The sequence below is a fragment of the Myotis nattereri genome, assembly GCF_964212035.1.
Source record: "Myotis nattereri genome assembly, chromosome: 8".
Classification (NCBI taxonomy): Eukaryota; Metazoa; Chordata; class Mammalia; order Chiroptera; family Vespertilionidae; genus Myotis; species Myotis nattereri.
Genome location: NC_138083.1, coordinates 54,215,626 through 54,503,983, shown reverse-complemented (window position 1 = coordinate 54,503,983; position 288,358 = coordinate 54,215,626). Strand labels below are relative to the sequence as shown.

Here is a 288,358-nt window from a genome sequence, read left to right as displayed (position 1 = left end):
AAATAATGATGGAGAAGAGGAGGGAGGTCTGAGGGAAATAATGATGGAGAAGAGGAGGGAGGTCTGAGGGAAATGATGATGGAGAAGAGGAGGGAGGTCCAGGGGACATAATGATGGAGAAGAGGAGGGAGGTCTGAGGGAAATAATGATGGAGAAGAGGAGGGAGGTCTGAGGGAAATAATGATGGAGAAGAGGAGGGAGGTCTGAGGGAAATGATGATGGAGAAGAGGAGGGAGGTCCAGGGGAAATAATGATGGAGAAGAGGAGGGAGGTCTGAGGGAAATAATGATGGAGAAGAGGAGGGAGGTCTCAGGGAAATAATGATGGAGAAGAGGAGGGAGGTCCAGGGGAAATAATGATGGAGAAGAGGAGGGAGTTCCAGGGGAAATAATGATGGAGAAGAGGAGGGAGGTCTGAGGGAAATAATGATGGAGAAGAGGAGGGAGGTCTGAGGGAAATGATGATGGAGAAGAGGAGGAAGGTCTGAGGGAAATGATGATGGAGAAGAGGAGGGAGGTCTGAGGGAAATGATGATGGAGAAGAGGAGGGAGGTCTGAGGGAAATGATGATGGAGAAGAGGAGGGAGGTCTGAGGGAAGTAATGATGGAGAAGAGGAGGAAGGTCTGAGGGAAATAATGATGGAGAAGAGGAGGGAGGTCTGAGGGAAGTAATGATGGAGAAGAGGAGGGAGGTCCAGGGGAAATAATGATGGAGAAGAGGAGGGAGGTCTGAGGGAAGTAATGATGGAGAAGAGGAGGGAGGTCCAGGGGAAATAATGATGGAGAAGAGGAGGGAGGTCCAGGGGAAATAATGATGGAGAAGAGGAGGGAGGTCTGAGGGAAATGATGATGGAGAAGAGGAGGGAGGTCTGAGGGGAAATAATGATGGAGAAGAGGAGGGAGGTCTGAGGGAAATGATGATGGAGAAGAGGAGGGAGGTCTGAGGGGACATAATGATGGAGAAGAGGAGGGAGGTCTGAGGGAAATAATGATGGAGAAGAGGAGGGAGGTCTGAGGGGACATAATGATGGAGAAGAGGAGGGAGGTCTGAGGGGACATAATGATGGAGAAGAGGAGGGAGGTCCAGGGGAAATAATGATGAAGAAGAGGAGGGAGGTCCAGGGGACATAATGATGGAGAAGAGGAGGAAGGTCTGAGGGAAATAATGATGGAGAAGAGGAGGGAGGTCTGAGGGAAATAATGATGGAGAAGAGGAGGGAGGTCCAGGGGAAATAATGATGGAGAAGAGGAGGGAGGTCCAGGGGACATAATGATGGAGAAGAGGAGGAAGGTCTGAGGGAAATAATGATGGAGAAGAGGAGGAAGGTCTGAGGGAAATAATGATGGAGAAGAGGAGGGAGGTCCAGGGGAAATAATGATGGAGAAGAGGAGGAAGGTCTGAGGGAAATAATGATGGAGAAGAGGAGGAAGGTCTGAGGGAAATGATGATGGAGAAGAGGAGGGAGGTCCAGGGGAAATAATGATGGAGAAGAGGAGGAAGGTCTGAGGGAAATAATAATGGAGAAGAGGAGGGAGGTCTGAGGGAAATAATGATGGAGAAGAGGAGGGAGGTCCAGGGGAAATAATGATGGAGAAGAGGAGGGAGGTCCAGGGGACATAATGATGGAGAAGAGGAGGAAGGTCTGAGGGAAATAATGATGGAGAAGAGGAGGGAGGTCCAGGGGAAATAATGATGGAGAAGAGGAGGGAGGTCCAGGGGACATAATGATGGAGAAGAGGAGGGAGGTCCAGGGGAAATAATGATGGAGAAGAGGAGGGAGGTCCAGGAGAAATAATGATGGAGAAGAGGAGGGAGGTCCAGGGGACATAATGATGGAGAAGAGGAGGGAGGTCTGAGGGAAATAATGATGGAGAAGAGGAGGGAGGTCCAGGGGAAATAATGATGGAGAAGAGGAGGGAGGTCTGAGGGAAATAATGATGGAGAAGAGGAGGGAGGTCCAGGGGAAATAATGATGGAGAAGAGGAGGGAGGTCTGAGGGAAATAATGATGGAGAAGAGGAGGGAGGTCTGAGGGAAATAATGATGGAGAAGAGGAGGGAGGTCCAGGGGAAATAATGATGGAGAAGAGGAGGGAGGTCTGAGGGAAATAATGATGGAGAAGAGGAGGGAGGTCCAGGGGACATAATGATGGAGAAGAGGAGGAAGGTCTGAGGGAAATAATGATGGAGAAGAGGAGGGAGGTCCAGGGGAAATAATGATGGAGAAGAGGAGGAAGGTCTGAGGGAAATAATGATGGAGAAGAGGAGGGAGGTCTGAGGGAAATAATGATGGAGAAGAGGAGGGAGGTCTGAGGGAAATGATGATGGAGAAGAGGAGGGAGGTCCAGGGGAAATAATGATGGAGAAGAGGAGGGAGGTCTGAGGGAAATGATGATGGAGAAGAGGAGGGAGGTCCAGGGGAAATAATGATGGAGAAGAGGAGGGAGGTCTGAGGGAAATGATGATGGAGAAGAGGAGGGAGGTCCAGGGGAAATAATGATGGAGAAGAGGAGGGAGGTCCAGGGGAAATAATGATGGAGAAGAGGAGGGAAGTCCAGGGGAAATAATGATGGAGGAGAAGAGGGAGGTACAGGGGAAATAATGATGGAGAAGAGGAGGGAGGTCTGAGGGAAATAATGATGGAGAAGAGGAGGGAGGTCCAGGGGAAATAATGATGGAGAAGAGGAGGGAGGTCCAGGGGACATAATGATGGAGAAGAGGAGGGAGGTCTGAGGGAAATAATGATGGAGAAGAGGAGGGAGGTCCAGGGGACATAATGATGGAGAAGAGGATGAAGGTCTGAGGGAAATAATGATGGAGAAGAGGAGGGAGGTCTGAGGGCAATAATGATGGAGAAGAGGAGGGAGGTCTGAGGGCAATAATGATGGAGAAGAGGAGGGAGGCAATAAGCAAAGCAACTATAATCTTCTGGTTCCTCAAGGTGACACAGACCACAGGAAAATAACATCTGTTTGAAAAGATAAAAGGGGAAGAAACTTCATAAGTGGGCTTCCCCTACTGCCCACGGTCGCACCTGAACCTGGCGGAGCCCCTGAAGTGGGTGTGAGTGTGGAAACCATGCAGCGTGTCCTGAGCCATCCAAGGCCCCGGTTCCCATGTGGCTACTTTGGTGCTGGCCCTGCTATCTGACCCTATTGGGGACGTCAGGAGAATGAGGAGGCTGGAAGGGCCCACCCAGTGAGCAAAGCTCTCGCCTGCCTGTCATCATGGTCCACTGGTTTCTGATGAGCAACTGGCCCTGCTTCCCTTCCAACAACATGACGCTGGAAGTACTGGGTCATTAGACCCTGCTTTTCCAAGCCCAGCAATGTCAAGTCGGGATCACAGATCACAATGTTTCAGACATCTTGGGGACTCACTCAAGAACCATCACACATGCGTCAACATCCTCTAGAACAGTGGTTCTCAACCTTCCTAATGCCGCAACCCTTTAATACAGTTCCTCATGTTGTGGTGACCCCCCAATTTCATTGTTACAAATTGAACATAAGTAAAGCATAGTGATTAATCACAAAACAATTTTTAATTATATATGTGTTTTCCGATGTTCTTAGGCGACCCCTGTGAAAGGGTCGTTCGACCCCCAAAGGGGTCACAACCCACAGGTTGAGAACCGCTGCTCTAGAATCTCCCCTAAGCACTCCATGGACAACAAGCCATGATGGACAACCATACACTGCGGAGTGGATGACGTCCCCCACAATGTTCTACACAGCTGAGGATGGGTAACCATGAAGTTCAGAGTGGGCAAAGTCCCACACAACCTTCTACACAACTGAGGACCAACAAGCATAAAGCTACCCTCTCTTCCACAGCTACAGCCTGTGTTGTCATTGAGTCAGGAAAGCCACGAGGGTTCCCGTGTCACAGATGGACGGAGAACCCATCAGGAAGGGCTGAGGAAGGTTAAGTATTTCTTTGATGACCGGGCCGATAATAAAAACCTGGGACCCTCTTGCCCCGCTCCTCTCCTGGCCACAACTTCCTATTTCTCTTCCATGAGGTCATGGTTCCGAGTCCGTATCAGTTCACAGCTACCCTGGGCTCTGCGCGGGCTATTTTGGGAGTGGCTTTCTCTCTTTGATATGGTCGTGTCGATGACACCCACGCTTTCCCACAATGTCTTCTTTCTGCTGATAGTTTCCATTTCTTATTCAGCTTTTCCACCTACACCAAGGTTTTTCTTTATAGAAGTATTTTGAACTGCAGGTACCATGTGACCCTCACAGCTCGTCAGAGACCTGAAAGCGGAACCTTTGCCTGGCTTCACGTCAGATGTCCCTCAACAGGATGTGGTGAGCTGTTACACCACAATTTGATTTAATAAGAAGGGTTTTTTCCCTTATATTTAATTTTTTCACTAAAATGCTCCTAAGGTGGAAACTATTGCTTTTTTCTAAAACTTATGTGGCAGTTCGAACTCTTGTTCTAATCTGGGATATGTATGTAGGATGTGTGTGTGTGTGTGTGTCCTACACACCCAAATCCACCTCTACATACATATCTGAAGTTGAGTGAAAGGGAAATTAATATTTTTTAAAAAAATACAAAAGCTAAAATGTACAGCTTTTTACCTGTACTTACATTATCTGTAAATATTACCCAGATTCTTGCTAAGAAGACAATCGCTCAGTTCTTCACCAGTAGTTGTACAAATGAAGGTGAAGTGCCCTTTTTAAAGTAAAATGTACTTTCATTAATGTGTTTCTTTTTTTGGATCATGATTTTGAAAAGGTTGACATAAAGCCTCATGTTGCAGTGCAATATCCAAGGTCCATCTCTCAGGGTCACTCATGGGTTTTGTATGACTACTGACAGCCGCGCAAATAGGGAAGGCATTGTTGGAGTTTGAATATTGTTTAATATGGTTGTCCTTCTCAATGCCTAGCTTTTAGGCAAAGTTTCTGAATTCATGGTTTCTGAAAGCAACAAAGAATCTGAAATCTCATTTTAAGGACTGAGCAAAGCACTTATTCACCCAGTCCTCTGGCTTCTCAGCACTGGCACAGACACTAATCTGGATATTTGCAGCATCCTACAAGGAAGGAAGGACAGATATAGTGGCTGCGGATTTTGTACATGGAGAGACCACGGCACACTCAGCTGAGAGGCAAGGATGCTGAGACCAGGACCTGGTGACCAGAGCGTGGCTGCTGCCCCACAGCACCTCAGGCCTTGGTTCTGAGCTTCCGACGGCACTCGCGAGCTGCACTGCAAGCCGATGGTAGGTGCAAGCTGCTTTCTAATACTTACTAAAAGGTCATGAAGAGACCAGGAGCTGTGGTCCCCAAGAGGGTGCTGGGAGGGTGGGCGGACACAGGCCTGTTGTTGGTGCCTGGGCCTGTCGTCCCTCCCTTCCACCACTGTCCCCTTCGTCTGGTCCTCGCTGGTTTCACCCGTTCAGAGCGCAGACATGGGGTTCCCAAGGGGCGGAAGGAGAGGGCACAGCGATTACTCCCTTTTCTGAGGCAGCTTCTCTCCAGAAAAGCAAAACATCTACACCCACCACCAGCACCACACACACACACACACACACACACACACACACGTGCACGGGTGGTTCTGCTGGAGCTAACAACAGGTTCCCGCCCCTCCCCCCCCCAAGTCCTTTCTCCTGTACCAGCTTTTATGTGCTTTAAACATTTTGTTTTGTTAAAAAGGAGAAGAGGGACATGACCAAAGGAACCACGTGGGACCTGTCTGTCACCTACTTTCCACTGCATTGTAAGAGCACACACGATGGTCAGCATTTCCTTTGCTCTAAAACACACGGAAGGTGAACCGGGTGCCCCGTGAAGATCTCGGTGCCCAGAGATTGCTGACACGCACCAAGCCTTCAGAAACCCCAGCCGCCAGGCCCCTAACTCACACTGTTTCACATGTAAAAGGCGGGCGGAGGCCTGACCGGGACAGAGCAGATGTTCTACCGCATGGGTGTGCTCTACCTGCTGTGACTCGTTCTTGGGAGTCCGCGAGTGAGTGGCAGCCGCCCACCACCCGCTGCGAAGGCCTCCTCCTGGCTGGGACCCGGGGCTCCAGGCCCGACTGCAGTCTGGACAGGGTTCCACGGTGTCACCTGTCTCCTCAGTCCCAAGCTTTATCACCCACATCCTGCTCGCTACTCTCAGGGAAGGGGTGACAGTCATGCTTCTGTGGGGAGGGGCTTTGAGTGAAGGGATAACAGTGTCACTTTAACCTGCAGGAGGAAAGAATGGCCGCGGAGAAAACCGCGTCCTGGCAGTTAGCGTGGCCCGTAGATCCCAGGAAACGTAGGACGTTACGTGACCAGAGTTAAGACAGAAATAAACCCTGGAGGAAAAGTGCCCCCTAAAGAGTGACAGAAACTACAGCGCTTATCTAGGTGTGTTTGCCTTTAAACATGGCCTGACGTCCCCTTGTCCAGCGGTGCCTGGGCCATGCGACGCTTTCTCGGATGGCCACCAACCAACGCTGACACCCACACTCCTGAAAACCCTGTGATTTCCTTTCCCACTTTGCTCAGTCCCACATTCTCCCTGCATTCAGGGCACAGCATTCCAACCATCGCACAGAGAAGCATGAGGCAGCGGCAGCGCTGGGGCCTGGGGCCGTCCTTTGGAAGGCCAGCCTGAGGCCTCTGCAGGCTGAGCGCTCGCTGTCGGGAGAAGGGGCTGGAAGACCAGCTCCTGTTCTCGTTTCACCTCTGAAGCCCCGAGCGACGTGGCTCCCGGAGGAGCTGGGGCCTGAGGGTCCCACCTGAGGAAGCAGGAGGCTCGGCCAAGGCCCCTTCCTGCTTTATGAATCGGGGATTTTCAGTCATCGAAATGGAGACTAGCGTTCCATGTGCTGGGGAACACACAACGCATGAAGCTCATGGCCTCCCTCCCAGCTCTCTGGGAGGCGGGGAGTATGCTTATTAGGGAAACGGGACCAGAGAGGGCAGGAGATGAGCCAGTCCTCGCACAGCAGGGAAACAGAATCAGGAGTGGAACGGGGCTCCCGCTGGTGGGATGCGGTGCTGTCAGGATTCCACCAACGTCAGCAGAGAGGGTGGGGCTGCCAGCTGGTGGCTTCCTCGGCCTCGGGCCAGTTTTTTAAATGGCACAATTGCTAAAATGCTCCATCCAAAGCTCAAATCACCTGCTTGTATAAAGAAAAGACGTGTGCACGCACTAGCACTTTCTGGTAAACTTTCAGTTTACTGATTGTCGGAAAAAGGAGAAAATTATCGGGCATGTGAGTGAAAGTCACAGCAGTCTGGAGTTAATGCAAAGTCTGAGCTCAACCACAAGGCACACATGTTCTCACAAAGACACACAAGGTGAACAAGACGGGGCTTATCCTGCTATGCGTTTAGTTTCCACGTTTCTTACAATGCGTGTGTATCCCTTTTATTACCAGGACAAATGCCTGTGTAGGCTTTTAGGTTAATGCAAACGTTAGCTGTGTCTTTTCACTTCTCTCATATGGAATCGGCCAGGCAAAACCATGGCCCCACACCTGGCCCCAGAGTTGTGGGCTCTGGGTAAGGGAGAGCCAGGGAGGTAGGCACTAGGAATTTTTAGATGGATGTCCACACAGATGTTGATTCTAGTTCCCTAAGAACTGGATTTGGGCTTAGAGAATAAGAAATCTGGCTCCTCAATGTTAACCCATTCATTCATCCTTGTTTTTTTACAAAAGGATAAGAGGGAGAAGGACCACACTTTGCAAGTAGCACTTTTATCAATTAAACCCGTCTTTGTTGATATAGGTACCTATTAGCTTACTTTCAAAAAAGCTTTTTAAAGCATTTTCCTCTTCTTCAATAGTTTGGTAGTTCCAGTAAGGAAACCAATTGTACTAGGAATTTTAAAAAAATTAACAGTATTCATCTAGTGCCACTTAGTAAATTAGCCAGCCCAGTAGGGACACTGTCATTTTTCTGTGCCTGGTTTGGTAACATGTTGCTTTTCCATGAAAAGAACAATTTCTTCAAAGCCATTATTGTCGTCTAAACAAAAGCAAAATGGGAAGCACAAAGTCTTCATGATTCCACCACGGGGTCCACACAGGATCACTTCCCACGTCGCATTATGTCCCAGGGATTCTGTCCAATTAAACGCTGACCACAAGTAAGTACACAGCACAAAAGCAGCTCTTACTTCTTACTCCACGTTCCTCTGAGGGACAGAAAAATGCACAATCCTTACAGGGGACGAGTCAGAAACGTCTCAAAAAAGCCAAAACAGCTTTCCAAGGAGCAAAACAACACAGGAAGGACATTCTTTCCCATTCCTATAAGTAGGAGATAATTTTAAAAAGCATTTCCTAACGTTCCCAGAAAACACACCTTCAGCTAAAGTTAGTATTGTAACCTCAGAGCATAACAACTGAGGTGGACACAAGGAAACCAGAAATATCTCAGGCCAAACCTGTCCTTAAAGACGTCCCTTTCGGGAAGTCTCCGAGTCGCTTGTTGTCCTAAACCTTTACCATATCTGCTGATTCTGGGATGGCGAGTCAAGCCCTACGGAGCATGCAGCTGTTCGCGCGGCTGTACCTTTTCCCACAGGGGCGCAGAGCTGCGCTCCCCATGCCTACGGTTTTGGGGAACTGCTGAATGCCCAGCGCTCATGGTTTCCACTGGTTTTTATTTAAGGAATTAGAGGAGGTGTGAGCTGAGGATGTGAAAACACCAGGATGGCGGCCACAACTCAGAGATGAGAAAGTGGGAAGCGGGGAGCATGCTTTAGTTCCACAGCGACAGTGCATCTGCGCCCCGAGAGCACCTGGGTGGGGGCCCTGTGGAGAGAGCAGTGGTCTCTCTCATGTGGGTTTTGATTTCTTCAGAAGAGGCAACCTCTTAGGACGTCTGCCGTAAATACCTGCCCCTGCCCAGGGGGCGCTGGGTCAGCAGGGGCAGGTATTTATGGGGAGCCTGCTGTGTCCACCACGGCCTCACCGGGCCCGTTAGGCGGCCACCCTGGCACCTCTTGAGCCAGGCGCTGCCTGTGACTGTCGGTTGGAAACAGGGCGATTTGGCCATGAGTGTATCACAACCACTGTAATTCTGAAAATGCAGAGTTGCAACATCACTAAACTCGTTTTTTACTTTCAGCTTTCTTTTTTTTTTTTTTTCGAAGATGCTTTGTGAAGCAGTGGAAAATAATACAGTTTCTCAAGTTTCATTAAAAAGTAAGTTCTCGGGTTACTTGGGGTGTCCTGGACCGATTTCAGCCTTCACTTATTTTTATCTTTTTAATCCTAATCAACCACCGCCACGGGGCCTGCTATTTTTGGAAGGAGAGAGAACAGGGCAGCGGTGGGACTGACTGACAACAAGTCACCGTTTTAATAAAACATGACCCTCCCAGCTGGATGTGGGGTTGGCTGATGAACACTGTTGTTACACGGGCCTGCCAGCCATTAAAACAGAATAATTTTCCTACCTTCAGTACCGCTTCCTTATTTAGCCTGCATTCTCCAAATAATGCAAACGCCCCGTGTGGAAACTCCGGCACCCGTGGGGACCGGCAGCCACGTGACCGGGCGTTTCCACAGGCTCGTCCTCTTTGCCTCTCTCCGCCGTACGGCAGGGCGTGTGCTGGCCACATCACCTGCCCATTATTTTATCTATGCCAAACCCACTCCGCAATCTCTCACTGGGATCATTAAACTGCCAACAAGCATGTTTCCAGGGCTTTCTTTGTGTTACTAGAAATATATTCTCTCAAATGGCGAAATTTCTATTCAAACAGAATTAACAGAATTGAAAAAATAAAACATTTAAAAGCTCCTTTAATTAAAAAACAAACAAACAAACAAACAAACAAACAAACAAACAAACGGGCCCGGAGAAGGAGAGACTGCTGCGGGTTAGGGTAGGTTTGCTGTGAGACCCGGGGACTCAGAGTGAAAGGCAAGAACAAAGAGTGGCTTCCGTCTTGGTGGGGCAACGGATGAGCCGGTCAAGGCCAAATGCTGCTGCTCTGAGTCTGGGTGTGAGAGGCCAACGTGGCCCATCAGCCCTCGGCACCCATCAGGCCGTCCGCTGGCGCCCCGGAACCGCTCACCAGCTGCCGGGTTTGGGTCAGAAGATGCTGCACAGTAAGGAAGCGACAGTTCCGGGGTTCATGGGAAATGAAACCCACCTTCTTGTCATGAAATGTGACTTTGAACCAAATCCTCACCTTACCAAAGAACTATTAGTAACTGTGTTAGGTGCGGTCAACGGCATTGTGACCCTGGAAGGAAAAGGCCATTTGAAAGACGTAAGTGGTATGTGCGTGAGGGACGGAGGGGTGGAAAGGTGTGAGGCCCGGGAGCTGATTTTTATGATCTCGGCAGCCACAACTAAAGGACATGATGGAGTGAGGGTGTCCGATCGTGCCCGCCCTGGTGATGAATCTGGGTGAGGGGTGTGCAGACCCATCATACTATTCATTCTACTCTTGTGGATGTTTGAAATTTTCACCATTAAAAGCCAACACTATCTTCAGAGAGAAACCGGAACCCAAGGGAAGATGGTGATTGGCTGGTCAGCCTCCCACGTCTGACCTGCTCTCTGGGCACCCAGGTGAGGCGGAGGACACCGGGGGCATCCTGGCCCCGGCCCCACACCACACCACAGGCACACCAGGCCTGCCCCTGCTCCTCGTGACACTGGGGACCGGCCGAGTCACCTGGAGCTGGAACGGATGCAGATTCTCAGGCCCACAAGACCCACTGAACCAAAACACTTGAAGAAGAGCCCAAGATTTGGTCCTCCCCCACACGGATGTCTGAGACACAGGGGTTAGTTGGGGGCGACCAGGAAGTGCTCAGAAGCCTTTTGGGTGCCTTGGGAGAACTCTACCCTTCATTTACTTCCCTAGTGCTGCTCACCTTCAAATACCCTAACCTCATTCAAATCTTTAAGAGGAAATTCTGTGCTAGTTTTTTTACAAAGTGAAAACATAACACTACGAGTGACATTTTGCTTGAGGTTTGAGCACAGCCTAAACATTCCGAGGAATGCAGTGTCGAGTAACACGCAGGCTGGGGAGTGATGGACGATGCCATGTGGCTGTGGTGCTGAATGGGAAAGGGGGGAGGGATGCAGAGAATCGCTTGGAAAAGCTGGATCCTCACTGGGGGGCAGGAGGTCACCCAGCCCAGATCTCAGGGCCAACACGCAGCTCTGACTTATTCCTTAGGACTCAGGCTTGGGGACCAGCACCCCAACCCCAGAGCCACCTGGAGATAGTCACCTGGAGCCCATCTCACCTGCAGCTAGTGGCACAGGACGGCCGAGATGGGGTGACAGCTCCGCTCAGCTGCTCTGAGCCAATGGGCCTCTGCACAGCAGCCCGGGGCTTTGAGTGTTGAGAAAGGAATTAAGATGACATGCAGATGTTCTCATTTTCATTGTTAGAATTTGCAAGAGTTTTTAAAGTGCTATTTAAAGTTACTGATGCCCCTCCACACTTCTTAGACTGAATTCCTGCAAGGCCACCTCCATTTCACAGGCACAGAAACTAAGCTGAAGCAGAAAGACAGCGTGTGAGAACTGAGATCTGCAATGGGGGTGGCCCCTCCACGAGCCTGCACCCACACAGGTGTGTGATGTCAGCGCGGGTCAGCAGCTGCATCCTGGTGGGTCCTTGCAGCACATGGGCCTCAGCCACAGCCACTGCTGTCTCTCCTTGGTGGAGAAGCTGGTGAGAAGTGAGGAATACAGCTCTTATTGTCTGCCCGCCATCGCCAACATTCGCCCTCCACTGCCCTGTCATTGGCTGCCATCTCCCGCCATCACCAGCCATCTCCAAGCCATTGCCCCACCATTGCCCACCATTGCCCACCATCACCCCACCATCACCTGCTGTCTCCCGCCATTGCCTGCTATCCTGTAGCTCCAGGAATGGCTGCAGTCACAGCCCAGAGGGAGAGAACAGCAGCCTCCCCTGAGTCACAGCAGAGGACACAGGGCAGGATTCTAGTCCTACAAGCTGTCCCTCCTGCCACTGGTGGACCAGCCGAGGCAATGCAAGCCCCCTGTGATCGAGTGGGCTGTAGCCGCTCCTCTTGGCCATCAGTGCCCAGCCGGAAAAGCAGTTTTGGGCAGGCGTGAGAAGGTGTGGGGTGCCCCAAAGTCCAGGGTCTGGATGTGGTGCCTGCAGAGCAGAGTTGTGCTTTGGTTCTTTGTCTGGTTTGCTGCTGGTGGGAGAAGGCCGGGGGCAGAGAGCACTGGGTTAGCAGCATCAAGTCTTTATTTATTTTCTTTTGTTGTTAATCCTTGCCCAAGGATATTTTCCATTGAGTTTTAGGGAGTAGAAGGGATGGGGAGAGACAGAGAAATATCGATGTGAAAGAAACACATCGCTTGGTTGCCTCCCCCGCACACACCCCCATCAAGGTACATGGCCTTGACCGGAATCAAACCCGGGACCCTTCAGTCTGAGAGCTGACGCTCTATCCACTGAGCCAAATGGGCTAGGGCAAGTCTTTCTTTCTTTCAACCTCACAGCACTGCCTTTAGTTCAATTTCAACACAGAGTCCCACCTCGCACCTCGGAATCTTGGGCGGTACTATGTGCTGGCATCTCAGGTGTGCTGTCCTCAGCTCCACGTCCTCTCCGAGCCATTTCCCAGCCGGCAGCCCTATCCCTCAGGCCGGCCAGAGAGGAAGTAGCGGAGGCCCTGAGTGTCTGTCCTCTGCACACCCCACGGTGCACCTTCCTCCCAGGGACTCAGCCTCAGCCGCGGCATCTCCAGCAAGGGTCCCTCCCAGACCTCTGCGGAGCTCCACGCACAGCTCCCCATCGTCGCTCCCCACTGCCTGAGGCTGCCTTTGCCCCTCACCACCCACACCCGGCCCGCATCCTGCCTGTCCCGACACGGGTCCGGAATACGAACACGTCCACCCACTTGTCCTCAGGTCCACCACTTCCACAGCCCACTTGGCCGCCGGCTCTCAATGGGGTTCCCTAGGCACTTCCCACCCACAGCCAGAGCGAGCGCTGCTGAGGCGAAAATCTATCGTTAAGGGCCCATGTGCCCCTGGGGAGACCCATCTCCTCGTGACCCTCTGTCCACCCCACCCCAGTGGCATCCAGGTGCACCCTGACACCTCTTCCCGAGCCCGGCTGTGATGTCCGTGCCCCAGGATGCCCGCAACCCGCTCTCGGCCTCTCCCAGCCACCTGAGGAAGTCCACCTGGTGCCCCGTCCTCGCCAGAGGTGCCTGCTGAGTCCGTTCTCACTGCACGATTCTTTAACGTCTTGTCCACACCCCCCACAGGCTGAGCCCACTCTAAGGGTAAAAGCTGTCCCTGTGAATGTAGACAAAACTGACCAGCATGGGGCCTGTGTTTCCACTCTAAAGGTCTGGACAGAAAGATCACAGGAGGCACAAAGAACAGTGCACAGGGACCCCGCGTGTCAGTTACCCTTAAACATTCCCAATCTGGAAAACAAAAGGTAGGAGAGAGAGGCCAAGTCAGAAAAAGCACAGGCAAAGGAGACAGGTCCCATAATCTTTAGGACATATTGACCCTGGCGTGGGAACAAACACCCGAGATTGAATTTTGGTATTGATTATCCAATTATTAATCTTTACAGAAGCTATTCCAACACTGCATGTAATGAGCAATTCATCAAAGCATATTAGGTGCCATGGACGTTGCAGCCAGTACAAAGGGCCATTAAGTCCTTGTAATTGCACATTACTGGGCTTTCGTTCTCCTAAATCGAATCAGCGGGACCTCACGCACGCGCTCTGACCCTCTGGAATGACTCTCTGAGGATGTGCCCCCGCTAACCACCAAGACCAGCAGCCCGGTGGAACCCCTAAGACCACCTGAGCCAGGTAGTGGGACAGCATTACTAAGGACACTGGCAAGAACAGGTGAGGAAATCACCTGCGTTTCCTTCCTGAACACAGACAGGAGGCAGGGGGCCGTGAACTGGGGGCCACGGTGCAGCGGGGACACCTTCCCACTTCCTGGGGGAAATTCTTCCCACCAACCACTCCCAAACCTGACAGCGGTGGGACCTTCCGTGGAGTCCCACTAAGTGCAGTTCCCGAGCAGATGACCCGTCCGCCTTGGCCCTGGACTGGATTCCTCTCCAAGTCCCTCCTGATGCCACCCTGAGCCCTCAGGTTCACCGTAACCATCGCCTCTGCGAGTCCCTGGGCTCCTCACTGGCAGCGTCTGGTGGCACTGCGCTGTCCTCCCGCTGGGGTTTCACGGTTCAGGCACATGCCCTGCCCTTGTCCTCATGGCCTTGTCCTCATGGCCCTGCTGTGCCAGAACTACGTGCAGAGCCTGCAGACACTGGCTGCCCACGTCCGCAGTAGAAAGCTGAGTGCATCCCTCCGTGCGTCTCTGAGCAGCAGCCGGGAAGTCTGCTCAGGGCGCAGTCACTGCCGTGGAAATCTGCGTGCTGTTTGCTGCAGTTTTTCCTTTTCTTTTCTACAAGCTGTCTGTTTGGAAAATTTAATTCTTTCTCTCTTGGTTTAAATTTGGTTTCTGAAGAAGCCTTAAAATATGTCCTCAGATAAAACACTGACTAGGTAAGAAACAAGCTACTTGGAGAGACCCGTTCACCGTAGACGTTCAGCAGACCAGTGAGACCATCGCTGCCCCTGGACTGAAGCTGCTGCGGCTGGCCATGGCGCCTCACTGAGCCTCGGGACATGTCTGCAGCTGTTTCCATAACAACAAGTCATAAAGACCCAGATGACGTGGAGGGGACCCCAAGCACAGTCCAGGAGCTGGTGGGGTGGGGTTGGAGGAGAGGGGTTCTATGTTCTGCACCTGCACTCTCCACAGCTGTGGGACATTTAAAATCCACTCCCTCGTTCAAGAGCAAAAGTGCACATTTTACCAAACGCCCTGGAATTCAGCTGGACAAGTGGAGATCACTGACCTAATCAATGTGATCAATACTTCAGAAATCCCATGAGTGTCAAGACCCTGGTGAACCGGCCAGAGAGTGACTGTGTGCATCCACAGTTCCTCTAACCAGCAAGTGGCGCTGAGAGGCCTGAAGGAATTACGATGAAGTCCCCTTCTGCTCACCTTCCTGCCATTTAGGAAGTGCATGGTGAGGGAGTGGGGCACCATCTGCTCACACCCGGCTCCTCTACAGGCCGCCTCCCCCTGCCCCGCCACCCACATCTCAGCCACTCTCGCCCCCCTCAGGTGGCCGGGGGACTTTGAAGACTCAACAAGGGGGACAATGTAGGGGAGCTCTGGTCAACAAGGGTGCACGTGGACATCAGTATTTTTATGAGCCAGAGGCCATGAAACCTGTTGCCAACCTAGCCCTGAAATCAGAGAGAAACAGGAAGCCGCCCAGAGGAGGAAGCCGCGGGCGAGGGCCTGGTGATGCTGGGGAAAGGCTCCCTCGGAAGCCCAGGTCAAAACTCAGCTCCCAGGAGCCTGCCGCCTCCGGAGAGCGCTCTCCAACCCATCAATCACCCACTTTCCATCTGCCGGCTTCTCCGCAATGCTTTATTCTACATTATCACGGCAGGAAACGGCACGCAGGGTGGAAAGCTGGCATTGGATCCAGTGGAAACCACCGTTTCCCTCCTAGGGAGTGAGAGAGATTGTGAAAAGAGCATCAAACATCGTGGTTCACGGTTGTGTGGCGATGAAGATAAGGGGTGGGGAGGGGTGCTCGGATGAGTTTGAAGGACAGTCAGACCTATGCTTGAAATGCTCTGTAATCCAGTTCAAACACCTCATTAACACACAGACATTGACTAACAGTTTTGAGCCTCTTCCTTTTTTCTTTCTTTTCTCTCTCTCTCTCTCTCTCTCGCTCGCTCTCTCTCTCTCTCTCTCTCTCTTTCTCTCTCTCTCTCTCTCTCTCTCTCTCTCTCTTTCTCTCTCTCTTTCTCTCTCTCTCTCTCTCTTTCTCTCTTTCTTTCTTTCTTAAAAAAATATACTTTTATTGACCTCAGAGAGAGGAAGGGAGAGGGAGAGAAATAGAAACATCTGTGATGAGAGAGAACCATTGATTGGCTGCCTCCTGCTCATCCCCCTTCTGGGGATTGAGCCCACAACCTGGGCATGTGCCCTTGACCGAAATGGAACCCGGGACCCTTCAGTCCACAGGCCGGCGCTCTATCCATTGAGCCAAACCAGCCAGGGCTGAGCTCCTTTCTTAAATTAAAACGCATAAAAATACAGACATATGGCTCCTGCCCCCCAACACGCGTAGCTGTCCCGTAGCGGCCTTTTTAAGTGTGCCGCAGACACTCCTGCCGAGGCCAGAGCAACCGCTCAGGTGGCGGGGGGACGGCCCCCTCCGGCTGGCCAGCGGCTGCCACCTCACTCCATCCATCCATCCATCCATCCATCCATCACCTCTTCTCTCCAGCCATCCGCCAGGAGGAAATAACTCTGCTGTGCTGGGAGCCTGGGGATCCCAGAAAACAATCTTAAATCTACAGAAATAATTGAAGTTCACTTCTGCTGAGCTGCTCGGTTCCATTCTGATTTTTATTACAATGTCAACAAGAGTTTAATTTGTTTTAAAGTTTAGGTTCTTAACTCTGAGTGATAGACGGTAGTTTACAGCGTGCTGGCAACAGCTACTGTGGAAGAAAAGGAAAATGCACATAAAGGCGACTGAGTTTGACGCTGTGAAAGCAGGAGCTGCGCCAAAAGCAGCAAACAGCACGGCTCCCCCTCCGGGGACCACGGCAGCCCCGACACGTGACCTCAGTACATTTCCACCCTGACCAATCTCGCCTGGGCCGTAATTAAGAGGAAATGTCCTAAAATGTAATTTCTCGCACTAAACACTCGCAGATGCTAGCGAGATCGCTGACGGAGCCGCTGTCGCATCGGGGCCCCTCGCGAAGCACCGGTCCCAGAGCAAACGCTCAGGAGCAGGGAGAGGTGGCAGACGCCCGCCCGCCCGCCCGCCCGTGGACAGGGCCACGCAGAGCGTGTGTCTTCCAGGCACTCTGAGCCGCCTGGACCGAGCTGAGTAGGAGAGGACCCGTCTGTACCGAACTGCTCGGCCCTCAAGCACGACCTCACAAATGTCAGCCCTGGGTTTTCCAACCTGGTTTCCGCTGGGGCAAAGCTCAACGCTGTTAAAGTCATCTGCAGGGACCCAAGGACAAAACTGCAGGCCTGCCCCTTTCATGGGCAGAGAGGGTGGAGGAGACGGTCCAGGAAGGAGGCTCAGGGGTGCTGCCCATGTGTGGGTCCCGCCCCCCAGGGCAGAGGGAGCTGCCGGCCTCACCACCTGGAGCCCTTGGCCGGCCAGGGCCCCAAGGCGATGGCAAAGCTCCCCGCTTGTCTGAGAAGCCAGACAGCGTCTCTGCTGCGCTTTTCCCTCTTCCCTCCTGTGACGGCTGGACTGCAGCCAGGGCCCCGGGTAAATCACAGACGTTTCTAGATGTTCCTGAGGGCTCTGAGCTCCCGCTGTCTTCCAGGGCCCACATCCTGCCGTATCTGAAATAACAGCAGCTGTGAGGGCCTGATAGGGCCTGGCCAGGCATGCCTTCACCCCCGGGCGGGAGGGAGGACGGGCTGGGGGCCGATAACACCCGCCCCTGGCCCACGGAGGCGACCGCATCCTGCACTGTCTGCCCCCGTTTTGGGACAAAAGAAAACCAGCGTCTGGGCCCTGGGAGCCATCACTGTGCTCGGAGGGAGGGGCCTGGCTGACTGGCCTATTGTCCCAAGTATCAGGCCGTGATTAAGCTGAGGTCTCTGGGCGTGATAAGGGCGGAAGTTTCAAAGGCTTTCTTTGTTCTTTATATTATAATCTGGAAGGAAGGAAGAACCCAGTTTTAAAATCCAAACTGAAAAGGTAAAGGGACTCGAACTTCCGCGTGCCCAACCTACATTAACGGGACAGAGACCCTCCATCGCCCACGTCAGAGGACGGGACGGCGTCCATCCTGCTGGGGCAACAGGTGGAGTTGTTCCCATCACCTCGGTCCAGGCTTTAAAGATAGCCCTTAATTTAACTGAACAGTATGTAACAGAGAGGCACACGTGTTTATTCCCTAAGAGAAATTCTACCATCAGCATGGCGTACAGGGCTGAGAGGACACGTCTAACATAGAGCTAGAATTTTCTCCCAACACTTCTTAAAGAATGAGTCCTGGGACCACATGTGCTCCCCGCACAAACTGAAAACTACGTGACACACACCGGCCTGAGCTTTGCACGCACCGAATCTCCTTTGGAGCAGAGCATGTTAGAGGCTCATTAAGCACATTACCAAACGATGCTTAACCTTAAACACTCCTTGTGAGAGAAGTTCCTTGAACTGTACGGGAGAAGCAGACCCGGACTCATCCTTGGAAACATCCCTGTGCCAAGCGATTTTCTGCCTCTGCTTTTCTGGACATTTTTATACAAATGGGACCATATACTGTGGGGCCTCTTGTGTTTGGCCCTTTTGACTCAGCATCATGGTTTCAGGATTCACCCATGTCCTAGCATGAATTAGTACTTCAGTCCTTGTGGCTGAATAATACTCCACAGTATGAATACTAGTGTATCTCCCTTTTCCTATTCACCAGTTGCTGGATGTTCAGGTTGTTTCAAAGGTTGGGCTACTGTGACTACTACCTCTGAGAACATTTGTGTGCAAGTCTGCGGGCTCGTGTGTACTCGTTTCTCGTGGGTAGACACCTAACAGTGGAAGTGATGGGTCCTCTGGTAAATTTTTGTTTGACTTTTTTAAAAGACATTGCCAAAGTGACAAGTAATGCGTGAGAGTTCCAATTTCTCCACATCCTCTCCCAAATTGGCTGTTGTCTCCCTAATTATTACAGCCACTACAGTGGGTGAGCAATGTTATCTCATTTGCACTGGCATTTCTTTTGCATCCCTGTGACTAACGATGTCAAGTATCTCTTCATGCACTTAGGAGGCATTCACGTATCTTCTCTGGAGAAAAGCCTGTTTACGTCTTGTGCCCAGGTTTTGACTAAGCTGTTTGTCTTAACTGTTGAGATATAATGTTCTTTGTATATTCTGGATACAGGCCCTTTATCAGATATGTGTTTTGCAAATATATTCTCTTGGTCTGTTGCTTGTATTTTCATTTTTTTAAAAAATATATTTTTATTGATTTCAGAGAGGAAGGGAGAGGGAGAGAGAGATAGAAACATCAGTGATGAGAGAGAACCATTGACCAGCTGCCTCCTGCACGCCCCCTACTGGGGATCAAGCCCGCAACCTGGGCATATATGCCCTTGACTGGAATTGAACCTGGGACCCCTCAGTCCACAGGCTGACGCTCTATCCACTGAGCCAAACTAGCTACGGTATATTTTCATTTTCTTTTTTTTAACATATTTCTTTATTGATTTCAGAGAGAAAGGGAGAAGGGGAGAGAGAGCAAAACATCAATGATGAGAATCACTGATTGGCTGCCTCCAGCAGGTCCCCTGCTGGAGAAACGAATCAGTCTGCAGGCCAACGCTCTATCCACTGAGCCAAACCAGTTAGGGCTATTTTCATTTTCTTGATGGTATCTTTTGAAGCACAACATTTTTAATTTTGATGAGGTTGAACTTATCAATTTTTTTTTCTTTTATGGATTGTGTTTCTGGTACTATATCTAAAAAAAAAAAAAATCTTTGCCTAATTTATGGATTTTATCATATAGTATCTCCTAAGCTTTATTGTTTTAGTTCTTATATTTAATTCCATGATCAATTTCTAGTTAACTGTTTAAGTTCATTTTTTTTGGCATGTATTTATCCATTTGTCCCAGCACTATTTTTTTTTTTAAAAGGCTATCCTTTGCCCCAATTCAATGGCTTGGCACTTTTGTTAAAAATCAATTTACCAAAAATATAAGGGTTTATTCCTGGACTCTCTATTGTTGCACTGATTTGCATGTCTTGTATCATATCAATACCACACTGTCTCGATTATTGCAGCTTTGTAGTGAGGTTTGAAATATAGAAGTGTGAGCCTTCCAACTTTGTTCTTTGTTTTAGAAATTGCTTTGGCTATTCTGGATCTTTGAAATTTCATATAAATTTTAGGATCATTTCATCAGTTTCTGAGAAAAAAATTTGCTAGAATTTTGGCAGGGACTGTGTTGATTCTATAGATTAATTCCCATGTGATCAAAATTAATCTTGAAAATTTATCCACGCTTGGTTTATGGCCAAGCAGGAAGTCTGTCCTGGAGAGGGGTCCTCACGCATGCACTCTGTGGAGTGTTCTGCAGACGTTATTTAAGTCAAGCTGGTGACAGGACTGTTCAATTGTTTTATTTCCTTGCTGATTTTCTGTCTAGTTGTTCTATCCATTATTGAGGTAGAATATTAAAATCTCCAGCTATTATTTTTCAATTGTCTTTCAATTTATCCCTTCAATTCTGCTAGTTTTTGTTTCATGTATTATGGGTCTCTGTTGTTAGGTGCAAATATATTCATAATTGTTATATCTTTCTACTCAATTTATGTTTTACTCATTATAAATGCCCTCTTTGTCTCCAGTAACATTTTTTTTGGTCCTTACTATTTTGTCTGATGTTAGAATAGCTACTCCAGATCTCTTTTGGTCATTATTTGCATGACATATCTTATCCGCCCTTTTACTTTCACCTACTTGTGCTTTCAATCTAAAACAGGTCTTTTGTAGACAGCATATAGTTGGGTCCTGTGGGTTTTTTCCCAATCTAGTCTCACAAGCTCCACCTTTTTATTGGAGCATTTAGGTTTTTTAAATTTTATGTGATTGGACCGTAGGATTTACATTTACCATTGTACGACTTGTTTTCCACATCTTGTGGCTTTTCTTTTTTTTGTTTGTAGTGGCTTTGTTCCTATGATCTTTCATTACCACCTTCGTTCATGTTAAATATATTTTTCCTGGCATATCATTTAAATGCCTTTTTTGATCTTGTTTTGTTTACTGTATATTTTAAAGTTATTTTCTTCGTGGTTCCTCTGGGAATTACAATATGCAGTTTAATGTAAAACAATTTCAGATTAATACTTATTTCTAATGATATACAGAAACTTTGTTCTGATATAGCTTCCTTCCCCATGCCCTCTTTGTGCTGTTACTGTCACACAAACAATGTGTTTATATACTGTCAGCCCGTCGGAACAGTTTGCAATGACTGTCTTATGTATTTTTAAAACATTAGGAGAAGAAAAAAGTTTAAAAACATGCCCATGCTGTCTTTTTTATTTACCTATGCAATTCTCTTCAGCAGTGCTTCTTATTTCTCTGTGCTGATCTGAGTTACCATCTGCCTGAAGGACACCCTTTAGTTCTTCTTGTAGGTCAGATCTGCTGGCAACAAATGCTCTGTATCTTTGCTTTTCTGGGAATAGCTTCATGTCTCCTTTCCTAAAGCCACTTTTGCTAGATACGGACTTATTGGTCAATAGCCTTTTTCTTTCAGTCCTCTGAATACGACATCCCACTGCATTATGGCCTCCATGATTGCTCAAGAGGAGTCAGCTGTTAATCTTATTGAGGCATCTATGTACCTGGTATCTTATTTTTCTCTTGCTGCTTTCAGGACTGTCTCATTTTCTTTGATGTGTGACAGTTTGGTTATGATGTGTCTAGGTGTGAATTTCTGACTTTATCCTACTTAAAATTTGTTAACCTTTTTGGATGTATAGAATAATATTTTTCATCTAATTGAGAAGATTTTGGCCATTATTTCTTCAATTTTTTTTACCCCATTCTTTCTCCTCTCTTTCTGGATTCCCATTAAGCATATGCTTGTATGCTTTATGATGTACCCATGTTCACTTTTCTTTCTTTCTTTCTTCCTTCCTTCCTTCCTTCCTTCCTTCCTTCCTTCCTTCCTTCCTTCCTTCTTCCTTTCTTTCTTTCTTTCCTTTCCTTTCCTTTCCTTTCCCTTCTTTCTTTTTCTTTCTTTCTTCCTTCCTTCCTTCCTTCCTTCCTTCCTTCCTTCCTTCCTTCCTTCCTTCCTTCCTTCTTTCTTTCTTTCTTTCTTTCTCTCTTTCCTTAGACTGCATAATACATCGACCTTCCTTCCAGTTTGTTGGTTCTTTTACTCTGTGAGCTCCAATCTAATGAATTTTTAATTTCAGTTATTGTATTTTTACACACTAGTATTTTTACTTAGCTCTTTTCTAAATAAAATTTCTATATCATTACTGAAATTCTCTCTTTAGTGAGAGTTGTCATACTCACTTTCAAACTCTTTAAACATTGATTCCTTTGGTTCTTTGAACATATACTATATAGTAGCTGATCTGAAGCCTTGGCTACTAAATTCAACACTACAGCCCTCTCGGGACACTTTCTGTTGCCTGTGGGTTAGTCCCCTCCCCCCCCCCCGCCCCCGCATATAAGACGTATTTTTGTGTTTCTCATAATTTTTTGGTTGAAACTGGACATTATAGATAATATATTGTAGCAGAAACAGCCCTTCCCCCATGATGTGTTGTTACTGTGGACTCTTTTCTTCTCCCTGTTGCTGTTCACTTGATTAGTGACTTTTCTGAACTAACGGTGTGGCCACTAAGTTCTCTGTCCTCCTTTAAAAAAAAAAAATCTTGCTTTTATGTTTAAACTAGGCTTCTAGGGGTCACCCTTAGGTTAGTGTAGTTTAATGGTCAGTCAGTTAAATGTCATTAGGCCATTTGTCAAGGAGATCTGTGTGTTGCAGGGAATTCACAAGTCAGCCTTAGCTTTCACTCGTGCTTGTGCAGGGTCTCAAGGTCAGCCAGAGGTGAATGACTGGAGCCCTCTCTTTCCCTAGGTCTTCCCTGAGCGTGCGCACATCTGTGTGCACATGTGCAGTCTTCAAGGTCCCCAGGAATATGTCAGCGTTTTTCACCCCCCCACCCCCCCGCCATGGTCATCTAGTTAGGTTTAGTCCCTGTTTGTTCCAATTGAGACCAGAGTGTTGGGCAGCTCCAATGAGCATAATTCCAGCATCCATAATTTTTTTTTCTTTTATCCTCACACAAGGACACATTCATTGATTTTAGAGATAGAAAGGGAGAGAGAGAGGGAGGGAGGGAGGGAGAGAGAGAGAGAGAGAGAGAGAGAGAGAGAGAGAGAGAGAGAGAAACATTGATGTGACAGAGAAACATGGATCAGTTGCCTCCTGGACATGCCATGACTGGGGATGGAACTTGCAACCTAGGTATGTGCCCTGACCAGGAATTGAACCTATAACCCTTTGGTGCACAGGATGATGCTCCAACCGACGGAGCCACCCAGCCAGGGCCAGCACCCATTGTTTCTGATGATGCCGGAGGAATGCAGCTTTTCCAGGGAGCTCATGACGAGTCAAAATACTGAATGCACTGTGGGGATGGGGTTCTTAATGGGACCCCCAAAGAGGCCAATCTCCGGCACTGTCTGTGAAGTGCTCGCTTTTCATGGAGCTGGCGGGGAGGTGACAACAGCCCAGGTTAAACCATCACAGGCCGTATTCTTCTCACCAAGGCCCAGTTCTGCATGAGTAAATGTTTCTCACTTGTCCTGCCTGTTTGGTAATTTCCAGACTCTGAAATTACTGACTGGAGAGTTTTGTCAGTATTTTTATTGCTTTTGCGGGGAGGGATTCACCAAGGTCCTCTCTCCATCACGTTGGAAGTCCCATCTGTCCTCCAGGCCTTCTTGAGTTACCAAATGTGCCTCAGTTAATCACCAGAAGTTCTCTGATGAAGAAAAATAGACACCACACTCCTCTTCAGCTCCCAAGGCCCAGTTGCACTTGGAAGCTAGACTTTTGACCAGGAATCTTTGCTGATCACACCTCTAGTGGGGGGAGGGGGGGAGATATTCAGCATTATAGCTAAACCTCAGCAGAGCAGACAGACTGTTCAAATCAGAGCTGGCAGACTGAGGGAGTGCCCCTGGGTCTGTCACTCATTAACTGTGCTTCTGTGGAGCAAGTCCAACGGCATTTCTGCCTAAACCTCAGTTTCCTTCTCTGCCAGGCGGGCTTACCGTGGGCAGCTTTGCCCCAGAGGACTGTTGCAAGGTCGGGTATGAAAACGGAGAGGATATATATAAAAGTCACCTGGGGAAGTACCGAAGGCCACGCATCCAGTACTGACTACTATTAACTGCCGCTTGGGTTTTCTGTGAGTTGGCAACGCTGTGTCACTGAGGATTGAGAACAACTCTCTCAGCTCTGACGGGAAGACAATTAGTACGATGGCAAATGTCTGTGTTCTTCTCTGGACCTGACGGACATCTGTGAGCCGGTGAGCACTGTTCCTCGGGAATCCGTACGTGAGGCCACGCTTTTGTATCAGGAAGATCACTTGGAAGTGTCCGTGTTTAGCTGGCTCTCCGCCTGGAGCTGCGGGGCACAGAGCCAAGTGCCTGGCTCACGTTACAGGGCCTTGGCCCCACTTGCGAAAACACAGTTGTCCGACAGATGTAGACAGAGCCCGGCACTGCCCTGGTCACCGCTCTCCCCGAAGAGACGCCAAGCCCTGACGGTCTATCAACAGCTGGGCTTTGTGAATGTGGCCATTGTGCTTCTAAATGCCCTGCTTTGTGGCTTCACGCTCCGGTGACACAGCGCAGTGGTATGCTACTGGCCGGCTCACAGATCTGAGAGCGTCTGTGCAGAGCGCTCGTTCCTAAGTGCGAGCATCAGAGAAGGAGCACGCAGAGCCCGGGCCCCCACCGCACACTGGTCCGAAACGCAGACAAAGCTGCCTGAGTGCTCCTGGGACGGCGCCCACCTCTCCGCAGGGGGAAACGGTGTATCTCACGAAAAACCCCGACAACACAACCGTGCAGTGCTCACGTGCTCACGCACAGACACCTTGTTACTGCTCAGAGCTCGCCTGTGACAAAGGGCAGCCAGTCACGAGCGGGCCCACCTGGCCCGCACGCAGTCCTGCCTGACCATCAGCTCCCGCCCCCTCTTGCTTCTTGGGGACAAGTGTTTTCGGCATCAAACAGCTCTGAATGGTGCCGCCGGTCCAGGCTGCACGAGACCCGGCTCCTCCTTTTTGTTTCCTTCTGCCCCACCCCATTTCTTTTCCTCAAATTAATAACCTCAAACAACTCTCCATTTAAAGAAGGGGATGAGCTAAGACCTCTCATTAAAAGAGAAAGAAGAGGGTTGATTCATTGAAAGCAAACCCACCAAATTCCCTTCCAAGCACATAGAAAATCACCGGGCTGCAGAACGAGGCTTGTGAGAAAGGCGTGTCGCTCAAAGCATTCTGAGCTTATCGTTAACGTGTGCGCCAGGCGGCCGAGCCAAGTGCCCGGGACCTCGCAGACGCCGGAGCCCCTCACCCCCACCGAGGAAGGAACAGAAGACACGCTGCCGTCACAGCTCTATTTATGGACAACCTGACTCAGTGAACACGCAGAGCCGTGCCTGCCTTTCCATTCCTTCCTCACCAAGGGGCAGGTCCCCACCTGCTGCTGCCCGGGAGTCCACGGCAACGGGTTTCCAACACGAACACACACACCTTCCAAGATACAGCAGAGACCATGCTTGTCTCAGCCTCCACAGGTTAGCAAGATGGTCCTCACACCAACCGCCAGCCGCTGGTGGTTTGCAGGTGATGGTCGGGTTTATCTATTCTAGACAAACACTAAGATATTTAAGCCAATGTCTGAGCCCCTCGAAGGCACAGAGTCCATGGGAGGTTGGCTCCACATCTCTGTGTAGAGCAGTGGTTCTCAACCTCTGGCCCTTTAAATACAGTTCCTCATGCTGTGACCCAACCATAAAATTATTTTTGTTGCTACTTCATAACTGCAATGTTGCTGCTGTTATGAATCATAATGTAAATATCTGATATGCAGACCCCTGTGAAAGGGTCGTTCGACCGCCAAGGGGTTGCGACATCCCAGAGAGGCACACACCGTGCGGAGAGGCCGCCGCCGTGGCACCTGGGAAGGGAGCAGCTCGAGGTCCCGCTCCACGGCCTGCAGCTCCGGGCTGGGAACCGGAGGAGCTCCCCTCGCAGGGTCTCAAGAGAGCGACTTGTAGAGCTGCTGGGCTCCCGTTGCGACCGGCCGCAGTCCCCATCTCTGTGTGGCACGCGGTGCCGTTTTTACGCCTGGTGACCGCCGTGCAGACATCCACGTCATTCAGGCTGGACCCTAACAAACTAGGTGCACAGCTGAGCTCAGCCTCCTCTGCGTCGTGTGGCAGGACGTCCACAATATTAACGACGCCGCGTGCCTGCTCACCGTAATACAGACTCTTTCAATCATCGTAGGGAACGGGAAGGCCTCAGACGCGGGCGCCGGGCCAGGTTAGTAAAACTTTCCATGAGGAAAGCCTTTTGTTGTCTCCCAGAGCAGCTTAAGCTCAGGAAAGGAGGGGTGGAGGGGCTCGCGGCCCAGACTCGGGGCAGACACGATCCTGGCCGCCTGGTCCACCTGCTTGCTGCTTTAATGACATCGAGACTTCTGGAAACCCTAGAGCTCCTGGAGGAGCTGAAAGGGCCGATTGTGGATTGTGGTGGAGGCGGCAGGGAGGTCGAGGTGACAACAGGGGGCTTTGGCGGCAGACAAGCCAACGCCTTGGGAGCCATCGCTCCAGTTGTAAAGCTCTAAGGAGGGGCTCCGTTTCAGCCAAACTGGGGTGCAGGTCCCCTTCACACAAATGCTGGACTACACCGTGTGCTTCAGAAATGTTTAGGATAGGCTTCCAGCGAATGTATGAAAGTGGGGCACATAAGCAATGATGCTGGTGAGGGTGCGTGGGGGTGAACTGCACGCTCCACGTGAGTAAACCGAGGCCATCCCCTGCCCGGGGGGTGGGGGGTGGTCTCCTTGTGCCGCTCTCGACAACGGCAATCCACAGAAAGCCTGTCCGAGACAGGGCTCACGTGCAGCTTTTATGTCACATTTTTTAAATCTACATTTCAAATAACATGAGGTCCATAAAACCAATCTTTAAAAGACATGCTCTTGTGGTTCTACTATGATCGGGAAGTCTAAACTGAAAGCCAAAGTCTTAGGAATATTGTTAAACCAAAGAATAAACTGTAATTGAAATATATTTATGGGCTGAGTACCTTTGAAACAAAACCTGAGAGTAGAAACAACCCCAAACAAAGACATCCTGAAATAAGCTGGGATTCCCTTTGAGGTGCGTTTTCTGGGAAGAATGATGGAACATAACTGGGTGAAGAGGTCATACCACAATAAGGTGTTGCAACTCCAAAAGGCTGAGCAACCTGTTCTAGAGATACCGTGAAGTCCGCGGGGCAGGTGACACGCTGGCCTGGAGACGTGGTACAGGTACCCTCCTGGCAAAGGCACACCTGCTGCTCACCCTTCCCCTCCCTGCCCAGGATCAGCCCTGGCCACCCTCGCAGGCTGAGGCAGTGCTCCCAACACACCGAGCACACACTCTGGCACCCTCCGGAACCCTCCTCCACCCACAACAAGCAGGAATGTTGACCGTGTCCCCGTTGGACAAATTAATTTTAAAAAACCTCAGTTACACAGAACCTCACATGGGGGCCAGCAAAGCATCAGATCATGGAGCTGACGCACCACACAAGCCTTATGAAAGCAACGTAGTTCTGCCCACACCCCCGGTCACTCTCTCCAACCACCACATCAAGGAACCACAGTGCAAACCCACCCCAAACGCCCTCAGAATGTGGGGTGGGAGGCTGGAGGCTCAGGTTCCTGTGCTCATGGCGTGGCCTCGATTTGATGTCATGCCGTCCCGGGTCTGACCTGCATGGACATCGCTGCTCTAACCAGAGGGCGGGTTCCAGGTTCCGAGGGGTCAGGCTTGGCACAAAAACCTGGCCTCAAGGTCCTCCCATGATGCCCTGTCAGTCTGGCTCAAGTGGATAGAGTGTTGGCCTGCAGATTGAAGGGTCCTGGGTTTGATTCTGATCAAAGGCACGTCGTACCTTGGTTGAGGCTTGATCCTTAGCCCTGGTTGGGCTGCATGCTGGAGGCAACCAATTGATTTTTCTCTCTCACATCAACATTTCTCTCTCTATCTCTCTCTCTCTTCCCTTCCACTCTCTAAAAATCGATGGAAAAAAATCCTAGGGAGAGGATCAATAATAATAATAGAAATAAATAAATAAAGATCTTCCCAGGAGCCCTGACTTCTCGGCAGGCGGTTTGCCCACCCTCTGGTGAGACAGGTGCTTTCTCCTCACAGCGGCTGCACAGCGTTAAGTACCCCAAGATTTCTGGGGAGAGCAGGGCCCAGCTATATTCCAAATGCCTACGGGCTCGGGAGACTTCAGCTGCTCAGACAGCAAGAGGCATCGGCTCTGCTTTCTGACGGGGACGGACAAGGTGTGGCTCCCGCTGCCAGGACCGGGCAGGGTCATCAGGCCTGAGTGCTCGGACCAATTCCAGCCCCTCAGGCCGGGGAGCCCCATCGAGGGAAGCCTAACGCGTGGGAGGCTGCATCCCAGAACCCTGAGCCTCTGGGAACGGCTGTTCCGTGGCAGAGGCTGGTCAGCCGTGGGCACCCACCACCAGCTCTAATGGGCCAAGGGGAATTTGCTCTCCCGTGGGGGCGGATCAGCGTCTCTGTAAGGAGCCCAAGGCCAGCAGGTACTCTGCAGGGGCTCGAGGCTTTCCCCGCGTGGTTCTGATTGAGAATCAGCAATGAAATGTCACATATGGGCGGGGGGGGGGGTGTGCATGAAAGAGGCACATATTTATAGATATCATTTACTGCTTTCTAGGGAGGCCTCTGGCACAGCTGTCTTAACCACGGTCCCAATCCTGACCCCAAAATGAACATTGCCTTGCTGTCCTGGGCCACACTGAAAAGCTTTGTTTATAACTGTCCTGGGACGGCGGAGACTTAGGGGAATAAGGCCCCCAAACGTGGCCTCAAATGGAGCAGACAGAACCTACGTGCGCGGAGCTGCTCTGGGCTGGGCCGCGGGACCTCTCAAGGGGCCCAGGACCACGTGTGTGACCTGGAGACAAGTGGGCAGACCAGGGGCGGTTCGTGCATGGCGGAGGGGCAGTGTGTGTGCGGCCGGGGCAGGAGGCTGAGGACAGGGAGCGACTCCTACACTGTTCTACAGATGACCATGATCACAGGGAAGCAAGAGGAGTATTTGGGGAAAATGAAGAGCAGACGACCTGCTATAGAGCGTCCTGACCACACAGGTGAGCAGCGTGGGGACTGATGCGGAGGCACAGGCGTCTGAAAGATGTTTGGAGGCAGGACCTCCAGGACTGGAGCCTGGTGTCAGCTGGGAGAGTGACGGGGGGAGTAGGAGCCCATCGGAGGCACCGGGTGGGTGTCAGAGCCCAGAGGAGCAGGAGGGTGCAGTCTTTGGGCACCCGGAGCTCCATGTCCACACCCCACCAGGCTGACAGGGGCAGGGCAATCAGCAGAGGCTGCCCCATGGGGCTGGGCCTGTGTGACAATGACCATCCCCTGAACTGAGGGACTCAGGGTGACTGTCTTACTCAGCTTTGACCTCTCAACCAAGTCTGGCTCCTGCCATCAAGCGAACCAAATCCAGAGGGGCCCAGAGACTGGCCCAGGGCTTTGGCCCTGGCACCCCTCACACGCCAGCACCTCCCATGCTGGCACCTTCTCAAAGGGCAGAACTAGCACCTGTGAGTCCACTGAATGTGAAACACTGCCCAGTCATGAGCACCCCTCCTGGGAAAGGCTGCGGCTGCCCCTGAGGTGCCAGGGTCACGGGACACAGGCTGGAGGGGCTTGCCGGGCATCTGCCCTCGCCCAGGAGGGATGGAGGCCAGGGCAGCACCCCAAGAGGAGAGGTGTGTGCCCCTGACCGCTCCCCACTCGCCTTCAGCTGGACCGTCCGTGCCCAGGTCCGGGAAACAGCTTACACTTATGTGGATCGTTTGTGCTCGCAGCCCAGGAAAGTGCTAGCGACCGGCGCTTAGCAAGCAGATCATGGTGATCAAGGTGCAAGTCAGGACTGCCTGCTGCCCTCAGCCGCAGCCCAGCTTGTGCCCAAGGAAACGTCGGCCCTTTACATAAATATGCTGCGAACCACCATAGGCGCCTTGTTACTATTTTACAGGAAGGCCACGGCACCGAGATTTCCACACCATCGTCCTGCCTGCCACGCTGTGACATGTCTGCAGGGAGAGCCGCCTGCCGTGCTGGGGCTCAGGAGCCGGGGTGCACTCCTCCACCAAGCAGCGAGTTTGCACACCCCTCCTTCGCACACTCACACGGTGCAAAGCCAGGCGCCCACCTGCGGCCGCGGGCACTTACCGTCATCCAGGTACAGCTGGTCCAACTCCTGAGGCTCTCGCTTGACCGATACGGGAGTGGGGGCCAGACCCTGATTATTGTCCTCACGCACCTCGGGCAGCGGCAGAGGCCGGGCGGCTGCAGGCTCTTTTTCCGGAACCTTCGGCAGTTGGTGCTGCTGGTGGCCCATCCCCGGTGGGCGGGTTGGGCTGCAGGACTGCAAACAGGTCGGCTCTTGGGTACCGGATGGCAGTGCAGTCGAGGGGCTGTGGGGACAGAGTGCTGGCTGGCCACCCGGGGGACGGCTGCTGCTCAGCTGTGGACTCACCTGTGGCTGCAGCAGGGCGGGGGGCGGCTGCTGGGGGGAGCCGGGGTGCACACCCACGGGCCTGGGCATCTCAGGGCCGGCGAGGACCCCCGCAGCTGGCCGCTGAAGTCCGAGGGGGCTGTGGCCCGGGCTGGCCATGCCCTTGCTGTAGGGGGCGGAGGACAGGTCGTGCAGCTTCGGGCTGGTGCTGGGCGGCGGAGACATCATGGTGCTCCTCTGGAGGCAGGGCGGGAAGCCGGCCACGAGGCAGGACCCCGGGTCGGGGGGCAGGGCCAGCTGTTGGCTGTAGCAGGGCTTCGGGAGCGGGCTCAGGCCCTGGCTCATTGGTCCGCAGGTCAGGGCTGGCTCGTAGTCATCGGTGGGCTCTGTTTTTATGGTTGGAACTGTGAGAAGAAAAAAACGTTACACAAACATGGCTGCAGATGGGTGCGAGGGGCGGGCTGCGGCCAGGACACCCTCTGAAGACAAACAGCGTCTTGACTGAGCCCTGTGTCTCCCGCCCGGTTCTCCCACCCAATTAAAAAGGAGGGCGTGAGTCATCGGCTCCGAAAGCCACAGCTGCTTCTAATACCGAGAAAACTATTTTCCTTGGAATCTCCCACGGCACTAATGTGCTATAAAAATCCATTTGCAAACGGCAGTAGAAGCCCTGGACCCGAGGGCCCACGGATTTGTAGCAATCAAAGTGAGAATGTGAACTTGGACGCACGGCTGCATCTGTGCGCTACCGCCGCCATCTGATAAGTGTCTGCGCAGGCGGTGAGCGTGAGGACAAGCGTGCGGCGCACACACCCGACGGCGGCGTCAGGAGAGGAGCCGTCAGCGCCAGGAACGGAAAGGCCGCCTCTCCTTCCCGCCCCTCGGCTTCCACTCCAGAACAAGCGGCAATCCGCCGCCCTGGCCCGCGGGCGAGGCTCTGAGCTGCTTCGAGTGCACCCCTGCCTCCTCGCTAGGAAGCGGACACGGCTGAGAACGGGCTGGGATGCAGCTGAAGGCAGACGGAAGAGGAGAGGGTGCCGCAGGCCCGGGTCCTGCAGGGGGTGTCGGGGGAAGGCGCACGGTGCCCGTGTCCTGTTTTCTCGTCGTCTTCATTTATGCCCATTTCCAGAGACATCTCGGTGGTCGGGGTTGTTCTGAGTGACAGCGATCGCACACATTGCCAGCACGTGCCCGTGCGGCTTCAAAGACTGTAGCGTGACAAGGAGCTGTCATTTGAGGGACACTCCTCAGTCACAGCGTGGGGCCTACGCAGGCAGCCTCCTCCTCAAGCAACTAAAAGCGTATTTACATCTTGAGACAAAATGTTTAAGGAAGGTCTTGACTCAGCAAGTGTGCTGTCTGCTCTGCCCTGTGGCCGGGTGCCCGTGGGTCCCCAGGCAGCTGGGTGGGGACATTAGGTTGGAGCTGCCTGGCATGCCCTGGGACAGGTGTGCCCTGGGGCAGGCGTCCGCTTGCTGGGTCCCTTGTCTCTCACATGAAGGCGGCACTCAGACTAAACGGTGAGGACGGTTCCCGGCGAGTGATCCCCATGAAGGTCCACGCCTGAGTTTTCAGCTCCGGGGTTTCACCACGGGACAGCGTGTCCCAGCTGGACTCACATCACACATCCGTCGTTACGGTGTCCCTTTGCACACAGACCAGGGTGCGTGGATTACAGTCTGTGGACCTGGGCGGTGTGGACAGTGAGTGGAAGGCAGGGAGGAAACGCAGGGTCACAGCAGTTATGAGGCCTCCACCCAGCATTGCCACAACCACGGTCGGTGACTCCCAGGAGCTGTTCAGTGAAGCCGCGTGTGGCTGAGAGCTGTGAGGCCTTCAGGCTGCGTGCAAGAAGGCCACGCTGCCTCCCCCCGGGGGCCTGGGCGCCCCAGCATCCTGAGGCACGTTGGGTCCAGTTCGGCTGACCTGGCAAGTGCTGGGGGGCAGGCGAACCCGGGGGATGAATGGAGCGCGGGCAGACTTTACGTGGGTGCCCGAGGGGGCACTGGTGGGCTGTGAGCAGACACAGGTATTGCAACCAGTGCCCGGCCCGCCCCGTATCACTCCACAGCTCCGCTCGTGGTGGGGGAGGGCTTTCCTTTGTTTCAGGAGAGCACTGCTGGTCAGGGGCCAGGACGAAGGGCTCCTCTCCTCCTGTTGTCCCGAGGAGCCTGTCAGTGGCTGCAGAAGGGACAAGAAGAGCTGGCTGTCCTCCGGGGTAAATGTTAATTCCGTGTTGATCACATCAGTGACACACCCGCAGGCCCTGGGCCGGCTAGCAGTTGGGAGTCCTGGGAGGCAGGTGGCTCCCGAGGGCGGGTGTGTGTCCGGAAGAGCCGCCACCCTGTGACGAGGCTGTGAGTGCCTGTGGCCTGTGGCCCTGAGCGTGTGCAGAAGAGGATGTGTGGCTTGGTCAGGTGGCCCCTGGGAAGGCACCCTCTCCTAGGGTCTCCCTTAACTTCCTAATCGGCCCCCAGTGACGGGGTCCTGCTGGCGAGCACCCCAGCTGGGGCTTCCTGCCTCTGCTCCCTCTGGCCGCCTGACGCAGGCAGACTCCCTGCCACGTGCCCGTGTCCACAGACAGGCAGGGGACGAGCTAGACCCGGGCTGCCGGGACCGCGATGACGTCCTCACAGTTAATAGAGAACAGCTGCAGCCCCAGGCTTCACACTGGAGAGTTGAGCGTGCGAAGGCGGCCTCCGCTCCTCCACCTTGAGGGGCTGAGCTCCAGGCAGATGGATGGCTGAGCTCCCTGCAGCCCCTTGCTGGCCAGCATTACCCTCGGACAGTCCCTGGGGCCGGCTCTGTGGTCCAGGTGCAGGTCCAGGCACTGGCCCAACCAGGAACCTCCCTCCTGTTCCCAGAATGTTGTGAACCCAGAAGTGGGCAAGGAGGCAGGTCGATGGCTGCTAAACACGCCCCATGAGCAAATGCGCCCCCGGCAGGACCAGTGTCTCCCGTTCCAAAGGCGCCTGCGTGAAATCGGGCGTCCAGAGCAGCAAAGGTAACAGTCCGCACGGGTTTGGTAACTTTCAGAGTTCACGGATGCCTGGCACTTAAACTAAGGGCCTTATGGGACTGTCCGGCCCCGGAGTCAGCCAGGCACGAGGGCCTGTGTGTCTCTCAGGATGCGTCCCCTGAGTTCGTTAAACCTCTTACCGGTCTACTCTGCACCACATTGAAGGTGCAGCCTGACAGAGCGGCCCGGGAAACGCCAGCAGCGTGACCTACTCGCCGTGCTGCCAAGCCAGCGATTGTGGGGGCTGGTCCGCGGCCGAGCGGGCGCCTGCAATGGGCAGGAGCAGGCTGCTGTGCCTGCTGGGTGGCCACAGTGTCACTGACCACCTGTTCAAGCCCCCGTGGCACCAGCACTGACTCCCACATCAGCCTGCTCCCAGGGCTCCTTCCGGGAAAATCCCACAGAGTACCTGTTGGGGGCCTTGGGAGTCCCCAGCTGGGCCGGGCGGGCGGCGGGACGGGACGACACAGGGGACTGGGCACCCCCTATGGCTTCAGAAGGGTGGAGCGTGGACATAGGGCTGAATTCATCAGGCTGGACCAGCCCACCCAGCCTTCTGGGGACTCCCGGCGACCAGGCCCTCTCCCCTCAGACACCCTTCCCTGCGTCTGCAGCCGCTGCCACTCACACCCACGAGGTGGTCTGCTCCCCGCGGGCACCGTGCTCCCCGTTTACCCCAAGGCCCACTCCAGAGGCCCAACACGAGGCCACGACAGACCCCCTTGTGGAGTGAACGAGTGCAGGTCACGGAGGTGGTCCCTGCCCTGCCTGCTCCGGGGACTCCGCACAGCCCAGGACAGAGACGCCTGATGATTCAGCACCGGGAAGGGGCTCCGGGACACACTGCCTGGCCGCAGGCTGAGACAGACAGGCGAGGGTGCCCCTGCCAGCCCGCGGGCGTGTGATAACTCGGGAAGGCACACCCGACCCTCCAGGGACGGAGCCGCAGCCCATGCTCCTGTGGTGTCCACGGAAGTGACCCTGCTTGTGCCTGTTTCTCGTGTGGTTTTCAAAGGAAACGAACACCTCCCTGTCAATCAGCCACCAAGGAGATGCCTCCTGTTTCCCATCAGTGAGGGAGGAGGACGTGTCCGCGCAGAGGCCTCAGCAGAGCGCCTGTCTCGCGGCTGGCGGGCGGGTCTCGTCCACCCGGAGCAGTTTCCTCCCAGCACGGAGGCTCCCTGCGTCCACCCCCTTGCTCGTCCGGCGGGAGGGCTGGTAGCGGGAGGCCATGCCAGGGACACCGAGGTGAGCGGAGGGGCACCTATAATCCACGCTTGCTACAGGCAGCCTACGGGGAGGGGTCCGCGCTGGTCTTCAGGCTGCTGGGTCCCCCTCAGCGCGACCCAGCAACTGGCCCCTGTGGAGACGGGTCTGACCCAAAGGCCCCACCTCCCCCGGAGCTGCAGTCTGCTCCGTGCGCGGCGCTGAGGCCCCCTGTGCCTGACACCAGCGCCTCACTGACAGGGCTCCGGGCTCCGGTCCCAGGAGTGGTGGCATCAGGCCCACCCCCACCCCAGGGGCATCCCTCACAGCCTTGAGACGCTGTCTCCAGGAGCCAGGCTGCAGGGTCTTCTCCCTCTGCCACATGCATACGACAACTCTGGAGACAATGGGAGTGGGTGAGGCTCTGTCCTAGGATGCGCCCCCCCCCCCGCCACAGCCCCCCCACAAAGGCAGTCTGTGGGCCAAACAGCATTCCAGAACATTCCTGGCCTCGCTCAGAGAAATCCAAGTCTGGCACTGGGCTCCTTTCCCCACAGGGCAATGGTGGTGGGAGGTGCCTTCCGAGGAGGTGGCTCCGCCCCAGTTTCTGTCCTGTGGCCAGAGGGGGCGAGGGGGAGGTATGCTTCCTGCAGGCCCACCTGCCACCTAGGCCCCCACCTTTCCAGGGTGGGTGCCACGTGGACAGGCTCTGGGCCCGGTCCTCAAGGCCCCCAGATGGGCCCCACCGCCGTACCTCACACAGACCATCAGAAGTCAATGTGCCCCTGCCCCTTTGAGGCTCAGCCACCGTCACCCCATCCACACACCCATCTGACACCTCTCAGAATTCGCCCCAGAGAGCAAGCCGACAGGCCTGGGCCCAGGATGTTGGGTGAACAGCTAATCTCTACCCTGCCTGTGACCCCGGGGTGCATCTGTAAGTGGCCACCACTGGCTGTTTTTTGTTTTTGTTTATTTTTAATTTTCTTTTAAAATATGTTTTTATTGATTTTTAGAGAGAGAAGAAGGGAGAAGGATAGAGAGACAGAAACATCATCCATGAGAGAGAAACATCCTCTGTCAGCTGCCCCCTGCATGACCCCTCCTGGGGATCAAGCCTGCAGCCGGGGCATGTGCCCTGACTGAGAATTGAACCAACAACCTCTTGGTTCCCGGGCTGATGCCCAACCACTGAGCAACACCGGCCTGGCCTGGATGTTTTAATCGGTGAACAGAACGAAGGCGGCCAGTGGGCTGAGCTGACAGTGACTCAGCCCTGGGCAGTGACAAGATGCTGGTGCAAAATCAAATTTGGTCCCCACTTGGCCTCTACCCCTAGGCTTCCTCTTGGATTAAAAACACAGTTGTCGGGGCCACTCCCTGGGGTGTGGGGGGCAGCATGATGTTCCTGCCTGGCAGGGAGTCCAGATGGTCAGGGCCTGTGGGTCCTCACGCAGAGCACATTTTCTCACTTTCGCTGTCAAACGCTGAGCGCACTGACCGCCTTCCCTCGCCTACAGGTGGACACGCAGCCAGTGTGGGATGCCACCACGGCCGTCACACCTGCCCGTCTGGGCTCAGCCCAGAACCAAGCACCGGAAGCCGGTGTCCTGCCTGTTCTCTGAGCAGCCCCATCCCTCCTCATGGGCAACCCCAGTAATTCCATCCTGAGTCTGGGTTTGGGCCCATCCTCTCTAACCAGTGGTGGCCCCGAGGGGCCTAAAGACAGGTGTTCTCTCCCTTTGTAACAGAAACGTTTGGGGACCCAGCCCCCTGAGTACAGTGCCTCCCAAATCCAACTGTGTTATTCAGAAACTATGACGGAACTTTAAATAGATACGAATGCAACCCACTGTGTGAATTCCCGGAGTTCAAATTATACTGTCATGTGCAGCCCCTTCCCCAGTGCAGCCTCCAGCCCAGGGCAGCCTCCAGCCCCAGTGCAGCCTCTGACCCCAGTGCAGCCTCTGACCCCAGTGCAGCCCCACCCCTGGTGAAAGGGGAAGCAAATGAAGGCAGGAGGAGCTTCCTGAGAAAGGGCAGACACCTTTATTTGTGCACTTTTGTCTGATACACTCCTTCCTAATGAGCAGCCTCACGTGCTTCTCCTGCCCATGGACCTGGGAAGGACACAGTGTCCACGCCTCACTCGGAGGGGGGACCACGGTCACAGCGCTGCCCGGTTCCTTGCCCTGAGCTTCCCGCGGGGCGAGCCTGGGTTGGAGTGAGTCCTGCTGTCACCCACTAGGCTATCGGCCGAGGGGATAATCACGAGACTCCCTTGGGCCTCAGTTTCCCCGCTGTAACAAAGAGAACGTCTACCTACAAGCTGGTGAGGGACACAGGGCACCATCAGGAACAAAGCCACTGGCACAGACTCCACACCTGGGGTTACTGCTGGGTCCCCTCCTGCTTCCGACAGCTGCCTCTGGCTGTGGGGCCAGCAGTTGGCGGGGAGCACAGCCCAGTTCTGGGGTTCGGACTGAACTGTGTCCCCAAATCCATGGGTTGAGACCCTAACACCCAGTGTCACTGTATTTGGAGATGGGCCTTTAGGAGGTAATTTAGGTTAAACGGGTCCTAAGCGGGGGTGGGGGTGGGGGGTGGGGGGGTGGGCCCTGGCCCGAGGGGGCTGTGGTCTTAACAGGAAGAGAGATCTCGCTCTGCCCACAGTTGTGTGACCACACAGGGAAGAGGTGGCGTCCGCAGCCTGGAAGGCGGTGCTTACTGGTCCCCACCCTGCCGGCACCTGACCTCTGACCCCGGCCTCCAGGACCGTGGGCAGTGGTGTGTGCGGCCCAGCCTGTGGCGTGGTGTGATGGCAGCCTGATCCCAATAGACTCCCTTATTCATCTGCAGTAACATCTGCTCACCAGGCAGTAATGGGACCGAGGGACAGGATGCACGCTAACCACCGGACTGTGGAAGGGGCTGGATGCAGGCAGGGTTCACCCTCTAACCGTGTCCCTCCTCACTGTGTGGGCACGTCTCCGTGACCTCAACCGTCGCAGCTTGAAAGACTCTACCAGGGAGGTCCCTTCCAAACCTGGGCAAACAGGTTTTGTTCTAAACCCCAGAAAACAAAGAGCAGACTAGCTCCTGTTTGTTGCAAACATTTGAGCCGAGTTTTACCATCAACGCACACACCAGAGTGATAACTTCAGGGCATGACTTATTTCAGAGAAGGAGAGAGGAAGCAGAAGGGAACCACGTGAACTGCCAGCTCCTGGGGCCAGGAGGGCCACTCTCCAGGTCCAGAGCCTGAGTGACCGCTGGACGTCAGGGGTGGAGCCCCAGGCACCCCGGCTCCCAGGTGGTCAGCACATCATTGGCTAGGTGCCGCTTCATGGCCACAGGTGGGCACCAGCCAGTCATTTCCAGGTTTGCTGATGTGGGGACCTGTCATTTGGTTAGGCTGATGGCAGATTACAGTTAAAATAGACCACACATAAAAAAATACATTGATCGAATTTCCAGATCAATAATTGACAGAACTGTGTGGGAAGGAACGGGATTCACAATATGCGGTTGCCTCCAAGCAGCTGTGCACCAAGGGCCTCGGCTCTGGTCTGAGGCCCAGGGAGCCTCACTGGGGCCCCCCAGGGCGAGTGGGAGGGAAGTGTCCTACAGCCGTGACGAGACCCCCTTGTGGAGGTGTCATGGGACAGGCTTCCTGGGAACGGGCCTCCCTCTGGTTCAGATCCCAATGCCTGTCCCACAGCCATCCCCGCTCGGGTCTCTCCAGGGCTCTCCAGTCCCACTTCCAACGCGCGGCCTGTGATCTGGAACGCCGGGTCAGAGGGCTCAGGGTGTGTGCTGGGGTCCTGGCGCAGACCATCCGGGCCAGGGTAGCCCCTCCAGCACGTGCCCCAATTCTCTGTCTTCTAACATGTAGGGGCCCTCCCAGCTCCAACTTGACCCCCTGACGGGAGGTCAGACACATGCTTCAGAAGCTGGGTCCACGCAGGCCAGGAGAGGCGAGGAGGGAACCTGCGTGGAAACACAGGCTTCCTGAGCCAGGTGGGTGGACGGCTTCCCCTCCCCGCGGCCCCCCCTCCCCGGCCCAGATCCCCATCACACGCTGAGCAACACAGTCACCCCCAGACCTGGCCTTGTCCTCACTCCTTTTTAGCCTGTGAGCTCCCGCCCCTGTCCTGCCAGTCCCAGCTGGGGACACAGCGGGTGTGGACATTCACCCCCAGGTCAGGCCCTGTGGACCCGCATCTGACGTTATGGAACAACTCTCAGAACCATGGGCCTCCTGGCAGCATGTCTGTCCTGTGGCGGTGCCAGGCCCTCAGCCACAGGGGACACACCCCTCCCAGGGCATCACCTGGGCACCTCTATTCTATCAGGTTTAAAATGTGGAGAGAGATTAGGACACCGGCCCCTCCTTTTCTGGCTGGAATAGCACGAGAGCCAGTAAAAACGGGAATTTAATGAGAACAGTCACTTGGTTCTATGACCCTTTAATGAGATGTGACGTCAAAGCCGGTGCACAAAGCTGGGGGCTGGCCCCGCTCCCAATACCAACTCACTCCCATGGGAGGAAGGTTCCAGAATGCTATGGGACCAGCTATGCTGCAGACCACAGCGGCCTGCCTGCTGAGTGCCTGGGTCTCGGGGCCCTGCAGGGAGCAGCTACTGGGACGGCGTCTCCTCCTTGCCATCCCCTCCGGCCACCCACCTGTCCCCCCTCAGCTTCATCTGCCTTTAGGAGGAAGTTCCCAGGATGCACAGTGTGGGTCAGAAATGTCGGCACGATCTGCTTTATCTGAAAGCCCGCAGGTGTTCTGTGATGAGGCACCGGCCTGGGAGCCAGCATGGACCCTGGCTGAGCCCCGCCTTGCACCTCCTGCTCCTGTCAGACAGAGATGAGAACAGTCCCCAGCAGAGGGGGCATGGGCAACCTTTCTGAAGGTTAATGCAGGGCCCTGCAGGCCTGAGGACTGGCCGTGGGGTTAGACATGCACGCCCCACAGGGGGCCACCTGCTTAAGTGAGGAGGGGTGTGTGTCCCCTGTGTGTCTGGGGCCAATGGCTCAAGCTCCCAGGGGCTCATTTCTTTGTTATAAAATGAGGGACATTTATGAGTTGAGGCCCAGGCAGGGCCCCGGGGTGAGGGGCAGGGGCTCTGGGCAGGAGACGAGAGGCCCAGGGCTCAGGTCCAGCCAGCACACCTCACAGAAGCCAGTGGCCACCTGAAGTCACTGTTAGGATGTATACCACGTACACAACGCTAAGTACTTTGGGGTTAAACTTTAATGCAATGAACTTGGGGGGAAATGAGCCAAAACGTTTGGTGGACTTGGAGCTCATGGTGCGGTTGAGGCTGCTGGGCGGAGGGAAGGCTGCGTGTCCAGGTCCATCTACAGTACACGCTCCAGCTGCCCTGAGAGCTGGGGCGGGCCGGCAGGCATCAGACCAAGGGGGCTGGAGGTGGGCCCTCACATGGTCAGCCACAACTCTGGGATCTGCAGAGACCTGTCTGCCACTCAGGCCCTGCTCTGGCCGCGGTGGGGTAATCCATGTGGCACCTGGCTCGGTTCCCGCTGCCACTCCCCTCTTCTCACTCTACTCCGACGTCTGAACTGAGTAATGCAAACAAGAAATCTACTCCCCTCTCTCCCTCTGGAGGTGGAGATGTGTTTTCAATCAGGGCATCCTTGGAGCAGGATGACCGACTTAACCAGGGTCCCTCTAGCGACGAGAGGATGGCTGAGGGTCCCCCTCTCGGTGGAGGTCCTTCTCCAGCTCCAAACCCCCTCCCGCAGGCAGGGCCATCCCGGGCACCTCTGTCCCTGGTCGGCGGTCGCTCTCAGGGGTTCAAGTGGTTTCTCCCACAGTCCCGAGAGGTCCTGTTGGGGACAAACAGCTGCATCGTCATCACCACGTGGCCTCCGTCCAGGACTGTGTCTGTGAAGGACAAGCAGGTTCCCAGCTGGGGAGTCCTGGCCACCGGGACCCGACAAAGGGAAGCTCCAGGCCCCTCACCTGCAGGGCCCCACCTTATCATCAACTCCCCAAGACACCAAAAATGTGTCATGATTTATTTTTCTCATTTTATGAAAGTCTGAGGTCCCAACTTGGAATTCTTTTTATCCCGTGAGCTCCCGCCCCTGTCCTGCCGTTCCCAACCGGGGAAACAGCGGTGTGGACCTCCATCCCCAGGTAGGCCCTGGGACCCGCATCTGACGTTGTGGAACAACTCTCAGAACCGAGGGGCCTCTGGGCAGCATCTGTCCTGTGGCGGTGCCAGGGCCTCAGCCACAGGGCATGACTGGGTGGAAGGAGCAGCTTCCTTTCAGAGGCGGCATTGGTGCCGTTCAATAAAAGCAGCGACAAGCAAGCACCTTGAGGAAGCTCCCGCTGTGTGTGAGCGCGCGCAGCTTTTCTAGAGTCCCACCAAGTGTTCTGCTCTGCCCTGCGTGCTGCCCCCGGGGCGGCCGGGGTGAGTGCAGGGCTCTCCTAGCAGCTGTGCCTCTGTTCACGGCCCTGCCTTTACCTGGAAGCTTTTCCCCGCTAAACACTCAGCCCCCAGAGAGGGTCAGGGAGCCGACCACCCTGAGCCCACGCAGACCAGCAGCCAGACGACCCACCCGACCGTGGCCTCTGCACTAGGCCGTGACAGGGTAGGGGTGGGAGTGGGCGTCAGCCCTGGGAGCTGATGGCTGGAGGTTTATCTGCTGTCATCGAAGGTAACATCAGAGCTGAGGCACGAGGTGGGGAAGGCAACAAGAGGGTGAACAGGTGTGGGTCCTTCCCAGGCCTCTGCCTCTGCCCAGCCACCAACACCGTCACCCTTCACGTCCAACACCGGAAAGGCCTGCATGGAGGAGGCGCAGCCTGCCCTGGGTGCTCTGTGAGAGCAGTGCCTTCCCCAGGTCCCTGTCCCAGAGCCAACAGCAGGAAAGCCCCACCATCCCCTACTTCCACCCAATTTCAAAGGAAAACCTAAGATGAGGTTTGACCTTACACATTTGCACATGAAAATGAACTTCAGGGGTGGGATTTAAATGGGTTTATGTCCATCGTCTTGTATGTTTCAACAGCACATTTCATGCGCTTGAAGGGAATCTGCCTGTCTCCATTAGCACACAGCAACCTGAGGCCGTTTCTGCCGTGGTCAGGTGGACAAGGCCCCCAAACCTGGAGGAGGACATTACAGCCTCACCACTGAGGTCTGAGAGAGAGGGACACAAACCAGAGTACCTTAACAGCAGGCGAACCTCTCCTGATGAATGCCATGCCCTATACCCTCCCCCGCCTCCCCCCACCAGAGCCCAACGGGCCACTGTGTCTTTGGAACTTAGGGTGGCAATCGGTCTCAGTGATGGGGTACTGGGTGGAGACGCTCTAAGTGACCTCCGGTGAGGGGGGGTTGGGCAAGGCACAAGGGCAGGCACCTGGTCCCATGCCCATTCCCACCTGCTTAGTGGGGTGAGTACACTCAATTCCAAAGCTAAGGAGGCGGCAATGCACGGCGAGGAAAACACCAGAACAAAACTGCTGCTGGAGCTCTAGTGTATCATTTGTTCATTTATTTATCTTAAACACCACACAAGGACAGCCCCACAGTCAGGCACGGAGTCAGATGCAGGTGGAGGTCCCTGCTCTCGGGGAGCTCACAGGCTAGGGGCGTGTTGAGTGGTCACAACCCCACAGGGCTTGGTGGACCCAGCCCAGGAAGGCAGGGAAGGCTGGGGCGCTCCCAGGGCAGCATGGGCACCTGCAGTTTCGTAGATAAGGAGTAAAAATTTCAGAGACAAGTGGTGAAAGGAGATGAGGGCCTGAGGAAAATAGGGCTCCCACCATCAGAAAGGCTTGGGAAGTCCAGGCCTTAGGGAGCCTCATGGACCCTGCTAATGGGATGGACCAGGGCTCTGTAGGTGAAGCTGGGGCACCAGCCAGAGGGAGAGGGGTCCAGGTGAGATGTCATTGAAAGCATGGTGATGAAGGTGCTGGAGGACCCGGGGCAGACGTAGAGCGTGGTGATGGAGAACCCGGGGCAGACCTAGAGCGTGGTGATGGGGGACCCGGGGCAGACCTAGAGCGTGGTGATGGAGGACCCGGGGCAGACGTACAGCGTGGTGATGGAGGACCCGGGGCAGATGTAGAGCGTGGTGATGGGGGACCCGGGGCAGACCTAGAACGTGGTGATGGAGGACCCGGGGCAGACGTACAGCGTGGTGATGGAGGACCCGGGGCAGATGTAGAGCGTGGTGATGGAGGACCCGGGGCAGACGTACAGCGTGGTGATGGGGGACCCGGGGCAGACCTAGAGCGTGGTGATGGAGGACCCGGGGCAGACGTACAGCGTGGTGATGGGGGACCCGGGGCAGACCTAGAACGTGGTGATGGAGGACCCGGGGCAGACGTACAGCGTGGTGATGGGGGACCCGGGGCAGATGTAGAGCGTGGTGATGGAGGACCCGGGGCAGACCTAGGGCGTGGTGATGGAGGACCCAGGGCAGACCTAGAGCGTGGTGATGGAGGACCCGGGGCAGACCTAGAGCGTGGTGATGAAGGACCCGGGGCAGACCTAGAGCGTGGTGATGGAGGACCTAGGGCAGATGTAGAGCGTCGTGATGGAGGACCTGGGGCAGATGTAGAGGGTGGGTCATGGTTACTGGGGCAGAGGGCAGCTCTGAGCTCTGTGGGAGTGAGACTGCAGCACTGAATGGCTGTGCAGGCGGGTGACCCTGGATGGCACATGGACAGCCCAGCATCACCCTGGGATCCCAGTTATGTGTCCTTGGAGGCCTCGGTCCCCCACATGGAAGAGGGTGTGCACGTCACACACAGGCTCCTTCCCCTGACACGGGTCATGTGTAACCCTCGGCACTTGTGAACTTGGAGCAGGGACTGCAGAGCTATTTTCTGAACTGCTTTACAAAGAAAATTTTCTTTATAAGGCCTAGGTTTTCTTTTAAAACATTCAATATCTGGTCAATCATGCTTGAAGTTTAATTAGAACATAATCATTACATTTCCAAAAAAATAAAAAAGACTAAATGTTTTCTTTTTAAGCGCTATTGTACCTTATTCTAGAGCGGACAGAGTTCATGGCCCACGTGCGATACATCACAAAGCCCCGCAGCCACGCGATCAGGAACAACCCCCTACTGGAACCCGCTCCGTGAGCTGCTGACAGCCACACCCCTACTCCGTGCACGCACTCACGATATGGCAATTTTACAACAAAATCTTACTTTTCACACCTTCAAAAGCTTGGCTAGTATTTGCCTCAAGGACAGTTCATTCCAACTGTTTGGTATCAACACCGATGTGCGAGAGCTTTCCATGACCTGTCTATGTAAATGGCGTTTTACGTTTAGAGAGAACAGAAACCTTCAAAAAAGTCTCCCTTTCACTGAGATGACGACATGGCTGCTCTTGCCATTAGTTTTCGGAGTACAATTTCCCTCTTCACTCGTGTGTTTTTAGAACAAAGGCTACAGTATTAAAAGGCTGTTTGCATAGCTGGGCTTCCACGAAACACACACCCAGGACAACACGGCCATCCTGTGCACACAGGCGCTGGCTGCCGGGGTGACGGGCCACAGCGCGCTGGGCGTGGGCTCTGCGCACACACCCTCACTTTCTACGAGTGCAGGGGGTGGAAACGCAAACGATGCTATTTTCTTTAATAACGGACCCTGAAAAATGGACAAGTGAACTGATTTTTCAAAAAGCGGTAAGAAGCCATCCTCAACATGGGCGGACGGACCAGCTGAACGAGAGAATACGCTGTGGCCGAGTGAAAGGTAAAAAGCCTCATGGTCACAGGACGTTGCAATTATTCAAGGAACAAGGCATGTGGGTTTAGCACGAGTACAAAAACATCAATGTTACTTAATGACCACATCAGGCAGCAGCCTTTAGGCTTAATAGCAAGGGTTTATTTCTAAAGGCACCTGCAAAATAATTACAGCTGTTTGCTCCCCACCGTGCACAGCTATACAATTTAAACGCACACGAGCCCACTCAGCTCTGAGTGCAGGAGGGACGCACCTTCTCTCCCCCCACCCCCCCTCCCCCGTCCCGGCTGTTACATACCTGCAAACAGCCCGCAAAATGATCAGCAATTACCCCAATACACACCTCCCCCCCGCCCCCCGCAACAGTAATAAAGGAAAATACACCGGAAGGTTCGCTATTTTTTTTTTTTTTTTTTTTTTTTTTAAGAATTGGCAACATGGTCTTGCTAACAGGATAGTAACACAGCTTAAAGGTACAATGCGACCGTGTTGTTTTGCAGCGACAGCAGCTCATCGTTTCTGCGTCTTTTAGAAAAAGCACCCCACCGGTTCGTTCGCAGCACGTAAGGTTAGAAAGATAGCGTTACCATTGGCAGGCAGGTAGGTGAAGGGCTGGTACTGGCTTCGCTTCCTCTTCCCGTTGCAGACGTAGAAGCTGACTTGGACGGGGCTGGTGATTCTCTGATTGCGAAACGGCGGTATCTCGACCACCAGCGCGTTCTAGTGAGAGAGGGCAGACAGGAGGGGCGGTTAGCACTCTCCCACGCAGAGGCTCTGCACGGAGAGGGTTCGTCCACGTGGAGAACAGCTCCCACTGCGGGGCTGCCAGAAGAAGCCACCTGCAGAGAGCCTGCACGTGAGCGGGCACACGCGTGTGCGGGCCGGCCTGCCGGTCCCATGTGGGCTAGCAGGGAAGAGGGTCCTTGATGACCTGCACACCCAGAGCTGAGAGGTGGTCTGAGGTGGCGTGTGCAGGGGACGCAGACTGGGGGCTTCACCTAAGATGCCACCGACTTGGCGCAGGAGAGAGGCCAGTGCAGATGCTGAGAGGGACCAGCCACGCGGCCGCTGACCCCAATCGCTTCCGTCTGCCCTACAGCAAAGGGTCAGTGACCTTTGAAAATGAGAACGAGCCTTCCTTGCACTGACCCCTGGATGGAGCCAGGAGCGCCTGTCCGGGCAACTGGCAATGACGACCCAGGGCAGGCGTGTCCTGGAGATGTGTCTCTGGGGACAGGGTCTGTGAGGACAAGGCCCAAAGCCTCTCAACAACACCCAGGCTCCCTCAAACTGAAGAAGATGGAGAGCTGGGCGCCTGTCAGAGTCAGGAGGTGGAGCCCGAGATGGAACAGGGCGGTTCATGTGGCTGCTGTTACCTTCCTGTGTATTAAAATAAAAATCAGCAACCATCTAGCATCATGCTCTTTCGAGTACAGCTATAAAAGCAAGTTGCCGTGAGGCAGCGGGGCACTGGGGAGAGAGAGACGGCGGGGTTGGTACACCCGCATCCCGGCCACCTGTGTGCTCCCTCGGCCGTCCCTGTGTGGCTGTCAGCAGGTCAGCAACCCGTGCTCTGCAGGAGGAGGGGGAGCTGCACTGGATTTCGGGGGGTGGGTTAGGGGAACGTTTCACATCCCAAAAGTTCCACCATTTTTTTGGTCATATGATTTCAGTTAACAAGGAGGAAAAATGTACAAGAAAAATCCATTGTATAATTTTTTTTTTGTTAAACTAGTTGTAGCTTGTTTCCCAGATTAATAGCAAAATCGACTGAATTATGTTAGTAATGAAATCTTAAGAACGTTAACACAGAAAACTGAAGAGAACTTCAGGCCAAGCCTTCTCCTTTTACAGGTAGAGAAACTGAGGCACCGAAGCCGGCTGCGGAGGGCACACGGATGGCAGGGCCCGGGAGGGGTCCCCTGGGGCCACGCTGGCTCTGGCCACATGCTTTTGTTGTTTTAATAACTTCGTGTCATTCAGAAGAAGCATCAAGCACACCACACCGTCTCCTTTTGCCTCAGCCTGCCAACCCTTACCCAAAAGTGGCCCCGAAGCCAGAGGGGCAAAGGGGGTGAGGTTGGGAACGAGCTATGTACCTGCAGCCCGGGGGGGAGGGGGCAGCCTGGCTCCGGGTCACCCAGGTCTGGGTTCAGCCACAGCTCTGGCACGCCGGAGTCTCAGGTTCCCATGCGTACCCGCAAGATAAGGATAAAGTCGCTACCTCTCGGGTCACCTCCTGAGGACTTGGCTGGGAGCAGACACCGTGGTAACGGTGGGCCTGGCACGTGGCTGGCTTCATGGAGTCGACAGTAAACCAGTCTCATCTCCACAGAGGAGAGTCAGAGAAGAGACAGGAAAGAAAGCTCTTCCTTGGGCTGAGGTTGGAACTAAGGTGCGGGGAGGCAGGGACGGCTGTGGCCACGGGAGCCCGTGACGTGCCAGGCGGGGCAACGCGCCCTTGGAGCACGTTGGATTCCGTGCGGCCGGGGTTTGTCATTCTGAGTGACAGGAGGGCCGGGCTCTGATGCGGGCACAGGCTGATAGGCTTCCCATTCTCTCAACGACAAATTCTGTGACAAACGCTCTCCCCACCGGAGCACGGGGCTGAAATACCCAGCAGGGGAGAGGTAAGGGAGAAAGTGCAGGGGCAGAAATAAGGCTAACAAATGACACTCGGTAGATCGGGGGCTCGCTCTAAGAATATCCACCGTCTAACCTGCTCACGATAGCATATAAGCTCTATACACAGCACACTCCCGCTTTGTTTAAAAACACACACACTGTGATGTATGTGCACATGTGTGTGTGAAGGTGTAGACAATACACACGCATGCACACCCACACCAATGACCACCATGAATGTGACGGTCTTTTTATAATTAGGGAAAACGTAAAGGTGAACCTCATTTAAGCGATAAGGATGGAATTGTGACAAAGTGTACCAGTATCCACATGTACGTTCCTTTTAAAACACACAACTAACTGTCAAGCTTCCTTTAAAAATGCAACTATTCAACATAAAGAAAACTCGGTGACAGAAAATCTGAATATGCAAACTTAGCAGGAATTATTTTGATAGAACAAGATGGCTTGGGGGTGGCACCACAGCGGGTGGGAAGCAGGGGGAGACCGGCCTGGGGGACGGGAGCAGGAGTGAGGCCGCCCCGTGGTGTGACAGGGTTGGGGGAGACTCAGGGAGGCAGGGAGGTGCGCCCTGGAAGGCGGACGGGGCTGTGTCTCCAGCCACCAGGTGTCCGTTCACCACAAGCCCTGCGCTGACTCGGCAGCCCACAGGCCTGCCGCGCCGGGGCCCGTCTGGAAGCCGAACTGCCCGGGGCTGCAGCATGTCCTCCGGCTACTCAGGAGAGGGAGCCAGCAGGAGCCCGTGAGGACAGGGTGAGTCCCCCCACCCCCATCAGCACACTTCTAAACACAGGTCCACCCTGGGCCAGGGAGGGATCTCCTTCCGACACCACTTGCGACACCACTTCCTCAACCGGAAAGTGATGTGGAGCGTGGACAAGGAAGCCACACCCCAGGTGGAAGATGGTTTGTCCTGGCAGAGCCACTGTGAGCAGCCACCCAGCACCACCCGAGCCACCCGTGGGGCAGCCACGAGGCCCCGCCCGCCACAGGGCAGGGAGCAGTTACCCAGATCGATTCAGCCGACCCCATGACCCAGGTGCCCTGCTCACCCGGCTCAACCGTGCAGGACCCACAAGGAGCCCCCCGAATGAAGCACTTCACCTGAACAGTACTTCCCATCCCCTGCACCTCCGAAAGGACCGTTCACATTGCCATCAGCGGAAGATGCTATGGAGATGGAAGAACTGGGAGTGTCCTCCACAAATCCCTCGCTAGCCCCAGCATCCCATGTCAGCCTACTTCCTGCATCTTTTCCAGGACTCGGTGGGAAACACACACTCATGGTTGCTACTAATCTCCATCGCTTTCAGCACCACGGTCCAAACACACCGTGCCATGAGACACCACCCGGGAGGAAGGCCCAGCTCCTGTGTCTGCAGGAAGCCCCTTCAACGCGAAGGCTCAGGTCACAGGGAGAGAGACCCAGAAGACACACTGGGCTAACGGTAACCGAGAGAGCTAACGGACAGCGCCGTAATTTCAGACAAAAGGCATTCTCCAGGAACAACCAATCAAAGAAACAATAGCTATTTCTTAGGTACCCAAAAGCCGTGAAAGGCTGAGTGTGGGCACGTGTACGTGGCCACCTGCAGGCCCCAGGCCCAGCTCAGCGGCCTCAACACCACCAGGCAGGTGTTCCCAGGCCTCCAGGCCACTGGCTAATCGGCAAAGGGAACTTGGGCAAAGGGAACAGCCCAAGAGGCACAGCTCCACCCGTTTCAGGTTCAAAACAAGAGTCTGGTGAGCGGTGAGTGTTCTCTGACGGATGCTGGTGGAACCTGGCCACCTGCGTGCCACACAGGTCCCACGCCCTCAGAGGCTCGGGGCAGCGGTCTTCCTGGGGGGCAGCGATCTGTGTGGGGCCCTGGTGGCGATGACAGCAGAGGTCACAGAAAAGCCCCGTGTTGGGGCATGATGTTCCCCCTGTCCTGGCCGTGTGCAGGAGCTGGCACACAAGCGCCGTGGGGCCTCCAGCCCCGTGGGTCCGTCTCTGCGGCCGCCTGGCGCCTTGTCTCGCTGCCTCTCAGGAGCCCCGGCCCAGGGAGTGCTGTACACCCACTTCTCTCGCACTGTCTTTCTGTGATTTCTCTTAGTCCTTCCACTTTAACAAACAAGAGGCCACGTGCCTCCGACAGGAACCCGCCCCCGCGTGGGGAGCCCGCTGACACGCCTGGCACCGCGTGTGCACGTCTGAGAGATACTTACTGGCTTGCACAGGTCTCGGTCGGTTTTCGCCTCCATTTCCCAGATGTGGTGGCCGTCTGGAAGAAAGGGCATGGGAAGTCCGTTACTCGGTGCCTGACTGAGCGCATCCCCCGAAAACACACACCTCGGTCCAGGCAGATGGCCCGGGGACAGCAGCCGCCGAGTAGAGGACCCACCCGCCTGGCTCGGCCTTGTCGTGCTGGCTGCTACCCGGCAAGACCAGAGAGTCACGTCTGTGGGACAGTGGATGGACGCCAGGCCCAGGGGGGAGACGCTGGGAGACTCACACCCAAACTCAGGCGCAGGGAACCTGGCGGAGCCCAAAGACCTGGTTCTGCAGGGCGCAGCCTGGCTGTGGGGTGGGGGACTCCCCCAGAAACTGCCCTCTGCCCAGTGACGCCCCACATCAGTCAGGGAAGGGTTTCCACACGCCCACATCCAAGGGAGCTCGGGCCCAGGAAAGCGTGGTGACCCCGGGGAGTGCCCTGTCCCCTCCCCCGCCAGCTCGGCCCCCGGTGCAGTGACTAAGCCTGCAGAGCCCGTGCCTTCGGGGAGCCAGCTCCACAGGGTAAATGAGAGAGTCCTTTCTTTGACTACTGCTTGCCAGGTCAGGACACAGACATGCAAAGCCCACAGGACTTTATCCTCACCCCATGGCTGTCTGCATGTTTAAGAAACATAAGAAGTCTCACAAAGGGGCCTGTGGAAGGGCTCTGTTCCTGGGCCGGGGCCCCAGGGGGGCAGGTCGGGCCCCCACTAACCAGAACCTTCCACAAACCGCACCCTGGTGCTTGCAAGCCCCTGTCTGCAGGCACACCCACAGGGACTGGCTCTAAGAATTCTGAGTTGATAGGTGTCAACACCCTCCCCTCCCCCACGGCCCAGAGGCCTCTTTCCTTGTTATTGTTTATACAGTCAGCTCTCCTATAAGCATTAGTTTCTACATACGCGCTGTTTTCAAAGAAGAAATGTGTGTACAAATCCTAAATTTTAAGTAAATTAGACAAGCTCCTTTTCCTCCCTCACAGTGACTGCCGGGCGGGTGGAGTGGAGACGGGGAGGAAGCGTGAGTCACGACCCACCGGGCCACACCAGCCTCTGGGGACGCCGGGCCCACCCACGGGCCAGATGCCGACCTCGGCCCCAGGGGTCAGCGCCCACCCCCTCCAGTAAGAAATGGCGGAACCCGGACGAAGGCTCAGGCACTTGAAGTATCAGGAGCCTGACCAAGCAGCTCTCAGCCCGGGCCCTGCGCCTACGCCCGCTAGCCGGCTGGGCCCGCCCCACCGGCTTCTGAAAAGTCACAGACTGGCACCAGCACAAACACACACATCCGGATGTCCGACTTGGTCTTGGAACCCCCAAAGTGCATGCACCTTTCAAAGCCGGGGCCCCCTGTGCCCGCCCACCCACCCAGGGCGTGCCAAAGCCCCGGGCTCTGGCCCTGCTTCCCCAGGTCTTCCTGCCCGTGGTTGGTCCGCAGCCCCAGGGCGGGCACTGGCACTCCTGGTGGGCTCAGAGGCCCTAAGGGCGCCGATGCCTTTTAAACAGCATCTGTTCACGCACGGCCATTGCTCAGGGGAGGCAGGGCCGAGGTGCGAAAGACGCCGATGGAGAACTCTTAGGAAACAGTCGGCCGTGGCTCCCACTTCCACAGCCCGGCCCAGGCCAGGCCGCCTCCTGCAGAGCCTGCCAGGCCCGGGTGTTGTGCTCAACGTCAGCTTTACTGGGAAGGGAAACCGGCCTGAATGGGCCTTTGTGTTGAGCTTATCAGGAGCTCGCTGCGTTCTCAGTAGGAAACTGTGCACAAGCCCAGAAGTAAAAATATTCCCAGTCATTAGGGAATTCCCTGCAGCGTGAGTCATCCGAAAGGCTTCCCCGCCACACCCGCCAGGAGGCTCCCGTGCGGCCGGTGGCTGCTGCGCCTCCGCCTGGCTGGCCCGGCGTGCGGGTCCCCACGGGGGCCGAGCCCCCACAGCTGTCCTGGGACGCTCTCTGGCCTTCTTCTGGGGCCGGGAGGGTTCTGAGAGTCTCGGATTGGCCCAGGATCTGGGAGCCTCGGGCAGCCGGTGGGCAGCAGCAGCGCGGGAATAACGAAGGGCCTGGTTCAGAGTCTTTGGTTTGAGGGCGATGACGCCCACTCCCAGGGACCCAGGCTACTCAGGCCCGCGGCCACACACACGTCATCTCCTCCTGGTCGTCAGTCGGCCGCAGGAGCAGGCTGCACGCTTACTCACGGTACCTGTGCGACACTGTGTCCGGCCTGCACATGGGACACCTGGGGACGCACCGACAGTGAGACCTGTGCTGGCATCGGCTGCTGGCTGTCAGGGAAGGCGTGTGATGTGTACACTGCCAGTCACCTCCCCACAGAAAGATGCCAAGAGGCTTGTGCAGGGCCTGACAGAGGGGAGGGCCAGGGAGAGGCAGTGGGACCCTGAGGGTGTGCGTCCAGGTCCGTCCCATCGCCGCCTCCGTCCTCGGGACCCTCCCAGGCCTCACTTGACAGCGCCCACAGAGCCACTGGGACCAGCCTGCTCGGCACAGAGATGGGAGTGGAGAGGAAACGACCCATGTGCTGTGGGACCCAGCCTGGCGGTCCCTAGAGGGCCCCACGTGGAATTTCCAAGTGGCCAGCAGCTGCCGTCGCGGGACTGTGCCCAGGGAAGGAACACCTTCATCCATGCGGAAACCCGGGCACCGGTGCTCATGCCCCGTGGACGCACCGCGATGCCCCATGACACGGAGAACCGCGTGCGGCTGGCCATACATGGGTGCCGTCCACCTCCACGAGCGCAGTCCTCACACAGGCTCCCGCAGCGACGAGGCTGGAGCATGCTGCGCGATGAAAACGTCCTGGGGTGCGTGATGGTGGAATGGCTCTGATTTACCAAGACCAGTGGGCGTAGGCAGGTGAGCTGTGCGGTCCGTGAGATAGTTATGCCTCAAAGCTGACATAAAAGTACGTCTCCCACACAACCACGGCGGCGCTGCTGTGTCACGGAAGCCGAGGGAGAAGAGGACGTCAAGGCCGGGCACCCAGCCGTGCCCTCTCCCACGCCCTCCCCACCAGGAGCCAGGGCCAGCCGGGCGCACAGAAGCAGCACCTGGAATGATGACTCTCCACCTTGAGGAAGTTGCCTTGGGCAGACCCTGGAGGAAGCGGCCTGTGGTTTGGGGCAAGTCTGAGGGAAGGACCAGCCATCCGCCCTGAGGTTTCGGTGACAACTCACGTGAGGAGGGATGCGAGGCCTGTGCCTGGCTCTCGGAGCCCCGTGGGTGCCCATGGAGAGGCCCTCCTGCCCACACCCTGCCCCTCCACCATCAGTCACTGTGCCCGGGGGATAGGCTTGTCCCGGGGCCATGAAGGGTCGGGAGGGCACAGAGGCCAAGCTGAGTCCCGCCTCCTGTACCACCTACTCGCCTCCCAGGTCCCTCAAATGCTGACCTCAGAGGTCAGCCTGGGACCCACAGGACAGCCCTGAAGGAAGCGAGGCCCCCTGGGTTGGGCTGAAGCCACAGCCCTCGCTTTGGGGTGAGGGCACTTCCTGGGACCTTCCTGAACCTGAGCGCGGGGGGCTGGGGAGCAGGGGTCTGGGACCGGCGGACACGGCCCACCGACACTGCTACCTATCCACCACGTCTCCCAGCGCAGGGCTCCTGGCCGCTCATTTCCTCCCACGACTGTTCAGAATGTTGTACGATTTAAACTGTCGGGTCATCTTTCCATTCTGAGGCCAAAGACATAGGAAAGGGCCTCCTTAGGACACAGGGTGGCCGGGCTCACAGCTGCTCTTCCACTCACTGGACACCAGTGTGACTCCCAGCACAGTCCAGGGAAGTCTCTGCTGCCCACCCATCGGCCAGCCTGGGCCCCATGCGCCCACCCGGGTTGCAGGACAGGCACGGTGGAGGTCAGCGCCTGGAGGGCTGACGTGGGTGAGCACGGTGACGACAGCTGTCGGGTGCACGGACGTCGCCCGTCCTCTTTCCCATGTCAGCGCCAGGAAAGTCTGGAAGGAGAGGTCTCTTCCTCTTCGCCAAGTCATGACTTCCGGCGTGTGCGCCGCACCACACGCCTGCGGTGTCCCATCTGGGGAACTTCCAGACGTCCTTTAAAGACCTCACGCGGAGGGCTCGGGCCTCCAGCCCTGCGGCCGGGACACGCACCGGGCTCCACACGGCCACGACCCTGGGACCAGACCAGGGGAGGAGGTGCGAGCTGCTGGCTGGGGCTGCGCTGCATCGTCACGGAGCGCCAGCTGGATGGCCAGGGCGAGCGAAACATGACCCACGTGGGCTCTGGCCCAGCTGCGAAGGCGCCACGGAGAGAGCTCTGGGCACCCAGGCCGCCAGGGGTCACTCACCGCCCACACAGCACAGCCAGGCCGTGGGCTGCAGCCCCTAGGACCACACTCACACTCAACACCCTGACACACCTGCTCACATTCACATACCCTGAAACAAATGCCTGCTCACACTCAAACACCCTGACACACACCAGCTCACACACCCTCACACACATCCACTCACTCACACCCCCGCTCCCAGTCACCAAATACGCTCACTCTTACGCACCGACACAAATAGCTTCTCACACGCACACACACCCTGCACACATTGTCGTGCACACCCACACACTCACTCACTCACACCCTGCACACACTACTCCTGAACTGGCCCTTCAGGCCCAGGCGTCCCGATGACAGGGCCTCACTTGTCTCTCATAACTGTTCCCCAAGGTGAGGTGAGGATGCCCTCTCGATGCCTGAGCCGTGAGACAAAACTGCAAAAGCGTCTCATTCACCCCTGGGTTTGGTGAGCACCATGTTAAGGTCAGTTCCACGCCCAGGCCAGTTTGGTCCAGGGGTTAGAGCGTCAGCCTGAGGACTGAAGGGCCTCAGGTTCAATTCCTGATCAAGGGCACGTACCTGGGTTGCAGGTTCGATCCCTAGGCCCGCTGGAGTGAATGCAACCAATCTTTCTCTCTCTCTCTCCCCACCTGCCTTCCCTCCACTTTCCCTAAAATCAATGGGGAAAATATCCTCTGGTGAGAACTAACAAAACAAGGTCATTTTAGTTCCTTATATTCCAAGGGCTGTAAACGTGCCACCAGCGCCAGTCACTTCATGGGCTGCTGGCAGGGCCTGCCGAGACCCCATGGTAAAGGCCAAACCCCAAAGGTCCCAGACGTTGGAGGACTGCCCCTTGGGCCTTTGTGTGACTCAGTGCAAGGCCAGCAGCCGTGTGGATGCCATCCACCCCTTGGTGACGCTTTTAAAGACAACTAAAATGGGTCAGGCGACCTCCCTGGAAAGCCAGAGGCCAACTGTGTTGTTATCTAAATTGATTCAGTGGTTTCTCTTCGTGGGGGATGCAGGAGGAGGGGGCAAGTGCCCTTTGCCAGGAGAAAACATGTGGAATGCACTCCCTTCTGCAAACACGCAACGTGCACATGCCTATGTGAACACGCAAACAGCCTTACTTAAATCCAAACGTGAAATTACCGGCGTGTCAGAGGTGTGGGGGCCATGTCTGCATTTCGCTGTCACAGGTGCAGGATGTTTACGTCACACCTAGTCACTGCCCACTTGTTTGTGTCTCGCCTTCTGCACCAGGCGCCCAGCTGCTGCAGGAGATGGAGGGGTGAGGACGCCCCCACCACCCCAACCCGAGCTGGCAAGGGACAGCCTGGCACCCAGCCAGAGAAGCCCCGGGGGGCCCCGGTGAGGACGCCTGGGCATTCCTGAACTAAGCTCCCCACACCTGTGAGGCCATGAAGTGAAGACGCCATGACCGAGCCCTCAGTGTGGCTGGGAGAGCTGCCCGCAGCAGGGGTCCCAGGTGCCCATGGCAGTCTGAGCACCTCCAGGAGTCGCACCCATTCCCACCCTGGAGGCAAGGGACTTGGTCAAGGGAACAGGGAGAGAAAAGTGCTCCAACCCCCGCTTTGTGCAAGTTCTGATCACAGTCTCCGTGCGACGACAGAGCCTCGGCCGGCGTTCCTGTCTCAGCACTCACACACACACGTTTAAAGCTCAAAAGGTTAAATTATTTCAAGATTAACGTCCTCCAAAGAAGGGTGTTCCAGAAATTCAAATTCCTCTCCTTGTCATCACACTTAGTTGGTTTTTCTCCATAATTCAAGACATGTTTTCCAATTATGTGCATGATTACATAGGCAGACTACGCCAAATGGGGAAGACTTTTAAGCCCATTCTGATTGAAGCACTTAATTTTCTTGCAAACTGTACAAAATCAAGACCCATTATGGAGGCTAAATGTTGGCGGTTTTCAGTGGTTTGCATGAGTCCGGCCCTGGCACTCTCAGGAAAATTCCAATTGGGAAATTTGAAAAAGATGAAACAGGCCACAAGCCTGGCCACCTGCAGGCTCCCCTCCCCCACAGTAGGGTGGAGGCTGCTCTGCGGACAGGCTGGCTCCAACCACAAACTCCGGGAACCCTCACTCTCGTACCTTAACCACGTGAGCGCCAGCGGCTTCTCCACAGACTCAGGTAGGGCACCCATGGGGCAGGAGTGGTGCCGCCCCACATCTGTCCAGAGGAAAGGGACTCTCACCCTCGCCCCACAGAAGCCTCTGTCCACAGCTCCCTCTTCAAACACCACCACAGAGGTCTACACTCGCCCACACAGAGGTCTACACTCGCCCACAGAGGTCTACACTCACACACAGAGGTCTACACTCACACACAGAGGTCTACACTCGCCCACACAGAGGTCTACACTCACACACAGAGGTCTACACTCACACACAGAGGTCTACACTCGCCCACACAGAGGTCTACACTCACACACAGAGGTCTACACTCGCACACACAGAGGTCTACACTCGCACACAGAGGTCTACACTTGCCCACACAGAGGTCTACACTCGCCCACACAGAGGTCTACACTCGACCACAGAGGTCTACACTCGCCCACACAGAGGTCTACACTCGCCCACACAGAGGTCTACACTCACACACAGAGGTCTACGCTCGCCCACACAGAGGTCTACGCTCGCCCACACAGAGGTCTACGCTCGCCCACACAGAGGTCTACACTCGCCCACACAGAGGTCTACACTCGCCCACACAGAGGTCTACACTCACAGAGGTCTACACTCACACACAGAGATCTACACTCGCACACACAGAGGTCTACACTCGCCCACACAGAGGTCTACACTCACACACAGAGGTCTACACTCACACACAGAGGTCTACACTCACACACAGAGGTCTACACTCGCCCACAGAGGTCTACACTCACACACAGAGGTCTACACTCGCCCACACAGAGGTCTACGCTTGCCCACACAGAGGTCTACACTCACACACAGAGGTCTACACTCGCCCACACAGAGGTCTACGCTTGCCCACACAGAGGTCTACACTCACACACAGAGGTCTACGCTCGCCCACACAGAGGTCTACACTCGCCCACACAGAGGTCTACGCTCGCCCACACAGAGGTCTACGCTCGCCCACACAGAGGTCTACGCTCACACACAGAGGTCTACGCTCGCCCACACAGAGGTCTACGCTCGCCCACACAGAGGTCTACGCTCGCCCACACAGCAGTCTACGCTCGCCCACACAGCGGTCTACGCTCGCCCACACAGAGGTCTACGCTCGCCCACACAGAGGTCTACGCTCGCCCACACAGCGGTCTACGCTCGCCCACACAGCGGTCTACGCTCGCCCACACAGAGGTCTACACTCACACACAGAGGTCTACACTCGCCCACACAGAGGTCTACGCTTGCCCACACAGAGGTCTACACTCACACACAGAGGTCTACACTCACACACAGAGGTCTACGCTCGCCCACACAGAGGTCTACACTCGCCCACACAGAGGTCTACGCTCACACACAGAGATCTACGCTCACACACAGAGGTCTACACTCGCACACAGAGGTCTACACTCGCACACACAGAGGTCTACACTCGCCCACACAGCGGTCTACGCTCGCCCACACAGAGGTCTACGCTCGCCCACACAGAGGTCTACGCTCGCCCACAGCATCTATACTCGCCCACACAGAGGTCTACACTCGACCACACAAAGGTCTATACTCACCCACAGCGTCTATACTCGCCCACACAGAGGTCTACACTCGCCCACACAGAGGTCTACACTCGCCCACAGCATCTATACTCGCCCACACAGAGGTCTACACTCGACCACACAAAGGTCTATACTCACCCACAGCGTCTATACTCGCCCACACAGAGGTCTACACTCGCCCACAGAGGTCTACACTCACACACAGAGGTCTACACTCGCACACAGAGGTCTACGCTCGCCCACACAGCGGTCTACGCTCGCCCACACAGAAGTCTACACTCGCCCACAGAGGTCTACACTCACACACAGAGGTCTACACTCACACACAGAGGTCTACACTCGCCCACACAGAGGTCTACACTCACACACAGAGGTCTACACTCACACACAGAGGTCTACACTCGCCCACACAGAGGTCTACACTCACACACAGAGGTCTACACTCGCACACACAGAGGTCTACACTCGCACACAGAGGTCTACACTTGCCCACACAGAGGTCTACACTCGCCCACACAGAGGTCTACACTCGCCCACAGAGGTCTACACTCGCCCACACAGAGGTCTACACTCGCCCACACAGAGGTCTACACTCACACACAGAGGTCTACGCTCGCCCACACAGAGGTCTACGCTCGCCCACACAGAGGTCTACACTCGCACACACAGAGGTCTACACTCGCCCACACAGAGGTCTACACTCACAGAGGTCTACACTCACACACAGAGGTCTACACTCGCACACACAGAGGTCTACACTCGCCCACACAGAGGTCTACACTCACACACAGAGGTCTACACTCGCCCACACAGAGGTCTACACTCACACACAGAGGTCTACACTCGCCCACAGAGGTCTACACTCACACACAGAGGTCTACACTCGCCCACACAGAGGTCTACGCTTGCCCACACAGAGGTCTACACTCACACACAGAGGTCTACACTCGCCCACACAGAGGTCTACGCTTGCCCACACAGAGGTCTACACTCACACACAGAGGTCTACGCTCGCCCACACAGAGGTCTACGCTCGCCCACACAGAGGTCTACGCTCGCCCACACAGAGGTCTACGCTCGCTCACACAGAGGTCTACGCTCACACACAGAGGTCTACGCTCGCCCACACAGAGGTCTACGCTCGCCCACACAGAGGTCTACACTCACACACAGAGGTCTACACTCGCCCACACAGAGGTCTACGCTTGCCCACACAGAGGTCTACACTCACACACAGAGGTCTACACTCACACACAGAGGTCTACGCTCGCCCACACAGAGGTCTACACTCGCCCACACAGAGGTCTACGCTCACACACAGAGGTCTACGCTCACACACAGAGGTCTACACTCGCACACAGAGGTCTACACTCGCACACACAGAGGTCTACACTCGCCCACACAGAGGTCTACGCTCGCCCACACAGAGGTCTACGCTCGCCCACACAGAGGTCTACGCTCGCCCACACAGAGGTCTACACTCGCCCACACAGAGGTCTACACTCGCCCACACAGAGGTCTACACTCACAGAGGTCTACACTCACACACAGAGATCTACACTCGCACACACAGAGGTCTACACTCGCCCACACAGAGGTCTACACTCACACACAGAGGTCTACACTCACACACAGAGGTCTACACTCGCCCACACAGAGGTCTACACTCACACACAGAGGTCTACACTCGCCCACAGAGGTCTACACTCACACACAGAGGTCTACACTCGCCCACACAGAGGTCTACGCTTGCCCACACAGAGGTCTACACTCACACACAGAGGTCTACACTCGCCCACACAGAGGTCTACGCTTGCCCACACAGAGGTCTACACTCACACACAGAGGTCTACGCTCGCCCACACAGAGGTCTACACTCGCCCACACAGAGGTCTACGCTCGCCCACACAGAGGTCTACGCTCGCCCACACAGAGGTCTACGCTCACACACAGAGGTCTACGCTCGCCCACACAGAGGTCTACGCTCGCCCACACAGAGGTCTACGCTCGCCCACACAGCAGTCTACGCTCGCCCACACAGCGGTCTACGCTCGCCCACACAGAGGTCTACGCTCGCCCACACAGAGGTCTACGCTCGCCCACACAGCGGTCTACGCTCGCCCACACAGCGGTCTACGCTCGCCCACACAGAGGTCTACACTCACACACAGAGGTCTACACTCGCCCACACAGAGGTCTACGCTTGCCCACACAGAGGTCTACACTCACACACAGAGGTCTACACTCACACACAGAGGTCTACGCTCGCCCACACAGAGGTCTACACTCGCCCACACAGAGGTCTACGCTCACACACAGAGATCTACGCTCACACACAGAGGTCTACACTCGCACACAGAGGTCTACACTCGCACACACAGAGGTCTACACTCGCCCACACAGCGGTCTACGCTCGCCCACACAGAGGTCTACGCTCGCCCACACAGAGGTCTACGCTCGCCCACAGCATCTATACTCGCCCACACAGAGGTCTACACTCGACCACACAAAGGTCTATACTCACCCACAGCGTCTATACTCGCCCACACAGAGGTCTACACTCGCCCACACAGAGGTCTACACTCGCCCACAGCATCTATACTCGCCCACACAGAGGTCTACACTCGACCACACAAAGGTCTATACTCACCCACAGCGTCTATACTCGCCCACACAGAGGTCTACACTCGCCCACAGAGGTCTACACTCACACACAGAGGTCTACACTCGCACACAGAGGTCTACGCTCGCCCACACAGCGGTCTACGCTCGCCCACACAGAAGTCTACACTCGCCCACAGAGGTCTACACTCACACACAGAGGTCTACACTCACACACAGAGGTCTACACTCGCACACACAGAGGTCTACACTCACACACAGAGGTCTACACTCACACACAGAGGTCTACACTCGCCCACACAGAGGTCTACACTCACACACAGAGGTCTACACTCGCCCACACAGAGGTCTACACTCGCACACAGAGGTCTACACTTGCCCACACAGAGGTCTACACTCGCCCACACAGAGGTCTACACTCGCCCACAGAGGTCTACACTCGCCCACACAGAGGTCTACACTCACACACAGAGGTCTACGCTCGCCCACACAGAGGTCTACGCTCGCCCACACAGAGGTCTACACTCGCACACACAGAGGTCTACACTCGCACACACAGAGGTCTACCCTCACAGAGGTCTACACTCACACACAGAGGTCTACACTCGCACACACAGAGGTCTACACTCGCCCACACAGAGGTCTACACTCACACACAGAGGTCTACACTCGCCCACACAGAGGTCTACACTCACACACAGAGGTCTACACTCGCCCACAGAGGTCTACACTCACACACAGAGGTCTACACTCGCCCACACAGAGGTCTACGCTTGCCCACACAGAGGTCTACACTCACACACAGAGGTCTACACTCGCCCACACAGAGGTCTACGCTTGCCCACACAGAGGTCTACACTCACACACAGAGGTCTACGCTCGCCCACACAGAGGTCTACACTCACACACAGAGGTCTACACTCGCCCACAGAGGTCTACACTCACACACAGAGGTCTACACTCGCCCACACAGAGGTCTACGCTTGCCCACACAGAGGTCTACACTCACACACAGAGGTCTACGCTCGCCCACACAGAGGTCTACACTCACACACAGAGGTCTACACTCGCCCACAGAGGTCTACACTCACACACAGAGGTCTACACTCGCCCACACAGAGGTCTACGCTTGCCCACACAGAGGTCTACACTCACACACAGAGGTCTACGCTCGCCCACACAGAGGTCTACGCTCGCCCACACAGAGGTCTACACTCGCACACACAGAGGTCTACACTCGCACACACAGAGGTCTACACTCACAGAGGTCTACACTCACACACAGAGGTCTACACTCGCACACACAGAGGTCTACACTCGCCCACACAGAGGTCTACACTCACACACAGAGGTCTACACTCGCCCACACAGAGGTCTACACTCACACACAGAGGTCTACACTCGCCCACAGAGGTCTACACTCACACACAGAGGTCTACACTCGCCCACACAGAGGTCTACGCTTGCCCACACAGAGGTCTACACTCACACACAGAGGTCTACACTCGCCCACACAGAGGTCTACGCTTGCCCACACAGAGGTCTACACTCACACACAGAGGTCTACGCTCGCCCACACAGAGGTCTACACTCACACACAGAGGTCTACACTCGCCCACAGAGGTCTACACTCACACACAGAGGTCTACACTCGCCCACACAGAGGTCTACGCTTGCCCACACAGAGGTCTACACTCACACACAGAGGTCTACGCTCGCCCACACAGAGGTCTACGCTCGCCCACACAGAGGTCTACGCTCGCCCACACAGAGGTCTACGCTCGCCCACACAGAGGTCTACGCTCACACACAGAGGTCTACGCTCGCCCACACAGAGGTCTACGCTCGCCCACACAGAGGTCTACACTCACACACAGAGGTCTACACTCGCCCACACAGAGGTCTACGCTTGCCCACACAGAGGTCTACACTCACACACAGAGGTCTACACTCACACACAGAGGTCTACGCTCGCCCACACAGAGGTCTACGCTCGCCCACACAGAGGTCTACGCTCACACACAGAGGTCTACGCTCACACACAGAGGTCTACACTCGCACACAGAGGTCTACACTCGCACACACAGAGGTCTACACTCGCCCACACAGCGGTCTACGCTCGCCCAAACAGAGGTCTACGCTCGCCCACACAGAGGTCTACGCTCGCCCACAGCATCTATACTCGCCCACACAGAGGTCTACACTCGACCACACAAAGGTCTATACTCACCCACAGCGTCTATACTCGCCCACACAGAGGTCTACACTCGCCCACACAGAGGTCTACACTCGCCCACAGCATCTATACTCGCCCACACAGAGGTCTACACTCGACCACACAAAGGTCTATACTCACCCACAGCGTCTATACTCGCCCACACAGAGGTCTACACTCGCCCACAGAGGTCTACACTCACACACAGAGGTCTACACTCGCACACAGAGGTCTACGCTCGCCCACACAGCGGTCTACGCTCGCCCACACAGAGGTCTACACTCGCCCACAGAGGTCTACACTCACACACAGAGGTCTACACTCACACACAGAGGTCTACACTCGCCCACACAGAGGTCTACACTCACACACAGAGGTCTACACTCACACACAGAGGTCTACACTCGCCCACACAGAGGTCTACACTCACACACAGAGGTCTACACTCGCACACACAGAGGTCTACACTCGCACACAGAGGTCTACACTTGCCCACACAGAGGTCTACACTCGCCCACACAGAGGTCTACACTCGCCCACAGAGGTCTACACTCGCCCACACAGAGGTCTACACTCGCCCACACAGAGGTCTACACTCACACACAGAGGTCTACGCTCGCCCACACAGAGGTCTACGCTCGCCCACACAGAGGTCTACGCTCGCCCACACAGAGGTCTACACTCACAGAGGTCTACACTCACACACAGAGGTCTACACTCGCACACACAGAGGTCTACACTCGCCCACACAGAGGTCTACACTCACACACAGAGGTCTACACTCGCCCACACAGAGGTCTACACTCACACACAGAGGTCTACACTCGCCCACAGAGGTCTACACTCACACACAGAGGTCTACACTCGCCCACACAGAGGTCTACGCTTGCCCACACAGAGGTCTACACTCACACACAGAGGTCTACACTCGCCCACACAGAGGTCTACGCTTGCCCACACAGAGGTCTACACTCACACACAGAGGTCTACGCTCGCCCACACAGAGGTCTACACTCGCCCACACAGAGGTCTACGCTCGCCCACACAGAGGTCTACGCTCGCCCACACAGAGGTCTACGCTCACACACAGAGGTCTACGCTCGCCCACACAGAGGTCTATGCTCGCCCACACAGAGGTCTACACTCACACACAGAGGTCTACACTCGCCCACACAGAGGTCTATGCTTGCCCACACAGAGGTCTACACTCACACACAGAGGTCTACACTCACACACAGAGGTCTACGCTCGCCCACACAGAGGTCTACGCTCGCCCACACAGAGGTCTACGCTCACACACAGAGGTCTACGCTCACACACAGAGGTCTACACTCGCACACAGAGGTCTACACTCGCACACACAGAGGTCTACACTCGCCCACACAGCGGTCTACGCTCGCCCACACAGAGGTCTACGCTCGCCCACACAGAGGTCTACGCTCGCCCACAGCATCTATACTCGCCCACACAGAGGTCTACACTCGACCACACAAAGGTCTATACTCACCCACAGCGTCTATACTCGCCCACACAGAGGTCTACACTCGCCCACACAGAGGTCTACACTCGCCCACAGCATCTATACTCGCCCACACAGAGGTCTACACTCGACCACACAAAGGTCTATACTCACCCACAGCGTCTATACTCGCCCACATAGAGGTCTACACTCGCCCACAGAGGTCTACACTCACACACAGAGGTCTACACTCGCACACAGAGGTCTACGCTCGCCCACACAGCGGTCTACGCTCGCCCACACAGAGGTCTACACTCGCCCACAGAGGTCTACACTCACACACAGAGGTCTACACTCACACACAGAGGTCTACGCTCGCCCACACAGAGGTCTACGCTCACCCACACAGAGGTCTACACTCACCCACACAGAGGTCTACACTCGCCCACACAAAGGTCTACACTCGCCCACAGCATCTATACTCGCCCACACAGAGGTCTACACTCGACCACACAAAGGTCTATACTCACCCACAGCGTCTATACTCGCCCACACATAGGTCTATACTTGCCCACACAGGTCTACACTTGCCCACACAGAGGTCTACACTCGCCCACAGCATCTATACTCGCCCACACAGAGGTTTACACTCGACCACACAAAGGTCTATACTCACCCACACATAGGTCTACACTTGCCCACACAGGTCTACACTTGCCCACACAGAGGTCTACACTCATCCACACAGAGGTCTACGCTCACCCACACAGAGGTCTACACTCGCCCACAGAGGTCTACACTCGTCCACAGCGTCTACATTCGCCAGCACAGGTGGAGTCTACACTTGCCCACACAGACGATGTCTATATCTCCTGACAATGAGGTCTGCATGGCTCACAGAGAACAGCTGGGGCCTGGAGGCCACCAGTCACAAAGAGAACAGCAGCTCTGTGTTGGCATCTTGGGGATCACCAGCACGGATGGGGAAGCTGGAGGGTGATGGGAAGATTTGTGGGCTGCAGTGCGGGTCCCACTGGTGATTGCAGCTGCTCTGTGCCGGGTCACCTGCCTCTGAGAGTCTGTGATTCTGAGAAAGACCTGGTCCACGTGGAGGCACCTGCCCAGTCCAGGCAGCGGGCCACCATGCGGCCCAGGGGAGAGCATGCCACCCACGCGGTGGCCCCACAGCAGCCAACTGCGTGAGGATGGGCCCTCGGCAACTCCAGAAGTAAACCTGCTGGCACAAACGCTCATGGCTGGACGCAGCCCAGTGGTTACGGCCCACGCCTGTACACGCGGACTCACACGCAGAGGCCTCCGCCTCCAGGACCCCATGGCCCCAGCGCCCACCCGGAAACACTCGATGGTCTGTTTCTAAGGGAGATACCTGGTGCTTTCTCCACGAAGATGACTTTGGAGTCCTGCAGGAAGTTGTGGCCGGACAGGACCATCCTCTTCCCTCCCAGGACGGGGCAGCTGGCCACGCTCTGCTTCTCCACCAGAGGCAGCTCCTGGGCCGACCGCTGGGCTGCGGGGTCAGGAGACAGTGAGTGAGGCGCCGCTGGCCTGCCCACCTCAGCACCCCTCAGATGCCCCCCCAGACGCCCAGGCCTTTGGGAACCGCTGCCTTCAGAGAGCTCCTCTGGGGACTGTGTGAACAGCGTGAGCCGTCACGGGACAATGTGCAGCCATCCCTCCCCCCACCGGTGCTGGGAGAGGCCACACTGTCCCCAGAGGCAGGCGGGCAGAGTGTCTGAGGGTGTGCCACGTACCCGGGTTCTCACACAGCCCGGGGGTCCCCCCATCTCAGAGGCGGCCACACGGCAGAAAGGCCAGGGCGTGGAGCAGGTGCCTGCGAGGCGTGCAGGGGCCAGCAGGAACAGGGTGACAGGGGACAGCTGGGCAGGGCCACCGTCACAGGGCAGGGGCCGGGGCGCGAGAGGAACCCCATCCCCGAGTCAGCCTGACGTTAGCGTGGGCAACAAAGGAACCAAACCAAGGCCCTCCGCTGAAATAGGGGGCAGGTGAGCGTGAGGACAGGTGCGTTTCCCGAGAGCCCACACCTGGGGCTGGGTCGGGCCATTCCGAGATGAGGGAAGCAGGAGTGGTTCTGACATGGTTGGTGGGTGGGCCAGGCCCCCCCGGGTTTCCTGGGGAGCAGCTCAATAGACCCAGCCTGGGGTCCCGCTCCTGGGCAGAGAGAAGGCTGTGGGGATGCAGGGCACCCAATTTGCTAACGAAAGCTAGCAAAACGATCGCAAGAGGAAGGACCCCAGACCACACGGAAGCAGGACCACCAGGGGACGCTGGATGACACTCAGCTTCCCAAAGTCCTGTGGGAGGGTTAACGCAAATGCGACCACAGCAGAGATCTGTGTTTCAAGACAAACTTCCTTTCACTTTTTCCCCGCCCCCCTGTCGGTGCTGGGACCAGTCCAGGCCCTGCGCCGACGCTAACCCGTGTGTGCCGTCACCACACGGGGTCGGACTGCCAGACGAGGGGCGTGCACCGAGACTGCCCAGGAAAACGTGTTAGCGGATGGGACCCACCGCTCGGGCCGTACAAAAGGTGAGGACGCGCTGTCGGCGTGACGGGGTACTCACAGCACTCGATGGGGTTGGAGGCCACCTGCAGCGACAGCGTGCGGCCGCTGGGCTGCGGGATGTGCACCCGGAACACCAGCCTCACGCGAGTGTTCTTCCTGCCAATGTCCGTCTCCCCCTTGCGCAGCTCGATGTCCGAGTTCCGGAGCTTCAGGATCCCGGCACAGTCGATGCTGCCCAAAACAGAAGTCCACTGCCTGCCGGTCCCACTCCACGGGCAAGGCGCCCGTCCTCGCCGCTCCACCCGCCCGAGCCCCCAGGGCAGGACAGCCACACATCGGGGACAGGACACACCCTGCCATCTACCCCGGCGAGGGAGGGGGGCCGTACGGACAGCCCAGTCCTCTCGCCGTGGTCCCCCGTCGTCCACCCGCAGACACGGGCAGGCCCACAGCGTTGGCAGGTACGTGGCCTGGAGGGACCCGAGCAGGACACGCCCCAGGAACCCAGAGCTAGGACCTGCCCCTCCGTCTCGGAGCTAAGTTCATTTATTTAAGGTTCTGGCAGCAGCCCCTTGCTCAGCTCAAGATCCCGAATTTCCTACAGCTTCATAGGATTTTGTTTAGCTTCACTGAGCACTAAACTCCAGCACAACAGTCTGTGTACAGAATGCCGGGTGGAAACTGATACTGTTCCTCTCAGGAAGCGAAGGAGGCAGACGCTCAGACACTCAGCCGGCCCACTGGTGGCCGGGCCCACTGGTGCGGACTGGGGACCGCGGTGGCTCCAGCTGTGCCCCTGCACCTGGACGGCTCTCACCGAAGTCACAGCTGCTGCTGCTGAGGACCCATGGGCTCTCCGACCCCCCGACTGCCTGGTCTGGGGGAAACTGATTCCAGCTCTTGAACTAAACCCAAGGGCTGAGAATGAACTCAGAGGTGTGGGCAAATCTGGGAAAAGTCCACACGAAGAGAAAACTTTCCCTCTGTTTTCAACTCGAACCGTTTCATGACAAAACTCACCAAAATTTCACTCAAAGTCCTACACATCGTGGCCTGGCCTGCCCTACCTCCCACACTGTCCCCATGAACACCCCAAACTCTCCAGCCCCAGGGCCTGTGCACACGCTGTCTCCCTGCATACCCAGCTTTCTGCCTCAGGGACATGATCCTGAGCTCCAGGGGCCACCAAGCTCCGATACACCACCCTGGGGCCCCAGCAGGATGTAAATCCCGTGGGATGACTGTGGTCTCTTTCTCTGTGGCGTCCACAGCTCAGGAGTGATGTGCACAGCCCCTGACAGTCACTCAACTAGAGCATTCGTGAAGCCATGAGTACAGGCCCCATTCAGGGATGAGGTGTGTAAGCCTCAACTTATAAGGAATCCAACTCTAAACTAGGGAGTCAGAGCTGACTACAGGTCAAGGACTCCGAGAGACTAGGGCCCACGGACTGCGGCCCACGGACTGTGGCCCAGACGCCGTGTTTTCTGTAACTGTTCAATGTCTGCAGGTTAACCGTCCCTCCAGTTTGGGTCCTGTGTGGGAGCTGAATGCAGGCACTGGGGGAGGGGGGTTACTCACAGCTGCAGGACTGTTTAACGGGCTGAAACCCCAGAAAGACAGAAATCGTCATTAACCTTGGTGAAGTTTATTTACGGACTGGGCTACTGAGCTGTGGGATGTGGAGGCTACGAATGCCGAGGACACACCTGCCGTGCCCCGGGCACCCGGACCGTGTGGCGGGCAGTGCTTACATGGCTCTCATGTTGTTTTCTGGCAGAAGCGGGATCTCCAGGACTTTGGTGTTGGAGAGGACGGCCTCGTGGCTGGTGGTGGACACGGTCTTCCCCGTGATGCGGTGGACCTGGTAGAAGGCATGTGGCCGCAGCAGGCGGTCGTCCGCCGTCCCGATGAACAGCTGCAGCGTGAGGGGCTCGCTCTCCAGGTAGCCGTGGAGCTGGCGAGAGAACAAACCCCCGCTCAGCGCCCGCGCACAGGCCGCTCAGAAGCAATTAAACTTTCATCAGCAGAGGCGAATTCAAAGGAAACGGTGACAGGTGCTCGGGGTTAGTCTCTCCCACTCGGCCCCTTGCTTCTCTGTGACAATGAAACCGGGAGCCTGGAAAGGTCCCCTTACCCCCAGGTCCGGGGGCAGTTGGTGACAGACAGGCTTTCAACGCTGCTGCCCCTGCTCAAGCACACACAGGTGCACGCGTACCCACTCACACACGTGCACATACACACGCACATGTGCAGCCACAGCCACCGCTGTGACGAGCACGCGGGATGACAACAGTGACGATGCTCACAGCCGTGCTATCTCCCCTGTAGGACAGGCAGGTGGGAAGGAGCCCCAGTCCCTCCCAGCACATGGGTCCCTCCAGGTGGCGGCTGCCTGCTCCTCAGACCCACCTGCCTTCCATGTGTGTCACAGCCTGCGAGGACAGCCTGTGTCCGCTTGGCCAGTGACAGCTGTGAGGACCCCATGCAGCTGGGCGGCCCCATCAGAAAGCTGGGCAACGCTAAGACTAAGCCGTTTGCTTGGTAGAATCAAGTGCCCAATGGGACTCGATCCTTTTCTCCCTGTCTCAGGCGGCCCCCTTCAGAGGGACCAGTGTAAAGAGCAGTAGCTCTTTCAGTATCGCCCCAGTGACACCATCCACAGGCTGTCACACACACAGACCAATTTGCAGCCCCTGAGATGCATGAATTTGCAGCTTCCAGTAACTCCCTAGCAGCCCTGAGACACTCAGCACAGGCTGGCTCAGGGCCTGGTGTCTATGCTGTCCTGGCGAGCACTCTGCAGCCGCCCATCGGTGCTGACAGACCACACCCGTCACCTGCTGTGGCCAATGGAGCAGGAGGCTCTGAACGCCCTGGGGAGAGGTGACGGAGCCAGAGGAGGATGGTGCACAGAGGTAAGTGAAGACATGTCCCCAGTCTGAACCACAGGGGACAGTCCACTCATGCACATTCATCTTGCACACACTTACATGCATTCACATTCAGACACATATGTGCACACACAGGCTCTACACACACACACACACACACACACACACACACACCACGCACACTCACGTTTACATGCACACTCAGCAGCCCCCAGCCCCTCGGGAGCCCTGTGTTTGGTGGGAGACTGCACTCCCGGTTGCAGTGTGCGTGTCCTAGTCTTATCTCCGTCTGCCTGCCTGTGCCTCAGTCCTGAGCACTGACAACGTGATCGACCTCAAAGTGGTCCTTTCGTGTTGAAATAACTGAGTGTCATCCTGATCCTCAGGTCTCTGACACGTTAGGACTAATGACAGCGTGCAAGGCCTGTGCACACACATGGGGCGCGTCTCCTGCCTGCAGCTGACACACCTGAGTTTCCACAGTGGCACGGGAGAGGCTGGCAGGAACAGAGAGCTGTGCTCAGCACGGGGCGTGGGGTGGTCTCTCCCTCGCCGGCTCTGTCCACGTACTCTCCTCCTGGCCGCGTGCAGGTGAACACCAAAGCAGACCTTCCCGGTCTCCACAGGGAACCCGCCAGCACCTGGCACTCACCTCAGGTGGCTCTTAACCTGCAGGAGCGACGTGTGTCCCCCCTGTGGACTGAGGACCTTTCTCCAGGTGCAGACGGGAGTGTCTGCGCGGGAACTGTGGGCAGTCAGTAGGGAGACCGAGGCCCGCTGTCTGGGCCACGCCTTCCCGCCTCCTTCTGGGAGTGCGACTCTAGTCTTTGCCAGGTTAGCGAACTTACTAAGAAACCTAACTCCACGCTGGACCCAAACCTACATTTTATGATCAGAAAATACTAAATTTAAATCAGAGATTGATTAAGAAATAAATTCTGCCATTCTGTGTTGTTCTATGTGGTAAACTTAATGCAAGAAAACGAGTCTTCGGCCTAAACCTCGTCTTGTGCGGCTCCGGCGAGCTCCTTGGAGTCAGGAGGCAGTCCCGTTGGCCTGACACGGCCAGGCTAGGGTCAGATGTTTTGAAAATGACAATTTAAAATCCCCCTGGGAGTCCCACTGTGGAGATTATCAGATGGCATGTGGAATGCAATGGACTGTGGGTATAACTAGCCTTTTAAAAACATGCTATTTCAGTGAAAATGGGAATATATGGGGTTTAACCTGGAAGGTAAACATCTATTATTTAAAACATGAAGTTCATTTTAAGAAAAGCAATTTAAATACTTCACATGTTGCACTGCATGGTTTTCAGCCTCTGGCACATTATAGTATCTGTCAGGATAATATTTATAAAATTATCTGTCATAACAATGACCTCTCTATGCTAAACAAAATGCATTATTCCATTTCAAGGTGTAAGAGCTCCTGAATTTTCTACACATAAAAATGTTTGTTTTTAGCTCCTATGCTTAGCTCAGCACTTACACGTGAGATGACAGGTGAGGGGAGAGATTGAGGTCAAGTTTATTCAATGTTGAAATTCAAGCAGTGCTCCCAAGCCCATGCCCCCAACACAGGCACACACATGCACGCACACACACAGGACACACACGTGCACATACACACACACAGGGGAAGGCAGTATCGTGTGAACAAAAAAGTCAGTACGGGAGACCGAGGCCCTGGTTCATGATGACCTGCAGTTGAGGGAAATTAGTTCCTTTTCAACTAGCCATTCTTAGTTGGTTTACTCACAAGCTAAGCAAGGAAATCTTAGCTTGTCTGTTCAAAGGGAAATTATGGCCTGGCCGGTGTGGCTCAGTGATTGAGCGTCGACCCAGGAGCAAAGGGAAATTATGCATTTAACCCAGATGTAAAATTTGTGTCTTTACTCGATGCTAAAAGGAACTCTGCGGGGAAGGAAAATCCAGTTTAGGAAAGGGTTTCACTTCTTTTTACCCAAATGTTCCTGCTATAGATTAACTCAGAGGCTGTTTGTCGTATGAGCATCATCACATTCATTACACTTTCAGCCCCCAGATTCTCGCTGCCAACGGCACAGGAGGCGGGGCCTCGTGGTGAAGGCGGTGGCGAGGGGCAGGTCATGGGGAGTGAGGCTCCGAGGGGCTCCTGCCATGTCTCTGCCAGATAATGAAGAGGGAAATCACAGTCTCTAGCACCGGTTCTGGGACAGTGAGCGACAGGGGTGGCCATGAGCTAGTCTGGGGCTGGTGTCGGTGAGGGGAGGGCCTGCTGTTATGACACGTGGTCGTCAAAGCACAGCTGACAGTTGTAAAGACACCGATTTCTTGCCTCCTTATTAAGGAAAGAGAAAAACTAGAAATAAGAAAAAAAACTGGCAACAAAATGGAGCCAGAAGTCACAGGAAAAGCCCCTAAACTGTGTGAGAACACGCGTGAGCCCAGGCACCTTACCCCACCCTCTGGGCCACGCCTCCCCGGGACCTGCTGACGTGGTGCAGGCAGAACCTTAACTGCAGGACGAGAGCTCTGCATTTGTAAAAGTGAGTTTCAGGGGCCGCAGCCTCCTGGTTCATGATGACCTGCAGGTTAAAGCTGCCAGATGAAGGGCCCTCAATACTCCCTTCCTCACAAGGCCGGCTGGTGTGTGTGCAGGTGTGATCTGTGTACGTGCGTGTGTGCGTGTGCCAGGGTGTGCAGATGTGCAGGTATGAGGATGCAGGAACTGGTTCTGGGCCCAGTCAGCTCAGGGGAACCATCCTACAGTGACAGCGAGTGACGGGAGGACACGGAACTCCTGTGGGATGGGCGGGGACAGAGCTGGCTGTGCACCTGCAACGTCCAGCCAGGACTCATCTGCAGCGCTGGTCTCAGTGACTCATGTCTTGGTGGGCCACTCTGCCCAGCTCCCACGGTGTTGTGCATGTGCATGTGTATAGGTGTGCACCGTGTACGTGTGTATGCATGTACAAACATGTGTTGCATATGTGTGTACGTATGCACGTGTGTGCAATGACCCAATGTCCACGCTGAGTTTACACCATGAAGTGTTACCTTACTTCTGAGAGCCCTCCCTGTGGATGACATTGCTTTAGTACTGAGGTTTATGCCGTAAAACGAGATGGTGTAAATCGCCAGGACACCAAAGCCTTCCAGCCAGTTTTTAAACTGCACACAAGTCACAGACTCAGTTCCGGCAACAAAGAGGCTCCAAGAGGCCGCACGATGTTCCTTGCAGGAAAAAGAGTTCGTTCCTAGAGTTTCCTAGGTTTGTGTGTGACATTTTTCTACCTTTCTGAAAAGGCAGAAAATAAGTGAGGACCACATTCAGGGAATTTATCTGCATAAATATTTGAAAAGCCGAAATGCCAGAGACGGTGGCACGCGGGCCTCTGTCCACAGGCGTGGCCACCCCTGGCTGTCTTCTTAAGCACATGCCTGCCTGGCTCCAACTCCTCCCCCCGCACGCGGCTCCATTCCACAGTGAGTGAAGCTTCCCAGGCCTCTCCTCGCCAACCTGCACTCAAAACTGTCTGTCCTCCTTCTCATTCCACAGTGGGCACAGGCTGTGCAGTGTGCGGACACCCAGATGTGCAGCCACCCCTCGATGCAGGGAGGCACCCCCCCTCCACCCCCCACCCCCCATGGAGACCTCTCTTCTGCCTGCTGGGATGGGCGTCCCGTCTCACTCCAGCCCCCTCCGCCTCCACCCCAGTGTCCCAGGGTGGGACGTGGCTTCCACATGGAAGGCCGTGATGGGATTTTGAGAGGAAATGTCCGCCTGGCTCTGTGGCTCAGGCCCCGGCCACGCTGTCGCCACCAGGGCCCAGGCCATCCAATTCCTGTTCCCGGGCTGTCAGCGGGCAGCGAGGGTTCGTTCCGATGCCTGGTGTTTCCTCAGACCCCACTTTCCTGAGCTTTCCCTGAGGCACATGGAAATTTCTAGACACAAAATAAAAGAACGAGAAGCCGTAGGTCTCCGGCAGGCGGGATGGCCCTGGGGCAACTGAACCAGACCAGATGCTCGGGACACAGGGGCCTCTGTGGCAGGGTGAGGCCAGGTGGTGCCTCCTCACAAGGCCACTCCCCCCGATGCCACAGCTGCCCGGCTCACACGTGGGCCTGAAGACAACGGCCACGCAGGGCGGGAGGGTGGACCTGGCGGGGCGGAGGCCCAGGGGCCCTGAAATGCAAAGCTGGTGCGGTCAGAAGTCATGACAGCTGTGCCCCCGGAGTCGTCCGAGGGCGAGACTGTAATTAACTGCTCAGGATGAGGGCTGGCGGGCCACTCCTGTGTGCAGGGTGGACACAGGGGAGCCTTCTGGGAGCCATGCCTGGCCTGGTGATTGCCATCCCTGAGTCAGGGCAGGGCTGGCACAACGGCCGGCGCCGGTGCTGGGCCCCGGAGACCTCACAGGGGCTCCCGCACTGGTCCATAGGCAATGCCGACCAGATGCCCATGGCCCACAGGCCGGACACCAGTCTGCCATCAGCTGCCCCTCCCCTGGCACCGAGTGCTGTGAGGGACGGCCACCGGGCGGCTGGTCAAGGGGCGGTTGTGTGTCCGTCTCTGTGCCGACACAGAGCAAAGTGCTGTATCCGGACAAGGGCCCCGTGTTGCCGACGAGAGGTGAGGCCGTGGCCAGCCACTGCTATAGCGTGCCCAGCGACGCAGACCCAGGCCCAGGCCGACGGCACTCGGGGCGCCGCAGCCCACAGCGGCTCAGGGACAGTTATGTAACAGCAACTCAGGAGGTGACATCCCCCCACCCGGGGCCCCTCCCTCACACACAGAACAGCCTCTGAACGCAGTAGTCAAGGGTGAAAGCCGGGGCTCTGGGTGAAGGTCACGGCCCACTGGCCCTCGCCCCACTCCTCGTTATCGTCACCGGCCTCCTCCTCGCCATTCACAGCCACTCGGCTTTGCAGGAGGGAGGAGAGAACACGCCAAGTCCTCACGAGCGCCTGACAGCAACAACGAGGCCCCACACGAGGGCACAATCCATGGGCTCGCGGGCAAGGCAGCCCGGGAAGGAGCCGACCACCTGCCCGGACGCCGTGAAAGAGTAGAGAGCAGATGCCCAGCGGCTGAGGCCGACCCATGAAAAATTAATCCGCGCCCGGGCAGGTCAGCAGCATGTGGCTGCAGGCCGGCGGGGCGGGTTCTGGCTGGGTTCAGACCTGCATTTTAAAGCCACTGCCGGCCTCCGGCTCCATGCAGGGCCCTGAGCAGAACTGAAGCTGCTCTGGGTCTCGGACGCCTGGCTCCAAGGTGGGCCTCGGGTTTGCCATGAAATAGTGATTTACTTCAGTGAGAGCGACCTCCCTGGCTTTTGTGAAACCCTGGCTTTCCAGGTTAATAGTGCTGCCTTGGCTGTAGGCTGGATGAAAAGTGGAACGAAGCTGTGGGGAACATACACATGCTGTGGACAGTGGATAACAGGAGTCACAGTTTGTCCCAGGAGTCGCGCCCCCCAGGGCCTGCGTCTCACAGTGCTGGGCACTCAGCCACCCCTACGAGCCCGGGGGGGGAGACTTCATAAAACGAAAACCGTAAGAGCCTGACTCTGGATGCTGATTCTAACCATCGGACAAGAAGCAACTGCGTTCATTCCGTGGTTTCAGCTCCCACATGTCTAGTGCGACAGAAAGGTATCTGCCGTGGTCTATGGAGGCAACACTGAGCCTAATCCCCAAGCGCCCTAATTAAGGGGAGTCCCTTGGAACCACGCAGAGCACAAGCCACCCTGTCTGAGCCCCAGCGTGAGGGTGAGTCCGGCGAGGCTCACCCGGCCCCCAGCTCTAGATCCGGTTCCTTCCCGGCCGGACAGGGGTTACAGGGTCACTCATAACTGACCAGCAAACCTAAAACGCTGTTCAGGAATCGACAAAGCCTTCGCTGTGCTTCATGTTTCCATGACTGATTAATTATTCATACACCGGCCTCCTGCGTGATGGGCTAGATGCTATCGAGAAAGTTATTTTGGTGACTTGGTAAACAGAGCTCCACCCTTTGACCCTCGGTCAGAGAGCAGCGGCCTCCCTGGGTGGCTCCGCGAGCCCGGACGGGAGCAGGGACACAGGACACCCCAGGCGGGCTCTCTGGATGCTCACCCACCACGGGCTCACGTGAGCAGCGCTCTGGGGTCGGGGACACAGGCGGACGACAGAGAGGAAGGATGAAGGAGGCCTGGCTGGAGGCCGGAGGATGGCAGGAGGCGGGGCTCCAGGCAAACAGGACGGAGAAGAGATGAACGGCGGGCGCTTGGGAGCGTCTGTGTTCTCGTCTGAAGAAGGCGGTGGCACCAGCTCCTGGCTCCTCAGGAATGTAACCCTCTGGTTTACTAGTAAAAATACCGGGAGAGGCCCAGCCCGCCTCCTTGGAAAGGCATCTTCCCGCCATCCACCTCCCCTCTGCTTTCCTGTCCCTGAGAAGGTGGAGAGACTGCCCCTTCCCAGAGCCACTGCCGGGCCCAGACCTAGCCTGCTGAACCCACAGAGCCGTGCCTCGTGCTGTGGTCGTGGGGGTGGGGCGGGGGGGCGGAGTGAGCAGCCCCCGACTCCCCAGGACGCCTCCTAGGCTGTCGGTGACTGGAGAGTCTAGGAAGCGTCCTGAGTGTGGAAAGTGCCCTGCACACTCCTCGACCCCACCCCACCGGCCGACGCTGTCCCCTCATCCGTCCGGAAAGGAGGTCATCGCCGTCGCGGATGCAGAGCAGGGGAGCTGTGAGGACAGCTCCCCCCGTCACTGATGCTGGAGAAACAGCTGCGTCCTCGCTCGGGCACCTGGGCGTCCCCTCCTGCAGAAGATCGCGGGCTCACTTCCCAGACAAGCTCTCGGCGATGTGGAAGGTCTGACCGCTGGAGGTCCCAGGACAGCGTGTTTATCCAGCGAGAGCTCCCGGGTTCGCTGGGTGGCTCTCCCGCGACCCGTGGTGGCACCGTTCTGATCAGAACAGCGGACCGGTCACGTCGGGCTAAGGCCCTGCGATCGTGGCCATTTCTGGAGGAGGCGAGGGTGCGGGTGTGGGTCCTGGTGTCGGAGGACATGCAACATGGTGCTGTGCAGGGCAGGGCTGGGGGCACTGAGCCATCACAGCCACGCTGCGAGCTTTTCTTCGTTTGCTTTATAGCTGTGTGCAAACTCAGTTTTTATCTGACTTGTGGTCCACCAACCGAAAAAGGACCCCCCACCCCCCTCCCTCCTTTTTCACGCTTGCCACACTTGCACAGACGCAAACTCACGCTGGCACCGAGGGGTCAGAAATCCTCAATGACCAGCTCCTCACGAGGAGACGCTGGCAGATGTCCTGACCCTGGTGTTCGGGCACCGATGGGGGTGGGGCTGTCCCTTCTGGTTAAACACAGAGCCAGCCCCTCCCACTTTGCTGTCCTGTAATTTGAACTAAGTTCTGAGGCTATTTTAAAATGTTTATAATTCCTCCAAAAGGTGTCAGTGCTCCGAGCTGCCACACTGATGGTGACACCCCGACCGCCCAGGACACTTAAGGGGTGAAGGTGGACACCCACTTTCTGCACACCCTCCACTGGACAGTCCTCAGCCGCCGGTGAGGGAGGCACCACGGGCCGCACCGCGTCCCCGGCGTCTCTCGCCGGCATTCACAGGCAGCGGGAGGGCTTTTAGTTCTCGCTGCTTTATCCTCATGCCCCTCCTTGTTTCTCGCGGCTGGACCGTCTCTCCCGTTCAGCCGCAACCACGTTCGGCCATGAAAACTGTGGCCAGAAAGGGAGCTAAATGCCTGCAGCCGTGGCGCTCGGCTGGACGTAGGCGTGTCTGACCTTTCTCTCCCCGGAGGCGGCAACTTAAAATGTCACCGGCTGCGTCGAGTCGAGCAGCTAACCAGGCAGGTATTAACCGGTGCCAAGTGCATGGCCGCAAGTGCCACCTACCGTCCCCGCGGGGCTGAGTGCCGCCCCCAGCGCCTGCCCGATGGTGCTGACTGTCGTGCTGGCCGACGCGTTGGCCTGCGTGCCCTCCTCCCTCCCAAACTCTGACTTACTTCAGTGAATAAAGCCTAACACGGGCGCCCACTGGCATCATCCCGATAGCGGGCCGGGCGCAGCCGTGGTGGGCACAGACTCGGGGAAACGCTCTTGTCATTGCTTCATGGCCTGGAGCTCTGGGGGGAGGCCCGCCCACCCTCAATGTGATGGTCACAGCAGGAGCCTGGCGGGGGAGGGGAGGGGACTTACAGCTTCTTAGGTGACGTGAGACCCCGGGAAACGCCGATGCCTGCCCACAGCCCCCCGGGGCCTGCAGACCCACTCCCCGGGGGGAGCAGGGGGCCAAGGTTAGGGCGGCAGGTGACCCCTGTCCCTGTCACGGTGACCAAGGTGCTCCCCGGACACCAGCTCTAACCCTAAATCCTATTTCCTCCAAAGGGCTGTGAGGGGGGGTGGCACCGGCCCAGCCGGCAGACCCCCTGCCCCACCGTGACTGCAGCTGACCCACCAGCGGCAGCAAAAAGAGCTGCACGGTGTCCCTCAGCCCCTAAGCGCACGGGGAGAAGCCAGGCCTTCCCCCGGCACACAGAGTATTTCGCTGGACCAGTTGGGAGATGATAGCTTATTTTTAAAGAGAGAAAAGGAAGAGATGCTAGCAGTTGCCACAAAGGTGCCTATGGACCCGAGAAGCCCAGGTGAGCATGCCGGTACCTGCACGCTGGGGTGACCCCCTGCCGACGCCTTCACGGCCCCCCGGCTGCCCTCCGTCTCGTAGTGGGCTCTGTGGTGGGACTTGGGCTGCACCTCGATCCTCAGCTCGTAGGGCCCCGAGTGCGACGGCAGCTGCCAGTCGAGGGCAGGGAGAGACGGGCTGGAAGAGAACAGCAGAGCGTTAGACCCGCGCACACCGTGCCCCACGGCGCCCCCGCGCCCCGTCGGTGAGGTCACGTCCTGACACAGGCAGCTCATTTGGGGGCACGTGGCCAGGGCCTGGCGGGTCTTCGCAACGAGGCTCCTGAACAAGATGGAAACATTTCCCACGGAGGACCTCGCAACACCTTCCTCCCTCGCGACAGGCCCGTGTGGATGACCGAACCTCCCTAGTGGCTCGGCTCCAGGTCTAACGGGGCGTCTTTCCCAGCCACAGAGGGACGCCTGCTCAGCACCTCCCTCAGCACCACCTCAGTCACCTCTGCAGACATTCATCCTGTAACTTGACCAAGAGAAGTGGGATAAATACGCGTGAGCTCGAGAATGAGAGACATGCCAGTCACAGGGCCGGGCACGGGCACCACCACCACCGAAACGCAGGCTCGCCTCTGAGTGACACGAAACAGCAACCGCGGGAGAGCTCCCCGGCGGGCATTTCCCGGGTGACCTCCCGCGTCACCTGCTCTGTGTCCCGCACCACGGCCGGAGGCAAGGAGCCACCCGAGCACCGGGCTTCCACACGAGGGACGAAGGGGCCCGGGGAGGGGACGCAGTCGTGACTGCTTACAGTGAGGGCCTCCCCACAGCTCCCAGACAGACTCTGGGCAGACGCCAGTGCCCCGAGACCCCAAGACAGCACCTCCGTCCAGAGTGCCAATGTGCTGTTTCTATGTTGTGTTACTGTGTATAAACTGCTGACCTAGGTAACAAGACTACTATCATTTACTATAAATAGAAAAAAAAGAAATAAAAAGTTAGCTCCATCTGATTCCCAGAAACTTAAAAAAAAAAAAAAAAAAAAAAAGAGCATGCGAGACGGTGAGGGGGTGGGAGGAACGGAGGAAAGTTAACGCCTCACGCGTGGGGGAGGGCAACGTAGCTTCTAGACAGCGGTTCTCAGCCTGTGGGTCGCGACCCCTTTGGGGGCCGAACGACCCTTTCACAGGGGTCACCTGAGACCATCGGAAAACACATATATAATTACATATTGTTTTTGTGATTCATCACTATGCTTTAATTATGTTCAATTTGTAACAATGAAAATACATCCTGCCTATCAGATGTTTACATGGCAATTCATAACAGTAGCAACATGACAGTCATGAAGTAGCAACAAACATAATTTTATGGTTGGGGGTCACCACAGCATGAGGAACTGTATTAAAGGGTCGCGGCATTAGGAAGGTTGAGAACCGCTGTTCTAGACGCTTTGCACTGGAATGTTCCCGAATGAATCTGTGCGAATAATTTGCTCTTGTCTCGCTGAGAGTTAGCCACACACCATGAGCACAATTTAAAGTTAGGATGGTTCACAAAGTAAATACTGTATCATAGATGATTAAAATTACTGTTTTTGCCTGGAAATGTTCAGCATGAATCTGGCAGCTCCACATAAAGTGCGAGTGTGTCTCTGATTCGGGCGAAAAGTGCCGGCCGGCAGCTGGGCGATGCGGTGACTCGCGGCCACCCCTCTTCCCTCCTCGCAGCCCCGCACCAGCTCTGCCGTCGGGAACGTCAGCCCCAGCCTCGGGCTTTGCTGGCTCAATGCAACAGACATGTCCGTGCTTCCAAGTCACCTTCAGCTTAATTCAATTTTTTAGAAGTCACACATGCCGTGGCTGGTGTTGCTCAGTGGTTGGAGCATCGGCCTGCCTGTCGAAAAGTCTTGGGTTTAAGGGCACGTGCCTGGGTTGCAAGTTCAATCCCCGGCTCTCACATCCATGTTTCTCTCCCCCCTCCCCCCTCCCCTTCTTCCTCCGTCCTCCCTTTCTTCCACACGCTCTAAAAATCAAAAGAAAAAACATCCTGGGGTGAGGATTAAAAAAATAAATAAATAAACAAATAAATAAAAACAATGAAGGTAGATACTTTCATGCCACCAGCAGGAACTGCTGAAAATCTCTAGATTCTACACGTCCTGATTTCTCACCCTGCATTTTATTAAAGGCAGCGTGGCCCCAGGCCCTAGCTCCAGGCCCGGCCCATCCCAAAGGCCTGCCCTCTGGGGTCTGCGAAGACGCTCCGGAGGGACGGTGACTGTCCGACGTAGAGTCACCTGCGGCAAACAGCGCTCACCACTCCGGGGCCTGCTGTGGCCATCGGTCAGGTAAAACCTAATGATTTCATAAACAGTGGGACGTGGTGTTGTGAGCATCATGTGAGGAGCAAATTCAAAAACACAACAGGAGTCATGCACGTGGGGGAACGACGGGGAACGGTCATGGGCGCAGGGCTGGCTAAAGCCGCCTTTACCTTGGAAAGTCTCAAACACATTCCTCCCCAGAGGCGCCAGCTGGGCCGGGCGGGGCCTGGCGCGGGTCCAGGGGAAGGTCCGAGGCCACGGAGGCCGGCCCTGCAGAGCCATCGAGGCTGCTCTTCTAGAGAGAGCCTGCTCAGGCCCAGCACCGGGCGCTTCCGGAGAACGACCGCCCTCCTGACTTCTCGCTCAGTTTTCTCCCTTGTAAAATGGGGGTGACAGTCACACCACCTCGCTCGGCTGCTGGGAGGTCACTTAGGTTCTAAGAAAAGCTGGGACACGGCCCGTCCTCTGAACCCTGGTCTCCTCCACGGCCACACACACACACACACACACACACACACACACACACGATGCCCACGTAGGTCCTGCTGTCAACAGTGTTGTTACAGGGGACACGGCTAAAGGGGACACAGATCTCTGCCACTTCGTGTGAATCTGGAATTCTTGCAAAACTAAAGGTTTTTAAATGCTGACCGTTGGGCCTGTGCATGAGAATCAGAGCATGTTCTACTAACATCATCCCCACCTCCCGAGGGCTGGCCAGCTGCCCGGTCCAGGTCCGCCCGTCAGTGCAGAGTGCCTGCGTGGCCATCACGTGGCTGCTATCACTGACACCCCTGGGGGCAGGAGTCAGGTGAAGGGTGGCCCCATGGGCTCGCCCGTCTTGGGCCTGGGTTGGCCTGTCTGCCAGTGAGGAGCCAGCCCTGCCCGCTGGCTGGGGACGCCTCCTGTGATAACACAGGGAAGCGAGTCATAGCTCCCCGTGTCTGCTGTGCGTGGGCGCGGCCTCCCCAGGTGGAAAAGATGCGGGCGCTCCCGGTTTGAATCACCCTGCTCTCGGGGGCTGCTATGACCACCGTTTCCCATGAGAAAAGCCTTTCGTTTTTTATTGAACTTTTGTGTTTCCTTCACATAGAAAAAGTGTGAAGGGTTCTTTTAAACGCTGTTCACAGAGCAAAGCCACCTACACACTGTGATCCAAAATGGGAGAGTCACTCAGGGTTTTCCTCCGTCTGCCTCTACTACCGGGGCCACGCGTTCCCCGGCTGCCCCGCTGCCCACCCCCTCGGCTGCATCTGAGCAGTCGGCCGTGGGGACCCACAGGGAGGGCTTCTTCCCACCCGGCCCTGCCGCCTGCCCGCCCAGGGAGCTGGCCTGTCTGCAGTGCGAGGGTTTCATGAGCAGCCAGGTGCACAGCAGCACCCGCGGGAGGCCTGCTCATGGAGCCCCCGGGGCGCACGGGACACCCTTCTCTGTGCAGACCTATCGCCGACTCCCACGGTCTCCGCAGATGCAGCTCAGCATCCCCGCTCCCTGCGACGGTCCTGCGTCTCCACCCGCACCGGGGACCTGGAAGCTCAGCGCCCCCCCCGGTGTACCCCAGAACTCAGAACCCAGGTGGCCTGGGGACAGTTCACTGCTGACGATGGTGCTTCAGGCTCTCGAGCCCCTGGAGGAGCCCCACCCCCCAACCCCTTGAGATCCCAGGACTGAGTGGGAGCGCGGACACAAGCCAGACACAAGCCAGGCCTTCAAACCGAGCCTCTCGATTTAAAATTGAAAACCACCTTCAGGCCGTTTCGTCAGCGACCAGGGAGAGAGACACAGGCCTGCCACCCGATGGCACGCACTGCGTGGCCAAACATGAAGCCAGAACCCGATCAATTCCCCAGATTCAGCAGCAATTTGAGAAAAACTCAGGGAACACGGGACAGACGAGGAGCCAGGTGGCACGTGGCAACCCGAAGGGTCTGGGGAAGCGTCAGGCCTCATCCCGGCTGAACGCGGGGGGCAAAGCGTAAAGGCACCGTGTGAGTCAGCGGCGGTGAGGAGGGGGGCCGGGCAGGAGCCCGCGGCTCGCTCGACGACCCCAAGGGGTTACTTTTAAGTTACTTGTTAGTACCTAATATGATAGCTACGGGACCATAATTCTAAAAACGAGTCCCGTCTTTTATCTCACACTGAATATTTAGAGAAAAGGCCAAATGACGTCAGGGCACACTAGCCGGTGGGAGCTGAGACCGGCCGACCCCGAGTCAGTTGCCACGCGTCTGTAACAACCACGAGCTCAACATCCTCCGTAAGACAGTGAACGGCCCTAAGCACGGGAGAAGGACGTGTGCTGAGTGATCCCTGCGCGACTCGGTCCTCCATCTCCACCACCTCCGGGCAGAGGACTTCAGGACCTGGGTGTCTCTTCACTAATCCACACTCCGGAGAACGCTGCAGTGGAGGGTATTCCTTGGGTAACCCCAATAACAAACTGTTTCAAGACCCAGCCTCCCCGGGCCCTCACCAGCCGTGCGGGTCTGAGCTAGAGGCACCCACCTGGACACACCTGCACCCCCGGGTCTGAGACTCATGGTCACGTCGGTCGCCCCACCTGCTGAGCTAAGTGAGAGTCTCAGATCGCCCCTGTGGGTGAGAGGGTTTCCTTCCGTGGTAGGAACCCAGAGGGGAGGCAGTTTCAACCGTTTGGGTAAAACCCTCTCCGTTCTCAGTTTTCTAAGAGTTAAAGCCCACACGTCCCACCATGGAGGAAACGGGAGAGCCTTTTCATGAGGCCGCCACGGCTAACGTCGCTGAAGCCACACACTCGACGTGGCAGGACGCAAACCCGCCCCAGGGGAGAGCCAGCGCGGGAGGGAGACGTGTCAAACCTTCGACGTGTCCTCAGGCCGGCGGCCGGGGGCTGCTCGCTGTCTCTCATTTTGTCTTTTCTCTCTCTCTCGTTTAAAAGAAGTGATCAGCACAGTTTGGGGGCCAGTGAGGCAGGGTCTCTGGGTCCCCAAAGGCACCCGTGGGCAGAGCTGCACCGAACCACCCAGCTCAGCCGCCCCCTCGGACCCACAAAGCCAGGCTCTTCCCACCAAATCGCCTGGGACGTTCCCTACAACTGGGGGTGGGGTGGCTCCCAGAGGCACAATCTGGGGACACTAACTGCTCGCCTGCTGGGCTCCTGCCCTGCGACAGGAGAGCTCTGACTCACGCTGGGTCCTCCTCGAGGGGGTCCTCTGACCCCGGACCACACGTTCCGCACGCAGAGCCCTGAGCTCCGGGGAAACGGCATCGGCACAGGTGTCCACCCCACACCTCATACTCACCTGTGGAACATGACTTTCGGGGGGAAGTGGGCATCTCCGCGCTGCGCAGGGCCTCCCAGGGTACAACCACCCGCGTGTCATCCAGTGCCTGAGAAGCAACCTCAGATTCTGGAGAGCTGTGGGGTCTGCAGGCGCCTGGGCAGCCAGGAGAGAACTGAGCTGTCCACCCCACAGGCCTTCAACCGTGCGTCCGGAAAGATCAAGGAGCCACACACACTGACCCCCGGGATGCTGCCTGGCCGCTGCCTGGCCACTGCCTGACCCCGAGTGTGCGACCGTCCCCCTCTGCACAGACCAGAGCCTGCTCCTCATCGGCTGGTGGGGCCGGGTCCACAGAGGTAAGCTTGTAGGTGTCACGGCTTAGAGACGCCCGACACCTGCATCCTCGTGGTGCTCAGCCAACACAGCTGTGTCGGCCGGTCACCGTTCTCTGCATGGTGCCCTCACCACGGATGTGGGTCTGCCCCACCCCCCACCCCCCACACGGAGGTCATATCAGAGCACAGAGCAGCCTGGACTCACAGGAAATCTCATCGCTTTCTTTACTGAAAGCCAACTTGCACCTGGGTCAGCCCAGCTTCCAGAAGGCATTTTAAAGGCACTGATAAAACAGCAAACCACACTGTGACGTAGAAAAACACTTCGGCCGTGGCTGGCGTGGCTCAGTGGTTAGAGCGTCGGCCTGCACAACGAGGGTCGCAGGTTCTATTCCCAGTCACGGCAGGTCTCTGGGGTGCAGGTTTGATCCCGGCCCCAGTCAGGGTGGGTGTGGGAGGCAACCAATCGAAGTGACATATCAATGTTTCTCTCTCTCCCCCCCCCCCCCACTCCCTCTCAAAATAGCAGAAAAAATATCCTATGGTGAGGAATAGCAAACAACAACAACAAAACCGCTTTGGCTCAGGAACCCAAGAACACCGGCAAACAAGTCCCATCAATTACACGGAAGGTCTAGTTTTCACGGGAGACAACCGCCGTCTCCCGATTAAATTTTAATCTCCCAGGCAGGGTGCTATCTGGTTTCCCCAGGCCGCTGGCGCACGTCGGCCGCAGGGCTCGCTGCCGGCTCGACGGTAAAGGGCCCTCCCCACCACTCTGCTCGGAGGAAAAGGTGGGCGCAGAACCCGCTCTGCTTTGCCTGTGGTCCGTGACACACATCCTCACTGGACACCTCCTTCCCACCTCTGGGCAGGGTGGGAAATGTCAAAACCGGACACCGGAGGCGCCCAGGCCGGGGACGTGAGGCCCAAGCGCAGCCTCCGCCCGGCACGCACTCCGGAACACGAGCAGGGCAGCCCAGGTGCTGGCCAGTTGCACGGCTGTGACTCGTCTGGCATTTGGATTATTCTCTGATATTAGGCAACATTTCAGATCTCAACAGCTCGACTTAAAAATCTGAGTGTGAAGCCACAACGATCCGAATTGTTTTATGCCGTCCAGGACGCAGAAGGGCTGCAGCTCCTCTTTCTCCTCATAATGGACACTCACAGAATCCCCTCAGCTGGGAAACCTGGGCCCACTCCCGCACACACACCTGGGGAGGGCTGTGCTGGTGAAGCAAGCCCCGCCCCCGGCCCGCCCCCGGCCCGCCCTCGGCCGCTCACGCACAGTCCCAGGTGTGACCATCACGTAAGCTCTCCGATTGGCAGTCAGGACGGCAACACCTGGTGTTGGACCTGTTCAGATCTGCCAGGTAGAAAGCTGTGAGCTGCCTAAATGGTACAGAGCAGGCGCAGAGAGTTGTGGCTTAGCTCCCCGCCCTCCAACCTGACCCATGCCCGTGCACAAGTGGACATCATCATCTCCCATGTCCCCAACAACAGCACACAGTCCCCCGGTTCCTGCTCGTCCTATACCAAGTGCATCCTCTAACAGCGGTTCTCAACCTGTGGATCGCGACCCCTTTGGCGGTCGAACGACCCTTTCACAGGGGTCGCCTAAGACCATCCTGCATATTAGATATTTACATGACGATTCATAACAGTAGCAACATTACAGTTATGAAGTAGCAACGAAAATAATTTTATGGTTGGGTCACAACATGAGGAGCTGTATTTAAAGGGCCAGAAGGTTGAGAACCACTGCTCTAGAAAGGGCTGTGGCCGGGTGAGTCTCTGGGCCTCGTGGGGACATCGTCTCTGGGGTCCCACCCGCCCCAGAGGATGCCCCTGGGAGATGGAAACCCAGCCGGGTCTCTGGATGCAGGGACCCAGTGAGGGGCAGCTCAGAGCCAGGTGACCACAGGCTTCAGTGTGGGCGAACCGGGGCCTGAGCAAGCAGCCCCGACACTGAGCTCCATCCGGTCGGCACTCGGAGCTGTGCCGACTCCAACTGTGTCCCCGCAGCACCTCCCCGAAGACCGCCAGGGAGCTTCCCCCCATGGTGTGCAGGTGCCGTGCTGCTTCCGCTGGGTCAGGAAAAGAAAAACCCCGAAGTGACGTCCGCTGTCCGGGGTGGGTTGGCCTGACACGGACACCGAGCACACGGCTGGCCAGAGCGGTGACCCCTGGGGAAGGACCTGCGGCTGGACTGGTGACTCGCCTACGGGTTTATTTCATCTCTCTCGGCCTCTAGCACATGTGCTTCTGACCAGAGCACTTATCTTACTCCAAAGTAGGATACATCTGAAGACAGTCAGGTAACTTATAAACGCAACAGGCTTCAGCAGTTTCATCAGAGTTTGGAAGCGAACACTTCGCCTGGCACAAAAGCTATGAACATTTCTGAAACCATCAATATCACAGCCAAAGACCTAAAAGGCGCAACGTCGAAAATACATGGATTTGGACGTCGTCCCCAGGCCACCGAACCCTTCGGCTCCGAGTAAACACTGTGCATCGAGCTAATCTCGGCCCTTGGTGTTCTGTGAGCCCGCAAATCGAAACGCCAGCTGCTCGCCCAGCTGCTCGAACCCAATCAGACAAGACGGACGGAACACGCTCCGCCTCCCAAAACCAGCGTAAGTCTACGTCCTCACGGACTCGGCCTCTCTCCGGCAGAGTCAGAGGTGGTCCCGGCGCTAAAGACATTAAACCCCCGAAGCCGGAACTTTTCATGACCTGGATCTGAAAGAAACTAAACGTTCTCACGCACAGAGACAACCCCGTGGCGGACGCTCAGCCCCTTTAGGTTAACATGAATCCGGCTAAAGGCACATCTGCAAACGACCACCTAGAAAATATCAAATGCAGACACAGGCACCAGACGCTCCCGCCGCCCCTGCGCCCTCGGCGCCCCTGCACCCTCGGGGCCCCTGCACCGGGCAGCCAGCCTCTCAAGCCCACGGGCAGATGGCCGTGTCCTGTAACAAGGTGGGCCTGGGGACGCCGCCAGCGGCAGCAGCACCATCACCACAGAAAGAAGTGGGGGGCGGGGGAAGAATCCCCTCACGTTCCCAGGAGGCTTAGGGCCTGACCTGGACACTAAAACTCCGATTTTTTATGGGAAACTCGGGGTCAGCCGTAATTCCAGTGCATTTCCTGAGCTCGAACAACAGAAGCGTCATTCCACTGAGCTCTAAACAAGTCTGAACTCTAGAACTGTGAAATTCTATCAAATTCGACTCAAGCAAGAAGTCAGCGTCACCTTAACCCCACGGGCCTGCCAGATGCTCTGCCCCGAGGTGTAAGCCACAAACCCGCCCAGCAGGGAAATGACGCCACAGCGGGCCCCAGGGCTCATCCCGCAACGATGCTCCTTTTCCTGGGGGGACACGAGTAACCGGGTACAGAGGCCCTGAACGGAGGGCAGGGGCTGGTGGTGGCAGGTTCCCTGCCCAGACTGCACCATCATGGCAGCAGCGTCCGCTGCGTGGCTGACCTGCTGACGTCTGACGCTGGCTGCACTTTCTCAGGAAGGAAGTCTGGCCGCCCTCCCCTCTGGCTTCCACGGGGCCCTGCTGCCCCCGAGCACCAGCTGACGGGTCACAGGGAAACAGGCGGCCAGGACCAGGAAACATATTGGCTGTGAGGCCCCAGCGGTGGGAAAGGTTAGCCTCACACCCGTGGGGGGGCTCGTGCCTTCCTCGGGCTTTGTCTGCGTGAACGCACAGGAATGTTAGGCGCGGCACACCGGACTGGGCTCTGCAACCGAGAGATAAAGGGCAGTCGGGTGGCCCGGGAATGACAGGGACGAAGGGCACCTGCTTTCTGACCATGAGTTAAATAAACCCAGGCTGCTCGTGCAGACGGCTACCCGCCAGGAACACTCGAGTGCACCTCGAAGGGAGAGGCCGAGTCCTCACCCCGGGACCTCAGTATGTGACTGCGGGTGGACGCAGGGTCTTTACAGGGGATCAAGTTATAAAGTGAGGCCCTTGGGTGGGCCCTGATCCAAGCTGTCTGTGTCCCCCTCGGTGGGAGAAATTAGGACACAGAGACAGACACAGAAGGAAGACAAAGGAGAGACAGGTTGATGACAAGTGTCCACATGCCCAGGAGGGAGGTCTCCAGGGCGCCAGTCTGGTATTTTGTCCCAGCCCCCCTGACAAACTGAATTCTTACAACTTCTTACAAACCCGCTCGCTACGGTCATCTTCCCGCTCACAGGTACAGTGATGTGTTGCCGACGGCACTCTGCCTTTGACGTCCAGATTAGAGTGAAGCCCCATGGCACTGCCTACGACCTTCATGGTCCAGGGACACACAGAAGGTCACACACTGGGACACGTGGGCGGCTCCGGACTGGAGGCGGCTAGCTTCTGAATATTCTCATTCTTTTTTACATAGAAGTTGTAAAGTAGCACATCAGGCATAACCAGCCTTAAATTTATAAAAATGCTCCCAAATGGGTTTTCAGTTCCCACGCTTATTAACGAAACCCAGGTTCTGAGATACGTTTGTTCGATGACACCTTTGAAAATACCAGCCTTTTAAATTTTCCACGTTGAAAGCAGACGTGGGGATAAAAACGTGCCCTAATGCACGTCAAGAAAACCCAGTGTTTGCTTTCTCTCCGAGTCCTGACTCCTAGCCATCAGCACCGACTGCTTGACAAACTGTCAGGTCTCCTCTGGAGGGTCCCACAGTGCCCAGCCCTTCTCCTCACCCTCCGCGCCTGGCAGGGGAAGGGGGGGCGGGGGGGGGGGCGCCTGCGGGAAGCCGGGGCCCTGTGCCCATCTCGCTTCCAGAATCCCTCCAGCTAAACACTGAGCTCACCCCCCCAAACCACACGCAGGTCACACGGGCCTCTTCCTGGAGGTCACAGGGGCTTCTTCCTAAGGCAGCTGCAGCCCGTGTCAAAGAGCGCCACGCACGGGAGGCGCGGGCGGACGCTTCACGCCCCGTCACAATGCTACTGCAGGGGCTGCACGCGCCAGGGGTCGTTAGAGGCCCACCTGTTGGGAAAGCTGTTCAGTTAAAAATAAAGACGCGGGGCTGAGTGAGCGGCCCCAGCTGAGCCCCAGCGGGCCCACACGCCGTGAAAGAGAAAAATCAACAACCCAAGACGTGAGGCTGGGAACACGCCTGAGCTCCCTGTCACCAGCCTGCAGGGGCCGGTGTGTCTCTGGGGAGGAGGCGGCTGTGTTGTTCTCCAAACAGCGTGGGCACGTGGGCACGGCAGGGAGCGGCTGCCGCTCGCTCTAGCTCGCTCGGGAGTGCTGCGCTGAGGCCCATCTGCACCCAGCGCTGACAGCAATTAGGTGGAGACGACGGGAAGTGGGTGAGTAGGAGGCGAAAACAAACAGGGCAGGGATCGTTTGGTTTCGCAAAACAAACGCCAAGCGCACGTATTTGTAAACTCTGTATGCCCCAGACTCTGTATGCAGGAGCCCTAACCCCACTCCCTAGAATGTGAATTTATCTGCTGCTGGGCCTGTCAGGGGGTGAGTGATGCCTGGAGGCTGGGCTGCAGCCACGATGACCGTGTCCTTCTGGTTCGGAGCTGCAGGGGTTCGAGCCCTGCGGCACCTGCACGCAGACCTCCGGCCTGGGACCCACCCCGCCCGCTCACCTGGCGTAGGACGTGGGGGACCTGGGCCGGGCCCATGGGTACGGGTGCTGTGGCACCGACAGGTACTGGTCGCAGAAGGTGCCCTTCCGGATGTGCTGGAAGGGGGGGAACTCCTCGGGCGGGAAGTCAGACGAGGGCGGCGTGGTGCCCAGGTCCTCGCCCGCCGGCTCCACCTTGAGCGCCACCGAGGGAGAGTGGTCCAGGGCGGTCTTGCGGGCCTTGACGGGGACGCCGTCGCCCAGGTCCAGGCTGCTGTCGGTGCTCAGGGCGTTGATGGCGGCGACGATGGCCGAGCTGGTGTACTGCGTGGTGTTGCCCAGCCACGTGTCGTCCGTGACGCTGACCCGCGGCGAGCTGTGCGGGGACGGCGTGGGCGAGTGGTGCGGGGAGCAGGACAGCTGCCGGCCATTGAGGCCGTACTTCCTCTTGTTGCTCGGGGACGAGGGCCTGGAGGTGCGCGCCCCCAGCCAGCTCTCCTCTGTGATGCTCGTGCGGGGCGAGGTGGAAGGGGAGTGTCTCGGGGAGCCCAGCAGGCTGCAGGCCCCCAGGCCTCGGGGAAAGCCCTCCTCAGGGTCTGTGGTCTTGGGGGACACGCAGGGGGATTGCCAAGGGGACGTCTGCGGGGACGCGTACGGGTACGAGTAGTTGGACTCGTAGGACGAGGCCTCGGAGTTGCAGCTGCGCGAGGACAGGCTGCTGGCCGGGCTCAGGCAGGAGGGGTCCCGGTAGGCCTCCAGGTTGGGCAGGTTCAGGGTGGCGGTGGAAGGGGGGCGTTTGGAGTTGGGAAGGACGTCCTCCACCTCCACGTCGTGGAAAAACTGGTTGTTGTTGTGGTGCAGCCCCAGGTAGGACGTTATCTCAATGCGGGGGCTCTCCAGGGCCGGGGCTCCGTTGGGCCTGACGTGGCCGGAAGACAGAAAGTAGCCCGAGGGCCCGCCGTCCACAGCGGCTCCGTACCCCGAGGGGTGGCTCCCGGCCGCCACGGCGGAGAGGCCGGGGGCTGACGTCTGCATGTCGTGGCACTGCACCGGCAGTGAGGGGTGCGCCGTGGGCAGGGACAGGCCCGGACTGATATTGGAGGACACATAGCTGTAATGCTCTGGAAGGAAAAATGAAAAGGAAAAGATGGCATCAGGGGGCCAGTCATCAAACATGCAAACCCACAGCCCAGTGCGCCTCAGAATCGGGTCCCAGGTCTCGGCACAGCTCCAGGCCTCACCCCCGCCCGGCGTGGGCGGTGCTCACGCTGCTCTGATGGCCTCCCCGGGGGAACCTGTCCAGGCAATGAGGTTCCTGGGACCCTTCCCGGCCTCCCCCGTCGCCACTCCAGCACACAGCCCCTCACTCGGCTGCCCTCGGCCCAACATCCTTCCTCCCAGAGCAGCACCAATGGCCTCCCTGCTTTTTTCTGCTCTTTGCTCAAAAAAAAGGACACATAAGTAATACCCTTTGTAATACTTTAAGCAATAAAATAAATAAAATTAAATTAAAATTAAAATTATTAAAAAAAAAAAAAAAAGTTGCCTCCCCAACAGCTCTGTCAGAATTCTGAATGAGCCCTTCCCCAGTTCATTTCCTCTCCTTGGTACTCATCATCATCTTGTGCCTCATCTCTTTCACCAGCAGAAAACTAAGTTCCCTGAAGGCAGGAGCCTTTGCCTGCCTCAATCTACTGTGGTTCACTGTCTTCAGAGCCTAGGACTGTGCCTGGCACATAATAAGTGCTCAGTTTGTTTGACAGATGGATGGGTGGATGGATAGTTGAATAACAGATGAGTAGGTAGGTGAATGGGTGGATGGATAGATGAACTGATAAATGGATGTAATGAGCAGGGGGTGGATAAGTGGATGGATGGATGGATGGATGGATGGATGAAGGGATAGATGGGAGGGAGAATGGGTGGATGAATAGATGTATGGACGGATGTATAGATGAATGGATAGGTAGATGAATGGGTGAGTAGGTGGATGAATGGGGAGGTGAGTGGGTAGATGGATGATGGATAGATGGATGGGTGGATAAATGGATGGATAGATGATGAATGGGTGGGTAGATGAATGGATGGGATGGATAGAAAATGGGTAGGTGGGTGAGTAGATGGGTGGGTGGGTTGAGTAGGTGGGTTTAGGTAGAGGGACCTGTGCATATAAAGAGGTTTTAATAGACTAGTCACTGTTGAGCTGCTCTTATCACCAGCTACAAAGAAAACACCCCAAGAGTTGGATGGAAGCAGATTCTGGGGTTTCTCTCACATAAGCTTTGATGGTGGCTCATGACCTAGAAAATCCCTCCTTTAATAAAAACAAAGCAGATGATATTGGCACACAGCTGGATTTAAGAATCATTATATGCTAATTATAACCTCAACAAGATATTTTTAAAAATCATTACTAGTGTAATTAGTAATTTTTTATCAGAAAAGCCACTCTGGATTCCAGTTTGAAAACATCTTTGTTCTGTATTATTGTGTGCGGTGGAGCAGATATCCAGGTCGCTAAATAATGGAAACACCCACAAGGAAATTCTATCCTGGCTCCCGCCGCAGTGACCCACCAAAGACGTCTTATTTGATGGCTGTGCTGTGTCAGACACCACGTGGGTGCACCCATAGCAGGCTGGGTCTCAGGGTGCTGGTCCACACCCCATGGCCCTTGCTAACAGGAATGGGTACAGACACCAAACAGGCTGGACCCACTTGTTTCCAAAAGCAGCCATCCACCACCCTCGATAATCCAGCCTTGTAATCCTTGCAATCAAGAGGCTCTTGCTCTGATGGCGCTAAATCCCCCTGGTAAAAACACCGGCTGTTCCCAAGACGGCAGGCCCGGCCCCCCCAGGCAGCCTGGGGAGAACCCACGGCCGTTTCAACCCCGTGTTGCGAGCGGCCCTTTGGAGAGAGAGCAACCGTGTTCCAGATGCTCAAAACTGGTGCCAGGTTCCAAAGAGCCCCCGGGGGACACGGAGGCGTGACAAGGAAGAGAAAACAAAGCTACGGTTGAGAAAGTTAGAGGCTGGAGCAGCAGGGATGCCTCATGCCCGGGGCGTGCCTGTCAGGCCCTGCAGCTACACGTCCACAATGCAATGTCCTGAACATGCCGGTCCTCGCCATCCCGAGCCCCCAGGGTGTTCCCCAGGCACCAGCGGGACACTGGGGACAGTCACATGAAAAAAGGATGAGCCTCATGTCCACAGGGTTAAGAGGACCAGGGGAGGCCTGACCCCAATGCCAGTGCCCAGCTCTGCTGCCAGTCCTGGACAACCACACCCATGCCACCAACATGATCAGTGACCCCGGCACACACCAACACCCTCACATGCTCACTACCACTTTTTGTTTGTTTGTTAATCCTCAGTGGAGGATATTTTTTTTCCATTGGTTTTTAGAGAGAGTGGGAGGGGAGGGGAGGGAGAGAGAGAAACACCAATGTGAGATACACATCAATTGGTTGCCTCCAGCACATGCCCCCGTTGGGCCAAGGATCAAATCTGCAACTTAGGTACACGCCCTTGACCGGGAATCAAACCCTGGACCCTCCTGTGCACAGGCTAATGCTCTAACCCACTGAGTCACACCAGCCAGTTTTTAACACAAAAACTGAAATCAGATGTTAAAATTTGGTTATGATATTTATAAAACTTCAAGAAGCTAATAACCCTGGAAAGGCTCTTCCTGTCAGAGGTCAGGTTCCTCAGGAGGAGGTAGCAGGGGGCTGCAGCTGCTGAGGCCCCAGGCTCCAGGGTCATGGTGACCTCTCAGTGGGGACGTCCCTGCATTCCTGTGTGCAGGCGCCAGGCGGGGACCCAGAGGCCGTCCCCCCGCCCGGGGCCATGACAAACAGCACAGAAAGCGCCTGAGCTGGACACGAAGAGGCCAGGCCTGGGCTCTGTCCAGAGGGACCAGGCCAGGGCAGGCAAGCCCCACAGAAGGAAATCTTACTCCTTCAGTCACCGGGAGACGACATGCTACTTTGTATTTCTTCCAAAGGGAGTCTAAAGATGGCCTTGGTAAATAATGCTTCTCTACAGCCACGTGCACCTCATTGCACACTCTCCCACGTGTTCACAGACATGGCCACACGGCCCCATCCCGCGTCCTCTCCAAGGCGGCCCAACACCCCCCAGTGTCCCACCAGATCTCCCAGTTCAATAAAAGGACATCAGCGGCCGGCAGGTGTCAACAAGTCCTTCCGACTGGAGGTAAAGTCCGACATCAGCCAGTCCGACCAAGAGCGAAGCCCCATCCTGTCACTGTGTGATTATGGTTATTACTGTCTAATGATCCGTAAGTAGGATGTTAGCAAAGCAAGTGTGAAACCGAACTGTATACCTATGGGGCAGGACTTTAGTAATTAGACTTCAACGAACAGCTCTATTCTGTTTGACTTGTCCCAACATTAAGTGTCGGTCAGAGAGAGGCTTGCCTGCCTCCACTCTGGCAGTCTTCACTACGGACCAGATGACTGCGTCTTGGTGTGTTTCCTCTACAGCCGCAGGTGCTGGCAGCACACCCCTTCCTGGCTGCCCAGGCTCCTCCTTAAGGAGTGGGGGTCCCCTGGTGTCCTACCAGCTCCCCTGCAGACCCCTCTGCAGCCCAGCACCCCTGCACTGGCTGGTCACCCACAGGGAACTTGCTGACCTTTTCCTAGTCTGGACACGCACTTTCCTGGCACAATGAGACGGAGCCGGGGGTCACTTCCTGTGGTCTCGGCACCCCTCCTGCTTTGGGGGCAGATGAATGTCTCTGGGAGCCCCCACGATCCCCCAGGCTGCAGGAACCAGGCAGCGGCTACAGTCCACACGGCACGCCTGCATCAGTCAAACTTTGCTCCCCAGGAACCAGAGCTTTCCTAACGTTTGGTCCTTGAGGTGGCAATGTCCCCATGACAGAAACAAGCAACCCCCCGCCCCCCCCCCCCCCCCCCGCCACACACACACAGAAGGAAGCAGCCCATCCAGCCAGGGCTGCCCGTGAGCACGGGCCCCACACGCACACCCACGCTGGGTCCACTGCTCGGTTACAGCCGTTGTGTCTGCGAAGCAGCAGATGACCTAACAGCCATAGAAAATGAACGTTCACGTCAAAGAGAAACCGCCATCTCCAGGGACGCAGCACGAGGCACGTGGAATTATGACATGTGGTTGTAGACATGAAGTTGCCTCCCAGCACTGCTGGGTCCTGCCCTAAGGAGCCCTGGGTGTCCTTTTCAGGAGGCCTGGCACCAGCCCCGCCTGGGCCTTGGAGGAGGTTTTGGACAGATCCCTACACTTCCTGCCCAGCTAAAAAAATATGATGCACATCTATAACATATTTTAAGAGACAGAGCCAGCCCAGCCTGTGTGGCGCAGTGGGTGAGCATTGGCCTATGAGCCAGGAGGTCTTAGTTCGATTCCCAGTCGGGGCAGGGCACAAGCCCAGGTTATGGGTTTGATCCCCAGTGTAGGGCGTGCAGCTGATCAATGATTTCTCTCATCATTGATGTTCCTCTATCTCTCTCTCCCTCTCCCTCTCTGAAATCAATAGAAATATACTTAAAAAAATTAAAACAAAGAGATACTAGTATAGCCAATCCCACAGTTGAACCATTTGTTGGCAGGAAGGTAATTCTGAGAATTAAAAAAAAAAAAAAATGTCTAGCCATTAGCAGAGCAAGTCTGGGGGCTCCCCAACAGCTGCCCACAGGGCTTAGCCCTTTGGAAGGTTGGGGATAAACTGGCAGGTAGGAGAGGGTGGGCAGAGTGAGGGGCAGTTCTGTGTGAGCATGGGGTCCACTGACAACCAGAATATTCCAGGAAGCGGCCTTCATTTAAATGAACCTAAGTCTGCCGACGAGGAGAAAAAACACAAAGCCTTTATTTGAAAACAAGGAAAGACTCACCTAAGCATGAGTTCTCCGTAATTAGACAAATTTTGAAATGAAGGCCCTGATAGGGTGAACCTCGCCATGAACACTCCACGGAGCTGATGACGAAGTTCTCCCTTTAGAACCAAACCACAAGGAGGTAGAGTCCCAGCCGGCCGGGCCAAGCACCCTCCCTTCCCGCTTCACTCCGTTTGGTTTTATTACCAAAGAAACTGCGATCAAGTCTGAATTATTTAGTTATTCAAAGGGACCCCATTTACATGGAATGACAATATTTCCAGTAACTTTCCTAACAATCCTTCGATGTCAGGCCGATTCATGGCGTGTCAAGAGCCCCCAGGGAGCTCAGCACCCATTGGAGTCATTTTCTGCTGGCGCTCTGGGCCCTGGCCACCTGCCGAGGAGGGTTCATTAAATTACAGTGCAGGTGAGTACAAAGCCGCAGCAGGAGCTAAGCAAACACCGGGAGCTTATTCAAAGTAGTTTACTATCATAAAAGTCATAAAACCGGGGCTCATCCTGGGAAGACAGGAACTGCCCGCCCGTACTCTCCTTGTTCTCCTCAGTGCCAACACCCTCCCGGCAGAGCACCATACCAGGCGCTCTGGGGCTGGATGATGGACACGGTGTGAGAGCAGGCGGGGCCTGGCGGCTGGCAGGGGTTTGTTGGGCTCCTAGGCTGGTCCAGCGCCCACTGCAAATTCAATGCTCAGCAAATTTTCTCATCCTGAGAAGTAATTTATTTCAGAACCCTACTATTTTATTCTTTCTAAATCACCACCCCCAAGTTTTATCCACGTGCGTTCTGTTAAAGCCAATAGTACCTGGTGTCATGTGGGCACCCGTGACCACCCTGTGGGGGCTGCCCTTCCGCAGCTGTGACAGCGGGACCGGGGGCGGGCCCAGCACCGACTCCGCTGATGTTCGGCACACGCGGGGCCCCGTGTCCCCTGAGCAGACGTTTCCAACAGGAATCTCCGCTCTGGCCACTGTGCATCCTGCGGTCTTTTGCAAACTCTGAGAGACACACTGACTTTTACTTTTCTTTCGTGTTTGCTGGGGTTGAGCCACAGGACATGAGGCTAGAAATAGAACTGACATGAGTGACTGCCAGGCCCCGTCCTCCCAAACGCCTGGCCGGACCCCCATCCACTGGGCAATGGGGCTGGTACCTACGCGGCAAGATTATAATTTTGCAGGTAATGGAAACAAAACAAAATAAAACCAAAACATGCTCAGTGCCCAGACCAGCGCTGAAACCTGTTTACTGAGCAGCAGCGGAAAGCGCTACCTCAGGGCGCGGGGACTGGGCAGGCCCCACACATGACAGACAGAGACAGCTTCCAAGGGCACCACTGGCCCAACAAGTTGCCCGGAGAAGGCTCTGCAAAGGCCAACAGAACAGCCTCCGCATGGCGGCAAACACCCCCCAGAATGTCCCGTAAGCGAGCCCCGCTGGCCCTTCGGAGGGCCCTCGGCCTGGAGCGCCTTACCTCTCATTCTGTATTTAAGGAGCTAAAACCAGCAAGTTGTTCCTGACTAGCTGTGGTCTGCCTTTGACGAACGTAACACCGAATTAAAGTGCCCTCCGTACAAACAACTGTCTCTGAGGGCGGCGGGGCCGCTTGTATGAAAGATACAGGGGCTTGTCCTGAAACAGTGACGTCCGCCCCACCTGGCATGCCCCCTGCTTCCAGGGCCTCCCTGCCGGGGGACGGCGTTCCCAGGGCGGGATCCCACCCGGTGTCTGCGGCCGGGCTGACCTGCATGTGAGCAGGGCTCTGGCTCTTCACGGCACCCTCACCACTGCTGAGAACGGACTTGAGAATAAAAATGCCTCCAGAGACATCCCTTCTGCATGGGAGCGACAAAATGCCGCCCACCAAGCATGCGGAGGGGCGCAGACCGGCTGCACTGAGCTGGAGGTGGCCCGACTGCTGGGGAGACTCCAGCCAGACCCAGAGGCCTGGCCAAGTTCCTCCGGAGTTGCCAGGGTGACAGTATTGGCAGTGGTGGGCCGGCCAAAATAACGAAGCAAACAGGAGCCCTGGCGGCAAGCTGGGCCACGCCCGCCTCCCAACTGACAGCAAGCAGCTCTTTCCTAAGACCAGAGGTGAGCAGGAGACCCACTGCCCAGCCTTCTGCCCCCAGGAGGGGGTTGGGGCCAACGGACCGGAAGATAGATGGGTGCAAACAGCTCACCTACCCAGCCCAGAGCACATTATTTTTTAAATTCTCTTTTCTTTCTCCCAAGAAATGGTTGCTGACTGCCTATTTGCACCTGCTAGGCACTCTGGGAAAAAAGAACCCCAAGACCCAGTCATTCCTTTGAAGGAACAGGTAAGACAGAAGCCCATCAGTGCCACACAGCCAATAAGAGCATGAGGTGGCCTAAGTGACAGGGGGATGAGGGCTAAGCCCTGGAGGACAGGACACCGAGGGTTCCGCTCTCAAGTCAGAGGAACCGTGACCCAGATGAGCGGCCGGGCTGCCTGTGGTCAGGGCTGACCTGTCCTGATGAAGGGCCTGTTTTTGTGCTCAGCATGTGTTAATAAAGCTGTGTCACCAAGCTTACAATTGATCTCGCTATTAGTCACTCATTCATTTATTTATATCCAGGCCCAGCCCGGAGATCACGTGAAGCCATTGCTATCACCCATTCAGAGCTGGAGAATTGAATGTAACAATTTAATATAATAGCGTAATAATTTAATGATTAATAAATGTAATGCGCAACTAATAAGAACAAGAAAAGACTTTATTCATAATTGCCAAAACTTGGAAGGAACCAAAACATCCTTCAGAGAGTGATGGGTGAAGAGCTGGGGCCCATCCGGACAGTGGAATACTATTCACCACTAAAGAGAAATGAGCTGTCGAGCCAGGAAAAGACCCGGAGGAGCCTCCCATGCACATTGCTAAGTGCAAGGAACTGCTCTAAAAAGCTACATATTGTGTGACCCCAACTACGTGACATTCCGGCCTTTCACACCATAAAGAGGCCGGGAGTGTGGTCCATACTTGCACCTGTCATTTGCCATCTTTGCTAAGTGAACTGAAAAGTGGTTGAACACTCAGGGAGAGAGCTGCACCCAGAGCCACAGGCAGCCAGACCGGGGGGCGGGGGGGGGGGGCAGGGGGGAGTCAAGGCCTCAGATCTCTCCCACTGGGTCTGCCTGGGCGCCCATGTCTCCGAGGCCTGGAAACCCACAGCCAAGGAAGACACGGGAGGCGGTCAGAGAGGAGTGCGGGTAAGGAAGATCGCAGCCTCGGCCTGGTCAGAACATTTATTTTTTTAAAACGACCAGGGTGTTACAGTCTTTAAAAGAAAAGCGTGGACGGTATGGAAAATATTATACAATTGTTGCAGAAATGGCAACAGTGCCAAGAGTACTGTGTGCAGCCTCATCGTCTCACCGCCACGTGGGCACCGCACTGACAGAGAGCGACCCTGAAGTCGCCACAGAAAAAGAGTGTTGAGAAGGGGCTCCTGGCTTTCCCCAAGCCACGGCCTGGCAGACCGGCCAGGATCTCTCCGCAGCTCGTATTCTTGTTCAAGAGCTCCCATTCTGGGGGCAGCAGGGTCCCTTTATTCAGGCAGAGGAGAGAAAATGAAAGAAAGAAAAGGACCGCCCCCCCACCCCCCCCCCCAGGGTTGGGCCACTTCCACTTTAGCTTCCTTCTGGGAGGGGCTAGGAGCCCAACAGATGAGGGGCTCCATGGCCCCCCTGCCCTCTGGCAGTGACCACTCACCACCTGTCCCCAGGCACTGTCCAAGTTGGGCCTTGGACGTTCCTGTGCCCTGGCCTGAGCGGTGCAGCGGCCGCCTGGAGCCAGCGGCCCCTCCACAGGAAGGCTCCAGAGACCAGCACAAGTGACCCACAGGCAGGGGACCCGAAGCTCCCTGACGCCGGACACCTGAGCTGTGGCACCAAGCGGCTTCACAGGGCTTCCCTCGGCCCCACCCGCCACACTCCATTAAACTTGACCTGTTTTCCTCCTGCTCCACAGGGGCCTGGGCACCGGACCGGGAGTGGGGACACTATGGTGCTGCCCTGGCCTGGGCAGGGGTCGGGGACCAAGGGACACAGGAGCAGAGAGACTGGGAGGGGCTGCTCTGGCCCCAGACTGTGCCCCAGCCTGGCTCTTCCAGACCTCACCCCGCCTGCTGACTCCTGTACCCCGAGAGCCTCTACCCACGACCCCTGCATCACAAGGACCTGCACCCCTGGACCCTCTACATCCAACCCTTGCACCCCCGGTCTGCACCCCAGCACCCTGGACAATGCACCCCAGACCCACAACCCCTGCCCTGTACACCCAGACCCTGCAGCCCGTGTCCCCTGCACCTTGGGCTCTGCACCTCCAACCCGCGCGGACCCACCTGGGGCGACCCCGGCGCCCTCGTCGCTCTGGTTAAATTCGAAAAGGAAATCAAAGTCGAACTCCTGGTCCTCCTCCAGACCCGTCATGTCGGGAAGGCCCGTCCGGAGTGGGAGTCAGAGTCCGGGGTCTGGGGTTCAGGGTCAGGGCCGGGGTCTGAGGTCGGGGTCCAGGATCGGAGCCAGGGTCCGGGATCAGGGGTCACTGCCAGGGTCCGAGGTCCAGGGCCCAGGGTCCAGGGTCCAGAGGGTCGGGGCCGGGACCCAGGGAAGTCGGGGTCGGGTTTGCGGCCAGAATCGGGTTTGGGGCCGGGGTGCGGGCCGGGTCGGGTGGGTCCCCGGCCGGCCGCGGGCACCTGTGGTCGCCGCCCCGCTCGGCTGCGCCCTGCGCCCGGCGCCCAGCCGGTCCCGGTAACGTGACTCCGGCCGCCCCTCCCCCGCCCGCGCTCCGGCCCCTCCCCCGCGTTTCCGGGTTCACACAAACAGCTCCGCGGCGGCGTCCCGAGTTTTAAATAAACTCCGGGAGCCGCGCGCACGCCCGCTGCTGGTGTCCCGCCCTAGCGCCCCACCCGCGGGCGAGACCCCAGCGTGTCCCGCGGCCTCGAGGGTCCACGTGCGAGGGGGGAGCGCCCTGGCCGCACCCCACGCGTCCCGCCGGCTCCTCCCGGGCACCAAGTGGCGCAAAGAGCAGTGCCCGCGCCCAGAGCGGCGGCGGCACCGGCCAGGCCCGCGGACTCCGTCTACAACTTTGTTTCTTTTCAAGCTTGCGCGCCGCCGTGCTCTCGGGGGAAGGGGGTGGCGCTACCCGCCGAGGCCCGAACCTCCCGGCCGGACCCCCAGGGCCCCGCCAGCCCCGCGGCGCAGGGAGGACAGGGGCGCTCCGGCTCGGCCGCCGCCGCACCGCGCTCACGCCCTAGCTCCCGGGCCTTTCTGCCTCCGGGGTCTGACTCGCAGGCCCGGGCCCCTAAGGCACCCCTTCTTTTCCGTCACACCTCCTCCTCCAGTCCCCACCCTCCTAAACGTCCCGCACACTCCTGTGCGTGGGGAATGCCCCCTCCCCCCCCCCCCCGCCGCCAGGCCTGGCAGCTCCGAGCCCCGAAGGGCTGAACCCCAGGGGGGCGCAGAGCAGCGCACCCACCGCCCTTTGTCTTTCTCCCCGCTATGAGCGCTAACTGCCCCCAGGGTCGGGGCACCACCCCAAGCCAGCATCTGCAACAGGAAGGGGGGTCGTGAAGGCCACCGCGCCAGCCAGAGAAGCACACGGGGGCATTCCAGTCCCAAGGGGGAGAGGGCAGTGGAACCAGATCCGCAGCGGCAATCCTGCGGCTAACCCGCCCTCCTTTCTGCCCACAGGCCCTTTGCCCCCGGGGCATTGCTTTTTCCAGAAGCAGGGACCCCCGCTTAGTCACTAGTCACGTGACCCCGCCTGCCCCCCAGAGCTTCTCTCCCGTGACCCTTTGCAAAGGGCTGGTTTTCTCCAGTGATAAACTATAGTTCACTTTGGCCTGATTTAGTTTCTAATAATAGTTCTCACTTTGAGATGTATGTTGGAGGGTTGTTTTGTTTTAGTTTGCTTTTTTTGCTGACCTTCAGGCAAATGGAAGTTCTGTTTTCTGTTGAGAAGCCACAACATCTCATTTTCTCTCCGTGTTTTTTTTTTTTTTAACTTCAGCCACCTTCTCACCTCTGCGAAAAATTGACACACAAATAAGAGCCTTCATCATCTGCTTAGATGAAAGAACACCTTTCGCTCCACTATCCCGGAGAGGTGAGTGGACGCTCCGTGGGCCGTGCCCACCTGGGTCCTGGGCCCTGGGCCCTGGGCCCTGCGGGATTCAGGACTCAGGGCTGCTCTTCCCAAGGTTGAGCTGGTCCCCACTTAGTTTCAGATCCCCAACCAAGGTGACTAGCTGGGGTGGCCCTTTTGAAAACATGCTCCTCTTACAAGCACCCCAGGACTCTCATCTTAAAAGTGGTCGGAGCTATTTGCCAACTCAGCAGACACTCCTGTCTTGATGGAAATGTTTAGCTTGGCGCTTCCTCGGAGGCTGCGGGTGTTCCCTGGTGCACGTTCCAGCCCCGAGTGTGATGCCGTGGGGCGCCAGCGCCCTTCTAATCTGGATTAGGAAACATGGCCGAGAAGTTAAATGGCGGGACCGGAGAACAGGGGTGCTTTGTTCTGTCCTGGGAGCCCGGGGGCAGTCAGTGTGAAGCAACCTCGGGATGGGTGGGCGGGTGGCTACCTACAGGCCTGCATTTCTCCGCCTTGTGCGCAGGGAAGACAAGCTGGGGACATCAGAAACAACAGTGCCTAACGAGCTGCAGCCCGAAGCTCATGACTAGGGGAGGCCGGCGGCCTCAGACTCCGAGATGGCACCTAATGCCTCCGAGGGCCTGTGTGGGGCAGGTCGTCCCCCCAGCCCTGCAGGGCGACCTGCCTCAGATGGAGGGCCTGTATTTATGGATTAGATCATACGTTCTGGTTAGCCTAATTTTGCCCTTATAAAATACACCACTATTTGTTTAGTCAAAGGCCAGGCTGCACCTGGCACTACGGGCTCAGCAGAGGCATTCTGAAATGCATCTTGTTCAGTAGGAAACAGGAAAGCTCGGCACCGCCCCCAGAGATGGTTTTTCCTCTTGTCAGAGTAAAAAGGTTCTTTGCTGCAGGACGGATCCCTGACTATTCAACTAAAAACAAAACAAAACAAAACAAAAACCTGAACTTTTTAATCAGTGATAGTGGGGAAAACTTTAAAATAAGTGTCCAAGGGTTTCCAATCAAAACCTCAAGAATTTTAAAAAACTTTTTTTTAGTAGCAAGGCTGGTCCCGTAAACATTCCCTGATGTTTGCATTTTGACAATTTCTAAATCGAGGTGAAATGGTAAGGAGCGTAAGATGCGTCTTCCTGCCTTGATTCAGAATACGTGGAACACCACGTGAGACCCCAGCCCGCTGTGGCACGGAGCCTGCCCGGAGCCTGTGGGCCGGAGCCCTCTGCCAGACGTAACCCGCCCGGCGGCTGGCAGGCTTTGGGAACTGCACTCTAAGGCCTGGCGCTGGCGGGAGCAGGAAGCAGCAGGGCGTACTTTCTAGCGCTCCGCGGAAGGATGTCCGCCTGTATAAAATGAGTGCTCATTATCCTGGCAGGTTTGCCAGCTTTCTTAAAGTAACTTTAACAAACCGCTTCAGCACCCGTAAGGCATTTGGAAAGATGTCGCCCAGCTCCCCTTGTGCGCTTGCCATCCTAGTTCCTCCCTGGGGTGCTAGTCACCCCCTCCCCAGGTTTCCAGACACCTGAGGGAGCTTCCCCTCCCACAAGAGGTCCCCGCTGCTCTGCTCGCTGGTGGCTCTCACAAGGTTGTGACAAAGGGGGCTGTGACTGAGACTGCCCCGCGGAGGGTGGCGAGTTCACTGTCCGCAGGGGCCTCGCCATCGCCAGGCGACAGCACAGACATGCCATCCTGTGACTCCGAACAAACAGCTGGAAACTTGGGGGCCCCCTTTCAAAGTGTCCTGAAGCGTGTTCTGCGGTTGGAACTCTGGTGTCCATGGGACGGAAAACCGCCAGAATCAGGGGCTGCATTCGGACAGCGCATTTGATCGCTTTCAATCCTACATCCGGCCTCCAGCCCGAGGGCTCAGAGCCGGCTCAGCCACGCGGAGGCGGATTTGGAGGATGACCCTTGGGGAGAGCGCTCGCGGAGGGGCAAGGCCCCCACACCTCACGTTTGACTGGTCTTTGAAGCCAGAGGGTGGCCTCCTCCCACAGGGCAAGGGAACAGACCATCCTTCGTCCTCCCCCAAACATCGCTTCATCCCAAAGTGTCCTTCGTGGATCTGACGGTCCTAACCTCACCCCGTCCTCAAACCGCCCGCCTTTGAATCGAGTTTCTGCCGCCGGGATTCAAAGCGAGGCTGCACCAGCAAAGGCCGAGAGCGCGCACTCAGCGCTGGAGAAGAGGAGACACCTATTGGCAAGAAGGCGCGCTCGAAATCAGGGCTGCTCCGGGGAAACACCAGGGGGACACCGCTTCCCAATCTGCTGCGCGCCCGCCAGCGCGCCGGGGACCCGCGCCCCTCCGCGCGCGCAGACAGACGCCGGCCGGGCCAGCGGGCCCCTCCCCGGGTCGGACCCTGGGGGCTCGCGCCGGCGGCACAGGCGCGGGGGCGGTGGGCGCAGGGCTGGGGGCGTCAGGGCCAGGGCTGGGGGCCCGTGTGGGGGGCGGCAGCCGCACGGGCTTACCTTCCTCCGCCGACTTCATGGTGCCGCCGGCGGGCGGCGCGGGCCCCAAAGTTTCTCCTCTCCCGCAGCCGGCAGCCGGAGAGCCGAGTGGAAACTTGGAAGGGACTGGAAAACTGGTGCTTGGCATCCACGCGGCCGCGGCGGCGCGGAACAGGAGGAGGAGCGGGCACCGCCGGGGTCGGGCTCCCGGGAAGCTGACTCCCCGGCGGACGCGCGCTGCCTGGGCTCAGCGTCGCGCGCCCCGGAGAAATGTCATCCAGGGGCGTGTGCGCGTGTGGCGGGGCAGCTGCGGCCCGGGACCCAAGCGGGGTGGCAGTGGCAGCGCTAGGAGGGTTGCGCCCGTGCCCGGTCCCCACGCTTGGCAGCCGGATACCTCGCAGCGACTGTGCCTGCGAGTCCGGAGTCTCAAAGTCTCGCTCTGACGCAGGGCCGTGCTCTGCCTCCTGCCTTTTTAAAGCTGGAAAACACCTCCCCCGCCTCCCGTCGCCCGGTGCTCCCGCGCCCCCTCCCTGCCATGACATCACGCCCCGCCCGCCCGCCCGAGCCGGCGCGGGCCCGGGGGACCAGTGCTGAGCGCGGGGCCCCTCCCCGGACCGAGCTGCCCCTCTTTCGGCGGGGGACGCAAGTGAGGCGGGCATGGGCTCGCGTGGGGGCACTGTACACGGACCAGCCTTGACCGGGTCCAGGGGGGGTCGAGAGAGTCGCTGTCTGCCCCAGAGCCGGGCGGCGGGGTAGCGGGGCCGAGGGGCGCCAGAGCGCGGCATGCTGAAGTCATTATGTAAAATCGCAGGCTTCCCCGCGGTGGAAATTTGGAAAAGCGCTCCCACTGGCAGGCCCGAGAAAGGAAATTCCCACCCCGCCAAATCACTAACAGATTGCACGGCAGTCCCGGTACCTCGACTTACTGTCGTTTCACTGTGTAAATGCCCGAGCCATCCCATCTCCGGTTGCAGGAGCTGGGGGTGGGCAGGGGAGCCGCGCGGCCCCTCCCCCGGCTCCGGCCCCCCGGCCCCCGGCCCCTGGCTCGGGATCGGCCAGCGGGGCTGCTCTGGGCCCGCAGCGCCGACGCCGCCGTTCAAGTAACACTTTCCTCTTTCAAATTCTCGGCCTCTGCGCAGCTCTGCTGCCAAACGGGACCATATTTTCTCGTTGGCCGCGGATGGAAGGGACTGGAGTGTTAGGGCGGTAAAAATGTCTGGTGTACAAAACCCATAAATCTATGGCACGACACCCTTATGTGGTTTAAAATAAACTCAAAAGCAAGAGACGCGTCTGCTGCGGGGATCCAGGAGGCCTGCGGGGTGCCGATGGGTCCCCCAGAGGAATCTAGGCCCGGGACCCAGGGAAATGGGGAACCCAGGGAAAGGGGGTCTAGACAGCTAATCGGGTGGGACAGTAAATGATAGCAAACTGCCCAGCGGCGTCCACTGGACAGAACCGAAATCTCTCTCCGGGCCAGGTCTCCCACTAAGCCCCTCATCCCTGGGGTGTCTGTGTGGGTGTCACACTTTTCACGAGTCACTACCTGTACACGTGCTCTCACGCTGATAACTGGTGCCCAGGCGCAGGGAGAGGGGGGCCCTCGAGGACACCGAGGCTGGGGGAGGGGCGCGAGGACTCTGAGAGGGTGCAGTGGCCGCAAGGACACCGAGGCTGGGGGAGGGGCGCGAGGACTCTGAGCGTGTGGGGGACAGGGCGAGGATGCCGGATGCTCAGTGAGAAGCTAGAATCCGGCTGCGGGAGGCCGCCAGGGGGCGCCAGGACCGCGCCGCCCTCGCGCCTCCGCCCCCCCCCCCCCCCCCCGCGCCACCTCCCTGCACAAGATCTTCCTGCACTGGTGTACCCAGACTTGGGTGCAGGATTTTGCCTGGAGAGTTTCCGTTTCCCGTCCTCCCCCCTACCCCCCAAGGATTGTGCCTGGAGGGTTTCCGCCCACTGATCCCCGCCCCACCCCCCCAGAACGCGGTGGCGAGGAGGCTGAGTTGTGGGGGAAGCGAAGGGAGGTCCCGCATGTCGTGTTAAAGTCAACTCTGACCTCCACCTCTGCCCCTCCCGCACTTTCACACGGGTGGGCGCACCCCCTCCCCGGCCCAGAGCCCGCGGGATCCACATGGGCGGGTGCGCCCTTGGACGGGGAAGAGCTGGAGCCGGGGCTGGTGGCCAAGGTGGCTGGTCCTCCCCTCCCCCTCGATAAATAATTTTCACTCCATCCAGAAAAGCTCTTTCCTGTCTGCTCTCAATGCCCTCCTTATTCCCCCGCCCGGTGACGGAATCCCCGTCTGTTTCCCTCTGTTTAATGCCGTTGCCGGGACCACGGTGGCCGCGCGCCAAGGCGTAGGGAGTTCCGGAGGCGGCGGCACCGCTCTGCGGCCAGCGCGCCCCCGGGTCCGCGGCGGGTCCTGCGGCCACCGCGCGGCCCCCGAGCTCCGTGCTGCGGCCGCGGCCCCTGCGCGCCCCTCCCGCCGGCCGGGCCTCCCGCTTCCTCTTGAGGTGTGTTTATAGCCGCTACCAGGAGAGACGTTACACGGATTTTATTTTAAGAATGGGTGATGACTAACCAAGTTAAAAGGAGCTTAGGGCAGAAAACAAGACTATTTTTAGATTACTGCTGTTTCTGTGGATTATTGGGGCAAATACACCGAGAAGCTTACCATTTTCAAAGTCCCCCTGGATGCCAAGCCCGCTCTCCTGGCGCGCACTCGGGATGTTCCACCCCGTCCGGGATTTTCTAGGGACCCGGGCAGTCACGATGGTTGGGTGTTGTGTTTAAGCACAACTGCTATGGAGACGCGGTCTTCAGCGATGTGGGCGGTCCAGCCGGGTCAGGAGGACCTGAGAAAGCGCTGGCCTCCTGCCCTGGGAGCCCCGCGGGACCTCGGCGCACCTGGCCTGGGGCTGCCCGCCTTCTCCAGGGGTCCCGCTCTAGTGCCTGGCCAGGCCCGCCCTTTCCTCCCGTCACTCAGTCGCGCGCGCCCAGGTACCACTTGTGGCTCAGGAACACCACGCGGACAGCTGCGGGTTAAATGTGGACGCTCGTTCTAGCGCGGTCCACGCCTGAGCCACGGTGGTGGCCGCTTCAACACTTTTCCATTTAGGAACATTCTATGCGCTGACTCCTGTCCCCTACAGGGGTGGATGCTACCTGACAGCACCCTTACCCAGCGAGGAAGGAGCGCACGGCGGGACAGAGATGCCTGGAAGCAGGTTTGAGGGCCTGGCACTGAGCCAGAGTGCAGAGCTTGGAAGTAAGTTAAGAAATCGGAATTATGGAGGGGTCAATTACTTTTAAGTAAATTGCTGGGATTTTTTTTTTTTAAGCCAAAGTAAGTAAATTTAACAGCTATGGCTGGAGTTGAGAAAGAAAGGGTTCCCTTTTATTATACGTCTGTATCAGCACATTCAGATTTTCCTTTTAAGTTTGGGGTGCTCTTAGAGATCTATACATTTGGGGTTCAGATATCCAACACTGTGCTTTCACTTGTGCACTATCTCTTCCAACCCCCATCCAAAGGCCTTCTTCATTGGCCTCCCAGCCTAGCCTCAGCCTGACCACCAGATCTGAAACTGCAGTCAGTCAATCAATCAATCAATCAATCAATCAATCAACTTCCCGCCCTGGGGCACATGCCCAGGGCATCCAGAAAACCCCCAAACCGCTCAGCATTGCTCCTGGTTCCGCACCCTCCACACTTGCAGCAGCCACCCAGGGACCTCCTCACTGGGAAACCTCACCCATCACTGTTAGCCCTCACCCTCCCGGCAGGCATCATCGCCCCATACCCGAAGTTGGTCAGTCACCAGAGCTTTCTTCCCACCCGCCTCCCACCCTCTTCCCTGGGTCCCTATGGCCTGTCTGCTAAATCTCCGCCCACCTCCCTAGCCCCAGTCCCTGCCTTAGACGGCTGGCGTGTTTCATAACCTAGTACAGGATGGGGCAAAAGGAGGTGTGCAGTTGTGAGTATGTGAAACAGAGTTTATTCTTGTATTGTTATTTATTAGTTATTTTAATATTTTCCATGTGAACAACTGTACACCTGCTTCTGCCCCGCCCTGTGTGTGGTCTACCTGGCAGAGTTCCATGTGCACTTGAGAGGAATCTGTATTCTGCTGTTGGTTGCGTGTTCTACAGATGTCTGGAATGTCTAGTTGGTCTCAGGTGTTGTTCGAGTCTTCTGGTTTCTGTTGATCGCCAGTCTGGTTGTTACATCCATTATGGAAAGTGGAGTATTGCCCTGGCTGGTGGCTCAGTGGTTCGAGCATCAGCATGAGCATCAAAGGGTCACAGGTTTGATTCCCGGGCAAGAGCATGTCCCTGGGTTCCAGGTTCATTCCCCAGCCCTGGTCGGGCGGGTGTAGGAGGCAGCTAGTCGATGTGTCACTCTCACATCAGTGTTTCTTTCTCCCCTCCACCCTCCCTTCCACTCTCTCTAAAAATCAATGGAAGAAATATCCTTGGATGAAGATTAATAACAACAAAAAAGAAAGTGGGGTAGTGATGTCTCTGGGGGGGGGGTGTTTCTGTAGCACCATCAAGTTTCCCCTTCATTCCTTCTGGTTTTGCTTTATCCACAGGGTGTCCCAAAAATGTATACACACTGAATAATTATAAAAGCAGTGTTTATCAAAATACATTTCATTTTCAAAATGTAATAGAATCTACATTGTGTGTATACAAATTTGTGGGACACCCTATATTTTGGAACTCTGTTGTTAGGGACACATGTGTTTATACTTGCTGTTGTCTTCCTGATGGATTGGTCTTCAATTATCATGAAATATCCCTCTTTATCTTTAAGAAAACTTTTTGTGTTAAAATCTGCTTTGTCAGACATTAGTACAGCCGCTCCAGTTTTCCATACTTGTTCTTTGCATAATTGTCTTTTTCCACCTTCGCATCTAAAGTGTGTTTCCTATAACCAGCTTAAAGTTGGATTGTGTTTTATTGTTCAATTTGACAATCTCTGTCTTTGATTGACTTGTTTAATTCATACCAATATTGTTACCTGGATTTACACCTGCCATTGTACTTGTTTTGTTTTCTGTTTTTCTCATGTCTTTTTTGTTCCTCTATTCCTTCTTGATTGCTTTCTCTTATGTTGAGTGGTATTTTTCTAAAGGGAGCATTTTAATTACTTAGTGATTTTTTTTAACTTTTTATAAGTTATTTTCATATTGGTTGTTCTGGTTTACCACACACATTAACATCACAAGCAGCTTGCCGTTGTTTCTCAGTGGTTAGAGTGTTGGCTCGACCACCAAAGGGTCATGGGTTCGATTCCTGGTCAAGGGCAGGTACCTGGGTTTCAGGTTTGGTCTCTCTCACATCGATGCTGTTTTTTCTCTCTCTCTCCCTCTTCTTACATCCCTCCCTTCCACTCTCTGAAAAGCAGTGGAAAAAATATCCTCAGGTGAGAATTAACAACAAAACAAAAACATATCGCAAGTAGCTTAATGTTAGTGACACATATACATCTTAACCCCACAGAGGCCTGCCCCCTCTCTCCCTTCTCTGTTGGACATATTACAAATAGTGATGCTACAAACCCCACAACACATTGTAGCAATTATTACCTTACCACCTGCAGCCACTTCCTTAACCAAAACAGCTTTGCTCCACCCACTTCTTTTGTGTTGTTATTGGCAGATAGGTCGAAGCCCATTACATTTCTATTATTTATAGTCCCAGCATCACACTATATGCACATTATTCTATGCAGTTGCTTTTTCAATCAGCTATGAGAAGAAAGAAGAATACACATCCGTACTGTATAAAATCATACAATTCCCTTTACAGGAGCCGTTCTTCTCATGTGGATCCATTTCTGTCTGGAGTCACTTGCTTTCAGCCCGAAGAAATTCCTTTAGTGTTTATTGTAAGGTGTGTCTGCGAGCAGCGAATTATCAGTTTTTGTTGATCTGGGAACATCTACATTTCATCTTCATTTTTGAAAGATAGTTTTGCTAAGTGTAGGATTCTGGGGTACTCAGAGCCTTCAGGCCTGCATTGCATCTGCTGGGAAGACACTTGCTCTTATGGGGGTTCCCTTGTAAGCGACGCATCATTTTTCTCTTGCTGCCTTTGAGATAGCTCCTTGTCTTCAAATTTTGGCATTTTTACTGAGATGTGTCATGAGTGGGTCTCCGAATTTGTCGTTCACTGAGCTTTTGGGATGTGGAGGTTATTGTTTTTCGATAAATTTGTGACATTTTCAGCCATCATTTCTTTGAATGTTTTTCTTCCCCTTTCTCTCTCCCCTGTCCTTCCTGTAGCCCCACTACCCATAGGTTGGCCCACATTTTTCTGAGGTCATCTTCTTTTGTAAAAAAAAAATATATATATTTTTATTGATTTCAGAGAGGAAGGGTGAGGGAGAGAGAGCTACGAACACCAATGATGAGAGAATCATTGATGGGCTGCTGCCTGCACGCCCCCTACTGGGGACTGAGCCCACAACCCGGCATGTGCCCTGACCGGGACTCGAACCATGACCTTCTGGTTCATAGGTCAACCCTCAACCACTGAGACACATCGGCCGGGCCATCCTTGACTTCCTTCACTCTTGTTTCTCTCTGCTCTCAGCTTCCATCATCTCCACTGACCCGTCCAGGTCCATTCAGTCCTCTTCTGCCGCCGGCGCACACCTGCTGCTTGGGCCCCTCCAGTGAGCTGGTGCTTCAGTGGTCCCTTCTGGCTCCAGAATTTCCATTTGGTCCTTTTTACAGTTTCTGTCTCTTTATGGATCGCACCTGTTTGATGTGACATCATCATCCTCTATCCTTTACTTCTTTAATCAAGCTTCTCCCCAGTTCTGTCAACACAGTCACAGCGAATGTTTTTAATTACTTTTCTGTTAAATCCAACATCGGGTCCCTCTTGCAGGCAGCTTTGGTTATCTCTTTTGTTTTGTTTTGCTTTTTAAGGATGTATGGGTCATGCATTCTTGCCTTTTCTTGCCTGCATCGTAATTTCTTTGTTCAAAACTGGGTATTTTAGACAATATATTGTGGCACCTTTTGGTACTGGTACCTCCTCCCCTCCCAGTCTGGGTGGTGGTTGTTTGATTGTTTATTTGCTTAGCGAGGGGCTGGATTATCTGAGTGAAGCTCTCCCCTCCCACTGTGTTCAGACCCTGCCGTGGCTCCTGGGTGCCCACTGTCCCCCCGGGAGGACAGAGTTTGGTAGGACTCTCTTTCCTTGGCCACGCCCAGCTCACAGCCCCCTACCGTGACTGTTCTGCTGTTCTGAACAATGCCCGGCAGTAAGCTCCTCCACAGAAGGGGCCTGGTCAAACCGCGGCTGGGATGGTGTCTGAGGCACGTCTGATGCTTGTTCTGCCCAGAGGGGCGTGCGCCCCGGTCCTGCTCCCAATTCTCCCCTCAGCCTAGGCCGCATCTTCACTGGACCCAGGACTCTCGGCCCATTTTCCTTCACCACCACCTCCAGGGCTCCCCAGCAGCTGGAAAAGGCAGGAAGGACCCCTCCTCCCCCCACAGCTTCCAGGGGGGCGCAGCCCTGCGGACGCCTTGATCTTGGGCTTCTGGCCTCTGGAACCCGAGAGAATGCATTTCTGCTGCTTCAAGCTCCCGGTTTGTGGTCACTTGTTAATGGGGACCCCAGGGAACCAGCACAAATGCCAAGTGGTTTCATTTCCTTCCAGGACCCTGCATCCCACCTTGTCTCAGTGCGGGTGGCCCAGAAGTGACCCCCACCCAGGACACCCTACGAGCCTGGCTAGCAGCCCGGCAGTGGCACCTCTGCGCTGGACTGGGCTCTTACTTCCAGGCCAGTGTGGGCACCCCTGCATCCCATCTCAGCCTTTGTTAAGGACCCCGCTCCCAGGGGTGTGAGCCTGCAGCCGCTGGGCAGAGGCGCTCTCCTGCTGTGGGGGTGGGGAGCTTGTGGAGGAGAGCGAGTCCAGAGGCAGATCCACGAGCATTTGAGCATCTGCTCCCGTGGGACCTGAACGCCCTCCTGCGTCCCCCCCGTTAGGGACTGCTGCCCTTGGTGCTTGGTCTGGTTGGAGTTGGGAATCGCGGGTCATCCAAGAGCCATAGCTCGGGGACCTGGCCGGGGCCCCTTGTGCATCTGTGAGGACAGGAGAGATGGGCTTCGTAGGCAGATGAAAAATACACAATTCTGTGACAAGGGCGGAGGAAGAAGGCGTTGAAGCTGCGTGAACCTGCCCCCAGGATGTGCCTGCCACCAGGGTCTGGCCAGGCTCCTCACATTTACCTTGTCGCTCTTAGAAGCACAAGTAGCCCGAGTGGTCACGTGGTTCGGGCGGGTCTGGCCGCATCAGCTACCGCACAGGTTTGGAGATGCATCGCCTGCCCTGATCCCTTGAGGCCCAGCTCCCTGGGCCCTTCCCATCAGCCTTCAGCTACCGCAGGCAAGTCCCCAGGAAGGCCCAGCATCTGCTCGGTGGGCCTCTGCCTCCTCCGTTCCACACTTGCAGGATGAGAGGGCCTCTGGAGCAGTATCCATGTCCAGGGCAAGGTGGAGGAGGGGAGGCAGGTGGAGGGTGGGGGCGGGTGGTGGAGGCCCAGGGACCACTTTCTATGCCTGCGGCACCTGCTCCTCAACACCTCCCCATGGAAAAATGTTACTTTTGCTTCTGGTGAGATGTGGGGCTTGCACCTGTGAATCCACAACTCTCTCCTCTTGCGAAATAAAAGCAGCTACTAGTTTCTAATGACAGTATTGTAACCTTTTTCTTAAACTCCTGGGAGTCTGTGCTTCTGGCGTCCTTTCTCCATCTGAACGGGGTCATTAGTGCTGGGGATGCAGTGCTGGGGAGACTCTGGCCGGGGACTGGATAGAGTTGCCCGGGACTAGGTTCCATGGCTCCCAAAACTATTTTAAACGTGCGTTTGGTTCAATAAAGCTCTAAACAAGCTTTGCAAGGCACTTTTTCCATTCATTTTAAACCCGAGTGAATTTCAAGGGGAATTTAGTCCATGTGCTTCTGATTCATTACAAGTAAATCATCAAGAGGCTGTGTCAGAAGCGTTTGATGTCCCCCGACAGCCACCGTTTACAAGCCACTGAGCCTTTTTTCTACTTAGAAACAGGAAGTGGCATCTCGCCAAAGTGTAATGAACGTGAACCCTCAGCGACGATGCAGTTTTAAAGCCCACACCAAAGAGCTCGGGGCCATGGCCCTGGACGCGTGGCCCCAGGAGCTCCGGGTGCTGGGTGGGCAGCCGGTGCTGGGTGGTGGGCGCTGGTTGGCACGGCTCTCCTCCACCTGGGCTTGGTTCTCAGACAGCCAGAGTCCCTTACAGGCATTGCGGTAAAATACACATAACAAAACGTCCCGACTTAGCCGCTCCTGCGTGCACAGCTCAGGGGCATTAGGGGCATTAGGGGCACTCGCACAGTTGTGCAGCCCGCACCGCCGCCCACCCACAGAATTCTCCTGTCTTCCCAAATGAACTGTTCTCCGCCCCAGCCGCTGTCTGACTCTGACCACTCCAGACGCCTCACACAATGGAATCGCACGGCGTGTGGCCGCTGTGATGGGCCAGCTTCACTGGGTAGGGTGTCCTCTGGGTCCACCCACCTTGGAGCCCTTGCCCGAATTCCCTTCCTTTTAGAGTGTGTAACCCCATTGTATGTCCACACCACGTGCTGTTGTCCCCTCGCCCGTGCGCGGCATTAGGGAAGTTCCCACATTTGGCCACTGAATAATGCTGCTTCCAACCCTCCAGGAGACGACACCGGTGGGCTGCTGGGTCAGGCGGTCACTCCGTGCTTGAGGGCCCGCATGCTATTCCCCATGGCGGCTTCTGCTGGGCTGGCAGGTGTCCTTGCCACAGCGGCACTGGGGCAGGTTCTCGGGGATGCTCCCTTCTGGAGGACGTGGGCTCTGGATGAGACTGGAGCAGCGGCCGAGCCTCAGCGGCCCAGACACAGTGGGGCAGGGCTTTGGGGGCTGGAGGCCACGCCCCCGGGTGGCGCTTCCCACGCCCGAGGCAGCACAGGCTGAGATTCAGGTCCCACTGAGGCCGCCATGGCCACGGTTACGTCCCCACCTGCGATGCTCAAAGGCTCAGCCCAGCTAGGAAATCACGGGCCTCACTGTCCTGTCACTGGGCCCACAGCAGGGGCCTCACTGCTCCTGAGGCATCGACTGACCCCATGTGCTGTCCTCACAGGTTGGGCAGGGGTGTCCTCCGAGTTGACAGCTGGTCAGTCCGGTGGGGCTGGGACAGGCCTTGGCGGACCCTCTTGGGCAGTGTGAGCAGCTGGGGAAGGCCTGGGGGGTGGGGGTCACAGGGCAGCAGGGGGCTGTGCTGAGTGGGACATCATTGCTGAAATGGCCATGGGCCCCACTGGCCTAACCAGCCGAACATCCACTGGCCCATGTACCTTCTCCCCCATCACTGCCACTCCCAGCTTCCTCCAAGGACTTGGGACCCCCACCCGGGCTGAGGACACATCCTGCAGAGCCCCTGTGTTGGTGTCAGAGCTGAGGGGTGTCCTGGAGCCCACCATGGCCTGTGGTCAGGGTTGGGGTCCAAGGGAGGGCCCTGCAGACAGGTGGGGGAGGGTGGGAGTTGTCTGGGGAGCAGACTGGTCCAGGCCGAGGCTGCCAGGCGGCCTCCGGGGCGGGTTTTGAAAGCTGGCTACCCCGGGTGACCCTCTCACTTCGAGGATCTCTCACTCTTCCTGACGCCGCGTCCAAGTCCAACTGGCGGTTTCTCTCCTACCCAGGCTCACCCACAGCTCCTGGGCCGGCACTTTCTGGGCTGGTCTGTTGCACCCCAGTCCCCCATCTCATCAGCATCGAGCCCATGTTTTTGCCTCCTAAATTCACAGCCCTGTCCTGCCCATCTTGCTTTCACCTTAATCCTGAGACACTGGGTCTCCATAAACCAGCCAGGTCATCAGAGGTGACCAGGACCATGGCTGCCCACTCAGCTCACCCACTGTCCTTTCGCTGACGTTCTAGTTTCTCCCCGTTTTGTCACACATGGGGGTGTTGCGAGAGCGCCCACTGAGCGTGCATGGAGTTCGCCCTAGTCACGGGGCTGCGTTCAGGACACAGACCTGGGCCGTGACTACCTCCCCTAAGGCGCTCCTGGCCAAGGGGATGGGGGCTCCTGGTCTGTGTCCTCTATGTGGGGATGAGGATGGACTCGAAGAGCATCTCGTGGCTCTGGTCCAGCTGATTTTAGTGCCCCCACCTCTCCCTCCGTTAATGAGTGGGACAGATGCAAAGCCCCAGCTCTGGCTCAAGAGTGTGGGCACTTTTGTCTTCAGGGTGGGGTTTAGTACCAAGGACAGGGTGCCCATGGGGTGTGTCTCTGCCCAGAGGCCCTGACAACAGGCCAGCTGGAAATGCTAGGATTTTCTGGTTCTCTGGTTCTCAAGCCGCATGGTGATGAGACTTAGAAAATTCTGAGGTTAGTAATGAGAGTTTGTAGGACTTTGGAAAATGGATTTGAGGCCTCAGCTGTCCGGGGTCCCCGTGGCTCCACTCAGTGTCCTCTCCAATGGCCCCCAGAGCCTTCTGGCCTCCCAGGAGGTGTCCCCTGGGAAGGAGCTGTAGGCAGGAGCCAGCAGAAGGTGGCAGCACCCATGGGGGCAGGTCTCCCCAGAAGGACCTGGAGATCTGAGAACTCAGCTTTTGTCATGACCACGGACCATGGTTCCCATTCAGGCAGATAGGCGCTGTGGCTGTCCACACCTGAGGAAGGTGGGGCTCCTCAGTGGGGTGACCGGGTCCATAGGGATCACAGGCTCTGGCCCGGTTGTTCCAGCTCAGGGAGAGACCCGGCTCTGAGCACCCTGGGCCCCAAACCGGTCTAGACTCCAGGTGACCAGTGCGCATTTCTTAGCTTCCAGTGCCACCTGCTGGAATTTTGGGGAATTACATGCAGCGGCACCCAGGGGGCACTGGGGGCCCAACCCTCCCAGCAGGGCACTGGGTTCTCAGGACACATGCCCTGGGCCCTTCCCAGTATCACCGCCCCCCCCGCCCCCGCACGCCGGGATGGAGGGACATGAGGGGACACCGGTAAATCTGAAGGCCAGGTTCCCGGGATCCTGGGGTAGAAACGGATCCGTGGGAATCGGGAGTTGCCAGTCCTCCTCGTGGGGACACCATGTGGCTTCCCAGGGCCACAGGACTAGGCCCTCGGCCCTCGGCCCTGGAGTTCTGTGCTGTCTGTGCAACTTCCCCCAAAGTCCACGGTCACTTCAGGACACCAGGGAGGGGGGACAGGCAGGAAAGTCCACCCATGGTGGACCTGCCCAGACGGGTGCTGGCATCCTCCCTGGCACCCCAAGATCGAGTTGTGCGGGGACACAGGGACCCCCCAAACTCTGCTGGAATATCGAGGATCCTCTGCTGACTCTCTGACCCCAGTGACCTTTACTGTGAGGCCCAGGTGGAGTTGCTGAAGGACCCTTTCCACCTGAGACCCAGGTCCCAGGATCCATGATGCCCCAAGCCTGTTATATCCCCACAGTCCCCACACCCCCTTCTCCCCGCATGTCCCCCCCCCCATCTCCCCATCCTCATCCCCCATGCATTCCTCACCACAGTCTGGGACATGCCCAAACTCTAGGCACCTGCGCACCTCAGATTTGGGTAAAATTCCCAGGAGGAGCGGAGAGCCTCCAGTCACACTCTGGGCTCTGGGGAAAATCACTTCTAACATCCCTGTACCTCTAAGGTCCTCCCTCACTGTATCAAGTGTCAGGTGACCACCACCCTGACATGGGACAAGACCAGCCCACTCCCCGCTCCCCCCCCCCCCACGTCATCCATCCACCCGCCTGCTCCTCCGTCTGTCCATCCAGCCATCCAGTCCACTCCACACATGACTGAGTGTCACTGAGGCAGGGGCTCAGGGCCACCTCCTCACCCCCTCACCCTGCCTGCAGTCACTTCCCTCAAACTAGTCTGTCCTAACTCACACCCTTGTCCCTCTGCCCGCCACACAATTGCTCCAAAATCCAGTGATCTGAACACGCTGACACACTGGAGACCACCACTGACCCGTGCAACTTCCTCAGAGCCCCCAGAGCAGCTGCTCTCTGCCCTGCAGCGCTCTCTCCCAGTCCCGTCTCTCTCCCAGTCCCGTCTCTCTCACCTCCCCTCTCTCCCGCTCCGTGTCTGTCTCTCCTCTGCAGCTGTTCCTCAGTGACGCTCACCTGGCCTCACAGGTGAGCACCCACCACCAGCCATGAACACATGCCAGACTCTCCCCACATCCTGGGCTCCCTTGACTTTGGGTGGTTCCTCCTGCTGGTCACACTTCTGGAGGGTGGTCCCCATGTGGCTTCCTCCTCTATGTGAGGCCTCCGTGACCTCTCCGGCGTGTGGGCAACACAGCCTGTGAGCCGGCCTCCCCTGCCTGCACTGGCACTCAGCCCCAAGCCCCCCACCAGGTCTGTGCAGCTCTGTCTGGCCCCTCTGTATCCTCAGCTTCCCTCTCACCTGCTCACAAGAGCCATTACCTGACTCGATTCCTGGCACCCCCTCCGTCTCACCTGGCTCCCTCCCGAGGACAGCTGCTATGCTAACCTGTAAGCTCGGCGTCTGCACAAGGCGCACGGTGGTGGATTCCCAGTGTGCTTGTGTCCGGGGGGGGGGGGGGGGGGGGCGCCCAGGATGGTCCTTTCTCCGTGGAGCTCCCAGCAGCCCGAAGATCCAGGGACACAAGCAAACCATTGAAATGCAAGTCTCAGGTCCCCAAATGCAGAGATAACCTTCAAGTCCTACGGGCTGGGCCAGCCACTGGCCAGAACTTCTGGGGCTGACGAGGCTTCCAGGGCTTAGAAGTATGAACGACCCAGGTGCCCCGCAGACCCGACGGCCCTGTCACCTGGCCCAATGCACACACGTCCCCATGAGGACACCCTGCTTGCGGGCATGACCGCCACCTGCCAGCTCCCTGGGGCCCAACAGCAGTTCCCCAGGTGGACACTGCCTTCACTTCTCAGATGAAAACTCTAATTACACAGTTTCGGCTTCCTGAAGCTGGCCGACCTGTCCGCTCCGTCGGGTGCAACAGGAACCCAGGGCTCAGTGTGTCCCTTCCCACTTCTCAGCTCCTATTCCTGTTTGTCACAACCGAGTTGGCGGCCACAGGGTGTGGTGTATTAAAGGAGTGGCCACCTAAGCGCCTTCCTCAGGCTGCCGGGTACCCAGTGAAGCCTGGGTTCCAGTGCTACCATCACCTGCTTGTTGCTCTCAGCTTGGGGGCAGGGGACGCATGAGGTCCAGGTCAGTCCAGACCTGGAGGGACCTCTGGGAACGTTAATGCAGGGGCCAGCCACAAGCCCCACCGCGGCTGCTGGGTTGAGACCAGTGAATAGCGACACCTTGTGGCGGCACTGGGAATGGCTCCCCGAGGTCACAGGCGAGCTTGTGGCAGAGGCCAGGCACCCGGTGTGGTGGTTGGCCAGCTTCGTGGATCAGACTGTAGCTGTGGGCCTGGCCAAGGGCACTACAGACGATGGGCAAACCCCTGGCGGGCTCACACCTCCCCCGGCCCAGCACCACCCTCCCCCAGGTCTGGGAACACGAAGGGCACAAACAGACCCAAAATGCCTGGTGCAAGGCCTGCAGCCTCAGCTTAGGAAAGTCAGGCAGCCTGACCCGCCAGCCAGGAACCCCCAGGCGCCCTGTGCTTCCTAGGAGGGGGAGGGGGCAACTCCTTATCCAGTGAAAATGCTGTTTAACAGCAGCAGCAGGCCTGGCACTTGGAGGTGGGGGTGACATTTGGGGAGAGGCCTTCCTGCTCTGGGTCAGGTGTGTGTGTGCGTTTGCAACCTGAGCAGCCAAGGACAGGGCGCCCAGCGCAGATGTGGCTTTACGGTCAAGTGTGATGTCCCACAAGTGAGGACAGAACTTCAGAAACAGGTCCCACAGCTGCCAAGGGACGAGGCGCAGAAATGCCATCTCGGTTGACCCCGCTGAGTGTGAGGTGCCATCTCCTCACGTCACTGGAGTACTAAGTGTTGAGCCGGAAGGAGGTGAGCATGTGAATGGGCCACCCCACGTCGAGGGACCAATGGTGACACACACATCGTCCCCCTGAGGAGCTGCAGGACACACACACGGCGTTTCAGCGCCTGGGTTTATTCTAGTTAAGTAGGAATGACTTTCTGCTGTAACATCAAAGAAAGCGCTTGAATGTTTAGAAACTGCCGAGTATTAAATAAGCTTTTGTTTTAATTCTCAGAAACCAGAGTAAGATGAATGCTTTACAGTAACAGTGAAATAATTAGAGCTCATTTGCCATGGAAGTGGAAGCCAGTCCGATATGAAAAGGAAGGAATGGGGTGCTGCCTTGCATGGGAGGTGCCTCCTGCAGCAGCCCCTGCGCTGGGGGAGCTCCTTGGGCTCCGTGCTCGTCCTCCTGTCCCAGCAGCCACCGCACACCTGTATCCACGGAGCCCATGGTGCCAGAGGCGCTTGTGCTAGGAGGTCAGCTTGGAGTAGCTGGGTGGGGAGAGCTTGCGCTTCAAGTACTTGAGGACGTAGAGCGGGAGGCAGCTGACCACGGTGATGGCTGACACCTTCCACAGGAAGGTCATGGTTGTGATAAAGGCAAGGTCTGTAGGGAGAAACACAGGCGAGTGTGAGAGGCGGTCAGGGAGGCCACACACCTGCAGCGCACCTCAGAGGGGCCTCGCGGACTGGACTGTAGGCTTCTTTATGAAGCACTGCTTTGCCTGCGTATCAGGGAGAATGAATTCTCTTAACGGGAGTAATGAGAGCACAATATTAGAGAGTGTGACCTGCGCCACCCAAGGCCGGGCGGTAGCAGCCACTCGGCGCCTGAGTGCTGGTCCCAGAGGAACCCCGGCAGCAGGAGGGACCCTGTGACGTGTCAGATGGCCAGGCCCAACTTCTCCAGGGACAGCCGCTGGGCTGCAGGGGCAGGGACACAGCAGGCGGTGCTGTCACTGCTCGCCTGTCCTTCCTGTCCCTTGGCCTCGGCCAGGGAAGCCCAGCAGTGGCCCTGCACAGGCGCTGTGACAGACCTGCAGCCTAACGGTGGGTCTGTCCGACTTTCTTATGGGAAGAGGCACATGAAAAACCAGACATTTACAGTGTTCGCTTCTCCAAGTGGCAGAAACCCCGTGTGTTGTCAGAGGTGGGACGAGACCTCCTGATGCGTCCCTGCACCGTGGTGCTCAGTGACATTCCATTGGGGCGGGCACATTTCCCCTCCTGCAAACCTGCTGCACAGCTGGGTCTGGCAGGAGAGGCGGGGCCCCACGGTCCCTGAGCAGCCCTGCCCTGCGTTCTACTGCAGCGGGAACAGTCACCATCCCCACTGCCACCTGGGGCATGGACCACACTCCTTCTCTTCTCTTTGCCAGATTTAAACCTTAAAGAGTCTCACAAGTCCTGTCGGACACATCCACCAGCTGGGGCCGCACAGGGAAACCTCTCTCAGACGCTGGCTAGAAAGGCCTGGAACTGGGAGGGTGACTGATGAGCAGGGTTTGACCAGGGTCAGGTGAGGGCGGGCTGCAGTGGTGCTGTCTCGGGCAGGGGTGGAGGACTGTCATGTGCCAGCTGCCACCAGGCCTGTGCCTGTGATGGCAGTCATTCCTGGGACCCTGAGCTCAAAAGAGAAGCTTCAGAGGTCACCTGAGAGTGTGAAGATGAGGCGAGTCTGGCTGGAGAGCATGGGGACAGCCACCGCCTGACACTCGTCCAGGGTCTCAGTTACCATCAGCTCTCATCCAGCATCACGGCCTCTGGCTGGGGATGGCAGAGCTGGAAGGGTGGGGGGGAGGGGGGACCACTGAGTGGGAAACAGGCGCCAGTGATGCCATGCCATAGTGCTGGCGAGGGGCTGGCACGACTGTGCTGGCAGCTGGCCTGCTGGTGGGGCTGAGGCCATGAACACGGTGCCCTGTGTGTGCGAGAGGATGGCGGGAGCTGCCAACCCACAGAGCCCTGGTGTGAAGGGGTCTCCATGTCACGGTCACTATCTAAAAGCCACGATGGTGAATACCTTGATTTTATAAATTATAAGGAGTTTAATCTTTCCCCCAAATAAGCTTGTGTTTGAAGCTTTCTGATGTGGGTTTTACTGTGATCTGCGATTTAGACAATGTATGAAGAAGTAATAATAAAAAAAATGTTTAAAAATCAGAAACAATTATCCAAAAACAATTCCAAGGCAACTTACCAAAATACTCATTTAGAAAAGCCAGAGAGGCCACGTAGCAGCCGAGGCTGAGGAACTCGGCCACGACCATCAGCCAGTGCCACGTGCGGACCGTCAGTGCCACCATCAGCAGCTCAGTGAGGATGAGGGCCGTGAACGAGATGGCCACGACGTGGACAAACTCCGACTCAAAAAGCACCAGCGCCCCGTACATGAGAATGCCGCCTGGAATACACAAGGGCGACGAGGGTGGCTTTTACATGACGGACTTCTGCTCGGACTGGAGATCCTGTTACTATGTGAGGCGCTAGAATAAGGGCCATGAAGAGCTGGCTGGTGTTTCTAACAGAGACATGGGCAACGAATGTCCCAACCTCCCACGGACGATCCTCTTAAACTCTGGCTTATGAATGAAGGACCTGGAGAGCAGGCCTCCACCCCAGTTAGCGCAGGCCGCCTGCGTCTCGATGCGGTAAGCCTGGCCTCTAGTAATCTCACTTTCAACCGCCTCTCATTTGTCTGGAACTACACAGGGCGGCCAGCAACCTGTGACGACTCGACTCAGATTCTCCATGCCCCGCTGTCTCTCCTGGAAAGAACCACTGTGATAAGTGCTTGGTAAAATGTTTCTGGGTTTACATTTCATTAAAAACAGGTAAGTTTTTAGGTGGCACTCATCGGTTAGAAAATGCTGCACTGCACAGTGAAGGGCCTGGCAGACAGCGGCAGAGGGGCGATCACGAGGTGGACAGGAATGTGGTTGCGGGTGGGACAGGAGACAGGCGCTGCGTCACTGCAGGAGCAGCGGGCTCTTACCTTGGTAAATGCTGATTAACACCCAGACAAGGAATGTCTTAAAGGACAAGGACCGGCCCTGGGGAAAAGGGAGAGAGCGAGTTAACCACCGCATCTCACGGGGCTCAGCCGGGTGACTCCTGCAGGCCCAGGCCCACTCAGACACGGCCTCCCACCACTGCTGTGTCAGAGCTCCCATCTGTGCACTCAGGGGGAACAGGTGCGGCCTCTCTGAGCCTCTGGGACAGGTCTGTCCAGGCAATTAAGCTGGGGCAGTGCTGTGGGAACTGACCGGAAGCACCTACTGAGGGGCGGTGGGTATGTGTGCAGGGCTGGGGCAGGAACCCCAGGAACCAGCAGCTCTGACTCAGCCCGAGGGTGACTGGGAGAAGCCGGGGCTGACATGTGTGCCACCTGGTGTGTGAGGACAAAGATGAGGATGAGGCAGAGGCAGTTGCAGAAGCGTCGCATGTTCCTGAGCTTCACTCACTGTGGCTTTTGTTTCCTGTCTGCGGCTTGGTTTCTCAAAGTCCCAGTTCCTGATCCCCGAGGGCCGCGTGCAGCTCCTGTCGCTCACCGGGAGCTCTCAGGTTGGTCCCTGCTGTCACTACCCAGTGGTCCGAGTGCACCCTCTTTCTGGGCATGGGTGAGGATGGGCCCCCGCACACCCGCACTCGTGCATGCCCTGGTTCCTTCTGCCTGTGCCTCACCGGGCACAGTGAGCCCTTCTGTCCTTCCTTCAGCTCTGGCCTCGCCTCTCGTCAGCCAACACGTGCCACCCATGTGTTCAGAGTAGTTTTCCTGCGAGACGCTCACCGGCTGCGACCCAGGGCTCCTGTGAGCTCCCTGCCCCCAGCCTTGTTGCAGACTCGGTCAGACACTTTCCCAGGAACCACTGCACAGTCCTCCCCCGCCCGCCCCCGCCAGCATGGAGGTGACTCGTCTCTCCTGGGGTGAGACGCATTTGTCACAGTCTGTGTCCCATCCATCTGTGGTTCCACTTCTGTGAGTTTTGACCAACACAGACACGACAGGCCCCCAAGCCGAGCTGAGAGCTCTCTTGCCAATGCCCTGTCAGCCCCCTCCTGCCCGAACCTGGACAGTCACTGACCTGCTCCCCACCCCAGAGGGTCACATGTTGGGATCACACACTTCTGAGCCTGCCTTCTGTGTGGCCAAGCGCACTTCAGCTTCAGCTGTGCTGTTGAGAGGGCTCCCCCTACCCTCTCACTGTCCCGTGTGTGGCAGCGTCACTGGGCGAAGGACACCTGGCCGTTCCCAGGCTGAGCAATTAGGACAACGGTGCCAACAAGCTCGGTGCACAGGGTTCTGTGTGAACCACCACGTTCTTCCTCTTGGGGCTGCTGGGTTGATGGTAAGTGCACGCTTCACTTTGTAAGACACGGCCGAGCCGTGTTCCCAAGGGGCTGGGCTGCTGGCATCCTCCAGCAGTGAGAGGGGCCCCTGCTGGTGCCCATCCAAGCACGTGGTGGTGCTGGTATTCCAGGGTTTTGCATTCTCAGACTTCACGTCTCTGGTTTAATTTTAATTCCCTATGACAGGCCCTGAGCATTTTTGTGAGCTTACTTGCGCCTGCACATCGTCATCGTCAGCGTGGTGTCAGCCAAGGTCTCCTGTCCACTGAAGAACTGAATTCTGTTCTTTTTGAGTTTGGACGTTCTCTGTATATCCTGGTACAAGTCCTCCGTCAGAGGTGCCACCTGCAGATACTTCCTGACGTCTGTGTTTGTCCTTTCACTTCCCGAACAGCCATGCACAGAACAGCAGTGTTGAATGATGATCAAGTCCAATTCACCCATTTCGTCCTTTAGGAGTCATGCTCTGATCCTCTACCTAAAGCTCTGCCTGATCATGGTCGAGTATGTTTTCTTCTGCACGGTTTAGTCTCACCTTTCACAGTCAGGCCCTCAGCCATCCTGAGGGCATTTCCATGGCAGGCATGGACGCGGGTGAAGGGTCCGCTCCTGCCTGTGGGTGCCCAGTTGTGAGCACATCGGCTGCTGACAAGACGACCCTTCCTCCTCCGTGTTTCCTTTCATGTTTGTCCAAGACCGGCTGTTGCACTTGGCTGTATTTCTGGGCTTTCAATTCCAGGCCACTCTCCCTGTCTGTCCTGTGCTGTGACTGCTGTTTCACAGAAAGTCTTCCAATCTCGTTCTTTTCCGAAACTGTTCGGTGGTTCTATTCCCTTAACTGTCCATATAAATCTTAGAATCTGCTGGTCACGATCCTTCAACCTCGTGTCTCCCAGCCTGTGAGCACCCATTTACACTTTCTTCACGTTTCCTCCTCGGTGGCGTAGAGCTCTCAGCGTGTACACCCTGTGTGCGTTTGCTGGTTATACCGAGTACGTCACATCTTACGCCAGGGGTCCTCAAACTGTGGCCCGCCGGGTGTTTTTGCTGCCGCTGTGTGCATAGGAATTTGTTCATAGTTTTTTTTAAAACTATAGTCCGGCCCTCCAATGGTCTGAGGGACAGTGAACTGGCCCCGTTTAAAAAGTTTGAGGACCCGTCTTACGCTATGACAGTGCTGTTTGTTCACCGCTAGCCACAGGTTTCCGTGGTCCTGCACCTTCCCAGACCTCGTCTAAAAGGTTTGTGTGGATCACTTGAGACTTTCTACCCAGACTACTATGGCGACAGCACAGATATTTTTATTTTTTCCTTCTAATGTCTATGCCTTTAATGTCCTTTCCCCGCCTTATCACTATTATTTTAAAAATTATATAAGGATGCAAATATACATTTCAAAAGTTAAACCATGTTGAAAATGTTCAACAGAAAATGGAGATAGTGAATGTCTGACGGTTCAAAGACTTTTACCAGGGACAGTAGGTTTCACCTACTTGGTGTCTTGACAATTAGCACAACTACATCCAGATGTCTCTCTGTTAGCAGTTTACTTTATCATCAATAGAAAACCATGAGCTGGGAACTGAATTCATAGCTGACGTCTGAGACATTCTGGCTCTGCTGAGGCAGCGCTCTGGCACTCACATATCTTAGTCCTGACCCTGGGCCCAGGCGCAGGGCTTTTCACAAGAGGTCCTGGCCCTCAGGACCACAGAGCTGCCTGCAGACAGGAGAGCAATGAGCACACACCATGTCCTGTAGCACCCAGCGCCTCAGCAGTGACTGCACCAAGGGACACCTAAGTATTACTGTCACGATCACATCGTTTTCTGTAGGAATGAAGATGCTGTGGTGTTGGCAAGAAGGAGCAGTCACATCTTTGTTTAATTGGTTCAAATACTGACAGAGCAGACCCTGCTTCCCCGTGCGAAGCCCCGAGGCGGCATGGTGTGCACAGCAGCTCCGGGCATCTCGTCGGACAGTAAGCCAGACCCGCGATGCCTGGCCGCTCACCCCCAGACCAGAGACCGTTTACAAAGAGGTACAAGCACAGACACTTATTTCAAAGCACAGTGCTTTCCTCCGCTTTGCCCGGAGGTGCCCTCTGCATGCCTGACCTCTGAAGGTGTTTCACGCTCTCTATGACCCGATTTCTGCTCACAGCTCACTAGACAGATCAGTCCCTGGACAGTACGAACACCTGCCTGCTTATTCCATGTGCTGCTGCGCAGCTACCGTTTCCCTGGCCTGCACTCAGGTTTCCCTCTGGCTGCACGTGGGCTGCTGGGCCAGGAGCCACGTCTCACACGCCTTCACCAGCCCCGCACAGCACCCTCACCACACCTGCCACAGACAGACTCACAGACGCACTGCCCAATCCCTGCCAGCACCGCACTCAGACTGGCTTGGCTGAGCGTCCAGCGTCACAAACTCTCTCCAGCGCCAAGAGGAGAAGCAGCTCGGTTCTCACCAAGTGAGCATGTTAATGCTACTTCGTTTTCAAAGGACGGGATGTGTATGAGATTTTTAAAGACATACATACTACAAGGACAAGAAGCATAGGTTTTGGATCTGACAGAAAAGGAGCCTGGAGAAAAGAAGTGACTAAGCCGTTATAAAAAGACTCAGTGTCCTGACTTAGGGCACTGAAATATTCTAAATCGCTCGTCAGCATGACAGAATGGGAAGCTAGCACCTTAGATCCAACTTAGACTTGAACAAGGTTTCTGGTGTTCCCGCATGTTTAACGCATCAGCCAATGGCATGGACTTTACGGTTGAGAGGAGTCAGTTGCTCAGCTCAGGGGCTAGTGACCCTGTGAAATGTTCTGCCACTGGAGTGACTCCCATAGCCATCGAGGGATGCTGGTGGGCACAGTCTAAGCCAGCCGTGGGCAAATTACGGCCCGCGGGCCAGATCCGGCCCGTTTGAAATGAATAAAACTAAAAAAAAAAAAAGACCGTACCCTTTTATGTAATGCTGTTTACTTTGAATTTATATTAGTTCACACAAACACTCCATCCATGCTTTTGTTCCGGCCCTCCGGTCCAGTTTAAGAACCCATTGTGGCCCTCGAGTCAAAAAGTTTGCCCACCCCTGATCTAAGCCCTAAACACAGGAGGCCAATGTGCCTGCTGCCTCACTGCCAGTGACCATCAGGTGCAGACTGAGCTGCTGAGAATCCCACACTGACTATTGGGCAACTGGCCTGGGCTGACCTGCAGTGACCTCAACTCCACTGAGACTCAACTGTCCATTTTCAGGGTAGGTCACCTAACTTATATTCTACATAAAAGTTTATTTCCCTGTATATCTGTGAGCAGTATGTAAGTGTCTCTGAAGGCTTGGAAACAGGGATATAATCTACTAAAATCACAATGTTTGCAATAGCTTCCTGTGTGTTTTGAATCTCTTATCCTATTCTATTTCACTGAATGGTAATGATTTCACCATTTCAGAAGATTAACCCAAAACCTTTTTCTTCTAGTTGTAATATTCACAATATTATCATCATGACCATATGCTTGCTATTTTATCTTATTTTATACTACACTGGTGAGCTAGCTCTATTTATGTCCTATGAGAGTAATATGGGATTTTGTACACAGATCCTCACAGCAGCTCCACGAAATCAAACTCAGCACCAATCGGACTGGACAGGGATCTGGGGCTGCAGGCCGCTGGTTTCTCCTCAGTGAGGTTCCTTCTTTGCTGCCCCATATGCCGCTGTTGACTTAGAAACAGATGATCAACTGTAAACCTAAATTTATTTGAGGGTTAGTGGACTTTGCTCTCAGCGTTGGTTCAGGAAAAGCAAGCCTTCTGGAAGATTCCAAAGTCACCATGATTTGTATTTGGATGCAGAGTGTATTTTTTGTGCTATAAAAAGATGCTTCCACAAAAAACATGATAAGCTAAACACTTCTCCCAGGAATATTTTAACCTTAACAGCACAGTTTTAGGTAAATGAGTGAATCTTTTGCATAGTTTCAGGGGCTGGACTTTTGCTTGGCAGTATCATGCCAACCATGGCACATGAGTCTTGGGGACAGAAGCATGTCTCACACAGGTGTGATCCTGCAGCCCCCCTGCAGACAGATCCGGCGCAGGTGACTCCTGGGGTCCCAACTAACTGCTAGAATGCTGCCTGTGCCCGACAGACGGGTGCGAGGGTGCCAGGTGGAACCACAGTTGGGAAAGGAGCTCCTACAAGCCCAGGGGTGAAAGCATCCTTAGATTAGAACTTTGCTGTGACAGCAGTGCATCATCACCAATGTCTGAGAAAGCGCTGTTCTTTGCTGGTTATGTTTTCCTGTTTTCAAAAGAAAAATGCCAAAACCAACTAGGAGAAATAAAAAATGTCTGGAAGGACAGAGAATAGATTTAAACCTGCTGGGAACCTGCCTCACGAGGGGTACCTTTTCTCATGGCAAGTGTTCTTGTGGAACACCCAGAGTGGAGTGTCTGCGAGGAGCGGCAGGTGCCGGCCTGGCCCGTACCTTGGTGAGGTCCTTGTAGAGCTCTGGGTACAGCATGGCCATGTCCGGTTTCACATCCTGGTCCAGCACCAGTGAGAACACTGGGAACATGGTGTAGATGGTCGCGTACCTGAGAGCCCAGAGGAGAGTGAGGTCAGCACGAGGGACGTTCCACTCGACTAGGAACACCCTCTGCAATCAGAGGCCGAAGGTTAAAAAACTAAACAGACCAAACACAAGGTGGCACTGAAACTCAATGCTCATCCCACCCACCGCCCAGCACCATGGTCTACAAGCCACGCATGCACAGGTGGCAGGACCTGGTTTTCCTTCCTAATTAAACATTCTGAGATCGTTGTGCACCCGAGTGCAGGGATCAAACGTAACACGGAGAGCCTGGGCCCTTTAACCAGCTGCCCCCAACGGCAGCATCTCCCAAGCTGCAGCCTAGCTCACAGCCAGAATGGGGACAGGGACACAGTGCAGACACGGGCATTCTGCACCCAGGGCTTCCTGCCACTGCTTCCCTTCCAAGCCCCTCAGCCCCTGGCCACCACCTATCTGTTCACTTCAAGGTGCACACATGTGTCACACAGCAGGTAGCCTGTGGGGTGGCACTATCACTCGGCCTGATTCCCTGCAGAGATGTAGGGTTGCTGTACCAACACTTCCCTCCTTTTGCTTGTCCGTGGTTGTGGACGTAGCGGTCTCTGTGACTTGACCATTCACTGAAGTACATCCTGGTCATTCCAGTTTCTGGTTATCACAACTAGAACTGCCATAAACATTTAGTGCACAGATTTTTTTGTAAAAATAAGTTTTCATTTATGTTGGACTCGTGGTGTGTATTTTTTGTAAGAACCTGCCGCAGAGTGCTCCAGTGTGGCTGTCCATTTCACGTTCCTACCAGCAGTGTGGGAGGATGGTTTCTCCACATTCTCTCCGTGGCTAGCACTGCCACAATGGTCCCAGCTGCTCGGATGATGAGTAGTGGTGTCTCACTGTGCTTTAAGTCTGCTTCCCCATGGGCACTGTCCCTGAGCAGCTAGCTCTGCACCTGCTCTGGGAGGACTGCTGTTCACATTGGGTCAACCTTGAGTTGAGTGGGACTGTCCTGGGCTGTGGAGTCCTGCGACGTAGTTATAAGCTCCTTGGCAAGTGGCAGCATACATTCCCGCAGTCCCAGAGCCACCTTCACTGCATGCAGCTCCAGGTGTCTCCTACCGGGACACTGCTGCCGCTGAACTGTTCCTCCCAGGGGCGTCTTCTCTTTGCCTGCTATAAGGTGTTTGCCTTCAGTTTTCATGAGTTTGATGACGTGACTTGGTGGATTTCTTTGGATTGAGGCTGCTTGGTGTTTGCTTACCTTCTTGAATCTATAGGTTTGTCTTTTGTGAAATTTGGAAGTTTCTGGCCATTATTTCCTCGAGTCCTTTTTTGACTCTGCTCTCTGTCCTCTTCCTGAGACTACAGGGACAGGCATGGGAGGTCTGTGTTGCCTGTGGCCGGAGGAAATGTACTGACCATGTTTGCTCTGTGCTGACTGCTGCAGGAGAAGTGGCCAGGAGGGCGTGTGCATCACCTATCTGAGCTGTCCTGGCTGTGCCTCCTACCAGCCCTGTGACCTTGAGTGGATTCTGGGCTCACTGGGTCTCTGCTGTCACCCAGGACGTGGGGATGCTGCAGGCAGGGGATGGCTTCAAAACAGGTGGGAGCCCGTGTGCTCACTGCTGCTGCTGTGAAAAAGCCTGGCCCGTGAGTGGTGGTGTCTGCGGTGGCCAGGGAGGAGGTGTTGGGAGAGAGTGAAAGAAGAGGCTATGGAAGGACCCTTGGTCCTGGGACGGTGATGGGCTGTTGTTCCCCCTCTTAATGATGCACAGGATGCTTTCAAACATCTTGGATCTGACATATTCCTGACATGTAGTATGGCTTTGCCGTGAAAACAGAAATTCTAATTTAATGGTAAAATTGCAAGAGGGACAGGAAGCGGGTGTCATCCCCACATTCACACAAGCAGAGGCTGGCTCCTACTTCAGCAACACCACATAAACACTGACTGCACGGCCACTCAGACACCTGCTGTGTGGGCTTCTCCTTCCTACCACTTACCCCACCATGAGGAACCCCTGGTACAGGGGGACGGACGCGAAGTAGCAGACGGAGGAGAACACAGCCTTGGAGAGAGGAAAGGACAGTAGTTACTCACAGGCCCTCCCGACACTCCCTACCTCTCCAAGCCACCCGTGGCGCCCACGCACCTGCATGGTGGAGATGATGAGGCCCCTGTGCATGACGAACTGGCCGAGTGCCGCAGACCTCTTGTAGCTGCTCCGCCCGTGCACCATGAGCAGCCGGCCAATGTGCTTGAATTGTGTGATGGAGAAGTCAGCTGCCAGTGAGGCTGCCTTCCCCTCCTGCAATGTAAAGGCGCCTCACAACCTGCACGGCAAATCTGTGCTCCGGGGCGCATGTGCAGAGCTCCACTGAGACCCCCTGTCCCACTGTGAGGGGTGGCCTCTGGGGAAGGTGACAGGGCTGCAGGGACAGCTCCTGGGAGAGGCAGACAGCGCACACCACTGGGAGCTGATGACAGGAGAGGGGCGCTGGCTAGGAAGCCAGGACCATTCCTTTGGCGTCTGTCAGAATCACAGACATTCAGCAGAGGCGGAACATGGCAGTGCTGCCCAGGAGATGGGCCCAGGGATCTCGGGAACCTTCAGGATGACTGTCTAAGCCTCAGTTCTCTCGCGTTTAAATGCCACCCACCTGCCATCTCACAAAGCCCCTGAGTGTGAGGGAAGCCCTTAAATGCTCTGCCGACATAAGCTGTCAGCACAGGAGCGGAGAGCCAGGGAAAAGTTAGACTGCAACCTGCTTCGTTTGCAGGCCTTTCTAGGGTGTCGTTATATGAACATAAAAGACAAACCCCCAAACCACAGCAAACAGTTGGCCAGGAGACATGGATATTGAAAATGACCATGTGTTAGGCCCGAGAGAGAAGCTGCAGGTCCCACGGCAGCCAAGAAGGTTTGCTGGAGGATGTGGTGACATCTATGGGGAGGGCCCGGCACAGAGCAGGTTCGCAAGCAGGTGCTGACTGAATGCATGCTCGAGACGCTGCTGTGAGAGGACAAGCGTACCTTCCCCTCAATCCCAATCCCACAGTCTGCGGCCTGGATCATGCTCACGTCGTTTCCACCGTCACCTGGGTAGCACAAACACGAGATGAAATAAAAACACCTATCCCTAGCCCTGTTTTCCTCTTTTACCAGCAGAAGCTGTGTTAGAATGTTCCACAACTGACATTAAAACAAACTGGTATTGGAGGTTGAACAGAACTTTGCCTGTAGATATCAAGATACCAGTTTCTCTTAAGTTACTCTACAGGGACTGTGGGGGGTGTGGCCCCAGGTACGGTGTGGGGAGGGGAGGGCAGGGGCTCACCAATGGCGCAGGTGCGCTTGCGCGTGTGCTGCTGCAGGAGTTTCACAATGTGAGCCTTCTGGGTGGGTGAGCAGCGGCAGCACACCACAGCCGGGCACTGGCAGGCCAGCTCCACAAGTTCATGCTCATAGTACCGCAGGCACACCTGGAACACAGACCCGGTCACTGACCCAGCTATGGCGGCCATTCCGAGTGTGCAGGGTCTTCCCCACTTCCCGGTGGGTGAGGAGCCACAGGCACTGCACAGAACTTCTTCAGGCTCTACCTGCTCACAAACACATCCACCAGGCTACAACGGGACTACTTAACAAGTCACAGAGATGTGCAAAAGCAGCCTGAGGTACATATCTGACTCAGAAAGCCTTTAGTCCACTAGCGGGAAAAGCAGACACACTCTGGGCCAGAGATACGGACAGGTGGGCAGACAGATGGCCATGTGCTGGGCTAGGGACTAGTCTCACCTCCAGCGAGTCCCCAGATATGACCAGCGCACAGTCATGCTTCCTTCGAAAGGCATTCAGCTCCAAATGGGCCTCTCCTCGACTGGCTACCTGCAGAAAGGGGAGAGGGCACCCCAAGTATAGTTGTTGAAACCAGAGGCACCAACAAGCGCTTGTTTACGAGCCACAATGACATCATTAGACACATGATCTAGAACCCAAAGTGCCTCCCACATGGAGTCCTATAAAGAACAGCTCTTTCAAACCTCTCCTGCAGTGCTGGGAACACACACCTCCTTATCTAACACTGTTTTCAGACACATGGTAAAGTGCAGAAAAACACTGTAGTTACAATAAAACACAGCGGACAGAAGAAGCTGGCTTGTCCAGAAATGGGTAACAGGCACTTAGGAGCTAACGACTGCCTTGCCTTCTGTCACGACAGTCCCACAGGATGCCATGGTAACCACTGATTAAGTCTGTGGTACGTCCATACAATGATACTCCAGTACAGCAACAGAGGAGCCCAGGGAGCCGAGCTCCACACAGGTGACCCAAGGTCAAGGTCTGATTGAAAGACGCCTCTTTTCCTAATACACCACTGGTGCAAATGCTTTCCTAAAGTCACTTCTCTTGTCTGTGTCACAGCTTTCAACTTATTCTATTAGTTCACGCCAACAAATACATGAAAGATGAAATGATTTAAAAGATTAAAATCAAGTCATAATGTTGAAATGTCATTAATTTTAGAAGGAAAACATTTCAGAAACCAACACACTGGTTTTTGATATTCTTTCTGTGGAGATTTTATGGGGCATAAAATAAATGATATATTACAGGACTGAAATAAATTAAAAGTTTCATGTAGTACAAATTAATCTCAGACTCATCTTTAAATAGGTAGGTTTTATTGTGGAAATTTTAATTTGTGGTGCTATAACACAGAAAAGTCAACAAAAATTGATCTGACGTTTTACCAGAATCATTAATAATTTAATTGCAAATAGTCGACTGCAGGGCCTAATTTGCGATTCTGATGTTTTGAAATAAACTACATTTACATGTAAATGATATTCAAATAACTATTTCTGTAGGTACAAGCGCTGCATTTAAAACAGACGCAGACACACAGTGTCTGTTCACCCACCATCAATCAAGACCCAAGAAACTTTTTTTTGTTTGAATTAAATTAAAAATAACTAATACATACAGTAAACACATAAATTTAGCTCATCTCTATTAACTTTCTTTGAGCTAATTAAGGAAGAGCATTTGCTCGGGGAAGGGGGCAGATTAGACACATCCCAATTCTGTAGTGGCGTTTGTCCCACACAGGCAGCTCTGCACCATGTGTGACACGTGTAACCAAGGAAGATGTAATTTGTATCACTATACACCTCCACAGATGAACAGCATGTCTAACTTAAAGCAGATATTTAGTTGTATAAATAATTCTAATAGAACAACAGAAAAGTACTTGTAGCCCTAACCAGTTTGGCTCAGTGGATTGAGCGTAGGCCTGGGGACTGAGGGGTCCCAGGTTTGATTCCGGTCAAGGGCATGTACCTTGGTTGCAGGCACATCCCCAGTGGGGAGTGTGCAGGAGGCAGCTGATCGATGTTTCTCTCTCATCGATGTTTCTAACTCTCTATCCCTCTCCCTTCCTCTCTGTAAAAAAAAAAGAAAAGAAAAGAAAAGTACTTGTAAACTTGGAACTTGTTTCTATCAAAAAACAGCTTTTGATCACAATGTACTAATATAAATCTATCTTAATGTTTTTATAAATTGAGTAAGAAAATTGCAGTATTTCTCTTTTAAAACTGATATTCAATAAATAATAAGTAACGGCATGTACATTCCCACAGAATCAACAGGTTTTAATTGTGAGATACAACATTTAAAATCAAAGTGATTTCGACACAGACTTACGGGTCTGAAGACGTGAATGTCCTGTGCTCTCGACACCAAGTGTGAGCTCTTGGCGATGCACGTGGCTGTCTCGAGTTTATCGCCTGTTAGCATCCATATCTAGGAAACAGTTTACCCTGGTGAACGTCATCATTACACTTCGTTTCTTTAAAGTGCCTCTCGTTGCAGGATATTTGCACCCCAGGTTCACAGCATCACTATGCACAATATCTGAATGTGGAGGCAACCCAAGTGTCCATTGAGGATGAATGGGTGAGCAAGATGTGGCACATCCACAAGGCGACATGGGTGAACCCCGAGGATGCTGTGCTGAGTGAAGTGAGCCAGCCACAAAGAGCAAATGCTGTCTGATTCCACTGGTATGCGGTCCCTGGAGTGGTCAGATTTGTAGGGACAGGAAGTAGATAGTGGGTGCCAGGGGCGGGGGGGCAGGGGATGGGAGCTGGGTTTTGAGGAGAGAGTGTCAGATTCACAAGATGAAGTTCTGGAGTGCTGTGGTGGCTGCACAACAATGTGAATGCACTTAGCGCCAGTGAGCTGTGCACCTAACAACACGTTTTCCACAACAACAAGTCTTTTTGACTTGCTTCACTAAAACAATTGGCAGCAAAGTGATTTTAGGCTCAGAGCTGAGATCTGGAGGCACACGAATGACAGGGTTTAGAAATCATATGGCTGAGGCTGGTTAGGACACAGTACATGTCAAAAGGCAGCATTCACACAACCTCACATGCCACACAAACAGGCCTGGGGCACCACACGGTCAGTGGCCATGAACTAGGAGGATCCTGAAGACCCTGTTCCAGCTGGCTGGTATTCAGCTGGAAAATGAGGTTCGAAATGGGCAAATAGGTGCAATTAAGCTGAAAGTTCTAGCAAATAAAACATGTTAGCCCGGCTGGTGTGGCTCAGTGGGTGAGTGCCAACCTAAGAACCTGGTCAGGGAACATACCCAGGTTGCGGGCTCGATTCCCCAGTGTGGGGTGTGCAAGAGGCAGCTTATCAGTGATTCTCTCTCATCATTGATGTTTCTATATCCCTTTCCCTCTCCCTTCCTCTCTGAAATCAATAAAAATATATTTTAAAAAACACATGTTAAATCATACTACTTTTACTTTAAATTCCACACACATGCACATATTATGTATATAAATATCCCTAGAGTAAAAAGAGAGAAAACCAGGACATTAAATGTATTACCAAGTAGTCTCTCTATACATTTTATCACAGCAAAAACTTCCAGTGACCTCTCATCATCTGGACTGTTCAGTTGTCTCATGTGTCACATGTAAACATGCATTTTTGGAAGCAGGACACAGAAAAGTCATATGTGCTCTGGATTCTTTGGGTGCCACGCATTTTGGCTCTTCTCAGTGTCTGAGGATTTGTGCTTTTTATCTCACGTTTGTGTTCACCTTACTGAGCCTGGACCCGAGATCCTGACATGCTGTGACGACTAAGTTGGGAATCACAGAGGACAAGAGAGGCCACGCCAAAGCCCACGAGCAGCTTGGGCGAGCTGACTGGCTGGAGCAGCACCTTGGGTTTCAAGGGACAGCTGAAATCAGGTCCCCACATCTGTGAGGGGGTTTCCTTCAACCGGAAATGTAAGAAAAAAGAGAACCCCAGAAAGTCTTATTGAGTTTAGTGAGGAGTTGACATAAGTACCTAAATCTTTACATGGAGCACTGATAATCTAGCATGGACAGATAAGGAACAGAAAAACAAGCAGGGCATCTACCTGTCATAATCACATCTCTTGCCCCAACAGTCAGATCCAGATCATTCGCACGTCTGAGTCTGAGTAGCTCTCGTGACTGAACTCCCTCCTGACCCGCAGGGGCATCGGTCCCTGTGCAGGGCTCACTGACACTGCTCTCTGCACACCACCAACCTGCTCCATGCGCCAAGTCCAACAGGAGTTGGTGCACTGCTGCCTCCGACCCCTCCACTGTCTCGCCGTCCAGCTACCCAACAGCCTCTTCTAAAAGCAGCCGGGCTCCTTTCTTTCACACAGTGAAAGCCCCACCCCGAGGCGCCCACCATTCTGTAACTGAGCCTCTGCCTCATGGGGAGCGCAAGGTGAGAAAGCGCCTTCCTGGAAACTAAGCTTCACCCCAGGAGGAGCTAATGTCGTGTGTACGCAGAGAGGGCACACTGGCCAGGAAGAGAAGGCAGCACAGGGGTCACGCCGTCGCAGGGAAAGTGCGCTCTGCTCCAGGTGCCGTACCTTGATTCCTGCGTTGCGCAGCATCTCCAGGGTAGGCCGCACGTCTGCCTGCAGCCGGTCCTCCACCCCCGTCAGGCACAGCAGCTGCATCTCCCGCTCCAGGCTCTCCACCACCGCAGCCACCTTCAGCGCCCGGTCGTGCACACTCAGCTTCGCCTGCATATAGCGGCTCTGAGGACAGAGATGGGCTGTGCTATTTATATTTATTATCATTTAGGACTTGCTGAATACACGGAAACTTGCAACACTAAAGAAATCCTCACTTCTCACTCCCAGCAGACTGCAGAAGAGGGTGGGGCCATGACAGGGTGGGGGACTAAGTCCTGATGCTCCCAGCTATGGCCACACAACCTCACAATGTCCCACAAGCAATATGAACTCATTTTCACAGCAGCACCAGAGCCCACGAGAGATGGGATGTCCATGAGGGTGGAGAGAGACCATCTGCTCACCTCAAAGTCCTGGTACTGCTCCTCTGTGAGCGCCCTCTTCGCGACCACGAGGGTGCGCAGACCTTCACGGGCCATGTTTCCACACTGGAAAGGAAGAGGCAGGCTACTGTGCTGTCACCACCCGCTCTGCATTTTTATCTCTGGCTCCCAGTTCCTGTGTCCAGTGCCAGCAGGGCTGGAGCTGGAGCGGCAGGCTCAGACAGTTCCAGTCTACATCCTTGCCAGACAGGTGGGTACAGTACCTAGAAGCTGTGTCCTCAGGGACTGCTGCCATGCCGTCCCCCACCCCATGATGGCGCTGCTCTTCCGGACCTCTGAGAACAAGCAGTGCACGCACACAGTGGGGTTGGTGTCACAGTGCAGCTCCCGGATGACAAGCATATTCTTTCCCACCTCACACCAGACTTGTCAGAAACGGCACCCCAAACCCTGAAACCATACTGCTCTCCGTGCTGGCCCCCGCTGCACGGGTAACATAGGGAGATCAATGCTTGAGGCCAGGGGAGGAGGGGAGGCCTGGAAATAGGAAGACCCTACGGGGCAGTGTGGTGAGAAGTAAGAAGTACTGCAGAGTAACGTGTTTTTATGAAAAATAAAGTTTAAGCCACGATGTGATGAACACTAAGCTATTCCATTCTAAACAACCTGTTTGAAGCTCACCTGTCAAGACACCAAGAGTAACAGGCCAGGCTTATCCAGGCCACCTGGCTCCTGGACCACCTGCTATGGGTTGCCCAAGGCCCTTCCCCTCTGCAATGACTGCCTTTCAACTTTGTCTTGGACAATACTTTGAAAGCTCCAAACTCCAGCTGTTCAGCTGGTTTTGGGCATTTGTGGTTTACAGAGATCATGGCGATCGCTCCCGGGTCTGCTGGTGCCCCCACTGTGGTGGACTTGGGCAAGGGGCTGGCAAAGGCAGTGTCAGGAGCAGGGTCTTTTCAAAACACTTTGAGCAAATACCAGGGGACAGGACTCTAGTCACAGCTAAAGAACAACTAATCAAAACAGTGTCTCAGTGTACATTTCCAACGTAAAGCTGACAATGTGATGATGTGTTTAAACAAATACATCGCCAACAAATGAAGCAGCTATTTTTTTTAATGAAAGAAAATCAAACACTAGTGATGGGTATGCACTGTTAGGACTGATACTGTTAGCATCTGTACAGCGTGAAGGGGAGAGGAAGGTGTCCTCTTTGCAGCTCCCTCAGGGAGGCTGGCTCTGCATCCCAGCCACCGAGGGGACTGTGATTTTGACTGTCTGACCTTCTGTGCATCGAAATTAGAGATATGAGTAGAAATTCCACATCGCCCAGGGACAAGCACGCAGCCTTGCTGATAAACCAATGCAGACATGACTTCCCAAGCTTGCTCGCCCTGCCAGCCTTGTGCAGAGGCCCTGTCATTGCCTACTGTCCCTTCAGGGCAAAGCTAATGTTTCTAGATAACGTCACCTCTCTCTATAGGAGGTTCATCTCCAGCAAAGCTCATTTGCTACATCTGATGCTAAAATCTGTAGGCATATACAAAACCTGAGCCATTCGGGTTTGCTGAAGCTCCTTGTCAGTTCACTGGGTAGACTAGTCTGATGCTCACAATCACACACACAGCTGCAGACATGACAGGAAGAGCTGATGGAAGGTCCCGGCTGGGGACAGGGACCCCAGGGGATGGCAGTATGCTCTTCACTGTGCCCTCATACTCCCCTGTTCCCCAACTCTAACTCCTGTTCACCCCTAACATCAGGTCTGGGGGTGAACGGCAAGCCTGCCTTCGAGGGATGGCGGCCACTGTTAGCTGCTACATCCAGGACCTGGTTCAGGAGTTTATGCAGACTCACGCCATAGGGTTGATAAAATCGGCTCCTTCTGTCACATGACGAGTGAAAAGTGTTGGTAGTTTTTTGTTTTGTTGTTTTTTAATATTTGCAGAACACAAGTTTATAGTCAAGAATCCAACCTGGGGGCTTGTCTGAGACAGAGGAGCCCAACTAGCCCACAGGGACTCAGGCTCCTAGAGCCTGCTGGTCTCCCCCATGAAAGGCCTTCAGACTGCGGCAGCATCACTACCAAGACATGGGCAGAGGTCAAAGATTCAACTAAGGGAAGGACTGCAATGCTGAGGAAATAAATGTACAAAGGATTGTTAATAAAGTTATCTTTGTGAAAGACAATCTGACATTATGTGTCTGTTGCAAGACATTTATTGATTTGACCTCATAAAGCTAAATAAATTAAACAAGTATTTTATAATTAATTGCACATCATTATGACCAAAAGTAATTTTTATGGCATTTTACTAGGTCTTCAGGGAGTTTAATTTATTCATGTTCCTGATTAAATCCCAGTGCCCGAGGAGCTATTGATTCATATTGCCAATACCTCTGTGGAGGGTGTGGCCCTCACTGACAGACGGTCTCCTGTCCACAGTGGGGAGATATTAGCACAACAGCAATGTGCACATGCTAAAAGGCTGGTGTTTGTAACTGCAGGGCTTTAGTTTTACTTTCAAATTCAGCTTCTTATTAATACATAAGTGTAAACAACAAATACTATAACCTCATGAGGCTAAAAATAAGTCATATTTGTTTAGGGAGAATTTGATGCAGTAGAGCATTGGTTATGTTTGTATCTTACTTTCTATTTTTAAAGTGAATCCTATGTACAAATTAGAACTAGACTTAAATTCTAATTAAATCTCCTTGCAAATAATTTAGGTTAAAAAATGAGTATATTAAATTGGCTATGTGTACATAGTTATCTCAGAATTTTCTGCTTTTTCACTAATGCAAACAAAATACTCTTCATAGGACCTACAGAAGATATGTGTGTATGACATACCTTCACACAAAACCCAGCACAGAAGTTGTGCACAAAGAGAGGAAGCTGCTCATCACTAAACAACCCCGTGGAACTGAGGTGGTGTCACCTGAGGTAATCCAGTGGGAAACATTATCCTGCAAAATATTGTGTTGGGTTTGAAACCTGGCGTCTCAATTTATTCCCAGATCCCAGGTCTACCAGCTGGGACAGGACACTCGTTTTCTGTCTGCTCGCTAATCTGTGAACATGTTCCCATGACAGAGTGCCAGTTACCTCCTCCTCCAGCCAGTCGTTATACTGGACGATGGTGGACATGACAGCATCGGCACCTTTCATGTAGAAGGTGATTTCTGCCGTGGACTCATCCTGCAAGAAAGGAAAATAAACAGGTATGTTCAGACCAATGCTGCTCCTCAAATGACACTGGCTCTAACAGGCTCAGAGCAGTGTCTCCATGCAGATGCCCGGTGCTGCACTGCTTGAACCTCTTTCTACACAGGCTACATGCCCCGATGCTCGGGCACCAAGATCGAGAACACAGCTGCAGATCTCTAGTCACTGTGTGGTGCTCAGAATAAAATTAGTTATTGGACATATGCCTTGGACTGCAAGGTAAATATGAATTCTCTCAACTTTTCATCGTTTGATTGAATGAATAAGCTTCCTTGTATAGCCAATTTCCAATATATAGTTTTGGCATTTGTTAAAAATTTAATGGGGGTGTTTTGCAGCAACTTTATGGTTATAAATCATTCTTACTTTAAAGTCTTCAGCATGCTCCTGCTGTTGAAAACAAAACAGATCAAGGAAATGACCTTTCACTAGCTCTGCCTCAGTTGTCTCAAGAGAGCTATCTGAAGTCACCCCCTTCACAGTGTCAATTATTGTGGGGTGAGCATGCCTACCTACCCTGACGATGATGCCCATGCGCTTGCCCTCCGACGTGAAGGGGAACATCTGAAGGACGCAGTAGGTCAGGATCTGGCCGCCGGGCGTCCTTAACTGCATGGACGTGAGGTCTCTGTTGACCAGGGTGAGGCCAACGCTCTCCGTCCACTGCACCAGAGCCACCTGGGGGAGACCAGTGACAGGTGAGGCTACTGGCTTCCTGGGAAGGGAAGCAAGAGGCTGGCGGTCAGAAAGCTTGGCCTTACGCAGCTCACTGTGCTGAGAACTTGTGTATCTTTGTGGCTGTGTCAGTGTTCACTTTTAATAACATCTCCTCAGGCCAACAATAGCAGGATGACAGAGCCCTCGGTCTTGCTTTCTGAAACAAAGGCCACAGCTGAGTGTGCTCCGGTTTACTAGCTGCCCAGAAGCAGTGTTTAGTGGGCACACACGGTGGGCTGGAGGGCTCAGTGGTGGGCAGGCACTCACTATCGGCTTTCCAAGCTTCTTTCTGATTCCAGGAGCCTATGAGACAGAGAACCATCCAACTCTCTCTGTTTATCTGACCTTTTTCCTAAAATAAGAGATAAGTCTAGCTGGCGTAGCTCAGTGGTTGAACGTCAACCTATGAACCAAGAGGTCGTGGTTTGATTCCCAGTCAGGGCACATGCCTGAGTTTCGGGCTCAATTCCCAGTTTGGGGCGTGCAGGAGACAGCCGATCAATGATTCTCTCACATCATTGATGTTTCTGTCTCTCTCTCTCTCCCTTCCTCTCTGGAATCAATAAAAATATATTTTTAAAAAAAGGCATAAGGGAGTGGACACTCAAACAAGCTTCTCACCCGGTTCCTCACCTGAACCCCAGAAACAGAAGAAACTGAGATGCCATTTCCCACTGCCCAGGAGGACCCACAGCAGGTCCCGTCCTAGGTGCACAGAGCGAAGTTGCTTCCCAGTGCAGGCGATGCCTTAGAGCTGTGGTCGGCAAACTGCGGCTCGCGAACCACATGCGGCTCTTTGGTCCCTTGAGTGTGGCTCTTCCTAAGCCTTCGGAGTACCCTAATTAAGTTAATAACAATGTACCTACCTATATAGTTTAAGTTTAAAAAATTTGGCTCTCAAAAGAAATTTCAATCGTTGTACTGTTGATATTTGGCTCTCTTAGACTAACGAGTTTGCCGACCACTGCCTTAGAGTCTCGTATCCTGCTGCCATGTCTCCAGCAGAGAGGAGGATGGGGAGGCCCTTCCACTAGTCCAGCCGTGGGCAAACTACGGACCGCGGGCTGGACCGGCCCGTTTGAAATGAATAAAACTAAAAAAAAAAAAGATCGTACCCTTTTATGTAATGATGTTTACTTTGAATTTATATTAGTTCACACAAACACTCCATCCATGCTTTTGTTCCGGCCCTCCGGTCCAGTTTAAGAACCCATTGTGGCCCTCGAGTCAAAAAGTTTGCCCACCCCTGCACTAGTCTGTCTTCCACCACAGTCTTCCCCTCCCTGCGAGTCCCTCCTCTGTCCCACCACCTGTCGCTGCTTCCTGTGCAGTGTGCCCATTTCTCCTCAGCCCCAATTTATCCTTTAAAAATACATTTCATTTTAATGAATAAAAGCATAGTTGGCTGACGTAAATCTAGGACAGCAAAACGTTACACATTAGCTAATGCCAGCTAATGAGCCTTGACTGTATCGGATTGTGATCATTCGCCCTGAGCAGCACTCTCACTTCAGTCTTGCTGTCCTGCCGATGCCGGGGGCAGCATCCACCGTCACCCTGTGCTGCAGAGAGGGCATCTTTGTAGACTCGGGGCTGGGGGGTCCAGTCTCTGAGCACAGCCCAGAGGTCAGCGCTGGGAGAGTTACGCTGTCGGGAAAGGTTCTGACCTGGAGCCTTTCCTGCCATTTGTCTTGACCATCTGTGTCTGTGGTGGTATGAAGATAAGAGTTGTTCTTGCTCTAGCTGGTTCAGCTCAGTGGAGAGAGTGGAAGGGAGGGGGAGAGACAGAGAGAGAAACATAGATGTGAGACATCAATTGCCTCCCATACAAGCGCTAACCAGGACCATGGGATCGAGCCTGCTGCCAAGGTACAAGGTATGTGCCCTTGACCAGAATCGAACCTGGGAACCTTCAGTCCGCAGGCCAATGCTCTATCCACTGAGCCAAATTGGCTATGGCTCTTCTAATGTTTTTACGTGGATGCCAAGTTTGTATGTTTCATTGCTTCTTCCTGACGCACACAATCTCTGCCTTATCTTTTAAGGCACTCCCTAATGCATCAGCTGCTGAGATGGAGTTTCTGTCTCCTGTCACCGCTGTGCTGCTGGCAGAGTCAGGGAGATGGTGCCTGAGCTAGAGCTGTTCAGTGACTGTTTTCATCTCGGCTTCTCCTGACCATGGCTTCTCTAAAGTCATCCTTTTCTATATTGGGTCAGACTGCATACTCTGTGTGGTGGCTTCTAACAGGAGCGGGCTTTGGCTTAGAATTTATCTCAGGAGCAGTTAATACTCTGCTGCTTTTTGAATTTCCCAACTGTGTGCCCTCATGGTCAGGAGGAAGGGACAGAGGGGTATGTGTGTCTTTTCCTGTTCCCTTTGGATGCTGTCAGTGATGGCGTGGGCCTCCCAAGAATGTGCCCTCCTTCCATCATCAAGTCCTAGAGAGTTGGGGAGATTTCCCCAGTGCTTAGGTCTGGGTTCTGTTTAAGAGAGTTTCCAATGCTGTTGCTTGATTTTCTCTCTCCAGGAATTTTTGTCAGTATTTGAATGAAACATGCAGAGAGTGGTTTATCCAATACTTGTGTGCTGCCATGTTCATGTGGAAGGTTCTGCTTGACATTATACTAGGACATAATCCTGAGATATTTTTCTCTGAAATGTAAAGGTAACTTATAGCATAAATGTTTAATCTATTTAAAATGACTGTTTCACAAGAGCTTTTGGAAATATCTAATGATGTGATTATTGACAATAATACAAAGGTAAAAATAATTAAAATGTGATGTAAAAATGTATGTAAGTGGGAGCCTGAGCTAAGTCTCATCCATAAGCACTGAGTAACACACTCAGGAAGTTTATTTACACATTCATGTGTCTACATTCTTAGTAACCGGTATGGAAGGTAGTTCCAAGAGTTGTGAAATGAGAGGAAACAGAACATGGGGTGGGAGCTACAATTTCATATTAAAAAGTTTCTGTGCTGTCATTCTTTTATTGTGTGTGTGTTTATTTTTTAAAATAAATCTTTATTGTTGAAACTATTACATATGTCCCTTCCCTCCCCCCCCTCTCCCCACTGCCCTCTCCCCCACAAGCCTTCACCACCCACTGTCTGTGTCCTTGGGTTATGCATATACGCATGAGTTCAATGGTTGATCTCTTCACACACCTCCCCCCCCAACCCTCCTTGCCGTCCCTCTGAGGTTTGACAGTCTGTTCAATGTTTCTATGTCTCTGGGTCTATTTTTGTTGATCAGTTTATGTTGGTCATTAGAGTCTACATATGAGTGAGATCAGGTGATACTTATCTTTCTCTGACTGGCTTATTTTGCTTAGTATAATGCTCCCTAGGTCTATCCATACTGTTGCAAATGGTAAGAGTTGTTTCTTTTTTACAGCTGCATAGTATTCCATTGTGTAGATGTACCACAGTTTTCTAATCCACTCATCTGTTGATGGGCACTTAGGCTGTTAACAAATCTTAGCTATAGTAAATTGTGCTGCTATGAACACAGGGGTGCATATGTTCTTTCTAATTGGTGTTTCTAGTTTCTTGGGATATATTCCTAGAAGTGGGATTACTGGATCAAATAGCAGTTCCATTTTAATTTTTTGAGGAAACTCCAAACTGTTTTCCACAGAGGCTGCACCAGTCTGCATTCCCACCAACAGTTCATGAGAGTTCCCTTTTCTCCACATCCTCGCCAACACTTGTCATTTGTTGATTTGCTGATGATAGCCATTCTTACAGGTGTGAGGTGGTACCTCATTGTTGTTTTGATTTGCATCTCTTGGATGATCAGTGACATTGAGTACTATTTCATGCTTTTTGGCCTTCTGTGTGTCCACTTTGGAGAAGTGTCTATTGAGGTCCTTTGCCCATTTTTTAATTGGGTTGTTTATCTTCCTTTTGTTAGGTTGTATGAGTTGTACTGTCATTCTTTAACAGCCTGGGAGAATGTCCTTTATCATCTTGGCAATTGCACAGGCATAGCTGCCAGCAATCCTCCAGGGTAGTTTTTACCACACACTTATCCATCATAATCTGTGCTAGTACCATCATTGTTATAATAACAGAATTATGAACATAAACTGCAATCTGATTGCCTGGAAAGACTGCCAATCAATACTCATGGCTGGCCATGGAGTCGGCATTCTCTTCTGCTCCTGAGGGTCACAGGAGGGCTGACGTCACTGACAAGGACCTGCTCCCCACAGACATGCTGACACAAGTGCACAATCAGTCCTCTGCTTTGACAGGCACAGCAATAACATGGATTAAACTGGAGCACGACGCATACGTTAGAGCTTACTTCGCTCAATTCAAAAGCAATGCTGTTAATGACATATAACGTTCTTGTGTTTTTAGGTTTGTCCTAAATTTTAGCTGATTCTTCACTAACCACCCAGTAAAGATTTATCTACCCCTGAAATGATATCTGAATGTAGAAACTACCTGTGATAAAGGGTGTAGCCCCGGGGGAAGTGTGTTACTACCAAATAGCAGGTGTACAGGGTCCACAGCCACAAGAAACACGCCCAATCACCTTTCTGGGCCAAAAGAGGGTAGATGTTGTCAAGGTTTGTGTCATGCTGTCCCTGATCACCTGAGCTGGCGCCCATCTGCCTGCTGGCCATGTCCACTTAGGCCTGTTCCTGAATGGGGCCCTGTCCCTGAGTCGAACTCTGGGGTGCACGATCCTCAGCACTTGATCCAATAAAAATGTTTCTGAAGCAGCCAGTGACTGGACCCAGCGCCATCCTCCGTCAGCCTAGTGCAGCCAAGTTTACTCAGCTCAGTACTGAGACCTTAAACAACTGTCCTCAGGCTTCAGGGATCCACAAACACTGCATCCATACAGCCCTTTAAAATTATGATATCTAACCTTTTCATTTTCAGACTAAAATTCGTGTTAAGGATTTCCTAATGGCTATATAATATTCTGCTACTTTTTAATCATTGTCCAATTCCCAAAGTTGGAAGAAATTTTAAACAAGTACACATTTAAATATAAGATTAGCAGTTTCTACTTAGTTCTAGTAATCTTTGAATCAAGGAAATCCCTCTCTATTGTGAATTCCTAATTTAAGATTCAAAGTGTTATAGAAACCTAAAGATGAAAAATCCTATGTATTTTCAACAAAATTTGTGCTTATTTTTGGCAGGTAATAAGGTAGATGTGTAATAAAATGTTTTTCGGTATTTTCCATGGCTGGCTTGATTACTTTACAGAGTTCTGAAGAACCTGGAGTGGAAAGAGTATATAAGAAAACTATATATAAAATATACTAAGACTGTATGGGAACTGGGCAAATTAGTTTAATAATAGATTTTGTTGTTAATCCTCACCTGAGGATAGTTTTCCATTGATTTTTAGGGAGAGTGGGAGAGAGAGGGAAAGACAGAGAGAAACACCTTGATTGATTGCTTCCTGCATGAGTCCTGACCAGGGCCCGGGCCGGGGAGGAGCCTGCAACCAAGGTACATGCCCTTGACCGGAATTGAACCTGAGACCCTTTGGTCTGCAGGCTGACGTGGGACATAAAACACTGTTGTCTCCTGAATCCACTGAGCCAAACCGGCTAGGGCAGTTGTCGGCAAACTGCGGCTCGCGAGCCACATGCGGCTCTTTGGCCCCTTGAGCGTGGCTCTTCCATAAAATACCGACTTCTGCGCATGGGCCACGAAGTTTCAATCGCACTGTACATGCGCGCCCGCATGTGGTATTTTGTGTTAAGAGCCACACTCAAGGGGCCAAAGAGCCACCTGTGGCTTGCGAGCGGCAGTTTGCCGACCACTGGGCTAGGGCAATAATAGATTTTTATCAAACTAAAAATCAAAGAACAATATAAAGTTAGAAGTTACTAATTACCATATTTAATGTTTTATCATTTCTGTTTTGTGTAGATTTAAAAAAATTTTAAATTCTGGCAAACATAACCGAAAATTTAATATGCGAACTGATGATGCATTTGGAGATGAAAAGAAACTGAGTAACGCAGCCTGTCAAGACTCCAGTCAGTTCATCCACTCAGACAACTGACTTCCCTCCTGCTGCCCTGTGACTAGCTCTTAGTACTCTGGGTGTGTAGACACAGTAGGATCAAGTGCACACGCAGAAAGTCCTCACTCACCCAGGTTTCCCAGCCTGTCGCATTAACACTATCCTAAAGCTCCCCTGTTCACTCCTAAAAGAACTCATGCTCATGCCTTTGAGTCCCAATGAAACACACCGACCAACACCGCTTTGTACTCTGAGGAATAACACGGTGAAACAAGATTCTGTAAAAGGCCGACTGACCTCATCGGGGCTGGAGGCCTGGTACGTGCGGTTCTCATCGCTGAAGTCTTGGTCCACCTCTGCGTACTCAGTCTCCCCGGTCACGCCCGCTCGAGACTCGTATACCGGTGTCACGTTGTGGCACAGCGCAATGGCCGTCACTGCTTCGTGAACTCGGCTGCTCACACTCTTTCTGACTTTGGGACCTGAAGACTGGGCTTTTCTTGGTGGAGTTGAACTGGTATTGTTTCCACTAGCTTGAGAGTGTGGCTGTGAATATGGAAGTTACAAAGTTGAAGACAAAGCATAGCTGACATTGGGATTATGATCATGTATTACCTTATAAACTAATTAGGGTAAGAAAAAAAGCTTGATTTGATTTCCTGTTCATGATCTACATCATATGTGCTGGTAGGATAAGGTTTTTATCTGACTGCGGCAAGTGCTGTAGTATTTCCCAGTTGTCAAGTACCCTAAAATATTTGCTATAATGCTTACCATCTGACAGTTTTCTTTTACTAGATTCAATCTAACTGTGGCATTAACTTGCTGAGTCCTTCATAACCCCTGCTTATTTACTATTTCTAAAAGCAGAGTAAGTTTGAGAGCAAAATAGAATGGTATATAATACATCCTCTTTCATTTTTATTTACAAATGTTCTACTTAAAATGGTATAAACCTTTGCTGAATACCATAAATCAATCCAGCTTGCAACAGTTTCTAAAGTTAGTGTCCAGTTTTGGAGTTCATAATAACCGGTAATGGCTGCATTCTGAGGAAGAGTGACCCCCACGTCATATCTCAAAACCCTGTTCTCCTGAAGCAACGACCCAGTTAGCACTGACGTTTGCTTGGCTCTCATCACATTCAGCTGCATTCAAGGGTCTCAGTTCATCAGCCAAGCGGATGACTTTTATTATTCACCTCCTACTCGGGGGAGGGACACGCCCCTGACCCCACAGGACTGTCAAACATTTCTTCAGTAACTTCAGAGTCACTTGTGACGATCCTCCTTAGCACCAAGCCTGCCGCTTTTGGACGGGGCGTGCAGAGCCACTGAACCGTGACTACTCTGCCCATCAAATTACAGTGCTGTCTAATGAAGGGTTTAACTTCTCTGCTCAGCTGGCACCCCTGTCAGCGAGCTTCAGACCCCACATCTGCGTTCTGCTCACATGCTGCCGTTACAGCAGAAACTCGCTGACGCCCACCTTCTGCATTAGGCTATGCTCACTGATGGCTGTATAATTTAATTTCGCACAAATCCCATTAAAGATATGCCCTCTATCACCAGTGCTTCCAGTGGGGAAATATAACCAGGTTATAAAAGATTTGTGTACATCACAGTGGACCGAGTAGGCTACTGTCATCTTAATAATAAAGAACATAAGGAGTAAAGTCAATTTCACATAAAAAGGACTGTCTAACCAGGTCATCAACAGATAGCTTTTAGTAAAAAAAATAAATAAATAAAATTTAAAGTCCTCTTAAATGGGGAAAATATTAAATATTTGCTATTTTTATATAATGACTCATCTTTCCTTCTTTTATTTTTATCTAGTAAAATCACTTATTTGGAGCTATTATAATCATATCTATAATAATAAAAGTGTCATATGCTAATTAGACCAGACAGCCAAACGACCTTCCAGATGACCTTACTGACGAAGCCACAGATGCGAGGGCCGAGCCCTTGCACGAATTTCGTGCATCGGGCCTCTAGTTCATGGATAATATAAATTAATTTTGAAAAGAACAGATGTCACCTGGTACCATTTCAATCCCAACACAGTTTACTAGGAGAGGAGAAAAGACTTCTATTAATAAATACAGGGTGTCCCAAAAACATGTATACACACTTTAACAGCTGATAGTTCAATTGATGTTGCTTTCTCTTCAGCCAGACTAAGCTTTGAAAGGAAATTCATCCTAAAATGCTACTGCAAGTTTGAAACACAGTTGAAATATAAACATTACCTTTATAATTATTCAAAGTGTATATACATTTTTATACACTTTAACAGCTAATATAATTCAATCTTCACTCCTTTTCAGGTTTAACTAATTTGAAATAATGAGTGAAGTCAGACTAAGCTTTGAACAAAGAAAATTTATCCCACTAGACTTTATAATGGGGACACATAAAAGATAAAGTTTACAGTACAAAACTGGCAACAGCTGATGAATTGAGGGTATACAAATACCGAACAAAATGATTCTTGATGTTTGTGATTCCATTGCTTCGTGTTACCAGCAGTGTCTGGACCAGAATGGTCATCAGTTTGAAAACAGGCATTGACAAAAAAAATTACTCCTTTCTGTAGATTATTTTAAATTTTGAAAATTATCTGTATGTTAATAAAAACTGACTTTATAATCGTTCAAAGTGTGTATACATTTTTGGGGGACACCTATATTCTGGATTACAAAGTACTCCTACTGAAATGAGTGATATCTGAATTAATAAAGTGCTTTGCTTTGAGTATTTGTGCATATGTGTGTGCTTGTATGAGTATATAAATATTACATATAACAAATATGTACACACGTGATAAATATGTACATATCATATAATAAATATGTATACACATGATAAATATGCACACATGTACACCTGTGATAAACATGCACACACATGATAAAGTGTACGTACATGATAAATGTGTACACATACAAGATTATTTTCATTTGACAGCATCTCAAAAGTAAAGTATATGCTGACTGGAGAATACTGCAGAAGACAGCGTTTTCAAGGATCTGACGACAGTGCCAACAACACCTGAGCTTCGTCTGAGTGGGAAAAGTGCAAGTACATTCAATCCAGTCTACGCAGACTGGAAAGGAATGATGCAAACATGAGAGTTTGCCAAGTCACCTGGTGTGGCCCCGTGGGAGCCCCGAGAGGCAGGGCCTCGGTGCACGGAGCCTTCGCTGCCCTGGTGAACGATAAGTACTTCTGACCCTGACACACCTTGGCTCACTATTATGTGGGTGACTAGATTCTACAACAAATCTACAAAGAGGCAGAGGAAAAGCCAAGGAAGTGATGACTGCTGACACAGACAGCAGCCTCGCATGGGAGCATCTTCGATTCCCTCGGCTGCTAGGTTTCAGTACTCTGAATCAGTGATTTCAGGTTATAGGACAGGTAGAAGGAAATCCAAAGGAAGGAAACACACAACTTGGGAACAGAGCTATGGAGACTGCAGAGCCTAAAAAATGAACACTGGGAAATGGTCTGTCTCCAACTCCTCCACAGATCTCAATATGATCTGCACTCATGCACTCGCTTGGCCGTGTCCAATGTCAGGAGCCTGGAATGTCAGGACTCCACTGCCTATGGGACAGGCAAACGCCCTAACCGCCAGGCTGCACCCTCCTGTGAAAGCAAATAGTCCCTGTGCTTGCCACCTTACACAACTCTTCTGGGGCCCAGTGAAAAATCGAGATTTAATCTATATCATAAAAAAGGAGCCCTTATCTATTAGAGACAGACTAAATATTATAGGTGAAATCATGGAATATGTGAGTTTCACTTGAAAAGCATTGGGTGAAGGAGAGTGAACAGCCTGCAGTTTACTGCACCTGCTGACATGAATAACAGGTACACAGGCTTCTAACACTGTACTTTCACTTCTGTTTACTGAAAAGGTGAAAAAACAAAAGGATATATGAAAAAGTCTTATTAATTATTAAGAAAACCAGAGGAATTATTATGAAACATCTGATGAAGCATTCTACTTAGTATTTTTGAAATACCATCTGCACAGAATAATTTTATAAGTAGTTCCCTAAGAAAATTTAACATGAGTAAGTGATTTAAGGCTATTATGCCTTGCTTCTACAGTATAGAAATGCCTATTTAAAATTAGTCCAAATCTGTTGCTTGATTTATAAGTTAGAGCTGGTGATGGAACTAATGCAATGCTTTAAGATAACGGAAGGAGTTTGCTAGTGCGCAGACCAGCACCTGAGGCTCACTGGAAGTCGTACCTGTGTGTAGGAGCTCCTGACGTGGCTCTGGATCTCATCCATTGTGTCTGTCCCGTAGGACACAGTGCCCAGATGCAGCCGCTTAAATACCATTTCATTCTGAGTGAGGGTTCCTATGATACAAGGAGCAACAGAAAATGAGAGCATACAGGTGGCTCATCGAGATCGCGGTGTTCCCTCCCGCTGCCACACCTCTGCTGCCACAACCTCTGCTCCATGACAGAGTCTCCTGAAATGCCTTTTGCTGCTCTTTTCATCTTACTAATGAGGACAAGAAGTGTTCTTCCCAGCATGTCAAGAATAACTTTTAGTAACTTTAGTGATGTGAAGGGGCCTAGTTCTGTGAAGAAAATCTCCCCTCTGCCTGTTGACACAAACGCCATTTTTGCCTGTTCTGAAAACGACAGGCACAAAACTGCAACACTGAATCACAGCTATGTAATCAGATGACAGAGCCCTGCCCGAGCAAGACAACTAGCCCCAAATTAGTGTGTCTATCAGTTAAAAACAACAACCTTATTTTGAAAAATTAAGTATTTTTAATTGAACAGAAGCAGGTGCATCTAAGCCCTGGAGGAAGAGAAAGGAAAGGAGTGGGAGGGAAGGCATTTACTCTGTAGCTGTGAGCTGCTGGTACGCTCACTGACTCCTTGGCAGGCGAGGACAGTGTCCAAGCGATCAGTGGTCAATCCTTGGGACTGCCAGTCGGTTGGGACCAGACACTAATGTGAGTGTGAGGCAGTGAGGAAGGCAGGCTAAGAGGGGCGCACAAGCAGGTCAACTTTCTGAGAGCTCGTGGTTTCGGCTTCCTACCGAAAAGATACACAAGCAGATGCAGTGAAGCAACGTCATGAGAGAGGTGGGTAGAGATACCACCACACTTCAGACAGCTGTTGAATTTTTATTAAGTGGGAATAAATTCACAGTGCTATATATCTTAGAGCTCTGGAAGGAGACCCTCAACACTTTATGAATCAGTTAATATAAAAATACATTAATATATGCACTTAACTTCGGCCCACCTGGTTTCAGAGTCTGACCTCCTGTGAGGTACACATCAGTCCTGTTTGGATGGCTCTGGTACTGTCTCCCTTAGGCTTCTCTGCGCTTATTTCAAAGCTGTAGATCAATTTGGGGAATAATGCTGCATCTTAACATTATGAGATCCTATGCACTGGTACAATGACTTTATTTTTGATACTATTGTAAATGGAATTGTTTACTCAATTCTATTTTTTGACAGTTTATTGCTAGTGTATAGAAATACAATTCATTTTGCTGTATTGATCTCATATCTTGAAACCTTACTAAACTTGTTTATTGGTTCTAATACAATTTTTAGATTAGGATTTTCTATATAAAGGTCATGTTACATATGGTTTTGCCTGACAGCTGTGGCGAGAACCTTGAATATTCATAGCAGCATTATTCAATAGGCAAAACCCAGAACAATGCTAATGTCTATCAACTAATAAATGGCAAATAAAATGTGGCATGTCCATACAATGGAATAGTACTCAGCAATAAAAAGGAATGAAGCATTGACACATGCTACAATATGTCAGTTATGCTGAGTGAAAGAAGCCAGTCATTTGAAAAATCCAATAGGCAAATTCACTGAGGCAGTAAGATTAGGAGTTGCCTAGGACAGGATGGGGACAAGGAAGAATGGATGGAGGCTGGTGTATATACAAGTAGGTTTTGTAGAGTGATGAAAACATTCTAAACTTAGATTGTAATGGAGGTTGTTCAGTAGTTATGCCAAATATTGAGAGAGTGATACATCCTGAAGGTCTGTTATTTGATTCAAACATTGTGCAACAACTGCTGTACTTTCTAAAATTCTAACTTGCTACTAAATCAAGTTTTAAGCCATTTAAAACTGATATAGTCAGCATTTTTCATCAAATGAACAATGAAATATTTGTGTCTGTTACTTTGGCATTTGAATAATTAAGTTTACATCTTGTTGGGTTAAAGATACTGAAATATTTATTCAGACATGCCTTTAGGTGAGTGGCATGTATAATTTCTCACATTTTAAAGTGAATCCTGAAAATGTTTTTTAAAATTTCAAGGAAGTTTTGCTCCCACAGCTGACTGCAGGACTCTGAGCAGGACGGTCCGGGCTGGGGTTGTACTTCTGTGCCCTCAGGTATAGCAGCCAATGTGGGGAGACAACACCAGTTACTAAAAGAATCAGTAATGAAACTTATCTTCCAGATCTTATCTTCCTGACAGTTCCTACAATTTTTATTGTCTTAATATAGCAGAAGTTAGTATGTCCCGAATCTGAAACTTGGCAAAGGGGCGGGACTAACAGTCAGGCAGAGGCTGAGAGCCACTAGGTCAGAGCATCCAATGACCTCTAGTCAGGATACTGGCTCCATGGACAGGAAGTGTCTTTTAACAAAAGGTTTGTTTGTGATTCCTATTTTTTTTTTAAAGGCTATAGCTCTTTAATAAAGCAGATTTTTGGACTACAATGAGAAAAACAGGCAAAGAGGAAATTAACTTCTAAGGAATAAGTACTGCAGACATCATCTTGGGATGGTGATAGATGTGACACAACTAGCAGAGGAACACTGTCAGAGAAGCAGATGCAGAGCTTTCTGATCAAATATTCCCTGGTGGTGATTTGGCCTCAGACTAAAACTAGAACCTGCTGCAGCAGAGGAGGGAGAGGTGGTTGCCATAGGAAACAGAGACAACCTGCCCACAGCTCACAGGACTGGCAGCTTCCAGCCTGCATATCACTTCCTGTGAAGGTTCTAGTTCAGCAATGGGGTTGATGGCTATATTAAAACACAAAGCTTCTTAGAAAACTTCTAATTTACCAAACTGTAGAGTATGCATCAATTCTTTAAACTATCGGACACCATTTAATGTGGAGTCACATACAGTGCTTGCTGTCCATGGGCTTTCTCAAGATGACATTCCCAGCACTGTAGGATCTGTTCAACTGTGGAGTGTCCAAACACCCCAAGATGTGAACAACGGCACTCACACCCAAATCCACACCGCAGTGACGGCCAGCAGGACTGCTTATGAATGCCTCAACTGAAGACCCTGTCACCATCTCCAGACAGAACACTGCTCACCCCTCATGAGAGTGTGGCTCGCAGGCACCCTGCATGCTGTGGCAGCAACATGGCCCAGCACAGATGGCTGTCTTAGGAAACGTGTGAGTGATTCAAGTCCAAGCAACATGGCATTTTGGGTAATGGGTTTAAGTTAATTTGTGAGTCCTAAGAAACCTGTGATTTTAGTGAGTGTTTTCAATAATGGCTTTGTTCTACATGAAGATTAAAACTCCCTAACAAACAAATTAGAGTGTGGCTTTAACAGGCTGAATCAGCACTCTTTTAAAACCTTCGAGTCCCCTGCAGCCTTGTCTTAACCAGTGGCACCACCAAAGGCACTGGAGAGGAAGGTCCGGCAGACTGACAAGGTGCAGTCCAGCTGTAGCACTGTTCATCACGGAGCGGCTGTATCGCTGGTCAGTGTCAATATGCTCCACATCCTGGCAGCTCACAGATGCCAACTCCTGCCGAATGAATTACTTTATGTCTCACGCACTGGTGGCCACAGATGTGTCACTATAGCAACATCATTAATTTCAGATCTTACCGGAAACATGCACTCCAATCAAACCTAATTATACCACTCTGCTTTCTTGTCCACAAGAAACTGTAATTCGATTATTGGGGTGCTGCATCTCCCTGCCTCTTCCACTCTGCTCTGGCCAAGGACAGTGGCACTTAGGGAGACCTCTTGTCAAAAAGCTTCTTGATGAAGCACAAACCCAATTTGCAGTACTGTGAAGCCCCACCTCGCAGTTATGTAGCAACGTGGGGCTCCTCAGACAGAGGCTCTTCATTCCAGCCAGAGTGCAGGCTCCTTGGAAGATGCCTGCAAACTGCTTCCCGCCCTCCCTGACACCAAGAGTTCCACTGGACAACTACCTCCTGTCAGGCCTGCTGCTGCAGGGTGATGGAGGTCATCACGGTGACCCTAAGACCTGAATTTTTTACATGACCAAAGTGAGGAATAGAAATAGAGCATATTACTTAAGTTCCTGGAAAGCACATGCACACAAGTAAACACCAGAATGCACCCGTTTCAGGGGCACAGAGGAGTTTCTGGAATCTGGCTGTGACTTGCTAATGCACAGAATCTATGTGTGCCTAACTGTTCAGTGCCCTCCTGCTGTGCCAACCCCACCTCAGAGCCTTGCTCACAATAAGGCTTGTTTAGAGGGTTAGGGGATCTGCCCTAGTGCACATGTCATTAATGGACCAGGTCTGTCCATGGACCCCATTCCACTATGTGGACACCATGTTTTTCAGGGTCCAAGTGCAGATGGGGCTGAATCCTATTCATCTGCTTGCAGTGACAGGATAATTAGACAATCAGTGCTCTATTTGCACACCTATGATTTGGTCAGTGTGGCCCTGATGAATGGCCACAGCCAACACTCCCCCCGCCACATGCCTGGGACCCTAACTTGAGGTAACACACCCTCGGGAAGGAGGAGACCCAGTCCTACATGTTTTTATTTCAACTTATTTTTAACTAGAGGTCCAGTGCACGAAATTCATGCATGGGTGGGGTCCCTGGGCCTGGCCAGGGATCAGGGTCCATCTGTTGGGCGACCAGCAGTGTGATGGGGGGGCCCCTGCTGGCACCTCCCTTGGGCGGCCTGGCATCGCCCACTCACCAGCCCCGCCCCCCTGCTGTGGGTCACCTCCCTCTACGGGGTGACCAGCGGGGCAATTGAAGGGCCCCCACTGGCACCCGCCTTGGCTGGTTTGGGGCCTGTGGGCAGCTCCTGCATTGAGCGTCTGCCCCTGGTGGTCAGTATACATCATAGCGACTGGTCATTCCACCAGTCATTCCGCTGTTCAGTCGATTTGCATGTTAGGCTTTTATTATATAGGATTGCTTTGTTCATTTACTTGCCATTCTACTAATCGGCATGTTTACATTAACTGTCCCAATTGTTGTGGATACACAGAAATGTAGTTTAACTTCGACAGTGGGTTTATATGTGTAAGCTCTCTCATAATTCTAAACATTTCCCTGATGGTTCTTTTAGATTTCTTTGTAAAAGCCACTGAATTTTTCTTTGGGAACAGCTCACTTGTTCATGTTGGCACTCTGATTTCTATAGGTGATTTTTGGTTTCCGGTTACATTTGTCAATTAACTCCAGGCTGACTGGTTGGTAAGCAGGATAGTTTCTTCTGTGAATGCTTGCCCTGTGCACCTGTTGGCTCTACATTCAGTATTTCCCTTCTTATGCTTCAGAGTCACTCCAAGTTCAGATGTGCTTTTCTCTGGCTGCTCTCTCAAACAATTTCCAGCAACAACTCCATTTCTGGATCCTTTGACACCATTTTGCTTGCTTTCTATATTGTTACAGGCTTGTTCTTTAAACTTCTTCCCATCAGCTCAACACAGCTAGTAAGGGAAACTCTGAAGGCTCTCCCTCCACTGACCTGCTTGAACCCGAGCCCCTCATACTGTTATTTCTGAGTTACTCTTGATTCCTGAGCATCGCCTGCTTGGCCAGTACTCAACATCCGTCAAAGACAGGCCCAAAGGAAACCCGAACAGTCCAACACGGGATCTGACAGCACTGCAGTGATCAAATGTATGGCATGGTTGTGAGGCCACTGTCTCTGCAATGGGGACTTCACATTTGGGATGTGTTTGTCTTTTTTTCCATTTCTCTGTGATGGCTGGACGTTTTGCACATGTGCCCTCTGCCATCTTCACATCCCAGCATGTGTGCTCCATGTGGACTTAGGCTATCGGGTCCCAGCGTGCATGCTCTGCGTGGACTTAGGCTAGCGGGAAGGGTGCTATTCTCTAGTCTATTCTACCCGCAAAGGGCTACTGTGCTGCTTTTATCTGGAACCTGCCACTCACTCTACTGATCGCTTGTATCCACCAGTGCTTTTCTTGGTTGATCATTACATCTGCAAACATTTGTTTTTTTTTTGTTGTTTACCTTATTTCTACTTCTTGTCTTGCTGCAATGGCTAGAATAATAATAATTAAACAGCAGTGTTGTTAGCAGATTTCTCTTTCTTCTTCCTGGTTATAGTGAGAACTTTTCTAATATTTTATTTAAAATGCTGACTTTTATTCGAGACATTTTCTTTACCATTTATACAAATATTATTTTATTTATAGTTCACTAATAATTATTTGGAAATCATAAACCAATAAATCAAGGAGGAATTGAACCTTTAGATCTGGTTTTTATTATAGTGCTGCATTAAAATTGTTTTTTTTTTTCTAGTATGTTATGGATTGACAAGAATTCTTTGATGAATAAAAGAAACAAAACAAAATAAAGACAAATATAATTTTGGGCATGAAACCCCAAGGTGAGATAAATTGTGGTAAGGCTCTTAAGGAGAAGGTCATTGTTAAAACACCAAATTGTTATTTTCTTCTATAGCTCATGTGTCATTCTATAAAAAACAAGCAATTTTTGCTCTTAAAAAGCCACTAGAGAGGTGTAATAAAAGCAGTTAAAAATAAGACCAAAAAATCTGTAAGGCTGTAAAAAATTAAAAATATAGAAATGTCATTTCAATCTCTGAGAATGTAATATTTTGCTAATTCTGATGATACTGTGTATATGAGAAGATGAAAATTAGTTGCGTGTCAGTTTTCAAGAGCAGAGTCTGAGAAACTCTAAATGTGACTCAATGCACAGACACCATAAACCCACGTGGACATATACACACCAGGCAACACACACACACACACACACACACACATACACACACACACAAGTGGTACCTGTCTTATCCGTCAGCAGGTACACGAGGCGGCCCAGCTCCTCTGGGATGGTGCTGGTCCTGACGACTGTGCCGGGAATATTCTCATCCCTCATCATCATCCACCCATATGCTGCTTTACCCATGTCCAAGTTCACACGCAAACTGCCAAATAAAATCATCACATAGTTAGTGTGAATACTAACATGCTCATGATTTCCATCTAAACTTATTTATTTATACACATTATCTTTAACTTTACACGAAATAAGTAACACTGAATTTTAGACTTTGAAATAAGTGAACTTACTGTCTTTTAAGTCAGCAAACCTTTCTACACCCCAGGACATGCCTGTAGGTGACAGTGAAGTAGTTACTCATGCTGTCTTCCAGCGTGATCTGTGACATCGGATGGGAAAGAAAAAGGTGGGCTGTTTTAAGTGCCTTGGGCAGGCAGGGTGCCAGGCTGTGTCCCACTGGGAATATCTGAAATGGGTCTTGTTTTATAACAAGAACCTATACTCCTTGGTGGCATTATCCCAATCCTAAGCAAGGTTTCTGATGGAGTCACAGATGTTGAGGTCCTTCTAGAATTGCATCAATGACTTCTCAGTGTCTTCCTCAGTTGCAGCAAAAACCTGGGCAAAAGTCATCTTCAGGGTACTAGTAGGCTTTAAAAGCTGTTACAACCCCCTGATCCATTTGATCAAAGAGGTAATGTTTGGAGAAACAGCACTTTGATATTGGGAAGAACATCACCAATAAAAAGAGGATGCCATGAGCATTATTAACAATAAGCAAAATCTTGAAAGCTATGTTCTTCTTCAAACAGTGCTTCTCTATTCCACTGGCACAGCAACTCAGGAGGGCATTGTGGAGGAGGAGCTGGATCTCCCGTGACTTCTCATTGTTCCTGCAGGACACTTGCAGCATGCTTATTGATGAGCTTGGAGGCCCTGCGGTTCTCACTATCCCCATTATAAAGGGTTTCAATTTGTAACCTGCAACACTGCCACCAAGCAAGATGGTTATCTCATCCTTAAAAGCCTTGAAACCAACACTGACTTGGTCCCCTTAGGGATGAAAGTCCTTTCAGGCATTTATTTCCACAATAGTGAAGTTTCAGCCATATTGAATATTTGCTCTGGCAAGTAATTTTCCTCCACAATCACCTTATCTAGAGTTTACAAAAATTCTTCAGCTGACTTCACATGAGCACTTACAGGGTCACAACTCACTCTCACATTACAGAATAAATAACAATTCTTGAATAGTTTAAGCCACCCACAACTAGCAGTAAATTCAACACAGAAGTCAGGTCCAGCCTTTTCTTTCAATATTGTTTTGCTTTGGCCGTGGTCATCATGGTACTAAGTGGGATATGTGCTTGTGTTTGGTCTTCAATACAGGTCATCCGGCCCTAGCTGGTTTGGCTCAGTGGACAAATTGTCAGACTGTGGACTGTTAATTCTGGTCAAGTGCATGTACCTTGGTTGCAAGCTCCCGGCCCTGGCAACCAATTGATGTGTTTCTTTCACATCGGTGTTACTCTCTGTCTCTCCCTCTCCCTTCCACTCTCTCTAAAAAAATCAATGGAAAAAATATCCTTGGGTGAGAATTAAAAAAAAAAAAATACAGGCATCAGAAGTTTTTCCATGTCTGATGGAAGCTCTTTCTGAACTTTTTGTTTTAGAAGGAGAGGAGAGAGACAGAAACATCAATGAGAGAAAAACATTGATTGGCTGCCTCCTGCACACCCCTTAGTGGAGATTGAGCCCGCAACCCAGGCATGTGCCCTGACAGGGAACTGAACCAGTGACTTTTGGTGCAACCTTACAATGAAGGTATGTTCTGTGACAACTAAGCTAAAATAAAGACAGTTAGAAAATTCAAATATACTTGTAAATGAAGAAATAACTTTGTAATAACCATGGATCAAAGAAGAAATCACGATGCAAATTAAAAAACATTGTCAAAATATGAAAACTTGTGGGATGCAGCCAAAGCAGTACTACTATAGAAAGAAATTCATAGCTTCTACTACATGTATTCAAAAAAGAAAAAGCGCTGAAAACTAGTGAATTAAGCATCTATCACAAGAAGTAAGGATAATAAAAACCAAAGAAGGTAGGAGGAAAGAAATAAAGTATGGTACTATTAATAAAAAAGAAAAATATCATATAGCATAGAGGAGGTTTTTCTACAACTACTGAAGCTGACAAACCTATTGGAAGACTGAAAGAAAAAAGGAAAGATAACTAAGTATCAGGAAAGAAAAAAATCCTCTCTCTATGGGAGATTATAGGAAAATATTATGAGCAAGATTTTGTGAATAAATTAGAATACTTAGGTGCAGTTGACATGTTTCTTGAAAGCCATCTTTGCAAAACTGGCATGAAAAGAAATAAAAAAACTTGAAATTAAGTTTTGTAACTCTTTAAAGTCAACTATTTAAACAATATCTACAGAGAAACCAAGATGGCGGCATAGGTAAACACCAGAAATTGCTGCCTCGTACAACCACTTCAAAAATACAACTAAAAGACAAAATGGACATCATCCAGAATCACAGGAAGGCTGGCTGTGTGGAAATTCTACAACTAGAAGGAAAGAGAAAAGCACACTGAGACTCAGAGAAGGTGCGGAAGTAAAGTGCAGAGGTACGGAGGAGCATGTGGAAAGGGCTGGCAACTGAGGATGCGGTGCACGTGGACAGGGCTGGCAACTGAGGACATGGTTGTCTTTTTCAATCGGGAGGGAGTCTCAAGCTCCCGACTGCTCTGAACTCCAGTTCCAGGAGAGTCTCTGGGGACCCAGACTCATACGGGGAGAAACTGGACAGTCTGGCAGTGGGTGGAAATCGAGGGCGGCTTTCTCTCAGAGGAGCTTGCAGTGATTACCAGGACATTGAAACTCGGGGCCTCTTAGGGTAGGACTGAGGAGCAGCCATAGCTGCTTGCTCCACCCTGTTGATATCCTGAGACCCCACCCCACCCAAGCTGTGCCCAGAGGCTTTTGCATATGAAAGGCCTGGCCCTTTGCAATCTGAAAATTACCTAACAAACTGCAGCTGGGTCAGAGAGACCCAGAACTTCCAAAAGAAGGTCCAAGGCCCAACAGCAGCTTGCATTGCTTCACAATTGGGCCTCATCTGGGCACTTCCAAACCCCGAACAAAGAAGAGGAATTTGCAGATCTCTCCATCGCTCCTGCTGGGTAGCCTCAGGCAGAGGCTAAATTAGCACCTCCTTAGATATCCAAGAGCCAATATACCAGTGGTCAGAGTGGGACCATCCAGATTACAGCTCCTCAGATCCATAAGGGACACATTCAGGTGGCAGACTCAGTGAGCACCAAAGCCCCATCAAAGCAAGTCTAGCCCCAGAGGGGTGTCTCCAGCACAGAAGTTCTCCCACTGCAGACACAGCTGATTCTCACAGCCAATTGGCCTGGAGGTCAATTCCTCCTACTGATACCTACAACAATCAAGGCTTAACTACAACAAGACTGTGCACAAAGCTCACAAAGGGGTGCACCAAGAGTGTCCACCTCAGGTAATTGGGGAGGCTGAGCAACTGGGCCCTATAAGATACCTAGCACAGAAAGCCACTCTATCAACACAGAGAAGCATAAAAAATGCAGAGACAAAGAAACAGGACACAAATGACAGAAATGGAGGAAAGCAAACTACTGGATATAGAGTTCAAAACCACACTTATAAGGTTTTTCAAGAATTTTCTAGAAACTGCCGATAAATTTAGTGAGACACTCAAGAAATCTGAGACCGTTGAGGTTATGAAAAAGGACCAACTAGAAATTAAGCATACACTGACTGAAATAAAGAATATTATACTATATAGAGTTCCAATAGCAGACTAGAGCATCGCAAGAATCAAGTCAAAGATTTGAAATATGAAGAAGCAAAAAACACCCAACCAGAAAAACAAAAAGAAAAAAGAATCCAAAAATATGAAGATAGTGTAAGGAGCCTCTGGGACAACTTCAAGCATACCAACATCCGAATTATGGGGGTGCCAGAAGAAGAGAGAGAGCAAGATATTGAAAACCTATTTGAAGAAATAATGACAGAAAACTTCCCCTACCTGGTGAAAGAAATAGACTTCCAAGTCCAGGAAGCACAGAGAACCCCAAACAAAAGGAATCCAAAGAGGACCACACCAAGACACATCATAATTAAAATGCCAAGAGCAAAATACAAAGAGAGAATCCTAAAAGCAGCAAGAGAAAGAAAATCAGTTACCTACAAGGGAGTACCCATATGACTGTCAGCTGATTTCTCAACAGAAACTATGCAGGCCAGAAGGGAGTGGCAAGAAATATTCAAAATGATGAATACCAAGAACCTACAACCAAGATTACTTTACCCAGCAAAGCTATCATTCAGAATTGAAGGTCAGATAAAGAGCTTCACAGATAAGAAAAAGCTAAAGGAGTTCATCAACACCAAACAAGTATTATATGAAATGCTGAAAGGTATCCTTTAAGAAGAGGAAGAAGAAGAAAAAGGTAAAGATACAAGTTATGAACAACAAATACACATCAACAAGTGAATCTAAAAGTCAAGTGAATAAATAATCTGATGAACAGAATAAACTGGTGAATATAATAGAAGCGGGGGCATAGAAAGGGAGTAGACTGACTATTCTTGGGGGGTGCGGGAAGAGACTGGACAAAAATCGTACACCTATTGATGAGGACAGTGGGGGGGGGGTAAGGGCAGAGAGTGGGATGGGAACTGGGTGGAGGGGAGCTATGGGGGGAAAAAAGAGGAACGACTATAATAATCTGAACAATAAAGATTTAATTTTTAAAAAAAATAAAAAATATCTACACTAATAATAGACAAACATGGTAATTGACCACACCTTCGCTATGCCTGCCATTGACTGATCAGAGCGATATGCAAATTAACTGCCAACAAAGATGGCAGCTAATTTGCATAGTGCAGGCAGGGCAGGACAGCGCGAGCCGCCACCCAGGCCCCTGTGTGCGACCTGGGGGCGGGGGCTCAGGCAAAGTGATCGCTGATCGCTTTGCCTGAGCCCTGCCTGCCTGCCAGGGACACGGGCCCTCTCCCCGGGGGCGGGCAGAGGCTCAGGCGAGGCGATCAGCATCACTTGTCTTCACCTGAGCCCCACCCGCCCGCTGGAAACACTGGGCCCTCAGAGAGAGAGAGAGAGAGAGAGAGAGAGAGAGAGAGAGAGAGAGAGAGAGAGAGGGAATTTGGCACCCCGCATCCCTCCCTGATCGACCACTGTGATTCCAAGCCAGTGAGGGCTGCCTTCAGGCCGCAGCTCCAGGTCCCTCACCCACACCCCAGCCCCGAGAGCACAGTGCTGGGCAGGGGCACCCAGGGGTTCGGGAATGCAGTGTGAGGGGCTGGCACAACATGGGGGGGGGCTGTGTTTAGACCGCCAAATTCCCTACTTCTGCCCTGGCCTGCACATCCCTCCTCCTTCCCCTCAGAGGCCCAGCTCCTGCCTACATGCTTGCTGGGCAGGCCCAACTGCACCGGGGAGTGAGCCATGGCGATCCGGATGGCCACTTCCTGGGACGGGACGGCCAGACCACGGCGATTCATGAGGGCGATGAGGCCTGTGGGGCATGCGCAGCCCTCGGGCAGCAGGGGTGGCCGGTCAAGCCGAGTCTGGCTTCAGTGGGGCCAGTGGGAGCCCGATGCCACCCCAACCCCCACAGGTCCTGGGTGGACGGTGGCTCAGTGGAGAGCGGTGTCTCCATGCATGGTGCCCAGGGGTGGCTGTGAGCTGCTGCAACCCCACCCCACGCTTCAGGGAGGGGAAGATGGCTCGCAGCCACCAGCACCCTTGGCTGCACTGCCTATGCCTCAGCCTACCAGGTTGGCAGGGTCCAGAGCAGGTGAGCTGCTCCCTTCCCCCAGTGATAGAACAGGGAGAAGAGCGCCAGGTGCAGGGAGGGGACCTCAGCTGGGATCCTCCTGGTGTGGGGAAGGGGCCCAGCCTGGGCCCTGTGGGGAGCTTAGGAAGTCTGGCTAAGCAGGCGCTGGTTCATACCAACTCTTGCTCTGCCATCTTCCTCCAGCTCTTCAAGCTAGCCCCCCTGCCCCACCTGTTTGGGGCAACGGGCTCTGGGTGACCTCCCTGAGCTCAGACTGTGGACCCAGAGACCTCAAGGAAGAGTGCCTGGCCGGGCCTGGGCAGGGGCTGGTGCCGAACTACCAGGGCAGAGTTGCTTTGGTGGCTCGGTGAAGTGTGCAACTGACCCAAGGAGGAAACCCAAGAGGGGAAAGGCCAGAAGGCATGAATTGCCAGCACTTTAGCCACTTGAAAACAGCTCCACTTGGAATGTGAGGCGGTTGTATGTTCAGCTGAGAAGTGAGGGGGCTGAACTCCATCGTCGCTGGGCTCCTGTCAGTCCGAGGCCCAAGCGTCCACGACAAGGAAAGAACAGAGCGAGGGGCCTGGTGGAAGGGAGGACAATTGAAGAAAACCGTGTCTACACTTCCCCCAGCCCTCTCCTTCCTTCTGCTGCCTACAAGAGCCCCAGGCCCGGCCACAGTTCTGTCTCCACCTTTAGTCCCATATTCTCCAACCACAGAGGAAAGAAATAAGGAAGGAGTCTGTGCTGCCTTCAGAAAGTATCTATATACCTGATTGGCCAGTTGCCTTCCACAGAGGGAGGCCAGACTGCGGCTTAGGCCCACTCCCCACAGGGACATCAGTAGGACATCCTGTGAGGGAACCCAGACTGTTAGAGAGGGCAGGCTGGGCTGAGGGATGCCCCCCGAGTGCACAAATTTTTGTGCACTGGGCCTCTAGTATTTAAACTATTAAAGAAATTAACTCTGTCAAACATCTCTCCACATCAAAAAGTTCAGGCTCACATGGCCTCCCAATGTGTAAATATCCAAATAAATACTTATAATTCTAAATAAAATATGTTAGAGAAGAGAAAGTAAGAGAACACTCATCAGTGTATTTTAGGAGACTGGCAAAATCTTGACACTAAACACAAAGGAATGTCATGAGAAGGAAAGTGATAAGTCAACCTCACTCGTGTAACAATGCAAGAATTTCACAAAAGGCACAAGTAGGTAGAATCTAATAATACAAGACAGAGTATCGTACCATGATCAAGTTGCATTTTCTCCCCCCAAATACAAGTAGGTATGTTATTAGAAAAATCAATAAGTTTATCACATTAATAACAAATAAAAATTTAAAGATGAAAATAGTCTTAAAATTATACTCATGATTTAAAAACAACTTTAAGCAAAATAAAAGATTTCCTTAATATATAAAAGGGTTTCTATGAAAACATATAGCATGTTTAATGGTGAAATGTAAAAAGTTCTACCTTTTGCAATGGAAACAAAGGAAGAATGTCCATAATCATTATTTCTACTTAATGTTATACTGGAAATCTCTGCTATAGTGACAAGGAAAAGAAATAAATGGTGCAAGGAATCAAAAGAAACAAAGCTGTCATTATTTACTGATGATGTGATTATCTATACAGAAAATCCAATAGACTCAGATTAATAATTAATCGATAGTTTACAAAAATTGATGGACTTAATCATTTTATAAAAATCAATTTTATTCATCTATAACCAGCAACCAATACATACAAAATAGTTTAAAAAATAGTATTATAATAGCATTTTAAAAATATCAAGCATCTAAGAATAGTTCTAACAACATTTTATATTAAGAAATATGCCAATTCATGATTTGGCAGATTTAATATTAATGCAAATGGCCAGGGAGAGCAAAGAAACTCTTAAAGAACACAAGAAGGAAGGGCTGTCTTATCAATTAGTAACTTATTATCACAGTGTGTAAATAAGGCAGTCTGTTATTTGATTACGAATCTACAAGCAGGCCAAAGGAAGAGGGTAGGGACCCACATAGACCTGCGCATAAATGAGTAACATATATGACAGAGGGAAAAAGAGTCTTTTCTGTGAAGGGTACTAAGACAATTGGTATGGAAAAAATAATGTGAAAATCTACTTCATACCATTAAAAAACACCTTTAAGGGATCAGAGACAAGGACCGGTCAGCGTTTAGGAGTTAACACAGGAGGAGGCTCACACCTGGACTAGAGGATTCTGTAAACAATACAGAGTGACGACTACCCACAGAGACATTCATACATGTGACTGTGAAATGGATGACTTCTTTTTGTAATTTCACCACTGGGCGAGTAAAACTTCAAGTCATAGATCAAGGAAGAGTTTCAGAGAAACACAACTGAAGGAGAACTAACATGCAGAGCATACAAATAACTACATAGTGCCCACAGCCATGAGGCACTGGCCTCAGTCGTTCTTCCTTTTTCCTGCAGTCAGCACACATTTGCAGCCAGGTAACTCTAGCAGCTCATTTTGAGCCTACAGCTTTGGGAAGTCTGACAGGCTTCTCACATCTTGTCTTGTCCCTGTTCCTTTCAGTCCAAGCTGGCAATGTTTCTGCCCTTAGGACAATCTCAAAACCTTTCTGAGTCTCCTGTGTGTACCTGGGGTCCACATTATCAGACAAGAGGTCCTCCACAGATTTCTCCTGGATTATACCATCCAGTCCTGGCCTCTGCTGAGACGAGTCACATGCCTAATCTCTTTGGCAAAGGCTGTCGAGCACATCCTCAATCTCTTCTCCTGGGCACACTTTTCAAAAAACAAATCTTCTAATATCAGCGTCTTTAGCAATCTGTACAGGCCACATATTTCCTGGACCATCAGTACCTAAATATTATCCCTAGGTCTACGTAAGGTTGAAAATACTCTTTTCTGAAAGCATTCAACCTGGAAAATGAGGTCTAACTAAAGATGTTGGGTAAATTAATACACATTTTAAAATGCCACAGAAAGGGTACCTGTAAGCTGATAATAAGCTCCTAAGAATTTTCTTGCAATAAAACTTCAAGGAGGGCAGCTATTGAGGAGAAGCAGCCATAGCTCTGCGCTACCCCATGGCCATGGGCCTTAAGAAGGGCCACAAGGTGACCAAGAACATGAGCAAGCTGAGGCACAGCCGCCGCCGTGGGCACCTCACTAAGCACACCAAGTTTGTGCAGGACACGATCCGAGAGGTGTCTGGCTTTGCCCCCTATGTACGAGGAGCCATGGAGCTGCTCAAGGTCTCTAAGGACAAGAGGGCCCTGAAATTCATCAAGAAAAGGGTGGGGACACACATCCGCGCCAAGAGAAAGAGAGAGAGGAGCTGAGCAATGTCCTTGTAGCCATGAGGAAGGCAGCAGCCAAGAAGGACTGAGCCCCACCCCTTGTCTGTGTAATAAAACCTGTTCAGGAAAAACAAAACAAAACAAAAAAAACTTCAGGGAAGTTACATTCTGAAGCAAGTTTTGTACCTGTGTCATCTGACATTTTTGATAATCCACTCAGTGTGTGAATGAGTGCAGCTCTGAGTAGAGCATGTGGTAGGTAGTCCTTTAGGCGGCAGGCTGGTTGGCAGAATGAGTATGTGGGCATCTTGCTGACACGGCCAACTTGTGTTAAAGAGAAGAGAACCCTGCCTCCTGAGGCGCCGATACCATCAGACAGAGATGCCGCATGGACAGTCCCCACTGTGCCCATTGCCTGGGGGCCGCATGTGAGAGGGAAGCGCTCTGCCCCATGAGACAGTGCTCTCAACTAGGACGTTAATGCACTTCACCGCTTGCAGACAAAGGGGTGATAACTAACGAGAGAGGAACTGCATGTTCCTGACCCACTGGAACTAAATGTCCTGTAAAGAACTGGGATGGAGGAGAAACCAAGATGGCGGCATAGGTAAACACTGGAATTTGCTGCCTCAAACAACCACTTCAAACATACAACTAAAAGATGGAACGGACATCATCCAGAACCACAGGAAGGCTGGCTGAGTGGAAGTTCTACAACTAGGAGGAAAGAGAAAAGCATACCGAGACTCAGAGGAGGCGCAGTGCTGAAGTAAAATACTAAGGTGCGAAGTGCATGCGGAGCGGGCTGGCGGCTGAGGGCGTGGTTGTCGTTTTCAATTGGGAGGGAGTCTCAGGCTCTGAGCTCCAGTTCTGGGTGAGTCTCTAGGGACCCAGAATCATATGGGAGAATCGGGACTGCCTGGCATCGCTCAGAACCCTAGGGCAGCTTTCTCTCCGTGGGGCTTGCAGCGATTACTGGGACACTGAGAAGCAGAGCCTCTGAGGGCAAGACTGAGAGCAGCCATAATTGCTAACCCCGCCCTGTTGATCCTGTGGGACCCGCCCTACCCAAGCCCTGCAGGGAGACTTTTGCTGGATAGCCTCTGGCAAAGGCTAGATTAGCACCTCCCTAGAGATCCAGGAGCCAGGAAGCCCAGAGGTCAGAGTGGGACCATCCAGTTTGCAGCTCTGTGGAACCATAAAAGACACACTCAGGGGGCAGACTCAGTGAGCACCAAAGCCCCATCAAAGCAAGTCTAGCTCCAGAGGGGTGTCTCCAGCACAAAAGTTCTCCCACTGCAGACACAGCTGATTCTCATAGCCAATTGGCCTGGAGGTCAATTCCGCACAGTGATAACTACAACAATCAAGGCTTAATTACAACAAGACTGTGCACAAAGCCCACAAGGGGGTGCACCAAGAGTGTCTACCTCACGTAATTGGGACACTTAGCACAGTAAGGCACTCTATCAACACAGGGAAGCATAAAAAATGCCAAGACAAAGAAACAGGACACAAACGACAGAATTGGAGGAAAGCAAACTTCTGGATATAGAGTTCAAAACCACACTTTTAAGGTCTTTAAAGAACTGTCTAGAAGCCGCCGATAAATTTAGTAAGTCCCTCGAAAAGACTGGTGAGACCGCCGATAAATGTAGTGAGATCCTCAAGAAGACTGGTGAAACCCTCGATGTTGTGATAAAGAACCAACTAGAAATTAAGCATACACTGACTGAAATAAAGAATATTATACAGACTCCCAACAGCAGACGAGAGGATCGCAAGAATCAAGTCAAAGATTTGAAATATGAAGAAGCAAAAAACACCCAACTGGAAAAGCAAAATGAAAAAAGAATCCAAAAATATGAAGATAGTGTAAGGAGCCTCTGGGACAACTTCAAGCAAACCAACATCCGAATTATAGGGGTGCTGGAAGAAGAGAGAGAGCAAGATATTGAAAACCTATTTGAAGAAATAATGACAGAAAACTTCCCCTACCTGGTGAAAGAAATAGACTTCCAAGTCCAGGAAGCACAGAGAACCCCAAACAAAATGAATCCAAAGAGGACCACACCAAGACACATCATAATTAAAATGCCAAGAGCAAAACACAAAGAGAGAATCCTAAAAGCAGCAAGAGAAAGAAAATCAGTTACCTACAAGGGAGTACCCATATGACTGTCAGCTGATTTCTCAACAGAAACTATGCAGGCCAGAAGGGAGTGACAAGAAATATTCAAAGTGATGAATACCAAGAACCTACAACCAAGACTACTTTATCCAGCAAAGCTATCATTTAGAATGGAAGGCCAGATAAAGAGCTTCAAAGATAAAAGCTAAAGGAGTTCTTCACAACCAAACCAGTATTAAATGAAATGCTGAAGGTATCCTTTAAGAAGAGGAAGAAGAAGAAAAACGTAAAGATACAAACTATGAACAACAAATACACATCTATCAACAAGTGAATCTAAAAATCAAGTGAATAAATAATCTGATGAACTGTATGAACTGGTGACTGTAATAGAATCAGGGACATAGAAAGGGAATTGACTGACTATTCTTGGGGGGGAAAGGGGTGTGGGGGTGAGGGAAGAGATTGTACAATAATCGTGCACCTACGGATGAGGACAGTGGGTGAGGAGTGAGGGCGGAGGGTGGGGTGGGAGGGACCTGGGTGGAGGGGTGTTATGGTGGGGAAAAAAGAGTAACTAATGCAATAATCTGAACAATAAAGATTTAATTTAAAAAAAAAAGAACTGGGATGGCTAGTCTGCTGTTGGTTGTAAGTGATACACAATCCAGGGAATGTATATGCATTTTAATTATGAAAGTAAGAGTCAAATCTTGTAATGTTTCTATTGAAAGACAAAGTAAATTATATCAGGTGATTCAAACATATTTTATTCTCCAAAGAATGTCTACTAGTATAAAACAGCCTCACTTTCTTAAATTGGAAAAACTTTTTAGGAGTGTTAGGTCAGTAGAGGAAAAAAACACACACAAAAAAACACTTTCCAGAATGTGTACTTTGCAAAACAAAAAAAATCAAAACTTGATCCTTTATTAAACTGAACGCATACTAGTGTTTAGCAAATACTAAAATGTATTATCAGTCATAGTTAATGGAAATTTTGCGAAGGAAAATAACCTTGGTTGAATCAAATGTAAACTTTCATTCCCTAAAGGAGTAGGCTACACTGTCCACACTTCCTGGCTTTAATCCCTTCTGCCGAGTCTGTCCAGCTGCACCCTCAGACTGAAGGACAGAAGTGTCAGGGTAAAGTACCTGAAAGATGTTTCGGAGCCAAACAGAGGTGCAACTATAATTCTGTCTAGTAAGTCTCTCCAAGCTCGACTGAACATGTTAAATATTAAACTGTGCACTGAAACACTAGAACAAGACAGACTTACAGAAGCCTGGTACCGTCCCCATTTCATTAGCAGACTTCCAAAGAAGATGCAGAGACTAAAGGAAGGGTGTGTGTGTGTGAGTGCTGGTGCATCTATGTGTGTAACCTGCACCCTCATAACTATAAGATTCTATGTATATACACATCTGAAAGCCTTTATAGAATTTATCAAGTGAGACAGTACTTATTTCCTTCTCCTAGTATTAGGTATTGTCTAATTTTGTACTATAAATATATATACTCAAAATATAAAAAACAATAAAAATTAGTTTTAGTTTTAAAATGCTTATGTATTATCAAAACTCAAATCATCTTTTTTTCCTGTTAATTTGATAAAGGAGAAAGTGCCAAGTCTCTTTATTATTTTACTGAAGGAAAACACTGGAGACATCACATAGAAATAAAACATTTCTTCCAATGGCTTCTACCAGTGAAGGGAGAGGCCCAGGTAAGAGCAGGACAGAGTTCTCCCTGGGCCTTCTGCTTCAGACGTGACATCACATAACATTGCAAAACAGATACAAGCAGCAGCAATGAAGAGAAACAAGATTAATGAAAGAATAAAAAACACCTGGAATTCCCAAGAAAAGCAGTTTGTTCCAGAAATGAGTACAGGAGATGCTGGCAGTTGGAAGAGAGTGTGAATGTGTGTGTGTGTGTGGGAGGGGGGAGGGGGGGGGTAACAGCTCTGTGTACAGAGCCCCAGGGACAAACTACAGCTCCACTGCTATGATATAAGTCAATGAAAGAGACATTCCTATAGATAAACTTTTAGAGATACCAGTCTATAAATAAAGATATGCCTTTCTCTCCAAATGCTTGTATGTTGTGCCTAATACTGGTACACGTTTTAGCTCACTCTTTGATACAGAAGACAGCTATTCTGGGTTCATACTTTATGAATGATTTATTAGGGCTTAATTGCTCATTTATATGAAAATTTCAATAATATATATTTAGGGTATCTATTAAAAATATTCTTTGTGGAAATATTTTTAAATGGACATCTACATTTGTTATAAATATTAGTCTTTAAATTAAAGATATCTAATATTAACTATTTATATCCCAATCTCGAGTTAGATGGGTTATCATTTTGAAAAATTGTTCATATTAGAAGACTGCCTTACTCAGTATTTTATCTAACTTGACAGGTATATTAAATGGTCTGTGAAATATAGATAACTTTAAAATGTCAATGATTGCACTGGACCGAAGAGCACTGGAAATAAAAAGTCTACCAGCAATAAGCAAATACTATTTTGTTGGATTCAGATTGTTTTATGTTTATATCACCCAATTGTTGAAGATTATATTATCAATACATTTATACAGGATAAAGCTTCAGATTTCTAGACTATTCTAACAAAACTGACTTTGCCCCCTCCTAGTATGACTTCCTACAGGATTCCTCAGGATTCACCAGAGTTACTGAGCTTTGTGTGAACAATTTCTTTCCTTCACAATGAGAAACAGATGTTAATAAACTCATATTCAATGAAACTAGACATTTGTTTTACCTTAATTCTTCAACCTACCTGATGGGAATGATGTAGGAAAAGAGGAGGAGGAACCGAAAAAGATTGCGGTACCATGGGCCTACAAAGCCTTGTAAGGTTACCATAACAACCGAGAGAGCAACCAATGCCAAAAACAGCGCTTTGGTCAGCTGATTGAGTTCAAGGTCCAACAAACCAACCTGAAAGAAAAACATGGAAATAAGACATAAACATAATGCTCTTAACATTACACATCTGAATACATGACAGTTCTGATATCCGTAAATTTTCCTTTGCATTGGCCTATAGTATTGGGCGTTTGAGAAAGGCTTGAGAACCAGGCAGAGGGAGAAGGGATTCCTTAGGACGCCTAGTGGAGGCTGATTCCAATGCTGGCTCTGCCACCTGGCTGGATAATCTTGGGCAGGCTGTAAAATGGGGTTATCACAGTGTCTTCCTATCAGAACTCAGGTTTACAGGAGACCATGAACAGCTCCTGGTTAGAGGGTAAGCCTACATACATGTTATTACTAGTATACTCTAATTGTCATTATTATTAAAAACTTGGATTTGAATCTCTGCTTACTAATTGTATGATCTTGGGGAATGTGCTTACACTCTTTAAGCCCCATTTTCCTTGTCTCTAAACTGGTGCTACCTATGTACTACCTGGAGAAGCCCAGCATGGGGGCTTCTGGCATGGCCCTGTGCTCACTCATGCCGTGTATGACTCGAACAGAAACTGAATTCGTACCAGGCTATCAACTATCTGCCAACTGAGTTTCTCTTGAATCTGGTACAAATTTTGAAAGAGAATAATTAAAAAAAAAAGACTGCCAAAACTTTTATAAAATAAATTAAATACTGTAATTCTCAATGGGCTAATTGTTAACTTGTTTTATTTTGTAGTACTTTTTGAAATCCACAACTTTGGCCAATAAAAAGCTAGCCTTTCCTACATTTTATATATTTAGTTTATATCTGTTTTGAATTAATATTTGCCACAAACTCTCATGAGAACATTAAACCTGTAGTTAGAGAGGAAACACAAAACTTTGTCAGAAAATCCATTAAGTGTAGCTGTGAAGAAAATTCATTACAAAAATAAATGGAAATGTCTACTATATTTTTTTGCTAAACTCTAAGGTCATGAAAAATGAGTAAACTGTGAGATTTTACCCACAAGAAACAGCCAATCTAGTAGGAAAAATAAGATGAACACCTGTAATAAATACTATAAAAGAGAATTACAAAATAGAAAGCTTTCTTCTCTAACCAAGCTTATAGATTCACTTCTTATCGCTCACAGCCAGCAGTGCTGTTGGTTAGCACTCCATGGCCTTTAAAAAAGGGTAGAAACAATGAAAATGACAACTGGGACCCAGATATGAAAGCCGTTTGTCCACAGTATAGGTTCTACTACCACTGCAGGGTCTGCAGGGAGGTCTGGAAGCAGCTGGAATCTCTGCAAGGTGGGTTTGGAGTATGCAGGCCCCGCCCCTGCAAGGCCCCATCCTGCTGCAGGCCCCTCCCCCTCCAGAAGCAGGAATAAAGGCCAAGGCCTGTGAAATGTGGTCTCATCTGGTCACTTAATATACAGACTCCTAATTCAGGAGGCGGAAGAAAACCTAGCTGCCAGTTCTACATGGAGTATCTACGGCATCTGCGCGTGACAGGAGACGAGGCCCTTCTCCCGTCAGTTTCCAAGCATCCAGCAGAAAAGCACACTGCTCCTTGGGTCACCTGCTCAGCACCTCCAGGCGCAGCTACAGAGCCACCAGGCCTGCCTTCTTCCTGGGACCAATGGCTGGAGGGACCTGCAGGCTCTGGGCTGGGGCTTCCCGCAGGGCTGCCATGGCTGTGCTTCCCTTGAGAACCAGGCAGCTGAGGACCTGCCTGATTTATCAGCTCCATTTAAAAAGCAGCACAACGAGGACAAATATCTTGCAATTTCCGCTCCTTCAACTACTACATAGTTTATGCTTGAATTATTGAGAAAAATAGGGTTTTGGATTAAAATGAAGAAAAATTAAGCCAGGGAAGTAGAGCATGTTTCAAAGCCCAGCTCCTTTAGCTGTGACAAAGGCGGCCTAAGTCTCAGGCTCGCTGAGGGTCAGATGAAGTCATTATTCATTCAGTCAGGGAAAAAAGACTCAATTACCTCAACCTAAAGATGCTATCAATGAATGCAAAGTGCATATTTTACTCTATTCATCCAAATCCCATTAAAAAGTGAAAGGAATGATTTAATCTGGCCTTCCAGAGTTGGTCTTTTTTGTAATAAAATAAAGAATCTCTGTCTTGCAAAATGTATACGCACTACCTCACACTTTCAAGAAGACTGGAAAAGCAGGGACAAAACAGTCAGGAATGGGCCAAAGTTTCCTCTGAAAGCGCACACACAGGATAAGAGTCTGAAAGCAGGCCACTGCAAGCCGACATGCAGAAACTCCAGCGTGAACACCTTTCTCATTGATGGGGCGTCAGTGTGTCTTCTTCCACCCGCCACCTTGGAGGGAAGCTGTAAGTTCCGCAGAGCAAAACCCCGCTTCCCACTGTCAGGCTGTTCTGAACTGTGGCGATTCTTCCTGGCAAATAAGTGCAACCAAGCTATAGCATATTGCGTGAGCTTGGCTTTTCTTGCCAATTCTAACAATGGTGAGAAGAAAAGATACATTTCAACTTATTTTTTTAAAAGTCCACTTTCAATTAATAGTTAATTTTTTATACTCTTCTAAAACACCTTTAAAAGTTTCTTCAACTCTAAAATGCAACCTGGACTCTTAGAAACTATTCAATATAAACTAGTTAACTTATAAAATTATAGATCTGTAAAAAAGGTGATGACTTGGGTTTTCATGTGACTCTAAAAAATTTCCTGGGACATGGAACAGACCAGATAGTTTTTGCTCTGACTGCAAAGACTTTTCACCCATGAAATAAATTAATATCTCTTGAAGTAATTACGACTATGTAAAAAAAGGTAAATTAAGTACACTGGGAAGTAATTTTCAATATTTATTGTAACTTCCTATATTAGTAAAGCAAAATTTCTTCTACTTGTCATAATATTTGTTTTATTTCAAACAACTGTAGTAACAAAATTAAATACGCTACTGGAAATTTTAATCTCTAAGGGAAAATTTGTGCATAATGTCTAAGACACCACAATGGTTCTGTGAAGGGGCTGTTCTAGGATAATGAACACAATAATTGCCTGTATAATCTAAAATGCCGCTAATGGCAGCGATCACAAATCCACTTAGCTCCTCTTTAATTTATGTACCAAGTTTTAAACAGCTAATGGTGCTCAGGAAAATAATGGTTTATACCAACAATAAAGGGTAAATACGGTATTCTCCTGCTTAATCAAGTAAAGATCAGCCCGTTTTTTAATGCACGTGTGGACGAATGAGAACCCACCTTATCTCTATGACACAGCACCACCCCAGTCCATCTTGGCGTTGAATCTCGTCCTGCTACCGAGTCCCTAAGAAATCAATGTGCACACCAAACCAGAACCAAGTCTCATGTGATAAAAACTTCCCCAAACTCCTATCTAGAACAAAGGCATACATACCACTAGGTGCTGATCATATGGTATTAATATCACATACTTTTACCATTCTCTTAAAACTCACACTTATTTGTTACATGGAAATATTTTAGAATAGCAAAATAGTAAGATGCAAAATGTCAAAAGGCCAATTGCAACTCTTGTAGAAAGGTAAATATTACTTTGTCTTATATTTTCCCTGTAAATACAATATAATTTGAAAAATAGAAAAGCCTCCAATCTCACAGTTAACTCACGCAAGACGACCACACACAGACAGGACAGCTTTACAATGAAAGACGACTGGGGAAAATAACACCATTCCTAAGGCTGCTATCTTCAGCAGGTGAGTGTCTCAGCCAGCCCACTGGCTCCTGTTGTGTAGAATTTGGACTGTGACTCCAAGAGTGACATAGGGCTACACTACGACCCAACTGAAATTCCTAATAAAAAGCTCACACCTTTCAAATACCTTTGAAGCAAATCAGCCCTATATTTTCCACTTTTAGTAGAATCTTAAGAAACAACAAAATAATTTGCAGACCTTCATTTGTACTTCAAATGCCAAACAATTGAAACTCATACACTAAATCTAACTACAAAATCTTATAGCAATCATTTTTTCCATTTTCCAGTTTAAATGGAAAGTATTCATTTTTTTTAAAAGTGATGCTACATGTACTTTTTTCGCTTCTTGAGTTTACTTATTTATTCCTTTTTGGATATGAACAACTAAGTGTCAAGTGCTGTGACACCTGCAGGCTGGCCCACACGGTAGATGTGTCTGAGCTATTACCGTTTACCGCCTCAGTGATCTGCGAAATAAGAAGCATTTCTTTGAGCCATTCTAGTCTATTGGCTCAATAATCTGTGCTTTAAAAGCTCCCTAAGTAAATATCAGTATGACAATTCTTAATGTTACAATATATCACCTTAATTTTTAAAAAGAGAAATCTGTATTTACACAATAAACATTTTAAAGTCTATTTTGAAAGAATATTTCTTATCCTACATTTTTAATTACCAACAAATTTTGCCAGACTATTCTACATTCCACATTTAAGGTTTTTCCCTTGCTTACTACATAGTTATTACTCACAATGTTTTCCTTAAACATTTAATTAACATTTTTAAGAAATGGAGTTGTTATATTTTTATATAAACAAAGGTATTACTGCAAGGCTTAGCTACTCAATAGGAAGTAACACTACTTTCCATATCAATGTGAGAAACTTAAAGAGGAGACAGGAACTCAAAGTAAAGCCCTGGGCTACTTTACACAAATGTGGAGCTGATCAACTCCAAGCTTATTTAGGACAATGACTATTGTCAGACCACTTGGTCAGCTGGTCTACAATAAACATGACGTCAAAGGGTGAAGTTACTCCCCAAATCCAAACATACTACTTGCTAAGTTTGAAGGGGGCTTCATGAATGCAGAATGAGGCTATCTTCTCAAACTGCTGACCTTCTAGAATCTAGATCATTTGAGAAATTTCAATACTGGCCTTCGCATTTCCTACGACACATATCCACTCAATAGAATACTTCCCATAATTGTCAAAAATGCCATAAAATAGACATTTCTATGAAAATATGTCTACACACATACACACACCTCAGATCTGCTTTTACAAATGCAGGCTTACTTTATATGTCCATGAAGGGCAATCTGTCATGCCAGTTACTGTGAAAGCCCCTCTGTCATGTTAGAACCTTTATTAAAGTGCAATCAATACATAAAAAGTCATCCAATTTAAAGCAATTTTTTTGTTTTGTAATTATTATTTCAAATATTCTCAAATGTGGCACATCAAAGCCATACTTAAAACAAAAATAAGTATGCACAAATATGTAAAAAAGTTTGGAAACTATTTGGAAATTTAATTTGTATTCTATGTACACAAATTACATTAAAACCCAGCACTTAATATTAAGAAAATCCCACGATTTTCTAACATATAGTAGTCCTGATCTTATTTTACAAAAGTACACAGCTGACTTGAAAATCAGGGATATAAAGGAGACCAAACCATACAAAATCATTATCATTCCAACACTACAGTGAATACAATTTGTGTACACTACTGTCATGTTTCATATTGGCATTTTGTTGCCATTGTTACAGTAACATTTCTTGGGGGGGCACGGGGGGGGGGGGGGGGAGGAGGCGGGGAGCCAAGGCAAAGGTTTGGTATGCTGTGGCTTAGCCAGCAGAGGGCGCTCAAGTTTGATGCTTCTTTTTTCTGAATTCTGAAAATGTGCTTTTGGTGAAAGCAGAACTTAGATCTAATTCCACCAATTCGGTATAGTTAACACATGTTTTGTTTGTTTGTTTTTAAAGGAGTAACCCTAAGTATCTATTTTATCATACAGAAGTCAAGACAGAACTGTTAGACTTTAATGTGGATTATGTATGGGGGGAACTCCCTGAATAAAAACTACTATCATATAAGGAAGCATATTTAAAGATATGACATCCAAAATAGTGTAGGCAGTCAGCACAGTTACATAGTGCTAATACTCTCTGAAGACTTCTGAAGTTGATAAAACTGTAAGAATAGCTTCTCTTAAAGGTTTCAAGATCTTGCATATACTATGTATCTACCTTATTGTCTTAACAATGTAGGAAGCTATCCATTTTAAATGGTTTCGTCAAGACCACCCACTAATTTAAAATAATTACTCCACTAATCTAAGCTATCCACTGACACCAGAAACCTCAACATTCAACATCATTCATATAAGTGAAATTTGAAGCCAGACATTTGGATTTCAATGTAATCCAATTACATAAACAATTTATTTTGGTAACTTTATATTTATTTGAACAGATCTTCTTGAGTCCTTACTACGTAAAATGCCCTTGCTACAGTGCGTGGACGTCAGTCAGCACGCCTCTGTCCCAGTGCGGCCAGAGATCAGACTGCTTTGTGCTGTTCCAGACTCTGGGGACTCTCATAGCCACAGGACATGAAAAATAGCTTTTCCTAATAATTCCTCTAAGTGGTACTGATATTTTTAAATAAAGGCTTTTATTAGGAGTCTTAACATTTTTAACAGATGCAGTAAGAAAGGGAAGACCATGCTTCCTGTGAAATCGCTGGCGGACGGGCCGTGTCGCCTCTCATTTCCTAGTCGTTTCAGTGTCCACACAGCAGAGATTGCACTAGCGAGCACACTTTTCTTCTGGGAGGTACGTGCCTCTTTATTTTCTCCTGAATGTAGCAAGTCTCTTATTTTAAATATTGTGTGTGAGTGTTTTAGAAACCCCCTTAAAATATTCATTTAATGAAAACAAAACCTACTACTGACTGGAAAACAATCTTGTATTTTTAAGTACATTAATAATACTACTACTAAAATCTGGGGTCTGTTAGTACTTGTTAAGGAAATTACTAACTACACAACCAGGGCGTTGAATGCCATCCACCCTGGAATTCTGGGGCAGAGTGACTCCAGGGAATCTTCTGATTCTTTTCAAAGAGCTAAAAAAGTATTCCCTATTTTTTGTTATCTAGAAAGTGAGGTTCTCAAGGAATTATCCCTGTGAGTGACTTAGAACAGTTGCAGCACAGATGATGGGAGAGGCTGGGACATGGAAGAGGAACACTCTCTCTCACAAAAAGTGAGTGTGTGGCCATCACCACCACAGGAGAGGCAGAGGACATGGCCGGAGCAGCCAGGTACTAGCCTGGCCCTCTGCCCAGAGCCTCCTGGGACATGGCACAGAAACTGCTGTTTTTAACAGGGAAATTGAATGGAACAAGGGTACCACCTTTCCACCTGCTTAGTTAATTCCCTCATAAAATTTTGGAAAAGGGAATGGCTAAGTTTTTATTAGTAAATCATTAATTTACAATGTAACTTTAATTTCCAGCCCTAGATTCTTTTTGTAAGAGGTCATGATACAGATGAGTTTCTATAATAGTCAGAAATCTGTTTGGTGATTAATTTCAAAATGCCACCATCTAAATTCTAACTTTGGCATACCAACAAATATAAGGTATTTATTTAATGGTTTATGGAATTTGCTCAAGGGTAGCTAACATTGTTTTTATGTAATAGATGCTAGAAAGTCTGGTTTTATTAAGGACTACTTGAGTCAAATATTAAGCATAGCATCATGAAGCCACTAATTCTAAGTCACGGTATCTTGGGGTGCGGTGGTGACAATTAGCAGGAAAATTCCACAACGCATAAATGCCCTGGTATGGTAGGTTTAGTTCTGCATGTTCTCACATCCCTGCAGGCACCCCCCACCCCTCCCGGCTCTGCAAGCTGCACTGGACCCAGAAGCTGCCCTCACCCCCACCCGCTATGTGTCACAAAGGCTATGCTGGTGTGCAGTAATGTGTCACCATCTCTTTCAGCATTCCATGCCTTATTGAGTAAATATGTGGGAATTTATGAACCATTTAAGGTCTTCACCCCAATCTTCTGATATCTGGCACCTATCACTACATAAAACCACTCGATAGTGTTTTTAAATCAAGAGTCATTAGCTGACTTGACAAGATCTATTACTAAGATATTCACTGGAATCCACATTATAGTCACTAGTCACTGAAGTCATGAAATTCCCTTGTAACGAAATGTAAATTACCTATTTCTGATTATATTAGAAGCATGTGGACATCCATAAATGCTGACCAGGATTTGGAACACCTCAGAATTACTGTTATCTTGAACAAAGTGACATGGTCCTGTTCGTTTTGCTGTCCCACCCACATGTTAGCACAACCAGATGCTGACCAAAGGTAATCACAACAAACATTTTAACATTTAAGGCAGCTGAGCAGAATGGCAGAAAAGAGAATGAAGGAAACTGAATCAATGTTAGTGTTCAAAATCTATGGTTCTCATGATTTGCATGCTTTTGTTTTCAAACAAAACTGAAATTTAGCAGCTTTCCTGAAAAATTTAAATGATAAGTGTAATAGGGTTGAATAAACTTTTCATCTTGCTTTTTATTATTAAAACTATCTATTAAGAGGTTTATTACTGGTATCATGGCAAAGCGTAACACTATTTTAAACCATCTAAAATTTTTGTGTTACTTTATGTCTTCAAAGTCATTTTATGAACCATTTCATACTTAATGGCTTGTAAGCAATCCCAAGAGTTGGGAATTGCTTAAAAAGTTGCACAGATTGACAGATAAAGTGAAAAGGTCTATATTAATTTCCAAATAAAGAAATGCGTGGCATGGTATCTCCCGATGATTATACTCTGAAGTACCAATTAGAACGCATCAGAAACTAGAGCAAGTTGACACTCTGCAATAAAGCAAATCATTTCCAGTTGGAGGGGCAGAAAATGTTAATATGCAATGTTCAAGACTACAAGAATCTTTGTAAAAGGAAGTAGCTAATAAGGTTTAATGATGCATGTCAGGAAGCCACAGTATGTAGGGAAACACAGCTGGCTTCATTTTGTAAACTATTTGATATACACATCTTTCTAGTTCGCGATTATCAGCTGTGCCAGTGCCACAGGGGACAGTTTAGCTCAAATCAGGGTATTCTTCTTCTTCTCTAAATTACAAGTAAAATACATTAATATGCTGCTATAGGCTAGTGCCCGACTAAAGCTGATCCGCTTACGAAATCGTCTGTAACATCGCATAGAGACGACCTTCCAGCCTAAATGGGCCACTGAGTGCTGGAACCCTTAAAACAAATCATAGAGCAGACAAAATACTTGGATTTAGTGAATTAATAACCTTCACAAATGGTCACCATCTTTCACACAATGTTTATTAAAACACAAATTAAATTAACATGCTTCTACTGAGAAGCCCCCAGCCAACCGTTTCCTTTTCTGGGGTACACACATGCAGGCACAAGGACCCCACTCCCAAGGCAGCATGCAAGCTGCTCATGTCGTCTCAGTGAGGAGAGACTGGATGTGCAGGTGACAGCAATTAGCAGCAGATGACAGAAGCACTGAATCTGCACCAGATGGCAGCTAAGGGTCATTGGAAGCTAGCAAACCTTCCACAAGGAAACCCTGTGTTAGGCAACTATCACACTCAAAAGCTCTTAGACACAAATTAATTATTCAGCCACCAGAAGACAACTGCTGGGTCACAACACTAATATCAAAATGCTGTTAAAACACTTGGAGGGCACTTATTCCAAATGTAATTACACATGCTGGCTGAGAAAAGAAGCATGCCGCTGAATGGCACAAAGGTTGCCCTAAACTAAAAGAGCTAAAATTCTAGTAATTAGGGAACTGTCTTATGGCAAAATATACTCAACAGGTTATACCTCTGGATTAACGTTGTTCATCTGCCAGGAAAACGCTTCAGACAAACACAAATAAAGGCATAACGAATTCACTTTCATAAGATGATTCCCACAACAATAACTCACATAAAATGGCTTCAATTTTGGTTTAAATTGTTATAACTGATTCATTTCTGACCCCCTATGACCTAGGAACATCCACCCCAATGCCTTCATACTTTACAAAGTGCATCTGTATGATTTCTGTTACTGGACCTGTGTGTCGTGTTGCCACCACTGGGCCTGCCCTCCTAGCTTCTGCCTCCCGCTGCAGCCTAGCCTCCTGGCCCATGCAGCCCCACTAATGTGTCCTGGACAAGATCTATTTTCATTCCCACAACTAGACTGTGGGCTGCATTTCCCATTTCCCTCTCCCTCTGGCCCTGTGTTGATGACTCAGTGTGGGCTCATAGGCCACCTGGACCTTCCTGAGCTACGCTCACCACTCACACAGTAACTGCTCATTTAAATGCCTCTTGCTATCATTCTTGTTACTGGTGTGATAAAAACATAGATACTTCTCCTCCGATCTGGTTTCTACCTTTACTTTTTGTTCTCACCTACGTTCAAGTCTGAGCAAAGCCCTTGGGGAACCCATCCAGCTGCAGATGCAACCCCAATCCAGCTCCTCTGGTAAGTACATTTTTTTTAGCACAGAAAGGGCTTTGCAGACAATTGCAGACGAAGGTTCAGATGCACACCTGTGTGTGGACAAGACTCAAGGACGGACTTTCAACACTGCTATGGGCCACTGGGTATCCACAGAAGGAAAACTGGAAATTGTCCCATCTTCACATCAAACACAAAACCCATCTTTGATTATAATAAAAAATGTTTATAGATGTTCAACTGAGGAAATCCCACATATTTTCATAGAGAGCTACTGGGAAAGGTAAATAATAAAACTTCTATAAGGTAAGAGAGTACTGCCATGACCTAGGGGAGAGAAATATTTCTTAAATCAGAAAAAGAAAAGATAAACTGAATTATATTAGGCCTAAGAACTGCTATTCACCAAGACACATGAAGACAGTGAGAAGCCAGCAACAGAGTGTGGGAAGTAATACCCATGTACCACAAAGTGCTCGTGTTAGGATCTACAAAGACTCCTACAGAACAGTAAGAAAAGGACTCACGGTCCAATGGGAAAATGGGCAACAGATACAGGCAGGCAGTGCTCAGACCAAGGCCCAGGCAGCCAATGACATGGGAAGGAAACCTGACCCCAGTGGTGGTCAGGAGGTGAAAACAGGAGGCACCACTCAGATGTTAATGCTTTTCAAACAACCAACACCACCAGTGTGGACAAGGTCACAGAGGAAGTTGAATTCTCTTATACCACTGGGAAGAGTGAACTCTGGGATGACATAAATGGATATAAACGTATCACATGACCGAGCATTTCCCTGCTGGGTACTCAGGTGACAGAAGTGCGTGCCTGTACGACATTATACAGAACAGGACAACCCCTAACAGCAAGAAGCTGGCAAGGAGACCTGTCCACTGTAGAGTGAGTGCCTCACACAAGTGAGGTTGATCCACTTGATGGAACAGTGCACAGACGTGAAAATGAACGAAGTACCATGACCCGCAACAATGTGAACAGCGTCACAGATGCAGACTACTGCACAAAACAAGCCAGTGCTAAAGAATACATATTATGTTAAGTGTATTTGTGTGAACTTCCTGACCTGCTATGGAGACAGTGACTCCCTACAGGTGGGCGGTCAGGGAGGGTTGTGGGGAGCTGGGAAAGCTGTGTTCTGACCAGGCAAGACCCCGAATTGTGCTCACTTTGTGATGACTGGCTGTGCTGTGCACTTTGTGTTAAGTGTGCAAATTCAGCAAAACATTTTAAAAATAAAAACATTAGGTATTATTGTTGTTCTTAAGCAAAATTCAAGAACTGACCAAACGCTCCCTAGTTGAATGGGAGCATGGCTTAACTTACACTGCTCTGTGGCTCTGCATCCAGTGTTAGCAACATGATATGAGGAGGAAGATTATTCTAGAGCAGTGGTTCTCAACCTTCTGGCCCTTTAAATACAGTTCCTCAAGTAGTGACCCAATCATAAAATTATTTTTGTTGCTACTTCATAACTGTAATGTTGCTACTGTTATGAATCGTAATGTAAATATCTGATATGCAGGATGGTCTTAGGCGACCCTTGTGAAAGGGTCGTTTGACCACCAAAGGGGTTGCGACCCACAGGTTGAGAACCACTCTTCTGGAGGAAAATTAAGTAGATATAAAACTGGATAAGAAGTCTTAAAAGCTGCTCAATAAAGGGCATTTCTGAAACTTCAGAAATGAGAAGCTGATTAAATAATATACACGATAATCTGTGATTATAATAAAAAATGTTTATAGATGTTAAACTGAGGATATCCTACACATTTTCATCTGTGACAACAACCTGTCAGCTGAGGGCATCAACCGAGCTGCTCAAGTCCATAGGAGAGACCAGCAACGTAGAAGGTAGAAGCTCCCATGAGCCATTCTACTGGGAGAGGTCAAGTACCCAGAAAAACACCTGCAGAGTGGCAGACGAATGACACACAAAAAAAGGTCTGGCAGCAGTTGTCTGCATGCAGCACACCCCTCACTGTTTTTGTTGGGTGTCTTCTGGGAGGGGGACTGAGAACAAAGTGAAGGTTGAATTTCACCCTCTAAATTTCTAAATTACTGGGATGTACTAAACCCAGAGGTTGTTCCTTTCATTTATGGAACCTGGAAGACTTTTGCTGACCTTTAACCCAGTCCTACCCCAAGTCTAATAAAAATCCGCCCTGCTCTTGCCTGGCACTCTCCCTCACCCACCAGGTTCAAGACCAACCATTTCAACCTCTTTCCCACCAGCCCTTCACTACCCCCTGCACTCCTCTTCTCCCGCCATCGTCTGTGTCTTCACTGTGCTGAACCACATGCGGGAAATCCATGTTCACCAAATGGGTGAAAGAGTATCACCTCAGCACCCAGGATCTTTCTCCGGAGAAGCGAAGGACGAACTTACACTCAATCCATCAGTACGAAACATGACTTATGTGGAAGCTGATATCAAAGGTTAGAAATAGAAAAACCACTCTGCATTAATAACTCAACCTGCATACAACAACCAGATTAACCAGGACGTTAGACAGACAGTGAACAGAAGCAGGCAGGACAACAGGATGGCCAACAAACCCCCATTGGATCCTGAAAATCTACTACTGTAGCATTAACAAAATTACAAAATGCACACTCCACACTTCTTGAACTACTTATGTTCATTTTAAGGGGGAAATAATTAAACTGCTCTATTTACTCTTAAAACTTAGACACAGAGTATCTTCCCTGAGCAACTCATGTCTCACTTTATAAAATTGTGTGTGATCGCGAGCTATCTTCCCTTAATGCTCTACCCTCAGTGTTCACTGGGAAACAACCTGTGTCTACAACCCTGCACATTATACAGCCTTAAAATGATTCAAATGTGCATTAAATGAACTAGTGCAAATAACATGGATACTTCAAAATTTCCAAGAACCCATTTATTTTTTTTATTTAAATTAGCAACCATTAATTATTTTTTAAATTGTTAGGATTCTTTACCCCCAAAGCTGTAGTTTCAGAGTATATCTCAAATAAGGATTGAATAATAATTAAAAACTGTGAGGAAAGTCTGCAATTTGATTTTCTTCTTAAATCTGGTATATATTCCACAGCAACCTGAGACTGCTAACCAGCTCACTACACCCCCACCCTCCTGAACTGAGGCTGCTGCAATGCTATCACATTTATCCAGAGTGAGGGCAAATGCATCATCTGAGAGTGAAATTAAACCTTGGGAGCAGTCATTTTTCTTTATATTGTTTGGAATTAAAAACGTATTAAATTGATCCATTATGAAAATTCTGTTCTCTATATTGTGTGTTTCAGACCATGTCTGTATCTTAAGGCTATGAAACAATTTTTGTAATTGTAATAAAAAACAAATTATTGACTTTAACTTAAGAAAATTGTTGCTTGAATGACTAAATACTCAACCTAAACAAAATAAATCCTTCTCTAAATTGTTGCGTAGAGAAGTTGCTCATTTCCACAGGTTAATGAACTTTTATGTGGAAATGTTACATTTGTCTTTTTCTAGCTCTGATTTTTATATGTGTATTTGGTGATGGAGGGAGTGTCCACAATGCAGCTGGCAATTCCATGCTTCCAGGTAACAACATCAGTGATCAACATTACTGCAGTGAAGAAGAACACTTTTGATTTCATATCAGTGCCAACAATAGTGTTCACAGAAGTCTAGCTGTGCAGCTTAGAAGACGTGACTTGAGTTCTGGGCCTAGCTTCCTAAATCTGTTCATTTGCTCTGAAGTCACTTAATTTGGAACATTAAAAAAAACCCAACTATCCTTATTGCCAGCAGAGCAAGTCACACCTAAGATAAATCATTACTTATTACAGATTTGGTATGTGCAAACATAAGGGAAGAGATAGAAGAGAGCATGTCTGTGAGGAACGCCCCTGTTGATTATAATCTCTTTGATGACAGTGTTTACTTCTGCTCCCTGAGCAGCAGAGGCGGCGAAAGGCACTGACACTCAGGCAGGTTCGCTGTGATTATGAGGCAGACTGAGAGGGCAGAGACACAGGGTCACTGGAGGGAGATGGTGTCCCCATGTGGAATGAACCCTAGGCACTTGCATCTGTCCAGAGCTTTCTGGAAAGACAAGGGTCCCTTGGCAAGCACACCTGCTATGCTGACACAGTCATCTGAAACCACAGATGTGCAAAAAATAAAACACACTGCTTGCAGGTAAAATGTTATGCTCTGCACTCGAGGAGATTCAGAGCTCTTTTGGTCATACTTTCTCCTAAATCAGTTAAAGGCAAATACTCATCTCAAGGCTCTTTTGGGGTGCTAATTTACATAGTTAATGTGTCTTTCATTGGTCTCTCAATGACGGACTCATCTGTTCACTAAATCAGCACTTACTGCACACCTAATGTGTTTGCCTTAACACTATAAGCTTTGGATGAAATCTACAAAATGAACAAACATGGTTTTAGCCCTCAAGAAGTGAAATAAAAATAAAATCACCAGAGAATAATTTGTTGAATGTGTCCACATCTTTCTATCTAAACACAGTACACACATATGTGCCTGAGCAGAGTGGTCCAGGCATCAAAGAGGGCACAGCCCAGGTGGGGATAGGGGGACGGTGGAGCCATGCCCAGTGAGGAAGGAAACAGGCTAGGGTGGTCTGGCCCAGGTGCTGGAGCTCAGGAGGAAGAAGGTGCAGGCTGGTACTGCAGGGATCGGTTGAGTAAAGACATTAAGGGTAATGGTAACCATGTTTCTCACTGTCAGGGAAGAGAATTACAACACGGAAAGACTACAAGACTAGAAGAAATGCCATGGATGTGAATTGGAACTGGAAGTGTGTCTGAACTCATGGTGTCTAATACACATAAATATAAAAATAAATATAGACCTAAAAGGTATGTATGCATACCCATCCAATCACCCACCCATCCATCCATCCATTCCTTCCACTCACCAACCCCTCTGTCTATTTGTCTGTCCATCTATCCATCCATCCACCCATCCTCTCACACACCTATCCATTCCTTCCATTCATTTTTCCACCCATTCATCCATCTATCACATCTGATCCATCCATTTATCATCCATCCATTTTTCATCCATTCACCCACCCATCTACCCACTCATCCATCCATCCATCCATCCACCCATATACCCACCACTCACCCACCCACCCATCCATCCACCCAACTCATTCACCCACCCAACTCATCCATCCATCCATCCATCCATCCATCCATCCATCTATCTATCCATCCCCTCAGTCTGTCCACTGTGTGGGCTTGGGAACATATCTGAACATTAATGAGCACACCCAGCTCCCAGATCCTGACTTCTAAATACCATGCTCTGCTGATTAAAGGAAGGCAGGGTTGATCCAGGGCTGGGGCAAAGAATCCAAGATGAGTCTAGAACAGCCATGGGCAAACTACGGCCCGCGGGCCGGATCCGGCCCGTTTGAAATGAATAAAACTAAAAAAAAAAAAAGACCGTACCCTTTTATGTAATGATGTTTACTTTGAATTTATATTAGTTCACACAAACACTCCATCTATGCTTTTATTCCGGCCCTCGGGTCCAGTTTAAGAACCCATTGTGGCCCTCGAGTCAAAAAGTTTGCCCACCGCTGGTCTAGAACATCTTGTTGTGACAGAAAGAGCAAAACATATTTTTAAATGATGGACGATGGGTTTACAATAATGGGACACAGCTTCCAGGTTGAAGAGACTCCCACAGGCCAAAGAAGGGCCAATACGAGCATCGATCAAACACTGTAACATAATAACCCCATGAGCAAACAGAAAACCTCAAGTCACACACATGACAATGCAGGAAGTGCCTGTAGCATGTGGAGCAGCAAGTGCTCAATCAATGTGCTCCTTGCCGTGTCCGCACCCTGTGCTCTACACCACTAGACACCAGAGCACCCATAGTATCCAGGACAACATCTCTCATTCAATTTGTTTACAGATATGGCCATCTCCCTGACTAAGACTACACATAGCTAACGTGTGAATAAGGATTACTTATACCCTGTCAGCTCCCAATTTAAACTGTGTCTGAGGAGCTGGAGACACAGGGATGAATAAGGCACAGCTCCTGCCTCTAGAGAGTTTAAAAGCTTGAGGGAGAGGCAGACAGATAAACGAGCAGTTATCCTGGGTTTACTCAGACAACACTGAGATGAATAATCTTTATGGTAAAAAGCTTACATTTTAGAGGAAGAGACAGACAGACCACCAATTATCTAGTTACACCTCCCCTCAGTGCTCAGGAGGAGCACAGGGTGTGCTGGGGCTGCCATAAGAGGGCTGACCAAATGGCATCATGAAGCCCGGTGCTGAGAAGCAGAGGCAAGCCTGCAGGGCGAAGCATGGAGTAAGGGATGTGCGACTCAGGATGCACACCTGGAGGAGGTGATAGCAGAGGCTTGGTCTTTCGGTGTTTGCCATGAGAGCAGAAGGAATCCCTGAACTAACCTAGGCACTGTTTTGTAAACGTGGCACAGGGGATGATGCAGAGTATGCGGACAGAGGGAGTTGGGGGAGAGCAGCTGTTGGAGCTGCCTGGGTGGAAATGATGTCAGCCAGACAGAGGCTGCGGATAGAGAGGCGGTAAGTGGATCTGAGAGACGTAATGGTCAGTGCTGTGACAGATGGGAGAAGCCCTGACCATGACGGTGGAACTGCAAACACGTCACCATCCTGACTGTGGAAAACCGGAACAGTTAGAAAAACTAGGGTCCCGATGGAGGAGACAGCCAAGCAAGGCCTGAGAGAGCTGGGGACACGTGTGGATGCTGGACATCGTGTTTGCTGAATCCTATTGGACAAGGAAGCAGGTCACCAGCGAGGGTGTAGGTGAGCACTCTGTGCAGAAGAGAAGTGAAGGGACCAGCACCGACGCCCTGCAGTGTGGCCGGTGAGGACCACTGGAGCCAGGTGCTCCAGGAAGCAGCGCCCAAGGGTGCTGGCCACTCATGTAGCAAATGTTTATGAAAGTGGCTATTTTAAATGCACCTGTTTTTAAGATCCTAGTTCCTGCCAAAGAAACCACTACGAAAAACTGGCCACTTAGGCAGTGACTGCATTCTCAATGTTCTATGAACATTTTTATGGGTCTGTATAAAACATTTTAAATCCTTAAAAGTGCTAGGGTGAAACCTTCTTATACATTTATAAACTTTTAATATAAGTAATTCCTCTTCTTTAACTGTTTTGGAAGCATAAATTTTTGTGACCCACTAGATTTTGTTTCAGAAAGTAAAAATAAACAGAAAGGACTGTTAATTACAGTTCGTAACATTGTGTTCCATGCTTGCTTGTTTAGAAATTTAGAAGTTTCAAGGGAGTAAAAGAGCCAATTAACACAGGTGACTGGGTGCTACCAGCTTCCTCCATCCCACATCAGCATCTCATTGTACTTAACTATCTGGTCTTACATCCTCAAAACAAAGTGTTACCAATACGCTCTCCTCATCCAGGAACAAAAAGTGGCTCAATGAACCTTTATGAAGAGTTTCAGGAAGATGATCCTCTGAAGGATACTCTTATCTGGGTCTCACTTTACACAAATTGTAATCAAGCAAACGAAGCTGCTCACACTCCAGTCTATTGCTCTACCTGACCGGCCATCAGTCACCAGCTCACGTGGATGCAGCTCACGCAGTATTGAGCACTGTTAAACAGGGATGGGCCTCAAGACATGGGAAGCACCTGACAGGCTTGAGCACCTATCACACTACATTCCATCCCCTAGTTACAATGCTCTCAGCATGGGATGGAGATGCAAGGGGAGCAGGGACTAGGCACACCACAGGGACACTGCGCACCCATCTGCCTCAGAGCTCTTTCCACAGCACCCCCACCACCCCGACTTTACAATATTAAAGAGTAAATACTGCACCTAATATTTACTGAAGCTTTGTAACCAGAAGGCTCTGATCACTGGAGGAAGGGATAATTTATCTGGCTCATTTAAAACTTTCCCTATTGCTCCTCGAAAGTGTTACTAATAAATGCACAGGCACACCAATTCCAATTTCCACTGCAGTGAAAGAAAGGAAATGTCTATGTGGCAATTCATCCCATACAAGTTTCTGTGTCTTAACTGTGTTCAACAAGAAAGTTCAAAGAATTCACTCTGACTTCAAGGCTTCAAAAAAAGGTTTAATTTTGATGGTATTAAGCAGTTTAAAAACCAGCCTTTCAGAATGTTGCATCTGAATAACTGTCCTCAAAAAGGAACCCCAGGCTGGCCATAACTAAGTAGGAAAGTCAAACTCATGTGATGCAGTTGAAAGATTTGCAAAAGGTAATTATTAGCTGACAATGCTAATTATATGGGGAAAGCAAGCTACCAAATCTCATGTTAAATTTATCATATACATGTTTTAATGCAGTTTTAAAAAAGAAAGTTTGATACAATTGCTACTCCAATGTCAACAAATCAAATATAGGAAAACACACTCTGAATATATTTTAGACTCGTGACCTGGTGCACGGATTTGTGCACACTGAAAGGAAATTAATTAGAAGGTGGCCAGCAGGGTGGGACTGGGCGAGACGGACCAGACATGCCCTGGAGTCGACCTCCTCCGGTCCTTCCCTAGTGTCTGCAGAGTGAGTGGGGTCCCTCCGGCAGGTGGGGTCCTTCGGCCTGGCCTGCAGGGATTGGGCCGAAACCGGCTTTCCGACATCCCCCGAGGGGTCCCGAAGTGCGAGAGGGCACTCTGCAAAGTTGCTGTCGTACAGGGTGTGCAACGCAAATGCAAGTGTGCAGTAAACCAGACTCGGGGCCCGACAGTGCCCCAGCAACAACATAACCCACGACTGAAGATGGAATCACAAGGCCCCACAGGGAATCGAGCTCCCTCCTCTCTGGTTTTGGGATGCGTCACCCAAGAACCGCTGCTGCCAAGTCACTGCAGCTCAGCAGCTCCTGTGTTGAGCGTCTGCCCCCTGGTGGTCAGTGCACATCATTGTGACCAGCAGGATGGTAGGAGGTACACTTAGCATATTAGCCTTTTATATATATAGACTAGAGGCCCAGTGCACGAATTTGTGCATGGGAGGAGTCCACTCAACCAGCCCCAATCGGGGTTTATTGGGCCAGGCTGGCTGGGGGGGGGGGGGGGGGGGCGGGGGCGGCGGGGGGGAGAGGGGACGCGGGAGGTTGGCTGGCTGGCCCCACCCCCTGATTGAACTCCCAGTTGAGGGGACAATTTGCATATTAGCCTTTTATTACATAGGATGTATGAAAAGACTATTAAGTTGAAAACAGATGTGTTAAGATTTGTTTCTGAGGAATTAAAAAAAATATATTGCTTAGAAAAAAGTATCTATAGAGGGTTAAAAAACATGAACTGCTCCTTAAGGAAAATAATTTAATCATTCAGTCACATGGCAGGCACTGTGTTAGAGGCTTGAGATAACATGGCAGCCAGGGCGAAATGCCAGAGTCATGGGGTATGCTGCATGAGGTTGGCTCTTGAGCCATGTGTCACTGTGGCCACGGTCCTGGTAGTGAGCTGGGGCTCCCTTTCCCCTTTGGTCTCCCACTGCACTGGTGTCCCCTCCATGCCATAGCCCCAAGGAGAAGCATCCACACAGCCTGCCAGGTGTTGCATAGTAGGTGCCCAGCTTCTTCTCTGAGGAGAAGAAATGACAGTGGGTCCCCCAGAACTCTGCTCTAGCAGCCCTTCCCAGGCGGGGCATGGTAAGAAAACCAGAGGTCACAGCTGACCTTTGCTTGGAGTTTTCCCCAGTGTAGTCTGCCTGAGCCCACACCATGCAAAGGCTGGTTTGTGATGCCTGCTGACCAGGAAGGGTCCAATGTGCATAAAGACACAACATCCACACTACACAGGCCCGCCTGCCTGCGGCTCACAATGCCTAGGAGAGTGACATCTATGCTGAGAATTTCAAAACAACAGTGCACTACCTTCCTCTTCTGTCTTCACTCACAACACCATCACCCATCCCTGTGCCCACTTTCATTCTAGTTCCACAGAGAAGCTTTGAAACTGGTCTTTCTCTACGCTCAATTTTACAAGATACTCAGATCATGATTCTTACTCAGCTATCCAAAAAGGCTTTAATCAGGAATGCTTCAGAATAATCTGTTAATAATAAATACTCAGTTTTGTGAGCTTATAAATTAAGATTAAAATGTCATGATAAATAAGTCACCACAAGTTCCACAAATTTCTAACAATTTTTATGGCCTCGGAGTAAAGAACCAAGGGTTTCAAAAAACAAAAACAATTATTGAAATACTTACTTGCTTCTTGAATAAACTATACTTTGCTGTTAAGAATTTCGATTATAGAGAATTTAGCTGTACTGAACAGAGATGATGCAATGCTACCAAATAGTTCTTATTTACTACACAAGAAATGATTAGTAATCCCTTCTCATTCAGAAATTTATGTAAACTTTTTTAGTGAAATACAAGGTACTGACTTTAAATAATAATAAATATGCTTGTGTTTCCTATGTAGAACCCCTGCTTTGTAATAAAATTCATACTTAAGAGGCCTTTAGGGACTGACTCCATTTTCCAGTTTGGATACTGGCTGCTCCCTCTGACAAGCATTATACTCCCGATGTCAGGACTGCTTTCGCAACACTTAGCATATTTTTTCTTTTTACTGCTTTTCTGAAATAATAAGTTTACTTCCATTCACAATGCTGATAAACGCAACTCTGAACTGTGAACAGCTGTGGCACACAGATGCAGCTATGCGAGTGCTGTGAGCTGGGTGTGTCGTCACCCAGAGCCACCCTGTCCTGTCACATGCTCCTGAGTCACCTGAGTGCAGGTCTGCTTCTCCATCTAGTTCGTCTTCTCCTGGTGAGGCTTGAAACACTAGGATTTGTTATATTAATAACAGTTACCAAAGCAAGCATTCCAAAAGTCCTTTTTTAAAAAAAAAATATATTTTATTGATTTTTTACAGAGAGAAAGGGAGAGAGCTAGAGAGCTAGAAACATCGATGAGAGAGAAACATCGACCAGCTGCCTCCTACACACCCCCCACTGGGGATGTGCCCGCAACCCAGATACATGCCCTTGACCGGAATCGAACCTGGGACCCTTCAGTCCGCAGGCTGACGCTCTATCCACTGAGCCAAACCGGTTTCGGCTCCAAAAGTCCTTTTATCTACGTGGACTGCCTGCAATACTACATTCTACAACATACAGTGCTTTGGGGAAGTACACGATCACATTTTTAAACCAGTATGCAAATCTGGAACTATTTTATTATTCAAGAAGGCAACTATTAAAAAAAATTAAGGGTGCTGTGCCTGCATGCAACCACAAGGAAAGAGAAAAATAAGTTATCCCATTGTAATATTTTAATATAAATCAACAGAACTTTAAAATATTAATTGTCCTTTTAAAAATAAGAAGCTATTCTTCAAAACAGCCTTGATAATTTCAACTTGCAAAGTCCACCATAGTTGATTCTATTTTGCTCTATTATCTGAAACGCCTCTGCAACAATTCAGGGAGCATAGTGCTTTAATTCCCATAATGGCACATATCACCTGTCTGTCTGTCAGTGAGACGTCTGAAAGCATCTTTTTATTAGGAACACAAATCAATATGCCCAAGGGATGACAATAGCCACTTGAAGCAATTTGTATTATCATTTCATCCTGACGCTCTTGCTAGGAGCAACTTATTCTTATGAATGGCGTGAAAATGGCAACCTGTCACAATTGATTTTTCTTAACCTTCTGTAAGAATTTTTTTCCTCTTAAATGTAATCAAGTGTCATCTTATTAAATATATCTCAAGCTCAGTTTTATAAAGCAGTCCATCAAGTTGCACTCCTTATAATTTAAACGTTCACCAAATATTATCATAAAAGTAACTGCTTAGTAATAAAGACTTTTGATTCGTTCAAAGTTTTAAAATAAAATCATCAAGTTTGTATGGACCCATCTCCCTGCTTTCTGTTTGTATTGGTGACAGAGGAGGGAAAACATTCTCACCCTGAAAAGGAGCTCTAAGAACTTCTTTTTACTGCAGAGTGTTCCTCCATCTAACAACACTGTAGGATTTATTCTTAATCCCCACGTCTGGATAAAACATGCTGCACTTAAAGAAGTATTCTAATAAACTTACGCAATAAGCATAAAGCTATATGTTCTCATTATATAAAACCATCAAGTTAGACTTCAAGATCCAATTTCAAAGACCAATCCAAAAGGATAAATTCAAGTGGGACATGTGTCAGAGTCACTGAAATTGGTTATAGCTTAATGAACCTATGCATGAATTCTTTGTGCATCTTAGTTGCCATGACCTAAGGGGGCAGTGGCGTCAGAACCCCCCCACACCCAATCACTGACTCAGATGGGCTGTGTAGGTTGATGTGAAGCTATGTCAGCAGCCCAGGGCCACCTAGGGCATGAGATGAGGCTGTGTGGGCTAGGTCTTACAAAGTAAGACAACTAAGGCAGCACCTAGAGCAAGAATCTTCATTTCTATTTTTTTAAATGCACACTTGGAATAAAATAGTATGATATCTGATAATTCTAGGTTTTAGGTATATGAAGCATCATCCTTCTTTTAAAAGGCAGCTAGATGCCAAAACCGGTTTGGCTCAGTGGATAGAGCGTCGGCCTGCGGACTGAGAGGTCCCAGGTTCGATTCCGGTCAAGGGCATGTACCTGGGTTGTGGGCACATCCCCAGTAGGAGATGTGCAGGAGGCAGCTGATCGATGTTTCTCTTTCATCGGTGTTTCTAGCTCTCTATCTCTCTCCCTTCCTCTCTGTAAAAAATCAATAAAATATATTTAAAAAAAAAAAAGGCAGCTAGAAGAGAATAAAATGAAGACAAAAAAGAGAATTAGCCAAAATAAGGCTTGGGACATCAGTCAAGTAGAATGGTAAGTTTAAAAATGTTTTATGAAACAACCAACAATACTGGTTAAAAACCCAACAGCCATCTGGGAGAAGTTTGAAAGTACAAATGCTCATCCTCAAGAAGCTGCCACGCCAGTGGGGAGCTGCACACACTCATGCCACCATGAGCAAGAAAGGCTGGTGGCATTCTTGGGGACAGCCTCGGGAGAGTGGGTACTGGAAGTGCTATGATGTTTACTATCCTAACCATAGGGCCTTCTGCTGTCACTGATTCCACTGATCTGCAGGGATGCATGTCACCTCTAATCCCCTGACATGCCCACCCAACCACCTGCCACTTTGGACTAGCCACTACTTTGCTTCCACTTTGGAGCTCTTGAAAATCAGCCTCAGGAAACCACACACCTGCTACCAGCTCTGCTACAAACCCAAAATCCCAGCACTAGTTTGGTCCGTAGAGTGCTCAGAAATTCACAAGCCTCAGCTGTGAGGCTACAGTCCTCTGTGCATCAGAAGGGGCCTCAAACCCTTACCACATTCTGCATCAAGTTCATTACCTCAAATCATGAGCATTAACTTTTCCCCCTTAAATCAGCACTGCTTTTACTGCAGTGTTTTTTATCCTAGGAACTTCAAGCAATTTTCCAAATTTTCATGTTCCTCTTATATGCACTAATAATGAAAATAGCAAGTAAATGAAACAGGGTGTGAGAGAGGAGGGAGGGAGGGAGGAAGGGAGGCAGGGAAGGAGGATTTGACTGATGATTGTAAATATTTTATACAAATCAAAGACGCCATGTTTATATGGCAGCTACTCTCTATATAACAATATGTAACTTCCTTTTAAGTAACCTTATGTTTACATATTTAAGTTACTCCTGACTGCCCACAAGACTTATTTTTCTGTAGAATATTTTTAGTTCTTTAAAAACTAAGACCCTCTCTTCTTTTATTGAAAGCATTCATAGTTTTATAATATTGATTTTCTCACCGGAAACAAACAAAATTAATAAAACCCTATTCGCGTGGTACAGTTTTTTATCTCCACTGGGTCTCCAGTGCCAGGGCTACCCACCCCCCGCCCCAAGCCTGTTCAGTCTTCCCTCTGATGCCGGTGCTCTGACACCCCCCACCACACACACACACACACACACACACACACACACACACACACACCCTGTCTGACACAGATGACCCTGAAAGAGCGCTCCCACCTGTCCTTGCATCTGAATCGCACACCAGTAGATCTATGGCAATGACTGTCACTCTGCAATGTTTCCTAACCGCACACCCCATGGCCCTCTGCACTGACTCTGGCCCCCTCACCTCTGCAGCACCAGTGTGCTGCTGATGACTGGCCTCTGGAAATACCCTCTTCTCCCAGTCCTTCCTGGCTGCTTTCCTGCTCACCACCCTAACCCCTGGCATGGGGGTTTCGATGAGGTCCCTCTTTTCTTATTAGAGACTAACCATGCGCATGCAGTGGGTAGTCAGCTCTCAATCCTGCACGAGAGGTAGGGCCATACTGCCCTGAGTCCTTCAACTTACAAGAGGCCACTGAATTGCTCTGGCTGAGAAAACGAGACCTACATGGCTCCTTGGCAGAAGCCGTGAGGTCAGCATGGACTCAGCCATTTCTTCTGACCTTGTGGTCATGGAAATGAGTTTCCAGAGGCACTGAGGGGCCATGATAAGCAGAGCAACTGCCAACTTTTCAGACGTGTGCAGTGAGAAGAAATCTGTGTTGTAATAGCCACTGTGGTTTCAGGGCAGTCTGTCTAACAGCTGGACAGAGACATGACTCTCATAAGTTGGTATTCCCACCCCAAATGATGGCTGCCAACGGACTCCACCACAAAATCTCATCTGACCACATTGGTTAAGGTCCCCACCTACACTCCATGTACATAGCTCTAAGAATTGAGGTTAGGAACAGTTTTGCTTCCCTGATGAAGTCCAGTGAAACCTGGGTAAATGATTCGGTTTCCCTATTAAATGTTTACTTTTTGTTCCTACTAGCACTCTTTGAAGTCCAAAAGTTTGTTGGTTACTAAGCTATGTCAGAATAGTGAGCTGCAGACTTCAGACGATAATGTCGTACGAACAGTGAATAATAATCTGTCTTCCCTTCTCTACTTAGGGACTCACATATCACACACTCTTTTCACCCAGCATATGTCAATACTTCCCTGGATAAATTACATCTGTTACTTTCTGTCCATTGTAGCCTGTAACCTTTTCCTGAAATTTTCCTTGTAAATCTGACATTTAACACTTAGAAAGATTTAATGGCATATGCAAATTTAGAGACTTTATTTCTCTCATAAGATTATTCCTTAATTTACACAAATGCTTCCATATGTAGTTGGAGCTCTGTGCATAGTGCCTTCAAGGAGAAACGAACATGGGCTGACAAGCCCCAGCCTCCTGCTCTATGATCTCCCTGCTCTGCGACCAGAGGACAGCCCTTGGCTGAGGGTGTGGTGCAGACTAGTGACCTAATGCAAAGAAGTGCTCAGCACCGTGTGTGCATGTGCACATGTGTGCCCATGTTTGTGAGTGTGTGTGCATGCATGGGCAACACTCTGCCTTGCCTTAGCTGTCACTGCCCCGACTTCCATTGGGGAGGGCACGGAACATGGATTGAGCACCAGGAAGGGACCAGGCACTGGAAGAGCACATTTGCTTCATGTGTGAGGCTGTCAAGTGGCAAAGTGACGCTTTAAATCCAACGTGGAAAACTCCAAAGGTGCCTTCCTATTATAAGGTACATCCTGCTAACACCAGGGAAATCTAGAAAGCTATTTTTTAAAAGGGTGCGGGAGAGGGAAGACAGGGTGGAAGAGTGAGTGCAGAGGGTCAGCAGACAGGCTTTCCAGGGTCATTGGAGGGATGTGTGGAACCCAGACCGCGCACAACCTCTTTTAAGGACTTCTTGACTGACATTGAGGGTTGGGTTCAAAATCTATGGCATTCGTCAACACTTCACATTTCATTTCACAGAAAGATAATAATGATAGGTAACATTTATTGAGTAGTAAGACACAGAATTAAGCCACATGTCTGGAGTCAAAGAGCTGGTTGGTGGCAATGCCCAGACTATAAGCCAGGAAGTCTATTGCCAGGGTTCAAGTTCTTACCTGAGGTCATAAATTTAAGAAAGGTCACCTATATAACTTTGGATGATTTACTATGCACACACGTTGAATGGATAAATAACAATTTTAGGAATATAATTAGTTTAGAAATAGAATCAAGCAGCCTTTAAAACTAAAATCTAGTTTTTAATATACCTCTTCTAAAATGGAAATAATTTACATAAAACTAGTTTAAAAATATAACACTATGAAATTAAGTACTCTAAAAATAATGCAGATTCCTTTATTTTAAAACGAATCATTAACATAAAAATAAAGAGTGCCAATTGTAAAGTAAATAGATTGAGGAGACATTAAGAGACCCACAATTAACTGTCAAATTATGGGTAAATTATATATCCAGTAATGAAAATTTAAGAGACATATAAAACTGATTAACCAAGAAAAGATACTTTGGGAAATTCTTCTGTATGCACATGTTGTTACATAAATACAGAGAATTCTTATCCTAAATCACCACCCTTTTGGAAAGTCACTTTATGTTATGTATTAAGCTAAAATGAATGGGCTATTCAGAACTACAGGTACTTTCTTACTGAAAGGAAAAAGCAAGTTCATTAAAGCAGTTGCTCCTTAATCTAGCCTACCTTATTTTTTGGATTGGATGTGTTCATTACACTTCGAGTCTCTTTTCCAGTATAAATGACAACACCTATTACAGTACCTGCAAAAACACGAAAGCGGTCCTTACAGAGATACTTTAAATGGTAAGCACAGAGATAATACTTTCTAATTAAATAATTTGATTGGAAATATTATTACACCATTTAATTTTATATAAATGTATCCAACAGCACATTTGATTGGATTTGCTCAAGAAAACCTAATCTTAACTTTTAAAATAAGCTTTGAAAGACTAAAATGATTTCTTAAGCAACACAAATTTACCTGCAGATTAAATTAGAATATGTACTAATATTCTTTGAAAACAGAGTGACATTGTTCATTCATTATTGTCTCCTAAGATGGTAACTCTCACACTGAAGTTAAATGAAGAGGCCACCTTCTTAACTGGTCAAAGTCATCATGTGACCTTTTAAACCACGATGGTACCAACTGAACCAGTTTCTGTGAACAAGAGTCTAGGAGTGTATTTCACTGTAGAGATGAAAGCCCTAATGTAAGAGCCTCTGCCGATATTTTGGCACATATACAATTAAAACAATAAGAGAAATATTATAAAATTTTTGATATTCAATTTAGATCTTATTAGTCTCTTTTATTCACCTCCTGAAAGTTTGGTTTTCTAATTGTATGTCAAGAAAAAAATGATAATTTTGTGGTCCATCAAACTTAAGACAAAAGAAATCATAAAGTACCCCAGAACAACCTATAGACTGCAGAAGAGGTACAGAGGCAGGCATCCCTGAAATGTCAAGTTGAAACCATGGATGTCTGTTTCTAGAACTGCAGCTGTGCATAATTTAAAATCCTAACCGAAAAATTTGAAGGTAAGAAATATGATTAAAGTAAGAAAGACAGTCAACAACCATTGTAGAATTAACTGTGATAATTAAGCCCTGATGTCACATTAAGTTAAGGTGTGGTATTTAGTGAGTCATTAGGCAGGACCCCCTGAGTAAGTGCGATCACAAGATTTCCTGGACATAAAGCACAATGACAGCTCATGTTCCACAAGTCACAGGACAAACTGCCTCCTCCACAGGGCGTTCAGGAAGAGAGCACTAGAGTACTACTAAGCAGTGAAATCTGTAGAGGGGACACATATTTTTTTGTTTTAGAATAAACACCCTCCACACACACCTTTTAAAACTGTGTGTCACTGGAGAAGCTGTGTTCTTGAAAGCAGAGTGAACTCTAAACTGTACAAATGCTATCTTTATATATTATCCTATCCTATATAATAAAATCCTAGGTGGTGTCATGCCCTCATGCCATGCCCTGGTGCAACGTTGTCACAAGATGGCCACCACAAGATGGCCTCCCTCACATCATCACAAGATGGCCACCATAAGATGGCTGGCAGGGAAGGGCATTTGGGGGCAAACAGGCCAGCAGAGGAGGGCAGTTGGGGCGACCAAGCCAGCAGTGAAGGGCAGTTGGGGGTAAAAAGGCCAGCAGGAGAGGGTAGTTGGGGGCTATCAGGCCTACAGGGGAGGGCAGTTAGGGGCAATCGGGCTGGCAGGGGAGTGGTTAGGGGGTGATCAGGCTGGCAGGCAGAAGCGGTTAGGGGGCAATCAGGCAGGCAGGCAGGCGAGTAGTTGGGAGCCAGCAGTCCCGGATCATGAGACGGATGTACGACTGCCAGTTTAGGCCCAATCCCTGTGGGCAGTCGGACATCCCCCGAGGGGTCCCAGATTGGAGAGGGTGCAGGCTGGGCTGAGGGACACCTTCCCCTCCCTGCACGAATTTCATGTACTGGGCCTCTAGTTATTCAATAAACTTCCTAGATACTCTGTCTGTTAACATATATATAGAAAAATATTAAATTCACAATGATATAATACTTTAAAACTTTCCTAATTTGCCAATTAAGTTGCACTTAATCAAAATATAAAAGTGTCACTAATGTAAAATAAGCATAAAAATAGAACAAGGAAAATTGCAAAATTAATTTATTTCTAATTAATTTATAACAAATAAGTCTCAGAAAAGGCTTGAAAGTTAATCAAGCAAGAAACCACTGTCCTAATGTGCAGGTAGGTGACTAGTGATGTTGACTCCAGGCTGGCATTACACTTTAAAGTGTCCCAGATGAAGTCTGTGAAATGACAAGACCAACAGGGAACACTGCATTCAGACAGATAAAGACTAAAATCAGTATTTGCATGTTAAATATAACATACACAAGAATTTGACAGAATTCCTCGTGCAATTTTATGTACTTAATCTATTAAAGTTTGTTAAAGACTCAGGTATTATTTCATTTAATTCTTACTAAAATGAGTACTTGCTGGAGTCAGAATAATGCATTTTTTTCTGAGTCTCTCGTGCATTTTAATTACTAAAATTACTAGTCAGAACAGCATATTTGAAATATCCTCCATTCTCTTTGACAAAAGGTATATATTTATAGGCTAAAAGAATGAGTAAACCTGTACACATGGCCAATCAAAGAAACGTGGGGAAGGGGTTACCTGTTAATTTAAAAATGAGACGTGAGGGGGCAACAAGATATAACACATTCGTCAGACTTAAGGAAAGATTGCATATGTGAACGTCAAGATGTAGGGGAAGAACAAACAGACACAGACTGAGAGAAAGATCAAGCAACCAAAGTCTTTCTTGATCCCAATCATATATCCAGAACCTGCTACACACAGTAAGAAACTGGAGCCCCTATTGCAGCCTTAAGGATTGGCTACAATTTATAGATGCTTTCCTGGAGTCAGTCTCAACAAAACCTCACATACAAGCTGCTCGAGCAACCTTGTGTAGGGGAGGGGGGGGAGTGGGGGGGGGGGAGAAGCACCAAGCAGTGGAGACACAGTGGTGACAGTGAACCAGTGACCACTACACACCTGCCAGATATACCCACATGCTCCAATGAAACTAATAAATCAGCCTGAGGAAAGCCACACAAAGACACAAAGACATGATGCAGGGACACAGAGTGTCAGATGGGATCTGCACCAGATCTGGGCTCTGGCAACCGTGCACATCTAGGGAAGACGTCAGAGCAACAGAAAGTGTGCAGAATTTCTCCACCTACCTCCCATCCTCTACACTTGCCCATGAGACAGAAGGTTTGAGAAGCTGCAACTCCCATCCCTGTTGTGGATGACGTACCCCATGCTGCAGTGGGTTCTTTGCTGTCCCCACGTCCCGTGTATGCTCAGCCAGAAGCTGGTTTGTCCCCGTCTCAGAGCTCGGGGCTGTCCCTCTTGGGCTGTCCTCATTGAGCAGCTTCTCCAGCTACCCTAACCCTAGACAGAGTAACCTACTTCTAGAGCAGGGGCCCACCAACAATGAATGATAAAGGGTCATGTTTTATTTTTAAATTATTAATATGTTGTGAGGACTAGTTCTGTAAAATACCACAACAATAAAGTAACAAAAGAAACAATATAAAAACAAGAAAATATATGCCCCAATTTTTCTAACATTAAATTACTTCATGAGTTACTATAAAAATTTCCAAATGTTTCCTCTCATTTTCTGCATTTATCACAATCACTGTCAGCCCTGGCCCTGGGCTTGTCTGAGATGCAGACTCTCAGGCTTGTCTGACACTCACTGAACTGGAGTGTATGCTTAGTAAAGTTTACATGTTATGCCAGGCATTTTGAGAAACACTTGTTTGGAGTCACTCAAAAACACAAAGCATCACCTATTATGTGAGAATTAACTATAAAAATAGAGCTTATTTCTTACCTGATGCAACAACCGTGCTTGCCCACAATGTATTTTCTATGCTGAGACTCTCATGAATGGGTGGATCACTGTCTTCCTATTCAGGAAAAGAAAAGGAAAACAATACTAAGTTACCAATATTTGTATCACTCACACTTCAGATATCTATAGCATTAAAAAGAAGTCCACAGCTGGATCCAGTTGACCAGCAGTGAAAAGGCAATGCAAAATAAGATGGAAAAAAGGAATTGAGACAGAGGATTCTGAGATGGAAGAGCAGGAAGAACCAGGAATTTCTCCCCATCTGAACAACAACTACAGGGCAGAATCTGCCTGATACAACTCTTTTAAATAAAAGTTTGTTATATTTAACTTACATACACAATGAGTGTATTTGATTTAACAGAAGACTTAACTCACTCTGGTAAATGTGCCTTCAAAGCTGTGAATATCCAGCTGTGGCTTCTGAGCATGGACATAAGCACTGATGGAAAACAGGTCCTGGAATACAGAGTATCTAAATTAGTAACATTAAAATTAAACAAAGTTTCTTTAAAATTTTCAGTTACCAATTAATATTTTTCTATATTATTTACCAAAAGTGATGGTTGATTTTCTTCTATTTTGTGTGCCAACATTATGAATTAGGATAGAAGATAACTAAAAAAAATCATTTCTAAGCTCAAGGGAGGTGGGGTAGTTCTCTTGATTCTAACAGAGCACTGCTACCTGATGACAGGTGTTTTTCCAAAGCACTTGTGAGATGCTGATAAGGTACTGAAAGTTTAGTTAATTTTATTAAAACAATAGGAGCTATATTACTGTTAGCAATGTATCTAAAATAAATTTCAGTTTTTTAATGATGCACGATGATTTTTACCGGATCACCAGGAATATACAACATGGAAAGATCCTCATCTGTCTGGACTTGGACAAATCCACACCCCACATCGATTCTGACTGCCTGTAAGGCAAAGCTCCAAGCATGCAGATGTGAAGCACACCTGAATTCAGACAGGGGCAGGCAAATGACAGTGTGGGTGGAGAGTGACCAAATAAGTCTGTGATGACCCAAACACGCTGGTGCATTTTTCAAATTGATCATGTGGACCCCAACAATAATGCGTAAATTACATCCACTAATGGAGATTACTTGTACTTGTGCTTTTCTTAAGGTAAAGTTTCAACGGTCTTTTAATTATTGATATTTTAGTGTTGTTTTTGTAATATTTCTAATTGGCTTCAGAAAGCTGGACAAATTCAATACAGAAATTTAAAAATATTGGTCTTTTACTGAAGGACTGAATTTGACTGGGATGTTGACATTGGTCCATAAACGTGAAGAGTAAGGAGTTCAAGCTTGTCCTTGTCTCGTGCTCCTGTTGGCACTGCTGCCTATGGGCTGCACAGGGCAGTGGTAGTGCCCTGGCCTCGGCCTGCTCCTATTTGCAGGTCCTGTGTCCTCTCAGGAGGACCAGGATTCCTTTTCCATTTTATTAATACTGTGAGAGTTATCAGCAGATGTCAGGTAACCTGAAGATAACTGAAAAAGCTCAGGAGAATAAAAAAGAGACTTAAATTATAGGAAAATTCTGTAATAGGACTACAGGTTTGACATAACAATCTAGAGACTATTAAAAAGATTAATGAAGAGAAAACTATGACTCAAGCTGCACACCACGTCAAAGCTGCTTGGGGGACAGACAACTCTGCAGCTCTCCAGCTCTGAACTCTGGTTCCTGAACGGGGGTGGGGGGCGGGGTAACATTCTGGTCTGCCCTGAGTTGCACCAGTGCCATGCCCTCAACACTCCAGTGTGCTGGACACAGACTGTGCTCCCATCTAGACAGCTCTGGGACTCTCCTTGGTGTGGGGCTGATGCCATATCTGAGCCAGAGCTCTCAGGGCACAGCCTGGAAGTCTCATCACTTGGAACCCTGGACTCACAGACCCTAGATGCCCATACCGAACTCTCATTGTCTGCCAGGAGTGTTTTGACTATGACCTGAGCAATGCCAAACTGAGTGCAGGAATGGCCTTATGGGGACACCTGGGGCTGGTGCAGAATTTGAACGCCTGGGAGGGACATAAACCATGAAAACTGGATGCTGGCTGGGCTCTCTGAGCTGACCACAATCAAGGGGCCATCTGAAATTGAGCCACTTTTGCCCCAACATGTGACCCCTGCTCACAGCTACAAGTGGGAGGCCCATCTTCCAAGGTGTCACTGCTGTCACCTGTATGCTGGCACTCCAGATCAACTGCAGTTCGAAGCAGTAGATCATGAGCCTAACCTGCTTCCCTCACTTTCCTTCTGTTCACAGGCCTTAGTAAGGCAGCTTTATTACCGAGTGCCACTGTCCCAGAGAGGGAATGATCTGTTCTGGGCCACTCCCAAGGTATATGGAGGGGATGACTGAAAAGACATGGAGTTAGGATTGCTGTCTGACACCCAATGACGCTGCCAGAGAATACTGGACAGGGCACAGGAAGGAGGCAAAGTCATCCCTAGTCCAGCAGAACTGTCTGCATGCTCTCCCCTTCTGCTGCCTGAGGGAGCTTCTCCCGGGTTTAGAAGTCAAAACTCAAAGGGCAGCTGGGTGTTCTCGGGTGGACTTTAGGGTAAATGGGTGCCATTTCAACAGGCTGCATCCAGGACCCATACAGGACACACCTGAGACCAATAGGACAGGCTGGTCCCACCCAGCTGGGTGAGGTCCTAGAATCCTATCTAATAAAAGAGAAACATGGTAATTGGCGTACGACCGCTACCCTTCCCACTGGCTAATCAGCAAGATATGCAAATTAACTGCCAGCCAAGATGGTGGCCAGCAGCCAGGCAGCTTGAAACTAACATGAGGCTTGCTTGCTTCAGTGACGGAGGACTCCAACGTTCCCCGCCTGCTGCTGCAGGCCTCTGAGCCTGCAGTTTGAAACATTGTAACAATACAGAAGCTAAACAAAACCCCAGAAACCTGCTTTCAGCGAGCCCGGATCTCAGAGCTGGAGTTATACATTGTTTCGATTATAGAACCGAAACAAACCAGATACCTGCTTTCAGGAGCGGAGGCCTAAGAGCTGGAGCCTCAGAGCTAAAGCTGGCCCAGAATAAAAAAAAAAGAAAAAAAGGAGCGTTGGGAGCTTCCGTCACCCACCAGCCTGAAAACAGCCCTCAGCCCCTCACCCAGACTGGCCAGGCACCCCAGTGGGGACCCCCACCCTGAAGGGGGTGTGACCAGCTGCAAACAGCCATCATCCCCTTACCCAGGCTGGCTAGGCACCTCAGTGGGGACCCCCACTCTGATCCAGGACACCCTTCAGGGCAAACCAGCCGGACCCCACACGTGCACCAGGCCTCTATCCTATATAGTAAAAGGGTAATATGCCTCCCAGCACCAGGATCAGCAGAGCTGCAAGGCCTCCCGGCACTGGGATCAGCGTGACAGGGGGCAGCGCCCAAACCCGCTGATCGCCCTGCGGCTCTGTGTGTGACAGGGGGTGGGGCCACAACCTCCCTATCCGCCCTGCTCTGTTCGTGACAGGGGAAGGCGCCCCAACCCCCTGATCAGCCCTGCTCTGTGCCTGATAGGGGGGAGCTCCCCAACACCCTGATCGCCCTGCGGCTCTGTGTGTGACAGGGTGCGGCGCCCCAACACCCTGATCGGCCCTGCTCTGTGTGTGACAGGGTGCGGCGCCCCAACCCCCCACCCCCCGCCCACGGGCCCTGCTCTGTGTGTGACGGGGTAGAGCCATAACCTCCCCATCGGCCCTGCCCTGAGTGTGACAGTGGCAGCACCCCAACCCCATGATCGGCCCTGCTCTGTGGGTGATAGAGGGCGACGCCCCAATTGCCCCCCACGGGCCCTGCTCTGTGTGTGACGGGGTAGTGTCATAACCTCCCCATCGGCCCTGCCCTGAGTGTGACAGGGTGCGGCACCCCAACCCCCTGATCCGCCCTGCTCTGTGTGTGACAGGGGGCAGTGGCCCAACTCCCCTATCAGCCCTACTGTGAGTGACAGAGAGGAGCTCCCCAACCCCCTGATCGGCCCTGCTCTGTGCATGACGGGGGGAGCTCCCCAACCCCCTGATGGGCCCTGCTCTGTGCGTGAGAGGGTACGGAGCCTCAACCCCCTGATGGGTCCTGCTCTGTGAGTGACAGGGGGCAGCGCCCCAACCCCCTGATTGGCCCTGCTCTGTGCGTGACAGGGGGTGGCGCCGCAACCTCCCTATCGACCCTGCCTTGAGTGTGACAGGGGGCGGTGCCCCAACCCCCCAATCAGCCCTACCCTGAGCGTGACTGAGGGTGGCATCGCAACCTCCCGATCCGCCCTGCTCTGTGCATGACAGGGGCGGCGCCCCAACTCCCCAATCGGCCCTGCTCTGAGCCCGACCAGGGGCTGCACCTAGGGATTGGGCCTTCCCTCTGCCACCCAGGAGCAGGCCTAAGCCAGCAGGTCGTTATCTCCTGAGGGGTCCCAGACTGGACCCCTGTATGCGAGAGGGCACAGGCCGGGCTGAGGGACCCCCCCTTCCCCCTGAGTGCACAAATTTTTGTGCACCGGGCCTCTAGTCCTATATAATAAAAGGCTAATATGCAAATTAACTGAATGGCAGAACGACTGGTCGCTATGATGTGCACTGACCACCAGGGGGCAGACGCTCAACATAGGAGCTCCCCCCTGCCCGCAGGCCCCAGGCTGGCCAAGGCAGGTGCTAGTGGGGGGACCCCCTGATCACCCTGCCGGTTGCCCCACAGATCAGCCCTGATCGCCAGCCAGGCCTAGGGACCATACCTGTGCACAAAATTCGTGCACCAGGCCTCTAGTAACAATATAAATTCCCTGTAACGATGCCTTGGCCAGCATCTGAAAATGTGGATTTCAAGAGGGTTCCCAGCATTCCCAGAGAAGAAAGGTTCCCTGGGCCTAAACTGTTTATTCGAGCAACATGTTTATGCCAAACACCTGCTTTTCTTCTGGGCAAGCCCAGGTGCCAAGGGACACCTTCCCTACGCAGGCAGCACTTCATATGCATCCTCACCACCTGCTGCTGACAGGACTCAACGTGTCCAGTGTGAGTCCACTGGGAACCGCGATCAAAACCACACTCTGGCCTCTGTTCTGGGAGCTGCAGAACAATTCTTCTCCAGCCCCACACTGTGTTCTTATTTCCACGATCATGTCCTTCAATGAGGTCTCACCTCCACTTGATCCTTCTTCGTGGCTTCTTTCAGACTGCAGTGTCCTCTAAGATTTCTCAGAACACACCAGAGATTTGCACAATGCTCTTCTACTCCTGGAATGGTTTTGCAATGCACATGGCCATTCCATTCCTGCTACTTCTAAACATGTATTCAGGGTCCCTTTGGCCAGGGAGGCAGAACATGCAGGGCTCCCTGCTGTGTATACAGCCTCCCATCAGGGTTGCTGTGAGCAGAAGCCTGGCTGCTGGCTGTATGTCATCACTTGCAAAAAACAGGCAATGGCCTAAATATGATATGGCCTCCTCCACTTCCAGGAGCCATGTACTATTTTGCTGTTTATATTTCATTTCCTCCTTTAATCTAGGTGAGAGAGGGATATACACATTTTCAAGTTGCTTAGAGTTCCTGAGAACAACTGTGAAGTAACTGATTATAGTACAGATGGTAATCATGACAAGATTCTAATGGGGGCGTCTGTTCTGAGGACCCTAATGACTGGAGTCTCAATGCCTCACCCAGTGAGAAGTGTGATGGCAAACGAGGGACAGTGAGATGAAGATCACTGTCCACCACTCTGCCATGGCCTTTAAAGGCAGAACTTCGAGCTTCAGATAGGCGCATGGCCCCTATAAACAACACACACAGCTAGCTCTCACCAGGTGGCTCATTCTAGTGGTGAGATGTGATGAGAAGTGCCGGGTGCCTGAGGTGAGAGTGCTCTCCCACGCACTTTCGCTCCTGCTGGCTGAGCCGGCTGGGAGCAGACATTTGGGACAGTGAAAGTCACAAATGGAGGATGACAGAGCTGTCTTCTCAGCCTGGGACCACTGATCTCTGGGATGTTGGTGAAGGAGAAAAACTTCTCTCTTGATTTGAGGCGGATCAATACAGGAAACAGAAACCACTCCTCAGAGCAGAACGGGATTGAATACATAAAATCAGAGGAGGGAAGAGGACCAATACTAACCTCCAAAAATTACTCACTGAATGTTACCAAAATGATTCTCCATGGAAAACACTGTTGTCACTATCAAGTTCAATACACAGCAACCCTGCCGCAGAGAACCACCAACGCCAACGGGCAGAAAGCTAACGCATCCCTGTCCCTGACTTACACACTCTCTGGGAAAGCTCCTCACACACCCTCCAGGAGGCCTTGGAGCAGAGATGCTACACCAGCTGAAGGGGGAGTACAGCAGCTCAACACTGTGCGTCTGTGACTGCAGCAGAGACTATATATTAACTAATAAAAATTTATTTTCAAGTTAATTAAGTCAAGCTAGTTTACACAAGAAGAAATACATTGTTTAGTAATTTTAGACTTATGAAAACACAACTAGAATGTTTAACAAGTAGCCAATAATTCCTAGGATAAGGCCAGTTTGAGAATCATTCATCAGTTAAGTATTATACCGTCATAGTAATTTTCAAAAAATAAAACGTTCATATAACAGATTACCTTTGGAGACATGGAAATAAAGAACAAGCTAGCAACCATCCTCACTTCAACATGTGCATGAACATTTAGGGGAATGCATTTCATCTAGTATAGTAGACACCAAATGACTGAATGATGGCACAATAATGAGAATGCCATTCGAAGCTTTTCATGATAATTTAAAAACCATTCTGAAGTTTTCAATCATGTAGGAAAGCCTCTGCTATTAGGTCAAGGGCAACATTTGTTCGCATTACTTAAAGGTCATTAAAATACATCCTTAATCATAACATGTGGTTCATTACAAATAAAATTGCCTTTCGTTCAATAAAACTCATTAAATGTAAATGGTATTGTTTACTGCTATATGGATCCTTTAAAATAAATCAGCAAGTCATGATTTATTGAAAATTACTATGACCTCATTGTTGTTAATAAATTTGCCTGATCACAAAAGCTAGAAACATATTTTCCGAATGTCTAGGGTGCCTGGAATGCGTACCTCCTAGACAGGCGCCTGTGCAGTACCAAGACACGGAGCCAGCACTGCAGGATCTGCAGCACAGCTATATTAAAGGGCTTGTCGAAATTTTAATTCTCTGATCACATTAGGTGCTCTGGGAATGCAACCAAATTAGAGAGGTTATTCTTGATGGTGTCCTCAGTTCATTAAGAAAAGCTCTAAGATCTGTAGGTTCACTTATTCCTTGTGTCACAATGGACACAATGCTCAACTGATGATGTGTCAAATAGCGAAGAACACCAAATATTCCCGAAATCCATTACATTAGAAACAGAAAAGTCAAAATGAGTGACAGTTATGGGCAGCATAAGCTATTAAATGAAAGACCAAATTGCCTTGTCTGTATCCATAATCAAATTACAGCTTTCTTTTCTATGAAGAAAGTTTCTATACATAATCTACCCAATTATATAAAGCTACACATTTAATTTGATTGATGAGTCAGAAATTCCATTAATTTTTTTTTAATATACTGCTTTTTGGTTTTGCAGTAATACCAAAATTTAAAACTTTTTCATTTACTACACAGTTGTTCAATCCAAATGCTCAATGCCAGTCCCTATCAAAATATATCAACCATAAAAATTTTTAATTAGCATATGACTTACAAACTATAACTTTGTAAATATTTTGAAATTTATGTTTTTTGTCAGTAACAAAAATGAAAAAATCTTCATAATACTGAATCTGATAAAATGTCAGTTCCTGTCATCATGAGAATACTAAAAAATACAGATAATTACAGTGTAAGTTTAACTACTTTCTTAAGATATAATTTACATGAAATAAATTACGCATGTTTGAAGTGTACAACTTCATGCATTTTAACACATGTATATGACTATGACATCATCACCATCAAGCTATGGGTCATTTCTATCCCCCTGGTCAGGCCTCCCTGCCCTGCTCCCAGCTTTCATCACTCAAGTTATGGGACATTTCTATCTCCCTTCATCAGGCTTCCCTACCCTGCTCCTAGCCTCCATCACCCAAGCTGTGGGACATTTCTATCTCCCCTCTGCAGGCCTCCCTGCCCGCTCTCAGCCTCCATCACCACTGCCCCACTTCCCTAGAATTCTTAATAATGCAACCATACCCTACATGCTTTTGTTTGCTTGGCTTATGTTTGGCTTTCTTTAAAACAAATTTTTTTCTAATACGGTGTTTTAAACCTGCACTTTCTCTTCTATCACTCTTAAATCTACTACAAATGATTATTTAATGCAACTCTTTCCAAGTATCCACTCCAGTGACTCTAGAAATCCTGGAAGTGGGGCTGCCATCCAAGAATGACAGCCAACTGAAATCCTTCCAGTCATTTAGGATTCATGATCTTTCCTTCCCCCTTTAGCCCTGGAGAGATTACTTGAGGATGCTTGCTAGAAAAAAGAAGAAAGGACACAAAGAGTAAATACTCTGCAACCGAGCAAAACAGCACCACCCCAACAACTGGCTTAATGCTATAGAAAATCAGCAGGCTGCAAGAACATCTAATGACAAGAACCAATTCATTATAGCAAATAGTACGAGAACTCAGCTCGATGCTTAAGTAGTAAGGTGACGACACATGGGAAAATTTTTTAAGCACACATGGATCACTGGCCCAGAGACCATTTGTGGGGCAAAATCACAAGTCAATACAGATAAAAGGACTGAGATAGAACAGAATACATTCTGGTAATACAATAGAATTAAATAACAAATAAATTATCAGACATTAAGAAAATCCCCAAATATTTGGAAAATAAACAATATCCTTTCAAGTAAATGAGGGGTGACAGAAGAAATCATAAAAAAATTAGAAACATTTTAAACTAAATGATAATGAAAGTGCAGTCTATAAAAATCTGTGTGAAACAGGGTAGGTAATACTTAGGAGATCTATAGCTCTAAACGTTTCTGCCAGAAAAGACTAAGGTACAAAATCAAGAGTCTAAACTTCTTTAAAAAGTTAAGTAAGAAAATTAAACACAAACTAAGTAGGATGAAGAAAATGAAGATAACAGAAATCAGTTAACACTGAAAATAAACAGACAATAATCAATCAAACCAAAAGCAAATTCTTTGAAATGATCATTAAAACTGATGAACCTCTGGCTAGATTGGCCAAGAAAAAAGAGATGTATATTACCAATATTGAGAGTGAAAGAGGTCTTAAGATCAACAACTACTAAAAACAATAATCAAATATTATGAATTTTATGCCATTAAATCAGGTAACATATGAAACAAATGAATTCATTAAAAAATACAAATTTCCAATGAACAGAAAATTTGATGAACTCTATTATCTACTTCAGAAAGTTAATCATAATTAAATACTTTCCCACAAAGTATGCTCCAAGCCCAGAGAGTTTCAAGGGTGAATTTGTTCAATATTTAAAAAGAAATAGCAATACTATTATATAAGTACTTCAAAAAAATACAGGAGACAAAAAGACTTCCTAACTCATTTAATGAGGCCAGCACACCCCTAGATATCAAAGCAAAAACATTACAACAAATACAACACAGACAAATATCCCTCATGAACATAGGCATAAAAAAATCCTTCATAAAATATCAGCAAATCAAATACTGCAATATATGAAAAGGACACGGAGCATGATCAAATGAATTTCAACAGAGGGACCACCTAACGTATAGGCAACCGAAAACACCTACAGAATAAACTATTCCTGAGTCTTAAACATGTGAACATAACAGTCCAAGACACAGGGAATGAGGAAGGTTCATGCTGAACACAGTGATGAACTGTTAACTGGACGCAACACAAGTAGGTTTTTCTATCCAAAGCCAACCAACCTAAGGAAAGGGACCAAATCCATGGTATCCAATTCTCTCCCCTTAGAGCGGGGAGGGGAACGTCGGGCCCAAAGCCCACATAAGGCCTGAGAAATCATTTTGTCTGGCTCCACCAAGGCATTAAGGGTGAGTTCATTAAATGTTTGACCAAATATAGCAGTCTATCTTTAAAGTTGATAATTTTCTATGGCCCGAGAATGATGTTATAAATATCCAAACAGCCCTTGTCAGAAAAAAGGTTCCCCACTTCTACCTCAGAGATTCTCAATCTTTCTTCATTGTCCATTGAATATCAGCGAATCATACAAAATGAAACTTCTCTCAATCAGATAAATACTACATATAACACAAAGTAAGCACCAAATGGCCACAACTGTGTTTTGATTTTTTTAGAAAGAAGGGAGAGAGAGAGAGACCAGGGACCGAACCCGAAACCGAGGTATGTGCCCTAACCAGGAATCTAACCAGCCACCTTTCGGTATAATGGATGATGCTCCAACCAACAGAGCCGCACTGGCCAGGGCACCAAAACTGTGATTTTATTTCAATGGACCACTGAACACTCACCAAAGCTCTCCATTTCAAAGATAACTGGACAGAGAGGGTTTAAAAATAAAAACAAAATGGGTGAGAAAGAAAGAAAACCTCAGTGTCAAGTTGGTAGGAACATTCCAAACTATACCTCAACAGGTTATATGTTAAGATACCACAGAAATTATTTTGGCATAGTTTTCAATGATCCTTCATTAGTAGTAAATATTATTTTTTAAAATTATCGATGCATTCAATACATTAGTTGGTACAAACAGAAATTCACTAAACATAAATGATGGGGTAACTGCAGTGGTGCTCACCCCCAGAGCTGGCAGCCTCTGCGTGCAGCTCACCGCCACTCTCAGCTTCCAGTCAGTTTCGCCATCTAGTTGATCAGTTCGAATAAAACATGAACCTTAGCATTAGAAAAGAAAAATTTCTGAGTTAGTTATTCTAAAAACTAAAATTCTACAACACAGTCAGATCCAAAACAATATCCAAAGAAATTCCCATAAACAAAATTCTTTATTTGATTCCCAAAAGGAGTTTGCTGAAAACATACAGATGATTAACTATTTGCTCCTTATCTCCTATTTGACGTTCTTGGCTATTAAGGTTTAAGATTAATAGCACTTTATTTTAGAAAGACCACACTGATCATTTCTACCTTTGATTCATGTTCTGATAACTAAACAGTAAGTAAATACTCAAAAATATCCAAGAATGTGTGATATGACTTTGATAATAAAATGTCTGAGGTACCATCAGAAAACACACATTCTTCATCATAAAGGCACAGTTAAAATGCCAAAACCCTGGCCAGACCTACTGTCATACTGATAACCCTATCAAATCTTATGAAAAAATATTAAATTTCAACAATCCTATCCTTTGACCATGCTATCACACCATTTCTCAGAACCCACCCTAAGACAGAATAGCACATTTTGTATGCACAGAATGACATACACAGATGACAATCATGTGATGTTATTTCTCAAATTTGGGGAAATATTTAAGGTAGAGAAATAAGAACATCTCTTCACACAGCTTAGTCCACTACACCTAACACACATTCTAAAACTAACATGGAACTGTGCCAACCCCATCTATACCAGCCTCGTGTTCACTTAAACTGCAGAAGAAAGGGCCCCTGCACACCATGGGCATTCTCTGCTCTCTCACGAGGCAAAAATGTTCTTTCTGCTAATCATAGCCACCAGCAATACAGTGCCAAAAGTGTGCCCCTTGAGATCCCTTCACCATTAACTTTTACCCTTTAACCAGCCTATGCCAGGGGCATCACCATCGCCAGCATGAATCCCGGAGAGTCACAGAGAACAGCTCACCTTCCTCAGGCACAACAGGATTGATTTTCCAATTGCCCAGTTTATCAACTGAAGATATATCTACAAGAATATCATCTGAATATTTGCATGATTACCTCATAGCCTGTGTGTGTGATCTGATATAAAACATAAAAGTAAAAGGGACTGGATTTCAAAGTCTGACTGACACTTTGAAACATCAGTGCCAGAGTTCTGCTCCAGGTTTGTTTTCTAATACATAAAATAAGAAAAGGTGAGACTCTCTAGAGTTTCTTAAATTTTAAACATTCTGTGTTTCTAAAGGTGAAAGCTTTTCTAGCTAGATTGCTATAACTTATGAAACACTGGGAACAATATAGTTGCCTTTCTTTATGTTAAATAATTATGTGCTATTTTAAAAATTTACAGGAAACTGACATTTATTTTCAGTTACAGTAAACATTACTAATGATGAAGTAACTAATATGATTTAAAGAGAGAAGGAGCTGCATAAGTATGGCCAAGTGGACTTGTCTTACATGAACTATATCTACTAATTTTTTTAACAGCAAGCATGAGCTTCAACTGATGCCAGTTAAGGCTCAGCAAAAATCAATTATTAAATTGGTCTGCTTATATCCTATTACAGTCTTATTATGAATGCTTGATTTTATTTTATATAATTGACAAGAGCTGACAGGTCTAATGACAATAAAATTGAGATCTACCAGTATATGTGTCACATAGGAGAGCCACACCAGGTGGTGACAAAGGAACTGCTGGGACTTTGTGAGAAGCAGTACAAGTCTGTCATATTCTGTACAAGTCACCCTGTAATATCAGCAGACTACCTGCAACAGTTCATGAATCCAATAGCTCTGAAAGAAATGGGCTACAGTATGTGCCCAACAAAAGAAAAATAGACATTGACTTTGCATATATAATAGCAGATCGTTTGCCATCAAACTTAATTTCTAAATCATTTATATGACTTAATGACTCTGCATGAAATTTTTAAGCTGGTGGCAAGATGAATAGCACCACCGAGAGAACATGGATGAGTACAGTGTCATTTACCTGCCCCTCACCCCACAACAAGTGACAGCTGAGCTATTGTAATATGTCCCCAGCACTTAAACTATAATGTCATCACTTAGGAGACAAGTGAAAAAGATATTGGCATTTATAAGAGATTGATGAAAATTAGTTCTCAAGCATTAATTTCTCTTAATACCACTAAAAGAACTGTGTGCATTCAGAAGATATTTGATCTGAATTAAGAAACGGATGAAGCAATTGATTAATTGGAATTTAAGCCATCAGTCACCAGATCCATCAACAGCTTCATTTACATTCTAAACAATCAGCTGACGGCCCAATAGAATACCCTGTATTAATACACAGTCAATATGATGCCACGAAGAGACTTGCAGAGCTGTATTGACAAACGCCCCGTGGCTATTGTCCAGGCTTGAACAGCTGCATAGATTTAGGTCTTTCATGTTGGCTTGGGCTTAAAGATTTCTATTATAACAGACAATGTATTATCAGGTTTTTCTGAACAAAAACTGAAAAGTAATAAAATAATATTAGCAGTGATAGCAGACACACACAAAATTCTAAATATGTGTACTTTTGAAAATTAGGCAATTAAGACACTCAAAACAATTACTTAGAGTCATATAAACAGAATTCCCAAAGCTAAAAATCCTTGACTGAAAGCAATTTTTGTACAAATTCTATACAGCAGGGAAGCTTTTGGTCCATTCTACAAAGTAAAGAAAACTAGCATAAAACAGATATCAGATATTTGAAAGTTTGCATATGAGTAATTAGTAATTATTTTTGTAATTTGAGATAAAGAAAGAATAAAACTGAGGAATATAACAGAATCATAGGCTAAAACAAGTAAGGTCCTAAACTCAGTTCCATTAATAACCTTCCAAAAATATATAAAACAATAAAAAATTAGAATACATGTATATTCTGTACGTTTTTTGTGGGGAACAAGGAAATAATTTTTGAGATACTCAAAGAGATCCTTGACCTCCAAAATATTAAGTATCCTTACACTACACAATAACTGTCCCTATACCATGAAATATAACGCAAAATTAAAGAAAAATAAAAGAAGAACTCTTTGAGACATCATCAATTTGGACAGAATGCTATTAATCTGGAATTAACACAGCGGAGTATCTCCCTTGCCCAATGTGCTATTTCTATTTCTGTCTTGCTGTCTTACTAATGCATAACAATGATACAATTTTAAAAGATTATTAAGACGCCTAAGAAGAATTTTCAAAACTGCTATTAGTCATATAATCTTCTGAAAAATGGACATTTCTATTTTCCAGTTATAAAATGTTGAATTTTCTTCATTTTTTATCTCCTAACACAATCTATATAATGCACTTCTTTTAAGTTGATCATCGAAAACCATTTCCATATTTAGGATAATATTCTTAATCTTACATATATTTCCAATACAGTCATTAAAAGAACAATTAATAAAAAAGCATCTTCCAAATGGAAACATTTTTGTTATTCATTATAATGAATATATTTAGAAACAAAGACAAATCATAAATAAGTAGGTGATGTCAGCAGGGATGGCAGTGTAAAAAAATCTCTGAAAATCCATTTCTCCAAAACTATATGAGAACATTAGCAAAAACTGTTAAAAGTAACTTATTCAGAACTCCAGAATATAATAAAAAATTTGCAACAATCTCAGGTGCATTTATTCAAGAAACACAGCTAAATCTAGCTAAGAGTGAGCTGTGTTTTGACTTGCCCTGTTTCCAACATTCTGCCCCATCTCCATAGCTCCACAGTACTGAGAAAACCAATAATCTAGCAGCCACTGAGTGGCCCAAACCCGACTCAGGGGTCCCCAAACCCCATGACCAGAGAACTGTGACCACCTGACAAGATTTGACCTGATGCAGAGGTCATTCACCGAAAACAGTGTTATCCCTGGGATGTTTGTAAAAAACAATTGCTTTAATGTCATTGCTGCCACAGGTGGTCATAAAGCTGGGGTAACAAGCTGAACAAAAATCTTTTTTAAAAAGTTAGAAAATCAGATGACAGAAAGGGGCTTTGAAAAGCTCTAACACATTCCTGGGAGCCTAGAAGGCCATCTGCCCAGGCAGGGCTGCCTGCATGCCCCAGAAAGCCTAAGAGGCCATCATCTCTCATGGCTGAGCTGGAGGCTCTATAAAAAACCAGAAGTGAAGGGAAAGGCAAAGCTGTGACCTGCCTGCTACAGCACTGCAAGTGTTAAGAGAACACTAGCTATTTTACAAGATAAACCTTGAACATGGGAACTTCAAGAATATTTCTCTCGCACAGAGTCCATTACCAGATGTGGACTCTGGTAAGCAGAGTGGACTCTGTTCCACAGTCATTCAGGAACCTAAGCTAAGGAATGCTCTGCCGTTTCAACAGGCAGCTTTTAAGGTTATCCTAGTCATGCACCATTGTGGGCCCAGTCGTGCAGGGAGAAGAGCAGGTGGCTACAAGAGGTAAAGGCCAAGGCCAACCCTCAGGACGTGACCCCACCTACCTGGACAGGAAAAGGAGTCCAACTGTATTTCCAAGAGGAAAGGAAAATGGACTGGAAATGTAGCTTTCCAGTCTTTACCCCTTTGGGAAAACAAAACCTCCCATTAAGTCTCACACAATAAAGTAAATGTGCCAAGTATACCGAGTTCGCTTGATTATTAGGTGTAGCTGAGCTATTAAAGGCAGCCTCACCTTGCAATATGAGTAACATAGCTACAGTTGATAAAAGGAGAAAATGTTTTTCCTCTTTCTCATGACTTAAAATGCCATTTTAAGAAAACGCTGTTTATAAATGGAAAAAATTAAATCAGCAACTCTAAAATGTAACTATGTCCTTTCTAGAGTTTTCGTGCTGCATAGAATAATACATATGTTGAGCTTACAAAAAAATAATAATATGCTGAGCTTCCTATAAAAATATTATTCATTTATTCAACAAAGTGAGAGATGTAAGGCAGAAAGAACTTTGGATGTTAGTTGATAAACCTCCCATGACTTTACAGATGATGAAAATGTATTTCTCTCGTGGCTAGGTCATACAATTAGGAACTGACCAAAGCAGACTACATTTTAGGTTTCCTGATTCCCAAAAACAGTTTTCTTGACCATTTGAGGCTTCCATATCATTACCTCTCAGTACCCCTTTTCCATCCTAACTTGAAAGCTAGGTCATGCAAATATCTTTTTTTTTTTTTCTGGGAAGCCTACTTCAACTCATCTAGGCAAATGGTCTGGTGTCAACCCCATCCCCCCACATGTCTTTTCACTCTTACAGTATCAACACAAAACAGAGAATTACTACTGTCAATGTGTATACTGCCAAAAATACAGAGATCATGAGTCCTAAGGGGAGCAATTTGGCTTTGCTCTCTTTTATATCCTAAGCACCACATAGTGCCTGAAATATAGTAAGTGGTAAGTAAATGTTTGCTGAATTAATAAAATTGCAAATGCAGAATAGCAATAAAATTTCCAATAACATCATCTAATTATTTAGATACCAATATAGACATGAATGACAGCACTCATTTGATAGATCGATTGTGAAAGGATTATATTTTTTAAACAAACATATTATACAGTAAAATCATTGTTTTAAATATCAAAAGTTAAATGTAATTTAGAAATGAATTAATTAAATTATTTATTATTCAAAGAAAAATTGGTATATTTTTCCTTTTAAAATGAAAATTAAACTGCCAAAATACCAAATCATCAACAATGTAAATAAAAATACCTGCTTTTTCTGAAGTCCTAAGAAATACCATGTCCGATGGAATTCTTTGATTCTGTAGAGAGTAATATAAAATGTTAATTACCTATATGCAGTTTATAAATTAACACAACTCCATTCCAAAATAGAAATAGTAAAGTAATGAAAAAGATTAAATTAAAATTTATGTTGAAGCAATTCACATTTATAATTTGTATTTAAAAAGTGAATATTTTGATTCATATTTTAGTTGGACTTCTAAGATTTTCCCCCATTAATGTACCATGTAAATGGTATTAGTGATGGCTTGAAAACTGCTCCATTTCTGAGAAATGTTAAATATTGCCATGTCTGTGGTCTCTGTTGTACCTTAACTCATAATACAGAAGTTATTACCTTATAAAAAAAATTATATCTTCCCTATTAGAGTAAATGACCCAAGAAAGTGGGGACAACATTCTTACAATGCCTCATACAAAACAGAGCATATCATAAATAAAATACTAAATAAATTTTAAATGAATGAATAAATGTAAAACTGAATAACCAAAAATAAATTCCACAAATTTGAAGAGGTGTTCTTTTATAAAGCAGAAAAGGAAAAATAACTCAAATGTACTGTATGGCACATAAGAACTTTTATAAGTTACTAGTCATACATTTATTTAATCATTATTACTAATAACTCGATCAAGCTAAAGAAAAAATAATTTTAATAATACTTCTCATAATTTCATGAATTATTTATATTTTTTGAGACCTCATAAAGATTTTCCTACATATGATATAAGAAATGGATTATTTGTCAGTCAGCAGGCAACAAAAACAAATATAAGTTGAAAAATATGTTGTAGGATAGAGCTACTTCTTTCTAACATGAAGAAAGAAGGGCAATTATTAAGATCTAAAGAGCTCCTAGGACCTAGGACAAGGAAGAAATCACAATGGAAATTAGAAAATATTTTTAATTGAAGAGTAATAAAATCTCAACACATCAAAACATGTGGAACACAGCCAAAGTCAGGAAAGTGTGAAGAGGAAAATGTATACAAGTAAATGCACACAATCAAACAGGGAGGTTAAAAACACAGGGTCAAAGAGTAAAAAATCCATTTGAAAGCAGAAAAAAAAACCAGCCAATGAGCCACAGAGAAAGTACAAGGATGTAAACAAATATAAGAATAAAAATGAATGACACAGAAAACAAATATATGTATATATACCTACATATATATATTCATATATGATAGATCCTCCCTTCCCCCAACTGGTGGGCGAGTATGACTTAACCTGCAGCCCAGAAATACCTGAGTGACTAACCACGTACCTTATATGGACTATACATTGAATCACCAATCAACACCTGCCAAATACCCTAAGCCCTTGTCCCTAAGTACCAGAGTGCCTAACTATGTACCTTATATGGACCTTACGTTAAGCCACCAATCAGCGCGCGCCGAGTACACTAAGCCCCCATTCCTTCCCATTCCTCCCCTCAAAAGGTGTGCTCAGCTCTGCATGGGTTGCTATTCTCCCATTGCAAGACAGCCTGGCAGGTCTTTCCCCTAATAAAGCCTGTAATCCTGGTTTCTGGCTCCTGATTGGTCTTCCAATATATGTCAGTAATAAACAGCAAGAAAATAAGTATTTTTCAAATATTCCCATTTCAGTAATAAAAAAAAACTAATAAAAATAAACTAATAAAAGATTGGCGAGTTCTATAAAAACCTATTAAGTATTACTGAAATTAAATAAAACCTAAAAAATACAATGTATCAGGTTACAAAACTAGAATGTATAGTATTGCAAAGATGTCAAGTGTTCATAAATTGACCTATATATTCAACACAAACCCAACCAACAACATCTTGCCATGGTTTTAGGTGGGAATTAACAAGGTATTGCTAATATTTACAGGAAATGCAAAAGAACAACCACGACAAATGTAAGAAACACAGAGAGTTGAGTTTACAACACAGCAAAACGAAAATATTAAAGTAGAATCATGAGGGCAAGGTAGCATTTAACAGAGAGAGATAATTACACCAATGTAAAGTGCAGGCTCCAGAAGGAATCCCAAACATGGAAAGACATCAGATTTAGGAGGAAGATAAAACTGCAGACCTATTAGGACATGATGGTCTTTTCAAGAAATAGTGCTGAAAAAATTAGATACCCATGGGGAGTGGGGAGAATACCTGATCTCTACTTCAATTAAAACACAAATCAATTCCAGATGAATTATATTTCTCAATGTCAAAGTCCTCCTAGACCAGCGGTTCTCAGCCTGTGGGTCGCGACCCCTTTGGAGGTCGAACGACCCTTTGACAGGGGTCGCCTAAGACCATCGGAAAACACATATATAATTACATATTATTTTTGTGATTAATCACTATGCTTTAATTATGTTCAATTTGTAACAATGAAAATACATCCTGCATATCAGATATTTACATTACGATTCATAACAGTAGCAAAATTACAGTTCTGAAGTAGCAACGAAAATAATTTTATGGTTGGGGGTCACCACAACATGAGGAACTGTAATAAAGGGTCATGGCATTAGGAAGGTTGAGAACCACTGTCCTAAACAATAATATAGAAGGATATTTTCACAATGCTTTGGAAGGGAAGAAGACTCCTTCCCCCTCACCATTTTTTTTTTTTTTTTTACAAAACCACACATCTATAAATGCAAAGATTAATGAAGTAGACTTCATTAAAATTAAGAATTTTTTTTTTCAACAAAGCACACCAGAAAGGAAAGGATATTTGCAACATAAAGGACTCACATTCAGAATACATAAAGACCACAAAGGGATGAGAAAAGAAGGGCTAACTCAGAAGGAAAATGGCTGATTGGTTGATCTCTTTCTCCCTAACCAAGAAACTCATATGCATATATGCATAACCAAAGGACACGACAGTGGGTGGTAAAGGCTGGAGATATATGTAATACTTTCAACAATAAAGATTTATAAAAAATATATATATATATGGCAAAAGATGTTAACAGGCTCTTTCCAAATAAGAAAGACATCCAAAATCATACAAGAAAGTGTCTAACTTTATTAGTCTTCAAAGAAATGCACATTAAAACCACAACTGCTAGATACATATTGGAAATGCTAAATTAAAAAGACTGATGATGCCAAGTGTTGGCAAACATGTAGAGCAATGTGAAGTCTTACACATTGCTGATACCAGTATAATTTGAAATGTCACTTTGCAAACCATTTGCAGTACCTACTAAAGTGGAACACACACATACCCCCACATCCAACAATTCCACTCAGGCACAAATGCAGCAGCACAGGTGAGCCCAGGCATGGCACCACAGAAACAAAAGTCCCGATAGGCAAAACTTAAAAGCAACTGAAATAGCCATCAACAGCAGAATGGTCAAAAGGCACACTATGTAACAACAAAGCAAATGAATTACAGCTACACACAGCAAAATGGAAGAATCTCATAATTGTACTGGGCCCCCCCAAAAAAAGCACCCACCCAATCACACCCCAATACCCTTGAATTTTTTAGGCACCCTTGTCAAAAATCAATTAACCATAAACTTACAGCTTTATTTCTGGACTCTCAACTCTGAATTTATGCCAGACCCTCACTGTCTTGATTACCATAACTTTGTATAAGGTTTTGAAATGGAAAAGTGTGGTTACTCCAATTTTGTTCAATTTTTAAAAATTATACTGGCTATTCTGGGAACTTTACATTTCCATATAAATTTAAAAATCAGCTTGTCTATTTCTGCAAAGAAGTCAGCTGGAAAGTTGAAAGGGATAGCCCTGAACCTGTAAGTCAACTTAAGGAGTGTTGCCATTTTACAATATTAATACTTCTAATCCACAAACATGGGATGTCTTTCCATGTACTGAGATCTATTAATATGCTTCCACAATTTTTTATAGCTTTCAAATATGTTTTGTACTTCTTTTGTTTATTCTTGAAAAATAATTTTATTTATAAGTATTTTATTCTTTTTGATGCTACTGTAAATGAAATTCTTTATTTAACTGCATTTCCAAACCATTACTTTTTATTCCCTTATCATGTTTCATTTTCTATGAGGCACTCATAAATAAACTTGATAACTCCAAATGCTTATTAGATACTTTTTATCTTTCCCACCCCTCAAGACTATGAACATCATGACAACAGGACCTCTGCCTCCTTAACGTGATGCAGGGTGATCCGATGGACAACAGTTTCTCAGATTATCACCAGTCGGGATGTCAGGACTGTTTCAGATTTTTGGCTATTATGAATAATGATAAACATTCATGCATAGGCTTTTGTGCCAACTTAAATTAACATCCATGCATAGGCTTTTGTGCCAACTTAAATTAACATTTCTCTGTGATAAAGGTTCAACAGTTCAATTGCTGGGTCACATAATATTTGCACATTTAGCTTTTTAAGAGACTAATGATTTTCCAGAATAACTATAACATCTGATATTCCCATAAGAAATATACAAGTAATCCACTTTTCACATCATTGTAGTATTTGGTGCTGGCACCATTTTTCATTGTAGCCATTCTGCTACATGTATAGTGATAGTTCATTGCTTTAATTTGCAGTCCTAGGTGATCAATGATACAGAATATTTTCTCATGTACTTATTTTCTACCTGTATATCTTCTTTGGTGAATTTCTCTTTATATTTTTGTCCTTTTTTTAATTTGATTTTTTTTTTTTACCTGTTGGCTTTCAACAGCTTTTATATAGTCTAGGAACAAATCCTTGTCAGAAGTGGTTTACAAATATTTTCTCCTAAGTTCGTAGGTTGTTTTTTCATCATATTGACATGTGTTTTTCACTAAGCACAGTTTTTAATTTTAATGAGATGCAATTTATCAATGTTTTATCTTTGCTGCATTATGCTTTTGATGTCCAGTCTAAGAGCTACTTTACTGCCCTGGATTCTGAATATCTTTCCTATGTTTTTCTAAATTTTTACAGTTCTAGTTTACGTTAAAATCCATGATCCAGTCTGATTTAATATTGGTATGAAGTGTGACATTTAGAGTAAGGTTCTTTTTTACCCACAGATGCCCAAACAGTTCTAGCCTCATTCTCCGGGAGGCTGGCTTTTCTTCACTTTCTCTGCTTTGCACTCTGTCAAACACCCTTGAGCATATCTGGGTGAGTCTATTTCTGGGTTCTAATGTTTCGTTGATCTCGGTTCTCTCCTTCTTGCACACCATGCTATTAATGTGTCTAGGCAGGATGCCTTAACCTTGGGAAGAGTGATTCTTCTCCCTTTACTCTCCTGGCCAAGACTATTTTAGCCACTTTAGGGCCTGGGCTTTGCCAAATTAGTTTCAGAATAAGCTTATTTTGTTTAAAAAACAAATAAACAAAACCTTACTAAGATTTTGATAAGAAGTGTATTAAACTTACAGATCAATTTTGGGGAAACTGGGGAATGTTCCAGTCCAAGACTATAATGTATCTCTTTACTCAGACCTTTGATCACTTTCCTGAACACACGTTATCTATCTCTGGCATAGCTAAGATTGTGTTTTCACAGCAGTGACTAAGAGCACTGAACTTTTAGTTTCAGTTTCCACATGTTCATTGTCAGTATATAAAAATGGCACTGGCATTGGAATGTGTATCTTATAATTTGCCACCTTGCTGAACTCTTTAGCTCTGAGAGATTTTTTATAGATCGCATGGGATTTTCTACATACACAATCATGTCATTGGTAAATAGGGGCATTTTTACTTCTTCCTTTCCAATTTGAATTCCTTCTGTTTCCTTTACTTGCCTTATTCGGTGGCTAGAAATGCGAGCTGAGTAAGTGTGGTAGAGCAAACACCTGCCCTGTGTCCAGTCTCAGAAGAAAGGCATCCAACATTCACTGAGGGTGATGCGAGCTATAGGCTTTTACAGATGATTTTTACAAGAATAAAGTGATCCCCTCCATTCCTATCATGGATGGTACTGAAAAGAGAGGATTCACAGATTCTAGCCCAGTTTTCAACCCTACAACACAAGGCAGTCTTAAAATCGAAAGGAAAACTGAAGGCGATGGGACCAGGTCTCACAGCCAGGAGTCCATGCAGCCAGCACCCTCAAGCCCTCTATCATCTGCTTCCTGGCAGCAGGCTATGAGCTGCCCTGTAGAGAGGCCCATCTGGCCAGAAATGGGAAAGGCCTCGAACCAAAGTCCCTGGAACTGAGGTCCTAAGTCCAACACAGCACCAAGTTCTGCCAACAGGCCCAATAGGACCTGAGGTGACAGCCACCTGATGGATCCTTGACCACAGCCTTGAGAGAGACCAGAACCAAGAGACCTAGCTAAGCTGCACCCAGATTTCTGACCACAAAAATGTGAGGCAATGTTCATGTTTTAAAGAACTGCATCAAAATTTATATGACTACCATCTGTCTTCTAGAAATGTGCAAAGATATAATGTACAAGAATGTTCACTGTAGCACTTTACAATAGAAACCACCTGAAAATCTAAAAATGGATAAAAAATTAGTGACTTATAGTATCCATATAAATGAATACTATGTAAATGAGTTGCAAATCAGTCTGTTTAATTTCATCTAGTTTTGTCATATCAAACACACCCCAATCATTCTTGGTACAGATTAATGTAGCAGTGTCTTGAGGAAGATGACTTTCTTATACTAAGTATCTTGCACAGATGGCTCGGGCTGCTATGCTCCTATGTGGCCTGCACACCAACTGGCACTAAGAGCTCACACTACTCTGTAAGAGGTTTTTTAAAAACTTATTTAATATATTTTTAAAAGTTGTTCTTGAACCTTGACAAAAAAATATAAAAAAAAAAGACTATCCGTTGAGTCACTGTTCCTCAGGAAAGACTGTGCATGAGAACAGCTACCGCCAGGCGGTCAGCTCACTCGGTTATACCCCAGGCCACCAGCAGCCCAGTGATTTCCACCTCTGACCAATGTGGGGTTTTTTTTAATGGCCTCTTCCTATATGGTCCTAAACTTTTTCTTTGTAATCCTCTTTAGCTTCCATTTACCTTCCCTTCTTTAAGTTTTATTAACCATAAAAATTCTTATTAGCCATAAGAATTAATACCCAATAATTATGTGTAATATATCTATCTGTAATAGAAAGTTCTAGAAGCTGAAATTCGTTGGTCACATGAAATAATACTGATAATGCAGCATTAAGCAGTTAACATGTCTTATTTTAGACAAAATATGACGTCATCTATGCACACTAAAATGTACTTTAACAAAACTGACTATACAAAAAAATCTAGATGTTTCTTCACATACAGTAAATCTTACACAATGATGTTAAGACTGAAAATAAATGTCTCAACTTCCTTTATATTCAAAAGTTACTTGTAATCAAGCTAAATGTTAATAAGTGGCATAGACATGTCTGAAATATATTGAAAATGCATCAACCTTTTCCACTATGATGAGGTCTCCAACTTGTATGTCTGAACTCTGAACTTGCACTTTACCTTGAAAAGAAGAAGAAGTATAATCAACTCAAGGAAACAACAGCACACCAGAGTTAAACTTTCAATTAATAAATAATACTTTAGAAATAACTTTTTGGGGAAAAACTTTATATATGTATCTCTACTTATACTTTCAAAATAAATAGTTCAGATAACACAGTCACTAAAAATTAACTTCACTTAGTTAACTCCCAAATACAATTTAACCACCCCCAATAAAAACCGTGTGGGAATGTGAAAGAGGATTCCATGTGGAAGGTTCTTCCCCAATCTACCATTATTTCAGGTGTGAGTCAAGATAGGATGATCAGAAATATCACTAAATAAAATAATGTGGTGACAGAAACTGAGTCAGATGGAGATGTACAGTCCTTACACTACCCTGGGAATGGCATTGACTAGCACATGACTAACAGAAAAGAAGGAACAGAGAAGATCAGAGAGAATATCACCCTCCACCAGAAGCTTTTACAGACACAGGTCAGGACCACAGCTTTATTATAAAAAGTGGTTCTTCTCCATGCTATACTGTGCAAATTCTTAAAATATCTACATGATAGCTAGTGTGTGCTAATCATGTGTAACAGTAAATATATAACATCTACATCACAATGTTCATATCACATAGAGTAGATAAAACATTATAGAGGCAATTTAAAACACCAAGTTCTTTCACTTCCTGTGTCTCTGGGCCCAGCCTCCATCCCTTCCTCCATCTCTGTTTCTCACTCCCCTCCCTAGCTTGGCAGTCTCCTTCACCCTGTCTGTCTCCCTTTTAGGACCAGAAACAACTTTTACTGTTTTAATATGGGGAAAGGTCCTTTTCTTTTACATTGTTTATTCTGAAAGCTAATAGAACAGAGGAAAGTTCATATTGCATTATCAAAACCTAATATTACTGACCATCCCCCTGACTTTTAGACCACATCCAACTTATTATAAAACCTTATTTCCTAAATACCTCTTCAAGCAGCTGAGTTTCAATAACGCTAAACTAGTTCCTAACAATTTGTCTGGAGGACATCAATAAGCTTTGTAAATGTTGCTATGTTTTTCATGTTCTTCAATTATATAACAGACACATAAGGCTGGAGCTATTTTTCGGGGGTGGAGCTTATTTGTGTTCATACCATAAAATAGCAATGTTCTTTAGAATTACATGGGCAACAATCTTAAGATGTCTCTACAAGTGAAAAGTATATGTCTACTATTAGCCAAAAAGTAGCCAGAAAAGAATGTCTATTTCAATTATTTTTCCCTTGGTCACTTCAAGCTGTATGTACACCCACTGTTCTATTTTTATAGCTAAGCCCCAGGCAGTGAATATCCCTCATTGACCTCAGCAGAGCCCTGAACCAGGACCTATATTTCACTTTTCTCTTCACTCCTACTATGCACCTTCTTCTCCTTCCTTCTGTTTTTCACACTCTCTGTAACAGACACAAAGAGAAGAGAGATGAATAGCTGCAAGCATAATATGCAATAAATGCAGGAAATAATTTTTAAATATTTTAAAATATAGAAAACATATCCTTTTTTGACTTCTTAATCAAGATTTTACATTCCTGAGAAAGTTATTATTCCTTCACATGATAATATAAACTATTTAAAAGAGATCTATACTCTGAAAAAAATACAAAACATTGCTGAGAAATATTTAAAAGACCTAAATAAAGGGAGAAATATATCTCATTCATGGGTCAGGAGACTTAATATTATTAAGACATCAACTCTCCCCCAATTTATCTATAGATTCAATGTAATACCAATTGAAATCCCAGCAGGCTTTTTCATGAAAATGGATTCCAAGTCACATGAAAATCCAAAGAACCTAGACTAGCCAAAACAACTGTGGAATTAGAAAACAATGTTGGAGGGCAAACAATCTCTGATTTCAAGAATTATTATAAAGCAATAATAATCAAAAGAGCATGGAATTAGCATAAAGATAGACAAATATATCAATGGAGTGAAAGGCAAAAAAACCCACACTTGAAGGACAACTTATTTTTGACAAAAGTGCATGGCAATGTAGTGGGAAAGAATTACTACTTCCCCAAATGGTGCTAGAAACAACGGGACATCCACATGCAAGAAAAGTACTCAGACCTGTACATTGCACCGACATAAAATTTACACAACATGGATATATATATATATATATATACTAGGGGCCCGGTGCACGAAATTCGTGCACTGGGTGTGTGTGTGTGGGGGGGGGGGGAGAGTGTCCCTCAGCCCAGCCTGCCCCCTCTCACAAACTGGGAGCCCTCAGGCATTGACCCCCATCACCGTCCGATCGCCTGCCTGGGCAGGGGACCCCCATCTCCCTCTGATCGCTTGCTCCACCCCCTGCCCAAGCCTGACGCCTCTGACCCAGGCTTCAGGCCTGGGCAAGGGGACCATCATATCCCCCCAATCCCCGGCTCCGCCCCCCACCCAGGCCTGATGCCTCAGCCAGAGGAGTTGACCCTCATCACCCTCCGATCACCAATCACCGGATCGGCCCCTTGACCAGACCTGAGGCCTCCGGCAGAGGTGTCAGGCCTGGGCAGGGGACCCCCAGCTCCCCGCGGTTGCAGGCTCCTCCCCTGCCCAGGCCTAACGCCTCTGGCCTAGGCGTCCGGCCCAGGCAGCGGGGACCTGCAGTGGCAGCGGGGGGCGCCGCGATTGTGGGCTTCGCTTTAGGCCCAGGCAAGGGACCCCTAGCTCCTGGGACTGCCAGCTTCGACCGTGCCCAGCTCCCATCGCTGGCTCCACCCCTACTTCCTGCTATCACTGGCCAGGGCAGCAAAGGCGCCTGATTCTCCGATCATGGCTGGGGGGCTTCTTCCTGCTTTCCCTTTCGCCTCCCTGCATTGTGCCTACATATGCAAATTAGCCGCCATCTTGTTGGCAGTTAACTGCCAATCTTAGTTGGCAGTTAATTTGCATATAGCCCTGATTAGCCAATGAAAAAGGTATCGCCGTACGCCAATTTCCATTTTTCTCTTTTATTAGTGTAGATATATATATATATATATGTATATATATATATATATATATATTAATTTATTTATTTATAATGTAAAGCCTAAAACTGAAAAAGAAAAAAAAAAATAAGAAGAAGCAACACAGGAGAAACAACAGAAAATCTTTGAGTTGGGTAAACAGTTATTAGGATACCACAAGCCTTTGTTTTAAAAAAAAGATATACTGGACTTAATCGACTAGAACTGTGGTTGGCAAACTGTGGCTCGCGAGCCACATGCAGCTCTTTGGCCCCTTGAGTGTGGCTCTTCCACAAAATACCACGTGTGGGCGCGCGTACAGTGCAATTGAAACTTCGTGGCCCATGCACAGAAGTCGGTTTTCGGGCTGGGCAAGTCTATTTTGAAGAAGTACTGGCTCTGTTGACTAATGAGTTTGCTGACCACTGGACTAGAATATCAAAGGGGCAAGAAAGTGCTAAGGTATAAGATCAGTGGACTGGTGTCTGAAAGAGCTGAGTCAGGTACAAAAAGAATAAGCTGTAAAGACAGGAAGGGCCCCCGCCTCCAGGTCAAGTGGCCTCAAGGCTATGGAGAAGCACAGCCACTGCAGAGGAAATAAGACTCTCAGAGGTGAGCCATTCTCAGTAAGGAGTTTGGGGATGAAAGCTGTGGATGAGGAAGGAACCTGAATCCTGAGGCGCAGTGAGAAGGGCAAGGGGCAGAGTGAGGATGCTCACAGTAAATACAATGCACAAGATGAACATCTGAGGCTCCACAAATTCAGTGACGAGTACACAGACCAAGTCACATGATGCTAGTCCTGGGACACACAGGCCCAGACTGCGCTCAGGCTGAGACCCACCCTGCTGAAGCTGGGCAGCTGCACAGGCTTCTGCTTAACGTCACTCAGGGCCAGGCCCTCTTCCCCAGGATGTGCTGGGGATAAAAGTGGGAATGAAATGGGCAAAGTCGTATCCTCATGGAGGAGAGAAAGAGAATGAGAGTGAGGGTGAGAGAGAAAGAGAGAAAGAGAGAGAGAGAGAGAGAGAGAGAGAGAGAGAGAGAGAGAGAAAGAAAGGTGGATGTGAAAGACATATTGATTGTCTTTCATGCACCCCAACAGGGGCCAGGGATCGAACCTGCAACCCAGGTCCATGCCCTTGACAAGGAATCAAACCTGAGACCCTTTAGCCCAAGGGTTGCTGCTCTAACCTCTGAACCACTGACAAGGACAATTAAAGAGGTTTTTAAAAACATTCTTTAACAATAACAAAAAAATTTAAATGCTCAAATTCAACAGAACCAATTCTTTCTCCTGTTCTATTGTAAACAAAGAATTAGCTTTAGGAAGAACACTGAAATCATAATATATTACAGTATGGTAAGAAACATTTAAAGATAAAACACTGTTATTCACTGGATCAGCTGTGCTAGCCAACCACTTCCCCTCTAGTCTCACTTGCTAAAACAGTCCACACAACCTGTGTAATGACCAGCAGAGTCCAGAAGCTACCTGCAGAGGCTACCCACACAGACTCTTTTACCTACCAATGTGCAGAACTAAAGCGATATGCAGAACTAAACACTGAAATAAGTACCAATAGCAATCCACTGCATTCACCAGATAAATATTTGGTAGAAAAGTATACAATTTGAAAAATTTAATAAGTACCTCAACATTAACTATTTTATCAACTAACAGATACAAATGAACATTAGATGGTATTAGACGATAAAGACACCCCTCAAAGTCTTGGTCAAGCCCACCACTATCTGCCTAAGGGAAGTTTGTAATCTCTGTTTTCTGCAGCTAGACAGGCCTCTTAAATATCTACCAAAGGTCAGGACCGTTAATATAAATGGCTCTAGGACTAAAATCAGAAGATATACAATGCAGCGGTCTCCCTCTCTCAGGGCCTACAAATGCACACTTCCACCAATGTCCTACGTGAGTCTGTGTGGTTACGCCAGCATCAAGAGGGATACGAGCCAGCCTTAGTTTGAAATTGTCCGTAGTCCCTGTTTCCTCTATGTTCAATAATCTATACGGTGATGGCTTCCTTCTCAATTACTCCTGAGTGTGGAGATTGGTATGAGCCCAGGTGGGAGAAGAGAAAATCAATAGATGGAGACAGCAGGACTGCGTCAGGCTCCTGCTAAGGGTTCCATGTCATTGGTCCAATACAGGAGCAGGAAGAAATTGTCTCAGTAATCTTATAGTTATAGTGCCTTAGGTTTCTCAGAGAAAATAAGAAAAAAAATGAAAGATAAAAATAACCAGTGAAGGAAGGAGGTAAGGAGGGAGGAGAGGTTTCCCAAGCTACTAAAATGTTCCATGAAGGAACATTTCTTAAAACTGGCATGGAGATCTGGATGAATCAGTAAAGCAGAACAGAAAACAGAGGAAAGGGCCTGAACAAATCTACGTATTTCTCAAAGGTCTGAGAAAAGAACTTAATAACTGCTTTTAAAACAACTAACTGACCATTTGGGAAAAAGAAAAGTTAGATCCCGTCCCAATGTAATACATACTTTAAATGTAAAATTGCAACACTGTTAGAAAATAAAAATATCTACACTATATTGGGGTTAAAAGAACTACCTAAGGTTAAAGTAAAAAAACAAAACACATAAACAATCAAAAAGGTTTGCATCCATAAAAATTATAAATTTATCTACATTTAAAAAAAGATTTTAAAATTTAGTCAAACAAGATAAATATATCTGCCATGTCATAAACTTCTCTTATAAATAAATTATAACAAGGCAAAAAAGTGGAAATAGGAAAAAAGATGAATAAACTTGTATAAAAGATTAAAAACGAACAATGAAATGCTCAAAGGTAAGTAGCAAGCAAAATGAGAACCTTTTTCACCAATCAAACTGGTGAGTTAAAGAGCGTTCTATTTTAAGTGGGCCAGGACACCAGGTGAGGAGTGCACGGGCCGGCTGACCACACATGGGCATGTCGGTGCACAGACTGTTGCAGTCTCACCGGCAACTCTCTGACAACATCTATCAGGATGAAAACTTTTCATAACTAACCTGGAAGTTCCTCATTTACTTAATATTGCACTTACTGAGTGCCTACATGTGCCAATTACTCTGCTCAGCCTTGAGGAAACAGCAGTTGTGCACATGGAGCTGAGAGACCATAGTATCATCAGAGCAACACCAGTCACAATACCAGATGCCACCAGGCGTACACACACACAGCCCTTACATGTGTGAAAAGAGGCTCTGTGTTAGCCAGCAAGTGAATTTAGTCATATTTCAGGTGTTCCAGACCCTCAACCCCAGACAATGTAATAAAAACCAATGTATGAGTATCATGAAGAAATTAATTCATAGATCCTCTCAGGATGACCTGGAAAAACGTACTGGCCATGAGACAGTGGGTATATACATCTACTCCTGCATACACGTACCTAGTCCTGAGTATACATATCCGGTCCTAAACAAATGAAACAGTAAATCTTAAGTGTGTGCTTGTGCCTGACATATATAGCAGGCAATAAATATCACTGTATAGTAAAAACACAATAATGTTTGCTAAATATTCTTGAAAAATACTGGAATGGATTCTTTTCAAATGCTGCTCAGACCACAGACAAGAAAGATGACTTAAGTCTACCTCACAAAAGGGAGGATATGAGATGAATATGTGAAAAGCTGAGCATGTACACCAAAGCACTGCTTTGACTACATAAAATAAAACATCCACAAATGACTTCCCAATATCCAGGGCTGTATTTCATCTGTGCTGTCACAAGAGTGGACGAACAAGAGACGACAGCACATCAATAACGTGCGAAGAGTCATCACTGCTTCTCTGCATACGGATCGCAGCAATCAACTCTGATTACTTCCAAGTGCATCAGCTGCTAAGCACTTTCTGATGGGGAAATTCAGCTGACACTTGAGTATACTATTAAAAAAAACTATCTTCAAATATGACTGTCACAAAAGGAAATCCTTCTTGCCAAGTAGAAAATATAGTATCTCATAAAATCAGTTACATTTATGATTTCCTCTGTGAAAGTGTGTATAATGCATAAACAATATATAAGAGGCACTAAAGAGAGATTTAAAAATCTCTTGATTTTTAAAGGGATAATTATAACTCACAAATGAAGTAAATTTTACTAAAAGATCACAAAATTTCACAGAGACATTTTATAAATGTTTTAACTATAAAAGAACAGAATAAGAGTTTTACAAGTAGCAACAACACAGTACTGATAGGGATCCAAGCCACGCAACCACAGAGGAAGAGAGAACAGTCCCTTTTTGTACTCCCTGTGAACAAGGCTTCTTTTGGAAGGAGACTGAAACACAAGAAACATGTAAATATGGACATGTCCTCCCACATTCTCTCTCACACACAATTTACATAAGGTTCAAAGACAGCAGACTTTCTTTTCTATTAAAAGAAAGACTTAAGATATACTGGGAAACAACCATCACAAAAAAACCATAGAACAGAGTAATTCCATTTCTGATAAATTCCATTCCTAAATATAATATTTCATATTAGCTTCAGGTATAACACTGGAAAATATACAGGTAGTGCTTGATATGACTGAACCCTGCTGAGATTTGGTGGCTGATTAAAATAAATACAAATACACAAAGACCTCCAAGTTTGTCCTGTCTACTAAAATACTGCATGAGCTCTTTAAGAAGCACAGTTCAGGACTTATTCGTGTTTGAATCCCATGAGGTTATCACAGTGCCTAAGACATAGTGAGTACTTAGTAAACATTTGTAGAATTGAATTGTGAACTAGCCAACTGGATAATTACCAAGGCATTCAATTTATACACCTCTCCCTGTAAGTAGGAAAAAATATTGCAATGATTCCAAGAATGTGAAAATAGAATGGCCACACAATTTATACTCCTCTTCATTAGGAACTTTGCAAAAACTGCCAACACCCAGGAGCACCTGTTTCATGCTCTCCTCCCTGCCTCTGCCTCTGCCTCTGCCTCTGCCTCTGACGCTATTAGGAGACAGTGAATAATAAACTCAGTCATAAACAAGGAGAAGGAAGGAAAAGAGCAGTGGCAGACATGGAAAATTCCCACACAAGAAAAGCAGCTTCTCGGGCAATAAGACAAAGGGGTAACTAAAGTATTCCAGTATTCACTGAGATCATCTATCAGTCAAAGTAGTCTCTGCTTCCAAACAAAGCACCTTTAAGACAGTAATAGACTTGAAATAGAAGTGGCTTTCCTTTAAAAAAACAAAAAGCAAACTATAGGATGTTTTCCCAGTGTAGTTCTACAAGAGTGTGTTTAAGAACTCCTAATACAAAAAGTTCAAATGTTGTAAATATGATACAACAAACCAGTCAATCACACACTCATCAATGCCATTCAAAGAACAGATAACTGTGATATATTAGAAATTAAGAAGCAGAGCGACAAACATTCTTGACAACAAAATAAATGTTAAATTATGCCCTATAAACATAACTGTATTTTTTCACATTCTAGACTTTACTTGTCAATCACTTGCATCAAAATAACCAACCACCAAGCAATGCACTGCAGTTGAAAGAACACTAGTCAGAATGGTCCGGGATTGGAGCCCTTCAGCATGTGCCTCAGGTTTCTCATCTGTAACCTGGAGGTAATACCAACCTCCCTTGGATGGTGGTTATGTAAATGCATATTATGAATGTTATCTGACACACACAAGAAAGCAAAAAATAGCAAAAATTATCATCAACTGCATGAAAAATGTCAATTTCATGGATCACCAGTATCGATGACCAATTTTTTAAAAGATGTATTTCCTAGAGTACTTAAAATAATTCTACTAAAAAAATGTTTTTAACGTATTTTTACTTCAAACATCTCAGAAGTGTGAAAGACATAATATTAGTATGTCTTCCTCAACATTATATTCTATTTTTAGGTGAAACTGATATAAAAAATCAGCCATTTTAACATGGATAGTTCAGTGGCCCTCAGTATATTCAGTATCCTACAACCAACTCCATCAGGTTCCAAACACTCATCACCACTGAAGGGACCTTCAAACCCCCTCCCCTACCTCCCAGGCATGACAAACACAATCTGCATGCTATCCCCATCACTTCACCTACTCTGTACATTTCTGTAAATGAAACCATACAGTGTGTGGCCTTTTGTGTCTAGCTTCTTTCATACAGCATGGTATTCTCAAGGTTCATCCATGTTCTATCATATCTCATTTTAATCAAATGTGCTGGTTTAATACATTCAGGTACATGAATACAGCAAAATTTTGTTTATCCACTCATCCACTGATGGACATGTAGGTTGTTAGCACCCTTTGGCAACTGTAAATGGTGCTGCAGTGAACATGGGCATGTGTGAATTTGCTTGCATTCCTATTTCCAATTCTAAGTTTATCTGAGAATGCCTTAATTTCTCCCTCATTTTTGAATAATTTTACTGAGTATAGAATTCTCCATGGGAAGTTTTTTCATTTACTATTTTAAAAATATCACCATGTTCCTCCTGCTGATTTTTCATCTTCTTACTGAGGACCCCTCCTCTCTTATGTGACAAGTGGCTGCTCTCAGTGTCCTCTTGTTCATTGGGTTTCAACATAGTCTAAGTACAACGTATCCGTGTGGCTCTCCATGCATTTGCCTTTCCAGGGTTTCATTAAACTTTCTGAATCTGTAGATTCATGTCCTTTATCAAGTTTGGGAAGTTAATGATCATTATTCCTTCAAATATTTTTCTACACTTTCTCTCTCCTCTGCTCCTAAGATCCCATTATGTGTATATTAGCACACTTGCTGCCATCCCATAAGTCTCCTAAGATTTATTTATTTTTCTAATTCTTCCTTCTGCCCCTCAGACTGGACATTCATAGGACCCAGGTTCAAGTTCATTGACAGTTTCTTCTGACTACTCTAATCTGCTACTGAAACTCACTTGTGATTTTTTTTTCTTTTAATTTATTGTACTTTTCAGCTCCAGAATTTTCCTTTCGCTTCTTTTTCAATCATTCTATACTTTAATTGACATTCTGTAATTGTTAATACTTCATTCTCCTAATCTTTTAGCAATTCATTTCCTTTAGCTCCTTGAGCATATTTAAGGCAATTGATTTAGTCCTTGTCTAGTAAATCCTTGTAAATAATTTTTCTTAATGTCTTCTGTGAACGGGCTACACTTTGTTTCTTGTCAAATGCTGTAGATGTATGTTTAGTGACTTTGCTAAACTCATTTTTGTAAAGTGTGTATTCTCTGTCATATGTGGTTTCTAAAAGAGATTTCCTTGCATATAAGAAAAGGGAGGGAGGGAGAGGGGTACACTGGGGGGGAAAAGAGAGAGAGGAAGAGATAAGAAGAGGGGGAAGGGGAAGAAGGAGGAAAGGAAGAGACAGAGTGAAACAGCGAGGGTGGGAGAGAGGGACAGAGTATCTGTGCAGATAGGCTCTGTGCTGAGGACTCCAGCACTTAGCCAGGCTGTTTATAACTCAGCCGTAGGCTGCACCTCTGCTAGCACTGAGCCTAGACATTGGCCAGAGGCAAAAGACCTTCTCAGGTCTTTTCTGAGCATGTGTCCAGTTCCAGCTTTGAAAGTGACTTTCAAATTTCCCCAGTAAACAAGGCACTTGTGAACGCCCTAATTATTCAAAGAAATTAGATATCATATGCAATCACATAATACTATTTTCAATAATAGAATTAAGACGTGTTTTCCTTCATTTATGTTCACTCTAAAATGATAATTACATTGGACAAATGATGACCTGGATTAAAGGTGTCTTGCTAACCTCTTACTGTGAGCTTGCTGTAAAGTTGTGAATTTACTTCCTTGTCTCGCTGAAAACGCCGAAATTCATCCATTGCTTCCCTCATGATAGTAACAGCCAAGACAAATCCCTACAAAACAAAAAAGGAAAATTATTTTTTACTATTTGGTTTTTCTTTCCCCTCAATTTATAGTTGACCCTTGAACAACACGAGTGTGACCTATGGGGTCCACTTATGCACAGATTTTTCTCAGTAAACACCTGCACTGTTTCTGATCTGTTGCCGGGATTGTAGATGTGGGTGGGAGAGGTAGAGGGAAAGGGCCTGAGGACCGCATGCATTGTTCTACGCCATTCTACAGGGGGGACTTGAGCAGTCATGCATTTTAGTATCTATTGAGGGTTCTGGAACAGATCCCTGGTGGATGCCAAGGGACAACTAAGCTTTGGGGGAGTCAAAAGTTATGGATTTTCGACTATGTGGAGACCTAACCTCTGTGTTGTTCAGTGGTCAACTGTATATTACTTCTAAAATATAAAATAAGTGAAAACAGAAAAAACTAACAATAAAATACTATAAAAGAAATATAATACATAGTAATAGATTTACAATTCATACTATCTCTAAGACAATTTTTAAAATTCACATCATAATATGTAGTAACCCAAAGAAAAAACCAATCTTCAATAAATCTATGAAATTAGACTTGGAACATTCAAGCATTCAAATAGCAAATTAACAAAGACTGACAGAAAACTCTTATAATTTCTGCATTTAAATATTTCTGATAGAATAAAAGCATTTCAGAAAACAAAACAATTCCCAGGTATGGCACGTATCATGATCAATTTCCTCACCTAGAGCAACACTGGGCAATGGCATTGGAGAGCATAGGTACAGTAGGTGCTTTCTCTCATTTTTTAGGTTAAAACCTGAATAGATTAATTTGATGCTAAGTAAAACTTTTATTTACTTATAACCTACTATGAACTGTTACACTACTAACATGTGGCTAATGTCAATCTTTTTTAAAGGCTACTTTCGTATTTTCTGACACACATTCCATGGATATTTAAGCCAATCTCCCATGATTAACTGGAGACCTCTTTCGTAGGCTTCATGGTACTAACAAATGTGCTCTAGCCTATTCTATAAACAACATACCAATGGATGAATTTCCACTGAAGGAACAATCATCTTTTATTCTAGTTTTTTTCTGTACAATCAACAAGCTAAATTAAGTGGGCCACTGGAACATGTTTCTGGTATTTCCTGAACTGCTCCCCTCTTTATGCAGTCGCCCTGAATGCTGGTGTGGGGCTCCAACCTCAGTCCTCGTGGCCCAATGCACCACTCACCCATGATCCATCACCGTCTGAATCTTCAAGGTATAGCCATCACCTATAAATAATGCCATTGACTCCTCTCCTGCACTCATCCATCACTGATCACCAAGCACAGGTCATACCTCCGAGACACATGGGCCTGGCTCCAACCCTCCTCTGGTTTCACCCATAGCATCAGTCTCCCGCCTCCAGCCTCATTTCTCTCCAAATCATCCTTCCCCACGTTACCTAAATGTCTTCCACAATATGAATTTGGGAAATGTGTGGCCAAATCCTCCTCTTGGATGGGTCCCAGCAATTCACTACCCCAAACCTTTGACAGTTCCCATTGTTCATGCTCCATTTACTAAAGTACAACCTTAAGAATGGATAGCTCTCAGGGACAACCAAGATGGCGGCATAGGTACACACGTGAACTTGCTGCCTCGCACAACCACATTAAAACTACAACTAAAAGACAAAATGAATATCATCCAGAACCACAGGAAGGCTGGCTGAGTGGAAATTCTACAACTAGAAGGAAAGAGAAAAGCGCATTGAGTCTGGTAGGAGGTGCAGAGTTGTGGAAGTGTGGAGGTACAAAGGCACGTGTGCGAAAGGGGCTGGCAGCTGGGTATGCAGTTGTCTTTTTCAATCGGGTGGGAGAAACAAGCTCAAACTGCTCTGAACTCCAGTTCCGGGTGAGAATTTGGGGACCCAGACTCATACGGAGAGAAACTGGACTGTCTGACATCGGGCCGGAAAGTGAAGGCGGCTTTCTCGAAGAGGTGCTTGCAGAGTTCATTGTTCCTGCATGGGGCCGTGGGACACAGATCCCGGGACCACTCCAAGGCAGAGCAGACTGGCAGCCACTGTGATTTGCTCTGCTCTGGTGATTCCCTGAGACCACACCCCACCCAATTTAAACCCCACTCAAGGTGTGCGCAGAGGCTTTTGCATACGCATGGCCTGGCCTTTTTCCACCTAAAAACCTGTCAAACTATAGGTGGGTCAGAGAACCTCAGAGCTTCCAAAAGAAGGCCTAAGGCTCATCAGCAGCCTGCATTACTTCACAGCTGCGCCTCATCTGGGCACCTCCAAACCCCAAACAAAGAGGAGGAATCTGCAGATCTCTCTGCAGCTCCTGCTGGGTGGCCTCAGGCAGTGGCTGACTTTGCACCTCCTTGGAGATCCAAGAGCCAGTCTACCCAGTGGTCAGAGTGAGACCATCCTGATTACAACTCTTCACATCCATAAGAGACACACTCGCCAAAGCCGGTTTGGCTCAGCGGATGGAGCGTCGGCCTGCGGACTGAAGGGTCCCAGGTTCGATTCCGGTCAGGGGCATGTACCTGGGTTGCGGGCACTTCCCCAGTGGGGGATGTGCAGGAGGCAGCTGATCGATGTTTCTCTCTCATCGATGTTTCTGGCTCTCTATCTCTCTCCCTTCCTCTCTGTAAAAAATCAATAAAATATATTAAAAAATAAAAAAAAAAAGAGACACACTCAGGGGGCAGACTCAGTGAGCGCCAAAGCCCCACTGAAGCAAGTCCTGCCCCATAAGGGTGTCTCCTGCACAGCAGCTCTTCCATTGTAGACACAGCTGGTCCTCACAGCCAATTGGCCTGGAGGTCAATTCCTCCCAGTGATACCAACAGCAATCAAGGCTTAACTACAACAAGACTGTGTACACAGCCCACAAAGGGGTGCACCAAGAGTATCCACCTCAGGTGATTGGGGAGACTGAGCCACTGGGCCCTATAGGACACCTACCACACAAGGTCACTCTATCAACACAGGGAAACAGTCAAAATGTGGAGACAAAGAAACAGATGACAAATGAAAGAAATGGAGGAAAGCAAACTACTGGATAGTTCAAAACCACGGTTATAAGATTACTCAAGAATCTTCTAGAAACCTCCGAAAAATATAGTGAGACCCTCAAGGATATGAAAAAGGACCAAATAGAAATTAAGCATACACTGACTGAAATAAAGAATAATATACAGAGATCCAACAGCAGACTAGAGGATCCCAAGAATCAAGTCAAAGATTTGAAATACAAAGAAGCAAAAAACACCCAACTGGAAAAGCAAAAGGACAACTTCAAGCGTACCAACATCCAAATTATAGGGGTGAAAAGAGAGAGCAAGATATTGAAAACCTATTTGAAGAAATAATGACAGAAAACTTCCCCTACCTGGTGAAAGAAATAGACTTACAAGTCCAGGAAGCACAGAGAACCCCAAACAAAAGGAATCCGAAGAGGACCACACCAAGACACATCATAATTAAAATGCCAAGAGCAAAACACAAAGAGAGAATCCTAAAAGCAGCAAGAGAAAAACAGTTAGTTACCTACAAGGGAGTACCCATACGATTGTCAGCTGATTTCTCAACAGAAACTTTGCAGGCCAGAAGGGAGTGGCAAGAAATATTCAAAGTGATGAACAGCAAGAACCTACAACCAAGATTACTCTACCCAGCAAAGCTATCATTCAGAATTGAAGGTCAGATAAAGAGCTTCACAGATAAGAAAAAACTAAAGGAGTTCATCATCGCCAAACCAGTATTATATGAAATGCTGAAGGATATTCTTTAAGCAGAGGAAGAAGAAGAAAAAGGTAAAGATACAAATTATGAACAACAAAGTGACAACAAATACATATCTATCAACAAGTGAATCTAAAAATCAAGTGAATAAAAATCTGATGAACAGAATAAACTGGTGAATAGAATAGAATCAGGGGCATAGAAAGGGAGTGGACTAACAATTCTCGGGGAGAAGAGGGTGTGGGAAGAGACTGGACAAAAATCGTAAACCTATGGACGAGGATATGGGGGGGGGGGGTAAGCATGGGGGGTGGGGTGGGAACCGGGTGGAGGGGAGCTATGGGGGGAAAAAGAGGAACAACTGTAATAATCTCAACAATAAAGATTTATTTTAAAAAAATGGACAGCTCTCTAGCCTCATCACCCTCTCCATGCTGCCTTCTCCTCCAACACCAGAGAACTGTCAGTAGTCTCCTAAAACACCTTCATGTATCCCAGCTGGTCTTTGCCAGGATATTTCCAGTGGTTGCAAAAAGCACTGTTTTGAGAAGTATTCTAATGGCGCTTTTGGAATCACTGAGGAGAGAGCCAAACAGTTGGGGACATGCCCCATCTGCACAGAGGGAGTTGGGCACAGTGTGCAGCATGAATTTGAATAGCCCCCACTGAAGGTAATGGCTGATGAGCAGAGTTTGACCTTCACCTAACAGTTTTGTTAAGATATAATTCACATGCCATAAAATTAACTTCTTTAAAGTATACAATTCACATTTTTAGTAATTCAGAGTTATGCCAACATCTAATTTTAGAATATTTTCATCACCTCCAAAAAAACCCAATAGCAATCACCACCATTCTCCCCTGCTCCCAGCCTGGCAACCACTAATCTACTTCCCATCTCTATGGATATGTCTCTTCTGGGTGATATGGTAACTGTATATTTAGCATTTTCTATGAAATGCCGAACTGGTTTCAAAAGTTGCACTACTTTTCATGCACTTATTGGCCACTTGCACATCTTCTTTAGAGAAACATTTATTCAGATCCTACATCCACTTTTTAACTAGTCATCTGTTTTTTCATTGTTAAGGTTTAAGAGTGTTTATATTATTCTGAATACAAAGACCTTGTCAGTCATGTAATTTACAAACAGGATGTTACAAATATTTTCTCCCATTAACTGTACTTTCTTGATGGTGTTCTTTGATGCATACAAGTTTTAATTCTGATATAGTCCAACTTACTTTTTTCATTTGGCACCTGGGCTTTAGTGCCCAAGAACACAAAGATTTAGCTCTATGTTTTCTTCTAGGAGTCTTATAGTTTTAGCTCTTTCATATAGATCTAGGATCCATTTCGAATTACTTTTTGTGTATGATATGAAGTAGGGGTCCAACTTTATACTTTTGCATGTAGCTGTCTAGCTATCTCAGCACCATTTGTTGCCAAGTGTCTGGAGGGTGGGACTGGGAGGGGTTGATTCTATTTCCTTTACATGCTCCGCCTATTCCTCCAATGCACAGACTTATGAGAAAGGGTGGACAAGGAAGACCTTCAAGTCAGACTGGAAATCAGAGTCCTCATGCAGGGCTATCACCTACACAGCCTGTCTGGCTGCCATTAGGTACTAATGAAGTACCAGGAGTATACTATACTGTATGTGGAAGATGCAGTTAAAAATCCATACTTTCTTCACCTAAAAATCTTTTCATGGGCAACTCTAGCCCACCTTATTAATTTTAATAGAAGCATTACAATATGCTTTGTTACTCTGATTACACTAGCTATGTCTAGAAGAATTGTTCTGAAAGATGAACAATATGAAAGGTAATCTTCATTCTGACTCAATAGTATCATGAAGTCACTTTATTTTCAGTTAACTTTTCTATTGTATGGGAAAATACAATAGAAAGAGTTCAGAGCAGAAACTAGTAAATAACACTGCCAGCAGTAATTGGAAAAGAAAGATTATTAATTAAATTACCAGTGTTTCAGAAACATCCCAATATCAGAGAGCAGAGGGAATGTCTGAAGTAACCGGTTCCCTGTAAAATTAGTGGACGCCAGACATAAGATTTCATAACCTCCAGCTATAAGGTGCTTTATGCTTCTCTGGTGGGTTCTTGCCTAGGAGAAATATGGAAATGCTCACTGATTCCTTTTATGTAAGCATACAGAAGCTTGGAGCAAGAAGAGAAAAGATGTACAACCTTTTGTACACATATAAGACCACATGCCACCCCAGGCCCCAGACACCAATTACAATACACAGGTAAAGAAAGAGCAAGAACTCAGGAGCTTAGCAAGAAATCCCCGTGAAGATACATCATTTGTACAAAAAAGTAAACAGTACTTTTTCAATGAGACTGAAATGTGCATCAGGAATAACGTACAAGTGGAATGATCACTACAGAAGTCTGTAACTGTGGAAAATTAGAAACAACTAAAAGCCTCCTTTCCCAGGAGGATGGACAAACACTTGTGATAGGCTTATATGTTGGCATACTTTTTGCAGTGGTTCTCAACCTTCTGGCCCTTTAAATACAGTTCCTCATGTTGTGACCCAACCATAAAATTATTTTCGTTGCTACTTCATAACTAATGTTGCTACTGTTATGAATCATAATGTAAATATCTGATATGCAGGATGGTCTTAGGCGACCCCTGTGAAAGGGTCGTTCGACCGCCAAAGGGGTCGCGACCCACAGGTTGAGAACCGCTGCTATAGAGGAAGAAAAATGAATGAGCTATATCTGTGTTGGTGTGGATCAATTTTCTAAACCAATGTTAAGCTAAAAAAGCATGTTACAAAAAGATACATAGAATAAGATAAACTATATATAAACTTATTAGAGCATGCTAAACAATATTGCATAATGTTTAATGATACAAATGTAAGTGCTAAAAGTAAAGAGATACATAGCAAGTATAATCTCAAGTTCAGAATAGAGGTTAATTTCAGTGGGAAGAAAGGTAGAGAAGAGGAGGAATAAAAACTTCCTCCTAATGGCTACTTGGCTTAAACATCAGCTTTTAAAACTGTGGTGTAAGTCTAAGTGTTCTTCTTCCTGGGCACATGCAGTGTATACATACACTAACAGCTCCCTGCTCACTCAGGATAAAATCTGAGCACCTGGAGGAGCTGACCTTACCGGGGGGGCCTCCTCCCCCTAGCCTGACCCCATCTCCTTTCCAACCACAGTCCCAGGTCCAGACCTCTAATAGTCCACAACCTCCCTCCCACAGGGACAAGCATCCTGTAGCCCCAAGACCTTTCACAACTGCTGTTTCCTCTGCCTGCATTCTCTTTTCCCTGTTCTGTGCATGGCCCACCTGCTCTTTCCTATCACCCCCTCAGAGGGGCATGCCTTGACCACCCTATTAAAATAATCTCATCATTCTCAGTCCCCTTATATTTTCTTCTTCATAGCTGTATGGCTACTACCTGGCATTATGTATTGATTTAAATTGTCGTTCTCCCCAGATCTAAGCTCTGTCAGGAAGCAGATAAGCAAGGTCTACAGTGCTGAGAGTAGTGCTGGACATAAACAAATTCACTATTGGCTGATCAAGGAATTGTGTATTTATACTATCCATGTTTTAACCCACTGTTTCCCATTTATTCTAAAATTAGAGGCCTGGTGCATGAATTCATGCACTGGTGGGGTTTGGCCGGCCTGCCCTAATGGGGGCCCATCAGGCTGGGATGGCCGGGGGGAAGAGTCCGCAGGAGGTTAGCCGGCTGGCTCTGCCCAGATCGGGATGTTGGGTGCTGATCAGGGCTCAGATCAGGCTGGTTGACTGCCACCGTGCGCGTCATAGCCACCGGTCGTTCCAGTCATTCTGATCATTCCTCTGTTTGGTCACTGGGCTTTTATATATATAGATATGTATCTTTAATGTTAGCTACACCATAACACAGTATTCCAACATACTCATGGCACACAGCAGAGTTGAAGAATCCATTGTTAGAATATGACTTTTTAAATGTTTTTTTTCATCAAAAATAATCACAGACATTCTTTAGACTTTGTGACTGATCATTATTTCTTTGGGATAAATCCCTCAAATAAAAACGCTGCATTCATCTTTAAGGCCTCTGGTGTTATTACCAAATTATACAGATCAATGTCTTCACTGTCAGCACTGACATTGCCTTCAATCTCACCAATTTAGTCAGTGGAAAAGATCTATCCTGTAATTTTGCATTTATGTTACCTATACAGTGACTTTCATTGCTCCCATCCACCTAGTCCCTGTGACCAGGAACAGCGGGAGGGTGGGGTTTGGCTCAGTCTGTCCCATAAACCAGAATCCACCCATCTTCCAGATTCTCTCTGTGAGGCATGGGCTCCGCAGACCAGAGCAGATAACCACGAGCACTCTGCTCAGATTCCAGTTCTGAGGGCAGCAATGCTGTGGTGGGAAACCTGAGCCTGGTTGGCTCTTTCCCTGAAGGAATACTCCCCCCACAATGCTCCCTTGCCAGTATGACACTGGGCGTTGGCCCCAAAGAGAGCAAACAAAAGCAGCGCATTTTACTGGGTGAAAGGAAGAAAGAAGTGATACATGTGCCTATATAAGTTGAAAAACGACCAGCAAATAGCATAAAATTATCAAAACAGTATATGTTTGAAATGAGAATATCCGTTAAGTATTATATGCCTTTCAAACATTTTTATGCACTGAGCTGCCAACCAGAAATTGTCTGGACTCCATCGAGATACATGAGAATTGTCATTGTCAGACAAAGGTAAACACTGCCCATCTGTCAGGACATCAGGAATTACAGAATAGACCCCACATGTCATTTCCAACAGCTCAGCACAGAGGAGAGTTAGGCAGGGGGACAGGCCTGCTGTCACCGGGAAGATACACAAGGCCCAGTAGAAGCCCTGCCCCACCACCAGCTCTGGAACTTCTCCTGCCGAGGGCACAGTTGTGAAGGATTTAAGAACAGAACTCTGTAACATCTTTTAATAAAAGTTCAATGATACATAGCAACAATATCAGGTTTTAGAAAATCTGATCTATTTATCTATTAACCATTTCAACTCTTAAAAATATATTCTAGTTAATAATTTAACTTAATTTCAAAAATCTTTTCTTTTACCAGAGGAGCCCAGTAGGTGTAGAGATAGCCTATTTTCAATGCTGGTACAAACTGGGAGCAGGAGACTACCAGAAAATATAGATTCAAGAAAAACTTGAATTGTTCATACAAAACCTAAAAAGGAAAAGAAAAAATTAACAGTCTCTTCAAGGAAAATCTTTAATATCTCATTAAATAATTAAAATCAGCACAATACCTGACTACATTTCCATCAAACAGTAAGCATATACCTTGGGTCACAGTAAATTTAATGATTTTGACATTAGCTTTCCAATAACTAAATCATATATTAAAAAAGGTAAGGTTACCCCTAAATTATATTTAAAACAAACTGACAAAAAGACCTTTAGAACATTCAACTATGTTAAAAGTGTCCTCGAAACCCTTTTGATTCCTGAGTGCAATTTTAGTTTTCCACTCCTCTTCTGTTCTGTGTCTCTTTATATGCACAACAAAGCAAATGAGAGAGCAAAGCCTTCCCAAGTTAGTAAGTCAGCAAATACACACATACAAATGTGTAACTTGGTAACAACTTAGAAAGTATTATAATGGAAAAGTCCTGTCAACCTTACATTTATGACGTGGTAAAAAAAAAAAAATGAAATAAGAATGTGAACATCTGGGTAACTTTACAAAGATTGAGTGAATAAGCAAAACATACACAGGTATGACTGTACCCCAAAACTGTCCTAATCTCCTGGAAGTATTACATCCCTCAAGTATAAAGAAATGATGAAATAGAAAGCTATGAAAAGCACAGGCCAATTTTCAGGGAGACAGCTACCTATATATTCTTTACAGTCCCCTGGGAGTTGATTGTCAACAGTACTTTCAAATATAAAATAAATACCATAATTCAATAAAATTTTAGGAATGCGAATCCTGCAACTTTTTGTTTTTGCTTAATTCAAATAGAATTATCTTTAAGGAAGATAAACAAGATCTAGTATATTAATAGATTTTTATCTGCAAATTCTCAAAATAATAGATTTAAATTGAAAATCAAATGGAACAAAAATAATGTTTATAGATGAGAATAATTCCCATATCACACTACAATTACAATGAAACTTATCACAAACTTGCAACTTGCAAATCCAAATCTCCTTGGATACCATTAATTATGCACCTTGGAAGATATGGAAATCTCAACAGAGCAGAGCCATAGGTTAAGCACTTATTGTTGATTTAAAGAATAATGGAGTTATCTGCATCATCACACAGACGTGCGTGACTGAAAAATCGGTTACATTGATAACATGCTTATGTTCATAATCATGTTCAATTGCTGTCTCAAAATGTTTGGAATCATTTCATAAATTAATCTCAGCAGGAAAGCCCTTTTTCTCCTCAGTGGTTTCTTTAAAATCTGTTAGCATAAATTATACCTTTTAGCAATTCAGAAATTGCCATTCATGCTAAAAATGGAATAGAATTCCTACTGTGCAATTACCAAATGTTTCTAAAATACGTTTTAGATGAAAAGACTAATTTAAGAAAAAAGTCATTCATGGAGTAATAGTTGTGCAGACCAATCAACAGGTACCTTCGGGACACAGCGTCCGGGCAGGCTGTGTGGATTTACTGGTAAAAGGTAAGCTGCACTGTTGGCTTTAAACCAAAGTAATCAATACCTGATTGTTTACTGACTGAATCTGGTGACCCTTAAGAATATATACAATGCTTAGCCAATCTATGAGTATTTAATAACTTAACCCTAAAAAGAAAACATTAGCTTCATTAAAGATGAGACTATGTACCTGTCTGAAAAATACTTTGCATTTTATTGTCCTGACAGAGATCAGTCTTTTAATTGGAGTCATTAGTTTTGTGAGTTTTAATAAATTATCACAGTACTTATCAAGCTCTTGCCAACCACTGAATGGACGGGCAGATGGGTGGTGGGGGGGCGATCAATGCCCACATGAAGTCAGCATGATAATGTAAATGAAAACATGAGAGACAAAGCAGCCCTCATGTCACTCAATCTAGTGATCTGCTTGCAAAAGAGCAAAAGAGGTAATCCCTAGAACTTGTCAAAAACTTTGATATAAAAAAATAATCAGTACCAGCCTCCTCTGACTTAAATAAATGTCATTAAAATAGGGAATGATGCACCAAAACAAAAAGATTCAACTATTTAGTATTCTAAACATACATAACCTCAGTATTGTAATTTAATAAAAATAATATTTAAACTTCAGTATTTAAAATTAGGATTAACACCTAATTAAAGGTAACTAATGATATAACAATAGAACAAGGTGTCAAACTTATGATGTGAAGAAAGTAGCCATAAATGCTAATAAACATTTTGTTACTGAGTTATGTACTTGAATCATGTTACTTTAACTGTGAAGTTCCTTGGCAGGCTTTAAACACTACATTCCACTTTCCCTCCAAATAAATTCCCAGCCAAACAAAATTTATGACTTATTTTCTGATAATTTTACTTAGCTTTACTTGATTAATTCTACAATTAAATGCTTATCTAGAACTGAAATCAATAATCAAACTATAAATTTTCTCCAGTTGCACTCTATAATATATCTATTAAAAATGCATAGGAATTATTTAACAATTTGAACATGATTGAAAAACAAAAAGATATGACACAATTAAAAACGGAAAAATTTTTTAAAAAAGAAAAACAATGAAAACAAAGGAAGCTAGCAATCTCTGATATGCAACCCATTTTCAAGAATTAATAGTCTTACCCCAGGTAGAAAGGTAAAGACATTGTATTTTTGATTTTTGATGGAATTTCTGGGATGTTTTTCTTCACACTTCTCAGGATGTCCGAGCCACACAGTGCGAGCTCTCAGCTCTCTCTTTCTCTGACAAACATTTATCAGCCAATCGCAGCAACTACATGAAACAAAAGATATTGTGTATGCTTTTTAAAATTTATTCTACATATTTATAGCCAATAATGATTGCTTCCATATTTACCAGGCACTGATAGTATATCTAATGCTATATCTGTAGGGGTTTTCTTAAAATAGGTCAGTCATACTAATTCACATCCTATATAATAAAAGTCTAATATGCTAACTGTCCAGTCATCTGTTCAACCAGTCAAAGCGAAATATGCTAATGATATGCTAAGGCCACTCAACTGCTCACTGTGACGTGCACTGATCACCAGGGGGCAGTCAACCAGTCGACTAATCCCTATGATGTACACTGACCACCAGGGGGAGACACTCTAACCGGTAGGTTAGCTTGCTGCTGAGGTCAGGCTGATTGGTCTGGACACACCCTGGAGCCCTCCCATGGTCCCTCCCTGCTGGCCAACCTCCTGCATCCTCCCTGGCCCCAATCATGCACCAGTGTGGTCCCTCAGCCTGGCCTGCATCCTCTCACAATCTGGAACCCCCCGGGGATGTTGGAGAGCCTGTTTTTGCCCAATCCTGCAGACCAGGCCAAGGGACCTCAGAGGCCTCTAGTTTGATATAAGATACTGAGAGACTTGTGTAACTGTGTAGTGACTTCTAGAACCTCAAGGAAATTATCTTCCACGTTTAGACCCGCTCTTGGCCAAATAAAACGATTAACATTCTGAAGTGGCCCATACTTCGAGTGCTAAGGAAAGGGTCGCTATTACTGGTGACTCTCAGTACACTACTCAGTGGTTCTATGTGACTCCCTCTCGATGTAATCACTTCTTTCCTCTCTTAAAAGATGACTTTTCTATTAGCATTAATGTAAAATGAACACTATGGTTCAATTCAGTATTTAAAATTACTGATATAGTTTAATGATAATGAAAGCTTGACTATATTTTCATGCAGGTATCTTCATCTCGGCAAAAACACTTTAATTCTAAATCAGTCCTCACTCCAATGTCGGTTCCAGGAGCATGAGCACTTCCCCTGCGTGGACACCCAACCATTATTTGTAGGGAGAGTATAAGCTTTCCTGTGGCTAACTTTTTAAAAATACTTCAGAAAATGACGAAAAGTAACAAATTCATCTCTATTAAGAATGAAATAATTGTGAATTAAATGTCAATAGTAACAGTTCAGTTTAATTCAAATTTCCAGAATGTAAAGACAGAGTGGTTTATTTAGAAGAGTTGTTAAACTTCATCTTTTAGATGTAGTCAGGATTAGAACTGTAAACCAGCACGTAAGACAGGAATTCTTAACTTTGTGACAAGGAAGATTGAAAGCTAATGTGAAATACGTGTGACAATGACAGCCTTAGAAGGTATGGCTATAAAATGAGGTTGGCAAATTGTGAGGTAGGCATAGCCTGAAGTCACTGCAGGTCCTTCGTGGCAGGGCACACGTGGCTGAGCTCAGTCACTTCAGTCACACCCATATCATTTTTAGGATCGCAGAGACTGAAAACAGATGTGTTTATCATCATCCATGGTGGCATCCTATAGCAAGGAACATGCATGTGTTTAACTGAAATCAGTACCTCCCTACTCTTCTAACTGCCCTGTTCTTGACTGTGCTCAGAAAATCTTCAGTCTGACGAAGAGGGCTTGGAGCATGGCTATCTTGTGGCCCAGCCAAGGAGTTTGCTCGGAAACTCCCCTGCTTCCCACCCACCTTCTGTTTCAACTGGAGCAGATAAGGAAAAACCCAACTATGCAAGGACAGAAATTTCTTACCACTGTCGTCATCACTTTAAAAATAAATCACAACAGACGGCATCTCCACACATACAACATAAGTTCAAATCACCAACATCAGGGTATGAATCAAGTAAATGAAGGTTGTCAAAACAGTATTCCCACCTTTACTGGTTTTGGGTGGGAGCGCTCTGGTCAAGTACATTGTGGTAAAATGCTGGTAATATTGATCTTATCTATGCTTAAATTAAACAAAAATTTAAAAAGACTTCAAGTAAAATGAATAAGCTTCCAACTACTATCTCTCCCCCTCCTCTCTATCTCCTCCCACCTTCTGACACCATGCACCCTGCAGCTCACTAGAGGTCTCTCCTGAGTGATGACCCCACAACTAAGTGCTCAGGAGGGCTCCTTCCCAGCTCCGCAGCAGCAACTCCACACTGCAATCTCGGACCCAGTTACATGCATGCTCCTGTGTACAAAAACCCCACAGTTACATTACACACGTGGCACATCAGAGTTACCCAGGTTATGAGGGACTTTTTCTTAAACTGTGACTGAATCAGAGTCTCAGACAGCTGCCCATACAATGCACAGATGCCAAACTCCCACATCTTACATAGGAAAAAACTGGAGGCCAGAGGGACATGATTCATCAAAGACAAGCACCGAGTGCTGGCAGAGTTGACCCCAGAGCTGTGTTCTCCCTGCCCCCTAACGACAGTTGGGCGGCTCCTGCTCATTCATAGGCTGTTCTCCTCAGCCTCCGACAGAACAGCAGCCAGTCAACAGATGACAAAAATAAATGAACAATTTATGAGCAGGAACAAGACTCACTGGATAAAACACACATTTAACTGCAGAGATCCTGGTCTGTTTGTGCCTCGTCTCGGAGGCACCGGCGAGGGGAGAGCTGCACACGGGGAAACCCTGGCATAGCTGCCACCCTCAGCACTCAGCAGCTCTGCTGCCACCGTCCTGCCTCCAGTGTCACAGTCAAAGTCTCCAACCTTACAAAACCAACTCTGCAACAAAAGCGTACATTCCTACTCTGTCCCAGAAAGCAGCCATTAACACATGTGGCGTTTTAATGGGAAATAAAATCAAGTGAAATAAAAAGTCCAGTTCCTCAGTCACCTGAGCCACATTTCAAGTGCTCAACAGCCACGTGGGGTGGGGCCATCATACTGGACATCTCAGGTCTAGATTATTCCCATTGTCACAGGGAGAGCTACTGAGCAGGCAGGTACACCACAAGATACATGCTTCCCTAAGCACTGCAAAAGTCGTCCAGGAATATAATGTGTTCAGATATAAATGTTTGCTCTGAAACACATAATTACCTAATTTAATTGTTTAATGTACAAAAGTCAGACAAACATAAGATGACATAGAAGACAAGCAAAATATATGTTTGAAAAAATATAAAACTTAGGAAATGCAGATTTTACAGAGTTTGTGCTGGTATTAACATATTCTTCTATAGGCAGAAGGCTCTGTAAAACCACCTTCAGTAGCAAAGGAAACTGACCTACCCCCCCACCCCTCAATTCCCCCATGCCCCTCCCCCGCTAACTCCTAACATCTCAAACTCTAAATTAAATACCAAGGGCTAAAATACATACATACAACAATTCATTAATTTTTTCTCTATAATCCTATATAGAATAAACTAAGATTCCTAGACTTCTTAAGATATAACTCAATTATTCATAACACTTTGCTACTAATAACTATTAACAAGTAAAAATGTTATTTCTAATTATTTCCTTATATAAAGACAGAATCAAGTGATGGTCAGGCAGCCACAATCAAAGCCCACACTACTTTAAAAAATTAAATGAATACACAGGCTTGTGGTTTTAAAACAGGGTAATTGGGGCAAAGTAATGTGAATAAAATACATTGCCAAATACTGATAAATATGAGGGAGAAAAAAGAGAAGTCCTTGGAAGAAAATAACCAGGAACTTTACATAGTAATATTTTTATACTGCTGGTTTCTAAATTGTCAATAATTTAGAAGACACTCTCCCATTTATTTATAAATCACCTTACATAATTGAACTTAAATCCAATAGTGCACAAATTATGTTTTTTCCTTAAAACATTTTAGGAATATAGTTTCTCACAAATGCCTCCCTCTATCATCAAAGTGGCACTCTAATATTAAATAAAGTGATATATATATATATATATGCATATATATATATATATATATATCCTGTTTCTAAAATTTTAACTAGCCATAATAACTCCCAAAATTGAGAGCCTCTTTTAAAAAAAATAATTAGGCAATTACTATACCCAGCAGATCCCTTTGGTTACCAATCCAAAAGCAACACAGTACTCAGGTCTTCTTAAAAGATCCGCACTTTCCCATGCCTATGCTTCTGCACCCCAAATGTGTGTCAGATTAATAAAGCATGTGGAGGCCATTTAGAACTAGGAATAATCCCAGCATTTCATATCCCCTCCCTTCACATAAAAATGCCATTCAGGACTCCTTGGTAAGAGTAGAATGGAAATCTCGTGAGAAAGCCCCCCTATCCTCCTGAACCACACATGTCCATGTGTTTCACAATTTTGCACAGGAAGGACAGTCAGAGTCTCTGAAGACAGACGACAGAAAAAGTATTTCAATATGGCAGAGTTGGAATTTTTGCCAAATAATGAGTCTACTCATTCCCTGAAGAATTCAAAAGTAAGTTTTACTACCTGCAGAATCTACAGAGATACACTGAAATATTTACGATTCATTAATATTAGCTGCAATCTACCTGAAATATTTACAACTCACTAATTATTGGAAATCTACCTTATTGCAATGTTCACCCACATTCCCTTCTATGATTAAACTAAGTAATTTCATGTATCTTCTCTTTGATCCATCACTTAATAATATTAGTAACCTCAAATTTCATCATGCCTGGTATTTAGGATATTAAAAAGTAGCAAATATTGAAAACTGAAAATTTGTAAGACATAAAGAAAATAAGACCAATCTAAATGTATAATTTGTTCTGTAAGATGCAGTTTTTAATTTCGTTAACAGTTTCTCAGTACAGCAGATGCCTACTGAACATGAAAAGTGTGACAACATCTCTGGTCATCGTGCCATTTACATCAGCGGTCACCAACCTTTCAGACCTCATGGGCTATCAGTGGTCCGCGGACCACCAGTTGGCAACTGCTGATTTATACTAACACCTGCTAAGATGGTGCAGTTAGCTCTATGCATGATCAAATCTATTAAGATGAGTACATGAGTTTTTCTGCTGCTAAAATTTACATTTTCAAATATGCTCTTAATATTTGCCTTAAAAAAAGAAATGTGGCACAATAAAATCCAAAATTTGGATATGATCCATTTGATAAAAACAAATCCTATAAAAGACCAAAAATAATCATTTTAAGTGTATTCAGCACTGTGAAGACTGAAAACATTCAAAGTCTGTAATTCTTAGCAACTATTAGGCAGTATGGGAAGTACCACTGCACCCTACCCAACACTGCCCCACTCACCCCCACCTCTTGCCAGCCAGCTCTGTGAGTGCGCAGGCTCTCCACTGATGGACAAACAGTAATAAAATTATGCGGGGTTCAATACAAATGCATGGTTAGTGATTTTCTTTTGTTAATTATTGATGATATCTACCAAAGCATGACCAATTTCCCCATTTTGTTGGTCCTCATCTGGGCCCATCACCTCCTCACTCAAATGAGCCCATGTTCCAATTAAGGGTAAGGGCTGGGGATTATGTGAGGGGAGTATGTGAGTACAAAAAGCAGCATTGGCCCTAGCTGGTTTGGCTTAGTGGATAGCGCGTCAGCCTGCAGACTGAAGGGTCCTGGGTTCAATTCTGGTCAAGGGCACATGTCTGGGTTGCAGGCTCGATCCCCGGTGGGGGACGTGCAGGAGACAACCAATCAATGAGTCTCTCTCATCATTGATGTTTCCACCTCTCTCTCCCTCTCCCTTCCTCTCTGAAATCAATAAAAATATATATTTTTTAAAAAGCAGCATTGACCTTAGTTTGAATTTATTTCAAGATAAAATTTCAAAAGCAAAGACAACACTAAAAATTTGGTTCTTTGAAAAGAATAAAACTCACAATATCTTATCAAGATTAATGGAAAAAAGGGAGAAAGACAAATTACCAATATCAGGAATAAAAAGGTGACATCCCTGCAGAGCCTCATGAATTAACTAGGTCAGAGGAATTTAAATATAAATTTGAAAATAGATAAATCCCTTGAAAAGCACCAAACATCACAACTGACACAGAACTAAACAAAAAAATCTGCACAGTTCTACATCTGTTAGAGAGATTAACCCTAGCAATGAATATGTACCTACAAAGAACACTCTTGGAATACTAGCTTTTTAACTTAGAAAATGTTTTGGGTTCTTTTTTAAGCCATAGAAACTTATTAAATTAGTATCACAAATCAGCAATTTCTAAAACACTGTTTAGCCATGAAATTCCTTCTTCATCTGAAAAGCATACAGCATATAGGAAAGATGAAGGTAGGGCCTACTTTAACTGGAAGCTGGTGAGGAGCCTAAACCCTGCTCAGCCACACCTCCTGGATCCATGCTGCCAATCCCTGAGGAATTCCTTAGTCCATGAGATTCCACAGAGTACAGTTTGAATACCACTTCATGAGTGACCCAGAAATCAAATTAGGTATAAAAAACGTCTGTTTGCACACATCTAACAGGATAATGAGGATGAAGATGAACAAGATGTTTCTACAATTATTTACATTTCATTTATGGGATGTAAGTAAATGATTATAATGAAGGCACTGACTGCAAACCTTGAACAGCAGAAAGAGAGTAAAAGCTGTAACTTATCTGACACACTCCACTCAAGTCATGACAACATGATCTCTGAGATCCTGCCCTGCCTATCCCAGGGGTGTGCAGTACAGGCAAAGTGTCCTAGACATATAAGGTACTTTCACATACCAAACTGTACAGTCAAAGGTGAACAGATTTCATACATGTCACACACAATATCGGTTTCCCTCAACCACCAGTGGACTTGTTTAAAATGTAAGTTCTTATCTTAATTTCTTTCAGGTTTAAATGAACAGAAAAACTCTTATTCCAAGTCAAAGCATTTAAATCAAGTAATATGCATAGCTACCACATAATTAAATTGCATTTTATAGATCCATGTCTATCTTTTGGAATGGGAGTACAATTAGAGCTGGAAAAGAAAGGAAAACAGTTTATAAATGTCAATATAGGAACAGAACTAATTTTACTACGTATTAATTACAAAATCACAAATTTTCTTCTCTTTCAAACATTAAAACATCTGTAAAGTACATCATTTTCTAACCACTATGCCGTACACTTAAAACTAATATATAATATTGACTGTAAACTGTAATTGAAAACAATTTTTTTAATTGCTAAAAAAAATAATAATCTCACACAAAAAAGTGAACTTGGCTTTCCATGCCTTTCAGATCAGTGATGCTTGGTTCTGATTGATGTACAAATACTCTCCATGACACCATTTAGAGAGCAACTTCTTTAGTTTGATAAAAAAAATAAGTATGGCCAGTATGGTTCATTGGTTGAGTGTTGACCCATGAACCAGGAGGCTGTGGTTCAATTCCTAATCAGGGCACATGCCTGGCAGTGGGCTCAATCCCCAGTGTGAGGCATGCAGTAGGCAGCCGATCAATGATTCTTTCTCATCACTGATATTTCTGTCCCTCTCACTCTCCCTTTCTCTCTCTGAAATCAATAAAAACATATCCTATCTAATAAAAGAAACATGGTAATTAGCCGTACCTCCACTACCCTTCCCATTGGCTAATCAGGGCAATATGCAAATTAACTGCCAGCCAAGATGGCGGCCAGCAGCCAGGCAGCTTGAAGCGAACATGAGGCTTGCTTGCTTCAGTGACAGAGGAAGCCAACTTTCCCCGCCTGCCGCTGCCGGCCTCTGAGCTTGCAGTTTGAAACACTGTTACAAATATAGAAGCTAAACAAACTCCAGAAACCTGCTTTCAGCCAGCCGGGATCTCAGAGCCGGAGTTGAAACAGTGTTTCGATTATAGAACCCAAACAAACCAGATACCTGCTTTCAGCAGCCAAGGCCTCAGAGCTGGAGCCAAGCCTCAGAGCTAAAGCTGGCCCAGAATAAAAAAAAAAGAAAAAAAGGAGCGGTTGGGAGCTTCAGTCACCCGCCAGCCTGAAAACAGCCCTCAGCCCCTCACCCAGACTGGCCAGGCACCCCAGTGGGGACCCCCACCCTGAAGGGTGTGTGACCAGCTGCAAACAGCCATCATCCCCTCACCCAGGCTGGCCAGGCACCCAAGCGGGACCCCCACCCTGATCCAGGACACCCTTCAGGGCAAACCAGCCGGCCCCCACCCATGCACCAGGCCTCTATCCTATATAGTAAAAGGGTAATATGCATCCCAGCACCGGGATCAGTGGAGCCGCGAGGCCTCCCGGCACCGGGATCAGCGTGACAGGGGGCAGCGCCCAAACCCCGATTGCCCTGCGGCTCTGTGTGTGACAGGGGGCGGGGCCACAACCTCCCTATCCGCCCTGCTCTGTTCATGACAGGGTAAGGCGCCCCAACCCCCTGATAAGCCCTGCTCGTGCCTGATAGGGGGGAGCTCCCCAACCCCCTGATCACCCTGCGGCTGTGTGTGTGACAGGGTGCGGCACCCCAACCCCCCGCCACGGGCCCTGCTCTGTGTGTGACAGGGTAGAGCCATAACCTTCCCATCGGCCCTGCCCTGAGTGTGACAGTAGCAGCACCCCAACCCCCTGATTGGCCCTGCTCTGTGGGCTATAGAGGGTGGCGCTCCAACCGCCCCCCACGGGCCCTGCTCTGTGTGTGATGGGGTAGAGCCATAACCTCCCCATCGGCCCTGCCCTGAGTGTGACAGTGTGCGGCGCCCCAACCCCCTGATCCGCCCTGCTCTGTGTATGACGGGGCAGTGCCCCAACTCCCCTATCAGCCCTACTCTGTGAGTGACAGGGGGAGCTCCCCAACTCCCTGATGGGCCCTGCTCTGTGACAGGGGGGAGCTTCCCAACCCCCTTATTGACCCTGCTCTGTGCGTGACAGGGTGCGGAGCCCCAACCCCCCTGATGGGTCCTGCTCTGGGAGTGACAGGGGGAAGCGCCCCAACCCCCTGATTGGCCCTTCTCTGTGCTGCACAGGGGCTGCACCTAGGGATTGGGCCTGCCCCTCTGCCACCCAGGAGCAGGCCTAAGCCAGCAGGTCGTTATCTCCCGAGGGGTCCCAGACTGCGAGAGGGCACAGGCCGGGCTGAGGGACCCTCCTCCTCCCCCGCCGAGTGCACAAATTTTTGTGCACCGGGCTTCTAGTCTCTATATAAAAGCCCAGTGACCAAACAGCAGAACGACTGGTTGACCAGTCGCTATGATGCTCACAGATCACCAGGGGGCAGACGCTCAATGCAGGAGCTGCCCCCTGGTGATCAGTGCATTCCCACAGTGGGAGTGTTGCTTAGCTGACCAGGATGAGCAGTGCTCCCATAGCGGGCCGATCCCCGCAGGCCATTCCCCCCCTCAACCCCGCCCCACCAGTGCACAAATCCATGCACCAGGTCTCTAGTTTAAAAGTAAATATGTATGGTAAAAGCTAAGCTTATGTGTAATGTAATAAAAGAGCTTAGTGTAGGGAAAATTAGGTGCCAGGGGCCACACACCTGGTGCAGAGGAACTTCCACCCTCCACAGATGAACCACCCCAGCCCTCGTCTTCTCCGCATGGCCCTGGCACGTGGCAAAGTGTGGTAATCACTCTCATCATTCTCAAAGCCTTCTTCAGACATCATTAGTGGCATTTCATCCAAATGGGCAGACTCATCTTCCAGCTGGTACCTGGTTAAAGATAAGAAGAGATCAGAGAAGAATTTGTGAGGATGCATCAAAAACCTTTCTTTTTTTTAGTAATGTAAATAAACTTTAACCATCAATTCTGACTATCCCATAAAAACTTTAAATGTATATAAGACTCATCTACAAACATGATCATCACCAAGCTGTGCTGTTTAAAAGAATACCCCAAAAAATCATAGGAAAACTTTATTATCGATGATTAGACTTGGTTAAATAATTTGATACCATATTATCACTAAACACAATTAAGGTAGAAGACCTTTTGCTGGAAACAAATTTGTTAGGAAACATTGCAGTCACTTATTTGCACTCCTCCTTTGAATACCTCAATGCACCGATCAAAATGAGCCTCATTCTGGTCTCTCCACACGATTCTCCACAAACGACTCCAGTTACTACCAATCCCATTACAGAATGGCCTGACCACAGTAGTCATTTCAGATAATTTAGGCAAAACGTTATATGATCTGTGTACAGGCCTAAAACAGAATTAATGTTTCCTCTTAAAAATTCCTTTTTTCTTATTCTCTGTATAACATGACTGACTTCTTTAAAAACACTCCATGAGGAACTGAATATTTAAACAAAATGTAATTAAAGTTCAAAACACCACTTAAATATATTACGATATATGTATAAAATGAGATTTTTAGTCTTTTTCATTGAGTTCTTCCGATTACTGTGTTGCATTAGGGGAAGTCACAATCTTATTCACTTCAAAGCAGAAAAGCAGCTCAGTGTGTCTGAAAGATGCTGAGTATGAACAACTTCACGGTTAGTAGCCTGGACTTCAGAAACAGAGCCTTTCAACTGGCAAGCACTTTATCCCATTTCCAAAGCAATTTTCCTACTGTACTGAAGATTTTACTTCAGTATTTAAAAACAATAAGATGATGAATAATGGATTTTTTCACAGACGGGTTAAGCAGAGAATTTTAAGTGTCTTTGTTGCCTGGTGTCATACACACTTAATTGGTTTGTCACTCAAGAAAAATCAACCTTTCCAGCAATTAAGTATAATTCTGGAAACATTTTTAAGACAAGTAAAAACAATGTGAACAAAGACAACAGAATGAATGATACCAAACCCAAGAGTACTGCCATATAAGAAATGAAGACAGCCATCCTAACTGCTGCCAAAGGTTTTAAAAAATTTAAGAATTGTTCACAAAACACTCAAGTACTGGAAGGCACATAATTCACATGTATCTAAGTATAAGTAGGTCAATACAATAACTAGCTTAAAGTCACATTTTTATCTTAAATATCTAACAACTTTGTTTCCATTTTGACGAAACATTTCTGAGAAGTAAACTGATATATAAGGGAGGATACATTTAAAATATGTCTAATGCTTAAGTTTTCTTTAAGAAAAATAAACAATTCCCCTTTTGCCTGCATGTTAGTAAAGTAAAAAACAAAAGTGTTACAAAGAAATGAGTTTGTTTTCTTCATCAAATGCGGCTTCTAAGTTCAATTATGTCACTGATGAGTCATGAATAAGTAGCAAAACCATATGAACTACCAGAGAAACTGGAACTCTTCCTCCCATAGCAGCAGAGGAGCTAAACAGTAGAACAGTAGGTAAAGAAAGGAAGGAACTGCCTGAAAAGCAGGGCTTGACCTTAGTAGAGAAAGCAACAGGAACAAGGGTCAGTCAGCCCCTCAAGCTGAGAGAGGTCGCCATGTGAACTGTGTACACAGTAACCTTGGAGCTATTGCCTCCTCTTCGAAAATATTCTGTAAGAAACTTAAATATCAATGTCATTGAGGCAAACTTCTAGACTAGAGTTAATGGTACAATACCTAATGTTATATCAATGCCAATCCAGAAATTTTAAGACACTTGGGCAAGTTAGCACAAGATAGCTGCCTAAAACTGTGATGTTCCCAATTACTAACTTTATCCATGTGATCACACTGTCAGTGGAAGGAAAAAAGTGAAATATTTCTATTCTGGCAGGCCTACACAATGTCATAAACTTGAGTGAACTAAAGACCCACCTTAAAGGAAATTTTATAAATCTTAGAATATGTCTCTGATTTTGAGGAATCCTGGGCCGGGGCACTTTGATGAACACTGTCTTAAAAAATCATTCAGTACTTTAAAAAAGCTTTTCAACTGTAAACCATCAGAGCAGAAAAGTTTCACCTTTACAACTAGTAAGATATTATTAGATCCTCATCATAGTCACAAAAATTGTCAAGAAAATGGTGTATAGACCCTCAGAATGAGAAAACTAGCATTTAAAAATGTGTTGCCTCTACCAAGAAATATTTTACAGATAACCAGACAATAGACATCTGTTCTCAGCATGAATCTCTTTTAAATACTGTAGTTTAACTATTATAACACTGCAAATACCTCTAGGCAGGGCCAAGAGCCAAAGAGAAGCAAGGAAAGGTGCAACAGACACTGACAAAATCATGTCCAATGTCACTCTTTCTTCAGTCACACATGCAAGATAATTTGAATGACACAGGTACCATAAAAAAGACAGGAATAAAAAAAATCAAATTAACAAATACCTTACATTTAATTCATGCCATCATACTGCAAAGAGAAACTAATGCCTCACATACTTAATAAAAAATGTGCTGGGGGATAGGGGAGGCCGGGGGAAGGTCAATTGGGGTCGGGGGGAAGGGGACATATGTACTACTATCTGTAATACTTTAAACAATAAAATAAAATTTTACAAAAAGAGTCTATGGCCAAACCGGTTTGGCTCAGTGGATAGAGTGTCGGCCTGCGGACTGAAAGGTCCCAGGTTCGATTCCGGTCAAGAGCATGTACCTTGGTTGCAGGCACATCCCCAGTGGGGGGTGTGCAGGAGGCAGCTGGTCGATGTTTCTCTCTCGTTGATGTTTCTAACTCTCTATCCCTCTCCCTTCCTCTCTGTAAAAAATCAATAAAATATATATTTTTTAAAAAATAAAATAAATAAAATAAAAAAATAAAAAAAGTCTATGAATTTAAAAAAGTATTTCCTACTATAAGGCATTTCCATTTGTAAATATTATTTGCCTACATTCAATCACAATGACTACACGTTTCATATTCCTTGAGAAAATAATTACACATATTTAAAAAATGATCTCCTTTTTAATATGTGTTTATTGATTTTTAGAGAGAGAGGAAGGGAGAGGGATAAAAAAATAAACCAACCATACGCCAACCACAAGAAACTCACTTTTAAGATAAGTAGGTTATGAGTAAAAAGGTAGAAAATTATATGCCAGGCAAACATTAATCAAAAGAAAGCAGGAATGGTTATAATAATGTCAGAAAATATAAACTTCAGAGCAAAATAATTACTAGAGGCAGACAGGGAAATTATGTGAAGACAAAACTGTCAGTCCATCAAGAACACAAAGCAATCCCAAATATGTATGTATCAAATGATAGACCCGAAAAACAAGTGAAGCAAAAACTGATAAACTAAAAGGAGAAATAGACAAATCCACAATTACAATTAGAGACTTCAACATCCCACTCCGAACAACTGATAAAGCAACCAGACAGAAAACCACCAAGACAGTAGAACTCAATGCCATTAACTAACAGGACTTAATCAACATTTCAGAATATTTCACTAAACAACAACACAATACACTTTCTTTCCAAGGGCTTTTGAATTCTAACTAATATAGATCATATCCTGCGTCACAAAACAAACTGCACCATATTTCTAATAAGTGAAATCACACGAAACATGTTTTTAACTACAAAGGAATCCCATGAGAAAAGATATAAATAGGACCCACATTTTCCTAACATTATTGACAAAATATCCAGGATACAATTGAAAACCATCAGTCATACCAAGAACCAAAACACTCACAATGTCAATCAGAAATGACAATCAACTAATGCCAAAAAAATAAGGTTAACTCAGACACTGAAATTGTTACAAGCATTTTAAGCTGAAAACATAAAAGTGCTTTAACAATCAATTACAGATTCTTTTGAAACAAACAGAAATTATACAACTGAAAAATAAAATACTAAAAAAGTAAACATCACTGAGTGGAATCAACAGTAGAGTGAAGATGACAGGGAATGAATTAAGGAACTTGAGAACAAATAAACAGATTTTATACAATCTGAACAATACAGAGAAAAGAGGCTGGGGGAAAAAGGCCTAAGGGAATTATGAAACACTAACAAAAGATCCACCTTTTGTAGCACTGGAATTCTGAAAGAAGAGGATTAACAGTGGAAATGAAGGAATACTTGAAGAAATAATGGCTAAAAACTCCCTAAATTTGGTGAAACAAAAACCAACAGGTTCAAGAAGCTTAAGGAATACCAAACAACATCAACCTAAAGAAATCCACACCAAGATACATCATAATTAAACTTCTGAAAACTAAAGACAAAGAAAAAACTTGAAAGCAGCAAAGAGAGAGAGGACACATTACCTATAGGAGAACACCAATTCGAATGACAGCAGACTTCTAATCAGAACCATGAAGGATGGGAGAAAGTGAAACAAGTTTTTCAAGAGCTAAGAACTGTCAGCCAGGAATTCTATATCCAATAAAACTATCCTTCTGGAATGAAATAAAAGAAATGTCAAGATTGGCTATAGGAAGTTCTCCCAATGGAAAGGAAATAAAAAGAGAATCCTGGAACATCAGGAAGGAAGGATAACAGAAAGACCAAAAGTATGGACACTGGGGTGGTAGGGGCTTGCCCCGGGGGGGGGGGGGGGGGGGGGGGGAATGGCTGGGGGTGGGGTGTGGGGGGGGGGGACGGTCAATTGGGGAAAGAGGAAACATATAAAACTTTAGACAATAAAAAAAAAAGTATGGGTACATACAATGGACTTATTATAAGTCACATTTGATGATTTAAACAAAAAGTGTTACATCATCTGATACTCAGGACATAATTTTAAAATAGATTTTTATTGATTTCAGAGAGGAGGGGAGAGGGAAAGAGAGATAGAAACATCAATGATAAGAATCATTGACTGACTGCCTCCTGCACACCCCCTACTGGGGATTGAGCCCACAACCTGGGCATGTGCCCCTGCCGGGAATTGAACAGTGACCTCCTGGTTCATAGGTGAACATTCAACTACTGAGCCAGGCCGGCCAGGCCCTCAGGACATAATTTTAAGGTGTGTGTGTGGGGGGGGGGGGGGGCGGGGAGGGGGGGAGGGAGGAGGGGGAAGAAGGTGGGTAAAGGGACCAGAATGAAAGTCAGGTTTCCACACTTCACTCCATTCAGGAAAATACTGATACTAATCCACCACAGTGATAAGTGACATGTATACTGCAATGCTCAGAGCAAACACTACAAAAATTATTCAAAGACCGACACTCAAAAATACTGTCCAGATAACAAAAGAATTTCAAGTAACCCGAAGGAAGGCAAGAAGAGAAACAGAGGAATGAGAATCAGAAAAATAAATTTAAAAAGCATAGAACAGAAAACATTAATAAAATGGCACATTTACACTCTAACGTACAGATAATAACCTTAGATGTAAATGATCTAAATACACCAATCTAAAGACAGAGACTGATGGATGCAATAATGGAAAAACACAATTCAACCAGAAATTCACTTCAGATTCAACCATGTAGGCAGGCTGAAAGCTAACACCATGAAAACATCCATCCATCAGAAGCAGGAGTGGCTAAATGAATATCTAGAAAATTACCAGAGACAAGGGGGCACTTTGCACAATAAAAGAAACCCACCTACAACACAAAAGGGTCCGAAATGTGTACACACCAAATGAGAGCCTCAAAAATATGAAGCAAAGACTGACAGACCCAAACTGTTGTGGAATCTTATAGCGTATTTCTAGACAATGATCTCCAAAAGCCGACCTCTTGGATGGCCACTAACGCACTCACTTGTATAGATGACAACAGAGGAGGGAGAAATGGTACTTTTGGTCCAACACTGAACAGGGCACCTTTCTAGGTTCTTCCATAATCCTCTACAATCCCATGAAAAGAAGTATCATTCCCCATTTACCTCTGAGGAAGTCAGGGCTCATTTTTAAATAAGGTGCCTGAGATCAGTTAGTAAGTCAACGAACAGAGGTTTGATGAAGCTCTATAACACTGTAATACCTACGCCTAAACAAGAACGTATTCTAAAATCGGACCCTAAAGCAAATGGCTATTGAAATCTGTAGTTTTCCCACCTGTGTTTTAAAGGCCAACTGCTTCTATAATTCCCAGGGAATACAATTTTAGTAACTACAAAAGGCAGTATTTCTGTTTCTAATTACTGTATCATCTGTTACATGTAGTACTCTTCTCTTTGGGTGAGGAATACATAGGCGTTAAAACCAACTAAGGTATGAGACTTTCATTTTAAATCAAAGGTCTGTACGTTTTAATTCTAAGCTAACTGTGGCCCCATTAAACAGCTTAACCTTCCTGGGTCGGTTTCTCATTCCTAAAAGCAAACACATGTTTAAACAGTGTACTGGGTAGAGTGCATGTCTTCCCTCGCTCTCCACATTTGTGAAAACAGGTGACTCTCCATCAGAAAAAGGGGTATCGGTCGTCGTCGCAACTTGTGAGTTTCTGGGTGCGGGACCAGCTTTCGGGCCTCTCGTGCGCGTCGCACAGAGAGCAGCACCAGCTCCCCTGGAGCGGACGCGGTCCCCTCTCCCTTTGGACCTGGAGACCCCCGCCGGGGGTCAGAGCTGGGGACGCCAGGCCCGGAGACCCCTGACCGCTTCCGGAGAGGGTGGCGCCCTCCCGGTGAGGGCGCACCGCGACCTAGGAACACTGCGAGGCCAGCGGCGGGCCCCAGGGCAGATCCACCCGAGCAGGGCGGGCGGGCGGGCGCGAGGGAGGGGCACCTGGGCGGAAAGGGGAACGGGCCGTCGTTACCTGCTGGGCCGCTCGGCCCCCGGCCCGGGCCCCACGGCGCTGTAGTAGGCCGCGCGTTTGCGGTTGGCCACGGCCGCCGCGCTGCGCACCGGGTACAGAGGGATCTGGTCCGCCATGTTCCGGCCACCACCTCCCCGCCCCTTCCCGCTCCCCCTCAGTTCGCCGCCTTTCCCAGCCGAAGCATTCAGTTCCAATCCGGCAGAGGCGCGGCCCGCAGGCCCTTCCCGCCGCCGGCAAATCCGGGCCTGATGGCGTCACCGCGTGTCGGGGATTGATGACGACACCGCGCGGCTAGAGCGCTAATGGTAGGCGGTGGCGTCTCGAGGCTCCGCCCCTGCTTCTCAGGCATATTACGTCACCACGTTGCGAGGATGTCAGCGGAGGCGTTGTAGGCGGGCTGCGCCTGTGCTACGGTTCGGTTTGCCTGGATCGCGTGTGGGAGTCCCGTCTGGTCCCCCTGGGCCGCGGGCTCCTGCTCCCAAGACCTTGTCTAAAAGCCATAGGAAGGCACCACGCGGAACTCCCGCTCACCCGGGCCACCCGTCTGCTGAAGGTACAGGCCGAACGCAGGCGGCTCCACGTGGCGCCTAGCTTCGCGCTTTTGTACCAGCATCCATGCAGGCTTCCACAGTCAGAGTTCGTGTAGGTAAGAAAGCCGAGTTTCAAGGAGCCGACAGCAACCTGCAGAGCTCCAGGGTGCTGACCCCTCCCGCTTGCTGGGCGAAGACAGCCGCCCTTCTGCCACAAGACAGCCGGCCTTCTGCCACAAGACAGCCGCCCTTCTGCGCCCCTACCTGTTCTGGGCCCCGGCAACTGCCCAAGAAAGTCTTGACCTCGCCTCTGTTGTGCGCCGTGACCCGTGTAGTCCTGCAAAGCTGCTGCACACATGCATTTATTTCATTTTTTTTACAGTGGTGTCGGATAGCTCACACTTTCCTCCCAGGGACCAAGTCCTTCCTTCTGGGCACCTGGATCCTCCTAACCCCCACCTCAGACCTGAAGCAATCTCCAAGGCTAATTCCTATGTAGTCCTTGCTTCACCATACTTTCAATTTCTGGTAGTTTTAATTCCTACTTCCTCAGTCTTCTACATGTAAATATGTTCACGTTTCTCCTGTACTTAAAAAGTTTCTCTAGATTTTATTTAAGATTGCATTTCCCCCCTAAGTTGCCTCCAAAGAGGGGTCTAGTCTTCAGAGAGTTCCGAATTTTGCTATCATGATGTTAATTTAGAAAATTGTTATTGATTTATAGCTCTGGAATTTGGTCTGAACTCAACATTTTTTTTTTTTTAATTTAAGGTTTTCTTCCTGGCCAGATATGTGGTCAGATTTCTAAACTATATATTCGGAGAATAGGTTTTATATTCCGAGATCCAAAATGCCACAGGTCCAATAGTGTTTATGAGTCTTCCTGCCATTGCACCCCCAGCGGCGGGTCATTTTCCTATTGTCCCATGGGGACTTGGAAAGAAGTGTGGTCTGTTGAGACACTGCTTGCCATGCAGTCATGTCTCCTGAGGACACTCACTCTAAAAGCCCCCAGCAACCCCCACTGTGTTCTAGGAAGCAGCTGGCCACACAACAGCCTACCTCTAACACGATGGTTTGGTATGCTTGCTTGCCCCCTTCAATCAACCAAGGACTGTCAGTAATACGTGCAGCCCTCAGCAGCTGTCATCTACAGGGTTTTGGTGGTTGGTTGGTTTACCCTACCCCAAGTATGACAGCCCAGCCAACCCAAGCCCCTGGAGTGAGCCCATCTCCCACTTCCATGGTCTACTTCCAGACCTGGGAGTCGGCAGACGGGAGTCACTCTCACCTTTCTGTTTCTGGTCCAGTAGTTTTGTTGTTTTTAAACCCAGCTATGCATGTTTTAAATTTTCTGTTTTTATAATTTATATACCTATTATGACTATGTGTTTGAAGCAGTATGTTCAACCTGAACTAGGTTCTAAACTCATCTTGTCTAAGTATCTTAATATACCACTTTTTTTATTTAAAAATTACTCATGGTATTCTTAGTACCATGATAATTGGGATTCTAATTTTTTTATTTAAAAATTATTTATTTTGTAACTAGTTGCTCCCACTTTCTGATTGTCAGTTTGATAATGAGACACTTTTTAGGTGGCTTGAATACAGGCCACTCCATGGACACTGGTCTCAAAGGACACAGTGATCTCCTAACTGCTAAATGAACTTTATTCATTCTTTCCCCTACTCAGACTCACTGCAGCAGCTGACATTATAGTGCAGCTCCTCCTCACTCAACAACAAATTGTAACAATTCAAAGTCATTCAACAACTAACATTGTAACAGAGCGTCTGGGAGCCAGCTTTCAGCTGGACATAGGGCCAATGGTTTCAACACACAACCCCACACCCTTTCCTAAAACAAGGCTTCCTGGCCTGATCATGTCTCCTCAGCTGTTGCTGGCCCTCTCCTCCCTTCATCATTTCCTGCTTGCTGCCTGATCTTGGTCATGAGCAATGAGCTGCCAGGGTCTCAGTTGTGTGGACACAAGTTGAGCTCTCGACAAATACTGTCAGAATGAATGATCCTCAATTATGAGCTACGGTACCCACTATACTTTAGACAACTTATTTTCCCTTCATAACCCTAAGGTCTCCTATACTTCCCAGCCATTATCCTGTGAAAGCAATCATTGCTGTCTTTGCTACCCTCATGTGTGAGGTGTGCTCTGAGGACCTTGCAGACGTGCTGAAAGCTGCATGGCTTGTCCTTCCAAACTCGATCTCAGAGTTGACTGTACCTCCGAGCTCAGCGATGTGACTACTCTGAGAACAATCACTGACTTGAGTGGAGATTGCCAGAGCTGACTCAGAATTTGTAGGTGTCTTGTGTTCATAACAACCTATTCTCTCACCCAAACTCATCGAATATGCAGGAGCTGAGCAGTAGCAATTATTCATAATAATTTTATTAGGTGTAATTTGCATCTACCTTTTGCAAGGACAGAGTGATATTCTGGGAGCCACACATTTAACACAAGTGCTTGTCCTAGACCAGTGATGGCGAATCTATGACATGCGTGTCAGAGGTGGCACGCGAACTCATTTTTTTGGTTCATTTTTCTTTGTTAAATGGCATTTAAATATATAAAATAAATATCAAAAATATAAGTCTTTGTTTTACTATGGTTGCAAATATCAAAAAATTTCTATATGTGACACAGCACCAGAGTTAAGTTAGGGTTTTTCAAAATGCTGACACGCTGAACTCAAAGGTTCGCCATCACTGTCCTAGACCCTGCCCCCATCCACTCATGCACAGCAGTCCCTTTCTTCCTGGGAAGGACGTGTACAATTTGTATCACACAAATTATTTTGTACTTATTGACATTCTTTTATCAGGTAAATTACTTGTACTTATTTTGCTGAAGGCCCTTAATTCCATGAAAGTTTTGTATTGTGAAAAACTTTTGTTTAAGTTGAGACCAAAAGGATTGGGTGTCTTTAAACAATGGGCACAGAAATGTGCTCACCCACGCCCATGGAGTTTTTCCAGAAGAAAAGCCAGGGTTCCCGGGGCCCCGTCGCTTGCAGCCTGTGCCAGTGTGCTCCCAACCCTATGGGTCCTGGTTTATTACAGAAATATGCTATTATCCTTTTATTCTTTCATTTGCCTCCTTAGTACCATGATAATTGGAATTCAACAGTCTTCAAAATGTTTTCAGTGATATGGTATAAATTATTTCTTTAAAGAAAAACTTCCCAAGTTGGATGAGTGACAAGTTAGTATATTACCCATGTAACTGAGTCTAGACCTAGAGTTGATTGACTTAAAGACAGAATTCCAGCCCCAACCGGTTTGGCTCAGTGGATAGAGCGTCGGCCTGCGGACTGAAGGGTCCCAGGTTTGATTCTGGCCAAGGGCATGTACCTTGGTTGCGGGCACATCCCCAGTGGGAGGTGTGCAGGAGGCAGCTGATCGATGTTTCTCTGGCATCGGTTTCTAATTCTCTATCCCTCTCCCTTCCTCTCTGTGAAAAGCAATAAAATATATTTTTTTTAAAAAAGACAGAATTGCAGTGTAATAGTGGAGACACGTTATCAAGGAGGTTAACTGTTGCTATAATATCAAGATGCTCCATGTGGTAGACAAAGGGACTGATTGTGGATAAAGTGACCTTTATGGGAAATCGTTCATCTTAGTTTCTACTGTGAGAAGAGAGAACATACTGAATATTCTGTGATAATTGTTGCCTTAGTAGGTATATCAGAGGAATTCAGTAGGCCAGCAAAAGTGAAATGACCACCAAAACATATATAAAATAAGAACTGCTAATTGAAATTAGCAGCAAATGAAAATTGTAAGCTGATCAGAATAATTTTCTTGATTTTTCCCTCAAGTATGTATGAGCAACAGAAAGGAGGTGGCCAGTGAGGGTCAGGGAGGTGCCTGAAGCATGCTGATGAGGGACCTGGGATGCTTTAGCTTCAACAGCCACAGGAACTTCTCACAGACCCTTGTTTAGGCATCTTGATATGGCTAGTGGGGCTTCTTTCCATTGCTCCTTTTTGGGAATAGCAATTTAAATAGCAGTATAAAAAAGTTCTCAATATGAGTACATAGCTATTAAAATTACAATGAAAAAATAATCTTTCTTAGACCACATGTTGTACACTTCCATTTATGTGGAACATTCAGAATAAGCAATTCTGTGGACATAACAAGTAGATCAGTGGTGGCCCAAGACTGGGGTGGGGGTGCTGATGGGCAAAGGCTTTCTTGGGGGTTGAAACGAATCTTCTAAAATTAGACTGTGGTAATGCTGCCTGACTCTGTGAATATATTAAAACCACTGAATTGTATACTTTAAATGAGTGAACTCTTTGGTGTGTAATTTATCCCTCGGTGAAGATGGGAACAAACCTTCCTTCTGTCCACCATCTGCGGGCTCTGGTTTCCTCTGATGTCATTATTTACTGCAGCGGCCAGTCAGCAAGCTGAGCATTTGCTGCAATCTCTGACGGTTTGTTTGTTTACCTCTGAGCAAGTTTACGGGAGACATTAAATGCTAGTATTAATTGTGTACAAGAATACACAGATACATTAACATTTCCTTCATGTCAAAATGCAAAAATGTTTCATTGGCTTTCATGTCTCAGAACTAAAAGGTTCGGTGTGTCGCACTTGGATATTTCACGAGAAAATGTAACGTTTACTTGTTCCAGATGTTGTCTGATTCTACAATGTTAACATAAGAAAACGCAGGCTACAGTTTCAAACAACACATCGCGGCTCTGTCTCGCCTTCTGTCTCTAAGTCTAGATGTGAATCTTCTCAAGGCCCTTTTCAATCCAACTCTTCCATTACAGTCAGGCTGTGCACAGTGACACAGCCAGAGCCTGGAACCCAGAGGGTGAGCAAGAAGTTCGCCTCGGGCGGCAGGTGGGCTGTGTTGGGGCCCAGCGCTTGCTCGGGTCCAGAGTCATGGTCATGGTCCATGCCTTGCTTATCTACAGCCTGTGGTCGTCGATATTGTCGACACCGTGACCAGGGTGGTCTTTGAAAGAGCAAAGTTGAGCAGGCCTCTCCCAGTTAGAAAGTCTCTGTGTGGGGCCCAGGGTGTGTCCAAAGTTCTCTGCTTGGTGACAAGCCCTTCAAACCGTGCATGCTTGTCCATCTCTCTCTCCTGCCCTCTTTGCTAGAAGAAGCTCCAGTAACTCCAACTTTTCCAGTAATTCCGTGTTTTTGCAAAAGCATCCTGTACACAAGTTCATTGTTATTATCACATTTGTTATTTTTTTATTAATACCTCTTCCTTCTGCAAATTTTTGACTGTAGAAACGTAACACCCGTCAGAATATGACAAATTTGTTTTCTGAAGTTTGTTAAGGCGCAGTGATGCCTTCATTAAATTGTAGGAGCGAATACAGGCCGTCTGGGTTTCAATGTCTTCTCTCCCTCACCTACCTATGTTCGTGAGCAAGATCTCAACTCTGAGTGTCAGTTCCTTGCTAAAGAATGAGAATAACAATAGTATGAGCCTCAAAAGATTGATGTGAGAGCCAAGACAGAGAGTCCTACAAGTACTTAGTGCAGGGGTAATAACAAGGATTTTTCGCATGTTGATTCAGCATTGTTGCCAGTGTCTCCTCTTGTCTTTCCTTTCTTTAGCTCAGGTGCTTGAAGCTGAGAATTGTGCCACACATCAGGTCTGCCTTAGAAGAGACAGAGATTGTGAGACAGGACATCAAACCGACATTGGACTATGTTGACATTCACAGTACCTTAGAATTATAGGCGTACCCTATATGATGAGAGGCCTCACCAAGCCTTTCCCCCGCTTCCCTTTATAAAGAGTTGCTAGTACACTTTGTGAATATTCCGTGACTTAGAACTCACTAATGCTTGGAACTCCAGAAAGCAGGAAAGCAGAGCTCCATTAAAAAAAATAAACAATAAAAAAATCCTCATTAAAGAATATTAATACTCATGAATTAATAAAAACAAAGGGAGCAATTGCCTGGAACAAATCCACATCAGCCTTTGATTCTGTCCACTGAGACGTATAAAGGACTGCTCCATTAAACAGGGGGCGTGGGCCAGAACGCAGGCTGCAGCTCCCAGCCAGGCTCCCGCCTGCCCAGGTGAGCTTGTCCTGTCCATTAGCCCCTGGTAGGTGCTCACCAGGTCTCAGTCCCAACCAGAATGATCGAGGGAGATGGATGGGCACCCAGATTATCTTTCAGTGTAATACAAAACATACCATCACATCTTCACAATTATTTCTGTCCACGAGAGGAAAAAATATGATGGTGTGAAAAGGTAAGGATGAACAAAATAAAACCACAAGCCCTGGGAAAGGTGCACTAATAGCGTGTGTTGGGAGAGGCCATACGGTTTTGAATGCTTTCCCTTATAATTAAAACACAAGACGTGTATATTATAGCCTACGTCTGCAAGAATTGACTCAAACCTGTGGACAGAACAACTATTATTAAACATATTTATAAAAGTTGAAAAAAAGTACCTATGTACATAGATTCAGTTTCCTATTAAATATTTGAACCACAGTATTTTCCCCTCAAAGAGTAGAGCATCAAGGAAGTTCCTCAAGCCAACGCACTCCATTTTATTTTATCTTTTTTGACCAGCCCTGGGGGAAGCCATGCCAGCATATTTTTAATTCTTATGGTAGAGTCCCTCATCATGGAACCCATAGAAACCAGGACCTTCATGGTGACCACAGGACCTTGGGGAGCATCCTGCTCCCTGATATATGTGCCTCAAGAGATCCCACAGAAACAATTAGCATCTATATGACCAGGTAGCAAACCCACAGTCCCTTTTTTAAAAAAAAAATTTTTTTAAAATTTATTTCAGAGAGGAAGGGAAAGGGAGAGAGAGATAGAAACATCAGTGATGAGAGAAAAACATTGATTGGCTGCCTCCTGCACTGGGGATGGAGCCCGAAAGCAGAGCATGTGCCCTGACCAGGAAACGAACCATTACCTCCTACTTCATGGGTTGACACTTAATCACTGAGACACACCAGCCAGGCCAAACTCACATTTTCAAAGCTAGAGGCACAAAACTACAGGTCTAGCACCAGACCATGCTCATTCCTGTGTGTGTGTGTGTGTGTGTGTGTGTGTGTGTGTGCGTGCGCGCACATGTGTGCTGTACATGCCCCAGGAAGACTGCAAGGATATATCTCAGATGTTAGCATAAACAATCAATGGTAATGGGAGTTGGGGTGAAATTCCCTTTCTATATATATATTTATTGTGAACAGTTATAAAACATTGAAAGAAAAAAATTTTTAATGAAATTTCAATTGAGCAGATTTTTACTTTTTTAATTACACCATTAATAAAATTTAAAATTCAGAAATGCCTGTGAGGAAATACACTAACTATAAAGCTCCCCTTGGTGAGACCACATAATGAGGAGAGAAGGAGGGGCCCTCGGTGGAGGAAGGGGCCGCATGGGAAGTGGGGACCAGCATCACCATCCAGTGCTGAGGCCGGAGCTGGGGCACATGTTCATAGAAGATGGATTTGCCTGACACAGAAATGTTGACCTGTGTCAAACCTGTAGCCAGAATGGAAATTTTGGACCACGTGGGAAACACTGGATTAGTCCTGGGTGTTCATCTTATTTTTTACTGGGTTACCTGCAACAGGTAAGTATATAAAGATTTTAAACAAGTGACAATGACACCAGGGTTGGCCATCTAGATCATGTCGATTTGATCAGAACATGATCCTTGTTCTCAAGTATGAAATCTGTCCCTGTGTCAACCTGTATCCCCTCACACGGCGAGTCAGGCCCCTGGTGGTCGGCACAGGTGTGCCTTTCCCATGCACACACGAGAATCTGATGCAGCGCCTGCTCGGTGTGAGTGGATGGCTCTGAATCCAAGCGTCCATTTGAGAGAAACAGCATCTTGACACTGCACAGACACAGGCCATCCCATTCACTGAGACTCTTCGGTCTGAGATTCAGGGGGCTTTGGACTTAAGAAAAGTAACCCTGCACATGGCACACACTACACATGGCCAATGGCATGTGGGGGTGTCGGTCACGTATGTGTGCAGTGATATGATAATCACACCGGAGGACATGCAGGTGGATGGATGGTGCATACACAGACATATGAATGCACGCGGACACGTTATGTCCTGTAACAAACTTGGCTTTAGTTCAGGCCAGGTTTACCATCGAATGAATTACAGAAGTGCCCTCAGGTTTCAAAGCCTCTCCTGCTTCTTGATGACAGTGGACTGCAGTCCTGCGTGAGGAAGGGCTCGGCCTCCCCATGCCACGGCGACCACGTCACAGCACCCCGTCCTGCATAGCCTAGTCACCCTGACAACAGCGGACCCGTTTTGCTTGGTGGCCTGTCCATGTGGTCGCAGGCGCAGAATCTCCGAGGCAGGCATTACAGTGATTCATGCGTCCGTGTCATCCCAGGCAGGCTCTTACGGAGTCCTGGATTTCACAGCGCTTCCCACTGAACAATGCTCATTTCACATAAAAAAGAAAGCAGCATAATTTGCAGATAACCCCCAATGGGAAGCTTGGCAATTTAATTAAAAGCAGCTCTGGAGGCCTTACGTATTTTATTTTTCATAGTGACAGTTCTAGAAGCCAACAGCCTAGTGCAGAGGGAGACAGGCAGCTGGTCTCCCTTGGCAGAACCTTTTGGGGAACATGCCGGACCTGGGCTGGGTCATGTGACTGTATCCACAACCCAGGTTCTGGCCAGTGAGAACTTAGTGCAAAAGGTGACTTTTCAGCCTTACCTGGTTTGGCTCAGTGGATAGAGCGTTGGCCTGAGGACTGAAGGGTCCCAGGTTCAGTTCCAGTCAAGGGCACATGCCCGGGCTGCGGGCTCGGTCCCCAGTGTGGGGCATGCAGGAGGCAGCCAATCAATGACTCTCTATCATCATTGATGTTTCTCTCTCCCTCTCCCTCTCTTCTTCTCTGAAATCAATAAAAATATTATATTAAAAAAAAGATGACCTTTCAGACCTGAGCCTCCTCCTGTTGGGACATATTACACTGGGCCAGTGGGAGCTCCCCGGGCTGCCCACACTTGCTCCCAACATCTCTGCTCTCACGTCTCCATTGTTCACACACTGGACCTGGGGGGTAAGCTCACACCAGCCCTGCACACAGGGCAACCCTGCAGTCTGGTGGCTTCTAAAGAGCCAAACCCATTTCATTTCCTGTCACACCCACTGAAAAGTTCGTAAACACCACTACAGGATGGCATGGGTGCCTCTCCGTGCCCCACACAGTGCCCACAGCACACGAGGTCTTTGCAAACAGGTGGGGGGAATGACCCCGACCCATGTGTTAGTGTCTGGAGAACTCATCCCCTCGAGGGTGTCCCCTGGCGGGCGTCACTCTGCACTCAGAGTAACCAAGTGCACAGTGGGGGCCCCTGGGCACACATTCCACTGCTCCCTCGGGGACTCGGAACCGAGAGCTGAGTGGGTCCCCTGTTCCTCCCTGCATGACGTCCCTGTAGGGTGTGGACAGCCACGGCCGCTGACTCAGCAGGCTCAGACTCCTGGCCCTGGGAAAGGCCATTAAAGTGGAGACTCCGGGGGAGCCCCCCCCCCCTCACGACTTCGACTTCTTAAGGAGGCTCAAGGACTCCCCAGCTCAATTCTTGAGCCAGAACTCCAGTGGGGGTGAGCAAGGGCTGGGCCATCCCAAATCGACATGTGATCCGAGTAAATACGGGACATTTTCTACACAACGTGGTGATGGGCCTTCCGCCTTCTCACCAGCTCCGTGACCCTCCTATGAAGAGACCCCAGAACTGCTTCTCCCCCCGAGGAAACACTCCAGTTTCAGGCATTCTGACCTCCTCCCACAAAGATCCGGGTAGTTAGATCTGGGGTCAGTGTACAGAACCTCCATTTCAAAAACGGACCCCGGCGGTTCTGAGGAAGGTGGACCCCTCTCAGAGAAACGATGACACCGAACGTGGGTCCGGGGGTCAAGAACAATGGAGAGGCACGGTGTGCACTGAACTGTCAACACACCCAGGAAGCCGGCCAAGCGTGTGTATTTCCCAGTGAGGATCCAGCGGGGGTGGGATTCCAAAGCTCAGTTTGGATCATGAAGCGGCAGAGCCCGAGCGGCCGGCATTCCCGCTGAGGAGTTTGTGCTGTGTGGCGAGCTGGCAGACCATGGCATACTCAGCCCCACATTGGGCACCTTATGTGCTGCGCCAGCTCAGCCAGGTTCAGTGACCCTGAGTGGGGGCGGCGAAGGATTGAGAAAAGACAGACAAGAGAATGAAAGCTGGGTCTCGGCGGGATGCTGCCCTCTCTGAAGGAGAGAGACAGCACCGATGCTCACAAACCGTGTCTTTATTTTATAGCCAGATTCCACGAGGCAAAGTAAAGGCGTGGTCAAGATGTTTACGACATTCTGGTGGGTTTCGATCCTACTCAACTACATGCACCTGAACTCTATCAAGCCCACATCATTCAGGCACGTGGGGCCACATGTTCAGACCATAGGGTCAAGCTTACAACTACAGCTGTTGGCTATAACTGTGCCGGGGGGGGGGGGCGGGGGGGGGGGCTCTGCCCTCCAAGCGGGGACTTGCACGTGGCCATGAGGGGACTGTGCCCTCTCATCAGTCCAAGGCTTGAACCTGTCCAAACACTGTAGCCGCTCTCCACAGTGCTGATTCCTCGTCCCTCCAGGATGGCGGACACCTTTGAACTCTCTGTGTCCCCAGAGCTCCAGCAAAGGACGGTCTGGCTTCAGCCTCTGACCGGCTGCCTTAGATCCTTCCCTCTCAGCGCCTCTGCAAAGGAGAGGCCTCCTCTGTCCCCATCTCATGCAAGAATCACGTGCAAATCTGTACCTGGGCCTGGCCTCCTGGAGGGTGGAGGCGCAGGGATGCCAGGGACACTGGGGACCGCCGGGGACCTGGTCTGGCCCGCCTTCCCAAGCACTATTGGTTTCCAAGCACTAGTAATGCTATTGGTTTCCTTAGGAACCAATCATTTGGTGGGGACCGTGAAGACCCTAACTGTGCGAGGTGACACCTCCAGCAAGCAACACCCAGGATGGATGAAACCGTGGTACCTTCGCTTGGGATCCCCGCCTTCGCGTCTCAGGGCAGCTCTGGTGGGATGTCGGCAGGTTCCCTCCACGGGTGGCAGGTAAGGGGCTGGAGCGCAGAGGACGGAGAGCAGCCAGGACAGCAGAGCGCTGGTGGGCGCTGGGCCCTGTGCCAGGAGCAGTGACCACCCGGGTGAGGGCAGCCAGGTGGTGACTGCTCGGCTCACAGGCACTGTGAATGCATCTGACACGTCACGGCGGTTTCTCCTATGATCTATACAGTCGCCACGACTCACCAAGGAACACATCTCTGTGCAGAAATTTTTCTTAATAATAGGAATGGGAGCAGTACAAAGAAACGTTTTCTAAATAGTGACGCTATTGGAAACGCTCTCCTGCTCCATCCAGCTGTCGGCTTTCATTTCTTTTCCTTAGGAACCAAATTGATTCCGCATAAAAAGTCATCCATCTGAACGGAATTTTCCATCAATGTCATTCTGAGAAGGTGAATTAGGCAATGGCAATTGTGAGAAATACATTTAATGCCATCATTATATCAGCGTTAGCCAATCTCGCCACAATATGAAGGTGACTGCATGGTTTTTGTTGTGCTTTATTTTCTGTGTTATGTTTCATGACAGAAAATCAAAAGGAGAAAATGGACCTGAGGATCACATGGGCTCCCACGCTCTGGGGAGGCGTCGCGAATCTGGGCCCTTATTCAGATGTTCACATGGAAGGCCCTGGACCTTTCTATCCCACACGTCCGAGTTTATATATAAAAAACCATGTGACAGTGTTAGAAATCCTGGTTTAAATACCCATCATTGTGTTCCCTTCTGTCTGAAGCCTCCCCCAGTGCCCTGTCATGTTCCACAGCGAGTCCCACTGCCCAGGAAGATGCACCATTGCTGGGCGGTGAGGCCACGCCCACGAGCTTCTGGATATAAAATAAATTGCACCTGCCCTAGCTGGTTTGGCTCAGTGGATAGAGCGTCAGCCTGCGAACTGAAGGGTCCCAGGTTTGATTCCAGCCAAGGGCACATGCCTGGGTTGCGGGCTTGATCCCCAGTAGGGGGCGTGCAGGAGGCAGCCAATCAATGGTTATCTCTCTCCCTCTCCCTTCCTCTCTGAAATCAATAAAAATATATTTAAAAACAAACAAACAAAAAAAAACCCTTTACAAAGGGGGTTTGGGTTCTGCCATTAGTTCTCTAATGCAGAGGATGTGAATGTTTACAAAGCTCATTATATATTGTTCTCAGCGACTGATTGCGCCCGTTCTGTGGAAGATAGATTTTTAGATGGCGTAGGTGACTTTTTCACGGTTGGGCTAGATTTACAGCACCAAAGAAAAGAAAGCCTTGGGTAGAGATTTCCATTTGCAAAGGCAATCAGCACACACCTCCTTTCATAATTCACAAAAAGCCAGTGTTTCTCCTGGATCCTCGGAAATATAAAAAGTGTGTATTTGTTCAGACAATTGTTTAGTTCGGGGCTATGGCTTGTATAGTTAAGGAGATTAATCAAGTTTATAGCTCCTTTTGAGTTTTGGGTTTATAATTCTTTGGTCACTGAGTTATGCTACAACCCTCTACATGTCTGGAAAGATATAATTTATTAGGACAGAATCCTCGCTTGTTAGTATTATGTGCAGTCTTCCAGTATCTAGTTTAGTTAAAGCCCCCAAATTAAGGTTCTGATGGTTTCTATCTACTTAAAGTCCAAACACTTTTGCAAGACAGAACTGTTGTCAATAACAATCTTCTTTTATTTCAGCTTTCTTAAAATCTGCCATTTACTTCTGAATCTTGCGCCACTGCTGGTTGGACAGGTACATCTTGTCCTTCCATTTTGGGGGGATAGCCAGACCTTCTTGTTAACTTCCTATATGATTCATAAATAATCTTTCAAGACCGCAGGAAAAGATCCTAGTACTTATTTCTTAATGGTCTCACCTTAAAAATGGCTGTGTTTCACCATTTTGTTACCAAGTAGCTATTACCTTTCCCCATGTATATTCATAATCCAAAACCAATGCTACAGCCCCTCCCCATTACCCCAGTAATGCACACGTTTGGTGACAGTTCCCTTCACTGAAAACCTCACTAGGTTTATTTTAACATGTTTAAATTCAAATAGGAATCACTCATTGTAATCTCTGGTAAGGTTCCTGTATCCAGAACTGCAGACAATCTTAATTATGTATAAACAATTCTAATAAGAAAGGATATACATCTTTGTTTAGAAGCCAAACCCAAAGCATAAAATGTTGAGAGAATAATGTACAATTAAGGGATGTAGAAATGGTCAAAGTAATAACAATGAGACAAGCAACTTCATAAACATCGCAGCAGAAGCTCACACAAGAGCTGAATTCCAGTTCCATGGTGTTTACCTCACTGCACCCACCTCACTGCATGGCAGGCCCCCCCCCCCCCCCCCCCCCGCCGCCAGCAGCACGCCCCTCCACGGGAGCTCCCGGAGTTCTCAAGGATCCATGAAGCAGGTGCTGGTCACGCCCGCGTTCCAGGTGAGGAAACTGAGCATGATGGTGGAGTACCTTGCCCACAATCGCACCAGTAAGCAACGGAGCCCACATGTACTCTCAGCCTTTAATCTTTATTAAGTAACCTAATGACTCAAAGAAAGGAGGAGGGAAGAAAGGAAGGGCCAGGGGGATGGAGGGATGGAGGGAAGAAGGGAGGAAGGGAGGAAGGAAGGAAGGAAGGAAGGGCCAGGGGGATGGAGGAATGGAGGGAAGAAGGGAGGAAGGAAGAAAGGAAGGAAGGAAGGAAGGAAGGAAGGAAGGAAGGAAGGAAGGAAGGAAACGGAGAGAAACAAAGGAAAGGACCTCTCTCTATAGTATAGAATATATATATATATATATATATATATATATATATATATATATATATATATATATATAATCTCCTATATATAGGCTATACCACAGTGGTTTCACACTTTTGACCTGACCACCTCACATGGAAATTCTGTCCCCACACATATTAGTAGATGGATATAAAGCGGGACTCACTGTTTCAAAGTGCTGTGCAGTCTTACATTTTCTAGTCTATTTTCTTTCATTAAGAAAAGGTAGTTTGGAGCCACTGAATTGATTTCATGACCCATAAATGGTTGCAACTCACACATTGAAAACTGCTGCTCAGGTGGAAATCCTTAAATCTTTTTTTTTTTTTTTAACACAAAGGTAACAGAATGAGTACCAGTTTCAGGTAAAAAGGGGAGACATCTGTACAAACTGCTAATGCGGACGATGACAGATAAAAATGTCAGAATCAATGATTCCAGCATTGAAGTCAATATGAAACAATGGCAAAGATTAAATTGAGGTCTGGAAGAATCCTAACAGTTTAACAAAACACCTCTGTTATATTTTTGATATGGGCAACAAATAAACGCACAAACAACAAACAAAACCCCACAACTTAGAATTTATAATTATTTCTCAAATTATTGTCAGTTTAAATATTGAGTAACTTGGTTTTTATTTATTTGTATTACATTTAAGAATATTTATAGGCAACGAAAATAAAATATTTTACATATACAGTATATATATATACACACACACACACACACACACACACACACGCACACACACACACACATTGCAAAAACATAACCTGATATGATCTGCATGGGAAGAAAATTATATTGAAGAGCATGTAGCATATTCCTTACATTCAAATACGTAATGTTCCATAATGGTAGTATTTAAATGCAAAGTAAATATGGGTCTCCACTGATGAATGGGATCCTTCCCTGGGAAATACAGTAAATACATGGAGGCAAATAGTATTTAGACCAATTGACAGTGAGATCAGAGGAACTCTTTGGTCTCTGTACTAAGACTCAAGGTTACTTGCACAGTTCAAGTGTGTGAATGGGTTGCCCCTAACAGCAAACCTTCTGGGTTCTTTAAAAATATATATATTTCAGAGAGGAAGGGAGAGGGAGAGAGAGATAAACATCAACGATAAGAGAGAATCATTGATCGGCTGCCTTCTGCATACCCCACGCTGGGGATCGAGGTCGCAACCCGGGCATGTGCCCTGACTGGGAATTGAACCGTGACCTCCTGGATCATAGGTCGATGCTCAACCACTGAGCCATGCCAGCCAGGCCCTTCTGGGTTCTAATACCTGGATGTGGCTCTGGGACCACAACAGTGTTATTAAAAGTGAAAATTCAAATCCTACACGAAGACTTCAGCTCTGGAATCAAGTTCAAGATGCTAACAACAACTGGCCTATAAATTATTTGAACCAAGGACAATTTCAAAAATATAGTTATTAACCTCAAATTTTAATTTTAGGCTTATGTGAAAACTTTCAAGACCCCACAGTACATAAAAAGTTAAATGCAAACACCTGGAATTCACTTCCTTTTTGACAGCTGAGCCTAGTGATGGTTACAAAGTATGTAAGTTTTGGCCCAAGTGCTCTACATGCCATGGTTACATTGTATGAAGCAAGATACAATGTAAGTTTAATACATGGAAACATGCCATCTGCTTTGGCTGTTTATTCATTCCAGGACCAAAACAGCTCCTGAAATCTGAGTTTCTCATTTAGAAAACCTTAAATAGGGAGAGAACTCTTTGGACAAGCCTGGCTAACAGTTTTCAAAAACTCATTAGTCCTGTCAAATTTCAATTTATCCTCTCACATTTGCAAGGCATCCAGCACATTTACCATAATACCCCTTTCTTTTCAAGTTCTCCTCACCTCCGTCTGCAGTGCCCCATATCATCAATCATCAAGGTGAACAGAGATCTACTGTGCAAAAGCCATGCAGCACCCTGTCAATAATCACTACAGAAACACGAGAAGGGGAGACGTAGAAGACAGCAGAGTTCTTTGGTCAACTGGCTTACCCCTGTCTTCTCCAACTTCTTTAAAGTGCTGAGGATGTTTCTGCACATGTGACACCGTCTCAGCCCGTTGTCACACATTTGCTGGACATGGGCGATGCCCACGGTTTCGGGCTGGCTCCCTGGCTGTGATGGTGACAGCTAAGGTGAGGAGCACTCCCAGGAATGCAGGATTAGTGCTCAGCTGACACCCTTTGCAGCGTAATCCACTCACATGCAGGGCTCACAGTACAGCTGTGACTCGCTAGCAGTGGGTCCCGAGGATCCCTCTGCTGTGGACACCAAACCCGCTAAGAATCTCCTACAGACATGAGTGAGAGTATGAGTAGCTGGAATCAGCTGGAAGGTGATGGCCTGATTGTAACTTGGAGGGAGGGACAGGTGTGATTCCCCCCTGCACGGACTTTGCCAGCATGCTCAGTGCCAGCACGAACCAGCTGCTTCTGTCTGCTTTCACTTGGTGTCAGAGCTCAGTGTGTGGGTCCCTTGATGCCACACCCATGTTAATAAACCTAACCCACCTGCGACTCTTTCCCTACCCCTTTTGTACACTGAGGCTCACCCCAGATTTCCAGATGCACGATCCCCTAGTCCCGTGGTTGGCAAACCGCGGCTCGTGAGCCACATGCGGCTCTTTGGCCCCTTGAGTGTGGCTCTTCCACAAAATACCACGTGCGGGTGCACATGTACAGTGAGACTGAAACTTCGTGGCCCATGCGCAGAAGTCGGTATTTTGTGGAAGAGCTGGTACTTTGTGGAAGAGCCACATTCAAGGGGCCAAAGAGCCGCATGTGCCTCGCGAGCCGCGGTTTGCCAAGCCCCAGTTTGCCGACCACTGCCCTTGTCTATGCCCCACACCTGCCACACTCACTGTCAGCTAGTCCCAGTGGAAGCTGCTGGTACAGAGACCATCAGTTGGCCTAGCCTGGTGTGGCACCTCTGCCTGGCTTCACTGCAGCTTTCCCAAGGCTGCTGGATGGCAAGTCCATGGTTGCTCTGCCCGTACACGGCTGGTGGCCTCTCTTCAGGAGGGACGGGTTTTGAAGACATGAGTGAGCTGTCCTGGGAACAGCCAGGGACAGGCATCCTGGGTGGAGGGAGCTTCCCGGGGATGGCTGTGTGCTGGGGGCTCCGTTAGGGAAGCCCAGTGAGACAGTGCCCCGAGCCCCATTGCACAAGCCCTGGATTTAAGGTTCGGAGAGCACGAGGCACAAATTGTGAGTGTCAGCGCTGGGATTCAAGCTTCGGCCTCTGACCATGAAGCCCTTGCTCGTCAAGAATCAGCACCCTATCCACTCAGCGGCTTGGCTCCCAGGGTGGCAGAGTGGACCTCTGGTGGGGATCCTGATGAAGTTTCGCTTTTCTGATAAAGAGATGGAGAACTGATTTCAGGCCTCATGCCCTCTGCTCTTCTTGCTCTTTCCGAGTGGAGCGTGGAGGATATGTCCGGGACTGCAGCAGCCACCCTGTGGTCGTGAGGGGGCAGCATGAGGACAAGCCAACACGTGAATGCCTCTGGTGGCGTCGATGGGCAACTGAGTCATCCCAGCAACAACCTAAGACTGGGTTACAAGGGAAATAGTCCTCTACTTAGGTATTAGATGGGGTTTATGTTATTTGCAGTCAAATGCAAACTTAACTGATAGAGGAAGGGCCTGGGGGGATAAAGGGTGTAAGGAACCTGGGCATCTTATATCGTGTGAAAGACAGTATCTATCTACCTATCTATCTATCTATCTATCTATCTATCTATCATCTATGTATGTATGTATCTATTTATCCATATATCCTCCATCTATACATCCACCATCCATCCATCACTTATCTTCTATCCATCCACTCATCATCAATCCACCCATCACCAGCTATACACCTATCATCTCTCTATTCATTAGCCATCCACCTATCCATCTATCACCCACCCATCTATCCATCCTGCCGGGAAACAATTCCAGCATGTCATAATTTCAAGAGTTTCATCAAAAGGTTGTTGATACTTGGGGACTCAACAGGGTTGAGTCACACATGTAGTCACCTGTTGGGAATGGCTAAAGCCATTTCCCCAAACCTGAATAGGAAACTGATTGTGGTTGCCAGACAGCTAAAAGGCATCTTAATCTACATGTTATTGCCTCCTACTGGCCAAACACCTGAACAGCCGTAGGCTAATTTCCCCATTCTGGCAATGCTTCTGTACCCTTTGAAAGCTTACCCTTTGAAGTGTATTATCTCCACCTTGCCTTAGGACAAATTGTGTTAATAGAAGCAAGGGTCCTAGACAAGGAGGTAATCTTCAGTTCCTTTAGCTGAAGGTCCTCTGACCCCCAATGCCTTTCAAAATTATAACTCGTCTCCGGACTCTTTATTAGTCTCTGGATTTCTATGTCATCTGCGTATAGCTTTTTCCAGATTCCTGAACCCTTCTTGATGCTGGGACAAGAACCCCAGCACCATCCGTCCACCTCTCCATCCATCATCTATTGAATTAAGTCAGGAATGTTATAGGATGATTTAACACTTATTTTTGTGCTCATTTCCATCATTAAATGTCCCTGGTACAGACCTCTTTTGTTTGATGGGCTTGCTCTGCACTCGGGAGGTGTGCTGTCATGTGCCCTTACTTTTAGGTTGGTTCTGTTCATGAGCAGAGCTAACCAGCGGGCCGCTAGTGCGCGCACTCTCCTGCCAGCTCTCCCCCGGGGTGTGACAGGGTTTCTGTGCGTGGAAAGGGAACGCGCTCAGCAGTTCCCAGTGTGCCCAGCCTGCCCATTGGTGGCATGACTGTTCCTGCAGTGCGAGCAGGAACCTGACACACGTGACATTTACAATGAAACAGTGTGCTGTGACTGAGCAACGTGTGCGGTGAAACAGGAAACAGTGCTGATTCTCTGCTCATAAAACGGCACCATAAGGGATGAGCGGGCAGAGCCGACCGTGGACTGTGGGGAAGTGGCCCCCGTGTTGGTGCCGGCCGATGGGGGTGAGACGGTGGCAGGAGCCTCGCTGGACCTCCTATGGAGTCCGCGGCTGGGACCCTGTGCGCCAGCAACACTGTGGGCCCTGGCCTCACCCTGATGGCCCCTCTTGGTCTAGACTCAGCAGTGTCTGCCACCCTTGAGACTCATCCTGAGGGCACCCCACTAAGCCAATGCTGTCCCCTCACTGCTCAGCGGTTGTATTGGTGGCAGAAATCCTGGAGGCTGGAGACAGCAAACTGCCTTTGAGAGAGGAGTCAACATACCAGTCTCAGTAGGGATGACAGGCCTTCCCAGTAGCCCCCTCCCAGAAATCCCCCCTCCCTCCCCTCTCCCAACACACCCCCCCAGCCCCCCACTCTCTCTGCAGCTCATCCTAAAGGCTAGGTTGGGGTATGGGGTAGTTTTTTCTGTGGTTAAAAATATGATTTTAATGCTCTTATAATTTTTACACAGCCTACCATTACTCTCCTGATGCTCCCAAAGCCAGCCAGCCTCCACAGAGCACCGCACAGGCAGTGCGCTGCCTCGGCCACCCTGCTGCGTCAGGGTTCACACCTGATCGGCCCCAGAAACGAGGCACGCTGAGCCACAGCCGGTCCCTTGTCTGTTTCTCACATGCATGCCCCACGGATGCATACACCCCACACATATGCACATACCTCACAGATGCATAAGACCTGCAGAGGCACACGCCCTGCAGAAGCATGAGACCAGCAGGTGCGCACGCCCCACATAAACACAGATGCCCACGCCCACAGGTACACACCGGATCCCGGCCAGCTCCCCGAGGCTCAGCAGGTAAGGCTCATGCATTTGCTTGGGTGCTCAGCATGCTGCCCTGAGTACCACTGAGGCGGCTTGTGTGACCTAAACTGACGCCAGCAGGCGGGGAGGGTGTCAGGACTTGAACTCATCATCTGCTCCCTTTCCAGGGCCTGTGAGAAATCCTTGATTTGTCTTCAGTTAAATACCAAGTTCAGCTCCGATTTCACTTCTTTGAAGACCACAGACTGTTTCTAAAACTGTGCATCCAACTCAGGCCACTAGAAAGGTTTTTGGGTCCAGAGCTTAGCCTCAGGGATCATCCTTGAAAACAACCAAATTATGGTTTCAATGTAAAGCTTGTTCTCTTTCTATTCTCCAGCAAAAACTGTTGGCAAAAGTGATAGGAGCAAGGTCAAAACAGACAGAGAAAAAGCCAGCAACACCAAGCCAGGAGCTCAATTCTGGCCACGCAAATGGGAACGGATATCAGGCAGGTCTCCCACAGGCAAGGAGTTAACCCTGAGATTTATGTTTGCAACACACTATGAGATGGACTGAGCGTATGGAAAATGTTCAGTTTCTCAGGTAAAGCTAATCATTTACAAATATTTATTGATAAAGTTCATTTCCCCAAATGGCCTGTAGCTCCTAATTGAAATCTGTGAGCTGAGTGCAGCCAGAGGCTGTGAGATGCCGGGGACAGGGGTTGAGGACGTTCCCCACCTCTGCCGGCCTCTCTCCACTGCTGTGCAGCTTCTGGACCGGCTGCCCTGAATGGTGCTCCCCTCTGGACACGCGCCAGTGATGCTCTAGTCCAGCCGTGGGCAAACTACGGCCCGCGGGCCGGATCCGGCCCATTTGAAATGAATAAAACTAAAAAAAAAAAGACCGTACCCTTTTATGTAATGATGTGTACTTTGAATTTATATTAGTTCACACAAACACTCCATCCATGCTTTTGTTCCGGCCCTCTGGTCCAGTTTAAGAACCCATTGTGGCCCTCGAGTCAAAAAGTTTGCCCACCCCTGCAGTCCTTTCCAGGGAGTCACAGGCGGCTCACCTTCTCACTCAGCGCGTGTGTCTTCAGACCGATGTCACATCACCGAACGGTCCACCTGTACCAGGGAGCCCCTGAGCCCCTCCCCACCCACCCCCGCCCCTGAGTTACAGGAACCGTCTGGGCACAGGCCTGTTCAGCGATCCCAAACCCAGCATTTTAAGTCGGCGTCTGCTGAGCAGCCTGCACCTAACGCTGTGAGGAAAACTCACTAACAAAGCAAAACAGAAAGCCCCAAACAAAACACGAAGAGAAAATGTCAAGGAAGTGCCCGTGTTTCTTGCTCACTGCACATACTCACACCCCAGAGAACTGGTCGAGACCAGAGGACTTCCTAGGAAAACAGAACTCGGCCTCTTTGTGAAGGAAAATGGATTTATAATTCAAAATCTTAATTTATCCTTAAATTATTCGAATGAGTAATAATTTATGTTTCTAGATAACTTTCCATTATTTATCCCTAAGGCTTTCACCATGTGAGGTGTGGACATATGTTTTCCCAGGCTGCTTGTCTGTCCTCAGCAGTGGTGGTTAGGGGAGGCTGTGACATAATTCCTCTGGGTAATTTTAGGTCATAACAAAAGCTGCTTTTGAATTTTCCTTGATGCAGCAAATAGAAAAAATAAGATAGAAGTGTGCTGCATCATACGTGTAATTAAGGGATCTTCCAGTTACAAAAGAAATTCTATGAGTTGTTATTCAGATGTTTAAATCCCTGCTTGTAAGAAGTTGAATTCAATTGTCCTGTAAGTTAAGCTTGGAAGAAAATATATGGCATGGAATCAGTGAGTCCATGAAGTATCAGGATGGAGTGGGAAGCAAACAACTCACATGTCTGTAAAAATCCTGGATTATAAGATCGTACTATAATTTAAGAATATGTGCATCATACCAACCTAGAAAGTATGGGAGGGAGCGGGTTACAAAATTCCCATGTTCACAGATAGTCCCATTTTGGAGCGACCTGTCTCTGTGTTTGAGTCACACACAGAGAGGGAGTCACTGAATGTGTAGGTCCTCGCACCCTTCGCTTCCTGGGCTTGGCTGGTGGACCGCTGTTTCATTTGGTGACATAAAGAGCTTCGGACATAACAGGGCAGGATGGTACTTACATTAGTGGCATCTCTTTCCTGTCTCAGCAACGCGGATTATCTCCCACTGGGCTACTCCTCCCTCAGTAACATACCGAATGCAGCCGGGAGGGGGTGAGCAAGAGGCAAAGCTACCCTGAAACCATCTGTAATACTGCCAGAGAGGTTCAGCCGTGGGCAAACTATGGCCCGCGGGCCGGATCCGGCCCGTTTGAAATGAATAAAACTATTGAAAAAAAAGACCGTACCCTTTTATGTAATGATGTTTACTTTGAATTTATATTAGTTCACACAAACACTCCATCCATGCTTTTGTTCCGCCCCTCCGGTCCAGTTTAAGAACCCATTGTGGCCCTCGAGTCAAAAAGTTTGCCCACCCCTGGGTTAGATAGACCGAAGAGTGCCGGCAGTTACAAATTAGGACAGGACCACCGCTGTTAATAGCTTAAGTTCTCCGATACTACTAACAGGAACAATAAGAAATGACCGTGGCTACAAGTTGCATACTCTCTTGAACACATATACACCTCACCTTAATGAGAAGCCGTACTGTGCCTGTGTGCGCGTACCCAGGACACAAAGCAGGCCACTTTATGAGACTCTTTACAAGAAAACGCAGTAAGCATAATGTCCACAGAGCTTGATTTTATTTTACCTTAAATATAATTGCATTTTAAAAAGCTTCAATGAATTCAATGATTTAAAAAAAACAAGTCAAAGATACCAACATATTTCTCACGGTCCAAAAATGATTCCACACATTTTCTTTAGCGAAGTCATTTGTAATAGATTTCTCAGTTATATTCTTAGGTAATCATTTGTATATTCTCTCTATAAATACTGTCAGTCTGTCTAGTGAATTTTGGGGAG

The 288,358-nt window shown here is 48.6% G+C and overlaps 4 protein-coding genes across 6 annotated transcripts in view; 1 reads left to right on the top strand and 3 right to left on the bottom strand.

Moving 5' to 3' along the window:
- NFATC1 (nuclear factor of activated T cells 1) overlaps window positions 1-103,906 on the bottom strand; it is a gene marked incomplete at its 5' end in the record, with an annotated part of 107,620 nt that extends 3,714 nt beyond the window's left edge. Inside the window, 9 exons of one of the 2 annotated variants that reach the window (XM_081097797.1) lie at window positions 30,154-30,843; window positions 45,012-45,144; window positions 49,279-49,334; window positions 65,037-65,177; window positions 66,254-66,426; window positions 67,950-68,152; window positions 77,753-77,912; window positions 89,288-90,386; window positions 103,780-103,906. In XM_081097797.1, coding sequence (XP_080953923.1) covers window positions 30,154-30,843; window positions 45,012-45,144; window positions 49,279-49,334; window positions 65,037-65,177; window positions 66,254-66,426; window positions 67,950-68,152; window positions 77,753-77,912; window positions 89,288-90,386; window positions 103,780-103,906 — 2,782 coding nt within the window. Of the gene's footprint in view, window positions 1-30,153; window positions 30,844-45,011; window positions 45,145-49,278; window positions 49,335-65,036; window positions 65,178-66,253; window positions 66,427-67,949; window positions 68,153-77,752; window positions 77,913-89,287; window positions 90,387-99,533; window positions 99,912-103,779 lie in introns of those variants that run through there. The other variant, XM_081097798.1, reaches the window with a different exon arrangement.
- A 14,955-nt stretch (window positions 103,907-118,861) lies between these two features.
- On the bottom strand, window positions 118,862-265,395 carry ATP9B (ATPase phospholipid transporting 9B (putative)). The gene is made up of 29 exons (XM_081097101.1): window positions 265,127-265,395; window positions 258,065-258,238; window positions 248,483-248,633; window positions 245,766-245,879; window positions 236,795-236,903; window positions 225,981-226,039; window positions 218,579-218,630; window positions 212,785-212,879; window positions 202,382-202,462; window positions 201,983-202,058; window positions 198,235-198,311; window positions 171,209-171,369; window positions 157,097-157,239; window positions 150,279-150,391; window positions 146,306-146,554; window positions 139,802-139,963; window positions 139,166-139,258; window positions 136,072-136,155; window positions 135,620-135,790; window positions 133,390-133,488; window positions 131,482-131,571; window positions 131,021-131,165; window positions 130,717-130,781; window positions 129,835-129,990; window positions 129,686-129,750; window positions 127,598-127,706; window positions 121,744-121,801; window positions 120,949-121,152; window positions 118,862-119,355 (listed from the first exon to the last, which is right to left on the bottom strand). Exons 1-29 carry the CDS (start codon window positions 265,240-265,242, stop codon window positions 119,219-119,221), a joined length of 3,408 nt encoding a protein of 1,135 aa, XP_080953227.1. The 5' UTR covers window positions 265,243-265,395; the 3' UTR covers window positions 118,862-119,218.
- Window positions 166,048-166,302, top strand: LOC308523735 (large ribosomal subunit protein eL36-like; the record flags this gene model as incomplete). Its single annotated transcript, XM_081097740.1, has 1 exon — window positions 166,048-166,302. The coding sequence occupies one exon, from the start codon at window positions 166,048-166,050 to the stop codon at window positions 166,300-166,302; it is 255 nt and encodes an 84-aa protein (XP_080953866.1).
- Window positions 265,396-288,124: 22,729 nt separating the features above from the next.
- Window positions 288,125-288,358, bottom strand: part of SALL3 (spalt like transcription factor 3) — a gene marked incomplete at its 5' end in the record, with an annotated part of 22,145 nt that continues 21,911 nt past the window's right edge. For both annotated transcript variants that reach the window (XM_081096918.1, XM_081096919.1), the window contains one exon: window positions 288,125-288,358. This exon is cut by the window's right edge and continues 4,775 nt beyond it.

Bases quoted from the DNA above. Each gene is read 5' to 3' on its own strand.
- ATP9B (XM_081097101.1), bottom strand. From the start codon at position 265,242: ATGGCGGACCAGATCCCTCTGTACCCGGTGCGCAGCGCGGCGGCCGTG. The intron at 202,463-212,784 runs GTGAGCACCACT...TCTGTATTCCAG, and splicing joins AGAGGCTGCCAGCTCTGGGG to GACCTGTTTTCCATCAGTGC. The intron at 133,489-135,619 runs GTACGGCACCTG...ACTGTTTCCTAG, and splicing joins TGCGCAACGCAGGAATCAAG to ATATGGATGCTAACAGGCGA.